This window comes from Dermacentor albipictus, chromosome 8, assembly GCF_038994185.2.
Source record: "Dermacentor albipictus isolate Rhodes 1998 colony chromosome 8, USDA_Dalb.pri_finalv2, whole genome shotgun sequence".
NCBI lineage: Eukaryota > Metazoa > Arthropoda > Arachnida > Ixodida > Ixodidae > Dermacentor > Dermacentor albipictus.
This window is the reverse complement of record NC_091828.1, coordinates 38,565,921-38,854,278: the sequence shown is the minus strand read 5'-3', so window position 1 is coordinate 38,854,278 and position 288,358 is coordinate 38,565,921. Positions and strand designations below refer to the sequence as shown.

General features: G+C 44.4%; 2 protein-coding genes and 4 long non-coding RNA genes across 6 annotated transcripts; 3 read left to right on the top strand and 3 right to left on the bottom strand.

Annotated features, from left to right (window-relative positions):
- Window positions 1-90,945: 90,945 nt before the first annotated feature.
- On the bottom strand, window positions 90,946-189,854 carry LOC135916369 (uncharacterized). Its single transcript, XR_010568907.1, has 4 exons — window positions 189,671-189,854; window positions 155,729-156,146; window positions 153,463-153,676; window positions 90,946-91,460 (listed from the first exon to the last, which is right to left on the bottom strand). It is a non-coding gene; the product is annotated as an uncharacterized lncRNA (long non-coding RNA).
- On the top strand, window positions 142,172-159,474 carry LOC139048413 (uncharacterized). Its single transcript, XR_011507683.1, has 3 exons — window positions 142,172-142,313; window positions 158,011-158,109; window positions 159,434-159,474. It is a non-coding gene; the product is annotated as an uncharacterized lncRNA (long non-coding RNA).
- Window positions 166,190-177,105, top strand: LOC135916377 (uncharacterized). The gene is made up of 3 exons (XR_011507881.1): window positions 166,190-166,572; window positions 167,677-167,782; window positions 173,788-177,105. It is a non-coding gene; the product is annotated as an uncharacterized lncRNA (long non-coding RNA).
- On the top strand, window positions 185,829-191,894 carry LOC135916368 (uncharacterized). Its single transcript, XR_010568906.2, has 2 exons — window positions 185,829-186,044; window positions 191,469-191,894. It is a non-coding gene; the product is annotated as an uncharacterized lncRNA (long non-coding RNA).
- Window positions 191,895-202,466: 10,572 nt separating this feature from the next.
- LOC135916367 (uncharacterized) lies at window positions 202,467-261,956 on the bottom strand. The gene is made up of 4 exons (XM_065449730.2): window positions 261,831-261,956; window positions 239,894-240,073; window positions 239,043-239,405; window positions 202,467-203,399 (listed from the first exon to the last, which is right to left on the bottom strand). Exons 2-4 carry the CDS (start codon window positions 240,041-240,043, stop codon window positions 202,719-202,721), a joined length of 1,194 nt encoding a protein of 397 aa, XP_065305802.1. The 5' UTR covers window positions 240,044-240,073; window positions 261,831-261,956; the 3' UTR covers window positions 202,467-202,718.
- Window positions 211,720-218,214, bottom strand: LOC135916380 (uncharacterized). Its single transcript, XM_065449739.2, has 3 exons — window positions 218,075-218,214; window positions 212,569-212,748; window positions 211,720-212,082 (listed from the first exon to the last, which is right to left on the bottom strand). Exons 1-3 carry the CDS (start codon window positions 218,174-218,176, stop codon window positions 211,720-211,722), a joined length of 645 nt encoding a protein of 214 aa, XP_065305811.1. The 5' UTR covers window positions 218,177-218,214.
- Window positions 261,957-288,358: the final 26,402 nt, after the last annotated feature.

Sequence of the window (288,358 nt, the reverse complement as noted above, 5' to 3'; positions counted from 1 at the left end):
TAACTTTGTAAGGAATGAAAAACAAGCTATGAGCCACTTTTGTGGTAGAAGAGTGGTTGGTTATGCGGGGTTCGGAATGTGGTTTGAAATTGTTTTCAACAGAACTGCTTGTTGGCCTACTTGGTGCTTGGTAAAACACATTTTTGCTGCACCAAGTTACAACACACAGAAAAGGAAGACACATAAAGACAACACGGTCTCCTGTTGTCTTTATGTGTCTTCCTTTGTGTGTGTTTTAACTTGCAGCAGAAAACATGTCCTTTAGGAATTGTTTTCGCAAAGCAACGCCCGACTCTAGAGGCGGACCCCGGCGCAGATGGCGGATTTTGAGCAACACGCAGCCCTTAACGCTTTCGAGTTAAACCATTCTGTGAAAACGTGTTGGACATTACCGGCAGGATTGTACACTTCGGCTGGTAGGTCTGCGATTGCACTAAAAGAATGGGTGGATTGACGGATAGGTGAATGGATGGATGGATGGCAAACCATTGCCAACACGCGTCCTACTTGGATTTACGAGTCATCTAGTCGAAGAATATTTAGAACTTGCAATTCGGTGCTAAAATTGCCAGCGACTTGGTTGTATTGCTAAGTCCTGCCATGGCCAATTGCGATACATTTGTGCGGCAGCGCATGATTATAAAGCCTGCAACTCTAGAAATCAACCCAAGTATGCCAACTGCAACGGAGACCAAACAGCTTCATACGCTATATGTGCCAAGCATCAAGCGGCTTCATTACTCAGGCGACAACAAATATTACATGGTCGAACCCCGAAGCAAGGCTCACCTCCTCCGAACTTAGATGCTGTCAACCCAGTGAAAGCAGCTCCTCCGTTACAAACAGTAGAGCGCAAGAAACATATGCGATGGTGGCTAATGGTTTATAGGTGATGAAAGGCAAACAAGCAGGAAAGACAGCCAAAGAAAGACGTCGCCAAGTGTCGTTGACCACCAGCATGAGTCTCAGCAGGCATTTATCCCTTTGAGAACACAAGCACCTGCGCTTGTCTCTCGTGAAGGGGAATCATCTCAGCAGCATATGGTGATGTCTATGCTCTTTGTGGCGATAAAAGCAATTGTCCTCGCGTTTCCTATGCAAACAACCTTCCAGAGGGGAGCGCTGTTCTTTCGTTAGAACCGCTGGTACTACAGGAGTAGTTTATAACATCGAATAATGGCTCGCCAGATGGATAACTGTTTGCGAAACACAACGGTATTTCAATGGAATGCAAATGGCATTCGATCTAAGAGTGCATACTTCAGGAAGATTGTTTCGCAATAGAGCTTCCCCGTTGTGTGTCTTAATGAAGCCGACGTAGACCGTGATTTCCGTCTCTCGAACTACGTAATATACTCATCTTCCCGAACTCCGAACCCTAGCCGAACTATGGTATGCGTCAGACGCGATCTAACTTCCTGTCTTCTCTTTTCCTCGGACTCTGATGGCCTCAGTTCGTTGACAGTAAAGTTGAGGTTAAAAAGCTGCTAGTCACCATTGTTCGCGTTTACATGCAACCAGCATGCGCATTACTGAGTCAACTTTCATGCATTTTTTTTTCAGAGGATGCAAGGACTAGTTCTATTCTGCGGGGATCTCAATGCTCGCAACGTTACCTGGGGCTGTAGCCACACTGATTCTAGAGACAGGCCTTTAGAAAAGGCTATAGACTCACGCGGCATTCTCGTGCTTAATGACTGATCAGTTAGATTTTTAAGAGGCTGTAATTATGCTAGTTGTCTTGATGTTACTATAGCCTCCCCTGACCTTACGCGCGGTAGTACATGGTGCACAGATTATGAGACACAGGGTAGTGACCCCTACCCAGTTCTCATAGCGCATCCCCTTGTGCATCCGGTAAGTTCTCCCAGAGTAACTAAACTTAATTGGCAGCTATTTCGAGAATATAATTCATCGGTACTGAACCAAGTAAATGACCTGGACACCTTCTTGTCATCGGTACTAAGTAATTACTCCAGGGCTACACGATACACAACTGTTCCGGAAGGATAGCGCAGTGTCGACGCAGGCTATTAACGACCCCGAGCTGTTAGACGGAGAGCAGAGCGTCGGTTTCGTCGTTCCGGATGGCTTGAAGATTAACAAGAAAGTCAAGCTGCACATAGAAAGTCCAACCGGGACATGCAAAAACTGGGACAGCAACGGTGGCGTGGGTTATGTACGTCACTTACCCCTTTCACTCCCTTGCCGAAAATTGGGAGAATAATAAACGCTTTTGGCCATCCGGTATCACAATTTAGTCTCTTCAAAAGTCTTGCTACAGCTATTGACTTATCTCAACGCGAGAATGATAACACGTTCTTCGCTACACTAATATATTTCGCAAATCCTGCATCTATTCAAGATCAATCTATCTTTTTGGTGCAGCAACAGATTTAAAATGCTTGCAATTTACCTCATATCCAGTACAATATTCTGTTCTCTCTAAAAGAACTGCAGCACGCTCTCTCGAAGACACGCCAAAGAACGGCGACTGGTCCATACAACATATCTTATTGTATCTTGAAAAACCTTGGCCCGACAGGCACGTCCACTCTCCTACACGTCTTCATCAAGATGTGGGAAAAAGCACATGTTCCTGTGAGTTGGAGGATCGCTAACATTGTCCCATTGCTAAAACCTGACAAAACTCCAGAGTCTCTGGACTCCTCTCCTACTGTTAGTTTAACGAGTTGTGTCTCAAAGGTGATGGAAAAAATGATCGATATTAGACTGCAATGATGCATAGAATCCAGCGGTTGTCTACCAGTTCAAATGACTGGCTTCAGAAAACGTAGATGTACACTGGACTGCATCTTTCACTTGGTAACGTTTATTGACCACGAGATTAGCTGTGGGAACATTGCTCTTGCTCTGTTTATTGATATTAAGAAGGCCCTGAACTCGGTCAATCACCTTCAGGTTCTGCTTGGACTCTCAACTCTCGAAGTGTATGGCCGAGTTCTCAGACGGATCACTATCTTGTTGAAAGACAGAAATATATATATATATATACACAAATAACGAACAAAGACCGCTGCAGCGGTGGCGTAGAGGTAGAACACCCGCCTCGCGTGCAAGATGTCCGTGGTTCGAATCCCGGTGCCGGCAATTTTCCGCCGGATTTAAAAAAAAAATCCGCGTGTTGACAAAATTGCATAAACAGGCCTGGAGTGTGGCCTGATCCCGGTGACCAGAACCGGTAACTCCCTCACCAGAGCAGGATTGGCCACCCTGGTGCAGTACTTGGCCACAACCTCCTATATGAACAACACAATCAAACCCCGGCCCTCAGTCCCCAGCAGCTGCGAAGAAACTGACCGCGGCGGCGGTCAGACCTGCAACGCTGCAGAGGGCGCTAAGAATCACTGGCTCCGGACAGGCCGCCATTGGAATATGAACCTGGCAACGTTTAACGCTAGAACGTTATCTAGTGAGGCGAGTCTAGCAGTGCTATTGGAGGAATTAGAGGGCACTAAATGGGATATAATTGGGCTCAGTGAAGTTAGGAAGCCAAAAGAAACATATACAGTGCTAAAAAGCGGACACGTCCTGTGCTACCGGGGCTTAGCGGAGAGAAGAGAACTAAGAGTCGGATTCCCGATTAATAAGAATATGGCTGGTAACATACAGGAATTCTATAGCATTAACGAGAGGGTGGCAGGTCTTGTTGTGAAACTTAATAAGAGGTACAAAATGAAGATTGTACAGGTCTACGCCCATACATCCAGTCATGATGACCAGGAAGTCGAAAGCTTCTATGAAGAACTGCAATGGGTAGAGTGAAAACTAAATACACTGTACTAATGGGTGACTTTAATGCCAAGGTAGGCAAAAAGCAGGCTGGAGACAAGGCAGTGGGGGAATATGGCATAGGCACTAGGAATATCAGGGGGGAGTTATTGGTAGAGTTTGCGGAACAGAATAATATGAGGATAATGAATACCTTCTTCCGCAAACGGGATAGCCGAAAGTGGACGTGGAGGGGCCCGAACGGTGAGACTAGAAATGAAATAGACTTCATACTCTGCGCTAACCCTGGCATCATAAAAGATGTGGACGTGCTCGGCAAGGTGCGCTGCAGTGACCACAGGATGGTAAGAACTCGAATTAGCCTAGACCTGAGAAGGGAACGGAAGAAACTGGTACATAAGAAGCCGATCAATGAGTTAGAGGGAAGAGAGAAAATAGAGCAATTCCAGATCAAGCTACAGAACAGGTATTCGGCTTTAACTCAGGAATAGGACCTTAGTGTTGAAGCAATGAACGACAATCTTGTGGACATCATTAAGGAGTGTGCAATGGAAGTCGTTGGTAACGCCGGTAGGCAGGATACCAGTAAACTATCGCAGGAGACGAAAGATCTGATCAAGAAACGCCAATGTATGAAAGCCTCTAACCCTACAGCTAGAATAGAACTGGCAGAACTTTCGAAGTTAATCAACAAGCGTAAGACAGCTGACATGAGGAAGTATAATATGGATAGAATTGAACATGCTCTCAGGAACGGAGGAAGCCTAAAAACAGTGAAGAAGAAACTAGGAATTGGCAAGAATCAGACGTATGCGTTAAGAGACAAAGCCGGCAATATCATTACTAATATGGATGAGATAGTACAAGTGGCTGAGGAGTTCTATAGAGATTTGTACAGTACCAGTGCCACCCACGACGATAATGGAAGAGAAAGTAGTCTAGAGGAATTCGAGATCCCAGAGGTAACGTCGGAAGAAGTAAAGAAAGCCTTGGGAGATATGCAAAGGGAGAAGGCAGCTGGGGAGGATCAGGTAACAGCAGATTTGTTGAAGGATGGTGGGCAGATTGTTCTAGAGAAACTGGCCACCCTGTATACGCAATGCCTCATAACGTCGAGCGTACCGGAATCTTGGAAAAACGCTAACATAATCCTAATCCATAAGAAAGGGGACGCCAAAGACTTGAAAAATTATAGACCAATCAGCTTACTGTCCGTTGCCTACAAACTATTTACAAAGGTAATCGCAAATAGAATCAGGAACACCTTAGAATTCTGTCAAGCAAAGGACCAGGCAGGATTCCGTAAAGGCTACTCAACAATAGATCATATTCACACTATCAATCAGGTGATAGAAAAATGTGCGGAATATAACCAACCCTTATATATAGCTTTCATTGATTACGAGAAAGCATTTGATTCTGTCGAAACCTCAGCAGTCATGGAGGCATTACGGAATCAGGGTGTAGACGAGCCATATGTAAAAATACTGAAAAATATCTATCGCGGCTCCACAGCCACCGTAGTCCTCCATAAAGAAAGCAACAAAATCCCAATAAAGAAAGGCGTCAGGCAGGGAGATACGATCTCTCCAATGCTATTCACAGCGTGTTTACAGGAAGTATTCAGAGACCTGGATTGGGAAGAATTGAGGATAAAAGTTAATGGAGAATACCTTAGTAACTTGCGATTCGCTGATGATATTGCCTTGCTTAGTAACTCAGGGGACCAACTGCAATGCATGCTCACTGACCTGGAGAGGCAAAGTAGAAGAGTGGGTCTAAAAATTAATCTGCAGAAAACTAATTTTTAACAGTCTCGGAAGAGAACAGCAGTTTACAATAGGCAGCGAGGCACTGGAAGTCGTAAGGGAATACATCTACTTAGGGCAGGTAGTGACTGCGGATCCGGATCATGAGACAGAAATAATCAGAAGAATAAGAATGGGCTGGGGTGCGTTTGGCAGGCATTCTCAGATCATGAACAGCAGGTTGCCATTATCCCTCAAGAGAAAAGTGTATAATAGCTGTGTCTTACCAACACTCACCTACGGGGCAAAAACATGGAGGCTTACGAAAAGGGTTCTACTCAAATTGAGGACGACGCAACGAGCTATGGAAAGAAGAATGATAGGTGTAACGTTAAGGGATAAGAAAAGAGCAGATTGGGTGAGGGAACAAACGCGAGTTAATGACATCTTAGTTGAAATCAAGAAAAAGAAATGGGCATGGGCAGGACGTGTAATGAAGAGGGAAGATAACCGGTGGTCATTGAGGGTTACGGACTGGATTCCAAGGGAAGGGAAGCGTAGCAGGGGACGACAGAAAGTTAGGTGGGCGGATGAGATTAAGAAGTTTGCAGGGACGGCATGGCCACAATTAGTACATGACCGGGGTTGTTGGAGAAATATGGGAGAGGCCTTTGCCCTGCAGTGGGCGTAACCAGGCTGATGATGATGATGATGATGATGAACGAACAAAGTGACGGATACACCATAAACACAGAAGTTCCGCAAGGAAATGTATTAAGTCAACTTCTCTTCAATGCCGCAATAGCAGGTTTACCAGCAGTGCTTCCAGCAGACATTAACATATCTATGTATGCCTATGATATTTGCATATGGACATCGAACAAGTCCCTAGAAGTTGTCAACAATCGGCTGCAGGAAGCTTTGAACGCAATAGGTGATTATTTAGGAGACCGGGGCATGCAGATATCTCGTACCAAATCACAAGAAAAAAAAAAGGTTACACATTTTAGACTTTCAACAGACGGCCATGAGATCGAGCTAATTCGGAAACATCGTTTTCTTGGCGTGATTTTAGACCACCAGCTTCGATGCACTCATCATTTAAAATTGAATGTGTTATAAAAGTTCTGCGCAGAATCGCAGGCACGAAGTGGGGTGGAACAACTGCCTCCCTACTTCACATTCACTCAGCACTTGTGCTTCAAAAAATTGCTTATTCCGCCCCTATATTGCACAAATCATCTGCGACGTCTCTCCATCGGCTACAGCTGTTGCAGGGTCGTTGTTTACTACTGTGCCTAGGAGTTCCGCAAGCTACGCCCAGTCACCTCACTATTGTAGAACCGCGAAAACCGCATTTCACGGGCATTCGCAGCCTGGAAACATGCCGGCATCTTTATGTGCAGTTATCATTCTGCACACCCCCTTCTCTCTCTGATAGAACCGTCCGCGTGCACAGAACCGTCCGCGTGCACACAAAAGTTTGAAGTACGAATTATTTGCAGCCTCACTTAGAAACAGTGGCTGGCGGTTATGAGGGCACGGGCGAGGCTTCACTGCTAACTTAAGTTGTATCCGAATATAGTAGCGTAATTTTAAATTAGCTCTGGGGGAATTAAACACAAACATATATTCGCGGAACAATCACAGTTCTTGTGGATCCCTCGTTTACTGCTCTAACAAGTGCCTCAACCGACTCGTAATGTTATTTGGGAAGTTACGTAACGATGCGTGGCCGCCATTCGCGTACAACCACGTATGGCGCAGGAAGCTGCAATTCTAGACGTACTGCGCCCACCGTGGAAGGTTAGAAAAACACCTACATAAGCACAGCAGAGAAGTGGCTACGTTAGGCGGCTCCATTGATAACTGTAGAAGCGTCATTCATAACACATGGAATTGTCCTCCACTTCCGGTGGCGTTTTCTCCGTTTACTTTTTAAATAAAGAGATATTAATCCATAAATATTTTCATAACCAATGGCTAACATTGTTAATTTTCGCTTTTCCTTCTAGTTTGGCTGTTGTCTCGGCCCTGCCTCTTCGTAGATCGCTTAATTTCTCAACTCCTTGACACTCTTGTGTCCTGTTGCCAATTTTGCACGAAAAGTGCTGTATATTTAGGGAAAAACGAGACGAGTTAACGGGTGACATTTATATTGCCTATGAGTTTAAGTGCTATTGCAGGGTTTGTTGATGGACGCTGTCTCGAATTATTTTATTTTCCACCTTATCTAACCCATATCACGGGTATATGTTGCAACAGAACTGCTTGTTGGCCGAGTTGGTGCTTGTTGGCCTAGTTCTTGCCTAGTTGTAGCTGCTTGTGCGCCTAGCCGGAAGAGCCGCCCCTGTCGTCTTTATGTGTCTTCCTTTTGTGTGTGTTTTAACTTGTAGAAAAAAAACATGCCTTTTAACACGGGTATATGGTTCTGAGGATCTGTCAGCGTCGCGGCGAGCCATGACTGAAAGAAATAATGAAACAAATAGAAAATTTAAACGCAATTGGCATTTTCTCTTGCCCGAACTTGTTTCACGTGCACACAGACTAGCTGACCATGAACTGAACACCTTTCCTGGCCCCTGGATCAGTCTAGACGCAGAAGGTTGAACTAATGAAGCAACAGCGATGCGCATGACTGTTGAATAGGTGGTGACAGGTGAATGCATCTCGAGTTCACCGCGCGGGCACTGAATTGATGAGGAAGCTTGCCTTCACATCCCAGGAGACGCCGATAACTACCGCCATCCAAAAGGAGTGAAAAAGGCAACAAAACGTTGACCTCCGAATAGCTTTCAAGTCTCAACATTGATATGGTGGCACTTTAGGAATGTGTATGAGAAATCATGGCGTGGGCGGGGAGGGGCGGGGGGGGGGGTATGCATCTTAATATCAGGGGGGGGGGGGCGGGCCCCCGCAGCCGCCCCCTTGGGTATGTGCCTGGTCCCAGGCTATGCTGGTATGGCAGCCAACGAAACGAACTCATTGGCACAATCGGCCCATAAAGATGCAGGAATTCAACTCATCCCTTCATCACCAATGGACACAAAACGGATATTGAGAGTACTAAAGAAAGACTTGTGTATGTCAATATGGTGTAATGAAAACACCAAGGAATCAATTCTTTACGAAGTGAACCCTCAACTCAAATACCAGCTGGATGTAGAACTTTCCAAAAGTACCGAGACATTATTTCATCGACTGTATCAGGCGCGTGCATGACTGTGCACCTGTTCCTGACATGCGCGCTACCGTCGGCCCGTTATCACTCGGTCGGCTATAAAAGCAACACTTCCCAATAAACCTGCGTTCTTCTTGTTCTGGCTATCTTGCTGTTGTCACGTCCTTCGCGGCACGGATACAGACTGTGCCTTGGGACAGCATACACCAAACATTTGCCATATCGCATCAAACGGGCTCCTTCCCCTGCTTGCTCCTGTGCCAACGTCGATGAGGACGTTCGCCGTCTGCTCCTCGAATGCCCCGTATACGAGATGCAAACACGACAGCTAGAACAAGAGCTACACTCCGTTGATCCTCACCGGCCTTTGTCACTTGCAAAATCGCTGGGTCCATGACCATCGAAAATAGCACAGCGAAAAGCATTCAACGCACTTGAACAAATCTATGAAGAGGCATAAGTACCTGGTTTTGCACTGAATATTCACACAATGTTACTATAACGTTCTTCTAGTATTTGTAGTTCTAGTGCTTGGATATCACGTGTTATACACTTTGTTGTGCGTGAATGATTTTAACACTGTGCAATTCTTCATCTGCTTTTATGCTCGTCGACATCTACATCACGGCCGTTTGTGTGTGTTTGTGAATTTGTTTACGAACTCAATTGTGGTGCAACGTGCATTTCACTTTCATATATTTATGTTCATAGGCGTATAGGACTGTGCTGCGGATTTCTGACCGTATGAAGTGATTTCTTTTCATTTTCCTACATATTTTTATAGTGTTGTTTCCGTTATGAGAAAAGGAGTAGCCGTCACCACTATAAGCTGACTACGTCTCTTTCTTTAATTTTCATTAAAAAAAGCGAGCGCTTAGTTTAATACACTCTTTATTCTTAGTTGCATCAGGATAACATGCAGTGACTAATTAAGTGAACGCTGTTTATAATTCTTAAGGAAAACAAATGAAGTCCAAGTTAACTGAATCGCGCGTAGGCAACATAATAAGGGCTTTTGCTGAAGACGACTTTGCTTCCCTTGGAGAAACCACACAAAGCATGGAAACGAGATATTACCAGATCAGCAGACCCGCTGAACAATGATAAGTTTTTGTGAAAACAGCATTAGTTTGAGACCATTGGTTATTGTTTAGTCATCATATGAGTGCTCAACTTTCTGAGTGCCACATTGTTCGATAAAAACTGACATCAACGAGAAACAAAACTACTTTGTACCTGCACTGCGAGAACTCTTTATTTTACAAGTAGCTAGTAGATATCTTAGAGAAAGAGCCTTGACAGGGTCATCAGAAAGGGTCGGCTCTACTGTTAAGTGAAGCAGATGTCTTTTTATTGTGAAGTATAGTCTCTTCGATACATTACATCAATTTCAAAAGCACGAAAGCTTCAGGTGTCTTCAGTCGCAAACCACTGGACAAGAAACTTCGCAGTAAATGAGCTATGCATATTAATCGTTACTTTGTTACATTTATACGGAACATTCAGAGCTATTTCATCAAAGAAAGTAGCGGTACACACAATGAAAAAAAATTACAGCTCTACCCTCCTCTTCATCTCAATATTTTTCCTATAACTAAACAATTCTTTCTTGCAGGGTTAGTTTTGTACTGTCAACGATAGTATACATGCCGAACGTCAGTGTCATATGCCTAATTATAATGACAAATGGAAAGCCCTCACGAATATATGAGAAGGGGAGAACCTTATTGGTTTTTTCAAAAGGGAATTGATTTACCTACACTTCCTCTTACACTGAATCAAACAGTGCTGATCTCATATTGAATGCAAGAAACTGCGCCTGTTCTGAAAATATTTGTAAATTTTAGGGTCTTAATGGCATTTGGACTGCCGCATGCAGCGCTACATGCTGTTGCAATAGACGTGAACGTAGCGGCGCAATCACTAGACCTAAAAAATTCCTTGAGATGAAATTTTGTTCTTCCATGAAGTCGGCAACCCTGACAAGAAAAAACAAATATGGCAGTACCTCCTTCACGATGACTGTCCACGTTATTGTCATTATCATACGAGCAATGTTGCGACAGATTGTATGCTGAAGATATCTTTATTTGGAATCTCTAGTGATTTCGACATTCATATTGCTTCGGCTATATTGCACCCGTCCATTTTGCAATGACACTCGTTTGCCATGATCGGCCTTGACCATGGCAGCATGGCAACGATACTAAGGTAAATTCGCAATGATGAAAATAAAAGAACGAAGGTGCTATAATGATGGTAATACGACAACAACGAGAGGACGATTTGCAAATAATAGTGTTATTATATTGGCGACAGTGTGACGAGTGTATCACTACAAATGTGACACGGGAATGGCCTGACGACGACGGTACGACGACAATTCGAATAATAATGTAGAATGATGACGATGAAACTACTGCGAAGCCATAATGACGAAGGTGTGACATCAGATTGATAAAGTGTGCATGACGACAGCGCTATGAGGACGGTGACAATGGTGGCACAATTACGACTCAAGGACAAGAACATACCTACAACAGAGCGAGAAAAACCGGCGAAGGTGGTAAAACAAGGACAGATCAGGACTTTCGGATGACGTTTCTGAAATGATTACGATTGTAAAACGACAACATAGCGTCGATGGGATGATGATGACTGTATGACGACGATGAAGGCATGGTGGTATTCGATTGACACATTTGAAATGACAATAATGGAATGACGGCTGCGCAATCACAACAATGGTATAACGACGAATCTATGATGAAGGCCATGTGAGAACAGTGGCGTGACAACATTGTGAAAGCAATCGCACGACGAGAATGTCATCGCAACTGTATGAGGACAATAGCATGCATGCGACGGCGCGACTACGGCATGACGATAATCGGGTGATGAAGCTGGTGACTGCAATGCAACATCCACGATGGCATCAAGACCAGCAGCACATGCCTACTGCCCCATGCGTTTTGCGAACTTGGGCCACTTTGTCAGCGTATATCGCATGAAGACGACCTCATGACGAAAGCCGGATAACAAAGCAGGAATGGAGAGGATGCAACTACCACAACGGCATCAAAACCGAGAACACATGCCTACTTGCTCGACCTATTGACATAAAGAGCAACACGATGGCCGAGCGTAAGAGGTGTGACGATGACGTCATGACTAGAGTCGGGTGACAAAGCTGAACTAATGAAGACGTAATGACTAAAACGGCAACATGACCACGAGCGTATACGCAGTAGGCCAATCTAGTAGGAAGCTTGGACAGCAAACTTGACGCGAGAGTCTGTATATATGTCTTAAATAGGCAAAGAATCCTATTCTCATTAAAGAAGTTTCTCTGAGCCTATCTCACGATGACTTTCGATGATAATATGATTAGCGTTCAAGCACTGTAGCAACACACCATACCGCTGGAGACTTGTTTATTAAGAGTCCGTAGCAGTCATTCTAAGGGTTTCATCCATTTGGCTACATGCGACATACCTTTGACTGTTGCAGCGCATAGCATCGCGTTATTGTGTGAATATTCCTCGTTTTTCTTCTCTTTATTCTCCTTTTATTCCCTTCGTCCCTTTCCCTAGCACAGGGTAGCCAGGCAGTACTTACACTGGCTAATGTTCCTGTCTTTCCTTTCCTTTTTGTTTTTCTCTCACTGTCTCTGGTATCGACGAGCTTTGCTATGACACTCGCTTGCCAAAGTACGCGATGAGAATGACGGCATTATCACAACGCCGTGGCGACGATAGAACAATGAAGGTAGAACAACATTGACGGAAAGACGAATGGGCTATGACGATGGTGGTGCGACGATACTGAGACGACAAAAAGAAGATAATTGCAGAAAGAGTGCAGTATGCGCGGAAAGGGTGAATGAGCTACTCACTTGTTACTCAGGAAAAAAGAAAACTTTGAGTTGCTCTTACGGCTAACTTTTTTTCGTGGGGATGCGCATGAACAGATATATAATCGGTGGTCTCACTACGTTCCCGAGGATGGGTCGCCACCACCTTAGCAAGAAATCATGGGAAGGACGTCGTAAGTGTATTATTTTTATATTCCCTGCAAAACAAACAGCGAATAAATTAGACATGGACGCTTGCCACAGACGAGGACAAGATGCTAGTTGATCCTCCTCGGCTCCATATTTCATTATCTAAATTATTCGCGCTTTGTTTTCGAGTCAACATGCCAGGCCACCTAGGTTAACAGTTAGTTGTCTTTAAAAGCCTGTGAAATACAAAAGTGGAGCATGGAGGAGTTTGTTCAATTATCCAAACGAAACTATGTCTCACGGATTGAAGAACCATCTAAAAGAACGAGGTCTTAGATGGGAACTAATTTGGACGAACGGCAACACTGAAAAGTGCTTGATTTGGGCAATCTGTCTTTCTTTATCGGACATGGTGTACGGGAGGTCCCCTTACACTGGTAGAATGACCTAAAGGTATTCGAAACCCAGCATGATTGTCGATCATTCACTGTAATCGATATCGTTCGACAAGATGATTGCCCATGATGTTTGCTGCAGACTTCAGACCTATAGAAAAAAAAAACATTTGCAGATGTTTGCAAATATCAGCAACTGATGCATCACAAACGGCCATGTTGTATTACGGAGATCCCAGACCCTTCATCGGAAGTTTGCGCTTTGCTGGCTGTTTTTTAACGATGATTCATCACCGACGCCATCTGCGCGTTCTCACCCACTCCTTGTTCGTACTGCCGCTTGTTGCTCCTACACAGGCTGCGCTGCTGTACACCACTGTCACCTTTATTACCTTTACGCATGCAAGCTGTGAGTTTGTGTGTCTGTGTGAGTGCACGTACATGTGTTTGTGTTTTTGTGTATGTGTGCTTCTGTATTTCTACCCGCCGTGGTTGCTCAGTGGCCATGTTGTTAGGCTGCTGAGCACGAGGTCGCGAGATCGAATCCCGGCCACGGCGGCCGCATTTCGATGGGGGCGAAATGCGAAAACACCCGTGTACTTAGATTTAGGTGCACGTTAAGGAACCCCAGGTGGTTCAAATTTCCGGAGTCCTCCACTACGGCGTGCCTCATAATCAGAAAGTGGTTTTGGCACGTAAAACCCCATAATTTTTTTTCTGTATTTCTTTATGTCCGAGTTCATGCGGTTTCATGTTTGTGTGTGCGCATGCGTGTTCGTGCGCTCGTGCGTGCATGTTCCTGCATACATGCACAAAGTTCCTGTGGGATTTGAGAGCAGAGCTCTTAGGCGCCCGTTGCTGCGGCGACGGTCCACATTGGCGTCGGCTTCGGCGCAACCCCGCGAAGGAGCACAACAGCGAAGGATGAAAAAGCTAACGTGTAGCGGGCGATGAAAGACGCCAGTCGTGAACGGCGGATACCAATGAGAACGACCCCTTCAGTAATGTGCAAGCGGGAAACTGGTGTCCTGCAGACCCGCCCAACAGCTTAATGCGTACTGGTATGTGCTCTTAGCCGGACCGCTCACTCCGTGATATCGTCTGTCCGCTTCAGCTCTCGCTCAACCTTGTTTGGTTTGCTTGGTTTCCTCTCGGCCATGCTTCTTTCGGTTGTCATTGTTTCAGATTGTATTTTTTTAGAATGATGAGTCTAAACCGAGGCTTCCTGGTGGAAAGGTTTTTGTAGACAGTGCGCCATATCCGACTCTGTACAACAAGACGCACGTTGAATACGAGGACGCGGAGATGGCACCCGCTACCTTATTCTCATTGACTTTGCAACGGGGCAATGCTTCAATAGGAGAAAGCACACGATCATAATTATGACCAGTGGCAAAGACGTCGTCATGATCGTAAGACATGGCTCGCTTTATGAGCGAAGGATGAACAGCGTAAACACAGCGCTGACCTGTAAGCCGACGAAGGAAAAATAGCTCGACATCTAGCACCTAAGGGAGGAGGTGAGATTTACTTGCTGTCATGTGATTGCTGCAGCAGCTCGCTGCCAGTTGGTGTGGCGGCTCTGCAGCAGCTGCGTTTTAACGCTGGCGGCGCGCTGCGCTCCTTTTACAGCTAGTCTGTGAGGGGATTTGAGCGCAACGATGGGCCCGGAATGGGGCAAGAGTAGTGCGTGTCGTCTCTTCACCAATGACGCCATCAATGAAGTATGAGGTGACTGCGTCAAAACAAAGCACTGCATGAGCGGAGATTTGTCATCGGCAGCTGCTCTGGACCGGGTTCGCGTGTCACCCCCGTCCTGCCTCTTTCGATCTCCCGATTAGCGAGGTAGTCGCGCTTGACTTTACTCTTTTCGAATGCGCCGAACGAGACGCATTGTCCGTGCCAGCTCATATACCGCGACATAAGAACACATCTACAGCTGCGCTCAAATTTCGCATCAGGGAGGTACGTAATCGTCGGCCATTTCTTTTTTAATTAAACGACACTTAAGCTTCGCCTTTAAGGGTGGAAGACAATAGCATTAAGAGATCCCTGACTGCGTCTCAGGCTTCCCGGGAGCTGCAGCTTATGTACTCGTAATGTTTACGTGGAAACGCTAGCGGCGAACACTATGCACGAGGGCTAGCTTTCTGTTAGGAACGCGGGCTCGTTCGTGGGCTGATCCCCGAGGTTGTGCATACCCGCTCAAAAAGATTACCTAGTTTTCAGCTTTCTGTTATTGTTTCGCACTTTTAATATTTCACTTTGAGGAAGTATGTGCTGTCAGTGTGTGTTTCCTGACATTTGTCGATGAACTGTCATTCTCTAAATTCCGCGGAATAATTTGCCAGTCAAGAATGCGAGACAAGGTAGGACCTACTTCAATGGTAGAATGATGTGGCAATATAAACCGCCTGTACGGCGCGTCATAAGCAAGGCGTAGCATATACATATACATAAATATATGCGGAAATCTTCGCTCATGGGGACGCTGGCACCCGATGCCGACTCTGACACCGCATTTCCTGTTACATGGAGTCTTCACGCTATCGCGTTAATACAGACCCTGCGAATTATGAAGCCCTGATTGATGTAGGCTAGGTCGTATTGCATTTCCTACTACAACACGAAGCAAGCATATGCATTATGAAAGTATGCAAAAGGCAAAAAATAACTAGAACCTAGTATTGAATAATTTCGCCAATTTTTGCATGTCGGAAATCAAAAGTACTTGTTCATTAAAATAACACGTTCTTGGCTCCGCGTCAGAAAGAAGTAAAATGTATATAGTGGATATAAGGGGAGAATGTTTGGTTGAGTTTTGAAAAGTAGGCGATGGCCGGCGTTAGAAATTACCAACGAATAATATACACGTTGCAGCGCACAACTCCTTTGCCAGGGCAAGCAGCGGACAAGGATAAACAAAGGTATTGTAATCCATAGAGTACAGAAAACCCTTTGGAGATGTAAACAATGCGCGGTAGATGAATGATGAAGGATGAGAGCGCATGATTAAACCCATGGACTTGAGCCATAATGGTGCAACTAGGTCAGGAATGGTCAGGAAGGTCAGGAAGGCGCACGTAGATTCGGAAAATTATTGGACAAAACAAAAAGTTAACACACTTAGCAAACAGAAGAAAACGTCATATCTTGACGCCATAGCCGTAAAGCAAAATGTACTGCGTAACATCAAGGAATCCAGGGAACCTTCTTTTTACTAATGCACTTGCTGATTTCGTTAAAAGCGGTTGTCTAATGTGGTGGCGTCATTTAGAGCATAAAAAAATTAATGTTCATATTGAATTAAGTTCGGATGCGGTAAAAATTGCCAAGTACTATTTGCTTCCAACACGTCTTTTTGTCATATTTATATATATGTTTGACTAGCAGCGTGCTGGTATCAGTAGATGATGTCCCTGTAGTTACGAGAGAAGGAGGTGTAGCAATGGTACTGAAAATCAATGCTAGAACGTTTTCTGACCTAAATGTATCCCAAATGATTTTTTGCTGGTAATCGGAGCAAATAGAAGATTTTTCGAGATATATGTTATCCTAATCCATGCTACTAGGGCAATACTGAATGATTGGACCAAGGTGCGCCTCACTCCTAAAAAACAAAAAACGTTATTGCTTGTCAGTATCATATTACTCTCTCATTTCCATCACTAGCCTATTGTAAGCTTTAAGCATACTTGTTCACGACATACGACATACCTTCCTCGTTTTCTAGTAGAATTTTGTTTTCCTATAAACTAGCAGCATGACTTTTGAAAAGATACGTCAATGCTCACAGATCTAGAATTCCTAGAAGTTTTGATCTTGCTAGACAGATTGGTGCTTTGTTGTTGGACTTATAAGAGGTGTTTCACGAAGTGTCGTCAGAAATTGTTGTATGAATTTGATTTTATTGGCAATTCTGTCGATGTAATTTCGTGGTTACAACTTATTACAGCTAGTTGGTGCCTTTATTTGTAAAAATTGTGATTTCATCCTGCTTCCAGTATCTTCTAGCGTACCCCAAAAAAGGTATTGCGATGGCGACTGCTTTAATTTAAGCGAACAACTTACCAAGTGTTAAACAAAGTGGTCCACCCATATAGCTGTTCGCTAATGTCAAGATTGTGTCACTTTTGAAGAAATTACTGCTAAAAATGACCACATGAGTGATAAAAGTTTACCTTGCATCGATAATCGACGCACAGGCTAGAATGTGGTGTTGTACACTGAAGAAAGGGTCCCGTTGTGTCTAACAGGCAAAGAGAACAACATAGCGCCTACATTTACATACCCAAAATTGTCATAAGTTTGAGGTGGAATATTACAAGTACTTGGTACCTCTTTAAATTACAAAATTTCCTGATGTACACAAATATCCGCTATTTCATCGTCGGCACGTGAGAAAAAATGTAGTTTATTAGGGAAACAACCCAAACATGCGCCGCTTATATATTGTTAAAATTCTTAATTACAGCGCTTCTATTAGAACGAAGCTCCAACAGGCCGTGATTATACAGGATGTACACAATAAACACAAAATTACTCTATCGAGTGTCTTATCAGAAAGAAATTCCGGTTAAAAAGGTAATTTCTGCTGCGTCACATTCCAAAATAAATAACCAAATATCAGTAACGCAAGCGTAGGGGACTCGGGAATAAATTCAAAGAAATGGATTTTATTAACGTACGCCTAAATTTTAGCACATGAGCATACATATTTAGCATGGATGGAAAAGTACCGAATTCGTTAGAGCGTCAGTATCCGCTTTCAATCACTTGAATCTAACGGAAAAGTTAGTTTGCTCATCTGTCACTTTGAAAATTTGGCAGGGGTTACTTTGTTCTAACACAAGGAGGCGAACGCCTGCTGCATATCTGGTAACACATGAAGTTATACAGTCGGAGTGACACTTGTTTGTAGGACATATCGGGAAAGCATTAGGTTTTACAATTAGTGCTAGAATTCTTGCAACATGTAACGAGCCGCAATGGGAAGCACAGGTGTGGCACTAAGGCGACCGTCTCACTCAGTCGCAGCTGTACACGCTCCTTCCGCAGTGGTGTATTTATGCGGCCATCCTCAGCATACGAATACCCACAAAACCAGAAAAACTACACGCACTCATGATAGTGTACTGTGGCCAACCTTCGGCGAGACAACTGCACTGAGGCAAATTTTCCTTCCGAAAACTGTCTCCCGGTGCATCGAATGCACCTACGCTTATCTCTGACGTTAATGCACAATAAGGCATGTCACTTCCGTGACTGCTAAATACTCTGTCCAGTAGGTGAATATTTTACATTTAAATTTGGTTTAAATAAATTCATTTTATTGAATTGGTAGTTTACATTTGGCATTTCTTCTGAATATAAAGTTTGATTTTGGGTTATCGTTATATTTTGTACAATAGAAGGCCGCTCTTGCTTGGACCCGAGCAGAGTTTAGCATTACGTATAGAGAAATTAATTACATAAAAGTTAGTAAATTTGTTAATTAGTGTACAATAAATAAACGAATAAAGGTTCTATACACCAGCAGGCAAAATGTAGTTCAACAAAGTTGTTCAACACACTCAGCTTGAAAAATTACGACAGAGCCCACCTTACGATGACCGTCGATGGTGACGCGATTAGCATTCAAGCCATGTAGCGACATGTCGTATTACTGAGCTCACGCTTATTTAACAAATGGTAGGCATTCCTTCGTTCTGGTATATAATGTAGACACTGCACCCGGTATAAGCCCACTTCGCTGCTGCACTCGATCGGCAAAATCGTCGCACCAATATGAATGGTGTCATGGCGACTGCTCGAAGATGATGCAGTGCCGGCGACGGAAAGCGAATACAGAATCACGTCTACGAAACGGCGAAGGCAATAGGAGGTCACGGCATGACGACAATGGCACAACAATTTAGAAATAACGAGAGTTTTATATAAGGAGGACAGCGTGATGAGGCCCACAGGAAAATAATGTGATGACGGCGAGTATTTGAAGGCAATGGCGTTACGATATGAGAAAGCTGGAGAGGCAACGCCGACACAACCATGGCCGAGTGACCACATTGTCAGGTGAAGGGATGCATGAGTCTGACGCTCCGACGACGATGGCCTAATTACGACCGTAGTATGACAACGACGACATAAACATGAATAACATATGACAGCGCGTGAATGCGATATAATCAGGGGGACCGAATGACGTCAGTGGGTGGATGTTTCAGAATTGATGAGTATAGTAAAGCGACAGTGGGACGACGACGGCATGACGCAGATGGTATGAGAAGGACGGCACGACGACAGTTGGATGACGAAGCTCGAATGACGAAGACAGAACTAGAAGAAGAGCGGAACTACGACCGCATGAAAACAAATACGTGACGAAAACTGCGCGACAATGACGCGTGGACAAAGAATAGCATGTCGACAATTGCATGACCACAATTAGATGGCCACAGCCCGATCAAAATGACGGCATGCCATTGAAAAGCTGTCTATGTGCGCCTAGCACGAAAATGATAAATCGACGTCTTGTGCATTTTCTACAATCAAACAAAATGATTTATCCATGCCATTGTGATCTCCGAGAAGGCCGGCCTCACAACCAACCATTATGTTGGCATTCAGGCTATCATCGCGATGCATCTGCCTATTAACATACTTTCTATGAGTTTTATAGAAATCTAAAAGGCCTGTGACACCACATGGTGCTACACTATTATGAGAGATATGTCGGGAATGGGTATCCGGGGTAACATGCTTAGCATTAGCGAAAACGTTTTCGCACACCGTAGTTTTCATGCTATAATTGGTAATGCTTTGTCTAGGTCATTTACACAAGAAACTGGGGTATTGCCTGGTTGCGTATTTAGCTGTACCATTTTTATTGGTGAAGTTAACTATCTACCTTCGTGTATTTCACCAAACATGTCTCGATGACGTGCAGATTGGATTTAAATCATGTAACACCGCAATATACGCACGCGACGTTCATATCGGGCTCAATTAATTTTCAACAGGATCAAATAAGAACTTTGTTAAGCTGAAACGCCAGAAACGCTCCTACATCGTTTTTACAAGAAAGGAGGCTCGTGTGCCATAGCCGAGTGTCCTGCTCCCTTGCCAGTACTTACTATTGAACACACAGGACAAATTTCTAGGTGTCATGCTTTGAACTTACGTTCAATTCCTATATAATGTATCCGAAAGCAAAATGCTTATAAACAGTGAACATTCCTAAAATCCTTGCCCACGCGACGTTGAGTAGTGACATGGATTGATGAATGAGCCTTTAAAGGAGCTTCGTTCGTTCAGTCACGTATGGATTATGGTTCTGTGGTGTATCAGTCTGCCGCTCCAAGTGCATTAAATATATTTGAACCCTTTCACCATTTAAGTATTCGCCTTACACATGTGCCTTCAGAAGAAATCCTATAGAACGTGTAAACGCAGAACGCCATGAGTTATCACACCCCCTGCAAAGAACATGTATAGGCATGACATACTTCCTCAGGGCGTATGCTAACCTTGAAAATCCGTGTTGGAAAACCGTTAACCATCTGACGTCAGTCATATTATTTCAAAAGAGACCTTCAGTGAGAAAACCTTTCTCACCACATGTGACGAAGCTAGGCGAACAAATGAATGTTCCACTGCATGTACAAATATTGATGGCTCCAACAAGGCTGCTACCACCATGGCTGTGGCAGCTGATAGAATGCCACACGTCATTTGTGGCAGTCACAAAGAGTGCTTCAGAGATGCGCATCCGTTTGCAGTTCCTGAAACTTCAGTCGAAGTCCTCCTGACGATAAAGTTATACAGGCCCATCAAAGTCACATAATGGCGTAGCCTACGCGGCAGTCGGGCCATCCTTCTCAGAATACAATGTTCTGCAAGAAGAGGCGAGCACCTTTACGGAAGATGCCTATGCATTACTCTCGTCTGCAAAACAGATGAAATCACTAAAATACAAAAATCTGTTATATTGGCAGGCAATCTAAGCGTAGTTGGAGCTTTACTGTCTCTGCGAAAACATAAGAATCCAGTAGTCAATGACCTCTACTCACGTTTATGTCCGTCTCAATATACAGTGCTCGGCAGAAAGAGACGAGCGTCTTTATGGCAGAGGCTTACCCATTCTCGGCAGTAACACAGGAAATCACTAAAGTTACAAAAATAGCTGTTATAGCAAACGACTCTCTAACTGCAGATAAAGCTTTAGAGGCTCTACGAAACGATAAGAATCCAGTAGGCAATGACCTCGACTCATCTCTATGTTCTATGTAAGTATCTAGCCAACATCTCGTACTAAGTTCGGTGCCAGGATACAGAAGCGTAGTCAGCAATATGCTTCCAGACAAACTTGCAACATCCAAAACAACGGGAGCCTTTAATTCTATCGTATTATCCCCGCCACAGACTTGAAGCTTTTCTTGCGCAAGAAGCTGATAACCTTTTGGCAGTCCACCCAGGGCTCTGAAACGTGAAATAAATTTAATTGAACAAAGCGGCGCGTAAGAAAATGGCCTTGGGTGACAAAATTGCTATCGATTGATGATGCGGTACCCACTTTTACCAGTTGACCAGTGATGAACCCCCGTTTTTGATAAATGTGGTGAGAGGCTGACCGTTCTCCATGTCTTTGTAGGGTGTCGGAAAGTGCAAGCTGAACGAAAAAAGCATTTTACTCTACCACACCGATACAGCACTCATCTGCATCAAGTATTTTATATTGCAGCAGAACCATTTTTTTACGATGATTGAGTTCTAACATTTTTACAAGGAATTGATTTATTGTGCTTTCTAAGCCCACACAATTCGTGGCACATCCTGTCCCCAGAGGTGGCTGCGATATTAGAGACTTGTATGGCACACGCCTCCCAGCTCTTGTCCTTAAGGGCCCTGGTGACGTAATACTTTAACGTCTAGCGATGTATATTAGTATATCATCTCTTCGTAATACATCTCACCTTAATACCACGTGCTATGTACCATTGTAGAGTTTTATTATGTATATAGGTACATAATTTCAACGAATGCTTTTATTTAGGCATCTATACAGGCGTTTTACATACACCCCTCCATATTCAGAGTTCATTTACCAATGACAGCCTGTTGTCATAGTCTTGGTGCTGTTGAGCCACATCTGGCCCTTGCGCCAATCAACTGCAATCGTCATCATCACCATCCTGCAAATTAGACCTAGAAGTAGCTTTGTGCAATAAGTGGCCGATGTAACCGAATGCTGAAAAACTTACCACCATGCGCATGTTTCTGTCATGTGCTTTTGCTTTAAGTAGTACGTCATTTAAAGAAGGCTGACGAATAAAATTATCTGGGAAATTTAATAATGTTTGACTTATGTGGAACAGGCCCCTTGAACACATTAGAAATCCGGCAACACGTTCGTTGCATAGTCTACGCTGCAACTTTATTCTATTACCCGACATGTGTAAAGAATAAATTTATTTCACTGGAGTTCGCAGTTTATTTGAATACGAATTAATCTAACGTAATCGTTCTGCGGAAACCCGCAAGGTGGAGAGAGGTAATTTAATAAAAAAAATGAGACATCCACCCAAACGTGGCTAAGTGCTGCAAGGGAAAGTCATACGGGTTTCTCGAAAGAAAAGCTTCGCAGTTGAACAATTTTTTTTTTCTTCAACTGCGAGGCTTTTTTTTCGAGGAACCCCTATAGGTTACCTTTGTAGCACTTAGCTACGTTTGCGTGGGTGTCTCATTTTCCCTTTATTAAAGAATAAATCAGTTCGCATCAGCACACGGCTGACCTCACGGATAAGCTTAAAGCATACAAAATGAGCCAGTGTGGTTAGTAGTTATAATTACAGCACACATATAATTAAAACAAATTATTGCGGGAACGAAACAAAAACTATTTCTGTCGTTTTGTGTGTGAAAACCGCGATACGATTATGGCACACGCCGTAATGAGTGACTCTGGAATAATTTTTACCATCTGGGATCCTCTAACGTGCATCATGTGCAAGGCACAGTGGCGTTCTGCCATGTCGCCCTTTTCGAAATGCGGCCGCCACGGCCAGGGATTGATACTGCACCCTCTGGCTGTTCCAAATCTGCTGTCCCACTGCGGTGGGTGGCAAGCATTAAAATGCCGTCGACAAAACAATAAAGTGAACTACCGTCACGATGTATATTATTCTGAAATATATTACTCATATTTTTTTCCGATCCAGAAGTGAATGGAATGCTCTTTCGCCTGATATTGTCAGTGTTGAAAACCATCTCGACATTCAGCGGGCTTTTATATCTGAGATATTATTATGTCTTTCTTTCTGTTCTGTGCGTTCATGCTGTAAAATTCGCTAGGGCGAAACAGTTATGTGATAAATAAATAAATATATTTCCAGCGAAACTCGCATCTTTGGTGTCTGAATTATGTACATACGCTGATTTCAACGTTCAGTTTTATTTTTTTTTGTAAGAAAATTATGATGTCTAGTGTCTTGCGGAGTGAATGTTGCCTATATATCTCGCCTCTATATTTGTAAATAAAGACCTCTGAATTAATTCTGTGGTTATCCTGCATTGGGCAGTAAACGTGTCGTGATGGTTACACCATCTTGCAAATGGCTGAAAAATCATGCTTTATAAGCGATGATTCCTACCTAATATTTCTATGAATGGAAGAGATTGATAGTCGTGGCTTTGTCCTTGTGCAGCTGTGCTCCTGTCACTTTTCTTAGTGTCGTGCTGTCGGATTCAGCGCCCATTAATAAGTAACATGAGCCAACAAGCTCGATCCATTGGTTTGGTGGCCTCACTCTGCTCCGGCAAATTTATGTGCACACATAACCTATATCTGAACAGTGCATTAGATTAGTGCATTACATTCAGATGTGTCTCCGCGAGTTACGACTTTGTGTATGCGGTGCATTGTCGATCACCTTATATTGCGCATTACTGTACGTTATTGAGCTTGTTTTATGAGCTGACGGGCTACTATGCCTTGGAAGGACGCACTGATATGTAAAACTTACGTGTCAAATAAATGGAATTCATGTATGTTTATTTCAATTATTTTTTGTTTCTAACGAAAGTGCGATAGAACAACGCTCCATGCAGAAGCGGACAATCCCTCAATATCAGCATGGTGTCACACAGCTTTTTTATAAGCTGCTACCTTACCGAAGGGCTACGTCAACTAGTTGTGTAGATATAGGTCAAGGCTAGAAGAACCGTCAGGACAACTTCGATGTTCTCCCTGAACTTCCTGAGGGTCTGAATTCGTGAAGCAAACTTACGAATAAATTTTGGCGTAAGACAAAAGAAAGCCTACTCCCGAAGCTAAATCTGTTCACAGATCAGCAAGCTTTCTGTGGCCGACGCTGCAAAGTTGAGCACTGTAGTCGAAAAAAGGCGTGTATGTAATGTTGCACCGGTAAAAATTTCACTACTTGCGCCACTAGTAAGCCTACATCGATTCAGAAATTTTAAACAGCCGTCGTAGCTGGTGACGTAAGAACTTTCTACGATAGAGGAAGGGGGCGGGGGTAGCTGACTTACGAGAAGTCTGTGCGAGCTGCCACGGGTAAACGCGACAACGCACAATATCAGCCGATTTGCCAGACATGACAACAGATAGTCGAGCAGTCCGCGAGTTTATATATCTGTGGCACGCCCTGATTTGTAATCTCAATGTGCATTAAGCAGTTTACTGTGTAATTTTATTAGGTACACGCTCCTGTGGAAGGCAGTAACATTATTGTCTTATAGGCTGTTTCCCCTGCGCCTAATAGCCTGCCTGATGATACTCATCACGACACACTATTGCGTTGTAGCAAATGTAAGTGTGACGTTCAACTCTGACAACCGTTAACTGTGTCATCGATGTGTTTTGAGCACATTCATTGCTCTTTTTTTTTCTTGTTTGTCCTTTCCCTCGCTAATAGGGGTGATGAAGATTATAGTTCCAGAGTCTTTTGAGGTGGAATTCTTCAGGTGAGATGAAATGAGGAATTACGCTTTAACATTTCTAATTATCAAAACTTGTTGCTGCTAGATAACTCGATACTGTCTTCCTAGCTGTTAGCGTGAGCCTTCTGTTAGATTGTTGTTCATACTTTAAATTCAGCACTAAGTCGCACCGACTTAGTGTGTGTGCTGACGGCTTCGCTCGTCCTGTAGTCTACGGTGCGAGTGAGGGTATGCGTACGGCGGATGACAATCCAGTATGTGATATAACGCGGGACGTCAAATGTGATAACATGCAAAGAGAAAAATTGTGAAGAAAATCACCTACAACCAATGACATGAACTAATGTAGATTGCTTGAACAAGCGTGCGGCTGTGAAATAAAGTACTCGTCATGAAATCAGCGAATATTAGGCGCCTGCGTACTCTCGTAGTCAGTCGTGTTAATGGATAACGCACGAAAACTCTTTATTGGGGACAACAATTTTTAGGCGAACAATATGGTTAGGTTGGTCTATACATCTCGATTCTAATGGACCACAGAGATCTGTGTCGCCATGAAGCTTCCTGCAATAGGAAAGCAGGGCGTCGTCGAACATAGTCTGTGATCCATTATACAGCATATTTCCTGCCGCAAACCTTTAATTGCTGCAAATTGTGAACATGCGTTCCGCATAAAAGAAACTGCACCCCATAGGGTGCCACCTCATATTGCGGGAGTTATGCGTGCGCCCCCTTCCACTTTATCAGAAACCCATAATATTTCGATATTTCTAAATTTGATATTTCTTTTAGCAGTGTACATAATATTCGCAGCTGGTGTAATTGAGAATGCACATATAATTGCTATGAATTTAGTGAAGTTTCGCTTACGTAAAATCCAGAGGATCGAGTAACATACAAATGCACGCACACACACACAGAGAGAGGCCTCCATGCTGCAATGTACATAAAAATAGGATACTGACGTTTTGCAACATCTAAAATTTCTCCGACATTTTAACGTACTTTTGTTCTTGAGCCGCGGTTAGCTTCTAATGTGAGGCCGCATTCGCGTGTTTAAAGAACAGTGCCTGTCGCCGCATTGATATGACCAGCCACACCTTCTCCTCGCATTTTATGTGCAGTGACGGCACCGAGCAAAGTGCGTCATTATAGCAAGATCCGCAACTTTAGCCGATTTGATCGGAAGCGAGCTCGAATGTTGAAGCAATATGTGATTCACGTACGCTGCTGCGCAGTATTCTAACGTGCAATTGAACGTGTGTTCTTATGAAGCTGGTAAGTTTGAGGAAACGTTGGCGCTAGTGATGGTTGGAATGATTAGCCTTGCCTTCTATGACGTGCCACTCAGGCTATGCCAGGCACCGTAGTTGAGGGCTCCAGGCCTTATCCCCACCAACCTATCATTTAATACTGGGCTCCAAAATTGAAGTGTACGCGCCTTTATGCATTTCGCCTCTCTTAGAATTAGGTCGCACCGATCTACGAAAGGAATTCTTCACTTGCTTCGAGGCATCATCATGTTTTATCAGCTGAGGAGAAGTGAAGAAGAAGCGATGAACACTGACGCTAAAGTGCGATAAGTAGCCCTACTTGTGCGTGCAGACGTTAGGTAGCAAAGGTTTCTCTCACAACTTTGGGCCTGTCGGCAGCCATTACCTCTTTCTTAATTTGTCGTTTAATCGGTTTAATCCGAGCTTTGCCTCCGCGCTCTCATACGTCATTATAAGATAACTGCGCTGTCATTTCCGTGGATAGCGTAAGAACTATTTTGCCTATGAAAATGCGTACAAACGGAACAGCGTAGGGAATCCCTCCCAAGTTTCACACCGTTTAATGCACCTGACAGCACACATTTTCACGCATTCGCTTCATTCCACCCAAGCCGTCACTTCAAGTATGCGCCTAAGATAGCTACTATGTGCGTAAGCCAGAACCTCCGCAACCTCTCATTGCTCCCACAAAGCTTTCTCAACTGTCCAAGTCTTCCTCGTTTCTATGTCGGAACTCTCTCTAAAATACCTGAAGAATCTTATCACCAACGGATATCTTTTACGACGGAGCATTCAGCGCCTTCGACACACACGCACACAAATACAAAGCACGAATCGCAACGTTGTCATTGTTGCATATAGGCTCTGTATTTCAGGCAGAACCCCTGTTGCATTGTTGTCAAGCTATTTATTTTCCTTGAGCAGTCTTCCAGCAACAGCTAATCTTTGAATTCTTGAGTCGGTCAGGATTGAGGCAGAGTGTCTATAAGTGAACAAAGGGAAAACCTACGAAATTAGCGCTATGAAAAAGATAAATATACAAAGTACTAAAGAAAACAAGGAAAACTGGATACAGGAATGTTAACGGCGTTGCACCTGGTTGCCTACAGTGAACATGAAGAGAAAAAAGCTGAAAGAAAAAAAATGGCGAGGCTGTAAGAAATCATGCGCGTAAAAGGCAAGCGCGTTCTCCGTACAAATAAAGGTGGCCGCACTGCCCAGTAGTCTTTAGTGTACACAGCGGTACATGGTGGCTTTGTGTGCTGATAACCGTAAATTTAACTTTTATCCTTTAATGCATAACGTCGTTCATGAATGCGTTGAGCATTCTATTGGCAAATATGGTTTCACTGCCTACCACAACGCAACGGGCGTTCTAGTTCGAGGTTTTACAGAACTCTTAATCTTTTATTTACTGTCAAGTTGCATTCCGTTTATAGGAGCCCTACACCTGCAAAATCAGGGTGTATGCATTTGGCCGTGCATCGCCGCCGCCCTTAGCTACTTAGTACTTGCTCATTAGGACCAACCCATATACGCCTCACTCACGGACACGAATGTTCTTAACGCGTTCCGCTTTATCATTCGTATTTTATTTGTCTTAAATTGTGAAGCGCATGCTATTTAATGAGAATGCAACAAGGTGTTCGTCAGGTTCGAAGATGTAATGAGCCCACTTGACCTAACACTCGAGTTCTCAGTCTATGGCCTAATTTAATTTTTAATATGCGATGCTGTTTCAAAGTGGTTGGTGTCTGCTTCTGCTATGAAGCTCACGACTACAAAGCACTTTTGCATTTCAAGTCCATGCAGTCTAAGCTCGTTAAACGAGCTATTCCCATGTTGTGCTTAAAGAACGACCTCGGCAAATCTTGCCCGCACTTGATCTCAGATGCTTTCAACCGTCAGTCAGAAAGATTGCTGAGCGCCGTATATCCTCAGCGACTCCTCATTTCGGTAAAAGCGGGCCTTCTCAAAGAAGCTGCGCACAAAGCCGCAAACGCATGACGCGAGAGCACAGCGCAGGCAAAGGGTCAGTGTGATACCTTGCGTTCACAGGTCATCCCACAATCTGAACAAGTTGGTCAAGCGCTATGATTTTAAAGTCGTCTTCCCTGCCCCCAAACAAGCTTTGCGGAATTACCAGCCCGGAAGCCAACCAGTAACGTGACTGCGGCACAACATATAGGCGGCCAAATGCTGAATGCGGGGAAGGTGTAGTTTATCTAATTACTTTAAGGTGCCAAAAAGTGTATGTTGGACAAACTGGGAAATGTGATGACGATAGTTTAGAGAGCACACAAAGAACGTAAAAAATGCGCGTGAAGGAAAAGACTTCGGAGGTTTCGTGGCTAGACATTGTCTGACTGGTAAGGACTTTTCAGTCGACTTTGTAAGCACTTCCGTTTAAAAAAGAGCAAGACTGATGTCATACGCGAGATCGCAGAACGTAAAGGAATTTCAAGAATCGAGGGGGGGGGGGGAATCTGTCAGCGTGGCATCTATGACACTCTCAGACAAAAGAATGGCATGCTTACGCATAGGCCGGTGACAACCGCTGGCTCGGACAGCATGAATATATTTGTGATTCATTCCCAATAAAGCTGGTTGGTAGTTCAGCACTCGCCCCGGTCGTCTCAATTCCATTCGTCTTTTCTTTTATTTTTTGCTTTGCGGCTTTTTCAAATAAATACTAAAACGCCCAATTAGCCGCTTCATTAAACTTCACAGAAAGATCAACGTCAGGCTTATAAAATACTTGTTAAAAGAAAGTTCGAAAGATGCTTGTCAGCGTGAACTGATCCACGAAATATTGGGAGCGTTTACTCTCGCCAAGGCAAGGCTTCATATGGTTGATGCACCTGGCTTATATCTACGTCAAGCCGAACTTGAGCCATAATAAGCTCGCCACGTCTGTCTGGCAGTAGACCGGTTAGTATATGTTGGCGGGACAGGAGACAGTTATTAATCGTGCACGTTCCTATATAATAACGCCCATTTGCCTAAAACATCCCCGCTGCGAATAAAAGAACGAGGACGCATAACGAAACATGAAATATTGCGTGCCGCAGATCGACTGAGAAAGATTACGTTGTCTACTGAAAAAAAATAAAGATAAAAAAGCCAACACATCACATGCCCTGTGGCAGTCGATGTTATGCGAAGCAGTGTGCGGGGAGCCTTCCAAGCTAACGAAAGGACCATGAGACCACCAAGGCGTGGGCAGCTCTTTCATGACCTACAAGGCACGCATAGATGGGCGCACAAAACTGCAGCATTTTTTCTTCCAGGATGGCGCACGAAACATGTAAAACAGTTGCAAATACTGACACTTATCATGTTTCTGTAGTAATAACATCAATGCAGATTAACATGCTCAATTTTTACATCTAGACACCCGAATCTTTATTGGAAAGTGAGAATAGTTGAAACGTTTCGGTCTTTTACAAATATTTCCAATGTGATGCAAATAAAGTAATCTTATTTGGTGCAACACAGGTTTACATATAACGTCTTCGAGAAAATCACAGAAAGATTTTAATACCTTAGAATGTGCGTTATAATATCTTCAGACTGGCATTGATATTGAAGATATATGTCAACCATGTACTTGAGCTGCGCGTCGTGGAAAAAATGTAATGTAATAAAAGAAATCGAATCCTTGATGGTTTCTGTGAATCCATTCACACCTTGGCTGGAGAAAGCAGGGATGTTAACCTCAAAAACATCTGGACGGCTACCCTTTGCTGGTGGTAGGTAAAAAAAGGAACAAAAGGTGAGTGGGAGGGAGACAACGGGGCTGGAAGGAAAGACGCGGTGAATTTCTAAGATATGCTGGCGGCTAGAGGCAGTCAATGGCGTTCAGTCGCAATTACACGTTACAATTATTTTAGTTAGTAAGCGAATTTTTATAAATTTAAATGGCTGATAAGAAAACTATCCTTAGATCGTATAGCAATCTACTAATTTGCTATCGCTATCGCTTTTCGGAAGAAACTGTGACTTTAAAAAATACAGACATAAATTAAAATTCTGTTCATTGTCAGGATGGCTGCGAGGACGCCGTACCTATCTCTATCTCCGTTTAAAGAATATTGCTGAATGCCTATTCATTGCTTGTATCAGCACAACATGCGAACATGGCAATACTAAAGATCTGAAAATAGAATTATATTTCCTGCATGCTATGGATTGTGTAACTGTTTTAACGCAATAGACTACATTTGAATTATTATGCTGCATCAGTCAAGCCTTTCCTGCAACCATGAACCATCAGCAAATGGCACAATTGTTTTCTTTAAAAGAAAACAAATCACTTTATCTCTCTCCAAGAAAAAATTATTTGAAATTTTAATTAAAGAAGCCACCCATTACGCTGAGCCGGTTGGTTATCCTTGTCACTGAGCACGTACGCAGCCTAAGCCACGTTTTGCAGAAGGTCTGCTTGGACGTACATATTGTGAAGCGGTTTGGTCAGTAAAGAATACTTCAAAAGAAAATGATCATCTTACTATTAAAAAAAATAATTCAGCGCAGCAACATTATTTATTCAAATCATTTATCACACAAGTAAACCATGCAATTTTAATACATGCTATTACTGTGCCGCAGCGAAGTAAAGTCAGCATGTGCAGTGGGTGCTCCCATGTCCTTTTGTTCTGCGATGAGACGAAGCACAAATCTTGCATTGCCGCCTCTGGATAAATTCGTTGCTCCATTAGCTCTGATAAACTAAATAGCATTTCAGCTGTTCTCTTCTCTTTCTTAGGGTATATATCTAAATAAATGTCCAGAAGATCCCCGTATATTCATTTAGGTTGTCGAACCAGAACTAGGGCAATGACAGAGTTATCCCAACACGTGAGGCAGTATTTCTTCTCACATGCTTGTTTACATTCAGACAACTATATCATTGCAAACGTAACGAGCTCACTAGAAAGGAAGGAAATCAGCGTGCGAATAGTATAATGTGGACTGCAAAAGAAGGGCTCCAAGACAAATAAGGCCTTAGTTTAGGGAAACGCTTCATTCTGTTATATAGACGTCGTGGATAGACTTTGATAACCTCGGCTCATCCTAAAAGTGACCACTCCTATCTTAAAGGTTGCGCTCATTTGATACACCATGAAAATTAAGTTTTGCGCAGCGCTACACGTCGTAGAAAAACCGCCTTTAATTGAAAATGTATACCACCGTGATCAGAGAGAACGCCTGGCATAGTTGTTCGAAAGTTCAGGGCTTTTACATAGTTGTAATTCCCATGAAGACAGTTTATTCTGAGCTTTCAGAACAAACACATGCATTCGAATACATAATATTTGATAGTAAGCTGCTCGAAACAGTAGAGCATCACTGACGTTGTCCACTCCGACGCAAGAGTGCTTGTGTAAATACGTCTCAGTGTTATCTCTCCATGTAAAGCACACAACTTCCTTATATGCTGTTTAAAAATCTTTCCTTGCTGGAGAATCAGAAGACATGGTTAGACCATCAAAGAATGTAGCCTGTTTCTAGGAACACACTCTGGCAATGAAAGCCCCCACAAAACAAGAGCTCCCTTCTAAACGGTGTGTTTCAAACGTAGCGTAGGTTACATACTTGCTATATGATCGGATGATGGTTACTAACGCACGCAGATAGCATTCAAGAGCTTCCTCTGTGTGCAAGGAAATTACGTACACCATGAAAATACTCTAACCAATGGGGTACGTTTATGAAGCTGTACCGTTGGCAGCCTGTAGAAAGGCATACCAAGATCCTATACGCAGTGCTGCTTGGAAAAGTTTGTATTATTGCTTATTATAGCCGCACGAAGAAAAAAAAGAGGACACAAAGGCAAGAAAGGACGGGACGAACGCGCACTCCAAAGTGAAGTTTATTATATGTCAGAATGGAAAACCAGAACAGAAGAGTAATATAACGCTTGCGCCCACTCTGCTTTATAAATCCGGTCTTTCACTACCCTGAACGCTTCGCCCGTACACATGCGCGTGCATCTGTCATGTTACTCTTCTGTCTTGCTTTTTGACTCCATTTGTCCCGTCCTTTCTGTGCCTAGTGTTATCGTTTTTCGCGTTGTGCAGCTATAGCACGACCTTGCTTACAGAAAAAAAGTTATATTGGTGCAGCCGACTTACTGCTTTGTTCGCAAAACGTGCGTCTCCTTTGTGAGGGAGCTTCTTTTGAAAGAGAGTGATTGGGAGCTTTTAAGATGCCTCATTGAGGCATTCTTGAAGTGGCCCCGAGGTACTTTACAGAATTGCTGGTTCTTTTCATGTGCATCATCTTTGGCTTCCTTGCATAGAGCTACTGAATGGCATCCTTCGTTATATTATGGCATATTACAAGGACTATTGTTAAAATACTCTAATTTTCGTTGTTCTTCTCCCCCTACATTCTTAAGGCTAGATAGGCGATTGCACTACCAATTGCACGAAGACTTAATACTTTTAGAGAGCAATGAAAATCAATGAAGTGCGCTTTTATGCTTTGCCCTATTCACTATAGCTGCATGGTAGTATTGAAACATGACGAGTATTTTTCATTGCATTGTTGCTCTCTTTATATAACAAATATGAGCAAAGCTAAATGTAGTAGTTGTGTTCGCGATCACATTTGTTGTTAGCATCTAACACACTATTCGATCGTTAGAGAAATAGAGGTCGTATCATAGGTATTCTTAGTGTCTTCTTGGTGTAACCGTGGTAATAAATTAAATTCTGGGCCTTTACGTGGCGGAACAGCGATCTCATTATGAGGCACGCAGTAGAGTGGAGATGTGGGAATAATTTAAGGGGGAATACAACAGCGGAACCCTCTGAAGCGGGGCGCCTCGCTGAGAGATGGCAAGCCGCCCTCCTCAGCGAGGCACCCGAAGACCAGGAGTGGGCCGTCCAGCGGGCCAGGGCCGTTGCCGAGGATCTCGAAAGATCTTCCTCGGGCGATGGTCCACTGGCAGCCTAGCCCCGGGCACCAACATCAACAACTGCTGGATAAATAAAGTTTATTCCTATCCTATCCGCGTCGACTTCTTTAGCTTCAATCGAATGCACGGCACGCGAACATGTTCGCCTAGTGGCTACCCCATCAAAATGCGTCCGCCGCGGCCGGGTTTGAACCCGAACCCATGAGCTCATCTGCGTCACTCCGTAGCCACTAGGCTACCGCTGCGAATGTGATGAATAGTAACCATAACATAACCACAGTCCGTTTTCAATAAATGTATTTATGTGCATTTGTAAATTAGTGTCATCCTTTTTTTCTTCACTTTGTGAGATGAAGCTTGCTTTTGGGTGTGCATCTATGCGCGTGCCACATTTCATATGCGTATCATCCTCATCTGTAGAGCCCCTCTACTGCCACTGCATCAAGGTGTCATGCATATGTTTGGAACTCTGCAAACGCCTGTGCACACGCAAACGCCGACTGCGAGGGAATTTTGCTGAACGGGGCATATAATGCTTGCGTATTAAAACGGGAAGTGGCGAAGAAAAAAATAAAGCGTGCAAGGAAGCTCATAAGTAGAGTCAACACGAAAGTACAGGACAGGTACTTTCACGCACTGTAAACAAAAGTTAGCCGACATTGGGGTTTTTGCGGCTCATGAGCTTTGAAGACTACCTTGCACCAGAAAATTACTCTGGCATACGGCTGTAAAATGCGTTACATTACATCGTTTTACTACCACCTCTGAGAAACGTAGTAAAAGGATGTCATGAGCCGGCTTTACGACGTACGGAGTTTTAGATCACGTGACCAAAAACCATCTATTGAGAGTTTAAAACCACGTGATCTGGAACCAACCTGAAGATCACGTGATTAAATACTACCACTTTACTCCCCAAGGTTGCAAGCTCCGCCCAATCCAGTTAAGCCTACGCTCGGCGACAGGCACGGCCGCGGCAGGAATGGCAAAGATCGATGCCGTGGCGGTGCATCCACCAGCGGAACGGCAGAACGTTGGAAACTTGGAACGTATGTACTACATACGTCGCGTAAGAGGTGTCTCAAGTGGACGCGGCTTCCTGCCGGCGCGCCGCCCGTTGCACGACCGACGAGCCAATCGACTGCATTGCGTCAGTGCGAACTCATCGAAAAATAATGTTCCGATTCCGCTCTGCACAGCGAGCCGGCGTGGCCATGCTCGTATTCAGCGACAAAAATCGCCTCAAGAATCGCTCCTGGACCGATCCTCTCTACGGCAGGTAAATATCTTGCCGTTCGCGAGGGATACCGCCATCGGCCGGCAGCCTACAAACGGCGAGTTGTCGCGTCTGCTGCTCCGGCCGGAAGCAAGCGTGTCGGTCAAAGTTCATTGCCAAGCACAAGCCCACTTTTTCATGCTTCTACGAGCGAGAAAACGACTGTCTTTTGTCCACTTTGAAGCTGTGAACGGAATCGTCACGACCCACTGTAGCACAAAATAAACAAAACGTTGGTTAATTGTAGTGACAGTCAATGGAAAGCCTCACGCACTAGAAATAGATGCGATCATGTCGAGCGGTCTCGCCAATTCAAGGTGAGGGCACATAATCTCGTAAACACCACAACTAGCGCTGTAGGAAGCGTGTATACGAGCGGTGATCATGAATTTGTGCTCAGTAGGCGTCAAAGAAGCCCGTAGGCCATCCACCATTGCAAGCACACGGAGCTGCACAGACGGCGCGCTGATGGGCTCGTGTTCGCCAACTAAAGCGGGAGACACACGGTCCGATTCGGTGTCCGATCCGGCGGCCGACGCGCCTGAACGGCAGCCGGAATCGAGGTGTTTTGCCGTGCGCATGCCGAAGCGCCGGATCGGACGTCCGGCGTGCGACAAACCGGGCAAATTTTCATCGTCCGATGTGTCCGACAACCGCACTCTCCGCACCGTCGTTTGGCCGCAGCTAATGTGACGTTCTCTGACGTTCCCTCCACGGAGGCGGCGCTGGCAGGCCGGTTTCTCGCCGTCTTTTTTTTTCCCCCCTTGCCTGCTGCAGTTTGTTGCCGACACGAAATAGTTACCAGTTCAATAAAGTTATCTCAAATATGTGTTTATTATGCAAAACAGCGCCTAGTACACTAGCACTAAGCTACCGTCGAAATCGGGAGCCGCGACGCGAGGGCCTTTCCGCGGACAAACAGCACACACCGATCTCTATCCACCGACCGTCCGAGCGAGGCTGCTCGCTTCGCTTGCACGTTTGCCCTTCGCAACGACTGCGTCGAGTAAACCAATTGTATTTGATTACGGGCTACCTAAGTGCACAGCGTTAACTGTTTTGGCAAAAATAAGCCCTCTTCATCGAGCTCGGGCTGAATCAAGCGCCGTCGGCCGCAGCGTCCGCCTAGCTATGCCTGCCGGCCGTATCGCTGACCGTTACCGGAGCCGTCAGTGGACAACGCGCCGTCGTGAAGTGTTCTGTCACTTGCAGGGGCATAATTTTATTGACAGTGTTCACGTAAAGCGAAGCCGTGTTGTGCAGAGTTGTTATATTGCGTTTCTCGACGTGAATCTTAACTCAAGCTGGGGGGGGGGGGGGGGGGGCTGGATCTGGGCGGAGCTTACGCGCCGCTCGACCGTTCGGATACACGCACGTTGGATCGGACGCCGAATCGTACCGTGTGTCCTCTGCTTAAAGCTCGCTCATGGTTCGGCGTTAGTCCCTGTATATTCTTTATAAATAAGGAAGCCTACCTAGGCACTGTAAACCCAACAATTGGGGCCTAAATGCCTGCCCTCCTCCCAGCTACAGTTTCGTTTGAGCGACAAAGTCTGATTTCGAAGGCCGTGCTTTTGCAAACTGCATGCGACTGAAGCGGTTGCGAATCTTGAAGGCGACATCCGCTTCGTTTTTTTATATATATATATATAGTACATTTTCTTAAACTTCGTATAAAAAAGTGCATATTTATACAAAGTTAACACTTTTGGACTCAAGAAATTTGTTAAAGTGTCCCTACCGATTGTTGTTAGGAAAAAACACGTAATTTTCTCATTTACGACACATTTTTCTAAAAACCGCAGAGTGGCGCCACTGCAGTATTTGTTTGGTCGACATACCACGTTGGTTGTCGTAAAGTGCGGTATTTGATTTATATTTTAGAAGAGCCTAGACAAAATGTGCTCCTTGTCATGTGCAGTAACCATCGCAAACCCTCCGGACTCGTGTAACGCAGTTAGTTCGCCGTGTGTTTCGTGCGATCTACCAGTGTCGACAGTGAGTGTCTTACTACAGCGCCCGTCCGAGCTGCCTTTGTTTGCCGAGCTGCCTGCCCGCGCTCCCGTGAAAAGTCTGGTACCGGAGCTTCGAATCGTAGTGTATGGAAGGCTGTTGAAGGTTGTGCTTTTGTGGAGCTGGAGTTCATCGGAAGTTCTACAGTGCTTGCGCCAGAAAGACGTCGGTGCCTCGGTACCTTTGAGACGAAGGAGCGTTGGCCAAGTCTTTTTGAAAGGTAAGCAAGTTTGGCCCTTGCGCGCATTCTTGAACTTATGATTTAGGTAATGAATGTTGTGTAACTAGCTAGAGCAAAGCGCTTTCTCATCGTAGGTTGGCCGTCTTGCTGTGCACATTTAGCAAGCAATTTCACGAAGACTTCTTCTGATGTTACAGTAAGCGTACTTGCATTCTGCTGTAAAATATATGCTACCCGCCTTGATTGCTATGCCTGAATGGGCACACAATTATGAAAACACTGAAAGTTGCTGTTCGTTCGGTAGTTTTCTGGCAAGAAGTTATTCGTTATATATGCATTCCCGCAAGTACAGTACATGTGTAATGTATCCGTCGATGTATCATGGCCCGCAGGGGCGTCTGCGTCAGCAGGCGTTTGGTGTGTTGCGACACCACGGACCCGAGCACACGAGTGTCGGACCCTCCCGCGTGTAGCCGTGCGCGGCTTAGCCGTGTCTGGGGAAAGGGGGATCCTGGGGGTTGAGCCGATGCTGGGTGTTTGGACCTTTAAGGCCCCCCGGCGGAGGCAACACACCCCTTTGGCCTCTGCTTCACATAGACGGCACCTCCAGACTGACCCACCTGGAGGACATCGGCAGTCGCCTTTTCCTGTCTCTCCCTCCTCAAATCTTCGTCTTTATCTCTCACTTTTTGACCTTTCCTGTCTCCTTCTCTCTTCTTTTTACTTCCTTTCTCCTCGCGGCAAGGGTTAACCCTGTGTGGCTATCCAACCTTGGGTACACCATATTCGGTTATAGTGACGGCGTACGACTGGCGTCGTGCAGACTTGTATGCAAGCTCTGCCGCGTCCCCTCGTTGGGCTCCGTGGTGGGTGGTCGGCGCTGTTGCCGAACATATACAATTTTTCATGGAAACTTCTTTCCCTTCCCTTGCTGATCGCCCTCAGAAACGAGGGCGCACCGAAGATGTCTTCAAGTTTTTTGGACGTCAAATCCAGAATTTTCCCCGCTTTCACGTTATTCATGCTGAAAAGCCAAACAAAGTAGCCCGAAACATTTCACCATTCCTTGTTTCAAAATCCCTGACTGATGCTTTTGGTCCAGGTTACAAGGTGTCGAGGATGGCAAGCGGCGACCTCCTCTTGGAGCTCCGCGATCTAAAACAATACGAGAAACTACCGCAACTAGTGTCATTTGGCGAGACCCCCATAACAGTAACCCCTCACCGTACAATGAACACCACCCGTGGTGTTGTGTCAGATGATGATTTACTTGAGCTGACTGAAGCGGAACTCCTGGAGGGCTTCAGCGAACAAAATGTGATCAACGTCAGAAGAATAAAGATGAGGCGTGATGGTAAAGAGATTCAGACGAGGCACCTAATAATTACTTTTGGATCAAGTATCTTGCCCGAGTCAATCGAGGTCGGGTACATCAAGCTCCGTGTTAGGCCTTACGTGCCCAATCCACTCCGATGTTTCAAATGTCAGCGCTTCGGCCACAGCTCGCAGAGCTGCCGCGGCCGCCAAACTTGTGCTAAATGCAGTGCCACAGAACACACCACTGAAACTTGTGAGAACGCTCTCCACTGTGTAAACTGTGATGGGGAGCACGCCGCGTACTCGCGGTCGTGCCCATCCTGGAAGAAGGAAAAAGAAATTGTAACCATAAAAGTAAAAGATAATATATCGTTCAAAGAGGCACGAAGGCGGGTAGCATACCTGCCAAAGAAAAGCTTTGCCGAAGTGGCGCGTCAGGGGGCAGCGTCACAACGGCCTCCGGTGGCTGTCCGACCCACAAGCAGTGAGTCGGCAGTCACGCCATCTGCCCCCGCGGCGGTTGCAGCTAGCGCTGCTCCGTCTACCCAGCAGACGGGGCCACCGACCCCGAAGGTGAGCGCAGCTGAGGCTGCCCCACTCTCCCCGGCCCCTTCCAGCGCTGGCAACAGCCGGCGCAGCCAAATTCCTCAGGGAGCCCCATCGACCTCCGCGCTGGTGGGCGCTGGGGTCTTGCCCTCCAAGGCGGGACTCTCTCTGAAAACTTTTCGCTCGCAAGAGCACGTGTCCGGCGCCTCACAAGAGGCAATGGACACAACACCTATCCTCAAGGCGCACCTAGCGCCTAAGGAGCGGCGAGGCTCCCTCGAACGCTCCAGGAAGGGCAAAACTCCCGTTACAGGGCCTCGAAAGGCTCTGTAATTTAATCATTGTAATTTCCATAATCACTACTTCTCTTTCTGTACACACAGCACCTACTGACCTCAAATATGGATACACAAATAATTCAATGGAATGTCAGAGGTCTTCTCAGAAACCTTGATGATGTGCAGGAACTTATACAAAAACACAACCCAAAAGTGCTGTGTTTACAGGAAACACATTTAAAAAACAAACACACAAACTTTCTTCGACAGTATCTAACTTTTCGCAAAGATCGCGATGATGCCGTCGCATCATCGGGCGGTGTTGCCATAGTCACTCATAGAAGTATAGCTTGCCAACCTTTACAGCTACAAACGCCCCTTGAAGCAGTGGCGGTTCGAGCTGTCCTACTAAACAAACTCATCACTATTTGCTCGCTTTACATACCCCCGCATTACCAACTAAACAAACATGAATTTCAGTCCTTGATAGATCAATTGCCAGAGCCCTATGTTGTTATTGGCGATCTCAATGCGCACAGCAGCCTGTGGGGAGACTCTCGTATCGATGCGCGAGGCCGTCTCGTTGAACAGTTCCTTTTTTCGTCCGGTGCGTGCCTACTAAATAAGAAAGAACCCACATATTACTCTCTTGCAAACAGAACCTTTTCGTCAATAGATCTTAGTATAGTTTCCGCGTCTATACTACTCGAACTCGAATGGGAAGTTACCAACAACCTTTACGGAAGCGACCACTTCCCTATACTGCTAAAAACACATAAAGAAAAAGAATGTCTACCACAGGCTCCTAGGTGGAAGATCGATACAGCCGACTGGGAGAAGTTCCGAAACTTAACTATTATCTCATGGAATGACATGTCTTGTTGAGGAATTGATGCTGCTGTGCAGTATCTCACAGCCTTCATTATAGATATTGCATCTAAATGCATATCAGAAATAAATGGCTTGGCATACAAACGGCGTGTCCCGTGGTGGAACGACGATTGTAGGATCGCTCGTAAAAAACAGAACAAAGCGTGGGGGTTGCTACGAGCGTCTCCCACTGCGGAGAATCTTATTAACTTTAAGAAAATAAAGTCCCAGGGCAGGAGAACCCGCCGACAGGCTAGAAGAGAAAGTTGGGAGAAGTTTTTATCGAGTATAAATTCCTATACAGATGAGGCCAAAGTCTGGAACAAGGTAATTAGGATAAGAGGGCGACAAACATATTCACTACCTCTAGTAAACACACAAGGCGATACACTAAAAGACCAGGCAGACTCACTTGGGGAGCACTTTGAGCGAGTGTCGAGCTCAACGCACTATTCCCAATCCTTTCTTAAACATAAAGAAATAGTAGAGCGTAAGCCAATCATACGAAAGTCTAGGCAGAATGAACCGTGTAATCGGCCTTTCGGTATTGCCGAGTTGAGAGCTGCCTTGAACACAAGTAAAAGCACTGCCCCGGGACCAGACAGAGTCATGTATGACATGATCAGACACCTACATACTGACGCACAAGTTACACTTCTTACACTATACAATACTATTTGGGCTTCGGGATACCTCCCATCCACATGGAAAGAAGCGATTGTGGTTCCTGTTCTAAAGCAGGGAAAAGACCCTTCCTTGGCGGCAAGTTACCGTCCGATAGCTCTAACTAATTGTCTGTGTAAGCTTTTTGAAAAAATGATTAATCGCAGACTTATACATTTCCTTGAGCTCAACAATATACTCGATCCTTATCAGTGTGGATTCCGAGAAGGGCGGTCCACAACCGATCATCTTGTGCGCATGGAAGGAAATATTCGTGATGCCTATATACATAAACAGTTTTTTCTATCGATATTCCTCGATATGGAGAAGGCATATGACACGGCATGGCGTTACGGGATCTTGCGAGACCTGTCGGAAATTGGCATCCGTGGAAATATGCTGAACACAATTGAAAGCTATTTGTCAAACCGTACCTTCCGGGTAAAAGTCGGCAATGAACTCTCACGTCCCTTTACGCAGGAAACTGGTGTTCCCCAGGGAGGCGTGCTCAGCTGCACTCTCTTTATCGTCAAGATGAACACGCTACGTGCTTCACTACCACTTGCCATTTTTTACTCCGTATACGTAGACGATATACAAATAGGCTTCAAATCCTGCAACCTCACAGTATGCGAAAGACAGGTACAGCAGGGCTTGAACAAGGTTTCCAAGTGGGCAGACGAAAACGGATTTAAGGTCAACCCCCATAAAAGTTCTTGTGTTCTCTTCACAAGAAAGAGAGGCCTGCTCCCAGATCCTTGTGTAGAACTGGGCGGACAACAAATTCCTGTCAGCAAAGAACACAAATTCCTTGGTGTTATTCTTGACTCTAGGCTCACTTTTATTCCTCACATAAAACATCTTAAAGAAAAATGTCTAAAAACAATGAACCTACTTAAAATCCTATCCCACACATCATGGGGTAGCGACAGGAAGTGCCTGTTGAATCTTTACAGGAGCCTAGTTCGGTCACGAATAGACTATGGAGCCGCAGTATATCACTCTGCTGCCCCGAGCGCGCTAAAGATGTTAGACCCCGTACACCATCTGGGAATCCGTCTGGCCACTGGCGCATTTAGAACAAGCCCTGTTGAAAGTCTTTATGTTGAGTCCGATGAGTGGTCACTCCATTTTCGGAGAACTTACATCAGCTTCAACTATTTTCTGAAAGTGCGCTCTAATAAGGAACATCCGTGTTTCACAACCGTTAACGACTTGACATGTGAAACACTTTTTCATAACAGACCCTCTATGAGACTTCCTTTCTCACTGCGTGCAAGGGAACTTAGCAGGGAAATGGATGTCCCAGTTCTCGAACAACGCCTAATGCCTCCAGCTAAGCTAGTACCGCCCTGGGAGTGGCAGCTGATAGAGTGTGACACATCCTTTGTACAGGTCACAAAATATGCGCCAGAGACACATATCAAAATGCACTTCTTGGAGCTCCAGTACAAGTACTCGTGCACAGAGTTTTATACAGACGCTTCTAAGTCGCATGCCGGGGTGTCATACGCAGCCATTGGCCCATCCTTCTCGGAATCCGGTGTACTGCACCCTGAAACAAGCATATTTACGGCTGAGGCCCATGCACTATTGTCGGCTGTGAAACATATCAGAAAATCAAATATTCAAAAAACAATTTTATTTACAGACTCCTTAAGCGTCGTAAAAGCCTTGAAGTCGCACTGTAAACACAGAAACCCCGTAATTACTGAGCTCTATTCCGTCCTCTGTAGAGCGTATATATCTAACCAGCATGTCATTATATGCTGGGTGCCTGGACATAGGGGCATCGAGGGTAACGTTCTAGCAGACCAGATGGCCACATCAATTTCATTGCATGCAGTCAGTCCTACTGCTTCGGTGCCTGTCACGGACCTGAAGCCTTTTCTAAGAAGGAAACTGCGAAACCACTGGCAACGTAAGTGGGACGCAGAAGTAAATAACAAACTGCACGTGATAAAGCCACAATTAGGTTTCTGGCCTCCTGTAACAAAATCCCGCAGGACAGATGTCCTATTCTGCCGTCTTAGAATAGGACACACTTTTGGAACACATAACTTCTTACTCACGGGAAACGAGCCTCCAACCTGTGGTAGGTGCGGGGAGAGGCTGACCGTCCTCCACGTCCTACTGGAGTGTCGGGAAGCCGAACCTGAAAGAAAAAAACATTTTCTCTTAGCCTACAGGCACCACATCCCCCTTCATCCTGCTATGTTACTTGGTCCAGAACCACTCTTTGACACCAACGCCGTCTTAGGTTTTTTGAAAGATGTTGTGTTGCATGTTATTAGCCCCATACGTTCGTAGCGCTTCCTCGCTCCAGAGGATGCCGCTGCGATAATTATTTTAAATAGCACGTGCCTCTAGGCCCTTGTGGTTCAAGGGCTCTGGCGAGGCTGTAGTGCTGTAAGCAATTTAACGTCTCGCATATTTTAAACAATGCACCATTCTTTTACGATGGATTTTAATCTTCACAGTCTTCGTCATTATTCATCGCCATAATTTTATAGCACGTAGATTTTACGCACTTTACAGCGACTATTTTTTAGGCCACTTTACAGCCAAGTCACATCTTCCATAATACCTCGTTAACACTACCATTCGTCATGGCGCTCTTTGGCCAAACCTGGCCCTTGCGCCATAAAACACTACACATCATGTATCATGGGCTTCGCGCGTTGGCACACGATTCCTATGTTTGACGCTTAAGCGGATAGAAGCTTGTATGAAGATTTTTGTATGTATACAGTTTGGTTTGGAGGACCACGTCGCGAGAACCTGTGTATTGTTTATGTTCTTGAGTGTCTTCGCGTATTTGTCTTCTATGTTGCAAACCCGACATAGGCCGATATTACAGTAACGAAGTTTATTTTTAATCGAGACATTTCAGACACCGGCCTTTAAGAAAGACATAGACCAACCAATTCTTACGAACGGGATCCCAGCTCTTGCAATCGTAGGTTATACGGCAGTGCGTAATAAAGTAAGGACTGCGATTTTGTAGCGATACTTACCCCTCGATTCTATACCACTCTTGTCGCCCTCCGCAAACGGCCGGCTGTTCCAGTACGTAGCAGGGGCCGGGGCGGCGGTCAGACCACTTACGAATAACGAAAAGGAATAGCATCGCTACAAAATCGTGATCTAGCTTTCAGAATGCTTTTCATGTGCTCAATATTTTTGTTTAATCCAATGCGCCACGTTTTACTGCTTATATGAGTTTTGTTTTTGATTGTCCTGGTAGCCTGTTGTTGCTGATTTCGTTCCTCCCTGAAACTTCTCTTGTTACAAAATATCAGTGTAACCTCCTTAGATATAACAAAGAGACATTTGTGCAACCAGGCGCAAATTCATGCAGCTGGCTGTGTGAGGCTCTCTTTGCAATTCCACATGGCACTGGTAAATCAAAAATTCCGAGGTTCACAGCACAATAAATTAAACATTTCTTACTTTTGAAGGCTGTGCGGATTCTGGAGGCATCCCTACATCGAGCAGGAACCTGCTGCACTGCTGGAAGCTGGACAGCACGACAATAAAGCACGTGATCTGCGTGCTTTCTCAAAGGTGCGTACAAAACTGGCGCTGCCTTTCGAGTTGTAGGATACATTTGTGTTATATGCAATTATTTTACTGTCTTGCCATTTTCAGGATTTCTAGTGGCTGATCACGAATTTTATGTTTTGGTGGAGTGCCCTCAGTTTAATGAATTTACCTAAAGTAGCCTCCTCTGAGTTAAATATAATTGGGCGCTTGAGTAATTATGCCTTATATACTCCATATAGACTATATCAATCTAGCCAAAATGCCTTTTTAAGAACCATGAATTCAGGTTTCGTGCCTTGAATAATGTGCTCTAGAGTGTCTAGAAAAATGCGTTGTACCACCTAAAGACATAGTTTATGCAAAAGTGCCTTAAGGAATGCTTTCGCACAAAAGTTGTATCATCAAGAGTTTCAGAGAAGCCTGTGTGGTCGGTATGAAACATGACAAAGACAGACATAGACCAACCAAATACAACATTAAAAGCAATACATTTTGGCTTCCATATGGAAGCCTTGTTCACAATAAGGCTAAAAAAAGTGGAAGTGCATATTTAATTAAGTAAGTTTTAGCATAAGATGGGCGTGGGCTCCTTGGTTTCAGATAAACGTGTGTCCTTTTGATTGCATCTCCAGGGAATCCGGGTACAGGCATGGCTTCCAATTTCTTTCCTGGCCGATTATGCTAGACACTATCCAGTCACTATTGTGTTTAGTCATTGCGGCATGCTCTGCCAAAGCATTTGATGCCACTCTTTTCTCATCCACATCGTTCTGATGTTGGCGTAGCCATTGCTTAAAGTTGCCCATTGCTCTAATGTAGATAGTATTCATATACACATGTTATGTTTCAAAGGTCAGAATTCACGTCAGTAAAATTTTTGATACGGTTTGTTACTGGGATGGCTACCTCGTTGGTTTAACATGGCTTGTCACTGGGATTGCTCTCTTGTTTGTTTAGCTTCTTGTCGGGTTCATATGGATTTGATTTTGTGCACAATGAGATGTTACACCCACACACCTTGCATATACATGAAAAAAAGGTTTACAACAGAGATAACATATATGCATGGGCATCTATATGTGTCAATAAAATACTCGAGCCTCATTTCTGCCTACAGAAAAAGAAGTTATTTCTCCTTGAGGGCATGACTGCTTGCAATAATGAACCTCCAAGAAAAGGTTTTCTCTAATCCGTATTTTTGATATCTAAATGCTTATGTGGCATGTACAAACTGCTTGCATCAATTTCTCATTGGGATGAGTGGTCTAAATTTTAAATTTGAGTAATAATTGCAATAAATAACTCATTTCACCTGTCTTCTAATGACTCTAAAATTCTATGCTTCTACCTTGCCAAACCTTTTATGAAATTAGTTCGATGAGGCCCAATATACAGGGCTTTCTAAATTGAAGGTATCAGTACCTATTAAAGACTGTGCTAACTAAGAAAATGCTGCTTGTGTATGTGGTTTATTCATTTCTCTGACAAAAGCTTTACACCCAAGTGCAGTCAGTAAATCGAAAACAATTGCGTCTTGTTCAATAGTTCTCGAGCACTTGTGCGTCACTATAGTCAGATACAAATTTAGAAAAAAGGGGAGGCCCCGCCCAGATGAATGAAGCGCGACGTCCGATTGCCTCCGCGACTAAAATAATCCCGCTAAAAAAATCGTGCTTAGGAAACGCACAATTCTCAGTATAAATAAAGACTTTGATGACTGGTTTAGTAGAGCTCTCATGTGCTACAGCACATGCCAGATTGCGACAGAAAAATAACCCCGTGCCTTCCCGAGCTGCCCATCGTCTGCTCTTTAGCTTCATTGCAAGCGGCAAAAGTAGAAAGAGCAACTCTGCATGGCATTTGTGCTTGTTTACATGTACACGGCACATTTACTACTCTTGTTCCGAGCTTCAAATGAATCAGTTGCTACTGAACAAGTACTTATATAAAACAATGCATTTATCGCAACCATTACAAACCCAAGATGCTCAGTGTCAGCGAAAGCACCGTGTTAAAGGTGAGGAGGGAGGTCAAAGCTTCGCATATTTCTGGTGGCAAACTATCGACGCCCTCGCGAAAACGCCCACAAAATGTGGAGAAAAGAAGCAGCAGAACGAAGTAGGACACGTGTGCGCTGAGCTCGTGTGCACGATTTCTTTCACCATAACGAGATACCGACGATCGAGAAGATCACTAACGAGTTCTCGAAGCATATATTGTGTTATGTTTGTGCCCTGGGATTTGCCTGACGGAAGGCCAGTGTTATGGTTTGTCGACTGTGGAGGCAGCATTGATCCCCGCATGTTGCCTGCCTGCTTCGGACACGACTACGTGCAAGGCTCGAGTTTCCTCGCGGCTGCACGGCGTCCACGACGGAAGCAGCCACCTGATCACGGACTGCTATTCGGCCCCTCCCCGTCCCGGCAGCAACGCACCCCCCCCCCCCCTCGTTTGTCCGGCGGCGCCCGCACCACAAACGACTCCCGCTGTGTTTGGGACAGTTTCCAAAGGAGGGCTGTGTTTCGACCCAGTGCCTTGCAGTTGGTTCCCTTTGTCCTATGCGGGCCATAAAACTTGCCAGGCGCACCATTCTGACCGACCGCCAAATCGTCCTGACGCCGCAGCACGGTTCAAGGAAGCGCGGGCCAACGAGAGCGGCGTTAGGACCCCGTAGGCTGCCCAGACCCTCTCTCTCACGACCTTGTTTCGTCTTTGGGGACTGTCTGGAAGATCTTTGGGCTGAGGGGTGTTGTTTAAGCAGCTTGCAGCTGCTCTGTTGCTCTCTGTCCTGATAACGACGACAACATGTAAACATTGTATAAAGAATTATTCGCAGAGAAAACTCTCCTCGTCTCTGACTCTGCGTGAAGCGAGGTCCAGACCTCCTGCCAGCCACACATACCTCGGCAAACGCAACAATGGATCTCCCATCACTGAAGCGGTGTACTGTGTGTCAAGCACAGCAGCCAAGCATTCTCCCGTGACCTCTCAAATAAATAAGCGGTTCGCTTGATGACATATTCCTTCTAATGGAAGCCCAATTCTGAAAAAGCAACGTCCTGCACAGATGATGCTCAATATAAGCGTTGGCATGGAAACGTGCTGAAATGCCGGAAAATCTGAATGCAAATGCAGTTATTAACTCTGAATTACTATTTGGGGCAGCCACTGTCCAGCTTCACGTGAAAAAGCAGTAGTCAACGTGAATGAAATTGACAGCCACTCTTAGCAGCTTGCACGCCAAAGCACATTGTGCTTTGCGTGCAGTTGTGCTGCCCCTACTGTTTTTTCCAGCCCGTTGAGATGAATAATGCCAATGTCAGATAGGCCGAAAATACTCTATTGGGCAGCCACCTATGAGCATGACGGGCCCTGTGATGAAATAACAGTCATCAGGGCACGCTTCAAAGGCACCTTTAGCAGCCTGCACGTCAAATCACAGTCATACCGCAGCCATTGTTGTATTTGTTTATCTGACCGGGCAAGTAACACCAATGTAAGCACAATTATTCACCCTGAATAGCTCTGCTAGCATTGTGCTAAAAAATGCTGAGTGAAGTTGAATGTGTTTTATTGAGGCAATTATTTAATTTACAAGCCATCGGCATGTCGATCAACGGCCAGGTTCAGACAATGTCATTTGTGAAGTAATAAATGGTGAAAGTTGCAAAAGCTCTCAGTGCACTGCTTTGCTGGGCTCCATTCACAGAAGAATGTCTTTGCAACGGCGAAAGCGTCAGACAGAAATCACACCCCACTGCACATTGTTATTCGTGCTGAAAATTTTCGCCATCATATGGGATAGGCAGCGAAACCGTTTGTTTACTAAGACTGAATGCATGAAAAATGCAACAGCATAGCAAGGTGTTTCACAATATGCAGCCTTTCATGTGCACTTCTGGCTAGCTGCCACATGCACTGACGCATAAACATGAACAGAGGTAAGAGGCAAAGTTACTGTGCAACCCACATGACGCTTTTAAGAAAATGTATTGTTAAGAATGGCGAGCTGCGAAACAAGATTGCCACACAGTTACGACAGCGCGACACGACGCGCACCTCCCCCTCTCCGTCGCTGCAGCTGGGAGGCGTTCGAAGAAGCGGCCTTTGCGCTGGAATCCGCCGCCTTCCACCCGCCCCATCGACATTGTGACGGAACGAGTTCGGTGTTTGAACAATGTTTCCGGAGTTCCCCAACGCGGAGCTGATTTGACACGCATGGACAAGCTGCCGCGGGAACGACGTATTTTGGGGCTTCTCACGGTTCTGCATGACGCAAAACAACGAGCGACCCTCGATCGGCACCGATAGTTCCCGGAACGGCACCCCGCCAACGCCGTCGTTTGGGCATCGGAATGTGTGTGCCTTTGTGTGTGTAAACTGATCTGCAGAGCAGCGGCGAGTTGGTGATGAGTAAACGAACAGTCGCCGCCTCGTATGTCCGGCGGATCGAGTGTATAAAAACTGTGGTTGTGCGAATGCTGAGGACACTTCTCTTGAGCAGTCATGTTTGGCTGAGACACTTCTCTTGAGCAGTCATGTTTGGCTGAGACACTTCTCTTGAGCAGTCATGTTAGACTGAGTCACTTCTCTCATGCAGTCATGTTGGACTGATACTCTTTTTCTCAAGCAGTCATGTTAGACTGATTTAATTTCTGTAAATAAACCCTTTTTCCTCGTTCTCGATGAGAAACAGTTCTTCACTTCATCAACGATCTCAGCGTAAATAAGTTGGACGACGGCATGGGCCAGCTACCTCCGAATTCATGCCGTACTCCAATCTTGGCAAAGGACCACGGACGATGGGATTGAGCCCCCCAATCCTGACAGTATCTCTCAACCTTTCTGTTTTGATAGGCGATCAAAATTTGTTTTGAGCAAGTTGGTTAATCACATTCCAGCAACAACACAAGAAACAAGGACAGAAAACGCAGCAAGTAGGCAGATTGGAAGACGAGGTAGACCAGTGAGAAAGGTTTTAATGAGATGGAAGAGGCTAGTCCTGCAGTGTACAGGAGTTAGTGCTTTGAATGAGATTGGCTAATGAAAATGTGTAAGGACTTTGCTGAAAGAAAACTATCAAAAACAAATGCTAATATAAAATAAAAGGACAAATATGAGTAAGTGCAAACACGCACGGAAGCAGGAACGCTGGCCACACAACTTATGCGTGACTGGACCACAGCACGCATTCTACAGCTTGCGTGCGCGGTGAGCACTGGTGGAAAGAAATCAATCGACAGTGCTATACACAACGCTCGAACACCGCCGTTAGACGCTCGGCTATCTCACTGTTGACAACGATCACTCACGCTAAGTTGACGGCGACAAATCTTTGCATTGGAGGCTTCTTTGTCAAATATTTTCTGTTGAGACGCTCGTAGGTTTGTTTCACGCGCACACGCTCTTCTAATTTCTCCTCAGAATAGTTTTGCTCCATCACTTTACCCCGTCCGACGAAAAATGCAGCGACACGGTACACGAACTCACCTGCCGCTGACAGCAGGCACCAGACTTTGGCAAACTTTACTTGTCCTAACTTCACTCAGGAGCGAAATAAAAAAGACATGAAACAAACAGGCAGGATGTGTGTTTGCAGCAGTCACCGAGGCATCCTGTTTTCAGGCAAAGCGTAGCGCAGCATCAGCGATGCTCGCTGCAATGTTTCTTCGCCGGATCACGGGTTAGAATAAACGCACGCGGCACAGATGCCGCATTGTAAGCTCGCAGTAATATTTCCGGCATGATAGACAATGACAAACAGTTTGGGAATTCACTGTGACGAGGCATTGACACGCACAGCTGACGCGACTTGGCCCAGTTCGAAGCCCGGGCGGCCATCTTCTCCGACGGCGAGCCACCGGCCGTCCGGCGCATGACGTCAGTCCAGAGTGCGCACCCATTAGTGGATGCTCGTGTGCATCTGCCTCGGAGGAGTAAACGCCCCTGTTTTTCTAAAGTTGTATCTGACTATAATCGAGCACAGCTTCACCCTTGGCCTAATACTAAATCAGGCTTGAAGCTTTCAATGTGTGCTAATCGCTAGAACAGCACCAGATTTCATTCTGTGCCAAGGGGTGGAACGCATTTGCTTAGAGCTAGGCAGATGAATGTCTTTCTTTCGCATTGAAGTTCCCAATACTTTCTAGTCTTAGGTGAAAGTACACAGCTCAGCACAACGCATGTATGGTATACGTAATAGTACTTTGTTCTTTAAACCATATCAACAAGAAGCAGCTACTTCCGTTTTTGCAAACCTTACCTTATTTCCTAACCTTTCTTTGATCAAAAGTGTAGAAAATTAATCTGTGCTTGTTCTGTTGTTTCACAGGTAGACATCGGCGACGGTGTATATGTTGAAAAGGGCCTGCTGAAGAGGCTGCACCTGGATGCTAACAACTCGGGCTTTCAGTTCGCGGGGGGCCTCCTTAAGGCTCCTTTTACAAAAGTAGAGGTTGAAGGGAGGCGCTACACATGGATGCGCAGCAATTGTTTGTGACAGCGTCACTGCTGGCAGGCCTGGCCTGCCTTTTCTCTTCGTTCTGGGTCTTCCACGTTATCTACTCGAAAAAGGCCCACAGGATTTTGACATTTATTGAGCACTGCTTTCTTGATTTTTACTACACAAAGCCGCAGGTGAAAGCATTGGATTTACTCAATTTTTACACGACAAAACTATTGCTAGGCAAAAAAATTTTTAGATGCATATCCTCAAGAAAGTTTCTGTAAAAATTATTTTGCCTAACGAAAGCACTCCTGGGTTCTGTGGCTGGCAGGTTGCCCAAGCCATGTAGCACAGTGCTTGCTTTAAAGGGACACGAAAGAGAAAATTTATTTGAGCTTTATTAAATCATTCTTCTACCGCACTGAAAAAACAACTCCCACCATGGGAATTGGCTTGATAAGCCAGATAACTTGCAAAAATGAAAACTGGTGTCGCCACCACCACCTTATAGTTCCTGCACCAGCTCGCTGTGATATGGAATTTGACGGTGTCTGGTCGGGTCTAGCTAATGTTCTACTGGCCAATATTGATCAATTCTGTTGTAAAGGTGTCAAAGAATATACTTAGTTGAAGTATGACTCCACACTGATGTGCGGGCACTACATAAAACTTGAAAAATGAAAGTTATATCTTCATTTTCTCATGTATTAATCCGCTTATTGCCACAATGTTCATGAATACAGTTCTGAAAGATTGTTTTATCAGTCTAAAATGATTTACTGTTTCTCTTTAGTATCTCTGTAATGGACCTTCAGCAACAAAATGTGTGTTAGTATGCCACAGGTATTCTAAGCAGGGGCAAAAGCACCAGCAGCATGCTGAATGATTCTGTACCAACTGATAACTTGAAGGATGTCCTGTGCCACTATGGTTAGGCCAACGTGGCTCTGTGTTAATCACCACAAGTGTATTATGCAAAACTTAATGGCCCAGAAATTGGTAATTCAGGGGGGAGTTGAATTAGCTATTTTTATTTCTTTTTTTTTCTTTATCATGGACTTCTCACATTACACTTTGTCACAACGCATTCACTTTAAAGTAACTGTGGAGAATAAGGTGGTTTGGTATTCAGACATGCCTTCTGTGTGTAAACAGTGTTAGATGAGCAATACAAAAATACACTATAGATGCTGACTAGCAAAATGAAGGGGTTTGAGGGCAGCTACAAGTATACATCCTTGTAGTCGTACCTGTAGCACTATGTTCAATTTGTCACACAAGCATATGGCATCCATCACAACTGCATGCCTAGAAACAGACAAGGGCAACACACTCAATTCCCTTTTAGTCTATCTAAGAAGCACTACAATTTTTAGGCAACGAAATTGAAATCTGGCTTGTACCCATAAGTACTGCAATACAGTTGTGCAACATGTTCCTCTTGTGTGGAAAAAGGGCTGCATATGTTTTCTTTGAGCACAAGGGGGAGTGGTATCAGCTAGTGCCCCTCCATCCACGCGCCACTGCCGCTTTCTTAAGTAGCGACAACCTTTGTTGTGCGCCGCCTTTTCTCCTCACACCAAATCCTGTTCCAGCATTTCTGTTTTAAATGTTTCCGGTTCCGGCGTTACTGCTTCCTGGAGTTGTGCTGCGGGAATTTCCGCTTTGACGGCCGATGGTCAGACGCCCACGCGTGCTTAGCAGAGCTGTGGGAGTCGCCATGAGAAGAATGCAAAGGCGACAAGCTGTTATATTCCGCTGAAGTAGTAATTCTCGGTCGCTGTTTTCTAAATGCACGAAAAACGGCAGTGGTCTCCCAGCGGCAGGCACTACATTCCACTGTACGTTGTCTCTCGTGGCACAACCCGTCACAGGTTGACGTGAAACAGCGAACACGATCAGATCGCTGATTACAATAGGCGGTGGTACTTGGATGGAATCGCATTCACAGTTTAAAACCGCAGCTGGTGCAATTAAAGCCTCTCCATCGACGCGAAAGTAAACAACGTTAAGAAAAACATAGCGTTACTTCCACTCGGAACAGGAAGCTGCAGCTACTGAAGTTCCGCTTGACACCGAAAGCTAAGGGGGTGAGTGGCAGAGGAGCGTGGAGGAAGAGGGTAGGTTGGCGGTACTTAACCTGGTCGGCGGAAACGTTTATGGAGGGGCTTTAGTATCAGTTAATGGCTGTTTTCCATATATGTTTTGTCGTGTGTATTAGCAATCACCACTTTCCTTATCTGAGTGAGGTCATTTTTTAGAAAGTTTGAAAGTTTATAGAACATGTTGCTCATGGTTGTTGCAGTTTTCTTCCTAACTATCCATTCATTGCACTGTGCACCCATGTCTTGGGCAACTAGCTGTTTGAAGGTCAGTATGCTATCGATGGGTCTAATGATAATCTCTAGTGCCCCCTCATTTGCTTGTTGCAATACTGAAGAGTTAGATTTTGTATATTGTGTCACTTGTTTATTTTCACTGTACTTTAGTTTCACTACATGTCGAATGTGTTGTGATAGCTTTTCTTTTGCAATGAAAGATATGGTGGACGATTGTTTCATTTCGCTGGGGCACTAATGGTCATTAGCAGCAGATGCTAGCTGCCCTTAAGTGCAATGTTTTTATGTTGCATAGTATTGTTCATGATCCATTTAATGCACTGCACGCGCATGTTGTGGACAACTGCCTGTTTGAAGAAATTGTCTGCATATTCAGTGGGTCTAATGTGAACATCTCTACTACTGACTTAGCTTCACTACATCTTGAATGTGTTGTGATAGTTTTTATTTTGCCGTGACAGATGTGGTGGGCAGTTGCCGGCACTAATGTGATAGTACGAACGCTTGCTGTATTTACCACATGGTTGTTTCATTTCGTTTGAGGCACTAGTGGCCGTTAGCAGCAGATGTCATTTGGCCTTATGTGCAATATTTTTATGTTGCATAGTTTCGTCCATAATCATCCATTGAATGCACTGCAGACCCATGTTCTGGACAACTGCCTGTTTGAAGGAATGATCTTCATATTCAGTGTGTCTAATGTGAACATCTCTAGTACTGCCTGTGTATTTGTGAGTTAGATTTTGTATTGTGTGTCATTTTGTTTTCACAGTGCTTTAGTTTCACTACATCGTGAATGCATTGATAGTTTTCCTTTTGCAGTGAGAGATATGGTGGTCAGTGGCCGGCACTAATGTGATAGTACGAATGCTTGCTGTATTTACCACATGGTTGTTTCATTTTGTCTGGTGCAGTAATGGCCATTAGCAGCAGATGTCATTTGGCCTTAAGTGCAATATTTTTATGTTGCATAGTTATGTTCATACTAATCCATTGAATGCACTGCACACCCATGTACTGGACAACTGCCTGTTCGAAGGAATGACCTGCATATTCAGTGGGTTTAATGTGAACATCTCTAGTACTGACTGTATATTTATCAGTTAGATTTTAGATTGTATGTTGCTTGTTTTCACTGTACTTTAGTGGGATTGCACATTGAATGTGTTGTGATGTATTTTATTTTGCTATGAGAGATCTAATGGGCAGTTACCAGCCCCCAGTCTGTGTGTTAGTACAAATATTTATTATGCTTATCACAGCATTTTATAAGGCTATAGTTTTGTGATGATTAACTCATGCCTGACTTTTTTATGAGGAACATGTCAGAACTAATAAACAATCACTCATGCTTGGGATCCATGAAATCATCTTTGTAACCTTTCAATTGTCTTCGAAATATTTCCACATCAGGCCCAAGAAACTCCAGAACGGGCTTGAAAAATTACTCTCGGAAAGAACCGAGAAAACCTGATGAACGAGGTAAAAAAATACTCCGAGATCAGCTCCAACAAACCACAGAATGGGCTTGAAAAATTACTCTCAGGTAGAGCTACGAAACCTTGATAACGAGGTAAGAAAATACCCCGACATCAGTACCAACAAACTCGAGCATAGGCCTAAAAATAACTCCCAGGAATAGCCTAGAAAACTGGATGAATGAGGTAAAAAAATACTCCCACATCAGACCCAAGAAACTCGCGAATGGGCTTGAAAAATAACTCTCAGGAATAGCCGCTAGAACTTCGTGATGGCAGTAAAAATATAGTACCACTATCGTCCCTAAAAACCTTCCCACAGATTAAAAAATTACTCTCGTTTCTACATACAAAAACCTTGGTCAGCATGGTAGTAAAATTTTACCTCGAGTGGTACGTAGTAAAAAAAACCCAGAAACGGGAATGCGATACAGGACGAGCGGTTTACTCCCGTTTCGCGTTATTTTTGTTTAGTGTGCGCGAACTAAGTGCCCCATTTCGGGCACAGGCTTACGGTGGGAGCGCCATGAAGGGTCCGCTGAGATCACTCTGTAGTTGACATTGTTTCGGCGTAGCAAAGTACGTCGGGATCCGAATTAGCGGCGTAGGTGTTTTTAGGAGCAGCCTTGTTGATATATGGTGCTCCACACCCGGACGTGATCACCAGCGCTGTAGACGACCTCTCTGTTGCGAACCCCTTGTTATAAAACACATTGATATGTCTGCACAATAACAGCACCAATGCCAATGTTGCTCGCATCCATGTATAGCTTTATGTCAGCATCCGCGTCAAAGTGACTAAGAAACGGAGGAGACTGAAGGCAGGTCTGGAGCTCGAAAATACGTCTTGCTGATTATGCGCCAAAACAAAAGGGAAACCGATTTAGTGGTTCATCGAAGTGTGAAAAATTCTCACCGAAGCGACAATTTCAGGCACAATGTCTCATAGAGTGTTCTACTTCGTGTTTACTTGCAGGCATCGGGTAATAGGCTACAGTCGTAGTTTTCTCTAGGTCGGATTGAATTGCGCCGTTACCGATGACGTGGCCGAGGAATATGACTTCGTCATAGGCGAAGTGCCACTTTACACGTTCAAGAGAAAGACTAGCGGTACGAATGGCTTGACTGGCAGGGTTACGTCGCTCGATGTCTTCTTCAAAGATTGTAGTGAAGACTACGAGGCCATCTAAATACAGGAGGCAACGGTGCCACTTTAAACAGTGTAAGACCGTGTCCATAATTCGTTCAAGAGTGGCGGGCGTAGAGCACAGGCCGAAAGGGAGGGCCTTAAATTTTTAGACACCATCTGGTGTAATAAAAGTAGTCGTTTGAGGGTTGCACTCCTGCGTTCAATCAGCCATTAGCCACTGCGCAAATCCACGGACAAGAAATCGCAAGCATTCTGGAGGCGATCTGAGTCAACAATGCAGGGCAATGGATAAACGACTTCTTTTTGACGTGGTCGAGTTGGCGGTAATCCAAGCAGAACTGTAAGCTCCCGTGTTTCTTTACACAAGACAACCGAGGATGCCCACGGACAAGTGGGAGCTAGCGGGAAGTCACCTTCGAGCATTTGCTTGACTTGGATACGAATGTAATCTTGACGAAATTGGTCTGCGGAATCCCGCAAGGGGGAGAGAGCTAATTAATAAACAGAAAATAACACATCCACCCGTTCGTAGCAAACCCTTGGGAAAACCCTTACGGGTTTCCGAAGAACTATTTTCTCAAACTCTTGCCTGTTGTTGACAAATTTGACTTCGCTCTGCGATCAGCAAGCAGCCTGGTTAGCCCAGATGGTAGAGCGGCTGCCCGAGAAAAGCGGTGGTCCCGGGTTCGAGTCCCGGACCAAGACGAATTTTTCTTCAACTGCGAGGAACCCTTATGGGTTTCCTTGGTAGGAATTGCTACGAACGGGTGGATGTCTTATTTTTCCTTTATGAACATAATCTTGCTCTTTCTGGGAAACCCGGCAGCATGTAGGTGCATGCGTCGGACAATCGGCTCAGTGAAGGTTCGGTGCTTCGTGAGTGGAGTCTGTTCTACTTGGTACGTTCAATGAAAGCAATATTTGAGTAACTACGGAAGACGGAGGAGACGTTCCTTCTTCGCCGACTTCAGGTTCTCGCTCACATCGATGGCACTCACGGCCATCGCGTCAACTAAAATTTAGTCAAAGACGCCAAGGCTTGTGATGCGCGCAACGAAGTGTTCGACGTGCGCTATAGCACTGTACTGAAGAAAGTGATGGAATTGTTCACTTAAATTGGTTACAATGATTGCCGCTTGCCTGCAGTGAAATTCACCCACACCTCTTGCGAGGTGGAGTTGTCGATCCAGTAGAATAGAAATATTGACTTGGGCAATTACGGCGACAATTTACACAGACTAGCACTCGACAATGGACATGTTACTTCGTCGTGTTGCTGTAACTGTGATATCAATGACAGGCAATGCTGTTTGCTGTGATGGACATTTATCGAGTCGCAAGGTACGTTTGGTAGAATTTCTGACGAGCTGGTCCCGAAGAAAATTTATCCCCAAGGATATTTCCCGCGAACAATGAGGCTGTACAACGAATAAGAGCCAGCAAAGGCAGAAATGCAGATCTGAATTCTGGCAATGTACTGCCTTGTTGCGGTTACAAGAGGACCAGTGGCTGCATGCAGCAGGAGACCTTCCCAAAGCGTCCTAACTGTCCTCAGTGCTGATGCGAACGTACCCCTTACAACAGAGTAATCGGCACGGGTGTGAACGAGAGCACTTTATTTATTTATTTATTTATTTATTTACCCTCAGGGCCTTTCGGCATTAGAGAGGGGAGTGGGTTATACAACAAATATGAAGGAAATAAATCATGAGCTGATACACAATATTTGCTAATTTTACAATGTTAGCTGAAAGTATGATAAATGCAGTAATAGAACATGACAGATAAAAGTAACATTAAACAAGAAAAAGGAAAACACCAGGAGCAGTTCGTACAAATGTTTGCTATTGTACATTGTTAGCTAGTGCTTTTCGAAAACGATCATTGTTATTAATGGAAACAATGTCAGAAGGAAGTTCATTCCAATCTTTCGACGTACGTGGCAAAAATGAGTGTAAAAAGTGTGTCGCGTTACATGTACCAATTCTAACTTTATGATGATGATCAGTACGGTGAGATAAGTAATATGGTAGCGACATGAATTTTGGATGAAGTGTAGGGTGGTGATACAGCTTATGAAAAAATGAAAGGCGGGAAATTTTTCGACGTGTTGCTAGCGCTTGAAGACCCAGATTCGATTTCATTGAAGAAACGCTCGCACCACGGTAGTAATTCCAAAGAATAAAACGAGTGGCGTTGTTTTGGATGAGTTCAAGGGAATGTATTAGGTTTTTGTGGTAAGGGTCCCATATGGCTGCAGCGTATTCTAATTTTGGCCGTAACAGGGTTTTATAAAGTAGTAATTTTAAAGGAGAGGGAGCATGAGAAAAGTTACGGCGTAAGTATCCCATCAAGCGGTTAGATTGATTAATTATGTATTCGACGGGATGATTCCATGTTAATTTAGACGTTATATGTAGGCCTAAGTACTTATATGAGTTAGTAGATTCTAAAGCAACGTTATTCAAGTAGTACACAGGCAGATTATCGTTAGATCGGGATACTCTCAGAAATTTGCATTTGTTAATGTTGAGTTCCATTAGCCACAATCGGCACCATTTGCTGACGTCATTGAGATCGGCCTGAAGCAGGGAGATGTCGTGTTCGTTAGTTATTTCTCTGAGGATTACGCAGTCGTCTGCAAATAAATGTACGTCAGAGGTTATTGCTGAAGGTAAGTCATTAATGTAGATAAGGAATAATAGAGGGCCCAGGACGGAACCTTGGGGCACACCGGACTGTACGTCGCTATGAGGTGAGTCATGACCATTAGCTGTTACGAACTGAGAACGGTTAGCGAAAAATGACTCAATTCATTTGAGAACGTTACGATCGAGGTTTAATTTGCTTAGTTTATAAAGTAAAAGTTTATGACAGACTTTGTCAAAGGCTTTCGAAAAATCTAAAAAGATGCAATCGGCAAGAGAAGAACAGTCAAGTATTTGGTGTAGTTTGTGAGTAAATGTTAATAATTGTGATTCAAATGAGAATTATTTTCGAAAACCATGTTGTGATGACGAAAAAATGAATTAGATTCAAGAAAATCCGCAATTTTAGTCAAAATAATGTCTTCTAGCAGTTTGCTGCAGGTACTGGTTAACGATATCGGGCGATAATTTGTAGGTGATGTTTTGCTGCCAGATTTGAGCAAAGGAATTATTTTTCCTATTTTCCATTCTGATGGAACAGTAGATGTGTTGAGCGATTGTTGAAATATTTTGGTTAGTATAATGGAACTATAAGTGCAGGTGTTTTTCCGAAATTTAGCACTGATGTTATCAAAGCCGGGTGACGAATCCATCTTCAATGAATCTATTAGTCGAATAACTGCGGGAACTTCAACAGTCACTGGAGGCATAGTTAAGAAGTTATAGTCATTCAAGATAGGTAGTTCAATATCAACTGTGCACGAGAAATTTTTAACAAAGTTATTATTCAGGAGAGTTGCGCATAGGTTTTTCGGAACAGGGTTACCAGAGCAAGCGTTAAGAGTGATAGAATCATCGGAAGGTGGATGTATGACGCGCCAAAATTTTTTTACGTTAGTTATTAGCATAGATGGTAATGTGGTTGATAAGAATGTTTCTTTAGCGCATTTGAGTGCGGCTACAAAGGTGTTAGATGCTAATGTGTAGGCTTTCCAACGTGAGTCAGTGGGTGATTGCTTCGCGGAACGATACAGTCGTCTTTTTTTGTTGGATAGTCGTTTTAAATGATTATTGTACCAAGGCGCGCGTGGGTTGCATGTTATAGTAAGGGTTGGGATGTGTTTATTGATTAAGCGATTTACCTCTGCCGAAAACATGTTCCAGTTTGACTGCGCACTACGATTATCAAAATCACTCATGAATATGTTAAGGAATAGACTGAGTTCATTATTTATTGCCTCGAAGTTAGCTCTCTTATAGTCTCTAATTATTTTTTTAGTCTTCGGCAGTTTCACAAACGCAGTATTAAAGTGAATATTTAGCAATAAGTGGTCACTGATAACCGGTAAGTAATGGATGGTAGAGGCATAATCGGGACGATTGGTTAGGATCAAATCGAGAATGTTTGCGGAAGTGGATGCTAATCTCGTGGCTTGTGTGACTAATTGGGTTAATGAAAATGTAGTACAAATACCCAAGAAATCTTTTGAATCAGAAGAAGAAGATAATAAGTTAGGTATATCACTGTTCCAAACTATATTAGGAAAATTAAAGTCACCAAATAAGAAAAGAGGTGTAGAAGGACACTTTGTCGTAATGGTACTAATTATATCATGCAATTCATTGGTAAATGCGGGTGACGAGGAAGGTGGACGATAGCAAACGCCTAAAATTACCTTTTGATGGTTCAGAGTTGCTGTAGCCCACACTGATTCAAGATTGGTGCTGATGTGAATGGGTGACGATGAGATGCGTTTCGAAAAGGCAAGAAGTACGCCGCCACCACGGCGCTCTGTTCGGTCACAGCGGTATATTGTGAATTGTTTGCTATCATGAAACAGTTCTGAGTCTTGGATGTCATTCGAGAGCCACGTTTCAGTTAAAGCTATTATATGGGCTGAATACGTGCAAATTGCGGATGATAATGAGTCACGGTTTTTCAGAACACTTCTGATGTTAGTATAAAGGATGCTGACTTGATGATTTTGAGCATGCCCACTGCCCCTCACGTGTCCCTAAGTAGGAACGTGTTGCGAGGCAGCTGAAACATGGTTTAGGCCGACGTTGCGTCTTGGCATCTCCTGAATATTATTCGAGTTAGAATGGTACGTGTAGCATTTGTTGTTTAATAGCAGTTTCTTGTGGCTGAGTTTAAACTGTGGCGAGTCTGGTTGCGATTTCGCAAACTCAATTAGTTTTTTACGGGCAAGTCGAGTTGCGGGGGAAAAGTCCTCGTTAACTGCAATGTTGCTAGATGTTAACTGCGTGCGTGATGAAAGTACCGATTCTTTCGCTTTGTAGTTAGTAAATTTAGCAATTATCGGGCGAAATTTGTTAGCATGGTAAATGCCGAGCCGGTGGGCTCGCTGAATTGAACTGCTAGGAAAAGATCCAAGAGCAGCGTTAAGTACTGAGGTTAGTTTTTCTTCTCTGTTGCCAGGTTTCTTTTGAGTCGGGTAGACCATGAAATATTAAATTATCGCGACGAGACCTGTCCTCCAGATCATCCAGACGCGATAATAAGGAGCTGTTCTGAGCAGCGAGGCTATCTACGTTGTCTTGCGTGCGTGTTAGGTTAGTGTCGAAATGGTCTAGGGATTTTGATTTTTCTTCTAAATCGTCAAGCCTTTTCTTGATACCTGCTAGCTCAGTTTGTATGTTTTTCTGTCCGTTTTTAATGGCTTTGACATTTGAAACAAGTTCGGTTTGACACTTCGAAGACTGTAGTGAACGAGAGTGTACGTCCTTAAGCAGTTTAAACATGATCTTCATTTGGTCTGCGGGAGGGATCATCAGGTAAATCATCCAGTTCAGATAAGGCGACCGTACGTGTGTTAGGTGCAGGGTTAGATTCAATGTCTCCAGCGCATAACAATAAAATCGCCATTAGGTAGCACTCGAGCAAAGACTCGCACAACACCCGTGGGCACGGGAAGACAATCAGGCAGAGTTCATCAGTTTTTTTTTAGTGTATGGTAAGAACCGTGTACGCACCTGCATCGCAAAAACGTGCCGATTAAGCACAACGCTGCCAACGCTGGTCCCGTGCCCACTGAAGAGCGTGCCAGAGTGCCAGCTGTTTAAATTCGCAGGCAGAAGTGATGACGTTGACGATGGCGCTGGGTAGACTGGCGGGAGCTGTGCGACGGAAGTTGAATCCAGAAATGGACCATCGGGTTAGGAGCCATGGTTGTAGTCGAAGCTCGGCAACGGTGAGGTAAGGCTGGTCCGGGATTCGGGAACTGACGAGAGCCAAGCAAGGGCTAGTGATAACACCGCCTGCATCGCAAAAACGTGCCGATTAAGGACAACGCTGCCAACGCTGGTCCCGTGCCCACTGAAGAGCGTGCCAGAGTGCCAGCTGTTTAAATTCGCAGGCAGAAGTGATGACGTTGACGATGGCACTGGGTAGTCTGGCGGGAGCTGTGCGACGGAAGTTGAATCCAGAAATGGACCATCGGGGTAGGAGCCATGGTTGTAGTCGAAGCTCGGCAACGGTGAGGTAAGGCTGGTCCGGGATTCGGGAACTGTCGAGAGCCAAGCAAGGGCTAGCGATAACACCGCCTGCATCGCAAAAACGTGCCGATTAAGCACAACGCTGCCAACGCTGATCCACACAGACGGTAATGTCAGCGAAAAGTGGCCGGTTGCTCTTCAGTCAGATCTGACGTCGAGCCAGGAAATTTGACAGTGTCACGGGCAGTGGCCTCCCCCCCCCCCCCCGCAGGTCGCTGTTCTTAGTTTCCCCGAGATGGGCTGGAGTCATTGAGGCCGACAGAATTGCAGGAGATTGTGTTTCGGCTAGGGAGCAGAAAGCGCTTAGGAGACGGTGATTGAGACTGCCGTCGTTGTGGAACCGCAAGGTGACGGTGTCCCGCCAGATACGCTTCAATTTCCTGAAGGTGCTCGCCGTAGCATTGGCAACGCGTGTGCGGATCAAAACCGCGGAGGCCTATTTCGCTGAATGTTCAGTCACGGTAAAACTGACCAGCTTCACCATAGTGGTTACACAGTGAGCGATTGTCGGCCACGCACCACGAATTTGTTTTCCCGATATTCTGTTAAGGATCACTGTGTGTAGCCTGGCGCATAGTTGGTGCACTCGGAAACCAGTGTGCTGTCTGTCTCGTCGGAGACGACACCCGCCCTGTAGTTGTTACTGGCGCACCGTTACGGCATAAGTGATCGATGGTGGTGCGAAAGATTACATTATTTGGCGGGTCTCGTCAGGAGCCCCACCTGTAGTTACCATCACATACACTTGGGGTCTCGCTGCTTGCAACTTCTGTAGTTCTTCCCTCACCATATGCCGTAGGAAGGTTCTCATACTTTCGGTTTCATTTGCTGTCGCGAGGGAATAGGCTGTGGCTGTGAGACGCCCTCATTGCGATGACCGCTGTCGAGGCATGCTTTCCGTGGTTGTTACATCATGAAGGAAATCCGCTACAGAAGCAGGAAGATTAGGCAGAATGCCGGTGAAGAGTTGCTTTTTGATTTCACGCATCACGAGCCGCGCCTTCTTCTCAGACATGGAGGGATCTGCTCGCAAAAACAGCTGAGACAGTTCTTCGACGAACATAACGACGCTCTCGTTTGCCCCCGAGTTTCATTACACCAGGGCTTGCTCTGCTGGTCTTTCCTTCCCGCACTGCTTTAGATCTCACGAAACTGGCGCCAACATTCTTGTCAACTCGTCAGAGAAGATTCGCGAATCATGAACCATATGCACGGTGAAACATCGAGTGCATAATCGACATTTCGGGCGACCTTGGTGTTTTCCTAGTTGAAGCCTGTGAATCCAAGCAATCTTCAATGCCCTGGAATGTGTCGCCGTGAAACGATCATGCATTAGTGGCACATAAGTAATTTACGGGATTCGAGCCGTTCCGGCCTCTTGTGTCTGGCCTACTCTAGTGTTGGACATTTTTCTTCATAGGCTTGCGAGCAGCTCGAATTCTGGTGGCAGTCGTTGCAGGCGACGGCTTCCTCGAGCGACATTGAGAAAGCTAGTGTTGCCCGTAGCTCTGGGTCCAGATCGCCTAGCATGTCGGGCTACCCAGCACCACAACCCAGCACCTATATCTCTTGATTACTTGACTTGCGACAAGTTGCTTCGGGAATTAAAACTCCATACGTGCGTAAACAGCTGAAGAGCGTGCTGGGACCAACGCAGTCAAGGCGCGAAGTGACATGACTGGAAATGTCTCGAGCACATTCTTATAAATTTCGTGTTTTTGAAATCCGAACCTTCGTCCTTATTCATGGAGAGGGTTCATTTTTTGTGCAGCACGCTCTTGTTTGGAAAGCGGTGAAATGATAACTGTGAAAGACAGACACTGGAGTAAACATCTGACATGTTGTAGACTACGCCAGCATACCAGCAAGAACCATGAGACATTTTATTTAGGGGAAATAAGCTAGTGTAAAAAACAAACGAAAGTGAGAGACAAAAAGGCCTGGTAAGAAGCGTTGAATAACCGAAGACTACCAAGTAATAACATGCGACTTGGAGATCCCACGCCTTGCCAAATATACGCGGCAAATTGCAAATTATGAGCAAAATGCAAACTGTGCACAAAAGGTTAACACTCCCAGCTTGTTAAACTGACCACCCATAAAGTAAGCCACCACGCAAGCTAAAATGCCCGTCAACAGCAGTTCAAAAGATTGAGCCTGCAGCCGCAGTGGCGGCTTAGTTATATTATAATGTTCGGCCTCCAAGCTCGAGATCACGTGTTCTACCCCAGCCGCACTTCCATGGACGGGAAATGCAACAACAATCTTATACTGAGATTGAGGATCACGATACAGAACGCATAGTGGTAAAAATTACCCGAATGTTTTGAGGGGGTAAACTTGTAGTGCAGAACTTCGTGGGAGGGATGTTGCATGCTGCTTTGAGTTAAACCACAGCTAGATCGAGCTAACTTGCGCTTACTATACCACGAAATAAATTCTATTGCTCGAGATCAAAGTGAGAAAAACCACGTGCTCATGGTCGTACCCATCGCACTCTTGCTCGTAAAGAAAGCGCAAACTTAAGACGTGAAACTCAACAAGTGCACGGCAACACGTTTTTGGCGCGGGATGCACATGCTACAGTGCCTACTTATAAATTTTAACACGCAATGTTGCCTTCGCGCCACTAAGCGCTACTTGTTTAAAACTCACCCGACAGTTTTTGCTAAGCTAAATGCCTCTCCGATTCGATCCGAACTTCAACCAAAGATTTGGCGCATACCTTGCTTCCTTCGCTGTCCCACAGTCCACATTCATTTCAAAAGAGGATACAGCAATGTTACCGATAAAAATATAATAAAATAAGAAAGTCCGGCAGCATGTTACATTCCCGTAACACATGAAGGTGAAAACCTGCTGCACAAGTGGCAATGAATGAAGTTATACTATCGAAGGCGTCAAACTTCCTGCAAGACACACCGAGCCGCAGTGTGAAGTAAACGTATGGCGCTGTAGGTAGACCTCCTCAAAAGCACATTCGAGCCCTTAATGCACTACCCAAAGGTTCTCTTTCTTTCACTCTTTCATTCATTCTTTCTTTCATAATTTATTTATTTATTTATTTCGTTTTTTCTTTCATTGTTCATTAGGTATTTCTTTATTTAGTTCTTACTGCCAATTGTTTCCCTCTTTTGTCCTTTGTTTCCTTCGTTCTTTCTTTCGTGTCTTACTTTATATTCAGCCATTGCATCTTTGCTTGTTTAGGGGGGTATGAGCCACTCCTTATGATAATATTTTTGTCTTAAAGAACTAGACTTCACGTTTCTTTTTTTGAATAAGCCGTCGCGACGAGCCACTTAAAGGGATACAGAATAAAAATCGAAGAATATAGAGAAAGCCCCACAATTGCATTCCTAAGACACGATTTCTGTAGTATATAGTCATTAGTCGGGTTACTTTTGAGCGGATGGCTTTATTTTTGACTCTCTATGAGCGGCCACCGCGTCACTCGCAAAGCGCTCCCGACAACAAGCCGGCGGATCTGACGTCACACCTACCCTCAGCAGCCGCGGAGCGAGCTGGCCGGCTGCGCAGTTTTGTTTTCCTCGCGCTGCGCAGTGCAAAATGCAAAGTTCTAGGGAGAGCGATAGCATGAGCGGAACTTATGACTCCGACTTGGATGAGCGGCATACTGAACGACCACGAACGATAAAGGCGTATGCCTACGATCCGTCCGCGTCGTCAAGCGAAATTGACGACGGCCCGCCGCAGCAGTCCCCTTCCGCGGTGCCGAGAGTCTGGACCAGCAAAGTGGTGTTTACACTGTGCATTCCATGTACACGCGTTCGCCTCGGGAGATCAGTGGCGGCATCATAGGTGGAAACCAGATATAAACGCGGTTCCTGCGGCTCGGATCGCAAGCTCGCACCTGTCACGAGTGAGTTAGCGAGGCCAGAGGCGCACGCCTCATTGACAGTGTTGCATCCGTGGCGGTGCTCCCAGCGTGATTCATTCACGCAAACGCTTTGCCATGTTTGGCTTCAACAGAGCGAGGACGCTTATGCCTCAGGCTATGCAATGTCAGGCGACGTGAGGAATTTACTCTGCGTTCTATGCAAAGCGGCTTGCTCCGCCCGCTTGGATGGGTAGCTGCTAGCGCGTAAAACATGAAAGCCACCAATGCACAATACAGGTGCCGTGAGTACACACTGTACAAAAACAAAGAAAACGTAGAAATCGTTGAAGATATTGATACGTGTAGACCTCCCTTTACGTACGCCATCGGAGCAGGTGTGGCCGGCGGCGTGAGCATAACAGTCGGCTGTCGACTCTCGCGCGGCAGGTGCTTGATGCGTGCAAGTAGCTGTTTTGAGAATAGATGCGATGAAGCAACGGGTGACGATTGAAGCCAGGCTTGTGCAGTGACTGAAATGCGCCTCTGTAAGCAGGGAACGTCTTGTTATTCACGGAGTGAACGAGTACATGCGCTGCGGTTTCAGCGTCCCGTTGTTTCATAGCAGCCGAGCACTCCTTCCCTTGGTGCACACGAGATGGCGCCACCAGTCTGATGTCGGCGAATTTTTTTTCGTCAGCCGTCGCTTCAGACGATGCAGATTTCGATTCATTCTGGCAGAATTGGCCAAACATCTCGCTCAGAACGTCATACAAACGACAAATTACGGTCAAACGGCACCTGTGCGCAAAACTACAGCGTGAACAAGTATGCGAGAAAATGACTACCGCTGCCTGCCGTTTTCACATGCGCACAGCAGACCCTCGGCATTTTGCGGCGTTTACACGGCTGCTCCACACATCAAACCACAAATCCACGAGATGAAAGCAGGGGCGTAGCCAGGGGGGGGGGGGGGGGGGCTTATGGGGCTTCAGCCCCCCCCCCCGAAATTTTTTCGTGCTGTCCATGCACCGCCGACCAAAGCGACCCCCGGCGCCGGAAATCACTCTGGATTTTGTCTAGAATGTCTTTTTGACGCTCGAAAAGACATTTAACCGCGAAGATTGCGAACTCGGGCTGGATTTCGTGGCAACGCCCATACACCGGCAGTCACATAACGCCAAGCAGTCCCATCCGAGCACAATGTTTCAAGGGCGTTTTAATGGTGAGCGGGCTCGCCGCGGCATCTCACTGAGGCCACGGAATCTATGGAGCGCATGGATATCAATTGCGAAAATTTATGGGTATAAATCTCATAAGCTCTTGATGTGAAACGTGCATTGACATTTCCAAAGTTGTGCTTTAAATTTTCAATTGCGGAACTTTGTGGGTTTAATGTTGGTATAAACATTTGACGCCAAAGGTCCATTGACTTTTCTAAAGTCCTACATCGGAACATACAACGAGACAAGCCAAATCAACACACTAGCAGACGAGTTGACAAAGCGCGCAGCGAGGGCCAATGAGACGATGTGTTGGGGTGGTTCATTTGTGCCGTCATGTCACATAAAAAAATATCAACACTTTTTTAACCTACGCCAGAACAACCATGTCAAGACACTAAAGCCAGCCAAAGTAACTACGTTCTTATTTATTTTTTCTACTTTGACTTTTATTCGCCGAGAACACATTGAGCCTCTTCAATTTTTTTTTTGTTCTCGCTACCCTACCCGCGGGCTGCCAGAGCGAGCCAGAGCGCATATGTTTTTCTCGTATGGCCGCGACCACCGCGCGGTGCACTTCGGTGGGCGTTCGGTTTGCTCTGGCCGAGTGGATTTTCACCTGACAGAGTTTTGGAAGCTTTCTGGCTAGCAGACGAGAAAAAAAAAACAATGGTCGCTCGCCGCCATCACTGTGGGGACTCGAAGGATTGCACCGCGTTCCTTGAGCGGAACATTTCCGGAAAAGTCTTGTTTCGCCGGTGTAGGATACTGATCAATATGCGTATGGTTCTCAGTGGGCCAATCGTCTCATGTTTTCTTCGGTATTAATTCTGTAGCCCCATTAGGTGCCCGATGTAGGCATTCGATGGAATGGGGGCGGAATCTAGGATTCTGTGAATCTATGATTGTGCAACATGTTTATTTGCCTTGTTTGACGCATTACATACAGTTATTTTTTCTTACATACATAGCCTCATTGGAGACTTATACGTATACTTAAATATCTTGTTGAGGTGTTTTGTGTATACATGCAGTGAACTTTGTTTCCAGTGACACTTTTTTGTCCTTTATCAAGCCGTATTTTCACATTTGTATTTCCCATTGTATCTTTGCATTTCTAATGTACGAGGGCGAGTCAAATGAAAGTGCGCCTACCCTAACCGCGCAATAATGGTTCGGTTCATTATCTGCGAGGCATGCGCGTAGGAGAACGGCATGTCTCATTTACAAAGGTGTGAAGATAAATGTTACATTTACACGCAGGTGTGAAGATAAATGTTCTTTAATGCTCTCATACACTGGGTTGAATATGGTTGCGTCACATAATGGACACTTCAAAAGTTGAACAGCTCGGGGTCGCGAAGTTTTTGACAGCCAAAGGTGTTTCCGAAACAGAAATTAATCGCCGTATGGCTGCCGTTTACGTTGAACAGGGCATTTCATTGACCACTGTGAAGCGTTGGAGCAAACGGTTTAAAATTGTAAAGACATTCCAAGGCCGGGCCAAAACCATCGTGCAATCACCCCCCACACAATTTCAAAGGTTCATGAGCTGATGAAACAAGAACGGAGGATAAGCATCGATGAACTGGTAGACCGTCTGAACATCAGTCACGGTTCGGTTCACGCCTTAATTCATGAGCTTCTCGGTTATCGGCTCTTTGGTGCGCAATGGATCCCCAAGATTTTGATCCATAGCGTGAAGACGGAGAAGTTTCGCGCTGCCTTGACTCATCTGATCGGGTATCACAATGAGGATGACGACTTCATGTTTGCAATTGTTATCGGGGACGAACCTTGGTGCCACTACTATGAGCCTGAAACACGACGGCAAAGCTTACAGTGGAAACATTCGAATTTACCACGCCCAAAGAACGCAAAGGCCATCATTTCCGCTGGAAAGGGGTTGTTGACTTTTCTTTCGGTCATCAGGGTCCATTACTGATAGAATTTGCTAAATCTTGAGAGGCTATCAATTGTTTCCGATATTGGGAAACGCCAGAACGGCAGTGTGTCGCAATCAAGAACGAACAACGTGGAAAATTGATGAATGGGGTCATCTTGTTCCACGACAATGCCTGTCCCCACGTCGCTTAAGTGGTTAATACAAAACTGGCAAAGTTCAAGTGGGAAACGCTGCAGCATCCGCCATACAGCTCAGACCTGCCACCTTGCGACTTCTACATTTTGGGGCAACCGAAAAAACAGCTCAAGGGAACCAGATACAGACTTTTTGAAGCAGCAACCCAAGGAGTTTTATAAGACGGGAATCACGCGACTCGTTAGTCAATGGGACAAATGTCTAAATTCTCATGAAGACTACTTTTAGGAGAAGTACCCCGTTGTTGGCTCACATTCATTATACTTGCCCTCGTATATCTTGCAGAATTCCTGCTTTTTATACGTGCCCTCTGTTGCGACTGATTTCGGTGCAATCACTCACGATACACGACCGGTGACAGCTGCTTCTGCGTAATACATTAAAACAAATTACAGCGTCATTGAGATTTTTCACTGGCCATTGCATATTTACAAGAATGTAAGCACGGTTCTTGAATGACAAAGTTTCATTAACATATTTGTCCTCAACTTGTTCAGTTCATTGCCTTTTAATTTTTCATATCAGCGGCATGCACTGCTTTCCTGGTTTCGAACTGATATAGTTCTAAAGTTCGTGTGATATATTCTTTACTTAAATAGACAAAAATATGGAAGCATTGATATCAGTTATTTTGGGCAATATTTTTGGCACATGCGAGCATATTCTTTTATGAAAAAATACATATTTTATTGTTTTGACTGTGCGTAGCGTTCAAGAATTCGTTTGCAGCATCTTTGTCAGTGACAATGCAGTTATTATTCATCGATTTGATCCCTTGACAAATTGTTTAAGAGGAAGCTTTAGCTCGGGCCCAATCCGACGCGGCCTATTCAAATACTTGTAAAGCGCAGAAACCCTTTTCTTAGATAATCCTGCTAATCGCTTTTATTGAAATTTGTTGCATTTGAGAGAGAAAGTTAAATCCTAGTTCTGTTGGAAACACAACTTCGATTTAGGGCCTGAATGTTGTTTAAAATATTTTGAAAAATTCGAAAGTTTGAAAATATAGAAGCACGACGTTTACAAACTAATAGCTATGCATGAATAACAGACATTGTGGTTCTGTAAACGACATCTAGTATAACAGTCAAAGCGGACAAGTTTGCTATGTCAATTTGTATCTTACGTGAATTGCTTACGTTGTGTACAAGGGTTCTGCACAAGCCGTATTTCCACAATACTAAATTTTTTTGAGATTCATGTGTAACATATCCATTTTGTCCGCTGTAGATGTACTATTAGATGCAATTCACAGAATTGTGATATCATTTTTCATTGTTGAGTCATGGAGTTTTAAATTTGATAGTTTCGTTTTCTGAAAATTTTCGATTTGGCCAATTTTTAATAAATAATTGACCACCTAAATAAAAAATTTGAAACCAGTAGTCACTAGAATTAAACTTTTTCTTGTGAATGCAACAACAAAATTTCTGGCTACGCCACTGGCCCCATGTATATATATATATATGTATATAATATACACACACACACACATGGGGCCACTGGCGTAGCCCCCCCCGAACAAAATTTCTGGCTACGCCACTGGATGAAAGACGAGGTTTTCGAACAGATCACACGAGGAAGCGGTACGAATAGGGCGGTCAAACAAAGAAAGCGCGTTGCTGCAAACGTCAACTCGCCCCTTTGCGCGCTCAGTGTGGACGATCGTTCGCAATGGGCCTCGAGGTGGGTAAGCGTGACGTGACATCCGGTTTTGCGAAATCTTTCGGAGGAGGCCGGTAGGTGCTGTGATTTGAGAAATATTCTTTAAAATAATTACTTTTCGCTCACTTCTCCTCAGAGAGAGTGTTGTCTTGGTCGCTCTCGGTGCGACAGCTATCACTGGAGACAGAAATCTCGGCGACAAATATTTTATTCACTATCCCTTTAAGACTTTCGCCTTAAAAAAACGACATGTGTCACCCTACTCCATTGGCAACGTACATAACAGACACGTTCGGCGCGTGCACGTCGGTGGTCCCACGTCGTCTGCTTCGTGAGACATCCCCAAGATGGCGCCGGAGGTTGCAGTGGCGCTTCCTAGGTGGCTCTTCTCATTTCGCATATTACCTAATCCACAACTACGCAAGGAAAAAAAAAGAAAGCGGCATTTTGAAAAATCCCAGACGACGTCATTACAAATCGACTACTTTTCCACACACTATTTAGAACTCAATTGGTTGAAACTTTTGAAAAACAAAGGTTCTTTACTTGAACATGCTAGTGTTTGCATAAAAACAGTCACTTCAATAGCATGGAACACACACATACAACATTAATTTGCAGGGGCGAATTACACGTGCAGTACATATCATTGTTTCCAGCAATGTAATGCTTCCGCGTTCACAAGCGACCCTAAAATGTTTTCTCCATTTTGAAAGCGTGACATTTTCCGAATGACGTAACAATTGGTGCGGTACGTTTTCGCTTTCAGTTGGATTGCAGCAGATTGCTCGTTATTTTCTAGCGTACAAATTTCAAAAAATGCTATGTCCTAGGGTCGGCAGATAAGTTCCAGACTTCTGCCATTGCTGTGTTCAACTTATTCATATACTTCGTTTAGGATTATTCAACTGAATGTTTAGGGTGTGAAAAGAAAAGAAGACATTTGAACAAAAAGTAAGACGAAAAATTCCTTGCAGTAGTTTTGAACCACTTCGAAGATTTAAGTCTTCTGGCCTTTAAAGTACAAAGAAAAAGAGAACTGCTTTGATTACAGATCAGCAGAACACGGTCATTGTCGGTATGGTGTTGAAGTCTCCCGTAAGGACAATTTATTTATAGATGAAGAGTGGATAATCTTAGTAAATAAAAATTAGGTCACGATTGACCTGCGCAGAAGATATTGTTGCGCTATACGATATCGACTGTTAACATCGAAAACCAAAATTTCTTTAGTTTTGTGTGCCGTTGAAGGGTCAACGGGAAAGAAAAAGTATTTCTTTTGCATTTCTTGACCCCCAAGGGCACGCGATAGAGTTAGTCGCGAAGGTTTAAAACCTGTTATACCGCGGAACCATCAATAATATACAATAATGCAACCCCAGCTTAAACAAGTAAAAATGTGAAAAGTGTCCGAGGTCGGGTTTCCAATTATCATATGCTAAAGGATTGCTTCAGTGGAACGTGCATTCATTTCGGAGCTAGTGGTGACAACGCTTAGCGCAATAGGCTCTGATACGCAGTGTACTGGCTTCCTTGATATACTTTCCGATCTAACACTCTTGGATAGTGGTTTATGGGAATGTGCAAGAAACGCTAGTCGTTCTGGCTACCATTACGCTGTCTGACACAGGAGGATAGAGAGCTGTCAGTAAGCACAGGCGGAAAGTTTAAGTTTTATGAGGTCTGTGATGGTTGTGTGCTAAGACGATATTACTTTGCAATTAACAGTTGAACAGGTTCTGCATTCGAGGGGCCACTTTCCTTTCATACTTATACCCTCAGTGTCTTCTTTGAAACTATAATTTCTTGAAGTCTTCCTGCCATACTACTTGCGAAGGAGAAACGACACGAGTGTTTGCATATTTGGCTGAAGTGCTTCACGCTTACCATAATAATCAAGTGCAAATGCAAAATAGCAGTAGTTACGACAGTTGATTATATCCGTTCAACGCCATAATCCCATGCCTATACCTTTACAACCGATTTCTCTTATAAAAATTTGTTTCATTGATGAATACGTCTAAACGTGAAATGGATGAAGCGTATCGGTATGCATGCATAGTCCTATGTGTTATTTGTCCCTGCTTTGACAGAATCCTCTTTATTAACAAGGTACCACTATTGTACAACATATTAAGATTGCCTATGTTTTTTACCCATTGTGGTGGAGTAAGGGTTTGGGCGTTTCGCTTTAAATCCCTACCACACGCGGGGTCAAACATCAACCACAGCGGCCGCAATTCGGTGGGGAAAAAGCGAAAGGGTGCATGTAGCGTACACAGGGTGCATATTAAAGCACCCGAGCTTGTCAGAATTATTCCGAAGTCTTCAACTACGGAGTGTATTATAAACCTATTGCGGTTATGGCTAGTAAAGGCCTGTTCCTTAATTTAAATAATTATAACCTCGCATTTTATCTTGCTGTATCTGATAGTCTGGCAGGGCTGGCGCGAATTGAATAGTGATGCAGACTTGCCTAATCAAAGTGTACGGGGGAAAACAGTAATACAGTGCATTTTGAAATCTACGAATCTACAGGCGTTAAAAACGGTTATCCACTGGAGGGCCTGTTTACACCGATAGCTTGCTTCGTTGGCACTGTAAATGCGATGACGGACTTATTATTAACGGACAAACCTGAGAAGTGGCACTGGATCCGGCTACTGTCCACAATGATCGCAGTAATCGTTAAAACTTTAGTCTTGATTCGGCTTCTCAGCACAGGTACGCGCAATTAAGACGTTGTTTCTTCCTTTGACAGCTTCTTCTTGACAGTGTTCCAGCGCTTGCGCCAAAGGCAACTCGTAAGGACATACAAAATAAACCCCCGAAGTACACACACACACCTCGCAATATACCTGCTTATCGAACGGATCCCACAACATAAAGTAATTCTAATAAGCAGTGCTACCTTACAGACAATAACAGTCTGCATCAATAAAGTACTGTGTCAAAGCTATATGCTTTGTCTGCGTTATGACAAGAATTAGGTGCACTTTGTTGGGACAATTATATTTACCCATGTAAGTTGCTTTGAGCATGTACTAAGCAATTAGCCGCACAGTAAGTGTGTGAGGAATGGCAGTTAGGCGGGAAGAAAAGTTCATGTGTCTTGTGAGCTTTAAAGTTCACAAGAGAATCGACGCTACATGTTGAATGTGGAAGAGAACTGACAGGCACCTCGAACATGCTGTTTATGGATGTTATCATCAACAAAGGAAGAAGGTATACATAATTTAAAAATTGGCGAAATTCTCAACACTAACCAATATTTTGCAACTGCTCATAATATCTACTCTAATCAGTCGTTTGGTATAACTGCTAAGTGTACATCAGGAAAATCGCACTTCTTTTACGTAACATACTCCTAAAAATTCACCCAACGCAAATAAAATGTAAGACCATTCATTAGTGGGCGATATGGTTAAAGTAGAAGGTGGAATACTGCGCTGTGAATGCGGGAGAATATCTCCCCCATTTGCAACGCTGCACTATGCAGTATTTATGTTTCATTACTCATGTAGGTTCACTTGCCATATTCCTTATCATAGTCATAGAAAGAACCGGCTGGTGAAAAACTGTCAGTGATGTCTTAGGGAAGGTAAAAACGAAAAGATTTGTATATTCCAGTAACAGAAGGAAATAATGTTACTTGGAGCGTTTTGCAAGTGGCCGGTTAAGCAGGACGGTTTCCAATTCCTCAGTTCACTACCAGGTCGTAAGTCGGGTAGTCGGGCAACGTAAGTCGGGAAGCTGTGCGCGCGATCTGAGTATGTGTGCGAAGATAGCATGAGATGATCGCATGAAAACTACGGCATCATTTCTACCACGGCTTTGGCGCACATTAAGGAATAACGGCAGCCATGTTGGCCTGCCGTCATCCTCACACCTGTTCGGGAAGGCCCAGACGGCGACCTAAGTTAAGCGACGAGCGAAGCGGCGTATGCAGTGTCTAGCCCGATGGATATCGAAGGCGCGGTTCAATGAGTGTGGCTGAGGTCTGAGGTAACTGTTTCGCGATGGTAACTCTGACAAGCGATATGGATAGACTGTAATGCCGACGCTACATGTCCAATCAAGTAGCTATGTCATACGACTGGCGTGCGCGGTAGGTGCCATACCGCGAGTTAGGGCAGATACGCGCAGAGCGCGTATGTACAGTCGTGGAAAAGCTCACCTGAGTTCACGGAGCAACGACTGAAAATTAGCAGTGGCCACAGGAAGGCACGAAAACACGAACCAACAAAGAATTAAACATGACCGCGTTGTTTTGCGACATCCTGTCAAAAACACGCCATTAATCAATCGGGACGTGCGACATTTAAATTTCTCAGCAGATATACAGACGTGCTAGTGCCGATGTCGGTTCTATTCTCCAAGTTATAGTGGATGTAGTTCCCACATTTATCCCAGTTTGGTTCCTGTCCCAATTAAAGAATAACGTCGTTTTTTTTATTGATCGTCAGAGTCTCCAGTGTAACGTGGCCTTGATAAGCACGATGAAATACAAGGTTCAGCGAATAAGTGGCAGGTCGATTACTCTGACGTAGGCGCATCTTTCTGCACAATCGTGATGCCGCTTACCTCGTCGATAGTTCATGTTCTCACGGCAGCACAGCGCCACTGCTAGTTTTCCGCTACCGGTCAGTAATTTTAGATTAGTTCGTCCAGGACACTACCAGTGACCAAGTATGCTGTTGGTCACGGACGTATTAGTGTGCTTCAGATGTGCCACTTTGCATACAAAAAGTGGCTGATAAAAACGCGCTGATGAAACGTGATGATACGTGATGATAGCGCTCCTGTTTTTCTACGTCTTCCTTCGCGAAAGGTAGCGCTTTCAGACGTTCTACGCTACACCGCCTTCCAGATGATCCCACACTTTTAAGCCTTTTTTTCGTAGCACGTAACACTAAAAGAGGCTGTGCGATAGTGTGCCGCCTTCGCGATCAGCGCAGGTCATAAGAGAACCCGTTGTAATGTTTATTCACCGAAGCACGAGGCGTTAGCCGCCATGCTATTCTCCTTCTCATGCTGGTATTGTCACGCACACCTTCGAGTCACACAAACCATCTGCGTGCTTTGGAAAAAAAACCCTTTGGTCCATTTGGTGAAGCTTTAGAAAGCACCAAACTGTTCTAGATAGCCAGCTAGCCCTACAGTGCTTCGCATGCACTGTCTCTCACATTGCGTGGAATCAACGCGTTTCTTATGTTAATGTCACTCTTGGCCTTCTTCGGCCCTTTTTGTGGACGGTGGTATGTTGACGAACAGCATCGACACAAAGGCACCGATGTAAAGTGAGTGAGCTTTCGCGCAATTAATTGAGTCGTGCGGCGCCTCCGTCACCTGATAACAGCTATGACATACAGCTCTTTTAAATGCACCTAGTCTCGCGTGATATCATTGTGACATCTGAAGGTTCACGCGGTGCGGTGGAACACTCGAGAAGCACAGCCTTCCTGTTCTACCAAAGCTCACCCGCTGTGGCGGCAGTGACCTTCCACGCGGCCGCACGTGCCGCTGGAGACAACATACATATTACGAGCACGAGGTAGCGGGATCGAATCCCGGCCATGACGGCCGCATATCGATGGGATCGAAATACGAAAACAAATATGCTTATATTTAGGTACACGTTAAAAAAAACCCCAGGTAGTCAAAATTTTTGCCGACCTGCACTAAAGTGTGCCTCATAAGCAGATCATGGTTTCGGCACGTAAAATGCCATAATTTAATTTAACGTACATATGTCGAAACCGCTTTTGTGTATAGCCACCAAATCTACCACTACATATGTGCTAGTCAACTACATTGTTTCCTGCGGAATTATGCAATGGTAGAACCAGCGACCAGCGATACCTTAATATTGGCCCGTGGACTTGTTTATCCTTTTTCGGGTGATCGCTTTTCACTGTCTAACAAATGTGATCGCTCATAGCAGGACGCGGCCGCATGTATCTGAAGTTTCTCGAATGTTATTGATGGTTCTGTTGTCATGTTAGCTTGTGTAATCTGAATGGATGCGCAACGAGAATTGTATAGAACTTTCTGGAAGACACGCGGGTACCACCGATTACTCTGGAACCTTCAATGACACGTGTGTAAAAGCTGAATCGCCTGACCGGCACATGAGATTTTCGACGGTCGACTACTGTGTTCGCCGCTGTCATTGTTGTTTGGGCGTAGCCTGTTTTTGAGGGCAAAGATACACTACTAAAAAAATTAAACGCTAGCTTCATCACTTGCACTTTTGCTATTTTCTTCACCGTCGCTACCACGTGACAATATCAGCACTACAACAAATATACAGCTTCAAGCACAAGATTACTTTAATGAAACGAATACCATCTAGAAGCGTTCTCCATTAATCCCGTGGGTTTTCGGCACAATTGTGAGAGCATTTTTAGCATTACGATGCTTTATGTGCTTGATAAGTTTATTAAGCTGGCACTAGGTTGGACTATGTAAATCTTCGTGATTACCATGCCACCGCGAAACATAAATTTGTATTGATAGACACGCCATCAGATTGTCGCAGGAAGCTTTCAATCCTTCAAGATTCTTTTTTTTTTGTATGCGAGAGAAAGGTTGCGATGCTGCTAACGCTGATCATGATCGCTGCCTGGCGAAATCGCTGTACTGCCTCTAATATGTTCTAAAACGCACAAATACCACCGCTCTCCAATCTGAGTTCTACAGGTATGTCACGAATTTAGGCGCTATAGAAACTGACGAATACAATGCGTTATAGATAGAAAAAACATTAATAACTAAAGAGAGTAAGAGAAAATCATGAAAGAGTGGTACAGAGAATACATCTATATATACACTATAAATACCTGTCCTCACTACTTATTCACATCGAGCCAGCACTAAAGCTATAGTGTGTCAGTTCACAATAGGATAAAGAATCGAAACTGCATAATCATCACAACATCGTGGTAGCAGGTCCAACGTGTCACAAGAAGCAGCCGTTGTAACTCCGACGTGACGCAGAGGCCGGTCAACTGCCGCTTGATGGTCTTAATGATACGTCATTTTACACGTTTAAGCAAAAATAAATCGAGCGCGAATGCATATCTCAGCAAAGTTAAGGAATTAATACCTCAAAACTGGCGTCATCCTGCGAATTCGTTGCGCCATCCGCCTTGCGAACTCCATGGTTAGAATTTGTAGATTGCAATATAGACAATTAGGTAATTAGTTGAAGCCTATTTAGTGAATTATCGTTAGTTAGTCAGTAATTATGCATTTAAGTTATTTGTGCAAAGAATAACCGTCTCTTTAAGTAGACAAACTCATGAACTAAGGTTGTGCTATCTGGCAGAGGCAACCTTTAAAAATTTAAAAAACCCTGTGTGCCTTGAGGCCCCTGCGCTTAGGTGCAACCATATATGTGCCAATGCGTGTGTGCGTCTTCTCGGCGAAGCCCCCAGAATGACTATGCGACTCTTTCACAACGGGCACAAAAGATGTAAGGGGCCCTGTACGAACTTTATTTCAAGTCTTGAAAACACCTTGGCACGAGTATGGTGCTTGCCCGTAGTATATTACCGAAGAAATTTTCAAAAAGTACATATTAGGAGCTTACATACCTCGAGTACAAAGTTTACCTTCCTCAGTTCCCCCTCAACGTTCCCCCTTGAGAATGAGCGCGCCGCGGTTGGCGGTGCGCCGCAAACGGCGTTACGCCACCAGGCTTCAGTGTTGTGTTTCTTTTAGCAGAAGTTGACGGGTGCTTTTGCAAACACAAACTTGCGGTGGTGTCGCTGTAGTAAAGTTAGTGTCATCGCTTTGCTGGGCTACAGTGGACTAGATTACTCAGCTGTATTTTCTCGTAGGGAATGGCATGAAGCACATTTACTTTCGCACTTAGCTCTACGCAAATAATAAAATTCGCGAGGCTGGTCGCGGCGAGAAGGCGTCGGCAGTACGCACACCACGTCATCGGCCAGTGCGGCCCTCTGGCCTCGTGTGCAAAAAAGTTGCCAACGTAACGTCATTCGTCTGGGACGGCTACGCACCTCGAAGATGTGCAACTAGGTGCAACCTATCTGGTTTTGTGACGCACCAGCTTGAGGCACAAATAGTAGCCGCAACCTAATTGCGCGTTTTCAGGTGCTATCAGTAGCCGCGTATGAATTTATATATGCCGTGTCCTCTAGTTCAGAGCGTCGAAAATGAGCGTATGCTACCAACCGCAGGTGTGGCCTTGGCTTTAGGTTCTGCGTATTTCGAGGCTAATTGAGTGTCCGAAATTATTCGAGATTTGCAATTTGTTAATTTTTATTAATTAGTCAGTTATGCATTTCAATTTCTTGAGCAAGTAATGCCCTCCTCTCAAAGTGCACCAGCTCATGAGAGCAATAAGCAGTGTTGCCAGGCACTATTTCTTACTGGGGCGGGCATGGCCGAGCCTGAGCACACGACTCCAGGCTGACCACGCGATACTAGGCGTAACTCTTCTAGAAATTCTAAAACATAATCTTTGCTTACTTCAGCATGTCTCGTTCACTACGTGACGTATTATACACAATAACCATAGGAAGGTGTCAGCTATCAGTCAATAGCAGCTTTCTGTTAAAATCCTGCATGTGACGACATATGGAAGACACCGATAGCTTCGCCATGGGCGACGAAATGGCGTCTGTTTGAAACGAGGGTGTGGATTCCAAGTGCCGCGCACGATTGCAAAGTTTGTCAGCGATTTTCCGAGCGCCGTACGCTATCCTCGGAATGTGTGTTTTCGCTAAGCCCATGCTCTGGTTAAGGGCCCCTCTAAATGAATTGTAGCGAATGTTTCTTTCCTTCTTCTTTGTAGCTCTATGGCTGGGCTTTCGTCACCGTTATATCGGCCAGTAGATAATTACGATGGATTGCGTTGGAAGATCTCAATATCACGCAGTGCGATGTGTCACATTTTAACTGACAAAATCGGTATCCTTCTTCAGCGCAGCGATGTAAGATAAACAACCACACAATGCCTTACCAATGCCAAATGACAAATTAATGAGACTATACGTGGACTAATTTCATTAGCATGTGCGTCAACGTTAGCTCAAACAAGAAAACTATGCAGAAACATCCTCCAAAGTTTTGCGCTTCACATTGATTCAAACTTGTGCTTTGGATTTGCTTAACTTTTTTGCTAGAGTGCAATTATTGTTTTATTATAGATGGGCATGTGGCTCTTATAGAAGTGAGGAAATCGCTGAGCGCCTCTGGACTACTCAAGCATGATATGATACAGTGAGCCTATCCCTTCACAAGGTATTCAACCGGTTTAATTGAAGAACTTTTATGAAAATAAAACCCTAAGCACACGGCCTCATCCGTTATTGACGTCCAAAAATGTTGCCGGGTTGCGTAGTTTTTAAGTACACTCTTCCCTGCGTAAATGTTCGGATTTCTGCGGCGTGATTCCGTTGCTGCGTTTTGTTTTGTTTGCCACTTAATGCATTCCTGATACCCACAACAGCTTATCGGTGGATAAAGCTGAATAATATATTGGTTGTTTGAGTGAACACATTAAATTTAATTTTACATTGCCTGTGGCAGGCAGCGCAGCACTAGTCCATGAGCTGGTTTACTCGAAGGGGCGCACATTACTTGCACGAAAGATTGAAATGAATAAACGACTAATGAACAAAACTTTTGCTGATAGACGTTTTACTAATTGCCTTATGGCAATTATTGCAATTTACAAATTCTGGCCGGGGAGTTTACAAGGCGGATCCACTTAGAACGGATTGTCAGGATGACACCAGTTTCAAAATAACAATTCTCAAACTTTGCTGAAAAATTCATTGACGTTCGAGGTACTTCTGGGCTTCATTGCATAAAACTAAGTTTTAAGAAAGTATGGGGACGGCACTGCCGCAAGTGCTGTACTCCACATGATTATATTCATGTGTATGTACAGTGCAGTCTCATATGCTAGAATTTGTAAAATGCAATACTTGCAATAACAGAATTAGTCAAAATCCTTATTAGTAATTTTTCTTAAGCAGTCAATTACGCATTTTACTTTTTTTGTGCAAGTAATGTCCGCTTCTTCCAGTAGACCAATTCATGGTCTGCTGTCTGCCAAAGCAATTTTTTTTTCATTTTGAAAGTGATCGCTCAGATACCCTGTCGAACTTAATTCCACATGCAAGTTTGACTGTCCTCATAACTATATGCTTTTTTGTTCTTTCTCATTTTCTTATTCATACGAAGTTTAGGGAAATAAACTGGATACTCGACTCGTTAACCTCTATGCCTTCCCACTCCTTGATTCGTTCCTTTATCGTTCCTGTCCTGTCTATTTTTTTCCCCACGTGCACGTGCACAATCACGTGCGTGTAACACACGTGTCCCGAGCATCCGCCTTCGCCGTCACAGGGCCGTTACCTCACTCGACTCATTTCATATATTGGAGTTACCCTTTGCGTCAGCATGTACGTGTTGCTGTCGACGAAAATACGTTTCGCACCGAAGCACGTCCGCCTGCACATAAAGGAACCCTAGGAGGTCACAGGGGATACGGACTTTCCCCACTACGGTGTGCCTCATAATTAGATCGCAGTTCTGCCAAGTAAAACCCGATAATTTAATTTAATTTTTTTTTATTATGGACAGCACCCCTGCGGTACATAAGCGCACTACCATGGTACCGGTTCACTGCAACAACGTACGCACAGCTGTACACATTCTTCCACTCCCGTGATACCCTGAATAGCTCGGAAACACTGAATAGGTCAAGCACGTGAAGAATGCGGGAAAAGGAGAGCGCCAACTTCCAGTTTTTCTTCATGTAAACAGCAGCTCATATGCACTGCAAAGAAAGCACGTGCCAGCAATTATATTACATTTTAAGGACGTTGATGCATATATTAGTGAAAAGAACTGAGGGAGTATTGACACAATCAGGACGGAGTCCTAAAAAAGAGATTGGTTTCAATAATTTCACAAGTCAGCCAGTCAGAATCTTTGCAGACAATAGTCCACGCATCAAAAGGAGGCTTTTAACCGCAGCTTAGGCAATTAAGTGGCGGCGAATGATCACTTCCATTTCAGACATCATTTGCATGCGCTTGCAGGCAGACGTTTTGGCATGGACCCATCGACCTAGGCACCGCTTACCACGGCTCCACTATATCTTGGAAACCTCGTTGTAGACACAACTGACAAACTGTACTCAGTGTCTTTTATTACGTATGATCATTCCATCCACATGACATTTTAAACTACACAGATTACTAAGTTTGCATGGCGCAGAGAAAACGAATTTGGCTTTGGAAAGTTCGCCTAACTTCTTGTGATTATGTAAAACCTTGTGTAGGTAGGGAATCACTGCAACGCTGTTATTTTCTTGCGTTCTTCTTAGCACCAGCTCAGCTACAGGTGCTTGAATATGTATTGGGAACCTAGCAGCGAACTACTTTTTTTCTAGGTTGATAGCCATCTTGTGAGTGCAAGACTTGTCAAGTGTGTACCGGCAACAGCTGTTTACAGTCCCTCTTTTTAAGACCTTCGAATGGGCAGACGAACTTGCCCGTATTCTTCTCACTCTCTTGCGCTATTCAGAGTCTTTAATATGGCTCACCGACGGGATATAATTGCCATGATGATTAAATATGAAACCATCAATTGAAAGAGTTTCTCAATGGTTCCTACGCAGAATCTCATTCTCTTGATGTGCCATGTGCCAGCAGAGGCAAAAAATTATTTTTCGCAACCATTGGCGCTGGACTTTGCGCCTACCCGTGCGATAGCAAACAGGGTAGTGTGAGTAAAATGTGAGTTACACAAGCATTCAGGTAAATATGATGAAGCAATTTTATAAATACCCGTTATTATAGCAAGAACTTATTAGAGGGCGGAATAATGCATCACAACGAGTGACTTCTCTGAACACTTAATGTGCCCGCTTTCCTAAGAGAGGGCTATAATTTTTATCAAAGTAATGATATTCAGCACCCATTAGCTCTTGTTTGTTTTAAGTTGCTCACATATTGTGTTTTCATAAGCTATATATGTTCATATTGCTCATGTCTTTGTTTTCAGATTATATATTTGTGCCTTGGAAATTTCGACTAATATATTGCGTCAGTCCAAGTGTGTCTTCGTGCGCTTGTGTTAGTATTTCGGGATATCATTAAGGTTTGCTTGCTCAAGGGTATCGCAATTCAATGGCGTACTTCTTCGTTTTATGTATAAAGAAAACGGCAGATGCATACCGAAAGAATCTTTCTCTTAACCAGACCACGTAAAAAACGTTAAAATTTTACTTCAATGGTTTGCAGGCTGAATAGCAGAGAAAGCAACCTTTGTGTCTTTTAATAAAAAAGATAACGCAGGAAACAGCGTCAAGATTACTTCCCGGAACTTTGCATACGCAGAGGCAAAGAAATTGAAGTGCCGATGCGCAGCTAGAGCGACCACACTAGGAGAACAATGGTATAATGCGCAAATAGAATACAATATCTCAATGAACTCTGCTGTTTTATCTACAAACAGTCCTCAAAGTAAAGCAGCCAAATGACGCAGATATTGTGATATGTCTCCTTTGGCAAATAAGCCCTTTGGCTATATTTTAATGACAGAGTACTTTCTACAGTCTCTTCACCATAGATTCTTTAGCAAACGCAGAAGGAGTCACATGGCCTTATTGGGGAGGAGTGTCTGCAGCGAACGTACAAAAACACACATTGGTGGAAAGGAATGACAGCAGAACAGCTCGTTAAGTTAGCATTATATAGCAGTCAGAAACAGCACGCCATTAGGGTACGCTGATTTCAACAATGCAAAAATAAAACAGTGGGAGCCATTTCTCCTGCCTTTACGATAATGCAGTGCTGCGAGATCGTTCCACAATAGTTCCCTTAAATATAAGTGCAAGACAAATAAAAAAAAATGAACGAAACTCGCAGAGCTATAGAAGCAGATAAGAAAACTGCCGGGAAATAAACGTTCTAGGGCCGTTATGTGCCGCGTAATTTTTTATAAAGTTTACGGAGTGTAATAAATGGGCCAAAAAAATAGTTACCCCTTATGATAATGCGCGCCTGCAAATTGATGAGAGAACATATTTGAGCAAAACGGAGAGATGATGAATATACTTGGTTCTTCGTGACAACTATATAATGGACAACAGCTTTATGAAAGTACCATGCCAATGTGCTTAATATATAACAAAAAAAATTGTATATTATTTTTCACAGAAAACAGTTTGCCAAACTAGGTCCCAACTATGAAAAGACGGCCAAGCCACCTGTAGCGGGCCTTACTCTCTGTAATTGGCCTATACTCTCCTAGTCACAGAAGGTAACTAAAGTGAAGACTAACGTAGAACAGTAAATCGTGAATGATTAATTTGATGCATTTGCCTCCATATTAGCTACTTTTAGAGGCACGTTGACTAAACATGCGCCTGCTCTTGATGACTCTGAACTTCGCAACTTTTGAAGCGCAGTTTTTCAATATCGTCGACATTTAATGGAACATTATGGCGACAGTGACAGCTAAAATTTAAATTGGGCGTCACTATAAACAGCTATCGTAATATAGCGATACTAGTTATTATGAGGATATGCTGACTCGGGAAAGTGTTACCCGCCGCGGTGGCTCACTTGCTATGGGTCTGCACTCCGACGCCCAAAGCCACAGAGGCAGCACATCGATGGTGATGTGATGCGAAAAAAACACCCTCTACCGTTCATTGCGCGTATGTAAAAAAAATGCCTGTTTTCCCAATTATTCCAGAGTCCACCAATACAGCATACTAATAATAATCAAGGTGTGGCATGATAAACCTCAGACGTTGGGCTTTTCTCAATAAAGTATTCTCTGCCGGCGTGTGACGACACGACCGTATTTATTATTAAATGACTGGGCCTGTGGAGCTGCTGTCGAACACCTTAGTATTCTCAGTTAGTTTCTCATCCCACCTTAGCCTCTTTTACTTTTCCACGTTCCTACTGTCGTTGTCGTCCTGGTGCGAAGTAGCACACCTAAGGCTTTCTAGTCCGGTCAATTTCGATAAACCTTACCTCAATGCGCGCATTTGTTCCTTGAGTACTTACCGCTTAACGGTGACATTTACTAAAATAAGGTTAATGACCGTCCCATTTAAGAGTACATAAGAATGGGCGGTATACCTTGGATAGGAGACATTCACAACTCAAAAGAAGGAGGGGGCGTTCTTTTTAACGAAAAACTATAGGCTCAATTCTCCAGTAAAAACACAAATTTAGGCTTTGATTTCGATCATTCAAGTATTCTATAGCAACTAACATAGATATTCAACTGTGGGTTCGAATATGGAATACATCGTACACAACAACCTAATGAGGCACCTGAATTTGCAATACTTTTTTTTTACGCGGAACAGCATGGTTTTCGCGCCAGATTCTCTTGTGACACACACTTAACGGAGTTTTTTTTTCACATAGCAACTGGATTAGATCAAGGCACTGGCATTGGCTACTTATTTTTAGATTTCGAAAAAAGCATTTCAACGGGTACGACATGATCGTATAATATACAAATTTCAGCATTTGAAAATTCCCGCGGACCTAATGAACTGGTTAACTATTTTATGAATCACAGACAGCTGTTCCAATCACGTCCGGAATACCACACGGGTCTGTTCTGGACCCATCATTATTTCTTATACTGATTACCGATTTTGCTAGAAACATCCAGTCGAACCTACAATTGAACACAGATGACCGCGTTGTTTACGGCTCGAAAACAATCCAAGTGACAGCAAAATCCCCCCCTCCCAAGATGACCATAATAAAATTTCGAACTGTGTAGTGCCACTTGGTGCATGACACTAAAGGAATGAAAATGTGAGTGCGTGTGCTTTTCTAGGAAAAAACTGACGTTTGCCATACTTACAGGCTGAATAATTCCACCATTTCGAGCGTAACAGGGGCCAAGTACCTCGGTGTTCGCTTCTCAAGCGATCTTACTTGGCAGAATCACATTGCCGAGATTGCCACGAAAGGAATAACACTAATGTTCCTTGCTCGAAATTTTCACCCCAGTCTCCTGGCAACCAAGTTATTATACACGACATACGTAAGGCCTGTTCTTGAGTACGCGTGCACGATATGGGACCCTTAATTACATCTTAGAGCACGTACAAAACCGAGCGGCGCGTTTATCACTGGGAGCTATCGCAGATCTAGTAGCGTCACAGAAATGAAACTAAGCCTAGCGCTTTCGACGTTAGCATAATGCCACGTTGCTTCTGTCTCAAATGTTTTCATAATAACTTTTACAACAATTGTGGCATTTATGAGTCAAAATAAATGCTTAACTTGTATTAAATATCCCATCTCCATGAACACACATTAAATGTAAGGCAAATGAAGTCAAGAACGATCTCAAGGTATTCATTTGTCCAAAAACCATCAATGAATGGAATGCTGTGCCTGAGGACACTATTTCTCAAGCATCAAATTCAGCCTTTTCCAGTGGACTGCTTGACATGTGTTCAGTTCGTGTGTGTGTGTTTTTTTTACTATAAATATTTATGAGTGTGTATATGTGCGTGTATGCATTAATATATTTATGCATGCCGACGTATGTGCATATATTTACATATAGTCTTTCTTCATTGTTTTTCCTCTTTTATTTTGGAGATAGCTATGCTTGCCTGCACTGCATTATTCGTCACCGTGTTTTCTGATATGTAACCTTAATTACCACTGTTTTACATTTGTATTAACCCGCCACCCACTGTAATGCTCTCTGAGCGAATGTGGGATTGTATAATGAGTAAATTTTTTTAGAATAGTTTTAAATTATGATTATTGATTTATTCTTTTTCACTACATGACTTACGGTGTAATAAAATCTCTTTTGTGATGGTAATTTTCAGCAACCATTCCATCCATCCATTCCCACACAGCTTCGAAATAAATAAATAAATAAATAAATAAATATAGGTTGATACCTTTTGTCTGTAAAACATTACTCAGAATAAGCTATCGAGATATATAACAAAGCTAGCAGAAGTGTCGAGCTAGTGGACTCCCGCTGTTGCGTGCTCCATAACGCCAGCATGAAGATGATGCAAACTGCCTAGAAGAAATGCTGCACTTTAACGCACCTCGACAGCATCGATGACCTCGTTGTTTGGGCAGCCGATGACGCCTGCAAAGAGACGACAAGGACGACTTTCCTGGCAACTCATATGAGAATGGAGCTTGTGGTATCTAGGGGCGAATGACAGTAGCCAAGTTTGATTAAACTGGGGCGCATTAAGTTTTTTTGCGTTTTTCTAAAAAAGACATTGCTTGAGTTATAATCAAATTATAATGTTTTTTTTACATGACTTCGAAGAGCGGACTTAAAGTACTTTCCCGCCTATTCTCGAGTGAATACGGTAAGTTTATTTAACGTGTTATAACATCTATGCTAGGTCCAAGTATAAATATTTTGTTCCCTTCGTCTCATAAAGGATGCGCTTAAATGAGTAGCATTTCTATGTCAACCAATGGAGAGAGGAAGCCTGTCCGTTTTCCACTTAAGACAAATCACTATAAAAATAATGATATATAAGAAATGCTCGCAGAAAGTCCTCCCCGAGCTGTGTAAATATGAACACAAATGGTGCTGCTTGCTCTTCTCCACGCATCATAGTGTCATTATGAATGTTATGAAACTTGATCCGACCAGTAGAAACTCTTATCAAGACTTATCGGTAGTAATCCACCTTATCGAACCAGATTCTACCCATAACAATCCTTATTGGTTGTTCTCTACCACATCGGACTCAATCAGAGCCTTATCAACCCTTATCCGTACTATTGGCCTGATCGAATCGACCTGGTCCTTATCAACCTTGTCGGTCATCATCCAATCTTTATGGAGTTCTATCGTTCTTTATCAACCTTATCGGACTTATGCCAGCCCTTATCAACGATTATGGGGGCTTAATAACCTTATCAGAATTGATTCGATTACTATAAGCCATAATCGATCTTTAGCACATTAACCAACCACGTAGAACTACCATCAACCGTGATGACGCCCATATAACCACTCATCAGTTCTTACTATCCTTATCAACTCAATGGCTGCTTATCTCTCTGATGGGCGACGTGAAGCCCATTTTTTTAATGCGATTCGTCTTACGTGACAGATGGACGTACTCACGGGTTTCCTCGTTGGCCGGGCATAGATATGCTCACGCATTTATAGCAGAATAAGTTAGAAACGAAAAACCTTGCCAGCGCTGAGTTTTGAACGTACAACCCCACTCTCGGAAGCGCAGAGTCTTATACTGAGTTAAACGCCCATGCTTGCAGGGTATGAATACATCTGAACCATATCAATGTGTTGTACTGGCGGCACAAAATTAAGTTCAAAGGACAACAGCTTCTATGAAGGATTTCTTGAAAGATTTGGAGTTGGTGGAATAAAATCCCTTTCTAGGACCACATGTGAACCCGACTGAGCACTCTAGACAACCGGAAAATGCCAATTTAGCAAAAATTCACTGTCAAACGTGCCACATCCCCAATGTGCTACAGTAGTTGCAACATGCGCCAGCCGTTGGGGCGTTCGCTGAGGGCTCACACACATCTCGTCGCAACACAGACGGACAACCAGTCAATAAAAGAATGGTGAGGAGCGATGAGAGGTTATATGGGTCTCATTCCGGTTGATAATGGTTCGACGCTGATGGGTAAGTTGCGAAAAGCGATAAGGGCTTTTTGTGGTCGGAGCCATTATGATAAGGTTTGTCACGACTGATAAGAGTTGAGACGGGTCGGGCGATGTCCGATAAGGTTGATAAAGGTCGATCAGAGATGAGAAGGCTAGAATCAAGTCCCATGAGGTTGATATCAACAGATAAGGGCTGCTAAGTCTCGGATTTAGTTCGGTAAGGTTGTTAACGACCGATAAGGCTTAGTAATGGCTTATACTCGTCGGATGAAGTTTGATAAGATTCATAATGACTCCGGGCTGCGTGGAGGCGAGCAAGTGACACAATGCTTGTGCATACTTAGACTACACCATTGAGTTTCTGCCGTATTTTTTCCCGTCATCAATATTAACCTTACAAGAAAATAGAGGATCGAAATTAGCCTATTGCGAGCCATTCAGCTTCAGCACAATGCGTTGTCGGGCTTGTTGGTGCGAATGCCTAATAACTTTATTTAGCGCAAAAGAAAGGACACAAGAAAGACGACAGGATACGCGCTAATCCCAACTGACATCACTTTATTGCGTCACTCCTTTACAGAGGGCAGAATCCAGAAGAACCTGTGCAGTGAGCACCATGTGCCGGCACCACCACTACATCCGATCACCAGAGCGCACTCATGTGACAGAATTTAAAAAAAAAAACATATTTAGTGGTGTACAAGGTTGAAGAAGGCACACTAATGCACCACGAACCCAGTGACAGTATGAAAAACGCTTTCATGAACAAATGAATGCGGAGGCTTTTTTTTTGCGCTCATGGTGAGTCGTTGTGTAATTTGTTATTTTGCAGCATACCAATTTTGTTCGCCACCTTATGTCTGAGTTATTATTTTGCTTTTAAATATGGCGAAATACCTTCTGTACAGCTACCTTTGATACTTTATTTCTGAAACTGATAAGATGTGTGTCGCCGTTTCTGCACCTGTCTCTTTTTGGTGCCTTCACTCTCTAGTCCTGTTCCAACACGCCAAGGTGAGCTCTTCATCGTATAATATATTTCATATATTATTGTGGTGGAACACAACAACGACGATGACAGGGACTACCTGTGTGGCGTGTCGCAGACAAAAGAGAACACGAGGTGGGGGTGGCAGGAAAAGAAAAGAAAAACAGGAGGTGGCAACCTCGAGCCCTGCGGACGCAGGGAAAACAAGACTGGTTCGACACGGTGCACGAAGAGCCGGGGCTCGACAGAGCTACCCGGGTGAACTGCTGGGCAGACTCCAGACCGTTTGCGCTCCTGCGGATGTCGGCGACCAGTGCGGCTACCACCCCCGCCCGAATTGGTAACATGTGTTTTAGTTCATTTGTGACGTGTGCCTCGTTCTCTTTGTGTAGTGTGAGATATCGCACTTGGTCATAGTGTATTTTACCTACCAACCAAAACGTCCACGGCTCCATCTTTCACCACACCGCACGTCAACCAACGTGACAGTCCGCTGTCTTTACGCTACACTTATAGCCGACAATGTGCTTGAAATGATGGGGGCGAAATGCGAAAACACCCGTGTACTTAGATTTAGGTGCACGTTAAAGAACCCCAGGTGGTCGAAATTTCCGGAGTCCCCCACTACGGCATGCCTCATAATCAGAAAGTGGTTTTGGCACGTAAAACCCCATAATTTAATTTAATGTGCTTGAAACGGATGCCTACTTTAAGTGTAAAAGTATAATGGACATGCCATTCAATGAAATAACCCAAGAAACTGAAGAGAAAGCTGGAGCTTCGGGGCTTATATTTAGGTACATGTCATGACCACTGCACGTAATTTGATGAAGTTTGTTGCATTCAAGGCAGAAAGCTAAAATCTAATTATTTAAGAAAGTTTATATCTACAAATCTAATGCTCCACTAAGTATTGTTAATATTTGAAACATTTACAGCAAAAACAAGTGTCAAGTTTAAAACTCGAAGCGTGCAGTGAAACACGATATCACGATTCTGTAGACAATGCCTAATTGTAAACATCAATCCGATACCCTTCGTATATTCCGGATCGCTTTCAATACGCTAAGAATAGGCGAGTAGGACTTTTTAAATATGATCATGAACAATAACAAATTCATGTATCAAATTTGTTCAATTGTTATGGTTTAACCAATGTAGCGCCCAGAACTGCGATATCCGTCTTTGGCTGAGAGTTATGTGTGACTAACTTTTTCTTCTATTTTTATTGTGTTAGCAGTTGAAGGGTGACGGTGGCAAATACGGCATGCGTGTGAAGTGTGGGAAGCCATTCACGTGGCGGAAATAGAGAGGGGATTGAAAATTGTACAATAGCATATGCATGTATGTATGTATGTATGTATGTATGTATGTATGTATGTATGTATGTATGTATGTATGTATGTATGTATGTATGTATGTATGTATGTATGTATGTATGTATGTATGTATGTATGTATGTATGTAGGGTGAGTGATGGTAACCTGCTCCAGACCCCCGCCAGTTACGCTTCGCTCCGTAAAGAGGCAGAACATGTGTGGAGTAAACTTTTCAACAGCACTTTCCACTTTTAAATTATGGATTCGGGAGCTCAAAGAGCTGCGTCGTAATGCTGACGCATTCATCTCTTGTTTACCACAAACTCGTCGCTGAATTTGTTTACTTGCCGATTGCAGTAAATTTAGTGATAATGCTTTAATTTAAAATCTCATGCCAGTAATCACTAGAATTTACCTTTGTCTCTCTATTTCAAAAAACTTCATTCAGAATGTTTCAGCAGTTGCCTCACAACCGTATTTGTGTGTTTGACCTGCATTTCAACAGGAAAATTGCAAGTGCCTCAGAGCAATAGCTCCTCTGAACAGAGCGTTTTGCTTAGTAACATTTCTCGCTGTCAAGTCAAGCAGAGAAATGCACACATGTCGACTCCTATTAAGTAAAATTGCATTTTATGCCGAAATATAAACACCGAAAGACTGCCACCCAATGTCCTTTAGAAGCACTCAGCTGACGTCTGCGCGCTGAACGAGTTCACCAGCTTATTCCGCTTGCCCAGTGACTGAACAAAAGCGTCAAGGTAGTCGTTTATTGGAATTTCTGCCCTCTATATTCTTTCTCATTTTTTTTTGTTTCTCTTTTGACAGCAAGACGCCGTTTCCCGCTATGGAGTTTTTGCTCCTGATATGCAATGGCTCGCTTGAAGATACGATAGCCTGCATACATTTCTGAAAGCAAGACACTGAATAAGATACCAAGGTTAAAAAGAACATGCCTTCAAGGCTACGTTGACCGAGAACGAAGGATATATTCTGAAATAGGGTGTAGCGTTCTTTACGATGGCTTGCCTCTTATGACCTCGACATAGACAAAATATAGCGAATATACCGTTCGCCCAAAGCGAGTATCTGTTTGTATCATTTTTCTTTCGGTGGTAGTGCAGAGAATTCTCCCCATAAATTAGCCGCCGCAGAGGACCTGCAACAAAAGGAGACAGGCAATGCTTTCAGACACCTCTCAAGTGTGTGCGATAGAAAGTTGGCGACCACATCAAAAAGTCACGCGCCTTATTTTTAACAAAAGAAAAGAAAGATGCATCAGCATAACGGAGACTGGATTTCTTCCGCAATAGGCCAACAGGGAAGGCTCGGCCCCTTAACACAACTCCAGCCAAACGTTTTATTCGAGACGGCGCCTTCATAAAGAGAAGTGCAATGTCAAACGCTTCGTTTAGCGCGTTTAGCTACCCTTCCTGATACTATTATCTTTTGTAAATGAATGTTTGTGATGCTGGCCAGCCACCATCGTCCACAATTTAAAATGATCAGTGATACCCGTTTATTCGCGTGTTAGTTTATTCGTTTATTCGGTACCCACGGCGGAATTATTTATCTATAAAAAATTGCCAGAGAAATACACCAGCTAGTCATCAATGGTGTAAGTGACATAAGTAGCACTTTTCTGCTTCGATGTCAAATTTATCTTTTTATGGGGGATAAACACACGCCAAGGCTCTAGAAGGAAACAGGAATGGCGTTATCAAACGCACTAAGGAAAAAAAAACATCAACGGAAAACAATAAAATGGAATGCAGGGACATTTCAATACGTGGCCATTAGAGAATAACTTATTTTTACTTTTAACTGCATTGAAAACAGAAAGACGAAGGTAGTGCAGTAATGCTGATCTTAGGTAGTATGCTTTTACCCCCGAGCTTTGCAGATACGACGAAGGTGACTCTTCCTTCGTTCCTGTTGCGCAGCTACGTCACAACGATAACACAATGTCTACAGACTCTAATACTTGAAGAAGGCCTTGGATGGTTACTTCTGCTGGCATTTGTTGTCCCTTGGGGCGTGGCAATCGCAGAATGATTGGAAGATATCGATTGTCATCTTAGCTATATAGCGATCGGATCTTCATAGACATGAGAACTATGAGCCGTGACTCATGCAATGACCTCTTGGCTAGGCTGCTTCACTTGCTCGCAATGAGTGGGTAATCCCCGTAATTTTGTTCAGTTGGGAATGATTTTGCAGTGTGGGGAGTGGGGTAAGATGCCAGCGTATCATTATTTTCCTCGTGGCTTCTGTTCGACGATATGAAAGGTAGCCGACTGTTTAGTAGACTGTTCATGGAAGTTAATGGAACTGCAGCATACGAGTGGTGTTCGCGGTACGGAACACGACAGTCAGCGAGTAACCGCAATGCCAGCCGTACCACTACTTGGGTTAATCCCCCGTTATAAACCAAGTATGTATGCCAACGGCTTGAGAACCTGCTTAAGCCCCTTCAAGCCACTGATCAACTATGCTTTAACTCAATGCTTAGGACCCGCAACGTTTTCCATTTTCAATATAACCGATGGGCTAAACTTTATCTGATAGACAAATTTGATGCCGTTTTTTTATGGCCTGGCTTGTTCTTGACCAAAACCTTGCCGAGCTTTTCTGCTGGTAGGTTGGATGCGAATTTTGTTTGTGTATGTGTAGAGGACACATAGAGAAATTTGAAGCTCTTTTCGTTGCTCGTAAATATTCAGGTGTGTTGAACTGATTATGACGGTAATAGCGCCAATAAAATATTGATGTTCATGATGTCTTCTACTTGCCACGCCAGATAAATATAATGCAGTACAGAAAAATGAAAATACACAGTCTTCTGTCCCTCTGTGATTTCACATAAAGGCCGAACCTTAAATCAGACGACACATACACAAAGGATATGCTTTCTAGCATAGAAAAAAAAAGAAGCAGAATAGGGCTACCCTAAACGGTAGACACGTTTTTTTTTTTACTTTTGAAGCCCTTGAGGCAATGATTCGCCTGTTTTCTAAAAATTTCATTGTAGACTGTTTCAATGAGCGAAATAATACACATCCATCAATATGCAGTACTCGAAGTCGGCGTTTCACATTAACACCGTGTGATCAATAACAAGCATAGTCATTGTGGCACAGCACTCACTGTGTCCGAGCAAAAATCATCAAACCTGACACACTGCCAGTGTTGGATCATTGTGTCTGGGGTCCTACGAGCATTTAGTAGAGATTGGGTTAGTTTACTAAGTACTCCCTTCTACTCCAAGATCGCATAATCTACTCGTACATTTAGTTCGTATTCGCACATTTAGTTGTATAAGGTAGGATCTATTAGGCGTCTTCGAGGATCATCATAGTAAGGTCGGAAATTTTCCCACAGAAAAAATTATTTCTTCAGAACTCAGTGCTATCAGCAGCTAAGATATACTACTATATGCTTCTGTTACTCGTTGAACGCTGAAGTATATACGATGAATGTATGTATGTACGTCTTGATATAATACATTCTGTAGAACTTACAAAAAAGTGCCCCTAACTCAAACCTGCTATTGCTGCCGGCGCATAGATTACCGAAGTCCTGTACAATAAATGAAATATCTGCAATAAATAAACTTCTTCGTACCTTATTGCAAACAGTACTTATTTGTAAGTTTTGCTAGAAAATCGTGTTTTCTTGTACGTGCTGATAAGTTTTTAATTTTCTTGAATGCTTAAGAATTCCCTGTTGCAGATAGCGTAATTTCAGCCCTCGGGAAGCATTACACGGGGAAGCGGGCAATACTTGCTAATAAATCGAAACATTTATTCAAATAATAAAAAAAGCAATATTTATCTTTTTAATCAGTTAAAGGTTCCTATTGCAATTGCCGCTGTTAGTTTGCATCATGTATCCAGATTGAATGAATTTCGTGAACGACATCAGTTTGGTTATATGCATTGCCGCTGTTAGTTTGCATCATGTAACCAGTTTGAAAGAATTTCGTGAACGACATCAGTTTGGTGATATCGGTCATATTGGTCATGCCAAAATAACCGACGCTTTATCGCTCTCAACAGATATAGCTGAAAAAAATATGCGCGCGCTTCTTGAAGTTCTAAACTTGTAGTTCAGGATTATTATTATGGGAAAAAATTTCTAGCAATCTTCTCAAAATATACTGCTCTTGCCCAACTGAGCTAGAACGCTCCAATCAACATGTTTTAAAGGCGGGACGCATGATCCGCACAATGCGTTGGCGGGTAGTTGGTGCAAATCCATAATTACTTTGTTTCTTTTTTGTGTCCTGTCGTCTTCGTAGTGTCCGTTGGTTTGCGCTAAACAGAGTAATTACGGATTTATGATCGAGACATTCAGATACAGTGTCTATTTCGACACTGCATTGGTGTGACGGCCAAAATATTGAATATTTCAAATATTTCAATATATTGAGTGCTTTTGGCACCAGCAAAAGCTAAGAAAATTGCAATGTTTCACTATTTTTTCGCAACGCTGAAAAATCAAGCAGGCATAAATTAACTACAGAATGGTAGCCCGTGTTAGATATGGAGCTGTTTCCTGCGATTACTGCGAGTTCCCCAAACCACTTCGAAACGCAGCACAGCTAATTGAGAAATGCAGAAGCAGGAAAGCACATTCCAGAGGAGCGGCCGAGCAAACAAGTTGAAGGCAACATGTTCACGTGCCAACAAGTTCGTACGCCGCCGGGATTAGAAGGGGGCTCGGACAATGGAGCATGAGCAGCCCTCCCCTTCTCCTCGTTAGAAGAAGTGCATTGCCAGTCTGCGAGGCAAGACCGCAGAGAGCCACCAGGTGTGACACCGCGACACGGGCGCCTACCATTGGCTGAAAGTGGCGTCATCGGAGCGGACTCTCCCATTGGTCAAACATGACGTGACTTACAGTGCTCGAAGGGCTTATAAGAAGCCTTCCAGAGAGTCTGGAGCATGCCCTGGTTCCCTGATTCACCTCTCTCGAACTTCTTGCCGCGGGCCGCAGCGTCCGAGTTGCTGCTGGCCCGTAATGACAGTACGTCTGTTACCTGACGCTCACCTCCTTGTAAATAATGTAGAATAAACCCTCCCAAGTTTTGGGTTTCCATCCCGAAGTCCGTCCTCCAACCCCTACACCCGGTAGACGTAGTACAGCCGAGAAATATTTAAAGCTTTGGAGGCTGGTTTTGCAACGCAATAATTATTGACACTTTCACTGTCACTAAGTATACTTCATATGAAAACCCCTAATAGTGTGCATCGAATCATGTCGAAGAAAACATGCACGTAAAAGACAACGAAACAGAAAATGACGTGTTTTTTTTTTTACTGTGCAGCACATTGTGCTAATGCATACATATGCCTGTGGTTACCGCAATCAAGTAGCGGAAGCCTTAAACATGCAATATTCGTGATTTTCACGAAACCTATGGAGCAGCACGGCAGTGTTACGAAGCTCTCTCTACGGGATCTGTGTGGGTTAATTAAGAAACCCTGCAGCGTCCGCTACGAAGATCGAACACTTAGGAAGCCCTCTTTCAGCGTAGACTGAGGAACTATATAAAGAAAAGGATTCTCGGTGGCATTTGAATGCCCAAACTATCATCCCGAACTATCCGCCACTCCGCACGCCCTTCGGGTGGCGCATATAAGTTGCCGAACCAGTTGAATTTCTGAACGTAAAAGGTGTCAGAAAGTAAAGTACAACTTACATACAACCTGCAGAAAAGACGGCGTCAGATTCTAATTTGAATATACAAGAACGCCTAATTCCGATACGTGGAATCAAACACAACCCCTTTTAAGCTTATATTCCAAATATTTGAGGTTTCTGTAAAAGTAGGAGCGGCGTGGACCGCTCGGTTCCTTCAAACACTATCAAAAACAGAACCAGAAAGCTCGCCTTCGTGCATAGCGTTCGCTGCAAGCGTTTACAGGAAAACATCACGTTTGAATTGCAGTTGCCGGGAAGCGTGAGAAGCAGTCACGGAGTTTTGAATGATATAGCCTCCTCTTAAAGGCAAAGATTAAGCATCTTCCCTTCTTCCTTGCTCACCATTTTGCGTATTAACAACATGCATGAGTCGCGAGGCACCGTTTCTTTGTTTCAGAATTGCCAGAGGGGCGAAGAGTGCGAAGACATGTGGGCCCAGAAACTGCAAATCGACCGGCTCATAGCGGTGACAATGTTTTTCTGTTTACAAAATGCTCAGCCAGATGACTGTTTTTCGTCCCAAGTGCGAACCCATTTGATTGCACATACTTCTTTTCTTTGAGAGCGAAGGACATAAACTAAATTAAGACGCAGCTTAGGCTCCTAATTACTTTGCGTCGCATAGTCGCCTGCAGTGCTTCGGTTTTAAATATACCATTATTTTGCTTTCATGAAGTTGCTGCTACGTTGACATACTTTCGCAAGAACACGACTAGCAGCATATAAAAAAGCAGCCATGGTACTTAATATTAAGCTCACTTCGCGGTGAGTGTACGTGCAAGTATGAGAACACGTTTCAAAGATAACAAATCTGAGATAATAGGACAATGATTACATCGATACGTAGCACACATCCTTAAAACGTAACTCAGCATGCGCCTCGCATTCTTGATCCCATTTCTGGAAAACCTCGCTTCGACGGTCGCTTGTCACAGAGAAGAAAAAGAAAGCTCAGAAATCGCCCCGGTTCCGAGATTTTTGCTCTTATTCTGTGCTTTAGATATGTAGCAGCATCACCATCACCTGCACTGCGCCCGAAAACAAGAAGAACTAATTCTTGTTTGACACGATTAGCACGAGCATCGACTGGCATCATGCAGAACCCACCGCTTCATGGTCCATCGAGCAATCCTCGATAGACGCCTCGACATTCAGCCGTGTTGTCTATCGACGCCCGCGAAAGCGTATGGTGTGGCCGAGCGCGACCACGCAGGCCGTATCTAGAAAGCGATCTGCGATAAGAGTCTCAAGAGCTGATGGTGATAGCTTCGTGTGCACGGTCATCGAGTAAGATGCGTGCATGTTTACCTGTGTGCGCGCGACACCATTCTCGTTAAGGTAGTAAGCAAATCTTTACAAGTTCACACACCCAATAAACTACTCATAGCTCTGTAATAATTTGATATTTTAATAGTATTCTTCGCCTCTCTTTCGAATCTGCGACTTTTATCTTCTTGTCTTCTTTCTATCCTCATTCCTAGTTCACCGATTACGAAAAGCCGTTACGATATAGCTTGCAGGAATTTAATCACAGTACTATTGTCACCGATTTCAATATTACTCTACTTGGGGATGCCGCACTCCCTTGCGATTTTGTGAAGCAAATATACTAGCAGATCCATATCAACATATAATTCCTCCTTAACAGTTATATGGCATGAAATTACCATGTTGGAATTGGTGTTTTTATTCTATAAAAATTATACCTTCTTCCATGGCTGTTTACTATGTGAACTATTTTATTTCTGCTATTTGACGTTTTAAATCTTGCTTATGAAAATAAATTATGAAGACCACTCACGAATGCACACGTTTTCTTCACTAGACCTTCCTAAACGCTCAAAGTTGTCGTTCTCCTTGCGTACCCATCTGGAGCTTTTGTAGATATCTTGAATGGTATACCACCATGCCACATTTAGGAAACGAGGGTTGCAATGTGGGCTTGTTGGTAATGCATCTTCAAGGGGAGTATGGTAGTGCGATTCAAAGACGGGACAAGAGAAGACACAAAGGGACACACACAGCGCTAACTTCCAACACTGTTTATTGTCGAAAACCAGGTCGTACTTATACACTCAGAGAACATGAGTCACAGCCACATGAACAGATTAACAGTCATAGCGATGCATTTTGTGATAAGTTAGGCCATGCGCAAAAATTTCAGTTCTTTTTCAGAAAGAGCCAATGATGGTTTGCTGATACATGTATCCCCTAGGGCATCAATCTGCTCGGCTTCTATTATAAGTCTAGTGAGTACGCACTTGTTTCTACCGGTAATGGTTGTTGATTCGAAGAGAGGGGAGCACTTATGTTGCTTACAATGAAGGGAGAGAAAGCCATCTGATACAAGTTTGTCGACTTTATTTTTGTGTTCGTGCAGTCTATCATTTATGCATCTGCCCGACTGTCCGACGTAATACTTCCCACACGATAAGGGTATACGATATACAATTGAAGTCTTACATTCTCTGAACTTCTTCCTGTGTTTAACTTGGCAGCTAGGGGCACTTTCTTTCTTTTCTGGTCTTGTTTTCCTGCACAGGCTGATTAGTTCGTTGGGTGCAGAAAAAAACACATCAGTGTTTTCTCGGCGAGCAATTTTCTTTAGGTTGTGCGAAAACCGGCTTCTATTATAAGTCTCACTAGACTTATAATAGAAGCCGAGCAGATTGATGCCCTAGGGGATACATGTATCAGCAAACCATCATTGGCTCTCTCTGAAAAAGAACTGAAATTTTTGCGCATGGCCTAACTTATCACAAAATGCATCGCTATGACTGTTAATCTGTTCACGTGGCTGTGACTCATGTTCTCTGAGTGTATAAGTACGACCTGGTTTTCGACAATAAACAGTGTTGGAAGTTAGCGCTGTGTGTGTCCCTTTGTGTCTTCTCTTGTCCCGTCTTTGAATCGCGCTACCATACTCCCCTTCAAGATACATTTAGGAAACGTCTAAAGCCGTGATTCGATCGATTTTTTTCTCTTATGTCCCTTTGATTTTTGATAAAGAAAAAAATGGCATTTAGTTCGTGCCTTCTATCTATTCCAACATAAGTGACCACCGCTCTATTTGTTTCCAAGCGGTATTGGCGACGACAGCGTGACCACTTTTACGGGTTCTGAATTAAAAGCTGCATCCAGCTTTCTTACAGCTGCTACTGGAATAAATTCCTGAGTACAGCAGTCCGTACAGCAGAAAGTGCGGTATTACCCGGATCTCCACATTGCTTTCACACACCTTAATGCGATAGCAGTATACACACACGCATGTTGATCTCATTTGCCAAATGTTTAATTCGTCACCTCATACCACGGTGGTACGTACCATCTCAACCATCCTACAGTTAAACTCATTGTCCATAAAAGTGCGCTTTGTTATTCTTGCACGTGTTTTCCTGGGCACACCGCGTACCTGCGAGCGCAGCGATCATAGTTTTACGGCTAGAGCACTACACTGATTTCCGATTACAGCGTGATTCTAGCAAAAGCCTTGTAGGCTATGTCTAGTGACAATTGATCCCACGACATGAAAGGCCATGGCGCTAAAATGCGAACGTGATCAGTTCAAGAAACAGGGAGATATACTCCTCTCATTGCCGCTCATTCAGGGTGTGTAGAGTATATTGCAAATAAGCTCTGAAGGTCAAAAGCAGTTGCTTTCTACTTCGTGGCACTCAATAAATAGCTGAGGCTGTGCGAGCAAGTGAAATATTTTTCATACAACGGCACGAAAACGAAACTGACAAAGCAAGAACCAAAAACTAACAAAAAAGAAGGTTAGAAGGTGCAAAATCATGCTCAACATGAAGTTGAAAGAAGTTACTTAAATATCGCATTCCTAATTTATGTATATCGAAAACCTAAGTCCCAGGTAACGAACGAAGGACCCGTAACTCGCATACTCTTCCTCCAACATGTGAAGAAGGCCAATGCTCGTAATTTGCTTGATGCTCGATTTTGGAGTTCATAAGACAATTACAGCACAAATCGAAACTTTCAACGTGATTGTAGTGAACTAGCTGAGAAGATCTGGTCCAACCAATATTTCTGTTCGCTTGAAAGCAACAACTTACCTTAGGATTTAGTTTCTGCTCCCGTAACAGGAAGTATGCATCAATTACAGCTCCAGCAGTTTTGTCAGTGAAAATGACTACCCACTGTCACACCAGCAATTGCGGAAGCGGTCACCGGTGGTGGGACTAATTTATGTTTTTCACTGGTTTAGGTTATTTATCAAAGCATTCAAAACGAATAGCTTTTCGGGAAGGTTTACAAGTTTTCTATCAACATGAATTCTAGTTTTTACAAGTCACTCGATCACACTGAATATATTTGCTAAGTTTGAAAGTCGTTCAAAGATACTTCTACTATAGACTACTTTTTCATATCGTTGACGATTAAAGAATCGTTATTCTTTTAAGATAAGTGCGATTGCACAAAATTATTTCACCCATCTCTCAGCCTCATTTCCTAAAAACAAAGACTGCAAAAGTATTTGTTAAAAAACAAAGCAAGTTTAGCTAAGTTCGTCGAAAGTTCAGCCGGCGCATTTAGAATGTAAACAATGAACTATTCCAGGACAGAAGGCCCCTCTCGCCCGAGTGAAACATTTCCAATCCATCGCATTGTCCTTGTTCGAAAAGTTTCTCAACACTGGCTGAGCAGGCATTGCGAACTATTATTTTGACGTCGCCGTGCAGCATTCTTGAGGCGCCACTTCATTCGAACCAAATCGTTTAGGCAGAAGTGTTTTCCACGCGGCCCCTTAATCCTCCTCTTGACGCACGCGTAGGCAAACCTTCACGGGAGAGTAGGCGTTGCTCAAATATTGCGCCCTAGAGAAAGAAACTCAGAAACAATATAATTTGCTGTGCACAGGACGTTTAATTGTGCGCGAAGCATCGCACCATCTGCTAACAAAACAATAACCACAGCTGCTTGAGCGTCAGTGTTCTAATAAGCCATGCGCGTCGAAACTCGCCCATCTCTGTAACCTCACCGACTGCGAGGCCGCTCGTTCGAATGCGTTACCTGTCGGCAAATTTGCATAATCAGACAGGTAGGCCTTTCGCGAATGTAGCCAAAGTTGTGAGCACACTCTAGTGGGAAGCTTACAGCTGCTAAGCTGCGCTTTTGAACGTCTCTTTTGCGTTGACTGTTTGCAATAAGCGAACAGCCGGCGACGCCTGCGCGCAGAATGACAAAGGAGCAGTGCACTCTCAATGCGCGCTTGTCAAGACGGAACCGGCGCAGAGGTGAATGTTCGGACACAGTGCCAGTGACCTCGCAGCTTGCGATGTCAATAAAGAGCTCCACGCTTTAGAGACGCAGGTGTGAGTCCAGCCGCATATTTGAAGCGTAAGCTTAAAGTATGCTTCTATTGGAGCAGAATTCTCCACACCAAGAGGAGCTGTCACATGGCTTTCGAATGAGAACAATGCTCAGTTTCATCACTTAGTTGTGTGCAACCATGCCTCTTGGCAGCGGTAGATGCAGCAATGAGCATGCCCAACGCGAAGTCGTTGCTTTTTTTGTTTGCCCATGAGTGCGTGCGTCTTTACGTTTGTCTGGGCGCGTGCGCATGTGTGTGTGTATGTGTGTGTGTGTATGTGTATGTGTATGTGTATGTGTATGTGTGTGTGTGTGTGTGTGTGTGTGTGTGTGTGTGTGTGTGTGTGTGTGTGTGTGTGTGTGTGTGTGTGTGTGTGTGTGTGTGTGTGTGTGTGTGTGTGTGTGTGTGTGTGTGTGTGTGTGTGTGTGTGTGTGTGTGTGTGTGTGTGTGTGTGTGTGTGTGTGTGTGTGTGTGGTAACTAAAAAGATTAAACTTCTGTTTCTACGTAGACGCCATAGCCGAGGGCTCACTTAAGAACGTCCGGGAGCGGAGGAGAGGGATGTGTTGGAAGTAATGTAATAAACGTTGACAGGATCGCAGACAGGACACAGGAAGTTGACATGAAAGAAAAAAAAACAACATGAAATAAATAAATGTACACAGGGAATATTGGAACACATAGGAAATAGTGGATATTTTGCATTCGCGACGACACCGGTGCCGTAATTTTTGGCCTGTTAGTATGTGTATAGAAGCAGCCGAATGATGAACCCTAACGGACGGCTCCAGGATAGCAGTAGCTCTGTCAACCTACGCCAATGCTCAACAAAAACCGTGAATGGCCTCGAATTCTTGAGTGTGCGTGTCTGAATAAAATAATTAGGGGGGGGGGGGAGTGGCTGTGTGCGGGGGACAAGCAGAATGCCCATTCCGGAAGCAACAGGTGCTGTGTTCAGAGCCCTACTTAAAGCGACAGACATTCCCTAGGGCTCGTTAAGTACCGAGTTCCTCTAAGCTTTGGTGCTTCTGGCTGGTTCAAAAGAAAATTACATGAATAAGTACGTCCTGAAAAAGAGAATGTCATCGCTTTGGCAAATAATTTTTTACACAGTACGCGTCCTACAGCAACACTGTGGCTGTGGGAACCATAGGAGTGAAGAACTACAGAATGACTTTGAGTATACAGGACGCACCCACTGGGAGACACATGCACGCTTTTCCATTCCTTCCCGATGAATACGCTGCAACCACGGCAAGCAATAGAACTCAAAGATCCTGTACCGGCAAGAAATATGTTGGAAGTCTTCAGCTGCGAACAGTTCTGTATTTATTCTTTCGCTTTATTAAATCGCGGAGTTGGAATGACAATTGAAACCGGACGCGCGTCTGGTTAACCCCTCTGCCTTTCCTGTCTTCTATTTTTCTTTCTCTCTCTTAAGGACAACGTTTGATAAGCCAGGAGAAGCTGGTTTTCGATGCACACCTATGGCACGAAACAACGAAAGCGCTGCATTCGCGAATTGAAAATATAATTATAAGCGCTACTTTTTTGCCCGGTATATTTTGAAAAGTATTGAAAAGTATTGAAAAGTATTTTGAAAAGTATGCAAGAGCATTTCAACTAACACACGACGTGCCTGTGAAGCTCGCAGTTTCAAGGTGAACAGTGCTTTTAAGTAAAAATGATATAATTTCTGTAATTATTTTTTTTCAAGTGGCTGACTGCGCATTGTAGTTTGCCTTTCAAGTAATACGTTTCGCCAATTTCCTTCGTGGATGCGAACCCAAGCGACTTCGGCTGCGCACTTTAAACAACAGCTTTCCAGTTCAACAGCAAGAACGTGATGCTTCGGTCACCGAGCGCATTCTTGAATAGAAAGTGAAGTTAAATATGAGGTATTTCCTTCCTGTTTATTTAATTGAATTATTTACGGCATTTCGTTGCATGTAATTATTTACGACATTCAGTTGCATTTCAGTAATATGACCGCGTTAATGTAGCTCGAATGGCGCCAAAGGTGTGTTTCATGAATTCAGTAACAGTCTTGAGTAACCAGTGCAATTTTTCGTTTTATGAAGGCAGGTTTTTTTTCTTTATAGCTTATCTTGTTTTCAACAACGGCACGCATTCGGGACAGCGATGAGAAAGCCAGCGCAAGTATGATGAGTTCTAACACCCATAACAGCGCTGTAGCTTGAAGCACTGGGTAGTGGAAACATCAACGTGAACCACGGCTCGACGGCATTATTTACGAGTTGCAGCAGCGAAGCTTCTCAGTGGTGCAAAATAACACGGCCTAAAGGCAACCCTTATCTGGAGCCGTCACCACTCTCTCGTTCTAAGACGCGTTATAGGCCTCCTCCAGGGGGGGCGCCTTGAGTGAAACTTGATGCCGCGCCAACTCATCTATCAGTTCATCAAACTCAACGACGCAGCTTTTGTCCTTTCGCAACCTTGGTAGAAAGCGTGCTAGTCTTTTTGTCCTGAGAAGCGCTTATCGACTACGCACACTGTGCAAGTTTTCCCGGAAGTCACGTCAGCATCCAAGCGAACGAGATTATCGTGTAGCACCTTGCCAGTACGTTCTCTTCGCCTTTTCTTATGCAGTAAACGTTTTCTTTAGTTGATAGGTTAAGGCAGTACCTCATGACCGGCTATATTATCACTACTCGCTTCTTGGTAGAACAGAAGCATATAAACACGCGGTCTGCCTCGTACCGCGAGCGCCCCTTGCGGATATGCAAAACGCTCGCGTATCTAGAGGTGATGTTCGGCGTCATGTCAGTAATGGCGTAACGTTTAAGAAAAGTTGCTTAGCAAGAGAACTTGAGATAAGATAAGCTTCACTAGACCTCCCCCCCCCCTCCAAGGTTGTCATCTAGTTAGCGAATGCGTCGTAGGCGAGCCCGTAGAGGACAGTGAAGCGTTTGTATATAAATAGTGGCAGTAACAATGAAGAGAAAATAACGCACAGTTTCATCGGATAAACATATATAATTAGCTGAAACAACACTGAGCAGGTTTTGCGGTGCACCCGAGCAAATTTTTCTGCGCAATTGCTTCCACACCTGATAAAATAACCTTATCTTGCTGATACCATGTACGATAATTCTACATATGATCCTACAGGATCCAGCATTATAGCCTCTGTGTCTCCCTGTAGACCTACAAGTTTTGCTATAGGGCATATGAGTCTTCGCCAAGAGAATCTTTGTGCAGCTGAGGCTTCGTATTCAATACCAAGAACAGAGTTTCCTTCTTTAGTGTCCGAAGACACGATTACCTCATTTAGCGAGAAGTTTGTGTTTTCTCCTAAAGCTCGTGAAGGCACGAGAAAAAGTATAAAAATTCCGAGCCATTCCACTATGTGAAGTCGGAAGACCGGCGATGCTGTACTGTTCTACAGCTACATTAAGTTCTATATGGTCTTTATGCTATATTGGCTCAATGAAGGCACGAACACATACCTTCGCTGTATGTTTCATCTTTTTTATACTCTTCTTGTATTTCATTTTTTTTGCTTTTTGTTCCTTTGTAAATTTTTGCATTTTTAAAGTTTGTTTTCCTTTTTATTTTTTTTCCTTTTAACATATACGCTAATGTTTCGACACGCATCGTCATAGGCTACTGTTTGGGCCACAGCGTTCATCGCTGCGGCGCATTGTTTTTTTCAACAGCATAACCTCTTTGTTTGTCTCGTCTTTTTTTTATTTTTTTATTCTTTCATTTCACTTTTTTACTTTTTTATTTTTTTACTTTACACATATACATTGACGTTTCGATACGTGGGTCCCACATGCGACAAGGGTAGTTCAAGGGCGCGTTACAAGCCCCCGAGACCACAGGGGTATGTGCCACTGAGCTTGGAACATTTCTACACTATCATCACGATCGGCCCACATGAGGATTTGTTTTTGTCAACATTCAGGAAACATTTTCTTTCCAGTTGCTAGTCATAGACAGCGCCGCTGTTAAAACCTTTTCGCTACATGTGAAACATTTCCTGTGCAGAGCATAGTACGTAGAAGGCACCTTTGCAGCGAACAACTTTCACGGAAACAGCTGTCTCATTATCTTAAGACGCCATGAGTGGCGTCTAGTACATTGAGACAAAAAATATCAGCATCAGGAAAGGCTCATACCCCCGTAATACAGCAAAGATGGAGTTAATGAACATGAATAAGGAACGAAATAAGGAAAAACAAATGAACGAAAGAGCGAACGAAAGAAAGAAGCAAAAAGTGAAGCTTCTTCCACTAAGTGAAAGCTGTCAAAACAGCGAAGCTGGTTGTCGTTTTCTGAAGTATGAACTCGTGTTTAGGGCGATTATTATAAAAGTCTCTTGTCTCGTGGTGATCGCTTTGCTAGATTCGAGCTTCGGTTCTGGATTGCGAGGTTGTGATCAAACCAGATTCTATCACACGCCTTGCAGCTGTGGCCGCACTCGCGACCGAGGAATCCTCGCTTCAAGCGTCCATCGGCACCCTCCTTGGGAGGAATCTCTCTGCGTCGACGTCTCTGCTCGGCCTCCTACTCCCGGCATCCTACTCTCGAGCTTGCCTCTGCTGACGCTTGGCTTGGGTTGCCTTCTCTTGAAAGTGGGGGTTGGCTCGCCTCAACCAGTGCTTGGCTAGCGCTTCGCGTTCTCGATGCTCGACAGTAGCGGCGTCCCTCTGCTAGCTGGCACTTTGTTTGCGCTTCTCGCTCTTGAAGCTCAGGATTTGCGCGACGTCTGCGCTGCCGCTCTCGGGAGAGCTCCAGCTGCGGCTCGAGCCAAACGGAATTCATGGCGTGGAAGGACTCGCGCCGGCGAAGCAACTGCTCCTATGCTCCTCTGTTCCCCTCTCCTACGGCCTATCCGCCACAGTGGGTTTGTGCCATTTACTTGGCCCCCTGCGTGACACCGGACGCCGGATGGTGAAGGTTCGACTTAGAACAGCTCCGCTATTATTGACCGCTAGGTATAGCATTAGGTGTTCGCACGTGTCATTGAGGAGGTTGACCTACAGCACCGTACGTTTGCTTCACAATGCGGCTCGTTGTGTGTTGCAAGAAGACCTCTCCGACTGTATTATTTAATGCGTTACCACGGGAGCACCATGCTCTCGCTTTCACGTGTTGCAGGAGTTTAGTAAGCTACCGACCTTTTAAATTACAGATATACATTTTTTAAAGATATTTACTTTTTTCATTTGCGTAATTTGAATCTTTCAAAAGCAGAAAATAACCAACGAAAGTGACATGCTCATATGGCATACTAAATGCCATATACGGATGTGGCATACAAATATTTATGTGTGGCAGTGCTTTTGCTTTCCTCGTCGGAAATGCATGAAAAGAAATATTTCAAGGAAAAATATACGGCTTTATGTTTCCGACGAAATTCTTGATAGAGTTAAGTAACTGGAGCAAACAATATTGGGAGATGCCTCACTAAAATGCTACAAATTACATCTTTTATGTGCAAATGTGCGGAGCATACCATACCAGAAAATTAGTTGCGAATAAGGTACGTGGCCTGTTTCATGCCGTACATATTTTTGAATTATTATCATTATTAGCGATGGCATTTAATCTTCCCTCAAAAAATATACCCTACAATAGACGTCCAACTTCACGGTTCCGATTGGCTTTGTATGCGTACGTTACATAAACGTTACCCAATAGCACGGTACGAAAGCGCCACTCTCCAACTGTGATTGAAATGAATGAGAAGGTTTTAATATTGGAAACAAGCAAGTATTCGATTCGCGGTGCATAACGCTGACGAAAATATTTGCAAAGTATTAGACCAATCCACAGGCCATGAAATCAAATGCCTACGTGATCTTTCGTCGTTGAATACTTTCAGGTAACACACTAGATGATGTCACAGGTATGACGTCAAACTCGTGTTACTTGCCACGCAGCAAGAACAGCAGCGGAAAGAAAAGAGAAATGTTTCCGGAGAAATGCTGAAAGTCCGAAAGCGCACGACCTCGAAAGTATGCAGGCACCCACACACAACAAGGAAGAGAGAGCGGACAGGCAGTGGTTGTGACAAAAGCAAACGTGCACAAGGCGGCCAAATGGGAAGGCTGTTATGAAATTATTTTTTGTTATTTACTCGTAGCTTATCTTGCATATTGAGAAATCTCATAGCCAACATTGTTTAAAAGACTACTGATTGAGTGATCCTATTCCATCCTATTCTCGACGGTTCGATTTTGTTTGCTTTAGATCAACGTGTGACCCCGAAACCCAGCTAAATACCAGCAAGATTTATAACACTGTAAGTAATATAGTATAATCGATTTTCTACGGCCAGTTTCAGTTTTTTGCCCGTAGAGGTGTCTGTGTCATGACTCCACGAAGCAGCAGGTGGTGATGCAGGAGCAGGACGTGAACAACTGTTTTGTCAGTCACTCATTCCGGCTAACCTGGTCACCTCATATGTTGTATAGCAAAGAAAACGATTGAGTCAGCCGGTTTGCGTGCCAAAATGTTGTGATGTCCTTCTCTTATGTGAGAATCTCCTACTTATGATGTTACAAAACAAATACCTCCCTAGAAACAAAACCAAAACTGGCCGCAGATAAGCTATTATAATAAGTTACTTAAGGCACTCTTAGTCTGGCCATCATCATTTATCCCATTTGGCGGTGCAAGACGTTCACCTCATAAAAAAAAAGAGCAGACAGCATCTTATCAGTACCTTTAGTGCCAATGCTTTTGCACGTGACTGGGCAGCCTGTTCAGCCTGAACTAACGAGAACAAGTTTACTTACGCTACATGTTCATCTTAAGTAAAATAATAATAATAATAACAAAACTCAATTGTTCAGTTGCGTGCCAGCCTAGGTGGGTACTAAGCCGCACTGGTATCACTGCTTTTGCGTGAAATGAATAACACAGTCACACTGAATGACGCCAAGCAATGAAGTTTGTTATGCACGTAGCCCAGAGGCAACTCGCAGTTTTAAGACATGCCAATGATCATTCTAAGTAACGTGTGGCGGTACTGGAGTACAGTATAGGACTGCTGCACCAAAAGGATGGGCGAAATAATAGAAAAAATATCAATCGATATCGTACACTGAAATAAACACGTGTTAACAAGAACGATTCGAGTTTTCGCAACAGTTGCAGTTCTAGAGTACAATTCCAGTTGCACGCAGGAAAGAAACCTGTTGCTTCCGCGAACTCGTCTAGGCAAGTGGAGAGCTGACGCGACGTGGGGTACAAGTGACGTGGGGCCTTGCATGCCCCTTATCTCTTATATATGGCTCGGCGCTTTTGAAATCCGTGGGCAGCGGCCTCACAACTTCCTTGTTGCAGCTTCTGTGGTAGGTGTGGTTTATGAAATTCCGCTCAGCTGCGGCAAGGTTTACATCGGCCAAGCGGGTCGATGTGTTAACGACAGAGCGAGTGAACAAGAACTTTCCGTGAGGAATAACCTCTCGGCACATTGCCCTAGCTGTGCAATACCAATCCAGTAAATGTAAGGCAACGTTAAAAGGATCACTATTCTTGGCATCAGCAAGGAGGTTCTGGCACGAGAAATGTTGGAGGCACTCTACGTAAGAAGAAAAAATATGTCTGTATTAGCGATACGTCGGTAGTGTTGCGCAGTACTGAGTTTGAATTTTACATCGAAGCTGCTATGCGGACCCTTTGTCGCCGTTGTCGGATTTTGCTAAAGAGGGGCTACGTGTATTGGCACGCGCGAGGAAAGCAGAGACGAGGTGTGGGGCTTGGAGTCTCGGTGCCAACTGAACTTTATTCTTTGTGCGCCGGCCCTCTATCGGCGGCCGCTGGCTACGGTCGACTGCGGTCGGCTCTGTTCCGCGCCGGCAGCACCGCGGCTTATCCGCGGCATTTTTGTGTTCACTACAGCACTCTCCCCCTAGTGAGAACACGAACGGAATCAACACGACAAAACACTCGTGTGATTAGAGGTTGATGCGATTTGGCGCATTTAGATGTCTGCCACTGCGCGTGTGGTAAGTGCGAGTATCAGGCGTGGCTGCGTTTTCCGCCCTGGTGGAAACCACTGCCCTGGGACGAGGCACTTTTGTATGGGTTCCAGGCGACGGGGTGGAGGTGGCTGTCATGGACTGCGTTTCCATGTACGCAGGTTTAGGTCTGTGTGACACTGCGAATCAATGTCTCTTTTAGCCTCTGGTAGGCGTTCTCTGCGGGTGGCGTTAGCAGTAGGTCCCGCACCTTGCTGGCCGTCGCAGGCGGGAGGTTGCCCACCACGTGGTGGTATTTGGTGCTGTAAGCAGTGATGCGGCGTGCAGCGAACTGCTACTCAACTTGCACGAACCAAAGTTCCGGGTCGCTAGTCCAAAACGGAGGTAGCTTCACATCAAGTAAGGCTACCGTGGGGCGGTCGGCGTCGCTTGATTGATTCATGGCGATCACGTCCGAGTCACCAATTATTGGCACGCGTGAGGAAAGCAGAGACGAGGCGTGGGGCTTGGAGTCTCGGTGCCAACTGAACTTTATTCTTTGTGCGCCGGCCCTCTATAGGCGGCCGGCTGGCTACGGTCGACTGCGGTCGGCTCTATTCCGCGCTGGCAGCACCGCGGCTTATCCGCGGCATTTTTGTGTTCACTACACGTGACCTAGCGGGAGAGGAAGAAAAGAGCTCTACAAGGGGGAAGGGATTGCAGTGACAAATGTTACGCTGGCGCTTTCAGTGGGTGAAACGCGATTCTAAGAGCGCATGGCTGCGGATACCTCTTGCGCCAGCAAGAAGTGCTGGGAATCGTCAAACCAGTCCAACCAACCGTGAAAACGATTGTAGCGCCCGCATCTCCATTGGTGGGCCTTGCGCTCAAATGCGCAGCCTAGAAATACAACAAAAGGACTCCTTAAGCAAGCTCACCACCCGAAGCATGCAAAAGCGAAAATGAGGTGATAGAATGGTGAAACAAAATATTTACGATACAGACAGCTTGAAAAGTTTGACTTGCATGGTGCTATGTAAAGCTGGCTGAGTTGGGGCTGCATAATACTATTGCCGAGTTCATCGAGGCTTAGCGCCTAGCTCACTACGAATGTCCCTTCTACACCCCGACAGGAGGTCAAGTCCTCAGTAAACTGAGCACCCCTTACCTCACGCAGGCTGGAGTCAAGCTCTCCATACCAACCGACATTCGCGACACTTTCCTGATTCTCCTTTTCCCGTGGAACAACCACCTTAAATTCAGTATCGCAAGGGCTCAGCGACTCGGCAATAGGTATGAGGGTGCTTAGCACATGGTTTATATCGACGCCTTGGACTACCCAACCCAATCGGCCATCACGCTTACCGTGGTCATGGGATTAAAACTAGGTGTTGCTATAAGCAGCCCCATACCAAGCATTTATTCTGAAGAAGGCCAAGAGGCTTCTATGGCACTCGCCTATGCATCGAATGCGGCATCGTGCATCACCACTGATTTCAATATGGCTATACGTAGCTATATGGCTATACGTAGTCGTCTCGTCCCAAGCGCACCAGATTTTGACCGGCACACGCCTCTCCCTTCGCCGCAGTGTCCACCTGATCTGGGCCCCGATCCACGCAGGTCTTACCGCAAACAAAGCCGCGCACCACGCCGCCCGAGCAAGCGTCCACCGGGCGCCTCACTCCTGTTCTGGCCACCAATTTTCCGGATGGCCTCACTATCCGCGAGGCCCTGATCACGAGGCCGTAGCCTCCTGGCGCGACCACGCGCGCAAACATATGATCCCCTATGGCGAGCGCCTCACGTACTACCGTAAAGCCTGCCTGAAACATCCCCGTCTTTACAAGTCTCTCAACAAGCGCAATCGACCATGTGGCGGCTCCTACATGCACGCACCTTTACTACACAATCCATGCATCATCACACCTACCTCGACGCATTCACACCGAGCCGCAAAACAGGGCACGGGCCACGCACCGATCTCGACCGCATTATCTGTGCATGCCCCGCAGCACCGCACACCATCAAACACAGCACCAATCCTACATTCAGAATCACCATGTCCGTGCAGTGGGAGGGCATGCTGCTCAGTGAATACCCAGAAGATCAAATCTGGGTTGTCCGGGCGACCGCCAACGCCGCCAAGGCTCAAGGTGTGGCCGCCGCCTGAGGAAGCGAGGCTCCGGTGGAGCTAGTCTCCTGGCCCGCCGCCTCCCTTAACCCCAGCGATGACTTTGAAATAGGTTTCGTCTCTCTCTCTCTCTCTCTCTGTGCAACTAACATAGCTTCGCTGTACGACCATCTTCGCGCAGTGGAAGGGGCGGTGATTTTCAGATGCTCTTTAAACTAGCACACGTACGATGTTGACACATCTATGGCCGTGTGATGCGCGGAACCTTACTCCGTATGTATGGCATGGCTATATATGGTGATTTTTTCAAGCAATAAATTTAGTTGCGAGTGACGGCCTTTGCTTTTGCCTGTCTCTTTCTTCGTGTCTTACGGTGTTTTCGTGGTAAGATATACCACCACGGCCGATGCTCACCATTTGCTTAGTGACGGCACTTGTAATTTTGTGCGACTTTCAGTAAAAATTTCATACATATTTCTTTGTTTTTGCATTAAACGATGCTAGTTCCCGTCAATGTGACATACGATGTTCTAATTCCCCGCCAACAATCGAAATACGTGTTGGAAGCGCTACACAGTGCCCTTAAGACCTACTGCGAGAAAACGTTGATCTTGTTCATGGGGACTCATGTTGGAAAAAGGTAGGGCGACAGACAGGATCACAAGCATACACAAGTGTTCTACACCACTACTGTCGGTTTTTCTCAACTCGTGTCGCTTTCTGCAAGACTACATTGAAGAAAAGTTTTTGCCTTGGTTATCGGCTATTACCGAACATATATTTAGTTATTGTGTTAGATTGCGCAATCGAAGGGCCCTTATAAATGCTACTAGACGCTCAAAATATCCGTCGGAACCTCGTGAGCCATTTTTAAGAGCCGATAGATGGGTTCACACTTTCTATCTTCACTCCTTCACACAGCTGTCCTTATGTTGCATATGTCTTCCATACCACGCTAATATTGCCGTCTTCGTCATGGCAACTTCCCAGCCTTAGCTTTTCCCGTATCACTTCACGAAGAAACAAAACACTGTGGCCACCATTGCATTGAGGCAAGGTGCTTGTGGGATCCACAAGCACTAACTGATAAAGGTACCGCATGTTTTCCTTCACTATTGTTAGCTTTTGCGAAAAGTCTGGCGCTCGACAGAATTAAAAGGGATTTTTGAGCCAAGTAGGGCGTGAATCCTGTATATTAAATGCATTTGCGCTAGTAATGAAGCCATATCAGCAGTAAAAATTGCCAAAACTACCATATGTGAAGCGCATTCAGAAGCGGCTCGCAACATGGTGAGCGGGAAATTATTCCCGCAGTAAAGGAGTTCAAACCTAGAAGACTTGCTGCAGCGTCGCAGTTTTAAGTGACAGCTTCTTTACTGCTACAGCCACTTGCTATCTTCTTCGATTGCTAATGATGTCTTTAACCTAAAAGCAGCTGGTTGACCGGAACATGTGGGGAGTGTGAGAGGCTTGGCGTAAGGGAGTGTGTCTCTGACCATGTAGAGGCGATGGTGACGACTCAACTTGCATAGCCCAGTGTACGTAGTCATCGTCATCATTGTACAATTAGCTGCTCATTTCGGATGGTACATAAGGAGACAGAGAGCCAAAGAATAACTTATACAGTGGAACATGGTTACCAAGCGTGCAAAACAACTAGACATTTAATAGCACATTTTAAAAACAGAGATCAATATAATATATTCCTAGAACTCAGTATTACTTTTTCAGTTGATTTGTCTTCATTTCCATGAATTTTTCCGGGTTTCTTTCACCGACTACTATTTACAGGTAGATGATCCTATTCTTAAATTGGTGTCAGAAAAAATGATTGGTAAACTCTATTCGTCGAGATATGTAGATGCTATATACCACAGCTGGTGAAAAGACAGCGTGATGTGCGTTTAGACAGAAGTAGTTTACCGTACGGACGCTTCAAATTAGAAATGCAGACTTAGCCAGGTGGTGCTATAATGGATACGTAATGTTTCGAATGCAAGAGGCGATTTAAGTCGAGTAATGCTCTGCTGAGTACTGTATTTATAGGCAATAAAATGGCTACACAATTACGAGTGGCTTTCAAAGTAATATTCATGTAAATGAGGTATTAACTCGAGATCGCAGAGGCCTATTCACGCATCAACGGATCACGTCCCATCTGCAGGTGGGACAATGACCGGCTTTATTCTCTACGGAATAACGCCATAAAACTGAAAAACGCAACTAAACATCTTCAAAGAACGAAAAAATATCGGCATTCGAAGGTGGATATTGAGGCTGGCTTTGACACTGCATTTTTCCAATGAAATTCAGAGTCCGTCGAAATGTCGCCTGCGCGACCAAAGCTCACACCGGCAATTTCATGCTGAGGAAGAGAACGCGTTATTGAATGAAGCAAGGATATTAGTTCTTATCAGAATACAACGCGTCACTTTGATTGCACAATTGAAATTCTATTTAACGAACTGCTGACCACGCTCGAATTATTTGTTTAAATGTGGAAGTTTGTAAAATATAGAAAAGGAATCTTATGGTCCTCGAAACCTATGAGATAATTTAATTGAAAGAAGGCAGAGAGGTCGGCCTGAGCTAAGGCGCTCTCGCCTGCTACTCTGCACAGGGGGAGGGGGAACGGGGACATAAAGGTGTGATGAGGGATGAGGATGACGTAGCGAGGGGGATGCGCAAAGGTGAAAGCAGGTTCAGCACTCTGATGATAAACATTCACAAATGTCATCCATAATGCCACTATCAGGTTTTGTATTAAGTCTGTAGTAACCAGTTTAAGTGAACCTAAAAATAGAGGCGCTAGGACGAAGCTGGTGTGTGGGCCTCCCCTGCGTGAACAGCACAAGCGGCAAACAAAATCTTTATAGCATATAAAGAGCTGTGATAAGCGGCTCTAGCACGGCGAGTACTTGTAGTGCACTTTTAGTGGCCGGAGTCTCGAGACCACAGAGAATTACGCGCATTGACTCTACTAGGTGCTTCAGCATTATTTGTACACTCTCCTTCTCATTGTGTTCATCTCCTTGCTCTCCCGTATTTTCACCGGTTTCATTGGCCCTATAATTCTTGGCTTCATGGCGCAGAGGGCCACTAGTGCCCGCTTGCAAGGCCATGGGCCTAGAGGGCAGCAAATGCCATTGCTTGTCTGCATCAGCAGGTGGAGGTGAATCTCTGCCGCGTGCTCTCGTCGACCTTGAATTATCATTAGACCCCGTTACCGTCCTTGATGCATGCACAGGCAGAGGTGGTTGTGGTACCTGTGCCACGTTAGGTAGTTCTCCTGAAATGGTTTTGTGATGCTTATGTCGCGAGCGTTGGTCACTATAGCGAACAAATTGAGCAGCCTCTTTACGTGAAGATCGGTCTCTTTCCATTATTCAAGATTACGAACTTGTTTCATCATCGGGCATTCCTTCGAAGTCGCTTCGTGCGAGCCAGTACAGTGGGTACATTTAAATGAAGGCGCATCACCGTCTGTGGTATTATGCTCTCCGCCCGCAACGCGAGCAGACGGCTTTTCTTCTACAAACCAGCGCTCACGTGTCCTATCTTTAGATATTTCTGGCACTGAACCGGCCTCGGAACGAATGTTCGCACACGGTGTGTCACGTAGCCTACTTTTACAGACGGTGGTAATGTCGAAGAAGCAAATATTAACTTGATACATCAGAATTTCCCCAAGCGGTGAATCTCAAGAATGCGCACTGATCACCTCAAGGACTCTTGAGGTCCGCGTGCTTGATTTCAAGCTCCACGTCGGAAATCAGTCCAGTTGTTGTCTCCTTCCCGTAAGTAATAAACGAGTGCACGGGAATTGCGCTTAACTGTGGAATGGTCTTTAACTTCTCACGTATTGCGGAATTTTTCACATCTATTCTCAGGATGTTCTTCCGAGCGTTGATCCTGATCTCGTTGATTTGCACAGGGGCAACACTTTCAAAATATTTGGTTAGAAACTGCCTGCTCAGGGAGTTCATGCTGTGTGACGTCGAGAGCGGCGCGTAAGAAACCATGAAGCATTCTTGCTCACTCTGATGCGATGAAGTCGTATCAGTCGACATACGGCGCATCTTCTTCACACGGTGGCCCATCACTACAGTGTACTCGCTGTCAGAGTCCATGGCTTTTGGCGTTGAGCTCTCCCAGGTATCGAGCTGGTCCGAGCTTCAAAAGGCACGTCGTCCAAAAGTGAGCGATGAAGCAGATGACTGACCTAATTCAGGTGGTCGTGGGAATATCTTCTTGCTCATCCTTGCTGAAATGACTCTTACGAAAATGGCAAGAACGTAAAAATGCAAGAAGTTCCCAGAGCTCATTGGTGCTTTGGGCCTCTCGAAATCTAATATTGCAACGTAGGACACCCAAAAGCGACCGCGGCATTGTATTTGCCGGTAACCCACGCCTGCACGTGGAAAAAGTTTTTTTCTTTGGACAAGAAAAAAACCTGCCGCTTCGTCCCCGGTCCCGGACAAAACGGCAGGCCTAAAGGCGTCCTTTCTTTTCAAGATGGTTGAAAGAGTGCTGGCCACGATGCCACCACTGTGCCTGACGTCACCTGGTACGCAAGAGCGCTGCCGACTGCTGAGCTCATTGTTCCGTGCATGGGCGTGGCGTGCAGCTTCGTCAAAATACAGCTAGGGCCGTTAGTACGCCGCCTAGATGTTTTAAAGCGATAGTTTTAAAGCGCACTCTCGCAGAGAAACCAGTTTGTGTAAAAATAAAAAAGAAATTACCATTTTTACTAACTTACTATAAAAAAAACTTCGTTAAGTCTGGTTTGGTGCAAGTTAGTTACATTATTTCGAGTGAATGACAGCATTGAACCCCATGGGTAACTGTTTGGGAATGAAAATTACCTCGTTAGATCGGGAACTTCGTAAAATCAGGTTTAACTAGATGGAGATGTAATAATAATAAATTTTTTTATTTATTAGTAGAAATACAGAAAATTACATTGCGTAGTATACATAAGGAGGTCCCATAGTCAGATACTGTATCGGGACCTCCTGTTAACTCTATAGTAAAGGAAGCTAATGGTCATTTCCATACCGAATTTTTCGTGTAGCATGAAAAAAACAATAACAGGAGGATTTTGCGCAAGACAGACGCTTTCCTATTCTTTCAACGGCTGCCCTGCAAGATCATTTCTACCTACATTTTTTATTCTCAACGACGTAGTTATGCTAAAATTCAAATAAAATTTCAGATTAATAAGTGATAGCTAGATTAGATTTACGTTTAATAATTCATAGGACTAGACGTGGTTTTTAATTGGAAAAGCTACTGCGATCAATAATATAAACATTCTGTTCATAAATTGACAATCCATTAGATTCCCTTATTTAATTACACAATATCTGGGCAATAATTTAGCCTTACAAAAACACAATTGTTTCCTAAGGTAACTACATCGCCAATCAGGTATTCTGTAAAATGCTTGCCGCCAATGTAATTTTTATAAAACATACATCACACACTGTAGGAAAGACAGAGCTCGCAACAAATATGTTTCAAACATTGTCACCAATTTCAGTAATATTTAGTTATTCATTTTAAATATCCCGATTATGACGACTGACCCCTCAGCGCCAATCAACTTGCTACAGCTGCAAAATAAGGTTGTCGATCATGATGGAAAGTATAATTTTTACGTGAATAATACCCTTATTTAGCGTAAAGATAAATAATGACTGGTAGATGGTTCTGACGAATGATGTGTTTTTTGCGATTGACTAAAACGGCATTCTATTTTTTTTTATTGCGAGTAACTACAGCATGTGTTACATGCACAGTCAGGGCTTTTCCATGGGCTATGCACCGAAACTTGTATTGCGTAAAACATAGCTAATCACATCAAAGTAATTTTTTGGCATGTCGTGTTTATGCTATCAGTGCCTTACCTTTGCACTGAGAGCAAACGTTCTTCTGCCGCGATGCATTAGTGATCATGTTTAACCAGGCGTACACATAGCTTCAATCAGTCAGCGCCGCCACTCAATGATTATGACGTTCTGCAGCACAGACTGTGTGTCTAAGTCAAGAAATCTGTATTTAATGTAGACAGATTCTATTACAAATGCACCCAGTCAGAATGGCGTTATATGTCAGCAAAATTTGCGATAAACCCCCACACGTTTGGAAATATAAATCAAAAGAAAGAAACATAGAAAAAATGGATGTGGCTTAGGTAAGGTTAAACCCAGGATGCGAAGCATCCTAGCCTTTATTTTAGTTGTTGAACCACTGTTTAGCCTGGTGAACTGCTGTTGCTTGGCTATATTTGGTTCGTCTAAACGAAGAAACAACTCATGCGTTACTCTGCTTCGCCTTCAAGAGTGGAACGCGACAGCGTTCCCGTCGACCCGCCATTACAATGGGCTACGGCGTCCAGCAACGCAGCGTTCGGCGCGGCAACGAAATGTGCGCCTGAGCAAGGGACGCACGCCTGAGCGTTAGAAACAGCTCGTTTCTAAGGCAACACCGCATTCACTAGAGGCGCTTTTGTACTGCTTCGAAGCATCGTACTCGTGGCTCAGTGGTAGCGTCTCCGTCTCACACTCCGGAGACCCTGGTTCGATTCCCACCCATCTTGCAAGAGTTGAGCCAAAGCCACTTCTCCTCTGTCGTGACGTCACGGTGTCACGTGGTATTGAAGGCGACACCGCCGCGCCTTAGGAGCTGGGTTGAGCTCTCGTAATATGCTTCGCATAAAAACTCGGAACGAGAATGATTATTATGACGTGAAGAGCGGAAACCAAGTAAACAATCCGAGGGAGCCTACGCACTTCCTATGGGCTGTGAACACAAAGCATTAATGCCCAGCTGAACGCCGCTGGGCGGTCCTTCAAATGTTGCGCTGCGAGTAATACTTTCGAGTTTAGTTTCGCTGCTATGCCAACCAGGGGAGCTATAACGTAAAACTATTCCAAACTTTTCTATTCCAATTCTGCTATCAGCCCTCCACGATTGGTCAAAAACTTTTTTCGACCACGCCCACTTCATCTGTCTGTCACGCGAGGTCACGAAAACCGCGATACCTCCCCATCTTATATGATGTGTACACACTGATTATGCATGATTTGACGGAAGAAAGAAAAACAGTTATTTCTGATTCGACCCCTTATCGCTATTAGCCCTCGGGTATTCGTAAAAAGTTTTCGGGCTGCACCCACCTCACCTGCATATCACGCGGCGTCACAAAACCGCACAAACTCACCGCGTCAAAGTGACGTGTACGTGATAAAGATGCATTAATATGCCGAACAAAACTGAATTTTCTTCGGAATAGCCGCAGGCTGCCCCGTTCCGAAAGTGATAAAAGATGGCTGCCGCCGATCGCTGAGACGCTGGATACTCGCACCTGCCGGGGAGCATGGGCGTATTTGCGTATAATAAATCTTCTTGCGTGGCTGCTTAACGTTTTCGAGCCCTTTCGGCACGTTTACCACCTCTTTCTGCCAACTCTTCTTTGCTGAGGGTCAGTTTTAGCGTCGTTCTTAAACTTCCGTTGCATGCCGCCGTGATTTTCGACCAGCCACCACAAACTAAGTAAGGGAAAGCCGACCAATCGCAGACGCCGGCACCACCCTCTTCATCTGGTTATCGATTTTCAGTGCACTGGCTCTGCCCCAGTGAATCCCTCTCCACTTGAGCGTTGTCCTCGCCTCTTGTCAGCCAATTAGATACGACAAGCCACTCAGTGTAGGCAATGTTATTCGTTTTTCAAGCAAACAAAAGTGACCTCCTATGAACGAGGAGAGCGTTTGATTGGTCTGTTCCGAGAACCCTGCGGGTGACCGCCAGGTGCTTGCGTCGGTGGTTACGCAAAGCTGACGTCAGGAGATTGGAATAGAAACATATTGGAATAGTTTTACGTTATAGGGCCCCAGTATTGCGATTAAACTGATGCATTTTCTTACAGTTTCTACGTTTGCACCATACTTTGCAGTCGAGTACTTCAAGGTTATCGAATTCCAACATAGGGGCAGCGCGCAAGTACATGTCCTGCAACAGCTGAATGAGGCGCCTGATGCAGAAACTTGGTCGGCACATTAACGCCTCTACCGAGCCGAGCGGGTGAAACGGGACACCTGCGGCCGCCATAGCGCGCCAGTTGCTGCTTGAGCATTCGGGGCATCATCACGACGCACCCCCGCCTCCTCGCTCCATTTGCTCCGTTTCTACGCTCCGTTAATTCGTCTGCGATGTACTCGTGTAGAAGGCCTCGTTGCGGCGGCCGCGGATGCAAATGCTTCAGACTCTGTAGCCATACGCACCGCCCTAGCTAGGAAGCAGTAGCAAGCCGCCGGTGGTGCTAACGCCGCATGCCACCGACGAGAGACAGGAAGCGGTAGCGGCCTACAAAACCTAACCAAAACCGGCCTGCTCGAGCAGGAGCCACGTCGAGTGGTGGTGAGAAAGAGGCACGTCGCCGCGATGCTCTTTCCCGCCACACTTACGCTCACGCAACACCAGGCGCGCCAGCACAGCGACAGGCGTTCCCATTCGCCTGCTCTGCTCCGTCGAGGCGCGCTCGCATCGTGGGGACTCAGCCAGTAGGAACTTAGGCGCCGTTTCGCCTGGTAAAGACGCCGGCTTTTCCGCTCAACGAGACAGTTGATGGCTTCGCATCTACGCAACTAAACGAGCAAAAAACGTACGACTAGCCTTACGCAGGAGAAAGCAACAAAAACAAAACATAACATTTGTATGGAAAGAGAAAGGGCAGCGCGTTGATTTCTGAAGGCATAGCAGGCTAACTGCCGACAGGCACACGCAGGATCTGTCGCTCGCGACAGTGTGAATCGTGTCTCAGGACGGCTATACACATTGAATTTAAAGCGAAGATATCCATTCAACGAGAATTGGAGCGGCAGTCCAACATCCAGTAGCGCTTAGGTCAGCACCGCTAGCTAATACGTGTCAGCACCGCTAGCTCCATGCCAGCAGGTGGCGAGGAAAATTATTTGTTACGAAAATATAGCGATATTTCCGGGCAACGGTAATGTTCTAAAATCTGAATTTCTGATGTTTCTGAACTACCAGGGAAAAGCATTTTCCTGGCATTGAGCATACAAGAGGCCAGAGTACGAGATGAGTTTGGACTTTTATATTATGTAATACAATATATAATTCCACCCAGCTGGAATAAGTACAACTCTTCATTAAATCAAATCAAAACTTTATTCCTTCCACAAGCCTGTTCTTTTTCGGAAGACGAGGGCACAAAAAAGTATATCTATCCACTTCAGAAGATTCGAGACCCTGTTTACATAGCATACAGTAAGAGCTTGGAAATACAAAAATGTTTGAATGTATTTGTAATAATAAATCACTCACGTATTACATTACAGTAAATTCATATTGCCATTGTGCAATTTTAACAAAGCGATAAATTGAAATATCTGCAATAGGATGCAGGTAATGCATAATGTGCAGGTAATCACATAAAAGAAGTTCGTCAATCCTTCGTGATAAAAAAAAATACCTGAATTGCACAGCGCCCAGTTGCGTCTCAATTGATTTTCTATTGATGAAGCTTGTTTAACATTTTTGGAAGCATACCACGAAGCATTGGTTTGGCTAATATAAGGCGTATAGGGAATTTTTCAGATATTATTATTGCTTGAATTATAGGACATCGTTAGTGGTGACAACTTTAAAATGAACACAGAAGTCCTCCTGAAGTGTATTTACATTTTCTGGCTAGATTTAGTGCAGCACGACGTTCCATGAAATCTGCATGCACCTGCTGTGACTATTTCCCTTGTCAGCCAGCGGAAACCCGTGGATTTTAGTTCATGATAGAAAAAGCGCTTGTAAAAAATCACGCTTAGCAAGAACACAGAAGAAAGTTCTACTAGCAACTTGAAAGATTTTTCTTAGAAAAGGTGTTCTTATATATACAACGAATGTACGTCACCACAAAGCCACTATAGGTGAAAGCCACAATTGAACGTGTGATACCAAGACCAATCGTTCTTGCTAAGTCTCCATTTTATTAGCGCTTTTTCCATCATGGACGAATACGAGCTTGCGCAACTGACAACTATTCTAAATAGATTATAGGCGCCACGCATTATGTAAGACGCTACGCTTAGACGCAAGCTGTAGAACGTGCCACGGCTTACGAACTTGACCAGCTTTTGATAGGTTGCGTATTCCGCAAACACGGTGCGCCCTCATACGCCATCACAGACAGAGGAACAGGTTTTACAGCCCGATTAATATTGGAAATGTTCAAGGTGAGCTTGCACGAAGCATTGCGAGTCGGCTGCGTATCATCCGCAGACTAATGCACTGACCGTGTGGTTAAGACAACGATTGCTGACATGGTGTATACCTATGAATACGTTCAGCATAAAACACGGGGTCAGGTTCTGCCTACGTTGCATTCACGCACAACGCTGTCTTTCAGGAAACCACACGATGCACGCCATGCAGTCTTGTCTACGGGCGTGAGGTTTAGACCATGCAAGACATAATGCTTGCCCCCGACCTCGGATCTCCACTTTCTTCCGACTCTGAGCAGCTTTCTCAACACGCCGAGGAAACTCATCAACTCGCACGCCCACATATCAAGAAGCAGCAGGGTACAAACCCGTGGCGCTACAGCCTTCGGCATCGGCAATTCGAATACCAGCAGTCAGTTAACCAAATCTAGGCGTGGACTCCGATCCGTCACCAGGGGTTGTCTGAGAACCTGCTTAGTGGATACTTTGGGCCTTACAAATTGCTACTCCGTGTTGGTGAAGTGAAATACGAGGTCGTTCCGCGCGACACCGCGACGCCTCGGCGTCGACAGCAGCACTCAGAAATAGTTGATGTTTTTCGCCCCAAATCGTACTTCGCGCGTTAAGGCGGCACTGTCCTGACCTTGCGCGACTCCTACACTTTCACTTCCCAGAATGCCCAATGTTTCCGGGCACTTCCTGTGTGCGCGCTGCTCTGTTGTTCTGTGCTTTCTAGGTTGTTTTGCATCGGGTGGATGTTCTATTGGCAGGGAAATAATGCCATTATATATCACCGATCCAGCGCTACGATAAACGTTAAGACTGGGACGCGCGCTTTGCAAGAAGCGGGAGCTGAAAAATAGGAAATAGAGACAGAGGACGCAGGTTTTAGAGTATCCACGCCACCTTGCCCTGCTGTGTGTCTTGCTTACGCTGTGAAGCGTCATTTCGTGACAATATTCATGCAAATTTACTTGCGAATAAGTCATGTCAAAAAGCCGAACAGCGCTATCTTGTCCTTGCCAAAAGTGAGCTACTGAAATCGTATATTTAACTGCGTTGAGAAATAAAAAAAAAATCAATATTGAATTGAATATAAAGTAGGAATTTTTCTTGATTATTGGTATTTTAACGAACTTTCGTTATTACTACACGTATCGAAATAAATACTGGAGGTTTGCCTTTCCGCAGTTTCCCTATGACAACGTCCGAAAAGAGCGTGAATATGGCACAAACCAACAAAGAAATTGAAATGAAGTGCGTTTTTTTTTGTATATTTGTGACTACTTTCAACGAGATGCACCGTTCTATTGGCTGGCACATAAAATCTGATAGAGAGGAATGGTTCGGAAGCTCAATGCCAATGTGGGAACATTTGAAATCGAAGCTTTCTTCGCCAACCCTCCGGAACTTTCTTGACCGTGGCTGCTGGCTGGATGCTACTGTTGGTGCCGTACTTCATGGCTCCAATGTGGTCAGCACTGCGCCCTTTACTACTCTAATAGTTGGAGAAGCTCCTGGCCCTGGTTTTTATGGAATTACTCATTAGAGAATCAATTATGTAAACTGCAGTAGCTACACGGCCTCAGGAGCACAATTTCTTCATTGAAGCAAACTGTTCTAGCACTTTCTGTGCCTCATTTCCTAATGAATAGGCCACAGTGCCACGTGTACTGCTATCGCGCCAACGTCAATTTCCTCTTTGAGATGAACGCCGCTTGCTGAGGTTGATTACTTCCATGCTATGGCACACACTCAAAACAAGGGACTGACCAGGAAGGGGATGGTAACTTTAAGATGAAGTAAAAGAAATTATGAAATGCAGCACAATAGAGTGGTTGTCACTTGCCTAGCAAAAAGTGCGCCACATTGCTTTACGCCAAAGATGCAGCAACGACGTGAGTGAATTTACAGCGTTTCGTTAACCATTCCCCAAAATCTTCGCTCACGTGGATAGAAAATGTGCTTTCTATCTGCAAACTGTTTTCGCATGACATTTGCATGACGGCGTTTCGAAGAAAGCTAAGGCCAAATGCAGTATGCCTGTCTACTTAAATTTACGACCACGTTGAATAGACACAATTGCTTTATATAATGTTGAGCCTGTCCCTACAGCGTGTATAATAATCAACTCGCAATTTTGGCACGTAAATACCCAGAATTCACATTTTTGTATGTTATGCAGGCTGCATGCCATTTTAGTGGGCAGGAATTCAAATTTATTTCAGAACGTTCTAGTAACATATTTGTGTGAGCCTGGTGCTGTCATTTACATTGAAAGTAATGAACAAAATAGCGCAGTGTCCCCCATGTTCACGATATATACGAAGGAGTGCATATGTCGTTGCATGCGAACGCGGTAGAGCACATGACAGCTATCGAATGTTTGCAGCCATATGGATGCCACAGTGCGGAACATAAGCCTGGTCTTAATAATAAATCAAAGCGCCCTGCAATACCACATGCTTTGAAAGCGCACGAATATGTTGAAACAATACTGTGGGGCTTCCGTCCCGCAGGAAGACACGCACAAAGGTCGACACCATGAAAGACGATGAAGCGAGTTGGCTTCACGCTCTCTTTCTGGCCCGACATTAATGAGATAGCATCTATTTTTCCAGCATCCGTCTTCAAACTACGTTACATATTTTTCTGGTGGAAGTGCAAAGCACATTCCACCGCTTCCAGATCAAACTCCGTCCACAAGCCCAGTAAGAAATGTAGCTGAGCTGACTACTGTTCAAGTACGGACAAGCCGTCGACTTCAAAGAATACCCCCTCTGCACGAGCCTCTCCCGAACCATGTCAGAAGGATGAGTACATCAGTTCCCTCTTCCTACATGGCACCCATTGAGGTCGTCCTAAAGCAGCTGCGAATCCCTGAATCCTTCCATGGGAACGCCTTCGATGATGCTGAAGACTGCATTGATTGCTGTGATCGTGTCGGCGAATTCAACGGCTAAACTCCGGAGCGCAAACTACGCAACGCCTACTTTGCCGTTGATGACTATGCGCGGACATAGTTTGAGTACGTGAGGCAATCCTTTTGACATGGGACGAATTCCGACGGCAGCTGATCAGCTCATATGCAAGCCTCGATCGCAAGGAGCGAGCTGAATCTGCAATTCAGGAGACAGTACAGCGCCCGAAGAAAAGCGTCGCATTGTTGGTGGAAGATATGCGCCAATTTTTCCGACGCGCGGATCTTTTCATGCCGGTAGAAAAGAGGTTAGAGAACTTGATGTGTGGGGTGAAGCAAGTGTTACCGGTGGCCTGATACGCAACCCACCAAAGACTGTTGTAGAGATCCTCGTGTAAGGCACATCTATGGAAAACGCACTGCAGCAGTGAACAAGGTAATATAATCGCGACGCGTCTACCGTATCGCGCGACCCTCTCGCTGCAGGCTTTGACGGTACCCACGCTTTGTGGGAGGTCATCAGGCTTGTTGTTCGAGAAGAGCTTGAAAAGCTTCAGGTGGCTACAGCTTCGGTGCCACAACTTTCTCTGGCTGAGGTCGTCCGTGAGGAGATCAGGCAGGCTGTCATAGTCCTAGAGCTAAGCTAGACACCACTTCTGTAGGTGCAGCCACGACAGCCTCACGTGTCCTATGCGGGAGCTTCACGAATATATTTTTCCGCGACTTTGGAAGGTGTGAGCGTCGTCACGGACTTTGATGGTGTGCGCACCGTTGAACAAGGCACTGGTGACTTCAGGCCACGCTTCACGCCATTCACAGCTGATGAATGACCACCCCGCAAGAGTGACGTCTGGCGCACTGCAGACCGGAGGCCCTTGTATTTTCATTGCTCTGAAGCCGATCACCTTTACAGGCCATGTCCTTAAGGCCAGCAGGGCACCATGGATTTTCACCTAATGCACCCTGTCCGCGCAATGCCGAACGTCCCCTGGACATCGAAACCCGCGTACGTCAGGACTTCGCTTGCTGCACGATTCCGTGACACCCGGTCACCGTTATTCCCCCGAAACAGGTCGTCCAACCCACTGTTCACGCCGAGCAAAAGCAGGCGTCGCTCATCTAGCCTTGGTACTCTGGAAAACCCGGCTAGAAAGCTTGGAGTCCAGTGGCCTGCGGACATGAGGTCACTGATGTTGTGAAAGAAGAAGTTCCTCCGCTACGACGACCATGATCTGATGAAATTCAGATGCAGAGAAAACAGTGTAGTTTGGTGTCGTTATCTTGCAAAGTACCGATTACCACAGATGACCACAAAGTCACAGCTCTAATCGACAGGGGTGTGGACACGTCTGCTATCAGCCAGAATCCCCCGCGTATACTGAACAATGTTTCGACACAATGGGCGGTAACTCCGATCTGTAGAGCAGCGGGCCACCTCATACCTTCAGTGGGCCCGTGTACGGCATGAGTCAGCATTCGGGGCTTCAAGTACATTGGCGACTTCGTCATTCTTCCGCAGTATTCAAAGAATCTTTTACTCGGCATTCATTTCCTTCATGCAAGTGGTGTTATCATTGACCTGCAAGAGTCCAGAGTCAGTTTCACTACTACGCAAGCCATAGCAAAAAGGAAACGACCGTGAAATCGGCCATCGCGTAGCCCACGATCACATCATGCTGCCACGCAAGAGCAGCGCGCTTGTTGTTCGATTCGACACAGAGGGCGACGTCGAAGGCCTTGCTGAGGCAAACATTCCCGTGCTCCTTGAACGCAACACTTTCATAACCAAATTTCTTCTGCATGTGTGAAATAAATGTTCAGTTGTTTTCATAACAAACGTTAGAAGCGAGTATCGGCATTGATCGCGAGGAACGACAATTGAATTTATTAGCGAAATTACTGATGTTACTGACATTGGCATAATGAAAATCTTATCATTTCAGCAATTGAAATTGCGCACCCTAAAAGAATGCGAAAAGAGCAGCCTAACCCTGCTCAGCAAGACCATCAGAAATGCCCACTACTGTGCCTCGTGAAAAAAATTTTCTGATATTTCTTCAACGTCATCCAAAGTACGCCTTGGCAGCAGCGAGGGCAGCGAAAGTTCGTCCCTCACACGACTGTTTTCGTTTATTGCAATTGTCGGCGCGCTTGCAAAATCGACGCATCTACACGTGGTCTACTGGCTGAAACGCCATGCATTGCTGACTGTACCACACGTATCGAGAAGCAAATCGACGCCTAGACACGTGCCGGGCCACGAACGCTGCCTGACGAAGCAAGTACACTACCGACGCAGGGCTCCGCCATGGGGGAACCTTCCTATAAAACCTGCTGCATCGGAGCCCTGCATCTCACTTGGCAGCAGCGAGGGTAGCGAAAGTTCGTTCCTCACACGCCTGTTTTCCTTTAAGGCAGGTTAGCAATCGTTTTCTTACTACACAAGTGTCATTCAAATTGCTGCCTCTCTGCTGCCAAAGTGATAATTTGGTGTTGTGAATATTAGCCAATTAGCAATGTTTCGAGAAGGGATGAGAAAAGAAATGCTTGAATTCAAATCTGCAATTGAGAGAGAACTACAGAAGGAAATAAGAGACCTAAAAACAGTGTGAGCTTCTTGAATGAGGAAGTCGAAAAATTAAAGGGAGAAAGCGTTGATCTGGCGAGGGGCAACAAGTCTCTAAGGAGCAATAATGAAAAGTAAACAACTGAGTGCGAAGCTTTGAGGAAACAAATGTCTCAACAGAATCAGAGGATCACTGCCTCTGAACATTATTCTCGAAAATGTAACGTTGAAATTAAGGGAACACCCAAACTTGCTGATGAGTAGCTTCCTAGTACCCTTCATGAGATCTGCACACTGTTAAATGTTCCCATCTCGAAAGATGATGTTGAAAAGCGTCACCGTGTACCTGCACAAAATGCCACTTCAAACTCGAACATAGTAGTCCAATTCAAAAGCCGCTCCAAACACGATAGGGTGCTTCAAAAAGCAAACGCGCATTTCGATAAAGGAACTTGGCCACTCCTCTAAGACGCCTGTGTTCACCAATGAACACTTATGCCCACTTTTAAAGCAACTTCTCGACCTGGCAACACCTAAAAAGAAAACAGCAAACTGGAAGTTCGTGTGAACGACTGATGGGCGTATTCTTGCACGGAAAGATGAAAACTCGTGTGTTCTGCCCATTCGTGAAGCATGTGACATTGAAAAGATTGCTTAGAATCGCTGTGCGCTGTTGTGGTGCATCTTTTCTTTCGCCATGGCGATATCATCTTTCGACGTCAATAATGCTGTGGCGAGTCGCTTTCGCGACAATCTGTGCTGCTTTCATCTAAACGCTCGTTCAGCACGACACAAGGAAGACGAACTATCTGCTTCTCTTAACACCTTTTCTTTTACTTTTGACATTATAATGATTATGGAGACTTGGTATACTCTAGAAGACCAGGTTTACAGGTGAGATAGTTATAACACTTGCTTCCTCAACCGTACGAGTAAAAAAGGTGGTGCCCTTGCCGTTTTAGTAAAGAACGACATAGACTCTCAGATAGTACCAGAATTTTCTTTTATTAATTCTGACATTGAATGCTTAACTCTAACGGCACGAAATTACGTTTACTCTGTCATATGCAGCCCATCTGATTCATCTGTAAATAATTTCACCAGTGTTCTTGAAAAATTATTCAATTACGCAAACGGCAACAACTTACGACAAATTCTTGGTGGCAACATTACCATCGACATACTAGAGTCTTCTCCCCTCGTAACTGAGTTTGTGGCTACGGTTGTGTCAAATGGTTACAAAATAGTAACAGATACCCCCACACGTATCATACCAAATTCGGCAACTTTAATTGATGTTTTTATTACCGACATAAACAAAGGTAACGTGGAGTAAGGTGTATTGTGTTGCGATAGGAGCGACCATCTAGCACTTTATTATATTACGGACAGTTCTACCAAAAAGCCCACGGTGTTACCGACTAGAAAAGTTCAGGAAATCACGCCTCTTACCTTAGCTGCTTTTAGCACGTCTTTCCCAAAAAGATTGCAGCACAGTTTACTTTTCATTAACTGCAGATTCAGCCTACGAGACATTCATAGCTATCCTTAACCAAATTTATCTGAAGCATTTTAAAGAAATGGTTGTAAAAGAATGCCGTAAAAATCGAAAACCATGGATAAATCATGAATGTTTGAAAATGATCAAAAAGAAAACGAGACTCTTTAGAAGGTTTTTAAAAACTAGAGACAGATGAGACCTTTAAACATTTAAATAATTCAGCAACAAAGTAAATGCGTTTATTAGGAAAGAAAAAAAGAAATTATTTAAGTCAACAATTCGATCCAGACTTCTGCAGTGGGTGCGCAAACATCTGGAGGAAGCTTAATAGGTTACTTCACAGAACCGCTATTTCCTCAGGAATTACGGAAACAGAAATAGGTGGCCGCATTGTTAAAGATCTAGAGCTTGCAAAACAATTTAACCACTTTCTCATAAACGTTGTACAGCCAACGCAACAATTACAACCAACGGTAACTCGTGCAGAGACTACAGAAACGAACAGCATTTTTTTCGGACCAACCGACGATCAAGAAATAGCCTCAACGTTCTCTACGGTAGAGAACACCATCGCGCGTGACATAGACGGTTTTCAGATATCTCCGATCAAGCATGTAATCCATATTAGAGCTCCTGCGCTCACTCACATTTATAACCTGTCTTTATCGACAGGCTGTTTTCCAAAACAAATGCAAACGTCTGTTGTCACTGTGCTACATATAAAAGGATACAAAAATGACCTTGCGAACTACCGACCCATTTCTATATTAGCAATGTCTTCAAAAGACTTTGAAAAAATTATTTTTAAAAGAGTCATGAACTTTTGCATCAAATTTCACATAATAACAAAATCAAAATACGGTTTCATGAAGGGCAGGTCGACTGAGGCTGCTTTACTAGCCCAAAAAGAAATAATTCTAAAATATTTTGAAGATAAGAAACCCTGCATTGCAATCTTCGTAGATTTCTCCAGGGCCTTTGATTGTCTCTGTCATTACACTTTAATTAAAAAACTAGAAATGTATGGTATTCGTGGCATCCCAATTTCACTCTTGAAATCATACCTTAAGTGCCTATCGCAATGTGTAAAATTTGACAATTACTGGTCTTCTCTTCAGCCGATAATCACTGGGGTACCACAAGGTAGCATTTTAGGGCCGCTGCTTTTTAACTTATACGTCAACGATATTTTAAAAATTAGTCATAATCCTAATTATATAATGTATGCCGAGGACACTAGCGTGTTCTTCACTGGTAACGATATGGGTGCATTGGATGCGCTTATCAACACTACATTAGAGAGCCTATATGCATAGAGTGAGCAAAATTCATTAGTCATTAACGCATCAAAAACAAAAGCAGTTATTTTTATCTCGCGGATGCAGATTACTTCTCCACCCGATGCCTTACGCTTAGGTAGTGCGACGATTGAAATTGTAGAGACGGTAAAGTTTTAGGAGTGTTTTTTATTGCATAATATAATGGGAACCCCAAATTATTAAGCTAATAACTAATATTTTCACATGTGTAGGTATACTTGCACGACTGCGTTCCTTGCTTCCAGTTTCCGTTAAGATAACACTCTATAACAGCTTGTTCTTATGGCATGTCAGTTATTGTTTTTTGGTATGGGGAAGTACAACAGCCATGAACATTAATACACTGTACAAACTAGAGGAAAAAGCGATTAGGTCCACTGCTAATGTTGACTATTGTACACACACGGGTGAATTATTTAAGTGGTTTAACATTATCCCAATTCATCAGCTTTACGAGTATTACCTAGCAATACGATACTAAAAATCCTTGCTCAATAGCAATCGCGCTTTTTTGGATATTTTTCTACTAGAACGATACACTATCCCATACCCTAGTCGTCACCAACAACACTGCATCATTCCATTGTGCAGAACACATTTTGGCCGACAAATGCTTAAACAAATAGATTAAAAAAAGGATAATAATTGAAGAATGTGGCACACGTGTTATTAGGGAAGCCTTTTTATTATGAAATCAACGCAATATTACTTATCACAAACTTAACTTTGAGTGTATCTTGGAATTTGTCTTCATGCATTGTACTGTGTAATTTAAGCGTAAAGGTATCTTTGTATTTATATTTCCAGTTCATTATGAATATATGTGTATTACGACTTGTAAAATACTAACCCCGTCTTGCTATGAACGAATTTCGTTTCTCTGTCCTCAAGCATTCCATGTATCAGGCAAGCTCGGGTTCGCCTCAAGTGACTGATGTCACTTTTATCCCGAGCCTGCCTCATCGTTGAGATGAAAAACTGATTTGATTTGATTTGACTCACATTCACCACGAAGCACCGCATTGATATGGACGAGTCAGCACGCCTTGTTCTCCAACATCCTTACAGGGTTCTCGAGTGGAAAGCAAAGCGCTCAAGCAGGAAGTGAAAGAGATGCTCAAAGATGACGTCAGCCAGCCGTCCACAGAGACCGAAGGCCAGCACCCCAAGGACAGCACACCACGCTTTTGTGTAGATTACAAAAAGGTGAACCGTGTAAGCAAACGGCGACGTTTATCCATTGACATGCGTCGATGACGCATTAGTGTAGAACATGCTAAGCTTCTTTCTTCGTTTGGTCTTAAATCCGGGTATGCACAAACCGAAATTGATGAGTAGGATCATGAAAAAAGAGCGTTTGTGACACCTGACGGGCCTTATCAGTTCAAAGTTCACGCCTTCGGTCTTTGTTCCGCACTTGCCAACTTTCAGCGGATGATGGATACCGTCCTGAATGGACTTGATGGACTTGACGTCCTTGATGGCAAACATGCCTCGTATATTTGAATGACGTCGTCGTTATCTCGAGCACGTTCGACGAACACCTCGCACGATGCAAGAGCATCCTTACGCTCAAGTTGTTCATGTGGTGCGCATGAAGCCACATTATGCGCATACGTGAACGTTGCACCTTAGGAGCTCCATTTATTGCGGTCAGCTACGCTGAAAGAACTTCTTGACGCGACCGAAATGGTCGCTTTTCCCATGACGGGCTATTCAACCAATGATGTGGGGCTTCCGCACTTCATGAAGACGCACGCGAAGTTCGTCACCTTGAAAGACGATGAAGCGCGTTGGCAGCGTCCTCGCTTTATGGCCCGCCATTAAAGAGACAACGTCCATTTTTCCAGCCTCCGTCTTCAACCTACGATATGCGCAGATGGGAGGGTAATTTATTTGTAGAAATACGCGTATTGCGAGCTACATGTATTTGACCCTAAGCTGACACTACAAAGTGTGGTATTTTATTAAAATGGTTTCTAAATTGTCATCCTTATGAAGAATGGAAGTGCATAACACTTTAAAACTTGTTAATATTCAGTTCTAGTTGTGCCAAATTGCTGGTCAAAGATATCCTAGAACATTATCTTCACTAATTGATCTCTTTTAAGCAAATTTCTCAAAGTAATTAAAACAACCACAAGTGTACTTTGTTGGGAAAAGAGGGAGGACTTGGAAGGTGAATTGCCGGAACATAAATAGTACGCGAATTAGTTACTTTGAAAGTGAACGAAAGTCATTAGTGCTCGCTCTAAATAATGCCAAGATTAGCCACTGTGTTCTTTCGATAATAGGATTTGAAAGTTTGCCCGTTACTGATGTTGTCAGGCTTCGTTAACGACGTTGAAGATATTCATTATCGATACAGGGCTTTGAGGTTTGGCGACTCAACAAGATTCCGCGCACTGGGCTTAGCAAGACGAAATCAAACCAATGTAATTAGTGTGGACTTCTCGTATTGCTGAAAAGTGAGTGCTGCGCGTCCTTGCGAATACAAAAAGTCGGACTAATGTCATCAGCGCATTCATTGCGGAGGATTAAGCAAATCATTGCAGGAAGTTCTTTCTTTATTTAAAATTGGTAATGTACTCATTTCGTTTGATTTTGATAATGTTTGCACAGCTTGCGAGTGTCTAAGGCAGCTTATTAAACAAGAAATCGCTCGTTAGCAGACACGTGTTCTCAAAACTTAAAAACGTCTTTCGCATTTTGACGTTAATATTTTCTTCATTCAACGCTTCGGTTATTAGAAGCCTGCCCTGGGGGCCGAAAACATGATGCCGGCTCAAACGCCGGAGAGAGGTTCTTCTCAAATTTATCGCATCCGTTTCTGTCGGCTGCAAGCCCCGGGGATGGGGAACCACTCAAGATACTGTTATGCAGCTTTAATCTGGCCATCCCTGCTTCCCATGTACTACTATCAGTGTACTTAGGGGGTAAAAGTTAACTTCAACACCTCCGATTGCCATTACCAGCTGTACACTATATCATGTGCTGTTCTTTTCGCGTACCTTAATCGCATCTGCTACAATCACGGAAGCGACAAACGCTAGCTGCCAATCCCATATACATATTGCTGCCGAACATACTTTCGATTTCTCGGTTACTCGGCCGAATTTAAGCAGCGCGCAAGTGGGACTTGCAGCCCACTGCCGATAAGCGGTGCAGTGGGTGCACTGGAAAGCAATGTGCAGTATCAGCAACAAATCGGGACAGGGAAACGACTGCATTTATAGCTGCCGAATGTATAATTGGAAAACCTCACAAAGTTCACTGAGGCTTGGCAGAATCGATCCCATATCTCTAGGGGTTCCTGAGCGATAGCAGCCGTCACTTTAGCAGGGTTCGCCACAAATTCACTGGCTATGTGCCGCCTTTCTGCGAATGTCCTTCACTCCGTCGCATTAGTGAACTGCGCCATGAACGCACTGCGCATGTGCCACTCTTATGCGCCAACGTGTAGCTTTGGGGCATGGAAAAATATTTCCTAAAAGTAACGCACGTCGCTGCATTCAATGCATCACGGCAACCTGCTCAGAACAATGCTCTCTCGAATTGTTTTCAAAACCTTCCTCTAATACGCTGCATGTACATTACCCAATTTCTTTAACACAGCTTATAGGCTCAGCTTCATGGGACTTGTTCTCAGAATAGAACTGGTGTTAGAGCTAGCTTAAGAATTTCAGCACTAGCTGGAGGTCATTCGTCATGAGAATTTTGGTGTCGACACAATAGGGAGGCGAAAGCATCTTAATTTTTCTAGAACACACATTTCTGGCACAGCCTGCTTTCTTTTCTGTGTCGTGAAGTTTGCACGGCGCACAAAACAGGCGACATTCAGCACAGCTTTGATAACAATTCAGGCTGCAGTGCTTGTGACATGTGTGTCAACACAGGTCGCCAAGAAGGCGATGAAGCCCAATTAAGGAAATATATATATATATATATATATATATATATATATATATATATATATATATATATATATATATATATATCTTTAATTATATTTAGCGTCCAGTCCAACGGGCGCTGCCTACGGGATGCGGAATCGCACCAATGCTCTTAGTAAATACTATTGCTCGGAGGAAGTTCCAAAGACCCTCTTGATTTCGCAAAACAGAATATGGCTGTCTCTAAAAGCAGCAAGTTGTGCAAATTCTCTTGAGGAGTCTTGACTCCAAGCTAATATGCCACCTTATTTTTTTTTCCGAACAGAGTTTATTAAGTATAGTTCATCACAGAAAGCGCAATTCGGTTAGTTCAGGTAAAAATCAGCATACCATGGTTGTCAGTTTAAAAGGATTCAATCGTTCTATATCGAGCTACCCATCGTGATCAGCTAAATACATCTATCGTGGACAAACCAAGGAAATTCATAGGCACGTAAGGTTCACGAAATAGGCAGCAGAAACTCCCGAAACGCGCTGCTGAGGCGTGCCAACCGAGATGCGTGCGCCTCTTTTGTGGTCAAAGCGAGCACATAGTGGACGTTATTTCTGCTATTATCATTCTTGAATGAGAGTAGTGGTTTATGAGATCCGTCACGTAAAAAATTCCGGTATCGCAGTCTTCCGATTCGCCTGTGAGCGAAAGTTTTCGTATACATATATACGTGTGTGCATACGACTGAGCAGCTTATGCATTCTCCTCGGCTCGGCATGCGAAGGAGCGCAAGATGGAGGTGCCCCATGTCTAGTCGCCTTTCCGGTGAGAGAAGCGACCAGTTTCCACCATTATCTTACCCATCTACGTTGTAAGCGCTCTCAAAGACGGCCGAGACGCCTTATACCTAGCCGGGTTCCCGGCCGACTTTTTCCCGAATTTTCTTTTTCTTGAACCATTTAGAAACCGTTCTGTGTTGAGTTACCCATCGCGGAAAATTAAGTTATCTCTCGCGGACAAATCAAGGAAATTCTTAGGCACGTAGGGCCCTCTGGGCTATACTTGTCGGCGATAAGGTAGCCTCGCCGCCTGTGGGATTGTTTGACTGAGCTATATTGAATGCTCGGTTGCCATAGTCGGATGAGCGAATCCCGTTATAAGAGGCTCTTTTCTTTTTTCCACGATGGTGAGCTTGTAATTCACCTAGTCCAGTGCACAATATCTGCAGGTTTGGAGTGACGCCTGTCACCGGCAAAACATTCGGAGAGCGAGTGGCGCTATACTAATCCAGGTGAGTGAGTGAGTGAGTGAGTGAGTGAGTGAGTGAGTGAGTGAGTGAGTGAGTGAGTGAGTGAGTGAGTGAGTGAGTGAGTGAGTGAGTGAGTGAGTGAGTGAGTGAGTGAGTGAGTGAGTGAGTGACGAAACTTTGTTGTGAACGCCTGCAGAACGGTTAGCCTTCCCCTGTTAGGTAGGCGTTACCGTGACGCGGCCATGACGTCTTCGCGGCGTGTGGCACCTCTACTTCGGCCGCTGCCGCACTATTCCCTATGGTCGACCGCGCCTGCCCCTCTTTTGGGGTGGCAGCCTCCCTCCGGTTTCGCTCGGTCGTTGCCTTTCGAGGGCCGCCGAGATCTGCTATACGGCCTGGGCTTGGACATCTTGGTCATAGCATCTCGTTGCTGCCTCGAGCCGCGGCGGGATCGTTGTTATTGTTGCAGCTTCATGCGGATTCTTAGCACAGTCCCAAAGTATGTGAGCTGCAGTGGCTCTTTCCTTTCGGCACACACAACAAAGATCACTTTCATAAACACTTGGACACACGTACCTCACCAGTACCGGGGTGAATAACGACCCCGTTTGAAGTTGTCGGTATAAAACCGCTTCCTTACGGGTCAAGCCCGGATGAGGTGGCGGCATAGTCCTTCGCTCTAGTCGGTATCATTTCACAATTTCATTGTAGGAAGTCCTTTTGTCCTTGGTTTCCCACCACCACGACGGGTCGGCTGTAGTAGCAGCGGCACGGTTGGTTAGTCCTCGCGCCGCCGCGTTCGCCGTCTCGTTGTGGTTAGTGTTGCCGCTATCCGACACATCACTGCCCATGTGGGCCGGAAACCACTTTATCACCACACACGGTCTTTCACTCGCGAGATCGACCACACGCAACACACGCGCGGCTTCACCCCACACCCTTGCTCTGGCGTAATTTTTCACTGCCGTCTTAGAATCACAGAGCACAGTCGTGCACTCGGGGTCGGCGATGGCCAAAGCAATGGCCACCTCCGCGGCTTGATGCGCCCCTCGAGTCCGCACACTCCCCGCTGTTCTCGTTGCACCATTCGATGCCCCAACGACTGCAGCGGCGAATACCTTTCTGTCATGTGGATACTCTGCCGCGTCCACAAACACGGCACCCCTGCCTTTGGTACAACCAGGTAATCCAGGTAATCCAGGTACAACCAAATTAGGAAGGCCCACTAAGCTTCACCAAGACTGTCCCTCACCAGAACAGGAATTGGCCTCCCTGGTGCAGTATTCGGCCACCTCCTCCCACGTGGCTCACTGAATTGTCCAATGGGCCTCATTTCCCAGCAGCTGCGGAGCACCAGACCAAGGCGGCGGTCAGACTTGGAACGCAGCCGAGGGTGTTTAGAATCTCTGAATCCGGACAGGCCGCCATTGGAAACTGACCCTTGCGGCGTTTAACACCCGAACCCTCTCGAGCGAGGTTAGCTTAGCAGGACTCTTTGAGGAACTATCAGACATTGTTTGCGATATTATTGGCCTTAGTGAGATTAGAAGGACAGGTGAGGTTTATATATTGCTAAATAACGGACATGTCCTCTACTGTAGAGGTCTCCCAGATAAGAAGCAATACAGGATAGGATTTTTAATCCATAAGGCCTTAGCTGGCAATATTGACAAATTCTACAGCATTATTGAGAGGGTAGCTGTTGTCGTAATCAAACCTAATAAGAGGTATAGAATAAAGGTAGTACACGCCTACGCTCAAACATCCAATCACGAGGATGAGGAAGTAGACCAGTTTTGTGAAGATGTTGCACAAGCGATAAGTAAAGTCCAAACTCAGTGTACTGTAGTAATAGGCGACTTCAACGCAAATGTGGGGAAAAAGCAGGCTGGTGAACGAGCAATTGGTAACTACGGGTTCGATGCTAGGAAGGCTAGAGGAGAGATACTGGTAGAATTCGCAGAAAGGAATAAACTTCGAATAATGAACACCTTTTCTAGGAAGCGTAGCAACCGAAAGTGGACCTGGTAAAGTCCTAATGGGGAAACAAGACATGAAATTTATTTCATACTCTCCGCAGATCCCAGCATATTGCACGATGTAGTAGTGATAGGTACGGTAATGTGCAATGATCATAGGTTAGTGAGGGCTAGGATTCACACCAGTTTGACGAGAGAAAGAGCAAAATTGGTCAAGAAGAAACGGGTCAAGCTAGAGGAAGGAAGGGTAAAAGCAGACAAATTAAAGCTGGTACTTGCAAACAAATATGCAGCCTTAGAACAGAGAGATGATGAAGACATAGAGCTAATGAATGAAACAATAGGTTAGCTTCAGAGGCAGCGATTGAAGTGGTAGGCAAGGCACCTAGGCAACCAGTAGGCATGCTCTCCCATTTAACAAAGGGCTCAATAAACGACAAAACATGAAAGTGTCAAGCTCAAGAGATAAGATAGAATTCGCGGAACTGCCAGAACTGATCAACAAGGAGAAAATAAGTGATCTTCGAAACTATAACGCGCGAAAGACTGAAGCAGCCGGAAAAAAAATGTACGCTGCCTGAAATCAGTGAAAAAGAAACTTGGAATAGGACAAACCAAGATGTATGCACTAAAGAATAAGCAGGGTAATATCATCAGCAATCTCTAAGATATAGCAAAAGCAGCGGAAGAAATGGCGCAAGAAAAGCAGCGGAAGACCCAGAGGCGTCAGGATACCTCAATTGGAAACAGTAATGAACAGGATACAGAAACTCCTCCTAATATTAGCGATGAGGTCAGTAAGGTCTTTCAAGACATGAAACGAGGAATAGCGGCAGGAGAAAATAGAAAACAGTCGATTTAATCAAGCATGCAGGAGACATAATGCGTGGAAAAGTGGCGGCTCTTTTAGGAAGTGTCTATCCACTGCAAGGGTTCCAGAAAACTGTAAGAATGCAAACATTATACTAATCCGTAAGAAGGGAGATGCCAGGGAATTGAAATATTATAGGCCAATTAGTTTACTCCCAGTATCATATAAAATATTTACTAAAAATATCTCCAATGGAATGAGGGCAACACTGGACTTTAGTCAACCAAGAGAGCAAGCTGGCTTCAGGAACAGTTACTCTACAATGAATCAATCCATGTCAATAATCAGGTTATCGACATATCCGCAGAGTACAATAAGCCTCTCTATATGACTTTCAAAAATTACGAAAAGGCATTTGATTCAGTGGAGGTACCAGCAATCATAGAGTAATTAAGTAATCTAGGAGTACAGAACGCTTACGTAAGTACCTTGCAAATATCTACAGAGTTTCTACAGCTACCTTAAATGTACACAAGCAGGAAGATACCTATAAAGAAAGGTACAGAAATGGAGACACAATCTCTCCAATGCTGCTCACTGCGTGCTTGAAATAAATATTCAAGCTATTAAACTGGGAAGGCTTAGGAGTAAAGATCGTGGGCGAATATTTCAGCAACCTTCAGTTTGCCGATGACATTGTTCTATTCAGCAACAATGCAGATGAGTTAGAAAAAATGATTGAGGACATTCACAGAGAGAGATTAGGAGTGGGATTGAAGAATAATATGCAGAAGACAAGGATATTGATAAATAACCGTGCAAAAGAACAAGAGCTTAGGATAGCCAGTCGGCCTCTAGAGTCTGTGAAGGAGTAGGCTTACCTAGGTCAAATAATAAGAGGGAACCCTGATCGTCAGAAGGAACTTCACAGGAGAATAAAAATTGGTTGGATCGCATACGGCAGACATTGCCAGCTCCTGACTGGAATATTACCATTATCATTGAAAAGGAAAGTGTACAATCAGTGCATTTTACCACTGCTGACATATCGGGCAGAGACGGAGACTGACAAAGAAGCTTGAGAACTAGTTGAAGACCCTGAAAAGAACGATGGAACGAAGATTGCTAGGCATAAGGTTAGGAGACAGAAAGAGAGTGATTTGGATCAGAGAGCAAATGGGTATAGACAATATTCCAATTGACATCAAGAGAAAAAATGGAGCTGCGCAGGTCATGTAATGCGCAGGGTAGGTAATCGTTGGACCATTAGGGTTAAAGGATGGGTACGAAGAGGAGGGAACTGTGATCGAGCATGACAGAAGACTAGGTGGAGCGATGAAATTAGGAAATTCGCGGGCGCTAATTGGAATCGGTTGGCGCCGGACAGGGGTAATTAGAGATCGCAGGTCCTTCGTCCTGCAGTGGACATTAAGCCGGCTCATGATGGTAATGATGATGATAATGCCTTGCAAATATTTAGTGCAGGGCAGGTGTTCCAGTAGCAGAAGTAAACATTAGCCCCGCTTAAGTCCAGTCCACCTGACAGCAACAAAAAAAATCTACTGGCGCTACTTAGAGATATTTACCGATAACTTATACTACAACTTTCATGGGGTTTTGGGTAAACAAAATCATGTATAAAGCAGATTGAGGTTTTCGTAACTTGAACACCAATGATTATGACAAGATTTCAAGAGAAGATATCTCTAAACCGAAGCTAATGCTCAGCTTTCTGGTTAACAGGCGTGTCTTCGTCATCCTACGATTCGATTTCGCTTTGGTAAATGTTATCAAATGAATATTTCGAAATGTAATTAATTTATTTTCAAAAATTGTTCGAACTAAAGAAATGTAACGTAGAGCAGCAGTGATTTGGACTTGCGTTTTCGTGTTCCAGAGAGCATCATTATGAGTGAGAAAGGTCACTATATTTACAATAAACTGCAAGCAGGCAAAATAAACTAAAAGCCTCAATATAATCCTCAATGAACAGGTCTCACCGGCTCGATTTATACGAAAACTAAGGATGCGTCGGCCGCGTAATGTGCATTTGCCAGAGCGCTTATATCACCCGCCTACGTTCTGACAGACATCATAAATAGGTGCATGAAACTTAGTGTTCACATTTTTGACATATTCTTTTGTACTGAAGCGGATTGAATGGAAATGATGTGCTGCAGGTTACAATAACTGTGCCGCACAGTTGATGTCCGGTCAGAAACAACCGTGCGCTTCGTATTCTTGAAAATGACATAAAAGCCCAACGCGAATAATTTTCTCAGTACAGTTGTGTAGGAATTTTTCCGCCCACCATAGCATGAACTGTGTTCTATGTTTAGCGAAATGATCAGATTATGCCTGGCAAGAAATGAAAGTACGTACGAAAAATTTTTGTTTTAAGATTGGAAATCCTCACATAAAGACAAGTTACCGTCCAAGACTGCGCTGAAAGCACTCGTTTCTAGGCTTTGCATACTGTGCTAGAAAACCTGCGAATCACTAACGTAAAGTGGCGCCTTGGACGGATGAGTTTTGTAAGTACCTCTAAGGAACAAACGCAAGAACTCATTCGCGGCGCTTGTGTGGAGCAAGTTAGAAGTGTGGAAATGCCAGAAACTGCTTAAAACGCGTTTTGGACCACCGAGCGCAAGATGCACATAATTACTTGCCTATGCTGCTGGTAATTGAACGAGTAACCGGTGCCTGGCCGAAACTGATGCGTAGGCCCAAGTGAATAGCAATGGGAAGGCGTGAACTCGATCACAGCGAGAGCCGAGGTCATTATCGGCTGAAGAGAGGACACGTTATCCTCTCCAATTCGCAAGCGCAGCGTCCCCTTCAACGGACACATAATCTCCCTGCCATGGTCCCTAAATGAAATCGGCTCTCGGCGCTTAAGGACGAGCTTTCAGACGATTGATCGAGAAGGCAGTTTGGGGAGCAGAGCGCCTGCCAGTTCGCAGAGGGGTTACGTGCGCTTACTTTGACTGGTCTTTGAATTTGTATTTGCATCGTTTCTATCACAGGTAATATGGGGTGCAACCGGAGCGGACAATCCCTATGGAAGGCGATAGTAAATTGTATATCTTGAGCAATAGTTCTGACGCTGCTGGCTTCAGAAACAGCACGTTAGGCTTCTCGATTAAACCGATGTAACGTTTGCAATTGGCGAATAATTAACCCTGGAAAATTTACCAATAGAAGGAAACAGTGACGACGATAGCTCTCTGTTTAAAACAGCGTCGTGCAAATTCTATGGCATGCGTTTCAAGTAATTGAAAATATTTCATCAGCTTTCAACATTCCTGAGGCGTGGCCACATTCCCGAGTTCAAAATGAAATATTCATTTATTCCTTTAGGGGGATATGCGGGATTTTGCGTGTAAGAACTAGCAAGAAGGTATGGAATGAGCTGAAAAGGTATAATTGACTTCACGGTAAGTGTGTTATTGTGCGACTACGCATGACGCAATGATGAACGTATTCTGTTCAGGCTGCGTCAGTCAAAGCACTTGAGAAGGAAGCCTAGATTAGTGAAACTAATTATTTTGTCAAGTTATAATTATTATTCGCTGCATATGTCACGTGCCGTAATGTATGAGTAAACGCTACTTCTTGACGGGGACATGCTAATAAAGCCTGTAAAGAAAGAGTACAGGGATCTGGAGAAACAAGTTCCTGGTGATTCTGTTATTCAAGCTGTCCACAACAGCGTCAATACTTTTACTCTCCAATACACAGCAGAACAAATAATTCGTCGATAACAAAACGGCGCTGACGAAGTGAGCTAGTTTAATATTGTTTGCCGTAAATATTTAGGAAAAAAATGATCTATGTCTGCGTGCTTCAGTATCGATCTAAGCATGTCAAGGCAATATCGGGCTCAGAAGAATACAACTCCAGCTGTTTTCGCCTTACAGGTTGGTTACCCCTGACTGCCTGCTGCCATAGTGCGCTGCCTTGCTCTGTCCTGAAGGTGGACATTCCAGTGCCTACCGACGCTCAGCTTCCGTGAATTACTTGCATCTGCAGATTTCAACGACGAACCCTGCTGCCCCGGCCTCAGGACAGCTCCAAGTGTGACGTCACAGACTTTTGCGCCACCGCTCTTCTGCCGGCCGAGCTGTAAACGGGTCACACGAGCAGCAGCGACGGTGGTGATCGGACGCCCCCTTATCTGCTTTGTTTTCGCCTTACAGGTTGGTGAAAAACCTACCTTCTTACTTGCCGTTTTCTTTCACCACCGCTGCTGCTGCCGTGTTGCTCGCTGCTGTCTTGTTTTTTACCGTGCTCTCAGTTGTAGTGTTAGTAGAAAGATTTCCCATTTTAAACCTGTATGTTGCATAAGCTATACCAAGGCTAATATGCCGGAGACATGCCCTGCCTGCAAAGAATGGCTGCCAAGTGACGGACTCGCCATCAAGTGCACCGAATGTGAGTACACCTACCATCTCGGCAATTGTTCTGGTGTCTCTCCGTCAACATATAGGGGAAAAGGCGAGAAAGGTCGCAAAGCGTGTCGATGTCCAGACTGTCGTAAAACAAACGCAGGAAGTTCTGACGCACCCAGTACGCAGCCTGACCTAGCTAGCTGTTTAGCCGGCATAGTTCAAAAACTTGATGCTCTTGCTGGCCTGCCTGACCAAGTCAATGAAGTGAAGAAATCCATCTAACTAATGTCAAAAAAATACGATGATATACTTGAGCAACAAGTGAAACATGACAAAGAAATTTGTTCCTTAAAGAAACGTGTCAGTGCCCTTGAGACCAGAGTCGACGCTGATGATGTGGAGTCGTTTAAAATGACTGTGAACGATCTTGAGTGGCGAAATAGGAAGCTGAATCTTGAGGTGCATGGCATACCTGTGACTAATGATGAGAATCTTATGGAAAAGATAAATGATGTAGCAAAATCTGTGAATTTACCAGAGCTCACTTCGAACGACGTTGATGTTGTGCACAGACTTCCTTCAAAGCCAGGCAAGGTGCCCGGGATTATTGTACGGTTTTCAAAGCTCTTAACTCGTGACATGTGGTTTCAAAAGCGGACAGCCTTAAGAGATGCTCAATCGGATGTTTCAGTCACTGAAAACATGACGCGTCAAAGCCGTGAGCTGTTGCGCTATGCAAAGGCTTGGGCAGGTGAAAATGAGTACCAGTATGCTTGGCATCGGAATGGAAATGTGTTCATTAGAAGGAAACAATACGATCCTGCGCTTGTCATTCGTTGTGCAGCAGATTTAGACCAGTTGTGAGGCCAGTAATGTGCGGTAGTACGCGGCACTCTTTCTTCAATGTCTCTTTTTACTGAATTAGTTCCTCTTTCTGACCTCCATAGTTCTATTAAGCTTGATAATCCTCATTGCTGCTCTTGTATTCACGTTAATCTCAGATCTGGCCGAAATAAGCAAGAAGAACTTGACTGTTTTTTCGGCGAAGTGGAAACTCGTTTCAATGTTATGTTTTCGGAAACGTGGTTTACTTGTGAAGGTGACGTTTATGTTGTACCGACGTATAAGTGTTTCTATATGAACCGATCCATAAGAAGGGGAGGTGGTGTTGCAATGTTAGTTTCGAATCTTATGGAATCGGAAATGCTGCCTGAATTTTCTTGTATTACGCCCCATTATGAAGTCTTGGCAGTCAAGTCTGGCACAAGGATATTTTGTGTCTGCTACCGTCCACCGGGTAGCAGTTCTGCTGAGCTTTTTTTATTTCTTGATTCATTCCTAGAATTTGTTAACATGAACCAATATCAGTTAATTTTAGGTGGCGATTTTAACATTGACATGCTGGCCAATAATAACACAACAATCGAGTTCAATACGTTACTTAACGTTCACTCCTGTGAAAATGTCATCATGTCCCCTACACGGATTACGACAGAATCAGAAACACTTTTAGATCTCTTCATAACAAACTTCAAAACAGATAGCTTGAAATCTGGCACCATCGCTTATGCTCTGAGTGATCACATGCCAATTTTCATATCTGTCAATCTCACTCCGAATTCCCAACGACAACCGGACCAAACGTCATTTTATCGAGTTATAAATGATCAGACGTTATGCGAGTTCAAGGAACGCTTATCTATTCTTAACTGGGAACATGTTTTTGAGGAAACCGACCCTGATGAAGCATACAAAAAAATTTTAGAGATATTTACTGACATTTATATAGCTTCCTTTCGACTGAAGAAATTCTCCCAATCAAAGAAAAGTAGAAAACCATGGGTCGACAAAGATATGTTGCAATTGATAAGAAAACGAGATAAACTTTACAGACTGTTTTTAAAAACTAGGTGTCCTGAAGCGCTGAAAACGTTCAAAAAATTTAGGAACTTCGTAGCAAAGCAACTTCGCATCACTAAAAAGCAATATATTTATAACCGATTCAATTCAACTGGTGGACAGTCCGAAAAAGTTTGGAAGGTTTTAAAATCTATCTTTGGTAATTCTTCCGAACCGACGACAAAAATTATTTATGAAGGGATTGAATTAAAAGGTGCTGACCTGGCAGATGCCTTTAATAACTACTTTCTTTCTTTTGCGGACACATCAAACAGCGATGTAAATCTGTCTAATATGAGTGCCCGAAATAGCGAAACAATATTTCTAATGCCGGTTACAGTAAATGAAGTAATTACAGAATTTTTATCACTCAATAATAGTAAAGCTACAGATGCGTCAGGTTTCCAGATACAGCCCATAAAATTTACTATCGACATTCTTGCACCTTGCCTTGCCCATATCTTCAACTTATCTTTAGTTTCCGGCGTTTTCCCGCGTCTTATGCAAAGGGCAAAAGTTATAGTAATATATAAAAAAGGGAACAAAAATTTAATGGGAAACTATCGCCCGATATCCATCTTACCTGTGTTTTCTAAAGGCCTCGAAAAAGTTGTTCTTAAACGACTATCTTGTTTTAGTGAAAGATACAACATTATCACTTCAGCTCAATATGGCTTTCGTAAAAACAGATCTACTGAGTTAGCTCTCCTTGCTCAAAAAGAATTCATACTAGAAAATTTTGAATCGAAAAACATGGTACTAGGATTATTTCTAGATTTTTCAAAGGCGTTCGACCTTGTTAATCACTCTGTGCTGCTTAAAAAATTGGATCATTACGGTATTAGAGGCATAGCCCATGCGCTGATTGCCTCATACTTGCGACATAGGTCTCAGTTTGTTAGTATTGCCGGTGAATGCTCCCAGTTGAAAGCGGTAGCTTCCGGCGTTCCGCAAGGGAGCATTTTGGGTCCGTTTCTTTTTGTTCTTTATGTCAATGATATTGTCCACATCGACAGCACTGCTAAGTACATAATTTACGCAGATGACACCAGCTTGTTTTTTTCGGGTACTTCAACTGCTGATCTCGCAAATCGAGCTAATAAAACCTTAAAAGAAATAAATACTTGGGCGACTGATAATCACTTAAGAACTAACGTTAGAAAAACTGCAGCAGTCATGTTTCACCCACGTCACAAACACTTTGAACCTCCTCTAATTGAATTAAACAATACCAGAATACAATTTGTGCAGTCTGTGAAAACTCTGGGCGTTTACTTTGCAGCAGATATGTCGTGGAATGATCATATTAATTACGTAGTTCAGAAACTTTCCAGAACAGTTGGTATCATGCGCCGCAATTGCTTTAATTTTCCTACATCAGTTAACTTGTTACTTTACCACTCTTTGTTCTCTTCCATAGCCAACTACGGATGTATGGTGTGGGCAACAACAACAGCTGGTAACATTAACAAACTCACTGTCTTACAAAAACGTATTATACGCATTGCATGTAAAGTGCCGTATTTCTTCCACACTGCAGGCCTTTTCCATCAACACAACATTATACAGATGAAGTCCATGTATAACTACAGACTGTGCTATAAATATAAACTCGCCATGATGAAAAATGATGACTCCTTGCTTAGACTTGCTGGGTTAGAGCAGAGCAGAACTGTGTATGATACCCGCACAACACAACCTTGGAATGTTAAGAAATGCCGCACAAACTATGGCAAACAAATGTTGCAGCATACCTTACCGACACTTCTGAATCATTTGTACTGCTACGAGAATATTGATTTATATAATATTTCTCTGAAAGAATTGCCCCAAATGTTCGTGTAGTTTTGTACTGTACAAGTACAATGTAGTGCGTACTGAACGTGCATGTCTCATTCTCTGTACCAAACGTACGTGTTTTTTTTGCTTTTTTTTGTTTTTCTCCTCACGTTTTGTTTGTTGTACTCCGCCGCCGTCAATGCTGCACTGTAAGAGGAAGCCAGGACCTCTCAAGCTGTCTATACAGCTTTTCCCTGGCTGTCCTCGCAACACCAGTTGCGGAAATAAACCTTCAACCTTCAACCTTCAATAAATCTGATTAGTTTTCATTATCTACGGCTCGTGGTCACACTCTCTCGCACGGCGTGACGATTATACATAAGTGAATGCGTGATTACAATTTAAAACAACATAAGTATCTCCACGTATATTCTATGGTAGTAATGTTCGCACAGTTTCGCACACTCCGAGGTTTCATCACATGTCTGAGCTTGAAAGACGCATCCTTCTCGACTGCGTCGTCTGCACAAACCGCCGATGATCGGTATTGCGTGTTGCTTCTCAGCTGAAAAAATACAAAACTGCAGAGCCAACAGTTTTTTTTTCTAGTTTTCTGAGTATCATGTTGTCGGCAAAACCAAGATAGCCTAGTTTTTTTAGGCAAAGCTTTCTTTGCTTAGCGCCCCACCACAGTCCCCTATTGGGTCTTCTTGCACAATATGCCCCCATGTGAGCCACTTCACATCTACCACTGCAAATGTGAAGAATCTAGATCAATTTCCCAGAATGGGTAAGTGCCATATGTAGGCTTTCTGGTCTGCAAGCAGAACAAGTGCGCAAGATGTGGCGTAGGCTAAAATAAATTCAGGATGTCGACAACATAAGCAGCCAGTTGGCCAGAAATAATTTTATAGAAAAGCATTGCGAATTTTCATGCTCATTCTTTTTCTGAAGCCCGCAACCATGCCTACACCTACCCGATCCTGGCCTATATTGTGGGTACGTGCCATGTTTGAAAGGCGCATAGTTAACATCATCAAAATGGAACAGGAGCGTTCCTGAGCTAAGAATGCAAAGCTGCATAGAAGTGAAAAACAAAGACAAACAAATCGAATACAATTGAATAAGCATCAACGAAAGCTTTTCACTGATGTAAATGATGTTCGAAGGATGCGCCCACTTTTTTTTCCTATTCAGGCCATTTATAAAGCTATGTGTATCTACTTAAGTACAAAGCAGTTAAGTGCAAAATATTGCTAGTGCTGCCGCACCTTGCTGCGTGGAGCTTTGCAGCAAACATTGTGCTAAATGTCTAAATTCTTGAGCCCACAGTTCAGGATCATACAGTGCGAAAATGATAGATGAAAACATACTCGTAAAAACATCGCAACCGCTTGTGACAGTCCTAGCCGCAACAAATCAGCTTGTCATATTTGTCCACGAAGGTTGTGGGATCGTTCCCTACCTGCGGCAATTAGTTTTTAAATCGACATTGATTTCCAATAATTTATCGTTTGTTTATTTCATTTATTAACAACAAGTAATTTCCCCTATGTTCTCCTTGGTGTCAGTGTTTGTTGGCTTCTGATTACATGACTAAAAAAAATCGGGCTCCTCAATGAACTTCTTATTTGTCCCCAATGTAGGCCCCTGATCGCATCTTTGTTCCGTGAAAACAAACAATAAATTAGGACATCATAATGTAAGCACACAGCTTTTCATATGTTAAAACGCAATGTTCTGCCGCCTGCAGGGTCAAGGTTTCTACAGCTTGACCTTGTGCAACAAACAGCCTTAAGAACGGCCTCTGCTGTGGTCGAACCCCGCTTAGAGCCATTCATGGTGCAACGCTTCTGAGGATTCCTTCTGGCGAGCTGCCGCCTTCACCACTGCTGTCATCTGTGCATATTAGCTGCAACCAATAGTTATCTGTCCCATCGAGTGTGCGGTTGACCGGCGGTCAAAGACCAGTCTGGCAACGGCACGACGGCATATGGTCCCGGCTTGAAACAGCTCTGCATTGAACAAGTTTGTGTGACATGTGCATGTATATTTACGTTAGCTAAACTGGGGGGGCGGTTGGTGTGCTACTTTCAAGTGACACTCTATGGTGTGTAACTTTTATTGTCCCCTGTGCTGTCGTAGCTGCCTACAATAGCACACAAGTAAAGATTACTGGTCCCTGTTTGCATGTTAAGGTCAAGGTAGACAAAACATCTCGCGGTTTCCAAGACGGCTTCCGTGCTCTAGGCGATAGACAGCCTGTCATCATAAAAGATATTGTGATAGTATTTACTGAGATGTCACGATAGCTCGATGCCTTTGCAACGGGAAAAGTCAAACACAGAAGCTCCAGCTTAGATTAGTGGGGTGCGAGAGTCACTGAATTTTCAGAACGGAGGCATGGAGCACTTAAGAAATGAAGTTGACCGCTAGATGCGCGAACTTGCCGAGCTGAAGGTGTAGGGTTCCCAACAACAAATAGAGAACTAGAAATAACCCAAAAAACTAAATATCGGTGACGGCTGCACTAACCGAACTCTAACAGTATAGCAGTGGCATGAACGTTGCAGTCGCAGCCTTCCTGTCATTGCGAATGAGGAACTTGGATGCGCGATGAATAAAATAGCATTCTGTCTGGGGACGTCTCCTTCTGATAATTACATTAATATTTGTCATTTGGTGCTCTCCAAGGATAAGGCTAAACCTAATTTGGTGGTCAACTTCTCAACAAGAACACCGCGTGATAAAATATTAAGTGCCGCTAAAAAGACGAATGTTTTGACCAGTTGCCTCAACATTCCAGGTGATGACCCAAATTACACAAGTGAGCACCTTTGTCCTGAGAATAAATCTCTCTTTGTGAAGGCTCGACTTGCGGGTTAGTATTGCAATTGAAAGTTTGCCTGGGTATCCCAGGGTAAGGTGCCCATGCGCAAGGCGGAAAATTTACTTTTGCTGCTTGTCACGTGTGACGTTTACCTAGCAAATGAGGTGTAACACAAAACAGTATTGAGCTTGAGCGCTGCCTCCCAAACTCATAATGCTTTACAATTTCGATTAAATAGACAGTCTTATTCAAAATAATGATACCCTTTCAATTATTAAAAAATTACATTCCTTTACCTCGTGTATTGGACTACATAATTTTGCCTATGATATTTTAGCCTTCAGCAAAACATGCCTCAAATGAATCCCATTAAGAGGCAGCATTGTGTGATTTACATAAACCAGTCTTTAGTCTGTGTTCTTCCGATCTTCTACGTCTGTGACTCGTCCCTAGGGCAGTTTAAGTTCAGAAAAAATGTCTGACCAACTAGCCTCCCAACACACTCTCCTTGAATGGCTTTACAGGGTCACAAACTGTAGCCACTAGCTCCTGTCTGACGTTCACGAGGTGGAAGCGTATGCCCTTTTGCGAAAGCTGAAAAGGCCTACCAGGCTATTATGTGGGCATGTGCTATTAATGATATATTCGAGGCTTTGTTCATAAAGGTCATTGTAGGTTTAGTAGTAAGGATCGCTTATCGTTCCCCTTGCTCATCGGAACAAGACTTTCTTGAGCATCTCGAGGCTGCCCTGGAAACCTTGTCTCATAGTCCTCGCTGCTGCATTGTAACAGACGACCTATATTATTATGGACGCATCCAGTGATAATTGATTATAGCATTCTATCGCAATTATTAGACTCCTACATCATATAACAGAGGCAACACGTGTCACAAGCACTTCTAGTACTGATTATTCATGCCCTTTGCAACTGAAAAAGTGATGTCTGCCTAGGCGTTTAGCCGCACCCATAGCCAATCACTCCCCCAATTTTTTCGCTATTACATGGACACTCCAAGCGCATTTTTGCGGTCCCCGTAATGTGCCGTATAAAGTCCAAGGGCCATAACATCTTCGCAGCGAGTCGTATGCTGTATGTGTGAGGGAAAGCACGCGAGGGAGGCTGATGATCGTGGCTTAATCTGTCATGCGCGATAGAAGCAAGCGGAGAGCACCGTGCCGTCTTCCAAGGCATAGACCGGAGGGAGGGAGAGGTGCGAAGGGCGTTGTGCACCGAGGGTAAGAGCAACGGCGCATTTCGCGACTTGGCGCAAGGGAAATTGACTATCGCAGCTCAATCTCGCGTGCCTTATACAGGGTGTCCCAGCTAATTTTAGCCAGAGTGTAAAAACATGGAAATGCCACGTAGCTGGACAGAACCGCGGCAATGTTATTTGCCGTCGCATGAAGATACCCTCATTTTTGTTTCATTCCGCATAACAAGATAAATAATTAACTATTTATTCAACTTCTCAAATATTGTACTTAGGTGAAAAGTGTCAATGAGAAGATTGTACAGCGATATGCAAGACTCCCGACACAGCTTTCTGTTGCTCAATACGCGCTACATAAATGAGTTTTTCCGGACGTGACCGAAGCCCGCAAATGCACGCGAAGTCCCCCGAGTGGCCAGTCGCCAGAGTCAGAGTCAGAGTAAGAAGTGACGTTATTTAGGCAATAAATGAATTACGAAAACGTGTGTATACAGAAAGAGGTCTCATAGTCAGAGACTTAATCGGGATCTTCTATGGTAGCGAATTTAGAAAAATTAATTAAAGCAACAAACAGTTGTAGCGAGCACAAACAATAAAATAAAATGCAGGCAAAGCAAAGAAAAAGAACGAAAAAAGATACATCGCAGGCAAAGCAAAAAGAAACTAAGGGCATCAAACAAAGGAACCAAAACGCGCAATTAGACAGAGTGAAAAAACAAAGGCAATTCAACTTCCTAAGCAGTTGTCCGATGGTTACATAGGTAATGATACTAAAAATAAATGAGAGAAAAGGCTGAAAATATAATGAAGTCGCATCTATATTCCCAAATGAAAACGAAGCGCTGATGAGATTCTTCATCAAAAAAAGGTGGACAGACAGGTGTAATAGGGAGCGGGACAAAAAAAAAAGAGAAGTAACCACAATTGTGCAGAATATGGCATGCGTGTGAGGAAAGTTTTCAGTTCTATCTTGAATTTCCCATTTGATTGAGAGATATTGATTGCCGGTGGTACGGTATTCCAGAGATGGATTCCGTTGAAGTGCGCCGTTCGTTTGCCATAGTTGGTATGAACGGAAGGTAAAATAAAATTCCAATTATGCACAAACCTAGGGCCCTGTAACGTAACACTATTGCAATATGTTATTATTCCAATCTTCTGACGTCAAATTTGCGTAAGCGCCGACGCGAGCATCGGGCAGTCACCCGCAGGGTTGTCTCAACAGACCAATCAAACGGTTTCCTCGTTCATAGGAGGTCACTTTTATTTGCTGGAAAAACGAATAACATTGCCTACACTGAGCCGTTTGTCTTATCTAATTGGCTCACAAGAGGCGAGGAGAACGCTCAAGTGGCGAGCGATTCGTTGGGGTTATATAGAATACAAAGAGAATCAATATGACACAGTGAATTTTCTTAAAACACAATTTGATCATTTTCCAAAATAAGCAAAGGCTCTTAGTGCATCACGAGATCGTTGGCTAACTTCAATGGCTGCAATAGCGGGAGGGAGGCGGTTCTATTTGACAAATGTTTGGGGCAGGTAAAAAAAAAAATCTTTATTATTGCATTTTTTGATGCCAACTTTGCGGCGGTGATCAATGCTACGGGAGATGTATTCCGGCGGTGAAATGAAATCGTCGCGTGGCGTGACGTGATGATGTACCTTGTCGAATAAAGTTAGGCGACTGATTTCCCCCTGAGATATTAAAGGTGGAAGGGAAAGGTTAGTTTTCATGGCTGTGATACTTGCGGTACGGTTGTAACTTGAAAAGATGAAGCAAACCGCGTTATTTTCGATAAGTTCGAGAGAGGTTACAAGATTTTCATGCACAGGGTCTCATATAGATGATGCGTATTCAACTTTAGGTCGTATTACCCACCTATAAATACTGTGGCGAGGAAAGCATATGTCGCCTTGAAGAAGACAAGTCCATTTGTCGAAACGTTGGCTCCTGCATTCACCATGTTCACGTTTTGCTCATCGTCTAACAAAGTAAGAGTTATATGAAAAAAGCTTACAATTAAACACAGGTATTCCGCATGAGCAAGATCTACATCAATGCATGATACTGTGTACTTTTAATTCACAAATACTGCAACCCCACCTCCTCGATGGTGTGAACGAATGATAAATTCTGCACAGTAACCTTTTATGACAAAGAAGTGCGTGCTTGATTCGGGAATATTTATTTCGGTTAGCACAAATACATCTACAAAATTCGTTGCATCTTCTGCAGTATGTTTAAACTCATCTCTGTATTTACGTAGGCTGCGAATATATTTATTGACCAAAGTAATGTCTAATTCGTAATTCGGACCGAAGCTGTCCTTAAAAGCTCGAAGCTCGGAAAATCAAGCAAAATAGACGGAGGCATATGCATTGGATTTTTTCAACATTCGTTTCATTGGTAATGCGAATGAGTGGAGAGTCTTCGTCCTTCTTAGGGAAGATTTTGCCTGCTCTCACCCAAACGAACTTGCACTTGTGCTGCTCACCTGCGGCCCGGGCAAACCAGAACAGATGCCGATTTGCCTTGGTTAGATTGTCATTAAAGTAGAGCTTCGGAAGCACTTTGGATTCACAGAGCTGGCAAAGTTTTCCACGAGCATTTATCCAGTTTTCTTTCATGTTCACCGTTGAGAAACGAACCAAGACTGTAGGGAATGTGTCTGTTTTGCCAGAAAGTCGGTGGACAGCAACGTTATCCGCATCAACAGAAAATTCGGGTAAATCGATTTTGTCAGCAAGATCATGCCGTATTTTCTTCAAATCTTCCTTAACGACAACTGGCAAACCACGAATTTCGAAATTTGCCTTTCTGCTGTGCTGTTCAGATTCATTTCGATCATGCTGCAATCGTTGCGAAATCTCAGCCTGAACACGGACAGTCTCATTTAACTTCTAAATGTCTTCGTCTCTGGTCCGTGCGGCATCTTCAGACAACTTGAGCTGTTCACGTGTGGTCTCATACTGCTTTGACAAGAAAGTGACAGCGTCTTCAAAGTCAGAGACGGTCTTCGTCAGCTTTAAGAATTCTGATTTCAGAAGCAATAGCGAGTCAACTTTTAAATGCAGTGCCGGTAGTTCTCCTAAGCTTTTTCTTCGCGTCCTTGATTCTGCAAGAAGAGCTAAAATAGCGTCGTTATTGCCTGCCGCCTGCGCTGAATCCGAGTGGGATGAAGAATGTTGCTTTTTGTTCGCTCTGCGCGTCTTGCACACCCAACCCTCGCGTTTCGCCTGTCCCATAGTGCTAAATGTATTAGGGGCAATGCCCCAGCAAGTCTGTCCGAGATTATATGAATATATGCATTCACAACACGCCATAATATGCCCATCATTAGGCAGACTTTTTTGACAGGCAATACAAAGGCTGTCTGCGGACATTGCAACAGGTTATGAAAGCAACGCGTGGCAATCGGCAGCACTTCACATACAATGAGAAGCAAAAGATTGCAAAGGAAAACATACCTGTGGAAGTACAGGCGATCAGTTTAACATGCCAGTGTATCGCTGACGGCTGAGAAGCGGTCTGGGTTGAGTGGCCGCTTTATGCTGAAACGCCAGGTCAGCGCTGCCAGAAGAGCCGGATCAGGGTGATGAAATCAGTTGAGCAGTGTCGGTAGGCGTCGATGAGCGCACCTCTGCCAATCCAGCGGGAAAAACCTTCAGCGGGGCAGGGGATCTGTGGAAGTACAGGCGGTCATTTTAACAGGCCAGTGTATCGCTGCCGACTAATAATAATAATAATAATAATAATAATAATAATACTAATAATAATAATAATAATAATAATAATAATAATAATAATAACAAATCCTTTATTGCACATAACGTATACAGGTCAATGAAACGGGCATGTCAAAGCCTCTAGTGGCTTGAGGGACTTGGCCCGGCAAAGTCGGCAGACGGACGTGCAGTAAAACAAAAAATAAGAATATAATATAAACACAATATATCAACACAATACTAACATGAAATCAATAGTGACCAAGGTGCAAAAAGTTAGGAAAAGTAACATCAACAAGAAATGAAAAATAAAGAGCAAGGAACAGTACTTTAACGAATAATCAGAAACAGTAATCAGAATCGACAAGTAATCGGAAACTGTACCCATTCTAGGGCACAATGTATTTATGTTTAAGTCGCCCACTAAACATACTTCTTCCACGGAATTCCATAGGTGCAATATTTCTTCGAGTTCTAACAGAAATCGGGTGATACTAGCACATGGCGGTCGATATACAGCCAACAAACTTAAACACCGGGCGCCGCAAGTTATCTTCAACGCTAAACATTCCGCATGCGCGAAGTTCACGTCTATTGATGAAACATCAGATTTATCGCTTTCAAAGATGGCGATTCTACCACCTCGACGATGAGGCCTCATCACAAAACGACTTTGATAGCCTGGCACTGAAAATGTACGCAAGCAGGTTTCTGAAGTGTTGATTTCTGTCAGCACGAATACATCGACAAATCCTATTCCTGACGTAGCGACAAGCTTGAATTCTTCCCAGTATTTGTGAAGGCTTCTGATATTGGTATTTACAATAGTGAAATCATTATCAACGCTCACACCAAAAGCGTCCTTGAACGACTGAAAATGTGGAAGCTGGTAGCACGTGTTGGCCATGATAGCTAAACAATGTTGTCCAAGTCAGCATGTCTGATTATTCGAAGAAGCGACGATCCTTCACTCTTTTTCACAAAAATCTTGCCACGCTTCACCCAGGCAAACTTGTACTCCATTTGCTTTGCTCTAGTCCTAGCACGCCAGAATAGGTCACGGTTTAGTCTTGTCAGGTTTTCGAGCAAAAATATCTTTTCAAGCGAGCTAGCTTCGCAGAGTTGTAGAAGCTTTCCTCGGGCATCGAACAGAATGTTTCTGGCAGCAATTGAAGTGAAATGCACAAGGACCCTCGGAATAGAGTTACGTTTGCCCGGCAGACGATGAATCGCCTCAACCTCCAGCAGGGAAAATTTTTGGAGGTGTAGTTTTTCAGCGATATGGGAAAGCACTTCCTTCAGATTTTCATTCCCTTTTTCTGGGAGACCATGGATTGCCAAGTTCATGTTGCGGCTGTATTGCTCGCTCTCATTCATGTCAACCTGCAGGCGCTCTAGCTGTTCGGCTTGTGTCTGAACTGTTGCTCGGAGGGCGCTGATCTCCGCATCTCTAGACGTGGCTTGTTCCTTGGCGGTCTTCATTTCATCACGAATGGAATCATATTGTTTTGCTAGAAAAGACACCGAGTCCTCGAGTTCATGAAATGACTGCGTTAGGCTGACAACTTCGGCTTTCAAGAGGAGCAATGAATCAACCTTTTTGTTGAGCTCAGGTAGACATTCTAGACTCTTTTTTATCTCGAGCAGTTCCAAAAGCAAAGGTGGAACCACGCCTGCACCTTCATCAGCCTCGGAAGCATCTACCTGAGAGGCGGAAACACCAGCGCGTTTTTTTCCTGCTCTGCATGTTTTACACACCCACCCGTCTCTTTTGGCTGGGCCCATTGTATTGAAGGTACTAGGTGCGATTCCGGAACATGTCTGACCTAAGTGGTACGATAGCGCACAATTCGCACAGGTCATGAACTTGTCATCATCGGGCACTTCTTTGTGGCAAGCAATACATTCAGTAGTATCATTAGACATTGTAACATGTAGAGAGCGTACACAGAGGGCAGACGGCAGCAAATTCAAATTAAGAATGCAGGCAACGAAAAAGACACGCTACCTGTTGAACTACAAAGTATCAGCGTTGGGCAACTTAATCGCTGCCGACTGCAGAGCATCCCGCGATGTCCGTTGGCTTAAGTAGTTTTCCGATGAAACCAGGTTTTCAGACGAAGTTGGTGATTGCCGCCAGAAGCGGCAGGACGGTTAGCTTCGACGAAGGTGATAGTGGCATCCGGGGTATCACGGGAACCGCATTCAGGGCACCGCCTGTTGAAATACAAAGTATCAGCGTTGGGCAACTTAATCGCTGCCGACTGCAGAGGATCCCGCGATGTCCGTTGGCTTAAGTAGTTTTCCGATGAAACCAGGTTTTCAGACGAAGTTGGTGATTGCCGCCAGAAGCGGCAGGACGGTTAGCTTCGACGAAGGTGATAGTGGCATCCGGGGTATCACAGGAGCCGCATTCAGGGCACAGCCTGTTGAAATACAAAGTATCAGCGTTGGCCAACTTAATCGCTGCCGACTAATAATAATAATAAATCTTTTATTGTACATAACGTATACAGGGCAATGAAACGGGCCTGTCAAAGCCTCTAGTGGCTTTGGACTTGGCCCGGCAAAGTCGGCAGACGGACGTGCAGTAAAACATAAAATAGGAACATAATATAAACACAATATATCAACACAATACTAACATGAAATCAATAGTTACCAAGGTGCAAAAAGTTAGGAAAAGTAACATCAACAAGAAATGAAAAATAGAGCAAGGAACAGTATTTGAACAATTCGTGCCTGATAATAATAATAATAATAATAATAATAATAATAATAATAATAATAATAATAATAATAATAATAATAATAATAATAAGAGTAATCAGCCTGTTTTATGTCCACTGCAGGACGAAGACCTCTCCCTGCGATATCTAACCTCCCCTGCCCTGCACCAACCTAGTCCAACTAGCGCCTGCGAATTTCCTAATTTTATCGCTCCACCTAGTCTTTTGTCGTTATCGATTGCGTTTTCCGTGTCTTCGTAGCCAATCCATAACCCTAATTGTCCAACGGTTACATAACCGGTGCATTACATGACCTGCCCAGCTCCATCTTTTTCCGTCTTGATATAAATTAGAATATCGTTTATACCAGTTTGCTCTCTGATCCAAACCACTCTCTTTCTGTCTCTTAACGTTATGGCTAGAATTCTTCGTTCCATCGCTCTGTGCGCGGTCCTTGTTCTCAAGCTTCTTTGTCAGTCTCAAAGTATCTGCCCACGTCAGCACCGGTAAAATGCAGTGATTGTACACCTTCCTTGTCAATTATAAATAATGGTAAGCTTCCAGTCAGGAGCTGGCAATGTCTGCCGTATACGATCCAACCCATTTTTATTCTTCTGTGAATTTCCTTCTCATGATCAGGGTTCCCTGTGATTAATTGACCTAGTTAAACGTACTCCTTCACAGACCCTAGAGGCCGACTGGCGATCATAAACTCTTGTTTCTTTGCAGGGCTATTTATCATTATCTTGGTGTTCTGCATATTAATCTTCCACCCAACTCTTACACTCTTTCTGTTAAGCTCCTCAATCATTTGTTGTAACTCGTCTGCATTGTTGCTGAACAGAAAAATGTCATCGGCGGACCAGAAATTGCTGAGATATTCAACGTCGATCTTTACTCCTAAGCGTTCCTAGTTTTATAGCTTCAATACTTCTTCTAAGCATGCAGTGAATAGCAGTGGAGAGATTGTATCTCCCTGTCTGACCCCCTCATTTAAAGGCATCTTCCTGCTTTTCTTGTGTTGAATTAAGGTAGCTGTGGAACCTCTGCGGATATTTTCCAAGATATTTACGTAAGCTTTCTCTACTTCTTGCTTACGAAATGCCTCTATGACTGCTCGTACCTCTAGTGAGTCAAATGCATATTCGTAATCTATGAAAGCCGTATAGAGAGGCTCATTGTATTTTGCGGATTTCTCCATAACCTGATTGATCACATGGATGTGATCCATTGTAGAGTACCTCTTCCTGAAGCCAGCCTGTTCCCTTGGTTGAATAAAGTCCAGTGTTGCCCAGATTCTATTGGAGATAATTTTCGTAAATATTTTATATAATTCTGGGAGTAAGCTAATGAGCCTATAATTCTTCAATTCTTTAACGTCTTCCTTTTTGTGGATTAGTATAATGTTTGCATTCTTCCTGTTTTCTGGAACCCTTGTAGCCGATCGAGACTTTGTATAGAGAGCCGCCAGTTTTTCAAGCATTATGTATCCTGCATCTTTGATTAAACTGACTCTTATTCCATCTTCTCCTGCCGGTCTTCCTCGTTTCATGTCTTGCAGGGCCCTTCTGACCTCGTCACTACTTATAGGAGGAGTTCCTGTATCCTGTTCATTACTGTTTCTAATTGAAGTATCCTGACTACTCTGGGTACTCTATCGGTAAGTACAGAATTCTTCCGATGCTTTTACTATAACTTCAAGATTGCTGATGATATTGCCCTGTTTATCTTTCAGTGCATACATCTTGGTTTGTCTTATGCCAGGTTTCTTTCTCACTGATTTCCGGCTGCGTCCATATTTTAGGGCTTCTTCAGTCTCTCTCATGTTAGAGTTTCCAATATCCCTTATTTTCACCTTGTTGATCAGTTTTAAAAGTTCCTCGAATTATATCTTATCTCTTGAATTGGACACTTTCGTTTTTCGGTCGTTTCTTTATTAGGTCCTTCGTTACTTGGAAGAGGTTGCCTACTGGTTGCCTTGCTGCCTTACCTCCAACTTCAATTGCTGCCTCTAAAGCCATTCATTAGCTCTATGTCATCACCATCTCTCTATTCTATGGGAGCATAATTGTTCTCAAGTACCAGCCTGAAATGCCCGGCTTTTACCCATACTGCCTTTAGGTTGACCTGTTTCTTCTTGACCAATTTAACTCTTTCTCTCTTCACATTGTGGTGAATCCTAGCCCTCACGAACATATGATCACTGCACTTTACCCTACCTATCACTTCTACATCCTGCACTATGCTGGAATCAGCAGAAAGTATGAGGTTATTTTCATTTCTTGTTTCACCATTTGGGCGTTTCGGGGTCCACTTTCTGTTTCTATTCTTCCTGATAAAGGCTTTCATTATTCGCAGGTTGTGCGAAGCTTATTCGAAGCTTATGCCTGGAGTGTGGATAGTAATAAAAGGTGGGAAGCAAGCAGAGACAGGAGATGATCCGGCGGGAAGCAAGTGATGGTAGTTCAAGTGTACGTTTTAATGCGGTTATGCTGGCTTCACGAGAGTAATTGGAAGTTATAAAGCGAGCAGCGCAATTTTGTATTGCTTCTATGTCATAGGTAAGATATGATTGGGAAGGGTGCCAGAGAGATGACGCATATTCTAGCTGCGGACTTACGATTGTTAGATACGCTAGCTTTTTTATTTCTGTTGATGAGGCTTTGAGGTTCCCTTTTAAATATCCCAGGGTACATGAAGCATTAGAAGAGATGGTGTCAATGTGAGTTGCTCATGATAGTGTCGATGTCATGTGAACGTCGAGATATTTGTGAGGCAGGGTATAATTGTTAGGAGCGGAATTTATTTTGTAGGTGTGACTGGTTAAGCTGTAGTGGCGGAGTCATCCGCGAAACGACGTAATTTATTCCTAATGTTAGCAGGTAAGTCATTGATGTAGATGAGGAAAAGTAGAGGCCACAAATCAGCGCCTTGTGGCACACCCTATGTTACGCTGCTAAACGAAGAATTATGGTTATTTGCAGATGTAAACTGTGTGCGCCCTCTTAAGAAGTGTTCAAGCCAGGTAAGAAAGCTATTTGGGATTTCGATAGATGCGAGTTTTTGAAGTAGGTGATTGTCAGAAACGCGGTCGAATGCTTTTGAGTAATCCAAGAAAATTGCATCAATCTTGAAATGAAGGCCCATGAATTGCAGAATGTTATGGTTGAACTCAGCGAGCTGGGTCGCACATGAAAATGGATTTCTGAAGCCGTGGTGGGGAGTGTAAAAGAAATGGATAGGTTCCAGGTGAGCTATTAGGTTGGATGAGATTATATATTCTGGAAGATCAACAGTCGTGCTCGAGGAAAATCTTTCAATGAATGTTCTATTCAGTGCAACAGCACAAAGATTATTCGCGATTATTTTGCCGGAGGTACCTTGCAATGTAAATAAGGGGTCGTGTGCAGGGTGCATAATGCAGCAAAACTTTTTAGCATTTGTTTTCAATATAATTAATAAAGTAGAAGAGAAAAAGTTTTTCCTTGTAAGTTTCAGGGTTTTCACATATGTATTGGAAGCATTCTGGTATGTCGACCATCGCTCAATAGAAGGTGAAAGCTTGGCAAGATGGAATAAACGTTTCTTTTTTGTTAGATAGTCGCCTGATGAATGAGTTGTACCAGGGTTCGTTAGGGTTAGAGGTGATGACGAGCTGAGGTATATATTTGTCTGGTAGTTGGTGTACCTTCAATTTGAACAGTAGTCAGTTTTCTTCGACATAGCGAGTGTCGAAATTAACAAGAAAGTGACCGATAAATGCAGATAGTTTATTAGTAATAGCGGCAATATTAGCCCTTTGTACTCTAGGATGCATTTCTTAAATTTATTCATATTATGAGGTGGTCTATTAAAGACGAAATCGAGCAGAAGGTGATGACTCATACCTGTCAGATTTGTTGGATTTGTAGCTAGCTCTGAATTGGTGGTTAGGATTAAATCTAGAGTATTTGCAGTACTTGTTACAGTCTTAGTGGCTTGCGTTACTAACTGAGTTAGCGAAAGCAATGTACATAGGTCTAAGAATTCTTTAGCTTGCGACAAGGATGGCGATGAATACGGTGGTTGAGAACCCCACAGGATAGTCGGAAAGATGGTCTTCGAGTATAAAAAGCGCTGATGAAGGATAGCCTGTGCAACCAAGTTTATAGCGTCATGGTGTCCTTAATTACTGGGGTATGCTACCGCCCTCCATCCTACTGGTCCCCATTTAGTATTTTCAGATGTTCGATGACTACCGAAGCTAAAATTACTTTTAACTCGCCGCAGATATGAATGCATGAAGACGGAATATCTTTTGAAATGGCAAGCAGAACACCACCTCCGCAACTTGTCATACTGTCGCAACGATGCATCGAATAACGCTGAGCGTCGTGAAACTTCCAAAATCAGACGCGTGCGTTGGGAGCCAGGTTTCTGCTAGGGCAACAATGTAAAGTGTACATGTGTTAATGGCGGAAGATTAGTTAGCATGTTTAAATAAAATGCTTCTGATGTTTTAACGCGACAGCGTTAAGGAGCTCGTACCGCAGAAAAGCCGGTGTCGTCGGCGTTGGTGTCGGCGTCAGCGGCGTTGGCCGTGAGCGATAAATCCCAGCAGGCACTTCATGAATAAAAACAAATTGCAAGATGGGCTGGGTGGGAATCGAGCCAGGGTCTCCGGAGTGTGAGACGGAGGCCCTACCACTGAGCCACGAGTTTTTTTTTCTTTATTGCCGACTTCGACGTTCTAAATCATGGTTTACAAAGGATAAAACATGTGAGCCACACTTCGGTCAACACGGTACTAAAATTTTTTCAACATCGCTAATTCATCAAATACAGAGATCCATTGCGGTGGATCAGGCAGCGCTTTGAAACCATCTCTCACACACACAACACTCTCAATAAAATTTTCCCGAGTCGGTCGAGCAACAATGTCTCCGTTTTGGAATTGCAGTCTAGTTTTCCACATTGCGTGGAGGCTCAGGACCATAATAAGGTCATACGGGATATCCTCGGTGTTATCAATCGGTAAGAAGCGTATTCCTTATGGGTCTAAGGGTAAGTGTTTTTTCAATGTTCTCTGCAGAACATCCCAGTGAAAGATGGCGTCCCAGCAGTCTAGGAATGCATGTTCTATTGTTTCCGGTTTTTTGCATAATAAGCAGTCGGTGGTCCAGGGGATGAATATACCCTTTTCTTGAAGCCAGGTCTTAACGGGAAGTGTGTTTGTGTGTAATTTGAAGAAGAAAGATTTAGCTGACGGCCGTATTGGCATTTTTTTCACTCTCTTTAAGACATCTTGTCCTGGGCCTCCACGCTGTGGAAGACGGTACAAAGGTGCAGGGAACATCGTGTCCACGAGATCTCTGTATAGTTTTTTCCTTGTAACGGTTGACAGGTATAGCTGTGAAAAACGTACATTCAACATCCTATATGACCATACCACTTCACGCAGGTAACCAGTCACAGCTCCTGGCATGTTGTGAACAGTCGAAACAATGAATCCTGGAATTTGTCTACACAGCCGTACCTGTATCACTGTTCGGAGAAACGGATCTTTTTGATCCCGTAAAAACACAAAACGTGACACGACTTGTCGCAGAAACAAATGAGCTAGACCAAGCCCACCTTTCTTGACAGGGAGGAACAAGTTCGTTCGACCCATCCTCTCCCAGGTAGACGCCCAAATAAATGTAGCGAAAACTCGGTAAATTTTTTGTACGCTTACCCTCGCAGCTCACAACACATTCATAACGTACCATATCTTAGATACTAAAAAGAGGTTGCAGACAGTGGCTCTAGAAAACATGCTTTCCTGAGCCACGAGTTCGATGCTTCAAAAAGGTACAAACGCGCCTCTAGTGAATGCGGTGTTGCCTTTGAAACGAGCTGTTTCTAAGGCTCAGGCGTGCGTCGCTTGCTCAGGCGCACATTTCGTTGCCGCGCCGAACGCTGCGTTGCTCGACGCTCACCGCGTCCGATGAGGGGCGCGTAGTCGCTGCGCCGTAGCCCATTGTCTTACGCCCCTTGGCGGGCCGATGGGAACGCTGTCGCATTCCACTCTTGAAGACGAAGCTTAAGCGTCCTCCAGTTTTATGCGAAGCATATTACGAGAGCTCAACCCAGCTCCTCAGGCACGGCGGTGTCGCCTTGAATACCTCGTGACACTGTGACGTCACGACAGAAAAGAAACGGGGCTCCAACTAGCGCCGTCGCTCGCGGCGTCGCCCCCCGCATCGGACGCGGTGAGCGTCGAGCAACGCAGCGTTCGGCGCGACAACGAAATGTGCGCCTGAGCAAGCGCCGCACGCCTGAGCCGACGCCGACGACACCGGCTTTTCTGCGACACGAGCTCCTTAACGCTGTCGCGTTAAAATAAAGGCTAGTATGCTTCGCATCCTGGGCTTAACCTTAGCTAAGCCACAGCCATTTTTTTTAAAAAGGACAGACACATGAGATAACTTCCAACTGCCCCTCGCGATTCCCTACTATACATCTTCCAATTCAGAATCGGTATTTAATCTACTGGCTTCGCCACGTCTGTCAGCAGCGTCTTCAGCAGCAGATTCTGGCAGCAGCGGCGACGGCGTACGGACTGGACCTAACTAGCTTCCTGCAATTTTTCAGGTCTGAGGCTTGTGCTTCTGAAGTGAGCGGCAAGTACCAAGACCGTGTTGCTGCCTGCTCGAGGATCGGGCGTTTATCATCAACGCATCGCAGACTTGCCTTCTGCAAGATGACATCAACGTGACTGAATCGACGCGCCTGCAATCTACGCAAGTTTAAAGCAATCAGCGAACTGTTATCGCTTCCTCTGGGGGCGGTGTATTCGCCGGAGCATTTTGGTCATTCTGGCAGCAGCGGCGACGGCGTACGGACTGGACCTAACTAGCTTCCTGCAATTTTTCAGGTCTGAGGCTTGTGCTTCTGAAGTGAGCGGCAAGTACCAAGACCGTGTTGCTGCCTGCTCGAGGATCGGGCGTTTATCATCAACGCATCGCAGACTTGCCTTCTGCAAGATGACATCAACGTGACTGAATCGACGCGCCTGCAATCTACGCAAGTTTAAAGCAATCAGCGAACTGTTATCGCTTCCTCTGGGGGCGGTGTATTCGCCGGAGCATTTTGGTCATTCTGCCAGCAGCGGCGACGGCGTACGGACTGGACCTAACTAGCTTCCTGCAATTTTTCAGGTTGGTTGAAATCTTTCTTATAAAGCTTCCTAGATACAACACTGACAGTCTCGTCGCTGCTGCTGCCACACACTGTAAACAAAAGTTAGCCGACATTGGGGTTTTTGCGGCTCATGAGCTTTGAAGACTACCTTGCACCAGAAAATTACTCTGGCATGAGGTAGTAAAATGCGTTACATTACATCGTTTTACTACCATCACCGAGAAACGTAGTAAAAGGATGTCATGAGCCGGCTTTACGACGTACAGAGTTTTAGATCACATGACCAAAAACCATCTATTGAGAGTTTAAAACCACGTGATCTGGAACCAACCTGAAGATCACATGATTAAATACTACCACTTTACTCCCCAAGGTTGCAAGCTCCGCCCAATCCAGTTAAGCCTACGCTCGGCGACAGGCACGGCCGCGGCAGGAATGGTAAAGATCGATGCCGTGGCGGTGCATCCACCAGCGGAACGGCAGAACGTTGGAAACTTGGAACGTATGTATACTACATACGTCGCGTAAGAGCTGTCTCAAGTGGACGCGGCTTCCTGCCGGCGCGCCGCCCGTTGCACGACCGACGAGCCGATCGACTGCATTGCGTCAGTGCGAACTCATCGAAAAATAATGTTCCGATTCCGCTCTGCACGGCGAACCGGCGTGGCCATGCTCGCATTCAGCGACAAAAATCGCCTCAAGAATCGTTCCTGGACCGATCCTCTCTACGGCAGGTAAATATCTTGCCGTTCGCGAGGGATACCGCCATCGGCCGGCAGCCTACAAACGGCGAGTTGTCGCGTCTGCTGCTCCGGCCGGAAGCAAGCGTGTCGGTCAAAGTTCATTGCCAAGCACAAGCCCACTTTTTCATGCTTCTACGAGCGAGAAAACGACTGTTTCTTGTCCACTTTGAAGCTGTGAACGGAATCGTCACGACCCACTGTAGCACAAAATAAACAAAACGTTGGTTAGTTGTAGTGACAGTCAATGGAAAGCCTCACGCACTAGAAATAGATGCGATCATGTCGAGCGGTCTCGCCAATTCAAGGTGAGGGCACATAATCTCGTAAACACCACAGCTAGCGCTGTAGGAAGCGTGTATACGAGCGGTGATCATGAATTTGTGCTCAGTAGGCGTCAAAGAAGCCCGTAGGCCATCCACCATTGCAAGCAGACGGAGGTGCACGGACGGCGCGCTGATGGGCTCGTGTTCGCCAACTAAAGCGGGAGACACACGGTCCGATTCGGTGTCCGATCCGGCGTCCGACGCGCCTGAACGGCAGCCGGAATCGAGGTGTTTTGCCGTGCCGAAGCGCCGGATCGGACGTCCGGCGTGCGACAAACCGGGCAAATTTTCATCGTCCGATGTGTCCGTCAACCGCACACTCCGCACCGTCGTTTGGCCGCAGCTGATGTGACGTTCTCCGACGTTCCCTCCACGGAGGCGGCGCTGGCAGGCCGGTTTCTCGCCGTCTTTTTTTTTTTCCCTTGCCTGCTGCAGTTTGTTGCCGACACGAAATAGTTACCAGTTCAATAAAGTTATCTCGAACATGTGCTTATGATGCAAAACAGCGCCTAGTACACTAGCACTAAGCTACCGTCGAAATCGGGAGCCGCGACGCGAGGGCCTTTCCGCGGACAAACAGCACACACCGATCTCTATGCACCGACCGTCCGAGCGAGGCTGCTCGCTTCGCTTGCACGTTTGCCCTTCGCAACGACTGCGTCGAGTAAACCAATTGTATTTGATTACGGGCTACCTAAGTGCACAGCGTTAATTGTTTTGGCAAAAATAAGCCCTCTTCATCGAGCTCGGGCTGAAACAAGCGCCGTCGGCCGCAGCGTCCGCCTAGCTATGCCTGCCGGCCGTATCGTGGCTGTTACCGGAGCCGTCAGTGGACAACGCGCCGTCGTGAAGTGTTCTGTCACTTGCAGGGGCATAATTTTATTGACAGTGTTCACGTAAAGCGAAGCAGTGTTGTGCAGAGTTTTTATATTGCGTTTCTCGACGTGAATCTGAACTCAAGCTGGGGGGGGGGGAGGGGGAGGAGGGCTGGATCTGGGCGGAGCTTACGCGCCGCTCGACCGTTCGGATACACGCACGTTGGATCGGACGCCGAATCGTACCGTGTGTCCCCTGCTTAAAGCTCGCTCATGGTTCGGCGTTAGTCCCTGTATATTCTTTATAAATAAGGAAGCCTACCTAGGCACTGTAAACCCAACAATTGGGGCCTAAATGCCTGCCCTCCTCCCAGCTACAGTTTCGTTTGAGCGACAAAGTCTGATTTCGAAGGCCGTGCTTTTGCAAACTGCATGCGACTGAAGCGGTTGCGAATCTTGAAGGCGACATCCGCTTCGTTTTTTTTATATATACAGTACATTTTCTTAAACTGCGTGTAAAAAAGTGCATATTTATACAAAGTTAACACTTTTGGACCCAAGGAATTTGTTAAAGTGTCCCAACCGATTGTTGTTAGGAAAAAAACACGTAATTTTCTCATTTACGACACATTTTTCTAAAAACCGCAGTGTGGCGCCACTGCAGTATTTGTTTGGTCGACATACCACGCTGGCTGTCAGAAATGCACACTGCAGTAAGGCGGTATTTGAGTTATATTTTAGAAGTGCCTAGACAAAATGTGCTCCTTGTCGTGTGCAGTAACCATCGCAAACCCTCCGGACTCGTGTAACGCCGTTAGTTCGCCGTGTGTTTCGTGCGATCTACCAGTGTCGACAGTGAGTGTCTTACTACAGCGCCCGTCCGAGAGCTGCCTTTGTTCTGCCCACGCTCCCGTGAAAAGTCTGGTACTGGAGCTTCGAATCGTAGTGTATGGAAGGCTGTTGAAGGTTGTGCTTTTGTGGAGCTGGAGTTCATCGGAAGTTCTACAGTGCTTGCGCCAGAAAGACGTCGGTGCCTCGGTACCTTTGAGACGAAGGAGCGTTGGCCAAGTCTTTTTGAAAGGTAAGCAAGTTTGGCCCTTGCGCGCATTCTTGAACTTATGATTTACGTAATGAACGTTGTGTACTAGCTAGAGCAAAGCGCTTTCTGATCGTAGGTTGGCCGTCTTGCTGTGCACATTTAGCAAGCAATTTCACGAAGGCTTCCTCTGATATTACAGCGTACTTGCATTCTGCTGTAAAATATATGCTACCCGCCTTGATTGCTATGCCTGAATGGGCACACAATTATGAAAACACTGAAAGTTGCTGTTCGTTCGGTAGTTTTCTGGCAAGAAGTTATTCGTTATATATGCATTCCCGCAAGTACAGTACATGTGTAATGTATCCGTCGATGTATCATGGGCTTCGCGCGTTGGCACACGATTCCTATGTTTGACGCTTAAGCGGATAGAAGCTTGTATGAAGATTTTTGTATGTATACAGTTTGGTTTGGAGGACCACGTCGCGAGAACCTGTGTATTGTTTATGTTATTGAGTGTCTTCGCGTATTTGTCTTCTATGTTGCAAAACCGACATACAAGTTTATTTTTAATCGAGACATTTCAGACACCGGCCTTTAAGAAAGACATAGACCAACCAATTCTTACGAACGGGATGCCAGCTCTTGCAATCGTAGGTTATACGGGAGTGCGTAATAAAGTAAGGACTGCAATTTTGTAGCGATACTTACCCCTCGATTCTATACCACTCTTGTCGCCCACCGCAAACGACCGGCTGTTCCAGTACGTAGCACGGGCCGGGGCGGCGGTCAGACCACTAACGAAAAGGAATAGCATCGCTACAAAATCGCGATCTAGCTTTCAGAATGCTTTTCATGTGCTCAATATTTTTGTTTAATCCAATGCGCCACGTTTTACTGCATATATGAGTTTTGTTTTTGATTGTCCTGGTAGCCTGTTGTTGCTGATTTCGTTCCTTCCTGAAACTTCACTTGTTACAAAATATCAGTGTAACCTCCTTAGATATAACAAAGAGACATTTGTGCAACCAGGCGCAAATTCATGCAGCTGGCTGTGTGAGACTCTTTGCAATTCCACATGAAACTGGTAAATCACAAATTCCCAGGTTCACAGCACAATAAATTAAACATTTCCTACTTTTGAAGGCTATGCGGATTCTGGAGGCATCCCTACATCGAGCAGGAACCTGCTGCACTGCTGGAAGCTGGACAGCACGACAATAAAGCACGTGATCTGTGTGCTTTCTCAAAGGTGCGTACAAAACTGGCGCTGCCTTTCTAGTTGTAGGATACATTTGTGTTATATGCAATCATTTTACTGTATTGCCATTTTCAGGATTTCTAGTGGCTGATCACGAATTTTGTTTTGGTGGAGTGCCCTCAGTTTAATGAATTTGCCTAAAGTAGCCTCCTCTGAGATAAATATAATTGGGCGCTTGAGTAATTATGCCTTATATACTCCATATAGACTATATTAATCTAGCCAAAATGCCTTTTCAAGAACCATGAATTCAGATTTCGTGCCTTGAATAAGGTGCTCTAGAGTGTCTAGAAAAATGCGTTGTACCACCTAAAGACATGGTTTACGCAAAAGTGCCTTAAGCAATGCTTTCGCACAAAAGTTGTATCATCAAGAGTTTCAGAGAAGCCTGTGTGGTCGGTATGAAACATGACAAAGACAGACATAGACCAACCAAATACAACAATAAAAGCAATACATTTTGGCTTCCATATGGAAGCCTTGTTCACAATAAGACTAAAAAAAGTGGAAGTGCATATTTAATTATGTAAGTTTTAGCATAAGATGGGCATGGGTTCCTTGGTTTCAGATAAACGTGTGTCCTGTTGATTGCATCTCCAGGGAATCCGGGTACAGGCATGGCTTCCAATTTCTTTCCTGGCCGATTATGCTAGACACTATCCAGTCACTATTGTATTTAGTCATTGCTGCATGCTCCACTCCAAGCATTTGATGCCACTCTTTTCTCATCCACATTGTTCTGATGTTGGCGTAGCCATTGCTTAAAGTTGCCCATTGCTCTAATGTAGATAGTATTCATATACACATGTTATGTTTCAAAGGTCAGAATTCATGTCAGTAAAATTTTTGATACGGTTTGTTACTGGGATGGCTACCTCGTTGGTTTAACATGGCTTGTCACTGGGATTGCTCTCTTGTTTGTTTAGCTTCTTGTCGGGTTCTTATGGATTTGATTTTGTGCACAATGAGATGTTACACACACGCCTTGCATACACATGAAAAAAAGCTTTACAGCAGAGATAACATATATGCATGGGCATATATATGTGTCAATAAAATACTCGAGCCTCATTTCTGCCGACAGGAAAAGAAGTTATTTCTCCTCGAGGCCATGACTGCTTGCAATAATGAACCTTCAAGAAACGGTTTTCTTTAATCCGTATATTTGATATCTAAATGCTTATGTGGCACGTACAAACTGCTTGTATCAATTTCTCATTGGGATGAGGGACCTAAATTTTAAATTTGAGTAATAATTGCAATAAATAACTCATTTCACCTGTCTTCTAATGACTCTAAAATTCTATGCTTCTACCTTGCCAAACCTTTTATGAAATTAGTTCGATGAGGCCCAATATACAGGGCTTTCTAAATTGAAGGTATCAGTACCTATTAAAGGCTGTGCTAACTAAGAAAATGCTGCTTGTGTATGTGGTTTATTCATTTCTCTGACAAAAGCTTTACACCCAAGTGCAGTCAGTAAATCGAAAACAAGTGCGTCTTGTTCAATAGTTCTCGAGCACTTGTGCGTCACTATAGTCGGATACAAATTTAGAAAACAGGGGAGGCCCCGCCCAGATTAATGAAGCGCGACGTCCGATTGCCTCCGCGACTAAAATAATCCCGCTCAAAAAATCGTGCTTAGGAAACGCGCAATTCTCAGTATAAATAAAGACTTTGATGACTGGTTTAGTAGAGCTCTCATGTGCTACAGCACATGCCAGATCGCGACAGAAAAATAACCCCATGCCTTCCACAACGCTGCCCGTCGTCTGCTCTTTAGCTTCATTGCAAGTGGCAAAAGTAGAAAGAGCAACTCTGCATGGCATTTGTGCTTGTTTACATGTACACGGCCCATTTACTACTCCTGTTCCGAGCTTCAAATGAATCAGTTGCTACTGAACCAGTACTTATATAAAACAATGCATTTATCGCAACCATTACAAACCCAAGATGCTCAGTGTCAGCGAAAGCACCGTGTTAAAGGTGAGGAGGGAGGTCACAGCTTCGCATATTTCAGGTGGCAAACTATCGACGCCCTCGCGAAAACGCCCACAAAATGTGGAGAAAAGAAGAAGCAGCACGAAGAAGGACACATGTGCGCTGAGGTCGTGTGCACGATTTCTTTCACCACAACGAGATACCGACGATCGAGATCTCACTAACGAGTTCTCGAAGCGTATATTGTGTTATGTTTGTGCCCTGGGATTTGCCTGACGGAAGGCCAGTGCTGTGGTTTGTCGACTGTGGAGGCAGCATTCATCTCCGCATGGTGCCTGCCTGCTTCGGACACGACTATGTGCACGGCGTCCACGACGGAAGCAGCCGCCGGATCACGGACTGCTATTCGGCCCCTCCCCGTCCCGGCAGCAATGCAACCCCCCCCCCCCCTTGTCCGGCGGCGCCCACACCAAAAACGACTCCCGCTGTGTTTGGGACAGTTTCCAAAGGAGGGCTTTGTTTCGACCCGGTTCCTTGCAGTTGGTTCCCTTTGTCCTATGCGGGCCATAAAACTTGCCCGGCGCAGCATTCTGACCGACCGCCAAATCGTCCTGACGCCGCAGCACGGTTCAAGGAAGCGCCAGCCACCGAGAGCGGCGTTAGGACCCCGGAGGCTGCCCAGACCCTCTCTCTCACGACCTTGTTTCGTCTTTGGGGACTGTCTGGAAGATCTTTGGGCTGAGGGGTGTTATTTAAGCAGCTTGCAGCTGCTCTGTTGGTGTCTCTGTCCTGATAACGACGACGACATGTAAACATTGTATAAAGAATTATTCGCAGAGAAAACTCTCCTCGTTTCTGACTCTGCGTGAAGCGAGGTCCAGATCTCCTGCCAGCCACACATACCTCGGCAAGCGCAACAATGGATCTCCCATCACTGAAGCGGTGTACTGTGTGTCAAGCACAGCAGCCAAGCATTCTCCCGTGACCTCTCAAATAAATAAGCGGTTCATTTGATGACATATTCCTTCTAATGGAAGCCCAATTCTGAAAAAGCAACGTCCTGCACAGATCATGCTCAATATAAGCGTTGGCATGGAAACGTGCCGAAATGCCGGAAAATCTGAATGCAAATGCAGTTATTAACTCTGAATAACTATGTGGGGCCCGAAATGCTCATTCGGGCAGCCACTGTCCAGCTTCACACGAAAAAGCAGTAGTCAACGTGAATGAAATTGACAGCCACTCTTAGCAGCCTGCACGCCAAAGCACATTGTGCTTTGTGTGCAGTTGTGCTGCCCCTACTGTTTTTTCCAGCCCGTTGAGATGAATAATGCCAATGTCAGAAGGCCCAAAATACTCTATTGGGCAGCCACTTATGAGCATGACGGGCCCTGAGATGAAATAACAGTCATCAGGGCACGCTTCAAAGGCACCTTTAGCAGTCTGCACGTCAAAGCCCAGTCAAGCCGTCACCACTGTTGGTGAAACGGCAGCAATCAATGCGAGAATGACAGCCACTGTTGGCAGCTTGCATGCAAACACACATTCATGTGGTGGCATTGTTTATTTTGGTTACCTGGCCCAGGCAAGTAATGCGAATAAGAGAACAATTATCAAACATCATTAGCTTAGTTAGGCCCAATATACTCAGTCGGGTAGCTATTAATAGCAGTAGTCGAGGGCACGCTTGAAAGGCACCATTAGCAGTCGGCACATCAAAGCGCAGTCAAGCCGTCACCACTGTTGGTGAAATGGCAGCAATCAATGTGAGAATGACAGCCACTGTTGGCAGCTTGCATGCAAACACTAATTCATGTGGTGGCATTGTTTATTTTGGTTACCTGGCCCAGGCAAGCAATGCGAATAAGATAACTATTATCAAACATCATTAGCTTAGTTAGGCCCAATATACCCAGGCGGGTAGCTATTAATAGCAGCAGTCAAGGGCACGCTTGAAAGGCACCATTAGCAGTCTGCACGTCAAATCACAGTCATACCGCAGCCATTGTTGTATTTGTTTATCTGACCGGGCAAGTAATGTAAGCACATGTAAGCCAATGTAAGCACAATTATTCACCCTGAATAGCTCTGCTAGCATTGTGCTAAAAATTGCTGAGTGAAGTTGAATGTGTTTTATTGAGGCAATTATTTAATTTACAAGCCATCGGCATGTCGATCAACGGCCAGGTTCAGACAATGTCATTTGTGAAGTAATAAATGGTGAAAGTTGCAAAAGCTCTCAGTGCACTACTTTGCTGGGCTCCATTCATTGAAAAATGTCTTTGCAACGGCGAATGCGTCAGACAGAAATCACACCCCACTGCACATTGTTATTCGTGCTGAAAATTTTCGCCATCATATGTGATAGGCAGCGAAACCGTTTGTTTACTAAGACTGAATGCATGAAAAATGCAACAGCATAGCAAGGTGTTTCACAATATGCAGCCTTTCATGTGCACTTCTGGCTAGCTGCCACATGCACTGACGCATAAACATGAACAGAGGTAAGAGGCAAAGTTACTGTGCAACCCACATGACGCTTTTAAAAAAATGTATCTCTAAACCTTTCTGTTTTGATAGGCGAACAAAATTTGTTTTGAGCAAGTTGGTTAATCACATTGCAGCAAGAACACAAGAAACAAGGACAGAAAACGCAGCGAGTAGGCAGATTGAGAAGACGAGGTAGACCAGTGAGAAAGGTTTTAATGAGATGGAAGAGACCAGTCCTGCAGTGTACAGAAGTTAGTGCTTTGAATGAGATTGGCTAATGAAAATGTGTAAGGACTTTGCTGAAAGAAAACTATCAAAAACAAATGCTAATATAAAATGAAAGGACAAATATGAGTAAGTGCAAACACGCATGGAAGCAGGAACGCTGGCAACACAACTTATGCGTGACTGTGCCACAGCACGCATTCTACAGCTTGCGTGCGCGGTGAGCACTGGTGGAAAGAAATCAATCGACGGTGCTATACACAGCGCTCAAACACCGCCGTTAGACGCTCGGCTATCTCACTGTTGACAACGATCACTCACGCTAAGTTGACGGCGACAAATCTTTGCATTGGAGGCTTCTTTGTCAAATATTTTCTGTTGAGACGCTCGTAGGTTTGTTTCATGCGCGCACGCTTTTCTAATTTCTCCTCAGAATGGTTTTGCTCCATCACTTTACCCCGTCCGACGAAAAAATGCAGCGACACGGTACACGAACTCACCCGCCGCTGACAGCAGGCACCAGACTTTGGCAAACTTTTCTTGTCCTAACTTCACTCAGGAGCGAAATAAAAAAAAGACATGAAACAAACAGGCAGGATGTGTGTTTGCAGCAGTCGCCGAGGCATCCTGTTTTCAGGCAAAGCGTAGCGCAGCATCAGCGATGCTCGCTGCAATGTTTCTTCGCCGGATCACGGCTTAGAATAAACGCACGCGGCACAGATGCCGCATTGTAAGCTCGCAGTAATATTTCCGGCATGATAGACAATGACAAACAGTTTGGGAATTCACTGTGACGAGGCATTGACACGCACAGCTGACGCGACTTGGCCCAGTTCGAAGCCCGGGCGGCCATCTTCGACGGCGGGCCACCGGCCGTTCGGCGCATGACGTCAGTCCAGAGTGCGCACCCATTAGTGGATGCTCGTGTGCATCCGCCTCGGAGGAGTAAACGCCCCTGTTTTTCTAAAGTTGTATCCGACTATAATCGAGCACATCTTGACCCTTTGCCTAATACTAAATCGGGCTTGAAGCTTTCAGTGTGTGCTAATCGCTAGAACAGCACCAGATTTCATTCTGTGCCAAGGGGTGGAACGCATTTGCTTAGAGCTAGGCAGATGAATGTCTTTCTTTTGCATTGAAGTTCTCAATACTTTCTAGTCTTAGGTGAAAGTACACAGCTCAGCACAACGCATGTATGGTATACGTAAGGGTACTTTGTTCTTTAAACCGTATCAACAAGAAGCAGCTACTTGCGTTTTTGCAAACCTTACCTTATTTCCTAACCTTTCCTAGATCAAAAGTGTAGAAAATTAATCTGTGCTTGTTCTGTTGTTTCACAGGTAGACATCGGCGACGGTGTATATGGTGAAAAGGGCCTGCTGAAGAGGCTGCGCCTGGATGCTAACAACTCGGGCTTTCAGTTTGCGGTGGGCCTCCTTAAGGCTCCTTTTACAAAAGAAGAGGTTGAAGGGAGGCGCTACACATGGATGCGCAGCGATTGTTTGTGAGAGCGTCACTGGCCTGCCTTTTCGCTTTGTTCTGGGTTTTCCACGTTATCTACTCGAAAAAGGCCCACAGGATTTTGACATTTATTGAGCACTGCTTTCTGGATTTTTGCTACACAAAGCCGCAGGCGAAAGCATTGGATTTAGTCAATTTTTACAAGAACTATTGCTAGGCAAAAAAATTTTCAGATGCATATCCTCAAGAAAGTTTCTGTCAAAATTATTTTGCCTAACAAAAGCACTCGTGGGTTCTGTGGCTGACAGGTTGCCCAAGCCACGTAGCACAGTGCTTGCTTTAAAGGGACACGAAAAAGAAAATTTATTTGAGCTTTATTAAATCATTCTTCTACAACACCGAAAAAAACAACTCCCACCATGAGAATTGGCTTGATAAGCCAGATAACTTGCAAAAACGAAAACTGGTGTCGCCACCACCACCTTATAGTTCCTGCACCAGCTCGCTGTGATATGGAATTTGACGGTGTCTGTTCGGGTCTAGCTAATGTTCTACTGGCCAATATTGATGAATTCTGTTGTAAAGGTGTCAAAGAATATACTTAGTTGAAGTATGACTCCACACTGATGTGCGGGCACTGCATAAAACTTGAAAAATGAAAGTTAAATCTTCATTTTCTCTTCTAATAATCCTCTTATTGCCACAATGTTCATGAATACAGTTCTGAAAGATTGTTTTATCAGTATAAAATGATTTACTGTTTCACTTTAGTATTTCTGTAATGGACCTTCAGCAACAAAATGTGTGTTAGTATTCCACAGGTATTCTCAGCGGGGGCAAAAGCACCAGCAGCATGCTCAATGATTCTGTACCAACTGATAACTTGAAGGATGTCCTGTGCCACTAGGGTTAGGCCAACGTGGCTCTGTGTTAATCACAAGTGTATTATGCAAAACTTAATGGCCCAGAAATTGGTTTTTCAGGAGGGAGTTGAATTAGCAATTTTTTTTTCTTTATCATGGACTTCTCACATTACACATTGTCACAACGCATTCACTTTAAAGTAACTGGAGAATAAGGTGGTTTGGTATTCAGACATGCCTTCTCTGTGTAAACAGTGTTAGATGAGCAATACAAAGATACACCATAGATGCTGACTGGCAACATGAAGGGGTTTGAGGGCAGCTACAAATATACATCCTTGTAGTCGTACCTATAGCACCATGTTCAATTTGTCACACAAGCATATGGCATCCATCACAACTGCATGCCTAGAAACGGACAAGGGCAACACGCTCAATTCCCTTTTAGTCTATCTAAGAAGCACTACAATTTTTAGGCAACGAAATTGAAATCTGGCTTGTACCCATAAGTACAGTCGCCGACCGTTTATTCGGACCTCACGGGGACTGCGGAAATGTCCGAATAAACAGGTGTCCGAAAAAGCAGATTAAGGGAAAAAAATGAAATCCTTTATTTCCACGCACTTATTCGGGCTCGGCAGTAGGCTTGAAGAAATCGTGAATGCGCCGTTGCACGCTGTTCCGTTTACGCGCAGTCAGACAAGCCTGAATCTCGGAGAGGGTCGTACGGTCACTATAGGCGGCTGAAAGCACAGTCACTGCTTGTACACGCTCCGCAGGCGACGGCAGCCTAGCACATGGTGCGTCAACTTCCGACTCGGTCATCGTCCGGCGGTGCAGCAGAAACCTGACGAATGATATAGCCGTCGTCGAGTTCTGCGCATGTCAGTACAGCAGTGTCGGCACCTGTGAAACTGTCAATGAGACGGTGTCCGGAATCGCAATGCAACCACTGCGCAAGTCTCGGCAGAACATTTTCCGCGTCGGTAGGGAGCACATCGGAAGGCGACAAATCTTTTAGGCCTCCCGGCACCCGCTTGCCGGCATTCCGCAGCGCAGTCTGCGCGGGCACTGTCGGCGCCATTGGAGACTTGACGCGATGTTTCCGTGTGCCGCGTTAATCACCGAAACCTCGACACAGCACGCAAAGCAAACACCACCGCGCCGACACCAGTCACACAAACGAAAAAACGCGGCCTGCTCGCAGCGTCGCGCGCGAAGAAACAAACAGCTGCTGGATTGTCTTGACATGGCTTACTAAGCTGAAACCGGAACTGCTGCAGAGCCACTCTATCGAACTAGGCAGAAACGATGATGAGCGGGAATTTCCAGTAGCACCACTTCGTGGGGCACCAGGGAAGCTACGTTCAAAACAAAAATGGCGTTCAGCCAGTCGAACCATGTACCAGGTTGAGTCGGTGCGTGGTGCTCTCGACCGAGTTGGGTCAAAGAGTGTCCGAAAAATCAGACGAGAGGTTGCGAGGTGTCCGAACTTTCGGCAGTTGTTATACATTATGGTCTATGGGGAGAATGGCGGTGCCGCGAAGCTGACCGAATAATCGGGCATGTCCGAATTTTTGGAGTCCGGAAAATCGGTCGGCGACTGTACTGCAATACAGTTGTGCAACGTGTTCCTCTTGTGTGGAAAACGGGCTGCATATGTTTTCTTTGAGCACAAGGGGGAGTGGTATCAGTTAGAGCCCCTCCATCCACGTGCCACTGCCGCTTTCTTAAGTAGCGACAACCTTTGTTGTGCGCCGCCTTTTCCCCTCACACCAAATCCGGTTCCAGCATTTCCAGTTTAAAAGTTTCCGGTTCCGGCGTTACCGCTTCCTGAAGTTGTGCTGCGGGAATTTCCGCTTTGACTGCCGATGGTGAGACACCCACACGTGCTTAGCAGAGCTGTGGGAGTCACCATGAGAAGAATGCAAAGGCGACAAGCTGTTGTATTCCGCTGAAGTAGTAATTCGTGGTCGCTGTTTTCTAAATGCACGAAAAACGGCAGTGGTCTCCAAGCGCCCAGGCACTACATTCCACTGTACGTTGTCTCTCGTGGCAGAACCCGTCGCAGGTTGACGCGAAACAGCGAACACGATCAGATCGCTGATTGCAATAGGCGGTGGTACTTGGATGGAATCGCATTCACAGTTTAAACCGCAGCTGGTGCAATTAAAGCCTCTCCATCGACGCGAAAGTAAACAACGTTAAGAAAAACATAGCGTTACTTCCACTCGGAACAGGAAGCTGCAGCTACGGAAATTCCGCTTGACACCGGAAGCTAAGGGGGTGAGTGGCAGAGGAGCGTGGAGGAAGAGGGTAGGTTGGCGGTACTTAACCTGGTTAGCGGAAACGTGTATGGAGGGGCTTTAGTATCAGTTAATGGCTGTTTTCACATATATGTTTTGTCGTGTGTATTAGCAATCACCATTTTCCTTATCTGAGTGAGGTCATTTTTTAGAAAGTTTGAAAGTTTATAGAACATGTTGCTCATGGTTGTTGCAGTTTTCTTCCTAACTATCCATTCATTGCACTGTGCACCCATGTCTTGGGCAACTAGCTGTTTGAAGGTCAGTATGCTATCGATGGGTCTAATGGTAATCTCTAGTGCCCTCTCATTTGCTTGTTGCAATACTGAAGAGTTTTGTATATTGTGTCACTTGTTTATTTTCACTGTACTTTAGTTTCACTACATCTTGAATGTGTTGTGATAGTTTTTCTTTTGCAATGAAAGATATGGTGGACAGTTGCCAACACTAATGTGATAGTATGAATGCTTGCTGTATTTATCACAATTGTTTCATTTCGCTGGGGCACTAATGGTCATTAGCAGCAGATGCTAGCTGCCCTTAAGTGCAATGTTTTTATGTTGCATAGTATTGTTCATGATCCATTGAATGCACTGCACGCGCATGTTGTGGACAACTGCCTGTTTGAAGAAATTGTCTGCATATTCAGTGGGTCTAATGTGAACATCTCTACTACTGACTTAGCTTCACTACATCTTGAATGTGTTGTGATAGTTTTTATTTTGCCGTGACAGATGTGGTGGGCAGTTGCCGGCACTAATGTGATAGTACGAATGCTTGCTGTATTTACCACATGGTTGTTTCATTTCGTCTGAGGCACTAGTGGCCGTTAGCAGCAGATGTCATTTGGCCTTATGTGCAATATTTTTATGTTGCATAGTTTTGTCCATAATCATCCATTGAATGCACTGCAGACCCATGTTCTGGACAACTGCCTGTTTGAAGGAATGATCTTTATATTCAGTGTGTCTAATGTCAACATCTCTAGTACTGCCTGTGTATTTGTGAGTTAGATTTTGTATTGTGTGTCATTTTGTTTTCACTGTGCTTTAGTTTCACTACATCGTGAATGCGTTGATAGTTGTTTTTTTTGCAGTGAGAGATATGGTGGGCAGTGGCCGGCACTAATGTGATAGTACGAATGCTTGCTGTATTTACCACATGGTTGTTTCATTTTGTCTGGCGCAGTAATGGCCATTAGCAGCAGATGCCATTTGGCCTTAAGTGCAATATTTTTATGTTGCATAGTTATGTTCATACTAATCCATTGAATGCACTGTACACCCATGTTCTGGACAACTGCCTGTTTGAAGGAATGACCTGCATATTCAGTGAGTTTTATGTGAACGTCTCCAGTACTGACTGTAAATTTATCAGTTAGATTTTATATTGTGTGTTGCTTGTGTTCACTGTACTTTAGTGGGATTGCACATTGAATGTGTTGTGATGTATTTTATTTTGCTATGAGAGATCTAATGGGCAGTTACCAGCCCCCAGTCTGTGTGTTAGTACAAATATTTATTATGCTTATCACAGTATCTTATAAGGCTATAGTTTTGTGATGATTAACTCATGCCTGACTTTTTTATGAGAAACATGTCAGAACTAATAAACAATCCCTCATGCTTGGGATCCATGAAATCGTCTTTGTAATCTTTCAATTGTCTTCGAAATATTTCCACATCAGGCCCAAGAAACTCCAGAACGGGCTTGAAAAATTACTCTCGGAAAGAACCGAGAAAACCTGATGAACGAGGTAAAAAAATACTCCGAGATCAGCTCCAACAAACCACAGAATGGGCTTGAAAAATTACTCTCAGGTAGAGCTACGAAACCTTGATAACGAGGTAAGAAAATACCCCGACATCAGTACCAACAAACTCGAGAATAGGCCTAAAAATAACTCCCAGGAATAGCCTAGAAAACTGGATGAATGAGGTAAAAAAATACTCCCACATCAGAACCAAGAAACTCGCGAATGGGCTTGAAAAATAACTCTCAGGAATAGCCTCTAGAACTTCGTGATGGCAGTAAAAATATAGTCCCACTATCGTCCCTAAAAACCTTCCCACAGATTAAAAAATTACTCTCGTTTCTACATACAAAAACCTTGGTCAGCATGGTAGTAAATTTTTACCTCGACTGGTACGTAGTAAAAAAAACCCAGAAACGGGATTGCTATACAGGACGAGCGGTTTACTCCCGTTTCGCGTTATTTTTGTTTAGTGTGCAGCTGTCCACTTTGATGTCGTAGAATTTTCTTCAGTGTGCTCTTTTAGGTGTTGGTTTTCGCCATTTGGCAATGTCGGAAACTGAGCAGGGTGCCCTGGGGGATGTTGCAAAGGCTCTGGAAAAGCAACCTAGCAATATCAAAGAAGTTGTCAAGGTACTCACCGAGCTCGTAGTCAGGCTAGATGCATTCGCCACAGAAATAAAAAAAAGATGTAGCGAAGGTTGATGCTTCAAGTACTGAAATCCACAATGAACTTGGTGGCATTCCTAGCTCCATTGGGTTTATGAATAATGGTTTTGAAGAATTTAAGAGGGATATTGAACGTTACAGGGAGGAACTTGCTGAAATGAAGGCTGAAGCTGCGGAATGCCGCGCGGCGACCGAAGAGCTGAGGGAGGAGCTTAAACAGGCAAGGAAGGAGATAATAGGGTTGAAACAATATAGTAGAAGCATGAACCTTGAAATTCAAGGACTTCCGGTTGCAGCTAATGAGGACCTAGGCAAGGCTGTTGCGGACATTGCAAAATGTCTGGGGACAAGTGTTACTGACGGTGACATTGATGTAGTTCATCGTGTGCCTTCGAAAGATAAGAAGAAACCTAATGTTGTGTTAAAGTTCGTCTCAAGAACTGCTCGTGAAAAGTTGCTGTCAGCTGCTCGGAAGAAAACTCTCAAAGCAGATAGACTGGGATTTGACACAAGTGACCTCGTGTACGTAAATGAGCATTTGTGTGTCGAGAACAAGATGCTGCTGGGTAAAGCTCGAAAGCTCAAAAAGGAGAAAAATTGGAAATACGTGTGGGTATCGCAAGGAAAGATTTTAATGCGCAAAAGTGAGAATTCTTCAATCCTGCATGTTACTTGTGAGGATGACCTGGCGAAGGTCGCTTAAGCGTTTTTCTTATCAGCCCATGGACCACCAATATAGAATCTTACTTGACAAGTATAACAACTGGAAACATATGAATATAACTTCTCTTGTTTGCGTACTTCGGTATCAATACTTTGACACTTTGCAATTTAAAACAGCTATTTACTGCTTCGTCATCTTAACCATTGTTTCTGCCAGCGATGCTACACTAACCAATAATGAGGTTTGTAAATACCTGTGTGATGACTGTACTAAAATAGTCTGTAGTGCCTTCTTCCTCGATGTAGATTTCAAATTTACTAACTCTTATGCCATGCCCTGTAAAGTGTACAACTTGTGCACAGACGCGGTGAAAAAGATTGTCTCTGTTACATGCTATAAGTATGCCCATTGCAGTTTACATTGACATTTCTTTTTTAAAGCTTCGTTCTTTAAACTCTTTTGGCTTCTTTGTGTGGCCATCGTTAATAGACTGCAACATACCGCTTCTCCGAGATCATGGCTTCAGTGAACGCTTCAAGTTATGATCTCTTGACACCTTACGAGTTGAGCACACGTTATCAGACAAAAAGCGGTACCATTTCGTTTCTGCATCTGAATGCTCGATCAGCGCGAAACAAAAGCGATGATATATGTGCCCTTCTTTGCAGCTTTAGCTTTACGTTTGACGTTGTCATGATCTCTGAGACATGGTACGAAAGCCACTCTGCTGTCCTTAATCTGCCTGAATACTCCACATTTTTCCTTAACCGGAGCTCTAAGAGAGGTGGGGGGGTTGCGATACTGTCGAAAAAGTTTTTAAAATGCGAATTACTTGACAATTTCTGTGTTGTAACCGACGACTACGAGGTACTTACCCTAAAATCTAATTCCTTGCTTTTTACTGTCACCTACCGCCCACCCAGGGGAAGCAGTAACACATTTCTTCATTTTTTGGACGAGTACTTCAGCTGGGTAAATGATAATAAATACACACTCATATTAGGTGGCGACTTGAACATAAACTTGCTTGAAAAGTCAACACTTCAACAAGAGTTCTATACTATACTAGAGACCAACGCATTTTTCAATATCATAAATCAACCAACACGCATTACGCCCGAAATATCAACGTTACTAGACACCTTCATTACTAATGCATGTGATGAATTGTCAATATCCGGTGCACTGGCAGCTGCTCTTAGTGATCACTTACCAATTTATTTAATTACAAATCACACAGTTCCCCCTAACAAACCTACAAGGTTTGCTATGCGTGTTCAAGACATAAACCAGACTACTTTACAAACGTTCTATGATAAACTGTCGCAAGTAAACTGGAGCAACGTCTATGAGGAAACCAATGTTGATGAAGCTTATGGTACTTTTATTTCCACCTACAAGCAGCTGTATTGTGAGACTTTTCCATACAAAACAAGAGTGCGAGCTTTGAAGGCGCGTAAGCCGTGGATAACCAAGGAATGCCTAAAGGCAGTACGAAATAAAAACATACTTTTTAAGCGCTTTCTAAAAACAAAAGATATTGACGATTTGAAGAAGTTTAAGGCTGCGAGAAATAAAGCTAACAGTATTAATCGGCAAGCCAAAAGGAATTATATGAGTAACCAATTTAACGACGAGGTAATAAAGCACTCCGATATTGTTTGGGGGAGGCTCAATAATTTGCTCAACTTAAAAAAGAAGACTGTAGTAGATGAAATAGTCACACATGGCACTCACTTATCCGGCTCTCAACTAGCAGATGCTTTCAATGATTTCTTCGTGTCCATCGCAGACGGCACGCAGCCCAACCTAAGCAGCAACCTAAGCAGCATGAGTCAAAAGGTTAGCGAAACCGCGTTTTTAACCCCTGTTACAACTAACGAAGTTCTGTCGGTCCTACAATCGCTGAAAAACAGTAAAAGTAAAGATATTGACGACCTCCAAATATTGCCAGCGAAGTACACATCGCACATACTTGCACCGATATTAGAATACATAATAAACTTGGCATTTTCCTCAGGAACATTCCGGAAAAAGCTTCAGGTAGCCAAGGTTACCATAATTTTTAAAGGAGGAGACGAAAATAATTTCTCCAACTACCGACCTATATCGATCTTACCAGTTTTTTCGAAATGTTTTGAAAAGCTTTTATTAGTGCGCATTACAAGCTTTATTAACAAGCACAAAGTCATATCAGCTTCCCAGTTTGGTTTTGTCGCAGGAAAATCAACAGAAACAGCATTATTAACCATGAAGGAAATTATATTAGAGTCATTTGAAAGAAAAGAACTAACTCTCGGGGTTTTCGTGGATTTTTCCAAAGTATTCGACTCCATAAATCACAACCTATTATTCCTTAAACTTGAACACTATGGGTTTCGCGGCACATTCCTTCAGCTTTTAATAACATATTTAGAGCACCGCCAGCAACGGGTTGTAATTAACAATTCTTCATCGCACTTTAGATCCATTCATTCTGGGGTGCCGCAAGGCAGTATTCTCGGACCTACACTCTTTAACATCTATATCAACGACATTGTGAATATTGACAACAGCGCTAAATGTATAATGTATGCAGATGATGTCGGCATATTTTTTAGGGCTAAAACACTTAATAACTTGACATTAAACGCTAATGAAACTCTGCGCAAATTGGTCGAATGGAGTACTAAATCTTTATTGAAAATTAACGCTACCAAAACCAAAGCTGTACTTTTTAGACCTAAGAACAAACCACTAGAACACTTACCTACACTAACGCTTGGTTTTCAAAGCATTGAAATAGCAGAGTCAGTAAAGTGTCTGGGTGTGACACTGCAGTGCAATCTTTCATGGGACATACACATCGACAATCTGGTTAAAAAACTTGCAAAATGCACAGGCATGTTATACAGAGTCCGCTCTCTACTACCTCTGAGTGTTAGACTTTTAGTTTATAATGCACTATTTTTATCTAACCTTTCATATTGTCATCTGGTGTGGGGTACAACAACATGGTCAAATACATATAGGTTACAGAAAATACAAAAAAGGTCATTCGTATCATTGCGAATGCCCCGTTTACTGCTCACACTCAACCTCTTTTCGCATCATTAAAATTAACACCAATTAATGACCTATATAATTTATTGCTAAGTAAACGATATGAAAGAAAACGGAAAAATCATGACACATTCTTTGATGGCACAGCTAACTTACGGCCCAAAGCTAATTACTACACAACACGTAACAACGACGTCTGGCATGTGCCATCCTTTCGTACTAATTACGGTCGTCAAATGCTCCAACATATAATACCAACATTTCTTAATCGGCGCAATGAGCACTGAAAACCTTACGATACGGGTGTTTTTTACTACGCACCTCCTTCCTCTCTTTTTTCTTCTCTTATTGTTATTCTTCATTTTGCATTCTTAGTGTTCCTGAGCGTATCGTGTTAATTCTGCCGCCTTCATTTATTCATTTATTAATTTGTTATTTCAAGAAGATGTTCACTAATATTTATTGTATATGATGTTTACCTATGCACTGTAGTCTTTTTTTATTACTATTGTTCTGTCCATGTTCTGTTGCTGCCGGTTTTTATGTACGGGGGTGCGCCCCTCTGTCAAGCCAGTTATAGGCTTTTTGGGTGCACCCCTAACATCCCTGATGTTGAAATAAAGGTATTTGTATTTGTATTTGTACAGTGTCAGCGGTCACTGTCCCCTGCGAACCATGTTGACCACGTGTTAAGACCTCGTCGACAGTGCCAGTTATGGCGTTGTGCATAATGCATCTGATATTGAAGCATACATTCTTGTATCGCAGTGCTAGAGGAAGCTGTGAAACAGTGTGACGCAGTGAACACTCCTTAAACATAACAAGTTTTCTAGGACAGATATCTCGCACTCATTTAAAGGCTATTACGGAGTGGTAGAGGGAGTTGTGAAACACTATGAAGCAGTGAGCACTGCTTAGTATATATCAGGTTCTCTAGGACAGTTATCTCGTTGACATCTTGAAGGCATGCATCAGCCCTGGCGGGACATTTTGCTATGTCACCTGGGACAGTTATGTTCCCACTATCTGTTGAACTCCAAAGCATGTGCTCAGAAAGTTGTTTGTCAATGAGCCAGTTTTACTACTTTGACATAAAAGCATGCCGGCGTTTTGCCATTGTTGTTGTCCATCCCATTTTATTCTACCTCGAGCAATTTTAATACGGAAATATTAAAAGGCGTTGAACGAAAATGCAATTACTTAATGATTTTTGCTAGAAAATTTCATAATAAACCTACCATCCAAAGCTACATATAGGTCTTTTCCAAAAGGTTTGTAAATTTGGACACATAAAATAGATAATCATGGTGTCCTTATTCATAAAAGCTTTACGCAGTACTCTCTGGGGCCGACTGCAACAATAAAGACAGTATTCATTGGCAATTTTCAAAGTATTTCCGAACTTCTCCAAAGCCGGGCCTCACGATTGTGCACATATTTATAAGATAGACCGTCAAAATTTTGAACTACAAGCGGGCGGAGTGAGTCCTGTACTCTTATTTCGTTCCGAATAACCTCCACTAAGTAGGCGAGTGAAGAAACTTTGTTATAAAACAGGAATATTTTCGCGAAACATACGCTTACAATGTCTATCCCATTTGAAGTGAGATTAAAACAAATAAAGGCGTCAAAAGTACGGCGCCTATATCGGGTCAGGGAAGTTGCTTGTAAAATATGTATTCTGCTTAAGCACTTCATCTTTAACCTACTCTTCCTGCTTAAAAATGAAATAAAATAATATTTCGTTTTGTGTGTGTGTGTGTGTGTGTGTGTGTGTGTGTGTGTGTGTGTGTGTGTGTGTGTGTGTGCGTGCGTGCGTGTGTGCGTGCGTGCGTGCGTGCGTGTGTGCGTGTGCGTGTGTGTGTGTGTGTGTGTGTGTGTGTGTGTGTGTGTGTGTGTGTACTATCAGCCTTAGGTTTTAGTACAACAGTGTCAAATGCATTGCAATATACTTAGCAAATGGTTTACTGCATCTTCAAACGACAATCTGCTACTCAAGGTTTTCCAAAACCAGTGACATACATATTAGGCACGTTTTGTTCTTGTTCTTATCTGAAGTGTACTATGCATTCTTTTTGTAAATTCCCTGTAGTAAAGCCCAAGTCTATTAAAATAATTTATCACACTGACAGCGTTCTGAAGTAATTGAATGATTGTTTCGGTCCTTTAGTTAGATGCAATACCTTGTAACATAATTCAAGGTTTAGCCTAAAATAAGGAAATTCATCTACCTCTTTCACTACTACTCCAGAATTTCGCTCGAGAAAGAGTAACACAGTTCTTGTTCTCTTCTCGGACAAATCGCGCAGCAATTCAGTCATTCACACCATGAATGACACAGATGAGTATTCTTACGCGAGCGTGAATTTCAAAGTTCACAATGGAATGAAAGCAGCGGAGATCCTCTGCCATGTCAAAGCCGTCAAGGCAAGTAGTGGTTTTGTTCTAAGGAGATTGCTTGCCAATCGCACATTATTATGGCGAACAACAGCATCTAGTCCGTAACGTATGTGCACTTACCGTACCTCTCGTAGGTGTTTTGTGAGGCCAGCACGCTTCCTCCTATAAAGAAACTGCCATGCGGTCCTCTCGGTAAGCTTATCAGAGAGTATAGTGTCTGGCCCTGCACCCTTGCGAGAACTGTCACGCGTTACACGTCGAAAGAATATGCATCGACAGCGCGCCTGCGCTTTCATTTGCGAACGTGACAAACGTCACGAATAACAAGAGCGAAACTCTTAGGCGGCAGCCGGAGCAGTCGGAATGAAAGCGCACACAGTAACCACGGTCGTGGTCGGCCTCGTCGCCTGTTTACTGCCAGCCATCGCAGAGGGTCGAGGTACGTTTGCTTTCTGTCGGTGCCCTCCAGTTCAAGGCAATTTTTTTTGTCTAAAAGGTATTTGCCTCAATTTTCTTAGCATTATCTGCGCGTTGGTGCTCCTTTATTTTTCCTACATAAAGCTTCAGCTTCCTTCATAAGGTTTTTCGTTATGAGGACGAGTACCTTGATTCATGACTCCTTGATGGCGCGAGCATAAAGGAGTGTCTGCACCTCAGGAACCTAACGCCCTTTATAAATCAAGAATGTTACCATTCCATAATTGGTTCTGTGTGGGGGGGGGGGGGGGGGGAGGTATGGCAAACAGGAGGTACTGTGCACACAAGAAAAGTTCAGTGATGGTGTGCGTTTTCTCGACGTTATGACGCAGTGGTGTGCGAATGCTTTGATTATGTTGGACACAACGTACCCGCAGCATAATTAAAATATGTAGCTAGATATCTATCCGTGCTTTGTTATATGATTACGAATTTTATAACAAAATGAACTTCAACTTCGGGAGCATGGTGATCACTAGATACCCAACATCTAGGCACTGAAATTGGCGTTCTTGAGGTGCCTAAACCAAGCGTCCAAAGTCTGATATTATGCATGAGAAGGGCAGCAATAGGCCCTATAAGCTGCTGAAGAACCACCATCTTGTTTATGTATTGAATCTGTGTACCATAATTTTTGGTAAGAAGCGGATGTAGCATTTTCGAGGGAACGCTAAAACGCAAGACCCGTACTGTGTAACAATTGCTTCACTGAGCCTAGATGGCACTGTCTAGAGGCAGCTTTTCTGCCAACTGCCATACTACAGCCAACAAACGCACTTACTTTAATTGTTTTCGCACTTTAGGGGCGAAGTGTACGTCCATTAGCCACATGTTCGTGATCACAGTAGTACACGAAATGAAGAAACCATGAGAAAATGACAAAATATTCCGGGAAAGGTGCGAAAAAAATGAGTTAAGCTAACGCACGCGCATATTAAGCTGAACTAAACAAAGTTTGCACTAAGACAATGAAATGGTAAATAGAATACGTCTATATATCCTTGTAAGCGTTATAAGGAGAGTAGCACTCAATTATAATTGCAAGGGTAGGGAACTCAATAATGCGCATTTTGTAAGTCAGACTTACTTTGCATGCTCAAGAGGCAGCTTTAGCTCTGGCGCAATTGCGACGCGGCCTATTCAAATACATTTAAAACGCGAAAACGCTTTTCTGAGATAGCCCCAGGATCGACTTCGACGAAATATGTTGCATGTGAGAGAGAACGGTAAATTCTAGTAAGAGTTAGAAGCGGCATTTCTATTTAGGGCCTGAATTTTGTTGAAAAAATTTTCAAAAATTTGAAAGTTCATAAAATATAGAAGCACCATGTTTAGAAATTAATAGTTCCCCGTCAAGAAGAGATGTCGCGGTTCTGTAAATGGGCATCCTTTAGATCATTCAAATTGAACAAACTCGATACGTCATTTTACATCTTACGTGAATTCCTTACGTTGTGTACAAGGGTTCGGCGAAAGCTCTATTTACACATTACTAAATTTCTTTAACATTCTTGTGTAAGGAACCATTTTGTCCGCTTTAGATGTATTATTGGATGCCATTCACAGAATTGTGATATAATTTTTATCACTAAATTACGGAGTTGTAGAATTGTTAGCTTCGTTTGCTGGAAATTTGCAATTTTTGCCAATATTCAATAAAATATTGACGACCTAAATCGAAAATCCGAGAGCACCAGTTACTAGATTCTATTTTCTTTCTTTTAAATTCAAAAAACCTCGTCAGATTTGGTGCAGTGGTTGCGGAGAAAAACAAAGTCTCATTTTCCATGGATTTAGATAGGAGCACCCGAGCTAAAGCTTCCTCTTAAAACATGCTCTGAATATCAACAAAGGAAAATGTGTGAAGGGTTTTTTTGTTTATTTGTGTTCCACGGCTTCACGCTCTCTGTGATTCTTGAGCTTGCGCCGTAGGGACTTCCAAAGTTTGGTGAAGCAAAACAAAAGAAGATCCGTGATTCTGTCTACGGCACTCTGCAGCTTCCGGCAGACATCAGCGGCGGCACACGCTGGATGCTTTAACTTGTCTTATGGTGTGGCAGCTCTGTCACTGGCCGTGCAACGCTTACAAGCACGTACTCTTACCTAACTCATTTCACATGTTGACAAGACTTAGTCTTTTACACGCTGTTTCTCATTTTACGACACTTTGGAGCACACGTGTATGTATATCTATTCATACACCTGCTTAAATAAAAGAATGCAGAGAATGGCGTAATGACCAGCAAAGTTTATTGAAAGGGGCAGTAGTTTAGTTGATCCGTGATCATCTCGTTTGGCTGCACAACTGCAAAAGTATAGATAGCGTAAAAGAAGAGAACCACGTAACTAGAGCGCACATAGGTTACTTCCAGCGGTATTTGTAGATTACATTTCGACTAAAGCACGCCCAGCTCACCCTGCAGTCAAATCTTTCCAGTATGCAGTGCACATTTCTCGAAATGCCGCGCCTTTCTTTCTAATGTCCTCGCTTGCAATGTAACGTGAAATTGCATGTCCGTTTCCCAAAAAAGGCTATTCGTGAATTTTTCTGTGGCTTTGCTAAGGAGTGTCAGACAAATGGCAAGTACCCTAAAAGCGGTGCGAACGATGACTATCAAAGCACTTGGTTCACTATGTTTGACAGGTGCGTTGGTATAAGCAACAGCGTCAGATGCTGCCAGGTCTTGTGGAAAGAAATTCCTGAAAATGTTTTCTAATCTGAAAGACCTCCACGGAAAATCATTGTTATTGTGCCTAAAGTATAAAAATAGGCCAAAATGGCATAGCCACAGGGAACAAAAATAGGCATTTAGAGGCACTGTAAACCGAGCCCTAAGTCACTTCTGAACCCGTAAGTTCATGCTCATACAGCAGAGAGTGGATCTTTGGGCACGCGGATACAGGCAGGCAATCGCCTATCATCCAATCTTTAGTAATGCCTCGGGGAAAACCCCTACATTCATTATTGTTTATGTGCTTTTAGGATGATATTACGTAGTAAATTTACGTGGTAAATTAGTTGCAATTTGTATTCATGACTAAATGTTTGACACAATAATTATTTTTTCTAAACTTGGTGAATTCGAGCTTTCTGGGATATTCACAAACAATCATACGCATTTATGACGAGACGCTAGGGGAATCGAAAATCCTTCGTTTTACAATCCACTTCTGTCTAAATATCGCGCACCACTCCGCTCCCAGTACAGCAGGCTAAGCGAGCGAGCAGTCTTCTAGTAACAGGAACTGAAGATACATTTTGTCAATTAGCCCGCTAATATTCTTCTGCGCACTTCATCTAGCGGAATGTTTGACTGCGTCCGACGCTATGGCACCGAGGTTAATAGCATGCTTATTTCCGAAATCAGCGTGTGATGCAAGACACGATATTATTTGCGCAATGCAAATACTTGGTTAGTTTCCAGGTTATTCATGACGGCTACCTTCGTTAACCTTCGCTTTCCTCCGATCACAATTAGAGCCAACTGTACCGTCAGTCGTCAGTGGCGAGCCAGTCGTTCCACTCGGTTTAACGCAGGCGGCGAGGGAGGAGGTTGCTATCATAGCTGTTGTGGTGTAGGAGCTTACCTCACGGCTTTTGCGGCGATGTCGGCCGGCGCATCCCATGCGGATCACTGCTCCGTGGTGGCTGAGTGGGGAAATTGTTTTCGTGTTACGTGCGTTTCTCGTAAAGTAACAAATCAAACCTTGGGGATGCCTAAATTCATTATTTGCACAGGCAAATTCATCGTAGTGGTGTTTGCTGTACAGGCGTTAGGTATAGAAATGTCGACGGCGCTATTCCCCTGATAAAATTGTCACACATTTTTTTTAACAGAACAATTGACATGTTTCCTATGCAGATGGGATTATTCTGTTTCACCTTCTTGACAGAAACTAGTATATAATAAAGAGTAAAAGCCTGCATAGGAACCAGTATAATTCCTACCCCTGGTCTCAGTGCACACAGAGAAAAAGATTGCTTTTGAGGAGGTGTCTCTTCAATGAACAGATTTGTAGAATCGTATCGGGTATAATTTTTGCAGAACAGGAAAATATTTCCTATGATTTGTGAAATATGATTTAGTAAAGGCCTACATAGGCAACGAGTATTAGTTTGTGTTTACAGAAAGGAAAATGTATAGAAAGAAGCTAGATAGAAGCCTTCGTCTGAAATAAAAACAATTAAGACAGGAAATTTGAAAACACAGTATTCACTATTACAATAAAAGCTTTTCACAACGCGCTCGAGCAAAAAATACTATAGAAGCTAAATACGCATAGAATCTTGTGGTTGAAACAATTTTAAAACGGGAAATTCATTAAATCTGTTTTAGAGCATATAACGCTATTCGTACAGCGTGAGCGGGTGCAGTCAAAAATGCTTGAATGAGATTAGAAAACAATATTACGCATGTCTTCAAACAAGCTTGCACACTGATTCCGCATTTTATTGATATCGTAGATATTGCAAGTTCCTTTGACGCAATAATGTAAGCTTATGGCGCAACTGTATTTGTTAGATTTGATGGTAGTAATTGCCTAATGAAGGTAATTCGAGGAGTTATACGTTCGAAAACGTTTATCTGCTTAAGCGACGCCGCCTCGAGGATCTCTGGAGTAATTTTGATTTCCTCAGCTTCTCTATCCTGAGCCCCAATATCAGTACAGGATAGTTATGGCGTTTCACACCCATTAAAAAAAAGAACACCCGCCGTAACCAGTGTTGGACCTGCCGCCTCGGGCTGAGAAGCAGAATGGTACAGCCGCCAAAGTACCACCACGGGTGCCAGTTGTGTGATGGACGTGATACATAGAGGAGTTTCACTGTTATAAGAAGGAGTCTCTTGGCAGAAAATTAGTATGACTTGAAAATGTTTATGTGGAATACCTGGGGCTAAAAACTGTGGAACGCTGGTAGTTAGAGAAACTTTATCCCTCATATGTCAATGCGCTTTAATGTGCTATGAAAGTTCAACTACTACTGAATAATCTTGGTGATTATATGCGCGAACAATAAGTGGATATGATACAAATACCGATTCTGTGTACACTGAATAGACAAGCAAAAAAAAAAAAATCAGCGTTGCCTTCCACATCATAGGCTGTTTTCTTGTCACCTATAGCGTTTCTTTTTCGGTCCTGCCCTGAGTTGTCCATAATACGCTCTCTACGGATGCGCTCTAATTCAGAGAAGCTTCATTGTCAGAGGTCCAGTTCATTATGCTGCTTGGCTGCAGCCACAGTTGTTACTAGTCAGCAAAAAAAAGCGACCACACGTTCACAATTGTCTGTCAGTCGTACGTGAACCTAACCTTACGTTATGCGAACTCTCATGCACGCTTATATTGTCTATTATCATTTACCAAATCCTCTATGCATGCAGTTGGACTACCGCACGCACGCAGGTGTGGCCCTGGCCAGCGCTACATCTACTGCGGTAGCCGTGACTGTAGCGAGCTGACCTGCGATCGCATGACTCGGCCTGAAAACTGCAGCATCGACTGCTTGTCTGGATGCTTCTGCGCAGAGGAGCTCTACCGGAACAAGCACGGACACTGTGTTACATTTGATGAATGTTTAGGGCGACCGCACCATTCTCTCAGGCATAATGTTGGGTCTTCAGAAGAGTCTCGCGATGTACCGTCGTTGACCTTGTAAAACATGGACGAGATAGGTCAAGACAGGCGGTCAATAATTGTGACGCGAGCACACATTTTTTTATTTTAATTACGACCGTAAGACATATGGGACCTGATCTTTAAAAATAAAGGAATGTGCTTGTGTTCGCAATAAAACTCTTCTTTCATGAGTCAGCGGATTTAAAGATGCAGGCACTGTTACATTTCTGTGAAATATTGCAATATCTTGTAGTGTGACAAGTTTGGCTGGTAATCCAAGGAGAATAATTATCGTAATTGGAGCATAGTTTGGTGAATTCACCGCTAGAGCTGTTGCCATTAAGTTTTTTTTTTTTTGTCGTAGTAACTTCCCTTAAATGGGGCGGCATTTATGGATTTTCACTACCTTGAAGGTCAAGCTACTACTGTAGATGAATTCGAATTTATCAGTCAATCGTTCAATCCGTCAATCAAAGCAAAACTAATTAGTTACAAGGATGGTACATATGGTGTTTTATACAGAAGAAGGTCCCATGTTTCAAGGCGGCAAGGGTGCCTGCTGTGTTTAATTGCATGAAGAGAAGCGAGTGAGGAGCAGTAAGTAGCAATCAACAACTATTATACATTCTTTACGCACTACAGAACGGCGGTAGTAAACATGAGGTGTATAAACTCAACACTGTACTAGAGACAAGATTAGTTTTCTCTTAAGTGTGAGAAAGGATACGCATTGTGTTGTATCGACTGGCAAATGGTTCATAAATGCTATAACTGCGAATTTGGCCGTGTGCATTCAATACTTAAAGGGTTCTTTTGAAAGCAAAATGTTGTATTTAAGGCAAACCTGGTGTTATTGAAACAATGAAGGTATACCATGTCAAATAGTATAACGGGAATGAGGGGCCCTATAACGTAAAAATATTCCACTGTGTTTTTATTGCTATGTCCTGACGACACATTTGCGCAACCGCCGACGCAAGCATCTGGCTGTAACCCGCAAGTTTGTCTGAACAGACAAATCAGCGCTCTCTTCGTTTATACGAGATCACTTTTGTTTCCCTTAAAAATGAATTACATTGCCTACAGTGAACGGCTTGTCTTATCTCATTGAGTGGCAAAAGACGACAAGCGCGCTCAAATGGAGAGGGAATCGATGGGGCCAAGCCAGTGTACCAATAATCGATAACCGGATGAAGAGGGTGGTGCCGGCGTTTGCGATTGGTACACTTTTCCTTACTTGGCTTGAGGTGGCTGGTAGAAAATCGCGACGGCGTGCAATGGAAGGTTGAGAATGCTGCTAAAATGGATCCTCAGCAAAGGAGACTTGGGAGAGCGAGGTCGTAAACGTTTCGAAAGTGCTTGAAAACCTCCCGCTGCCACGTAAAAACGTTTTTTTTTGTACGCAAAATAAACCCGTGCCCTCCGGCAGGTGCGAGTAGCCAGTGCCCCTTGAGCGATCGGGGGCAGCCACCTTCTATTCCTTTTGGAACGGGGCAACCTGCGGCTATCTAGAAAAAAAAAATTCAGTTTTGTTCTGCATATTAGTGCATCATTAACGCGAATGCACATCACTTTGGCGCGGTGAGGTTTCGCGATATTGTGACGTCACGTGACAGGCAGGTGAAGGTGTAGCCCCCAAAACGTTTTACCAATACCCGAAGGTTAATGGCTAGAAGGCGTTGAATCAGAAATAAATAGTTTTTTTGTTAGGTTCTATGTGCCTAAACACATAGGTCCTATGTGTTAGGTCCTATATTAGGTCCTTTGTGTTAAGCCTGTTTTACCTACGCCGCGAGTCGTCCCGGCATTGCACTATTTTTGAGATTTTTTTCTACACGCGGACGCGATAGCGCGGAAAGTTGCCCTTATCGGTTTCACTGTAACGAATAAGGGCAAAGACTTTCTGGTTCATCCTGATACGTTAACTTATAAATTTTGATATTTTCATTACAAACTCCTGCAAAATGATTTAGTTGGCTTTCTATTCGCTTCCTTTTCCGAAAGACACTTCTTTTATGTCTTGTGGAAAACAAGCCCCCAGGACTCGCATGCTTTCTTCCGCGGGATTTTTCTTTTGCGTAATGCATTTATCATTTCCTTTTTATGCTTTCCATCTATCCTAAAGCAGCGCCTACAACGCCAGTGCCAACCTCAAGACCACAACGAATTACTCATTTTTTTTTGTTTGAAAACTCCTGAAATGTCTGGAAACTAACATGAATCAAATTTCGAGCATATGTTGTCCTTGCAGTAGTCGTGGAGCGTTTCCTAATATTTATTATATATAAGTTACGTTGTGACGAAGTGTTATATAGAAACATTTCACCTTCTCGCTTCTATTTGACCTCCCCAACATTTCACTTGCAATGTGTGCGTGTTCTGGCCACTCTACGCGACAGCTCAGAGTTTTGGAGGTTGCCAAACGCAGCAGCTCGGCTGTGAGGCGCTATTGTTTTGACATCGGTGACAGTCGACATAGAACTTCCATTCATTCGACAACAGAAGGGACACCCGTCTCAGGAGGCTGAAGGGAAATGAGAAAGCCCCAGCGGCGGACAGCGTCTGAAAGCACTAATGAAAGAAACGTAGACGCGATGCGGTCGTTTTCCCCCAATACCAGCTGTCATTGAATGTGTTCCATTGTGGTTTTTTAGGGGGGAATGGATGAGACGTACTTCGCCGGACATTGGCGATGGTATTATTGATTCTTGAAGGGACCCTTGGAGAAGTGGCTGGTTTCATGAGGCACACAGTTTCTTCCATGAAAAAGTAAAAATGTGCGCGGCATCCTACACACAATTGGCAACAAAGTTCTGTTTGGGCGATTTGTGAACTTTCGAGTTTTCTGCAAGTGGTCCTGCCATAGTTATGCCTTAAATCATGAAGCACATATGCGATCGCTTGCTTTAACGACAACGAACCATTTCCGACTCCAAATGCTTGTGAAAAGTTGTTAACTATGCAATATTTGAGAGCTGCGATATTTTTCATGAGCATTTTTCGATAGAGGTGCCAGATAGGCAGCAGTTTCAAATTTATTCCGCTTTTCGATGAGACGAATCTGTAACTAGCCACAGTAGTGTATTTGCCTGCTCAATAGTACTCTAGGTAATACCGGGATAATTCTTAAAGAGTGGACTAGCTTTCATTGGCATAAGGGATTCCTAGGTCAACGTGTAGTTGGTAGAATGAACATTTACTGAGTGCTAATGACGATGCATCTGTTCAATACAGATAAAGCATACGAATTCTCGTTCTAGGTGACCAGTGCGTGGACTCGATTGATATGTGATACTTTTATTGACGAAAATTAAATTCTACAGAGCCTAGCAAGCAGAATGTTCCTTTAGAGTTATGGATGTTTTACTAAAATTGCAACAACCTTTGCCTAATAAAGTTGTAATGCACAACATGTACAGACCACTAACTCTATACTAAAAGCGGAATAGCGATTCTCGTAAACTGCATCTGTTAGAGCATGTGGGCCATAGATAAATTTACTATAAGAGTTCACAGGTGACATGGCTATCGTCTACACAATGTCCCACTTTTGCCTTGTTCGATTTATTTATATTATGCGAAACCTCCACAGTAAATCACAATCTTTCGTGAAATTATTGCTACGTTTGCGATGGTATATTGCGGAAGTGAGAATTCAGGGGTAGGTGTCAGTATTCAGTGGCAGTATACTGAATGGTGAAATAATTTTTCTGTTGCTCTTTTACGGCGTTGTAACTCTGATAGATTAGATTTCTTTTACTTTGCTGGTTTTAGGATATTATAAAACAGTTGAATGCGTAAATAAAAATAAGTTGCTACAGTGCACAAACTCTAAGCTTTCCCTTACCAGTGAACACATTTATTGAAATATAGCCTAGTTAATAACGTGGAAAGAAAGCTGCTGCACGCTACCCTTGAGAAAGAAGTCGATGAAGCAGTTTATTTCTCAACGACAGATTCAAAAAGGCTATCATATCTAAGGGAAATAATTTTATAGACACTCTCATGCCATGAAAATAGCTAACACGCCTTATTTCGACTTGTGTAAATTGCAGATTGACTAAGTAATGCCCCGTTCTTTGAGGTAGAAGAACAAAATAGCGAAAATTGTGAATCACGAAATCAACTCTTTGTTGAGCCAACCTGTGCGCAGAAAAAAAAATAAGATAAGGTTTAGCACACGGATAGCGGCGAGCACAGTCGGCGATCATCAAAAATCAGACCAACGGGTCCACCGCGTCAGCTTTTACAAATGACACGTCGATGGCCTACACGGACGTTTTCACATTGTCATCTTATCGAAATGCGGCCATCGTGGTTGAGTCCCTGAGTCCCTGAGTTGAGCGATGCGATGCCAAAGCCACTGGCCTGCCGCGGTGGGTTTAAAAAACACCACAGCTTTGCTTAGACTCATTTCGTTTAGAACGACGCTGCTATCGAGGGACTTCGCAGAGGTCATTTTGACATTTTGCTGGAAATTTCTTTGGTAGCTTCGACAATTTGGGCCGGTATATTACCTGGTCCCTGGGCACTTGATATGGCAAAGTAGTCTATTGACTTTGAAATTCCCTCGGTTGAAATCATAACGAGAGGCATTTGGGAGAAATTGGAGTTCGACAGAACAGGCATATCACGAGCGCGTGTGCGTGAAAATGAATGAAATGTGTTAATGACCTCAGGATCCTTCCTCTGAGTCATCTTCTTTAAGCAGCCATATGCTGTGAGACACATGGGACATTGCAGACAGGAAATTAAAAAAAAAGCTATTTAGTTTGCATCGAGAATGCCTTGCATTTCAAGCAGGTGTAAGGTCTTGGTTTTCGAACTACTTAATGCGCTGCAGTACTTGCTTAGGCATGAGAAGTACTTCTCCCACTTATGAATGCAAGTGTGTTCGCTTGGTTAGCTGCATAAAACAATCGTTTTTTTCGTCAATAACTTTCTTGGAGAACTGGAGAACCAAGACCTGTTGGAATCGCCGCGAATGCGAATAAGAGGAATATAAGGTTCAATTAAAGGGAAAAAAACGTGCTTGCACAGAATCCAGTTTTGGTGAGCGGCTATCGAGGACACACGTTCGCCTAACGTTACGGTGGTATTCCAGTAGTTTTGAAGTGGTACTGAATTAATTTTTAATAAATAATCCTTTCATTACACAGAATGTTCTTTGCTGATGGTTGACTTACATGGACTGGTACAGACTGATTAAATAATATCTTATGGTCACATGGGTCATAAATATAGTTCAGTCACCGTCGATTCGGGATTAGAAACAGGCACAAGATCAAGAGTAATATTGCTGCGAGTTGCTATAATTACTGACTACACAGATTTTAGCATAAGACTCACATAAAGGATGTCCCTCTACAGACTGGAGTGCGCAGTTCGATTGTTGCAGGCAACGTGAGGAAAATTAATATCTCCATACAGCATACACCTGCCTCGTAGAAAACGAGAATTCAGGTCAAGTAGAACTGGGTACAGTTCATCAGTGAATGAAATGGCTGAACCCGGTGAACAATAAGAATCAATAAATACGTTATAGCGTGAACAAGGCGGCAAATTAATGCGCGTGATTGCGTTATAACATATTAAACTGAGAAGCACAAAAGGCAAGCTAAACTATGCAAAAGCTATAAGGCCGCTCCTCCTCGCCATTGCTGGCCAGTATTGAGGATACATGCATCTTAGATACTATCGTAAATATTGTGTGCGTATCTTGTTCCTGTAACATGATGTATAATGATAAGTCTTGAAATATTTCTGTCATTATCTCTATTTCCGATACATGAAAAAATGTATCCTGCATCATGAGATACAAGATACTGGTGAGCACAGCATCACCTGCCAAACTATAAAGGTTGTTTCAACTCAACTTCCCAAGCTGATACTACTCCAACTAAGCCACCTGGATAAAACTAAAGGCCGCTAAATTCTTTTCTCGTTCAGCCAAAGGCTTGAGCCAGGGCAGGCTATGAGGCCTGCGTGTCATAATTGGTCGAGAAGAGTCACGTGGTGGCACTCACGTCGTCTCGGCAACAACAAGCATGCGAACGTATGGGCATAGCTATTCCGTCTGTTCTTTTTTTGTTTTGGTTGCTTTGGTGCCATGACACTTGTTCGCAGCCACTGTACTGTGCTGTGGACGCCAATGCGTGCGGCGTCCTTCGCGCAATTTCCGATGCCGCTATAATTTCGTTATGGAAGTTTCTCTTGCGTGGTGCTTTGTTACGAAGTCTTATGAATGCTAGATGCTAGGATGGGTATCCGAGAAACATTGTGATACCGAATACTCAGTTTCTTTCATGAGCGTCCACGCGTGCTCTTTTAAACTATTTTACAAAGGCACCGAATTTTCCACTGTCTGAGCTTAACAGGTAAGTTCACAATACTTCATGCTGAAGTGTCACAGCTATTTTGGTGCCGACCGTATCCCATTTACACGTATTGAATGTGACTGTGTGATACAGGACCACCTTTTTATGCTACTTACCTAGATATTTTGTTTTTCTCTAGCTCACCCTTCAATTTCTTGCTCTTACAAATAACCAGGTAATAGCAGCTATGAATAGCAGCAGTGTGAATAGCAGCGGTATCCTGAGAGGCTTCGTGCCACTGCACTACGCATGAAACGCTTTTGGGCTGCACCAGGTTTGTTGTACAAGAAAAATCGTAAAATGATTGCACGTTATTGAATATGCCGCTAACGAACCCTTTACGCCAGCAGATCAGTAGAATATGAAAGGACCTTGGAGCTTTATGCGCCCTCTATATACCCAACACGTCACAAAAGCAGTCTCTATACGCATTGTTGCTGCTGTATGCCTGTCCGATGATCCGGTATTGCGTAAACGGTACGATGCTTGCGGATAAAGTAAACATCACAGCGGTATTTTCGCCATCCTGCAGAGGTTTCTTGTTTATGTTGTTATAATTAGATGGTGACCTGCTAGCTGGGCCTCAAGTAGAGCAGCTACTCCTGTTAGTTACAAAAGTGACAGGGGAAAATTGCTTACAGCGCGGCGTATAATGAGTTGTCATATTATGGAGCTGAAGCTACCCCAGTAAATTGTTTCGGAATGAAAACATTCTTTGAGCAAGAAAGACAAAATTTTTGAAATACTAACAGACATTTCGTTCAATGAAACAAGGTTGGTAGGAGTCAAGCAATCTTAGAGCAAACATTTTTTGTCCATTAGTGTTTCCTGCTAGATAATAAACATAAATAATAAGAAATTTGCGAACGTATCGAAGTAACTTAATAACTTCAGTATAGCATCGGATAAAATAATAGTGGTAGTATCTCGTATTTTTATCTCAAATACTAATTGCCCAATGATTGTATCTCCAATGTCTGTATCATGATTGTATCAGCTTTTATCCCCATCCATCACATCACGTTGATTTCTTTCTGTCACCACCAGTTATTTTTCCGCGCCGTGACAATACATACAAAGTCAAACACATTAACTGCCAGTCATGCCATTATGCACATTCGTTGTTACCACGCACAATAACTGAATGGAAGGCCTTACCATTAGTCACTGCCACGGAACCAGACTTGACTAAGTTTCAACATTTAATTCGCTCATGACTTATCGACTAATATTATTATTTTTTGGTACCTTTACGGCGTTTTCGATGTTTGTTGGTGTCTTTCATAGCAGTTGACTTATGTTATCTTATTATGTACTAATGTTTTCGCTGTAATAATTTTGACCTGATAATATTGTATATTATCTATGTTTCACTGTATTATTACTTACTGTGATCGTATTATTACACACTGTGATTGCTGTGATCGCCCCCTCCCCATGTAATATCCTCGTAATGAGGGCCTTTGGGGGTATTTTGAACAAAAAATCGAGAATAAAAAAATAAATAGACATATCACGATACTATACCAACGGATCTTTGCCCAGCCCAGCTCCTCGACGCACAATCCTCCAAGTCCATGAATTGAATAACAGATGTTATTATTCAGTAGCCAATTATCTGCCACGTCATAACCAGGCAAGGATTCCATGAAAATGACCCCGTCCTAGTTGTTGTCATCCAAAGTGGTTTGCACAGTTTCTTATTGAAGACAAGGTCTTCGGAGACTTCAGATCGATTTGGGGTTCGTGAGATCTCAAAATCTGGCGACTTTCATCTCGTGAAAATAGACGTCTTTCAGACATTGTGGTGCATATAGGACAATGAGAAATGCATCAAAATGAAGCTTGGAGAAAAATACGCGCCGAGTTAGCGTAGAGGCATGAACAAAGCACTTATCAAGTGCGATTAGTGCTATAAGGTCGAAATAAAACCGTGATTTGCTGTTTCGAACCGCGCGCACCTAAAACCGGATGCGGAAGTGTGACTTGACTCAATAAAACATATGCGCAAACCTGAGAAATTTATGAGTTTAAAAATTGAGGTGGGTGCCGAAGGTAGTGCAGGTAAAAGAACGAACCATATGATACACTCATGCGCACAACGAGATTTTCATTTAACGTAAACGGCTTTGATTTGCCTTTTTTTGGAAGTTCGCTTTGCCATCAAAATCTTCGAAGAATGATATGAATGAGCAGTTCTCAAGGACTGACTAGACACAAGAGGACAAGGAAAAAGGAAGAGCTTCGTAGTTTAAACGACACAGCACAAGTTGGCGTAGCACATAAGCTGTTGCTTGTGAAGTCGTGAAGCCTCTGAAGCCTGTGAAGCCTGTAAGCCTGTGAAGTCGTACTTTAAACGAACTATTTCTTTCTTCAGCATAGGCATACGATTTACGAGGCGAGTATCACACGCGATGAAAAACCTAATAGCTAAAGACGGCCTCGCAATTTAGACGCGTGTCTCAACATACTCCCCTTATCTTTAAAGCGCGTTAAGTTTAACGATACTAGGACAATTACTGCCAGACTTGAAGCGACACACTGGATCAGCGCTTTCAATATCACTGTCATTAGTTATAACATGAAGGTTTTGTGAATAAAAGGTAATTACGTTTGACTCATATTGTCCACATGTCAACCGGTTCGTTTGTGGAATACCAGAAAAATTAGGTTTGATCTGAGGAGGTGGTTCTCAGCGTTATCGCACTTAGCCCCCAAAACGTTTCACGTGAGACGAGAGCATAACGATGCCGCTGCTCATGCTGCCACCACGTTAAAGCCTGCTGATCAATGAGATCCAACTTTTTTTCCAATTTTGCTACACAAGTAAGAAGGCAGTGGACCAGACCATTTACGCGGTCACCAAAACCAGAGGTGGTTCAAGGCGGGTCAAAACATTCCAGGAACCCTGGAGAATTACCCATCGCCGGTACCAGTATCAATTGACCGTCACCCGGTGTTACCAACAAAATCCAGATAACACGGGCAGTAGAACAAGAGGAGTGCAGCATTTAGATCGCCTTCATGCGAAACGGATGCAAAAGCTTTATGCCATTGCCGTTGCTTCTGAGAAATGAACAAGCAAAACAAAAGGAAAAATTAGGTCCTCTGTCCCTTATGCTCGCGCGTTACTGTCTGATATAAACGCTTGTTCTACACTTTTTAGAGAGAGAGATAAAACTTTATTGTGTCCTTGATGGGGTTAAGGGGTGGCGGGGGTCGGGAGACTAACCCCCAATCCACCCCTTCCTCAGACGGCGGCCAGTTCTTGCTTTCTGGCGGCGTCTTCGGCCATCCGGACGGCCCAGAGCTGCTCCTCTGGGTCTAAGCTGAGCAGCAATGTCTCCCACTGCTCGGCCGTACTAATGATGCGTGTGTTAGTGCGGGAGGTGTTGGTGGGTGAGGCTTTGGGGCATTGCCAAATAATATGATTGAGGTCGGCGCGGGCTTTGCACGCTTTGCAGAGTGGTGAGTATGCGTCGGGGTACATGCGGTTGTAAAGCACGGGGTTCGGAAAAGTTCGTGTCTGAAGGAGTCGCCAAGTGGTGGATTGAGACTTAGTCAGTGATTTGTGTGCTGGGGGGTAGCGTAACCGCTCTCTGCGGTAGTGCAGTAGAATTTCTCCGAACGTGACCATTCGGTCCCGCGCGTGACCGCGATGCAGAACAGAGGGCTGGTCGGGATCGGAAGACGCAGGAGAAGGATGATGCGCCCGGTGTGCGAGAGCTCGGGCGGCATCGTGTGCGGCTTCGTTTCCAGCCAGACCCGAGTGACCAGGGGCCCAGATGATCTGCACGCGGCGTTGCCTTGAGGGAGGAGTCCCAGAGAGAATCCTCTGCGCTTGGGGTGCTATTAGTCCTCTTGCGTAGTTACGAATGGCCGTTTTTGAGTCGCTGATGATGCAGTGTGCATTGGTAGCCGCGTAGGCCAAAGCGATGGCCGTTTCTTCTCCTACTTCGGGTTGCGTGGCGAATATTGATGCGGCCGCGGAGAGGTGGTACTGCGAACCCGCGACTGCGACACTTTTTAGATAGTTGTATGACAATATAGTATATTGAACACATAGGTGAGTATTCTTGTAACACCGCTAGCCCTTCCATCACACTCTTGAAACTCGAAGAGCCACTCAGACATACATACATTGCTATCGAATTTGCGCGAATATATTGCCGGGGATGTAAATTTAATACAGTGGTCTATTGGCTTCCAGAAATATATTTATGCGACAAAGCCCAGAAAGACGTAATGATATAGGTTTCCCCGAGAGCAGCAATCTGCTCAGCTCCTAAGTCTAGTGGTTTCGCATTTACTTTCACAAGTAATGTTTGTTGATTGAATGAAAATGGACGACTGACGCTGTTAACAATGAAGGGAGAGAAACCCATCTGAAGCAATATCGTCGACTTTATTTTTGAACTCACGCAAACTGCCATTTATGTGTCTGGCCGAGTGTATACGAATAGCGCCTAGCCAGCTGCGTGGAAGGCAGCCGGTGGCTAGCGACGTAGCCTTCGTCATCGCACATGACGCGCAGGCCAGGAAACCTGTCTACGAGGGGTTGCTGAAAACCCACTCAAGGCGATTGAGTAGTCCACCAGCCATGATCTCTCGCAAAAGCTGGCTAAATTCGCTGTCATTTCAGGTTAAGACGCCGAGTTTCACTTTCATACTAGGTGAAGCGCTTTCAGAAAGCGCCCGCACGAACGACAGGGCTTCGGCGCAGGAGAATCCGCAGCCCACCAGGTTCAGCGTCTGTAGGTTCTCGTTTGTTTTCAGGGCCTCACTTATCGGGCGCGCAGCGTGCTTTCCTAGACACGAATCGCGGAGACACAAGGTTTCTAGCCCATGGCTGTTCTGAACCAGGTCTCCCAAGTGCTTCCAGGAGCAACTTGTGGCCGACATACACGCTATGTCGAGGCTCAGAGTAAGTAGCCGCAGCATCACGTTTTGGGCCAGAGCAGAAGCCCGTGCGTCTAGACAGGCGCCGACTGCGCAACAGCGTCCGAGCTCTAGCTCCATCAGCTGTTTGTTGTCCGTGAGCTTCTCGAACAGCTGGGTTAGGTGGCACGTGATATCGAGGCTTATAATTTGCATGGAGCTGTCCAGCAGCCTCGAGACCAGTTCAGTGCGCGTCGCACAGTAGCGGATCCTCCCTCGCAGTTCGAACTCTCGTGGTCGGTGGTGCTCTTTGAACTCCTGCGCGAGTCTGGCCAGAACGGAGTCTTTCATGGTTACGTTCCGAAGAGCCAAACAGTGGAGTCCGGGATTGGTAACCACCAGCGAATACAGACAGGTTCCCTCAGCTCCCATTAGTGTTACCTGCAGTTCAAAGGCAATTTGAACTTTGTAAGAAACAAACAAAAAAATGTCATGAGGCGACATACGGGATGAAAGTGGGGCTTTTGTGATCCTACCCCGTTCATATATTTTATTACCTAAAATTTAAACCTATAGTCGTTTACCTACTTTTGGCTCCACGCCAACGTTCGACGTTGCATGTATGGTCATGCTTTCTCGAGGAATCGGTTTTCCCAACAAACGATAAACCGCTTACACGACGTTGTTTTAACTAGCGCTTAGAAAAATGCGGTATAAAGGTTGTGCAGCTCACGCCTAAGCGACCAACAAGCATGCCGCTTTCTCTGGTATCACTTCTACATTTCCAGACCTGCGCTAGTTTTTCATTGTGCCTTGAAATCTGCGCATGGTAATATTTGGGAGTATGAACCAACAAGCCCAGCAGTACGTTCTTTTCAGCTTCGGACCTCCTAAATGACAAAAGATTATAAATTATGGCAAATGATGTCAGGATTGTTACAATACATACAAATATTCTGGTTTCGCTATGATTCATCACGTCTCGAGAACTGAAGCCATGAGCACAAGCGTTATAGTTAACAGTGGTTAATCACTTTCTATTCTTTGCATCTGAGCATCATTAGAGATGAAACTCAATTCTGAAATATTGCTTGTATAGAGAAGCATTGGAACGATATGGTGCGTCATCCTCTTCAGCGCTTTCTGGTGGTTCGTCCTTTTCAGCGCTTTTACTTTTATCGTGAATGCCCTTCGTGCTGAGAGTCCGTGCTCTGCGCCCGGTCCCAAACGCCGGTGACTAATAAACGCCTTGCACGTGCCGAAACCATGGTCTGATTATCACGCAAGCCGTAGGGGAGGGCAACGTGTTAATTTTGACTACATATAGGATCATTTGACATGCGCCTAAATCTAAGTGCACGAAGCATTTTGCAATTGGCCTTCGTCTCAATGTGACCACTGCCACCGGGTTGTTCAATCAGTACAAGTAGGTTGTTTGGTTTATTGTAAGAATTTGTCGGATTTTTTTTGTGTCATTCTCGCCAATGTTTACTTAGTTGCGACAGGGTTACATGAAAGCCGCTGTCGCATCGGCTGCTGTGTAGCGCAGCTTCCACGTATATATCGCAGTGGGTCACTGGGGATGGTGCCAACTCTGCGTGTCTCTGATGAGAGGGCTTGCAGCGGTGGCGTAGAGGTAGAAGACCCACCTCACGTGCAAGAAGTCCGTGGTTCGAATCCCACGGCCGAGCAATTTTCCACCGGATTCAAAAAAAATCCCCGTGTTGATAAAATTGCATAAACAGGCCTGGAGTGTGGCCTGATCCCGGTGAGCAGAACCGGTAGCGCTATCCCTCACCAGAGCAGGATTGGCCACCCTGATGCAGTGCTTGGCCACAACCTCCTATGTGAAGACAACAACCAAACCCCGGCCCTCATTTCCCAGCAACTGCGAAGCAACTGACCATGGCGCCGGTCAGACCTGCGACGCAGCACAGGGTGATAAGAATCCCTGGCTCCGGACAGGCCGCCATTGGAATATGAACCTGGCAACGTTTAATGCTAGAACGTTATCTAGTGAGGCGAGTCTAGCAGTGCTATTGGAGGAATTAGAGGGCAGTAAATGGGATATAATAGAGCTCAGTGAAGTTAAGAGGCCAAAAGAAGCATATACAGTGCTGAAAAGCTGGCACGTTCTGTGCCACCGGGGCTTAGCGGAGAGACGAGAACTAAGAGTCGGATTCCTGAATTATGAGAATATAGCTGGTAACATACAGGAATCCCATAGCATTAACGAGAGGGTGGCAGGTCTTGTTGTGAACCTAATAAGAGGTACAAAATGAAGGTTGTACAGGTCTACGCCCCTACATCCAGTCATGATGACCAGGAAGTCGAAAGCTTCTATGAAGACGTGGAATCGGCGATAGGTAGAGTGAAAACTAAATACACCATACTAATGGGCGACTTTGATGCCAAGGTAGGCAAGAAGTAGGCTGGAGACAAGGCAGTGGGGGAATATAGCATTGGCACTAGGAATAGCAGGGGAGAGTTATTAGTAGAGGTTGCGGAACAGAATAATATGCGGATAATGAATACCTTCTTCCGCAAGCGGGACAGCCGAAAGTGTACGTGGAGGAGCCCGAACGGCGAGACAAGAAATGAAATAGACTTCATACTCTGCGCTAACCGTGGCATCATACAATATGTGGTGTGCTCGGCAAGGTGCGCTGCAGTGACCACAGGATGGTAAGAATTCGAATCAGACTAGACCTGAGGAGGGAACGGAAGAAACTGGTACATAAGAAGCCGATCAATGAGTTAGCGGTAAGAGGGAAAATAGAGGAATTCCAGATCAAGCTACAGAACAGGTATTCCGATTTAACTCAGGAAGAGGACCTTAGTGTTGAAGCAATGAACGAGTCTTCTAGGCATCATTAGGGAGTGTGCAATGGAAGTCGGTGGTAACTCCGTTAGGCAGGGTACCAGTAAACTATCACAGGAGACGAAAGGTCTGTTCAAGAAACGCCAATGTATGAAAGCCTCTAACCCTACAGCTAGAATAGAACTGGCAGAACTTTCGAAGTTAATCAACAAGCGTAAGACAGCTGACATATGGAAGTATAATATGGACAGAATTGAACACGCTCTCAGGAACGGAGGAAGCCTAAAAACAGTGAAGAAGAAACTAGGAATTGGCAAGAATCAGATCTATGTGTTAAGAGACAAAGCCGGCAATATCATTACCAATAGGGATGAGATAGTTCAAGCGGCTGAGGAGTTCTATAGAGATTTATATAGTACCAGTGCCAACCACGACGATAATGGAAGAGAAAATAGTCTAGAGAAATTCGAAATCCCACAGGTAACGCCGGAAGAAGTAAAGAAAGCCTTGGGAGCTATGCAAAGGGGGAAGGCAGCTGGGGAGGGTCAGGTAACTGCAGATTTGTTGAAGGACGGTGGGCACATTGTTCTAGAGAAACTGCCCACTGTGTATACGCAATGCTTCATTACTTCGTGCGTACCGGAATCTTGGAAAAATGCTAACATAATCCTATTGAGTAAGAAAGGGGACTCCAAAGACTTGAAAAATTGTAGACTCATCAGCTTACTGTCTGTTGCCTGCAAAGTATTTACTAAGGTAATTGCAAATAGAATCAAGAACACGTTAGACTTCCGTCAACCAAAGGACCAGGCAGGATTCCGTAAAGGCTACTCAACAATAGACCACATTCACACTCTCAATCAGGTGATAGAAAAATGTGCGCAATATAACCAACCTTGATATATAGCTTTCATTGATTACGAGAAAGCATTTGATTCAGTGGAAACCTCAGCAGTCATGGAGGCATTGCGGAATCAGCGTGTAGACGAGCCGTATGTAAAAATACTGAAAGATATCTATAGCGGCTCCACAGCCACCATAGTCCTCCATAAAGAAAGCAACAAAATCCCAATAAAGAAAGGCGTCAGGCAGGGAGATGCGATCGCTCCAATGCTATTCACAGCGTGTTTACAGGAGGTATTCAGAGGCCTGGATTGGGGAGAATTGGGGATAAGAGTTAACGGAGAATACCTTAGTAACTTGCGATTCGCTGATGACATTGCCTTGCTTAGTAACTTAGGGGACCAACTGCAATGCATGCTCACTGACCTGGAGAGGCAAAGCGGAAGGGTATGTCTAAAAATTAATCTGCAGAAAACTAAAGTAATGTTTAACAGTCTCGGAAGAGAACAGCAGTTTACGATAGGTAGTGAGGCAATGGAAGTGGTAAGAGAATACATCTACTTAGGACAGGTAGTGACTGCGGATCAGGATAATGAGCCTGAAACAATCAGAAGAATATGAATGGGCTGGGGTGCGTTTGCAGGCATTCTAAGATCATGAACAGCAGGTTGCCATTATTCCTCAAGAGAAAAGTTTATAACAGCTTTGTCTAACCAGTACTCACGTACGGTGCAGAAACCTGGATGCTTACGAAAAGGGTTCTACTTAAATTGAGGACGACGCAACGAGCTATGGAAAGAAGAATGATAGGTGTAACGTTATGAATAAGAAAAGAGCAGATTGGGTGAGGGAACAAACGCGAGTTAATGATATCTTAGTTGAAATCAAGAAAAAGAAATGGGCATTGGCAGGACACGTAATGAGGAGGGAATATAACCGATGGTCATTAAGAGTTACAGAATGGATTTCAAGCGAAGGGAAGTGTAGCAGAGGGCGGCAGAAAGTTAGGTGGGCGGATGAGATTAAGATTGCAGGGACAACATCGCCACAATTAGTACATGACCGGGGCAGTTGGAGAAGTATGGGAGAGGCGTTTGCCCTGCAGTGGGCGTAACCAGGCTGATGATGATGATGTTGTTGATGATGATGATAATTCGAGGGCCACTTCGATGGTGTCATGCGGAAGCATAAGTTTGATTTGCGCAAGCTGCACCTCTCCGCCGAGTACACGTTGCAAGTCAAGCAGAGAGGAAAGTAATGAATGCCCACAATATTTCGAGATAATCCTCAATATCTCGCTCCAAAGCGGCCGTCTTTACATGCATGCTGAGGTTGTTTCTAGACGAGCGTGGACGTTGTAGCAGTGATACAAATGTAGCAAATTTGTGTGCGCTTTCTTACAGATCACGCCTTGCGATTTTATCCTTTGTCCATACAGTGACCAGCGGCTTTTTCCCCAAAGAAAACTTTGAAAAAGAAACACCCGCAGTGGTTGCTTAGTTTATAGTGTTGGGTTGCTAAGCATGTGGTCGCGGGATCAAATCCTAGTCACGGTGGCCACAATTGAATGGAGCAGTAAACACCCTTATAGTTAGATTTAGGTGTACGTTAAAGAACCCAAGGTGGTTCAAATTATTTTAGGGTCACCCACTACGGCATGCGTCATGATTAGATCGTGTTTTGGCATGTAAAACTCCACAATGTATTATAAAGCTTAAAAAAAGAGTTTGCGCTTGCCGCTGATTTGCTTCTGCAGAAATTTCGCACCAAGGTCGCATTTTTTCGACTTGATCGTTTTGTATAACGCTGGGCACTGTTACCTGTCTGGTTTGTCAAAAACAAAATGCGAATTCACTTTGTCCAAGCATATAGCCATATGGGGCCGTCGATAACGTGACAGAAATGATTTCACCTGGTCGCTCTCTTAGTCTTTTGCATTGCCTTACCAATCTTTTTTCTTTTTTCTATACTGTAGGGGTGTGCTACTGCGGTGGGTGCAGACGAAGAAAAATGTTCACTCATATTTTTTTCTGACCAGCCACGACAGTTGTAGAACAGGTTGCTCAGCTCTAGCGAAGGCAGTGAACCAGCAAGCAGGCTCATTTAGTACTTCTGAAGGGTGTGAGAAGTCACGTATTCAGCTTCTCTATTTTTGTTTGATTTATTCGGTAGCTCAGATTGGCCACAGTTGCAAAGCAGGCCTTTCTTTCATGCATGAATTATAAACCCTGCCACCGTTGATGGAAGTCGAAGCCATGGCCTCATACCTAAGAAGCAACACGGAGTAGGATTCCTAATCCCTATGGACATAGCGGGCAACACTGACCAATTCTACAGCGTTACTGAGGGGGCAGCAGTAGCTGTAACAAACCTAAATTGGAGTGTAGAATAAAGGTAGTACAAGCCTAGGCTCCAACGTCTAGTCACGAGGATGATGAAATAGAACGGTTTTAGGAAGGTGTTGAATTAGCGATCCGAAAAGTGTGAACTCAGTATACCGTAGTTCTGGGCAACATCACTGAAGAAGTGGAGATAAAGCAGGCTGATGAACATGCGATTCGCCACGATGGCATTGACGTAGGAGCACTAGAGAAGAAATGTTAGTAGAAGTCGCGGAAATGAATAAGCAACGAATAATTAACGCCTTGTTTAGGAAGCATAACACCAAATGTGTAACTGGAAAGTCGCTAATGGTGAAAGAAGAAATTAAATATGTTTCATATTTTCTGGCGATCCCCGCATTGTGCAGGATGCAGCAGTGTTAGGTGGGGTGAAGTGCAAAGATCATAGGTTAGTGAGGTCAAGGATGTCCCTCAATATGAAAGGAGAGATTAGATTGGTCAAGAAGAAACAGGACAAGCAAGACGCAGTGGGGCTAAGAGCACATAAATTTAGGCTGCTTATAACAAACGAATATTCAGCCTTAGAACACAGGGACGAAAATTACATATAGGTAATGAGCGAAATAGTCTGCCTTCAGAACCACCAGCTGAAGTAGGAGGTAAGGCACAAGGCAGCCAGCAGGCAAGCTCTCGCAAGTAGCGAAAGACCTCATAAGGAAACGAAAATTATTGAAAGTGACCCACTCAAGAAATCAGATAGAATTCTCGGAACTGCCAAACCAATCAACAAGGAAAAACTCAGCGATTTTCAAAATTACAACGTCAGGAAATATTGGATGCGCTTTATAGACAATCCAAAGAAAAAGACGGTACACGCGCTTCCTTGTGATCGTCTACAAAGCGCATCCAATCTTTCCAAATACAATGAAACAACTTGCCCAAAAGCGCATTCTGTTAAACGTCAGGAAGACTGGGGAAGCAGTAAAAATGGATGTAGCCTCAAAGCAGTAAGAAGGAAGCTTGGCATGGGGCAAATCAAGGTGTATGCTTTAAAGATAAACAGGGTCATGCCATCAGCAGTTTCAAAGATATACTAAATGCAGCAGAATTCGATACTGACGTGTTCAGCACCCAGATCAGCCACGATGTCTGCATTCGAAGTAGCAATGAACAGTTACAGAGGCTCCTCCTATAGCTATCAATGAAGTTTGAAGGGCCTTGCGACACATGAAACGGGGAGAAGCTGCAGAAGATGGACTACCAACCGATTTAACCAAAGATGGATACATAATGCTTGAAAAACTAGCGGTCCTTTTTACGAACTGTGTATAGACTTCAAAGGTCGAAGAGAAGTGGAAGAACACGAACATCATAGTAATCCACAAAAAGGGAGACCTTAAAGAATTGAAAAAGTACAAGCCCATTAGCTTGCTTTCCGTATTGTTTAAGATATTCACCAAGATAATCTGCAATAGAATGAGGGCAACACTGTACTTCAGAAATCAAAGAGAGCAGGGTGGCTTCAGAAAAGGACACTCTACAACGGATCACATCCCCGTCAACAATCAAGTAATCGAGAAATACGCAGAGTACGATCAACCTCTCTATGTGACTTTCATAGGTATGGAAATGACATTACATTCAGTAAAGATACCAGCAGTCATAGAGGCATTACGTAATCTAGGAGTACAGGACGCTCGCGTAAATACTTTGGAAAATATGTACGAAAACTTCACGGCTATAAGTAGGAAGCTACTTATAATATAGAAAGGGGCGAGACAAGGAGACAATCTCTCGAATGCTGTTCACTGCATGCGCGGAAGAAGTAATCTAGCTATCAAATTGAGAAGCCATAGGAGCGAGAATCAACGGCGAATGTCTCAGCAACCTTCGAGTGGCAGATTATAAAGTCTTGTTCAATAGCACTGATGAGGAGTTACAACAGATGATTGAGGATCTTAACAGAGAGAATATAAGAGCGGGGTTGAAGAATAATATGCAGAATACAACGGTAATGATCAATAGCCGAACAAGAAAACACGAGTTCAGGATCGCCAGTCAGCCTCTAAAGTGTGTAAGGGGGATGTCTACGTAGGTCAATACTCAAGGGGAAGCCTGGTCAGACGAAGGAAACTTATGGAAGAATATAAATGGGTAGGAGTGCACATGGCAGACATTGTCGGATCCTTACTGCAAGCTTACCACTATCATTGAAAATAAAAGTGTACCATTACCGCATTCTACCGGTCCCAACATATGGAGCAGAAACTTGGGGACTGACAAAGAAGCTCGAGAACAAGTTAGGAACCGCGCATACAGTGATGGACCGAAGAATGTTAGGTGTGACGTTCAGAGACAGGAAGAGAGCAGTGTGGATGAGAGAGCTAATGGGGATAGCCGATATTCTTATTGGCATTAAGATGAAAAAAATGGCCAGTCTTAGCTTGGTTAAGCCAAGAATGCGTTGCACATTGCGCGGTCTTTTTTTTTTTTTTGAGGGCGAGGTATCACGCGCCGGCGCAGCGCCCCTAGCGGGAGGAGCGGGAGTCAAGTGGTGGCTGCGGCCGCGCGCGACCGCGCGAGTTGGGGCCCAGCTTTTCCTCCGGCTGTCATGACGTCACGTGGTTGCGCTCAAGGTCAATGGTGGCTGCCCGGCCGCACCCAAGGGCTGAACTGAGCGATTGCAATATGCAACGCATAATAAAATGGAGCTCGGGAGCCCATGTAATGCGTAGGTTAGATAACGGGTGGGCCACTAGGCCACTAGGTTCCACGTAAGCAGCTCCGTTTGGTCGAGAAACCGAACCAGAGGGCACACTTCCAACGGGAGCTCGATTCCCTCGACGCCGGTCAGGTGGACTGTGACAACACGCTTGGAGAACGTGATGTGTTGCAGGAACTGCACCGGGCGAAAGTGCTCCAGCACTGACACATTCAGGCGGACGCCCGAGAAACAGCGGTGCTCGCGCAGAAACCACAATGTAGCCAAGAAGAGCACCGCAGCTTTGGGGTCGTACGAAGCCATGGGATCGTCACGTATCATGTTGAAGTCTAGGCTGCCTTCGCGCAGTTCGTCAAAGTCAATGCCGAAGGGGTTCAGGAGCTCGTTCAACTTTTCCTGCATCGCACGCAATGACAATAAAATTTGTAAGAGCTGCTTCCATAAACGAAATGAACTGGGTCGCTTCACGGCTAGAACTCGTACAAGGCGTGTCGGCATAAGTAAATTCTCGTATATTCAGAGTCCTCATTGTCTAGCCTCTCTTGTCCCTTAACAACTAAGGGAGCTGTTCTGTGCCCTATCAGTGTGCCCTATTTATGTGTGAATTTATATGGGTTATTTGTAGAGATAGTAACAACTAAATATTAATAATATGCTTTATATGTGTGTAAAATTCTCTTTGTCGCTGACCTGCAGATAGAACGAGCAGAATAACGTCATCTTGTGTCTTAGTGGCAGGAAACACTGTGACAAGCATCTATGCGGTGACCTTAACATAAATCGCAAGCAGTAAGCCAGTGGGTTGTGGCTAATGTGTGCTGTGTACGATGCGCCCGCTTCACTTTTTTGCTTGGATGTGGTGGAAGTGACGGAATGAGTTACCGCGTGAGTCAACATCCAGCAGCGGGCACCTCCTTCGTTTTGTTGCGTACATGGGTCGAGCAGTAAAGGCATCTTCATTACTTCCCGGGCGACAAAGGCGGCCCTCTCGAGCAACTCGAGGGCGTCCTCGAACTGCTCGCCGGCAAACATCAGGAACCTCAATACTTCCCTGTCCATGACCTGGAAAGTGTCAGAGATGTCGGAGCAACATGATGGCTATAGTTTAAAACAGCAGCAACGTTTAGAGCCTAATCCAAGAATTATGCAGCATGAAATTATTAGTCGGTCGACATTTCCCGTGAGATTATCCAGTTATGTGATGCGTTCTTATATTTGTCTTACTGATTCCCAGCGTCACATAGGGAAAAAGAATAAGGCGGAAATTGTCAAATATTACCATACAAGTTTGCGAATAGCTGATACGCCTCATGTATTAGGCGTGAGCTCCGACAGCGCCCTTCTCTCGCGCTTCCGTCTGGACACGGGGCGCCATTTGGAGGCGCCGCCGTGAAGCACGCGCATACCATGTGGCACATGCACATTGAGCCAAGTTGCTATCAAAGAGGTTCACTGAAAAGGAGCACATACCCATGTGAACGAAATAGACCTTAGACTGCACAACCTTCGGGATTATGTATTTGGTGGCATAGCCGGGAAGCCGGAAAGACGACTGGTCTGACAATGCGATTAATGATATTCGCATTTTGCATAAAACCCGCGAGTTTGGTACCCAGACACAGATATACGTGTGGTACTGATGTAGTACCGCAAGTGGGGCTTTTATCAGTTGGAATCGATTAGTTGATTGAGTTTGACGCCTCAATGAAACAGGCCGTGAGTCATGTGCTGACAGCGCTACCCTGGTTTATTTAACGTTCCCCTAAATGTAACTGCGAGATTGTTTTTGCATTCCACCCCCATCGAAACGCTACCGTCGAGACGAGGTGTCGAACTCGCGACTTCGTGCAGAACACTATGTCTAGTCACTGAGCCACAGCTGCGGTTTGGCACGGGCCGTCAAGATTCTATTGAAACAGACAAAGCAGAGAGGTTCTTTAAATAAAGGGCAGTGTGTTTTATGCAACTTAAGCGAGAGTAACAGTACAAGACATTTAACTTAAATCCGCGCTCTTCCAAGTAGCCACAGGCGTACAAGCTTGTCTGAGCAGTTTTATGAAATACAAATAACGCGCCCATGTTATTTCAGTGATAGAAGCGGCAGTTAGTCTTTCAAAGCAGCTTTAGGAGCACGAAAATTGAAGTTTGGAGCAATATTATATGCTTCCGGAGCATAATATTTTGCTGTTCGAAGGAAGAAAAGAATGCTTTGGAGCGCTAACCTATTACTTTGGTGTAAAGTTGAAGTTCCGCATATGTTAGTACTTTCTGAAACATTGCATGCACTATGACTTATACTAAGATACAAGTATTTTTTCTTAATCTATTCCATTTTATAATTATATAAGAAGATGAAGACAAGCACATACTTGATCATAATATACGGTTAATTAAACATTTCAATAAAGAATTTAACAGGACCGTCTAGAGAGGCGCATGCTCGGATTGAGTAGGAGGCGTTCGCTGGGATGCATCTTCAGACATGGTTGAACTTAGGGTATGGGATCGAAGTTCCAGGGTTCACATTGTTGGCCGAAGCAGCCTCCAACACATGTAGAGATGTTCATTAGGCACCGACGGTTCGACCCACCGTGAGCACAGGGCACGGACTCTCAGCACGAGCGGCGTTCCCCGAGAATAGCGCTGTAGAGCTTGACTCACCATAAAGCGCTGGAGAGGATGGCCCACTATAGTGTTTTTCCTATTCGCTCCAATAAATCATTTACTTTCATCTTCAACGAATTGAGCCACCTGCAGTGTAGACACCTATAAGATGTTCACGTACGCAAGCAGCACGGTCACAGCTACATAAATAACACTGTGCATGGATTCAACGCACCTACACGTGTTAATGAATTTCTGCGCGCGAAATAAAATGTACAGTGCTCACGGAATGAAACGCATCAATTTAGGGCTAAGTAATGCGCATACTTTCGTTTCAACCGGCTGGAGTTCGTGTCACATCGACGTAATTCTGGCGCGTGCCACTTACATCGGGGTCCTCGTCACCTTTGGTGACCAAATTATTAGCGACATGACATGGTGCTCCAGCGTACTTCGCACACATGTAGGGTTCTACTAAATGCTCCTATGTCCCATTTCATTCCGTGAGCACTGTACAGTTGGTGCAGAGTTGGAGTGATCGGACGGCCGCGGCCAGGAGCTAAGATTGCATCGCCGTAGGGCCGGTGCCTTGCCGGTCCCATATCACCCAGCCAAGGCGATCGCTTCTGCTCGCGCACATCACGACACCGAAATCTGCTACAGTTTGTTTTTCACATGAAGTAGTGCCTTATAGAAAAACATTTTATCAAATGTGCGTGCGAGCGTTTCGTAAAGCTGCGCTTAGTGCTAAAGCCACTGACGTGATCACCAGAATGGCCGGACGGCACTTCGTCTCGCAAACAGCAAGCAAACGTCGATCAGCGGATCGGCTCGCTTGCGAGTACTACGTTTCCTTTGCTCTTCACACCGAAAAAAGCGATAAAACACTTTCATTTAAGTCCATGGTAATCGTGTTGTAAAAAAACAAGCGAACTTAATGAGCATGCAGTCAGATCGAGACAGGCCTACCATCTCGTTTGGCAGTTTTTCGATGGGGGCGAAATGCAAGAACATGCAAGGTGCACGTCAAAGAAGCCCAAGTAGTCAAAATTCGTGTGGAGCTCCACATTACCCGCATGCCTCATAATCAAATCGCGGCTTCGGCACTTCCACTCACCGCCCCTCCCCCCTCCACCTAAAAAAAACGCTATCGGGGGCGGTGAATGTTGGCTGAACATACGCGTCGCTACAGGACCTAGAATACTAGGGTGCCTCAATGCGCTGAAACCGACCTGTGAAACCGATGAAAATTATCTGTGTTTGGGGTAGAGTTTGGGTGTTTTGACGGCTGATACCTTCGTGATTTCTGCATCTCGCCGCTGTGTTTGCGTTGAAGGGATAGACCGCAAGAAGGTCAGTTCACTCGCTACTCTGCGGCCGAGTCTATAGGTGCACCTACGACTCGTAACTATGTGCGTGCTGCGCTCTCAACGCCCATTTTTCGTTGCAGCCATAGACAGCACGAAAGTCAGTTTGCACGGTGCTGATCCCGCGCTTCATCACGCCAGCGTCTTTACACGGAGCATCTGCGCTCATCGAGTGTAATATGTTTCCCTGTGCACCCTGACACCATGATCCTCAGTTTAGTTACTAAGGGAATGTTTGCAAGTATATATAGCTGAAAAAACTATTCTCCCACTTTGTATAGCTGTCTATTACTTTGCTGTCGCAAGCTAAGTTTCGCCTATCGTGCGAAACTTCGACTTTTTACATTAGTGAGCGGTTCTTAATGCACGAAACTACCTGTACGCTGATATCAGAATATAATTTATGAGGCGCGCACATGCTTCAGCTTTTATGGCAACGGGAAAATGGTTGACGCTGAACGAAGCTACCGGATTGCCTGATTGCCTTGGATGTTCCTGCTATTACGTTTCAGTTGGCCATTTAGCCTTGTGACCTGTGCGGACTCTTCTATGCATTATCACAGTTTAAGTGTTTGCTGCGAGGGGGATCAATCAGTACGCTGTCGAAAAAGATAGTGTAAATGAGACGCCGCCTGTGGTACAACTTATGAACGAAGTTTGCTTTCTACGCGTACTTTACCTAAAAAAAATTAACAAATTGGCAGGGAAGGGAACGCAAGTGAGCTTTATGAAGGAATGTTTACAACACAAATAAACTGCGTGTAAATCGCATACACTGAACGGTACCTTTTTGCGATCGGCGACAGGAATGCGACTGTCAATTTTCGAATCAGCTGTTCTGGTTAAAAGCAACATCAGTGCCATTTTAATGAAAAGCTTTCGCACAAAAATGGCTTGTTGCAGTTCATAATTAAGGTTGCATTTTGCATGACGGATTATAATCGTGCATCTCCAGAACATTCTATATTGAAAAATGACCCGACGGTTTTACCCAGTGTTGAAGATGAAATAAAAGCCCTACGTTTAGGAAAATTTGAGGCTGAAAACGCAGGATAGATTAAGCCTAACGTGTACCAGAGCAATCACGCCAACCTTGCCGCTTGAAGGACTGGTAGTGTCATGGCTGGGTGGCTACAAGCAGAGGCTGCCTTCAGAGCCTACAAAAGAGTGCGTATGCATATGTTCAATAACTCAAGGGCACAAATGCATACGCGCTAACAATAAGATAACGGGTTAGCGCACTTTGCATCAGGATGAGAAATCAGTGCATATTCTCCCTGTAGACAAACAAATGTAGACGTTTTGACCACAGAAAAGAGGCAAATGCTATTCAGTCCTTTAGAAATATGAGTTGAAAGCTGCTGGTGTCAAGAAAAGTATAACACGGTAGATTTCCTAAAGCAGCTTTCGAGCAGCAAAACGCAAAAGTATCTTAACGATTGACTTCAGTACCCGAAAGCTACAGCTTGCGTTAGTGACGTCGTAATGCCTGGATCCGGCTTATTATCGGCCACCTACGGTTTGTCAGCATTAAATCGCGGCGTGAAGGCTTTTATGCGTTCCGGATTTATTTGAGTTCTAAGGCACGGTCAGTAATCGAATCGGTATCGTCGTATTACAACAGCATGGATTACTTTCAAAAGTTACTGAAAGGGCGCATTAAGTATAGCTCAAAATTGGGATACTCGGTGTTCTTTTAGCACGTTGTGCGCTGAGTCCAACTAACAACCGCGATGTGACACACCACAAAACGACGACAGAGCGCAAACCAACGCGACGTGGAGCTTCGTACCGCAATGCCTGAGCCACTGAGCTCGCATGACGAGCCGGCCTACACTGTGTCATTTAGTATTCTTCGGACACACTTTCCACTGCTGAGATTTTTTTTTTTATTCTGAGGGTGTGTGCGCCAAAACCACAATACAATTAGGAGGCACGCCGTAGTGGATCTATCCGGCATAATTTCGACCAGCAGGAGTTCTTCAACTTTCGCCCGATGTACGGTACACAGGCGTTTTCACATTTCGCACCCTGTCGGAATGCGGCAGCCGTGCTTGGGGATTGTTCCCGCTATGTCAGGCTAAGCAGCGCAACTGCAAAGCCACTACGGCACCACGGCGGGTGTGTTCGTATTTCATCTGCCCCCGAAAGTACTCAGCGTATTACACGTCAGAGCGGCAACACCTAATGGCTACCAAGTTCCCCATTTAACCGACCACCGAAGCTTCTCTCTCACATCAGAGGAGTCGCTGTAGATTTCGAGGTTATTTCTCAGATATAGCGAACGTCGGGGTCCGAATGGCCAAGATTCATTTCATTTAGCCGGATAGAAACAGTTTCGGGCAGCGGAGCTGTAGAGAAGGCTACAAAGAACCCACTCAAAGGTAGGAGAAGTCGTAGCACATGACAACACTTACCTTTAGCGACGTCAGGAGCAGTTGGCTGGGCCCAGTTGCGTCACCGCGTGCAGAAAGCAGTGCTAAGCCACTGCGACACGCTGCATGGTCTTGGAACAGCATTCCGGCCAGCAATGGCGCCTCAATTGCCAATTCTTCTTCTTCGAAACACGAGTGGCAGTTTCGGCAAAAATAAAAAAAGGAGGAAGACAATGTTGCCTACGTCAAGGTCCGTCATTTCAGTAGAACAAACTCTCATCCAATATTAAAAAAAAGGTAACCAAAATTGAGCGCATCATAATGTTGCTAATATGGAGCCATATAAAAGACGGTCGCGAGCATTAACAAGCCGAGTCCCAATTTGGCTGGTTTTGGCCATACTTTCGCCACGCGCAGCTTTAAGCCCCCCTTTTTTCGTCGTCGTTTAAATCAGAAATGTGCTAGTCCTCATTTACTCATAATTTTCATGCTGCAAAGAAAGCATGCGTGAGAACGCATCCGACGCAAATGTTGCGGCAATTACAGAGAACCAAATATGACCAAATACGAAAAGCACCTCGATGTGAGATTCCACGTTGATCGTTTGAAGCTTGAGTTTTGCTTCTTGCAGGCTGTAGTGCACCATTTCAAATCCTTCAGTAGGTGGGCCGCTGCTGCATTGAACATTCGTTTTCGTGAGCGACAAAAAGCTGTCTTAACACGCTAATGGCTCCTATAAAATTTTTCTATTGATGGAAATTATGTTTCCTTTAATATCGTAAGGAACGATAAAATATTCGTGACAAACTAATAACAAATGACCATCCTATACGAAAGGTTTAAACGCGTTAGGTTTGACACGTAAATGCAGCCGAGCTGCTCTCTTCAGCTTCTCTCTTGGAGTTGTTGTATATGGCTCCCTCTCTAATGGCAGCAACAAACACTAATTCTATTTCCTCGAAACACTTTGTGGCATCTAGCGGTGCCACTGCGAAGTCTGCTCGAAGCCATTTTGCCTGCAATCTGAGATGACGTGACATTCGAGGTTGCGCGGGTGACGCGCCTGTGCGTATGAGCCACCTACATGAGCCGGACTCCTCTATGGCGCGCTTCTGTGTTAATATCACTGGAACCTCCCGCGACTTTAAGTTCCAGGTACTTTATCACCTGCGGCCACGTCGCGGCAACTAGCGGCGCGCCCCAGAAGTCCGCCCATGCCCTCAGAGTAGCGTGGTGCACCGGTGCATGCGAACGCTGACAATTACAGAGCTCCTCGCCAGGTCTGGCCCTGTTGAGCTGACAAGCGTAGTTCACACATTACGTGCTAAAGATCGTGTCTGCTAAGCATTACATTAATGCGCGAAGCGGAAAAAGCTTAGAGTTCAAACAAATTGCTCTAGTCCTCGCGGGGGCCACGCTCCCAGCCGGGGAGTCGACGTATACCGCACAAGTGCGCCTACGCACATGGCAGTGTTCTGACGATGCGCATAGTGGCACGCGACTTTGAGAATTATTCTACGGAACAGCAGTTATTTCTTTTAAATATTGCTTCAATAAACCAATTAAAGTTTAGAGAAATAATAAAATCTACAAACCGAATGTTTGCGCGTCTTTGTTTTTCTGCGTACCTTAACAAGAGAGATGTACTTCCGGTTCGTCTTCTCCTTCCTATAACGTGCAGTCGAACGCGCAAAGAGCAAAACCATGTCACTATCTACCGTGTTCCAGCACGCGATTATGTTCTGTGTTGCACTTGCGTCTGCCTCTGTGTTCGTGTAGCGGAACTGGCCCGCGCAGCAAAAAAGCGAGAGAAAACAAAAAGAAGTGGGGCAGGTAACGTATGGGTCAAGCGATCCTCCAGCTCTGGTATGACGGAACGTAGGGAAGGAATTTCACTTGCGGGGCCTGAAGACGAAAGGTGGAGAAACAGTTATATTGGCGATGACGCTCCCCTCCTGAAATAATGGGGTTCGTGGTATTGAAATATCTACACCTCGGCTATAAATGAGGCAAATTGAAAAATTATTGCGGTTGACGGCATGTAGAGAGCGTATAATACATTTTTTTTTATGTGACCTGGCGAGGGGCCCCTTAGCCCCCTCTCTCCCCGTAGGCATCCGAGGCGCAGCGCATAGAAGCGACGGGCTGGCGTGCTTGAGGAACCCGTCTGAAGCTGGTTCGATTCCGCCTAGCACTCAAGATGCGCTAAGGAAGATTTTTTTTTGTGTTTCAAGGGTCCCATGAACGATGTTAGGCTCGTATGTTTAGACTGCACACCTTCGGCATCAGCCTGCGTTTCCTTTGCTGCACTATATTAGGGATCGGTTCATATTTTTGGCTATCTACAGAGCCGGAAAGGAAACAGGTGTGACAACGCCAAGAATGCCGCTCACAATAAAAGGAATTTAAACTCATCATCATCATAAGCATGGCTACGCCCACTGGGGGGCAAATGTCTCTCCCATGCTTTTCCAACTACCCCGGTCATGTGCTAATTTTGCAAATGTTGTCCCTGCAAATTTCTTAATCTCATCCGTAAACCTAGCTTTCTGCCACAGCCTGCTCCGATTTCCTTTCCTTGGAATCCAGTCCGTAACCCTTAATGACCATCGGGTATCTTCCCTCCTCATTACATGCCCTGCCCATGCGCATTTCTTTTTCTTCATTTCAAATAAGATGTCATTAACACGCGTTTGTTCCCTCATCCAATCTGCTCTCTTCTTATCTCCCCCCCCCCTTATGGTTACACCCATCATCCTTATTTCCATAGCTGGTTGCGTCATCCTCAATTTAAGGAGAACCGTTTTCGTAAGCCTCCTGGTTTCTGCCCCGTAGGTGAGTACTGGTGAGGGACATCTGTTATACACTGGTCTCAGATAGAGAGCGCGCATCTGCTCGCTCAATGGCATAATACAGTTCAGTAATTGATTTGTGGCTACTGCAGCATGCTGGGTATGTCTACGGCTCTTGTTCTTCATTATAGAAAAAAGAGATGAGCCGTGCACAGGACACAACAGTGGAGAAGTGGACAACACGAACGCCGACTTGTTAGCTGGTAATAATAAAATACAATATGCTGTCTAATTTTACTGGATAAGTATATGGGCTCCGAATGATGCATGAAACGCAACAATAGCTTTTTGTATACTTTTGTTTATTGAATGTTTTGCGAATATCATAATTTTAAAATACCCGGCATAGCCAATCTCTCTATTACTGCCGACGTTATTGAGATTTGTGCTTACCCAATGTACCGTTGGTTGATGAGAATTGCTTCGGCTACATGGGACCTACAATGTCTCCTGGATCGGCCCACATTGTTGTGACACTCGCTTGCCAGCGTTGGCCGTGGTCAAGATGGTATGACGACTCTATGGCGACCATGGAACCACGCCGAAGGAATGACGAATGTGGCATGACAACGGCGCCATGATCACGACAGCATGACGAATTCCAGATTACGATGAAATTAGGTCGATGGAATGACATAGACGGTTACACGACGAAGGCATGACGAGAATGGGATGACGTTACTGAAATGATGACGATGTACGATAACGGCCGGACGATGAAGTTAGGAGGACAAAGGGATGGCATCAACTGCATGAGGACAATGGTTTGACGAAGATGGCATATTGAGAGTCGCGCGGCGAAACGTGAATGACAACGAAGAAACGGATGATGGTATCAATATCAACAGTACTTAGTAGCCGAAACTGTAAGCAGACGACATGGGTCACTGGGCCGTACTAAGAGGCTATATATACAAGACATTTTTACCGCATTGATACAAACGACTTGTGAGATTTTGTACAGATATACATATGAAAAAATAAATAATGGAGTTTTAAGTGCCAAAAACATTTTCTAATTATTAAGCACGCCGTAGTGCAGGACTCCGGAAATTTAAACCACCTGGGGATCTTCAACGTGCACCTAAATCTAAGTAAACGTGTGTTTGCGCATTTCGCCCCCATCGAAATGTAGCCGCCGAGGCCGGGATTCGATCTCGCGAACTTGTGCTCAGCTGCCTACCACCATATCCACGGAGCAACCACGGCGGGTAAATATATGTATTGCCGTTTTTCCTTTACTTTTTCGTTGTTATTTTGTCTCTTGTCCGCATATGGACACACGCCTTAAGAAATAATAATAAGGTCATGTGTGGCAGATGCCAGAATTCAAATCCTTCAGCTGTATTGCTCAAAAAGGCGGGCAATATTTTCACCAGAAATCGACACATGTAAATCGACTAATTAGCAAAATTCACAAATTATGTTTTCAACGAATAAACTTAGGCATATAAAGCAATTTACAAATTGTAGCCAGGGAGAACGCAACGGAAATTCAAGTGTAACCAAATCTCAGGATGACATTCATTTCAATATTTTCCTCAATTTTGCGAAAAATGCATTGGTAAGACAGTTACTTTCGTGCTTCAATGCATAGCACGGCTTTTTTCTCCAAAAGTTAAGTTGAACGACTGTGCATTTTTTACTGCAAGTTTGATGTCGCATATCTAGAAAATGGTGCCACTCAAAGAATTATTTTCAAGTGGATATTCCTCGCAGGATTTTCCTGCAATCACTGACTACAATTTGTAAATTGCAATATGTGCCTTGAGTTAATTGCCTACAACAACTTAATTCGTGTATCTTAATTAGTCGATTCTCCATTTCGATTTGTCAGCACCTCTTCGAATAGACCGGCTCAAGGACTAGAAATTTGCAATGTGCCTAAGGCCTTTTTAAATATTACCTAGTGTTTTCGCAGACACACCTGACATACATACCCTTGCAACGTCAATAAAGATTCAGTTGGTAGGTCTGCAACGTGTCGTCAACTTTACGCCATGTGAAAACGTCTGTCAGCTGATTTTCCACAAAGTATGAGCCAACTATAGCTCAGCTGAGTAACATATTACCCGGAATGTATGTCCGACCAAGTCGCACTGCTGGCCAGGTACATGCTTCTGTGCAGCGAATATAATGAGTCGCTCCTAGCTAATGTTAGAACCACTGATAATAATGAGCCTCACAATATAACGATACTCTCGGGTACTTTGATGCGGTAGAACATGCTAACTAGACATCTTTAGTTATCTTCTTTAAAAATAATAATTTGAATGAATTGCGGGGCTTGGTGTGTCGAGGCGAGGTTATGAGCATCGCGGCAGTGTAGGTCTTCGGATTAAACTGACCCACCTGGCGTGCTCTGACGCGCACCTAAATTTAGGTGAAGTAGCGTTTTATTGAATTGCGGCCTCCACCGCAATATGGACCCGTTGCAATATCAGTGATAAGCGTGCATGAGCACCGCACCCAATGGCAGTGCAAGATATCTCACGCCCCCCCTCCCCCCCCCCCCACCACTGCAGACTATGGCGCAGAAAAATACGCCTATATGGCCCTGACGAATCACAGAATGCTCTGTTCCAAATTATAAAGAAGAAAGGGGAAGAAATCGAACAAAAAAAACATGAATCTAGCGCTGATGCTTTCCGAAATTTGAATGAAAAATAATATCCACTAAACTATCGTCCCCTTATCCATTACTTTTCGCGTGCAAGTCAGAAGTTGGATTCTTACAGCAGATCGTATACATCTGTAATCCCATGCCTGCCTCTATGTTTCGAGTGGTGGAATGAGATACGACATAGCTAATCTGACGTCTCATTAACTTAATGACCAATAAACAGCACACCAGTGTGTGGCAGTATACCAGAGCGCGTAAGTTTACGGTCGATCTACCGTCTGCTTTGTGATGCACAGTCGTTCTCATAAGAACAGGATAACGCTTTCGTACGCTCTCTTATGCCCCTTTAGAGCCAAATCATCCTGCTCATGTCTTTCGAACTGTGGTGACCCGGTTACAGCTACTTTGGCGCTCTGTGGGCTGGCATCTCTTGCGCCATGAACCTCCCATCAATTACCGGTACAGCAAAACTTCATTTCGGCCAAATTTTCAAACGCTACGGCACGGGGAGAAAGGCGATGTAACACCGCCGCCTTTCTGAAAAGAGGCGCAAGACAATAACGGAGGACAGGCTCAAGCCACCCTCGATGTTCTCGACTTAGTGCACTTATGTCGTCGTACCTCTGACGACCGCGTAAAGACGCAAAAGACGACGGTATGTGATGAGTGCCCAAGTAGTTATGGCTGTTGCGTGAAAATGGCACGGACCCAACAAAAGCGATAGATCGAGAAGACGGAGAAATAAAGTAACAAGAAAAAAAAAAGAAAACGCAAGGAGTGAACACTTAGGTGAATCGTCAGTCTTCCAAGAGCAGGAAGACGCCCTTAAATATATGTTGGCCACGGTTAGTACACATTAGAAATATGGAAATACAGAGAAAGGAAAAGCAGTTTCTTTGGAAATGGAATATCACGGTTGAGAAGTGGTGGTTCTTTAATCCCCGATCATGTTCTGGCTTCACTGATCATCATTTTTACCTGTATTTGCATTTATCTTTTCTCTCTCCTACTAAGATCTGTTTTTAATTTCTTTTGCACCCTGAATACCACAGAGAAAGGAGGCGAGCGAGAGTGAAAGCCCTACGTAAGGCCTACGAAGGACCAAAAGAAGGAGAAGTCCGATACACCGACGCGGCAAAGTACAAGAACAGAGCGGCCCACGCTATCAGCGTGATCAACGGCTAAGAACAAGAGGTAGCTGCGGCCTCGGTAAACACTCCAGACATCGACTGCGCGGAAGAAACGGCGATAGCCCTGGCGGCCACTACGGGCCAGCGAGAGGAAGATCTAATCACAATCATCACCGACTCACAAACAGCATGTAGAAATTACCAAAAGGGCCGCATTTCCAAACAAGCTCTGGGCATCCTCGTAAAACGAGACAATTTTCCAGAACTGTACATTGTACGAACTGTACGAGTACCTGGCGGGTAATGTAGCGGCTAATGCCGCTGCCCGAGATCCCATTCTCCGGGCTATCCCACCAGGTTCATGAGCACCGGTAGACCAACAAGATAGCGTCCCGAAAAGATACGCCGATATCCTGACCCACTACAGGCTGGGTAGGAGGATCTATCCACCCTCGCATCCCCAGCTGACAAGAGAATAGGCGGTGATCTTCCGATAACTACAGACCGGCACATTCCCGCACGGCACCCTGCTACACGCCATGTACCCTACGAGCTATACCCACAAATGCGCTTTCTGCTCTAGGCACAATGCCCTCTACCACATGCTATGGGAATGTCAACAAAACGCATCGACACCGCCCATCACCGGACCAACCGTCGAGCAGTGGGAGGCCCAGCTGACAAGCTCGAGCCCTGAAGACCAGCATCGCCTGGTGAGCAGGGCCAAGTTATCAGCTCAGGCCTACGGCATCCTGGACTAGGGAAGCCGCCCACCTCGAACGATTTTACCCTCGGCTCATTTCTACTAATAAAGTTTATTCCTCCTCCTCCTCGCAATTCACACGTATCGGGCTTTGGACCTTTTTGCGCCGACAACAACGCTCCTGGAAAATTTCTTCGCAGCTGCGTTACGAGATATCTCAGAAGACTGGAGGTACCTAGCCCTTGTACTCTTATCCAGGTGCAGCTTCGCCTGGAAACCGAAGCATATATGATATTATTGTTAATAAAGCCACATGATGGCTGTCAATAAAGCCTGGGAGCAGTGCACTTCCGAAGTGGGGCCTCGCGCATCGAGGCACTGTGCACTGCTGTTGATGATCATGGCAATTATAATGATGATGGTGATGACGGCACATTCTGTTGGTACTCCCTTCGCATCGGGGCAGTGACTGTCGCCTAGCCTGCTTGAGCTAATAACGTTTTCCTACGTCTATTGCAGTCTCGAATTTTGCCTGCAAATCTCTTTGAACTTTTCTTTCTTGATTAAATCCTCTATCTGTGTGTTGTACCTATGCATATCCCGGCCCCGGCCCCATCAATACGTTCTCTATTCTTTTTCTTTTTCACCAATGCTCCAAGAGCTCCTTGCTTATTTCCTCTGCTGGCCAGTTAATGCTTCCATCCGCTTTGCATACCAGCGCTTCTAGAAGGTGCACGTCTCCTACGGCTCCTGCTGGGAGAATATTTTGGCATTCCATTACGATGCACTGAGTCGTGTTCGGACTTTTGCTGGGGCAGACACAAGTTGCGAATATTTGCTCCGGTATATATTTGTCCTTGGCAGCAAGCTCCGGCCTCAGGCAGCCAGGCACAGCATTTCTGTACATAATTTCTGTGCTAAGTTATTTCTTGCCATTTTTGTAAATCTTCGTGGACGTTTTTTTCGTTTTTTCCACCATTTGCATACATTTTACCCACTCTGTGCCCCTCACTATATTTTAGTGACTCCTGGTTGTCTATGTTTCCTTTCATACTGTATCTGCACCATAATGTGATAGAGATTTTACTGCAGCTCAATTTTACTGTACTTTACCCACCCAACAATTTTCATTTACATTCCTGAGGATTTCTTTAAAAATTTGTTTCCTCTCGAAAAAAGAGCCAACCATATGTCACGCAGCACTGCTTCTTTCGAAGTTTTTTCTTATGCCCCTCGGTGCTCACGTTGCGTTGAAGCGACACACCGCACGAATGTCATTTCGCTCGCAGCTGCTGCCGCGTTACCTCATGTCAGCGTTACCTCATGTAAGAAAAAAAAGATAAGCTACATGTTGAGCACAGTGATAGCCGCGAGCGCGGTCGGCGATCATCAAAAGTCTCACAAGCGGGTCAACCGCGTCAGCTTTCACACATGGCTCGTCGACGGCGTACACGGATGTTTTCACATCATCATCTTATCGAAATGCGGCCATCGTGGTTGGAATCGAATCGGCGCCCCTAAGATGAGCGATGCGATGCCACAGCCACTGGCCTGCCGGGGTGGGCTTAAAAAGCGCCATAGCTTTGCTTAGACTCATTTCGTTTAGAGCGACGCTGCTAGCGAGGGACTTCGCAAAGGTCGTTTTGACATTTCGCTTGAAATTTCTTTGGTAGCTTCGATTATTTTGGGCCGGTATATTACCTGGTCTCTGGGCACTTTATATGTTAAAGTAATCTATTGATTTTGAAATTCCCTCGGTTGAAATCTTAACGAGTAGCGTCTGGGAGAAATTAGAGTTCGACAGAACACGAATATGACGAGCGCGCTTATGCGTGAAAATAGAAGAAATGTGTTAATGACCTGAGGGCGCTTTTTCTGATTCGTCTTCTTTAAGCAACCATATGCTGTGGGACACATGGACACACACATTTAAGCAGGTGTAAGGTCTTGCTTTTCGAGCTACTTAATGCGCTGCAGTACTTGCTTCGCATGAGAAGTACTTTTTCCATTTGGGAATGTAAGTGTGCTCGCTTGGTAAGCTTAATAAAACTATCGCTTTTTTCCTTAATAACTTTCTAGGAGAAATGGAGAACCAAGAACTGTTGGGAATCGCCGCGAAAGCGAATAAGCAGAATATAAGGTTCAATTAAAGGGAAAAAGTTGTGCTTCCACAGAATCCAGTTTTGGTGAGCTGCAATCGAGGACAGACGTTCGGCTAAATTTGCGGTGGTATTCCAGTAGTTTTGAAGTGGTACTGCGTTTATTTTCCATAAATCAACCTTTATTTACGCAGAATCTTCTTTGTCGTTGATGGTTGACTTACGTGGACTGGTACAGACAGATCAAATAATATATTCTGGTCACTTGGGCCGTAAATGCGGTTCCGTAGGAGTGAATGCGGGATTAGAATCAAGCACGAGATCAAGATTAATATTGCTGCGAGTTGCTATATTTACTGACTACACAAATTTTAACATCAGGCTCACAACAAGGATGTCCCTCTACAGACTGGAGTGCGCAGTTGGATTGTTGTAGTCAACGTTAGGAAAATTAATATCTCCGCAGAGCATACACCTGCCTCGAGTGAAACGAGAATTTAGGTCAAGTAGAACTGAGTACAGTTCATCAGTGAATGAAATGGCTGAACCCGATGTACAATAAGAATCAATAAATACGTTATTGCGTGAATGAATTGGCAAATTAATGCACGTAATTGCGTTATATCATTTTATACTGAGAAGCACAAAAGACAAGCTAAACTAAACAAAAGCTATAAGGCCGCTCCTCCTGGCCACTGCTGGGCATTATTGAGGATACATGGATCTCGCATGGTATTGAGGATACATGCATGTTCCAACTCAACTTCCCAAGCTGATACTACTCCAACTAAGCCACCTGGATAAGACGAAAGGCCGCTAAATTCTTTTAGCTTTCAGCCAAAGGCCTACAGCGAGGGCAGGCTATGAGGCCTGCGTGTCCTAATTGCTCGAGAAGAGTCGCGTGGTGGCGCACACGTAGTCTCGGCAACAACAAGCTAGCGAACGTATGGGCATAGCTATTCCGTCTGTTCTTTTTTTGTTTTGGTTGATTTGGTGCCATGACCCTTGTTCGTAGCCACCGTACTGTGCTGCGGATGCCAACCAGTGCGGCGTCTTTCGCGCCAATTCTGACGCCGCTATAATTTCGTTATGGAAGTTTCTCTTGCGTGGTGCTTTGTTACGAAGTCTTATGAATGCTAGATGCTAGGACGGGTATCCGAGAAACATTGTGACGTCGAATACTCAGTTTCTTTCATGAGCGTCCACAAGTATTGTTTAAAGCTTTTTTACAAAGGCACCAAATTTTCCATTGTCTTATCTTAACAGGTAAGTTCACAATACTTCATGCTGAAGTGTCACAGCTATTATTGGTGCCGACCCTATGACATTTATACGTATTGAATGTGACTGTGTGATACAGGACCGCCTTTGTATGGTACTTACCTAGATATTTTGTGTTTCTCTAGCTCACCCTTCAATTTCTTGCTCTTACAAATAACCAGGTAATAGGAGTTATGAGTGGCAGTAGTGTAAATAGCAGCGGTATCGTGTGATGCTTCGTGCCACTACAGCACGCATGAAACCTTTTTGGGCTGCACCAGGTTTCTCGTAGAAGAAAAACAGTAAAATTATTGCACGGTAATTATTATGCCGCTAAGGAACGCTTTACGTGAGCAGATCAGCATAATATGAAAAGTCTTTGGAGCTTTATGTGGCCTCTGTACACAACGACGCGTCACAAAAGCAGTCCCTGTACGCGTTGTAGATGCTGGACGCTTGTCCGATGATGCTGTGTTGCGTATGCGGTAATATGTTTGCAGGCAAGATAAACTCCACAACGGTATTGGCGCCATCCTGCAGAGGTTTCTTGTTTATGTTGTTATAATTAGATGGCGACCTGCTAGCTGGGCGTCAAATAGAGCAGCTACTCCTATCAGTTACAAAAGTGACAGGGGAAAATCGCTAACAGCGCTGCATATAAGGAGTTGTCATATTATGGAGCTAAAGCAACTCCAGTAAATTTTTTCAGGGTGAAAATATACTTTGAGCAAGAAAGACAAAATTTTTGAAGTACTAACAGACATTTCGTTCAATGAAACAAGGTTGGTAGGAGTCAAGCGATTTCCGAGCAAACATTTTTTTGTCCATAAGTGTTTTCTGCTACATTATAAACAACTCTAATGAAAAATCCGCGAACGTATCGAAGTAACTTAATATACAAATGAAAAGTATCGCATCGGATACAATAACAGTGGTAGTACCTTGCATTTGTATACCAAATACTTGTTGCCCAATGATTATATCAGAAATGTTTGTATCACATCACGATACCATACCGAGGTACCTTTGCCCAGCCCGGCTCCGCCATGCCTGACACTTCACGTCCACGAATTGAATAACTAACGTTATTGTTTAGTAGCTAAATATCTGCCACGTCAAAAGTAGGCAAGAATTCCATGAATGTGGCCACGTCAGAGTCGCTGTCATCCAAAGTGGTTTGCACAGTTTCTTTTTGAAGACAACGTCTTCAGAAACTTCAGATCGATTTGGGGTTCGTGAGATCTCAGAATCTGTCAACTTTAGTTTTTTGAAAATAGACGTCTTTCTTACCTTGTGGTGCATGTAGGAAAATGAGAAATGCATCCAAATGAAGCTTGGAGGAAAATACGCCCCAAGTTAGCGTAGAGGTAAGAGCAAAGCATTTATCAAGTGCAATTAGCACAATAAGGTTAAAATAAAATATCGATGCTCTGTTTCAAACCACGCGCACCTAAAACCGGATGCGGAAGTTTGACTTGACTTAACAAAACATATGCCCCGACCTGAGTAATTTCTGAGTATAAAATGTTCGTCTGGTACCGAAGGTAGTGCAGTTAAAAGAAGCAACCATATGATACACGAATGCGCCCAACGAGATTGTTTTTCAACGTCAACGGCTTTTGATTTGCCCTATTTTTGGAAAGTAAGTTCGCTTTGCCATCACAATCTTAAAGGAATGATAAGAATGGGCATTTCTCAAGGACGGACTGGACACGGAGGAGAAGGAAAAAGGAAGAACTTCATAGTTTAAATGAAACAGTACAAGTTGGTGTTGAACATAAGCTGCTGCTTGTCACTCAGAAGCCTATTGAGCCTTATTTTAAACGAACTATTTGTTTATTGAGCATACGCATATGATTTTTTGGGCTAGTATCACACACGATGAAAAAACCAAGCTAATAGCGACAGACGGGCGTCGCAATTTAGACGCGTGTCTAAAGATACTCTCCTATCTTTAAAGCGCGTGAGTTTAATAATACTAGAAAAATTATTGCCAGACTTGAAGCGACACAATTGATCAGCGCTTTCAATATGATGGTCATTAATTCTAACGGCAAGTTTTCTGAGTAAAAGGTAATTACGTTTGACTCATATTGTCCACGTGTCAAGCCATTCGTTTCTGGAATACCAAAAAAATTACGTTTGATCTGAGGAGGCAGTTCTCAGCGTCATTGCACTCAGCCCCTAAAACTTTTGACGTGAGACGAGAGCACAACGATGGCACTGCCCTTGCTGCCACCATGTCGGAGCCTGCTGATTGATAAGATCCAACTATCCTTTCCAACGTTTCTACACAAGAAAGAAGGTGGTTGACCAGGCTTTTTTCCGCCAGTACCAACAACTGATGTTGTACAAGGCGGGCCAAAAGATTCCATGATCACTGGAGATTTACCCATCACCGATACCAGCATCAATTGAACGTGACCCGATAATACCAACAAAATCCAGATAACACGGGCACTAGAACATGAGGAGTGGAGCATTTAGATCACCCTCGTGCGAAACGGTTCGAAAAGCTGCAGTATGCCATTGCCGTTGTTCCTGACATATGAACAAGCAAACGAGAAGGAAAAATTAGGTCCTCTATCCATTATGCGCGTGGGTTACTGTCTGATATAAACTATTGTTCTACACTTTTTAAATAGTTGCCCGACAACATTATTTATTGATGACATAGGTGATCATTCTTGTACACACCGCTAGCCTTTCAATCACACTGTTGAATCTCGAAGAACCACTCAGACGTGCATACATTGCTATCAAATTCGAGCTCATAATATTGCCGAGAATGTAAATTTAATACGGTGGACTATTGTCTTCAAGAATTCTAATTATCATGCAGGGAATTATCGGCTCAACTTCTAAGTCTAGTGATTTCGCATTTAGTTTCACCAGTAATGTTTGTTGATTGAATGACACTGACACTGTTTACGACGCTGACACTGTTTACAATGACGACAATGACGCTGACACTGTTTACAATGAACGGAGAGAAACCCATCTGATGCAACATTGTCGACTTTATTTGCTCGCTCACGTAAATTGGCATTGATGCGTTTGCCCGAGTGTCTGCGAATGGTGCCGAGCCAGCTGAGTGGAAGGCAGCCGGTGGCTAGTGACGTAGCCTGCGTCATCTCACATGACGCGCAGGCCTGAAAACCGGTCTACGAGGGGTTTTTGAAGACCCACTGAAAGTGATCGAGCAGCCCACAAGCCAGGATCTCTCGGAAAAGCTGGCTACATTCGCACTCCTTTGCCGTTAAGACGCCGAGTTTCACTGTCATGATAGGTGAAGCATTTTGAGAAAGGGCCCGTACGAACAGCAGGGCGTCGGCGCAGGAGAATCCGCAGCCCATCAGGTTCAACGTCTGTAGGTTCTGGTTTGTTTTCATGGCCTCGCTTATCGGGTGTACAGCGTGCTTACCTAGACACGAATCGCGGAGACACAAAGTTTCCAGCCCACAGCTGTTCTGAACCAAGTCTCCCAAGTGCTTCCAGGAGCAACTTGTGGCCGACATCGACGCCATGTCGAGGCTCAGAGTGAGTAGCCGCAGCGTCACGTTTTGGGCCAGAGCAGAAGCTAGTGCGTCTAGACAGACGCCGACTGCGCAACAGCGTCCGAGCTCTAGCTCTATCAGCTGTTTGTTGTCCTTGAGCTTCTCGAACAGCTGGGTAAGGTCGCACGTGATATCGAGGCTTAGAATTTGCAGGGAGCTGTCCAGCAGCCTCGAGACGAGTTCAGTGCCCGTCGCACAGTAGCGGATCCTCCCTCGCAGTTCGAACTCTCGCGGTCGGCGGTGCTCTTTGAACTCCTGCGCGAGTCTGGACAGAACGGTGTCTTTCATGGTTACGTTCCGAAGAGCCAAACAGCGGAGTCCGGGATTGGCGACCACCAGCGAAGACAGACATGTCCCCTCAGCTTCCATTAGTGTTACCTGCAGTTCAAAGGCAATCGAAGTGGCGAAGAAACAAAAGATGTCATGAGGCGTCATACGTGACGAAAGTCGGGCTCTTGTGATCCTACCCTGTTGATATTTTTTTTACTAAAATTTTAAAATATATTTGTATATTCGTGTACCTGCATTTCCAACCAGGTCAAGGTTATACTTTGCATGCACGTTATGTTTCCTCGAGGAATGGCTTTTCCCAACAAACGATATACCGCTTACACTACGTTGCTTTCACTAGCGCTTAGGAAAATGCGGTATGAAGGTTATGCAGCTTACGCATATGAGAACAACAAGCATGCCGCTTTCTCTGGCATCACTTCTGTATTTCCAGACCTGCACTAGTTTTTCATTTTGCCTTAAAACCTCCGCTGGGTAATATTTGGAAATATGATGAAGAAGCCCACCAGCACGTTCTTTTAACCTTTCGGACTTCTTAAAAGAAAAACGATTAATAATCATTGGAAATGATGTCAGGATTATTACAATACGTACACATATTCATGTTTCCCTATGATTTATCACATTTCGATAATTGAAAGCATGAGCTTGGGTGTTATATTTAACAGTGGTTCATAGCTTTCTATTCTGTTGTGTCTCAGCATCATTACAGACAGAACTTAATTCTGAAATATTGCTTCTATAGAGAAGCATTGGAACGATATGGTGCGTCGTCCTCTCCAGCGCTTTCTAGTGGTTCCTCCTCTTCAGCGTTTTTGCTCGTTAATTTCGTTCGTCCTGAGAGTCCGTGCTCTGCGCACGGTTCCAAACTGTCCCAAACACCGTTGACTAATAAACGCCTTGCACTTACAGAAACCACGGTGTGATTATGACGCAACCCGTAGTGGACGGCTACGTATTAATTTTTGCTACATATAGGATTCATATGACGCGCGGCTAAGTCTAAGTGCATGAAGGATTTTGCAATTCACCTTCGTGTATTTGTGGCCATCACCACTGATTTGTTCAATCATAACAGATAGGCTGTTTGGCTTATTTTACGAAGTTATTGGAATGTTTTCTTAGTGCCAGTCTCATGAATTTTTACGTGGTTGTGGCAGGGTTACATGGACGCCACCTATCGTATCGGCCGCTGTGTAGCGCAGCTTTCACGTTTATATCACAGTCAGTCGCTAGGGATGGTGGCAACTTTGTGTACCTCTGATAAGAAGGCCACTTCAATGGTGTCATGCGAGAGCATGAGCTCGATTCGCAGAAGCCACACCTCGCCGCCGACTACAAGTTGCAAGTCAAGCACAGAGAAAAAAAAATGAATGCCCACAATAATTCCGGATAATCCTGAATTTCACGCTCCAACGCAACCATGTGTACATGCATGCTAAGGTTTTTGTGTTGACGAGCGTCGGCGTTGTAGCTGTGATAAAAATTTGGCTAAATTGTATGTGCTTCCTTACGCATCACGCCTTGCTGTTTAAAGCTTTGTGTACACAGTGACCAGCGGCTTTTTTCCCAAAGAAACCTTTAAAAAAGGAACACCCGCCGTGGTTGCTTAGTGTATGATGTTGGCTTGCTAAGTACGTGGTGGGGGAAAGAATCGTGGTTACGGCAGCCGCATCTCAATGGAGCAGTAAACACCAGTATAGTTATATTTAGGTGTACGTTAAAGAAACCAAGGTGGTTCAAATTATTCCGGAGTCCCCCACTACAGCGCGCCTCATAATCAGATCGTGTATTTTGCATGTAAAACTGCACAATTTAATTTAAAGCTTAAAGAAACGAGTTTGCGCTTGCCGCTGATTTCCTTCTGCAGTAATTTCGAAGCAAGGTCGCATTTCTTGGACTTGATCGTTCTGTATAACGCTGGGCATTGATATTTTTCTGGTTTGTCAAAAACAAAATGCGAATTTGCTTTGTCCAATCATATAGGCATATGAGGCCGTAGATAACATGGCAGAAATGACTTCACCTGGTCGCACTCTTAGTCTTCTGCATTGCCTCAGCAGCGTTTATTTTTTTCTGCACTGTAGGGGTGTGCTACTATGGTGGGTGCAGACCAAGAAAACTTTTCACTCTTACAATTCTTTCTGGCCAGCCACGACCACTCTAGAACAGACTGCCCAGCTCGACCGAAGGTAGTGAGCTAGCAAGCAGGCCCATTTAGTACTTCTGAAAGTTCTGAGAAGTCACGCATACGGCTTCATCATTTTTTTTTATTGATTCCGTTGCTCATATTGGCAACAGCTGCAAAGCGGGCCTTTTTTTCTGTGCGTCGATTATAAAAAATCGGCCACCGTGGACGGAAGTCGAAGCCGCGGCCTCGTACCTAAGAGCATAATCATCCAATGGCCCTAAGTCTCTAGTAGCTGCAGAGCAAGTGACCATGGCGGCGATCAGACATGTACGGGCACCAGAGCGTGCTCAGACCAGGACCTACCGCCACTGGAAACTTAACCTTGCAACGTTAAACACATGAACCCACTCGAGTGAAGTTAGTTTAGCAGGAACACTTGAAGAACTATGAGGCATTGTGTGGGATATCATTGCCCTTAGTGAGGTTAGAAGAACTAATGAGGCTTATAAAGTCGGTAATAATGGCCACGACCTCTAGTATGGAGGACTCCCAAATAAGAAGCAATACGGCATAGGATTCCTAATCCATAAAGACATAGCGGGGAACACTGATGCATTCTACAGTGTTAATGATTGGTAGCAGTAGTTCTAACAAAATTAAATAGGAGGCATAGAATAAAGGTAGCACAAGCCTAGGCTCTGACCTCTAGTCACGATGATGACGAAACAAAACGGTTTTAGGAAGGGGTTGAATTAGCGATTAGAAAAGTACGAACTCAATATACTGTACTTCTGGGCAACTTCACTGAATATGTGGGGATAAAGTAGGCTGGTGAACACGCAATTGGCCAGTATGGCATTGACGTAGGAGCACTAGAGAAGAAATGTTGGTAGAAGTCGCGGACATGAATAAGCAACGCATAACGAACACCTTCTTTAGGAAGCATAGCACCAAAATGTGTAACTGGAGTATCACTAATGGTGAAAGAAGAAATTAAATATGTTTCATACTTTCTGGCGATCCCCGCATAGTGCAGGATGCAGCATTGTTAGGTGGGGTAAAGTGCAAAGATCATAGGTTAGTGATGTCTAGGATGCGCGACAATATGAAAAGAGAGATTATATTGGTCAAGAAGAAACAGGACAAGCAAGACGCAGTAAGGGTAAAAGCAGATCAATTTAGGCTGCTCCTTACAAACAAGTATTCAGCCTTAGAACAGAGGGAAAAAATGACATTGAGGTAATGACCGAAACCGTAACTAGACTGCCTTCAGAAGCAGCATTTGAAGTAGGAGGTAAGGCACCAAGGCCGCCAACAGGTAAGCTCTCGAAAATAGCGAAAGACCTGATAAAGAAACGAAAAAGAATGAAAGTGTCCCACTCAAGAAATGAGAGAGAATTCTCGGAACTCTCAAAACTAATCAACAAGGACAAACTATACGAGAAAGATTGAGGAACCAGTATAAAATGGACGTAGCCTCAAAGCAAGGAGAAGGAAGCTTGGCATCGGGCAAACCAAGGTGTATGCTTTGAATGGTAAGCTGGGTCATGTCATCAGCAGTTTCGAAGGTATGGTAAAAGCAGCAGAAGAATTTTATTCTGATGTGTACTGTACCCAGAGCAGCCACGATACCTCCATTCGAAGCAATAATGAATGGGTTACAGAGGCTCCTTCTCAACCTATCGATGAAGTCAGAAGGGCCTTGCAAGACTTGAAACGGGGGAAAGCTGCAGAAGATGGACTACCAGCCGATTTAATCAAATATGATGGATACTTAATGCTTGAAAAACTCGCGGCCCTTTATACGAACTGTGTATCGACTTCAAGGCTCCCAGAGATGTGGAAGAATACGAACATCATAGTAATCCACAAAAAGGGATACCTTAGAGAACTGAAAAAATGCAGGCCAACTAGCTTGCTTCCCCTATTGTATAAGATATTCTGGTATAGAATAAGGGCAACTTTGGACTTCAGTCAACCAAGAGAAGAGGCTGGCTTCGGAGAGGAATAATCTACAGCGGATCACATCCCCGTCATCAATCAGGTAATCGAGAAATCCGCAGAGTACGATCAACCTCTCTATATGGCTATCATAGATTAGGAAATGACATTTCATTCAGTAGAGATACCAGCGGGAATACAGGCAATACGTAATCTAGGAGTACAGGACGCTTACGTATACACTTTGGAAAGTATTTACAATGACTCCAAGGCTACCTTGCTTCTCCAGAATAAACGTAGGAAGATACAAAGAAAGGGGTCAGACAAGGAGACACAATCTCTCCGTTGCTGTTCACTACATGCGGGGAATTCAAGCTATTAAAATGGGAAGCTTTAGGGGTAAGGATCAACGGCGAATTTCTCAGCAACCTTCTATTTGCAGATTATATTGTTTGGTTCAGCAATACTGGGGAGGAGTTACAACATATTATTGAGGACCTTAACAGGGAGAATATAAGAGCGGGGTTCAAGATTAATATGCAGAAGAGAGAGGTAACGGTCAGTAGCCGGGCATGGACACAAGACTTCAGGATCACCCGTCAGCCTCTAGAGTATTAGAAGGGGTACGTTTACGTAGGCCAATATTAAGAAGCAAATTTACAGAATAAGAAACAAATTTACAGAAGAATATAAGTGGGTTGGAGTGCACATAGCAGACATTGTCAGATCATGACTGCAAGCTTACCGTTATCAACATAAGAAAGGTGCACAATTAACGCATTCTACCGCTGCCAACATATGGAGCAGAAACTTGGAGATTGACAATGAAGCACAAGAACAAGTTAAGGACCGTGCAAAGACCGATGGAACGAAGAATGTTACGTGCGACCTTGAGAGACAGGAAGATGACGGCGTGGATGAGGGAGCTAACGCAGATAACCGATATTCTTACTGGCATGAAGAGAAAGAAATGAAGCTTGGCAGGCCATATAATTTGTACGTTAGATAACCAGTGGACTATTAGGTTCCAGTATGGGTGCCAGGAAAAGGGAAGCGCAGTCAAGGTCGGCAGAAGACTAGGGGTTAGGAAATTTGCAGGCGCCAGTTCGAATCGGTTGGTGCAGAACAGGGGTAATTGGCGATCGCAGGCATAGACCTTCATCCTGCAGTGGCCATAAAATAGGCTTACGGTTATGATGCTAATCATCACCGGCAGAGCGATCAAGCAACCACGGCCCTGATGCACACGTTCACCGGCTCTTTTTGTTCCTACAGCTGCTATACATTTCCATTACACTCCATATCTACTCTACAAAGTTCTATCTGGAAATTTGTCTTTGGCAGCATCTGGTGAGCACTCAGCAAAGAATGGTTGGTCTCGTCAAAACTTCCCTTAATTTTCATGTCATCCAAGGGTCGAGCGAAAACGTAAACGTGCGTTTTCTGGAGTGCGTTTCCCGGGCCCTAAGGAGCATGCGGCGATGGTTGACGATGCTCTCACGATGTACATGCCCATCTTTATCAGCAACTTTAAGTAGTACTTTCATGCTCCTCAAAGCGTTCCCGTTTCGTTTGTTATTTTCACTAGCTTGTTCAATAAGGAATTGTTTAGAGTGTTTGGAGTGTATTCAATAAGGTCGAGTCATTTGAGGAGCGTTATATATTGTCCAGTAGTTAAACGGTCGACTAACAACACAAGCGCCGATAAATACCGGTTTCTCTCCGCCATTAAAATTAAACACCGAAAAATACCGGTTCAAATGGGCAGAAATAAACACCGAATAATAACTTCCGAATTCGAAGAAAAAGGAGTACCGGAAACATCGAACACTATTTATCATGGACTCGATACTGAGGGGTATCTCCGAATTAATTGTGACAGCCTGAGTGTATTCAACTTGCACCCGAAGAACGGGACACGAATAAGTTTGCATTCCACCCCATTCGGAATGCGGCCTCCGCGGTCTGGAATATAACCCGCGATCAGCAGTGCGCCGCCACAGCGACTTATCTACCACGGGCACTCATTAGAGACGTGTTGCATGACCGGTTTGGTAAAACTGGCCCATGAGACGCCCGTGGGCCCACGACTTAGCCAGCCAAACATGCGAGCCATAAGGCATTTTGGACTCTAATCTTACTAGGCGCAGTCGAGAGGCTTGCTTGCCTGATCTTCTTAGAAAAATGAAGAGGGGGCAAATAAAACTTACAAAAATTAACTGAATGTGGGTTTCGCATTCTGTAGAGGGCTGGGAATCAAACAACGCACCGACCTCCTGCTCAGCACCAGTCCGCCATAGTAACTGAACCACCAGGGCGGGCGCCTTATCAGCGCTGTCACACCATTGTGCCACGTAATGACGACTAAATTATAGGCACATTCCTCATGATGCTTGGAAAAAGCGTGCCTTTATAAAACTCACCGTGTCGAGGCTGACGTGCGTAAGCAGCTCCGTTTGGTCGAGAAGCCGAACCAGAGGACACACTTCGAACGGGAGCTCGATTCCCTCGACGCCGGTCAAGTGGGCCGTGACAACCCGCTTGGAGAACGTGATGTGTTGAAGCAATCGCACCAGGTGAAAGCGCGCCAGCACTGACACGTTCAGGCGGACGCCCGACAAACAGCGGTGCTCGCGCAGAAACCACAATGTAGCCAAGAAGAGCACCGCAGCTTTGGGGTCGCACGGAGCCATGGGATCGTCACGGATCATGTTGAACTCTAGGCTGCCTTCGCGCAGTTCGTCAAAGTCAATTCCAAAGGGGTTCAGGAACTCGTTCAACTTTTCCTGCATCGCGCGCAGTGACAATAAAATTTGCAAGAGCTGCTTCCAGAAACGAAATGAACTGGGTCGCTTCACGGCTAGAACTCGTACAAGGTGTGTCGGCATATGTAAAGTCTCGTATATGCAGAGTCCTCATTGTCTTGCCTCCCTTGTCCCTTAGCGACTCAGAGAGGTGTTTTGTGCCCTGTCAGTGTGGCCTATTCATGTGAGTGAATTTATATGGGTGATTTGTAGAGATAATATCAACTAAATATTATTTATATGCTTTATATGTGTGTAAAATTCTCTTTGTCGCTGACCTGCAGATAAAACGAGCAGAATAACGTCATCTGGTGTCTTAGTGGCTGGAAACACTGCTACAAGCGTCTATGCGTTGACCTTAACATAAATTGCAAGCAGTATGCCAGTGGGTTGTGGTAAGTGTGTGCTGTGTACGATGCTCACGCTTCACTTTTTTGCGTGGACGTGGTGGAAGTGACGGAATGAGTTACCGCGTGAGTCAACAACCAGCAGCGGGCACCTCCTTCGTTTTGTTGCGTACATGGGTCGAGCAGTAAAGGCATCTCCATTCCATCCCGGGTGACCAAGGCGGCCCTCTCGAGCAACTCGATGGCATCCTCGAACTGCTCTTCGGCAAACATCAGGAACCTGAATACCTCACTGTCGATGACCTGGAAAGTATCAGAGATGTCGGAACGACATGGTGGCTAGAGCCTAAAACAGCAGCAACGTTTAGAGCTAAATCCAAGAATTATGCAGCAAGAAATTATTGGTCGGTCGACGTTTCCAGTTAGATTATCCAGCTGTGTGATACGTTCTCATCTTTGTCTCACTGATTCCCAGCGTCATACAGCGAAAAAAATTGGGCACAAATTTTCAACGAAGACTGTACATGTTTGCGAATAGCTGACATGCCTCATGTATTATGCGTGCTCTGCGGCAGCTCACTTCTCTCGCGCATGCCTCTAGACACGCTGCGCCATTTGGAGGCACCGCCGTGAAGCACGCGCATGCCCAGTGGCACATGCACGTTGAGCCACGTTGCTCTCAAAGAGGTTCACTGAAGAGGAGCACATACCCATGTGAACGAAATAGACCTCAGACTGCGCAACCTTCGGTATCATGTATTTGGTGGCATAGTTGGGAAGCCGGAAAGAACTGCTCTGACAATTGCCGCGAAGGCTATTCGCATTTACATAAAGCCCATGAGTTTGGCACCCAAACACAGATCTACGTGTGGTACAGATCTATTACCGCAAGAAGGGCTTTTATCAGTTGGAATCGATTAGCTGATTGAGTTTCACATCTCCAGGAAACAGCCCTTGAGTCATGGGCTGACGGCGCAAAAACCCTGGTTTTTTTTACGTGCCCCTAAATATAACTGGGAAAGTGTTTTTGCATTCCACCCCCTCGAAATGCTACCGTCGAGATGGGGTATCAAACTCGCGACATAGAGCTGAAGGCAACATCTAGTCACTTAGCCACCGCTGGGGTGTGGCAAGGATCGTCAAGATTCCATTGAAAGAGACAAAGCATGGAGGGTCTTTAAATAAAAGAAAGTTTCTTTTGCGCAAATTAAGCAATAGTAACAGTAGCAGACACTTAAATCCGCGCCCTTCATGTAGCCACAGGCGTACAAGCTTGTTTCAGCAATATAATGAGATACAACTAATGCGCACATGTAATTTTAGTGATTGCAGTGGCACTAGGTCTTTTGAAGCAGCTTTAGGAGCAGGAAAATTGCAGTTTGGAGCATTCATATACCCTTACGGAGCAGAACATTTTGCTGTTTGAAGCAAGAAAAGAATGCTTTGGAGCACTAACTTACTGTTCTGGTGCAAAGTGTAAGCTCCACATAAGTTATTACTTTCTGAATTATTGTATGCAACATGACCTATACAAAGAAGCAAGTATTTTTTCTTAATGTGCTATTCCATTTTATTGTTGTTATATGAGAAGATGAACATAAGCGCATACTGAATCCTAATACACAGTTATTTCAGCGTTTCAATAAGAATTTAACAATGTAAAGGTGTTTAGTAAGCACCAGCAGTTGTGCCGACCGTCAGCGCGGGGCACGGTCTCTTTGCACGAGTGGTGTTCTTCGAGAACAGCGCTAAAGAGCTTGACCCACTAGAAGGCACTGGAGAAAGTGACCCCCTACATTGTTCCCCTTCTTCGCTACACTTACCCTCGTGAGCGAAAAGGGATCCGTCTGGCAAGCGAATACCTCCTCACTATGAGTGCTCCCTATGCTCACTACTACGGCTTCAGGTGTTCGATGTCGACAATGTCTCGTCCACTACGGCGCACGTCCGAACACAGTTGAATGGGTTCTATCACGTAGGTAATGGGATATGCGGGCTCAGCGATGCATTATAGCCCTTCACACTTGGGGCACTAAAACGTAAAACTATTCCAAACCTTTCTATTCCAATTCTGCAATTAGCCCCCCCCCCACCCCCATGATTGGTCACAACGTTTTTGGACCACGCCCACTTCACCTGTCTATCATGCGACGTCACGAAAACCGTAATAGCTCCTCATCTGATATGACGTGTACACACTGATTATGCATGATTTGTTGGAACAAAATAAAAAATTGTTATGCCTGATTCAACCCCTTTTCGCCCATAGGCCTCGGCTATTGGTCAGAAGTTTTCGGGTGGCGCCCTCATCACCTGCCTGTCCCGCGACGTCATAAAATCGCAAAATATCACGCGTCAAAGTGACGTGTACGCAATAAAAATGCTATAATATGCCGAACCAAACTGAATTTTTTTTCTGAATAGCCGCAGGCTGCCCCATTCCGAAAGGAATAAATGTTGGCTGCTACCGATCGCTCAAGCACTGGCGACTCGTACCTGCTGGAGCGCATGGGTTTAATTGCGTATAATAAAACTGTTTGCGTGGCTGTGTAACGTTTTCAAGCACTTTCGGCCCACTTAGGACTTCTTTCTGCCAGATCTTCTTTGCTGAGGATCCGTTTCAGCATCATTCTTAAGCTTCCGTTGCATGCTGCCGCGATTTTTGACGAGCCACCGTCAGCTAAGTAAGGCAAAGTGGACCAACCGCCGACGCCGGCACCACCCTCTTAATTCGGTTATCGATTTTCAGTGCAGCGGCTCGGCCCCATAGAACCCTTCTCCACTTGAGTGTGCTCCTCACCTCTTGTCAGCCAATTAGATATCACAAGCCGTTCATTGTAAGCAATGTCATTCGTTTTCAAGCAAACAGAAGCGACCGCTTATGAACGAGAGGAGCATTTGATTGGTTTGTTCAGACGAACCTGCGGGTGACCGCCAGATCCTTGCGTCGGTGGTTACGCAAATTTGATGTTATGAGATTGGAATAGAAACATATTAGAATAGTTTTACGTTATAGGCCCTTTGGTCAGTATGTTTGAAGAGAGTCCAGATGCAGCGGATGGAAAGCCACACAAGCGCTCCAGCAAGGAAGGAGGGTGCTGAGGCGGTGTGACCGCGAGGGCTCTTCTGGCGCTCTTGGTCATTGGAGGAAAAGGCCCGTGCGAGATCGCGGCACTTTTCAGCATGTCTTGCCGTGGAAGAAATGGGTGCAGATTCAGATGCACCAGCCGGTATCGTAAAATTGTGTCGATGGTGTGCGACAGGTGCCTGCCTTACAATAAGAAAAAGGGTGAAAAACCGATGGTGCTCTGCGTAGCGATCTTCTACGCATATGTTACAAAGGGCAGAATAACGTCGCATTTGTGTGGCGGGACGCTAAGTACATTGCAAGCATGTTGCCCAGCGTAAGGTTCAAACATTCTGTAAGACCAGTGGTTTGAGGACGGTACGCCGTAGTTGTACGATGAACAACGTGGTACTTTTTAAGAATGGCTACATCTGCTTCGAATAGGAAGACACGTCCGCGATCACTGAGCAGTTCCTCAGATGGTTCATGACGCAGGTGAATCGATGCAGCAGGAAGAAGGCAAGGTCTCGCGCTGTAGCTGATGGGAGGGCGGGAGTTTTGGTGTATCGCATGAGGGCGTCAACCACCACATGACCCAGCGATTTCCAGCCTATGTCAGGAGAAGGGGCTCATACAAATCGATGTTGACGCGCCCAAACGGCCGGGTAGGACAAGATAAAGGTTGCAGTCCAGCTGGCGAGAGAAGGAGTGGAGATTTCCGACTCTGACAATCGGGAGAAGAGCTAATGAACTTCTGAACGTAGCTGTACATCCGCCGCAAGAAGTACCGCTTTAGAAAGCTATGATCAGCTTTGAAAACGCCCGAGTGCAAAAACTGTGAATCGCCGTGGAAAGGTGCGCATATGTCAGAACGGAGACGCCGATGTACTACTAGAAACCGCTAGTGCCTGTGAGGGTTATAATTGCGTCGGTGAAGCAGCTTGTCGCGAATGGTTAAATCGTGACCTTGACGACACAGCGTGTGAGTGGATGGTGGTGCTGAAGAACCAGAAAGCAAGTTATAAGAGAGGTAATTCAATAGTCATTGCGCTGCTCAGACGCGATAGTGGGGTAATCGAGCGAAGAAAGGGCAAAGTGGGGTAGTGAGCTGCAGGCATTGACCTCAGACAAGAGAAAGCGCGAATGGGCGTCGACGTCTGGCATCCGCTGGCATCCGCTGGCATCCGCTGGCATCCTGCTGGCAATGCTGGCATCCGCTGCGGTACAGAAAGCATACATCGTAATCCTGCCGCCAGAGTACCCATCGGGCAAAACGGCCTGAGGGATTTTTGAAGAATGACAACCAACATAGTGCATTGTGGTCCATGTCTACATCAAATGGATGGCCTTACAAATTGGACCAGCGCTTAGTGAGAGCCCAGTTGATGGGTAGGCATTCTTTTTCTGTTCCAGTGTAATTGTTCTCAGCTTTGGTATGCCTGCGACTAGCGTAACCCACGCCATATTAAACCACGACACGACTAACCCACGTAACCCACGACACGACTAGCGTAACGCAAGACATATGGGCACGGCAGCTGGCCGCAGGGGCACATGAATAACCCTTTTGTGTTCATCGTGCAGATAGCCACAACTCTGCTGCTGATAGCCGCAGATCATGGCCCCGATGAAACACCAAGCCTCCAGATGGACAACACGGAGACTGGGCATCCGCTTCCGGACCGCTACACCACCGAGCCAGTCCCGCTGGCATTGCACAGCAACAGCCCGGACTATCGACATAGTTCTTCGACCACTCCAATCGCCAGTCCAGGGTTCAACTCAACGTTGGTGGCGCATCAATCACTTCGTGCTATAAGAAGGGGCGTCACATTTCCGCGGGCCATAGGGCACGGCAGCTGGCCGCAGGGGCACATGGATAACCCTTTTGTATTCATCGTGCAGGTAAGAAAGCACTTTAAAGATTGCATGCATTCGAACGAGCTTTGTTTAGTTGTGCTGCCGTGCCCTGGGCTGCTGTGTGAACTAATCTCTGACATACTGGATCTCGTGAAATTATTGCTACTAGCTGGAGATATCGAAACAAACCCGGATCCTGATACACCCGATATTTCGCGGCAACTACAACAAATCCTGAAGGATTTAAAAGAAATTAACGAAGAGCATTTAACCGCAATACACAAGAAACTAGAGCCACTGACAACCTTAGGCAAACAGGTTTCGTCTTGTGCGGAGAAGGTAACTAAACTAGAGAAAGTCCTTTCAATGCTGGAACTAAGACTAGACGACCTTGAAAACCGCTCCAGATGATCCAATATAATTGTGCATGGTTCGCCAGAAGAGGAAAAGGAAAATGAAGACACATTACAACTTACAGTAAATGAAAAAATTGTCAAAAATGTCCTGAAACTCGAAGCTGTAAGCATCGAACGTATTCATAGATTAGGCAGGACGGATACCACTAAAACAAGACCAATAATATTTAAACTTGTCGACTTTAGAGACAAAACTAAAATCTTGAGAAACTGTTTCAAGCTAAAGGGGTCATGTGTTTTGATCTCCGAAGATTTTAAGCCTCGTGTACGAGACATAAGAAGGAAGTTATGGAGTTCTGCCAAACCAAGGAAAGAATCCGGAGATAAAATAATCTAATTTATGACAAACTAAGAATCAATGGCGAAATGTTCTACTGGGACGAAGAAAATAATAATGTAGCTCCTTTGAAACCAGGTTCCGTCAATCCTGATCCAAAAAACCAGCAACACGGCCCTCGAAGCCTACGTTCACGCCGAACTTGATATCCGACTTATCCTTCTTGAACGTAAATGCCCGTAGCATATTAAAAAAACGGATTCCCTTGAAGCCTTGATTCTTGCATATGAACCTGACTTTCTAACACTAACAGAAACCTGGCTAACAGCTGATATTAAAGATGTTGAGAGAGCCCCTGCCAACTACGCTATCATCCGGAAAGACCAGACAACACGAGGTGGTAGCGTGGCCATTCTAACAAAGAAAGAAATCCGTTTTTTAATGTTACCGGATGTTGCGGGCGTTGAGGCTATCTTTTGTAAACTGCGCTTCGCATCTCATACTGTTCTCGTAGGCTGCGTGTATCGCAGTCCTTCTTCCGGCCTCGACCATGTGCGCCGGTTACATGAATATACTGAGCAATATGCATCAGGGTGCAGAATAGTAATCGCAGGTGATTTTAACGTTCCTGAAGTGAATTGTCAAACCATGCAGCATCATTCACCCTGTGCGGATGTGTTACTTGACTTTATGTTATCATTCAACCTTACACAAATTGTAACTGAACCTGCACGTGTACAGGGATCCAGCTGTTCCATACTATATCTAATATTCCTCAGCAATCACTTCATAAAGACGAAACAAGCTTACTAGATTGTATTTCGGATCACAAAATTACCTATCACACTATACCCCTTCATGACAGCGTTACCCCTCAGCAAATCATCGCTTACCCCGACTATAGTAAAGCTAACGACGCTAGTATACTTGATTACCTGGTTAATGAATACCACACGTTTTTGCAACTTTCTCATAACAGCACTACAGACATCGATACATTGTGGCTTGCATTTTCCGTCATTATATCTCATTGTATAACCAATTGCATACTAACTAGAAAAAATAAACCTACTAGGCGTAATCCATGGATAACGCGTGACGTTATACATGCGAAATGTAAAGTAAACCGAATGCGAAAATTGCTGACAAGTAACCCATTAAAATTTACGCATGAAAATCTCAGCGCAACTATCCAACTTATGAAATCAAAAATTAAGACAGCCAAACAGTTCTACTTTACTAATACACTCACAAACTTTTGTAAAACTGCTCCCACAAAGTTCTGGAGCTACATTAACCAAAAGAATCGTAACGACAATGAAGCCTCAAATGAAGATAACAGGAACTCTGCTAACTTGCTTAATGACTACTTCAGCTCCGTTTTCACTGAGGACAACGGCACACTACCACAAGCAGGCTTCTCTAGAAATAAGCCACTACAGCCACTCACATGAACCGAAACAGGTGTACTTAACCTACTGCTTAACCCAAAGGAATCACCAGGACCTGATAATATCCCAAATGCATTCCTTCGCAGATACACTGAGTGGATGTCCAAGTACTTATTAATAATATTTAACAAGTCAATTTCCTCAAGTACCCTCGATAACGATTGGAAAACAGCTAATGTGAAACCAATCCATAAACCGGGAAGTAAAACAGAACCCGCTAGCTACAGAACAATCTCACTAACATCCACTGTTTGTAAACTACTAGAGTTCATTATCTTAAAGCACATAAGCAAACACCTTGAAAAGGAAGAAATACTAACGAATTGTCACCATGGTTTTCGCAAAGAATTTTCCACAGTCACAAAACTAATTGAGCTTGTCCATGATGTATCGTTAGGTATTGACCAACAGAAACAAATAGATCTAATCTTTGTAGATTTTTCAGAAACTTTCGATCGCGTAACACATAAGAAATTAGGTTAGAAACTCGAACTTACCTTGGGAAAGGACCCTATTCTGAACTAGATCAAAGACTACCTTACTAACCGCACTACATTTGTAGAAGTTAACCAGCTATATTCCATGAAATCTAGCGTAAGATCCGGAGTTCCACAAGGAAGTGTTTTGGCTCCAGTTTTATTTCTCATATACATTAATGATCTGCCTTCTAATATTCCAGTAAATGTTAGGCTTTTTGCTGACGATTGTGTTCTCTATCAGGTAATCAATTCTCCTAATGACCATGTTGCCTTGAACGACGCTTTGTCACTGGTGTACAAATGGTGTAACGAATGGGAAATGACAAAATATTAAAAAAATCAGCTATTTTATCAATTACTAGAAGAAAGCTCGCATCAGAATTTAACTACACTATAAATAACGCCACACTTAACAAAGTGAAGGAGTGCAAGTACCTTGGCTTAACAAAAACACACGATTTCAGGTGGGAGCGCCATGTTAACAGCGCTACCTCGACTGCACAAAAAAAATTGTTCCTGAACAGACGTCTTAGACTAGCACCCCCAAACACAAAACTACTAGCATATAACACATTTGTCAGATCTGTATAAGAGTAGGCTAACGTTGTTTGGTTTCCTTTCACCAAAAAACTCATTAACAAACGAGAAGCAATTCAAAGGAAGGCACTAAGATATATTTACAACAAACATAGGTTAACAGACTCACCCACAGAATTGCTAAAACATGCTGGTATACTGACCTTACAAAAACGAGCCAAGCTTGCACCAATAAAATTTATGTATCAACTTATTCATAATGAATCGAAAATAGACAGTTCCAAATACTTATCTTTAGCACAAAGACGACTCACCCGACATAAACATTCACTATCATTACACGAACACCAATATCATACGGAAAGCCATAAGCATTTGTTTTTCCCTTTAATGATACGTGAATGCAATAAGCGGGACCCTAGTATTACAGACAGCCCATCGCTAACTACTTTTTTGACATTAGCCGAAAATGAATTGCGTGCTTCACAATTATGATGTACCTGTGTCACCATCTATTTTTGTGCCATTTTATTTCATTAGATTGTGTACATAATCACAATTTCTTTAACGACACCTTAAACGTATCTTATGGACTACTACCTCTTGGCTCACTTGGCAGCAGCGGCTGTGCCGATCGGTTCACTAAATCTGCGCATTATATACACAGGACACCATCGCCTTTACCGGTAGCTTCGGATCTGCATCTTCGGCGGATCACCGTTGCACGTGCCGTATCTCCGACTATCGCACGTTTCGCCGCTCGTCTAAAAACTGCCGTTGCCTCCAGTGTGACTTCAGCGAGCCGTAGACCAGGATTGGCTGCCTGACACAGGCGCCGACTACTAAAGGAAATGTGCCTCACCGCTGATCCTCACTTGGCAGCAGTGGCTGTGCCGACCGGTTCACTAAATCTGCGCATTATATACACAGGTTTGTGCAATCATTTGTTGCCAATTTTCATTTTGTTCCATTTCTTTCCCCTGCTGCTACTGCCAAGCTCTTGTACAAGTGTTTGCGGAGCTGCTAATTTGAAATGCCTTCCGAAGTGACAAAACTGTTGAAAGATTTTAAACAAGAAATGCGAGATATGTGCAGTGCACTCGAGAAAGAACTTCGAAAAGAATATAAAGACCTGAAAAAATCCGTAGATTTTTGGTGAACAGTTTGATGTTATGACTGAGCGCAGTGCAAAATTCAAAAAGGAAAACTCAGCGCTAAAAAAAGAAACTGCCGCACTATCACAGGAATGCAAAGGACTAAAACAACAACTATCTGACCTTGAAGACCGGGTGACAAACAAAGAACAGTACTCGAGGAACCGGAACATTGAGATTAAAGGTGTTCTGGTAAGCAACGACGAGAACCTGCCTTCAATTTTGAGCAAGCTAGGCGACGTCGTAAGTGAACCCATTTCTGATTCCGATGTAGACATATGCCATCCTGTGCCAAGGAAAGACAAAGGATGTCCTTACATGGTCGTGCAGTACCGCTCTCGCGCGAAAGGGGAAGTGGAGATTGAAAAGGCCAGGAATAATCAAATTTTAACCTCAGATTTTGCTTACCAGAGTACTGATGGTTCCAGTTCTCCCCCGCTATTTATTAATGGACACCTTTGCCCCGCCTTGAAGAAACTTCTTCGACAAGTTGTTGAGCGAAAGAAGAAAAAAGCATGGATGCACGCGTGGACAAAGGGCGGCAAAATCTTCGCGCGCAAAACAGACACTTCGAATGTACTGCGCATATATTGCGTTGCGGACATCGATAAGATGAAATGAGGATCCAGGAATCCGAGAGAGAGAGAGAGAGAGAGAAAAACTTTATTGGTTCTATCAAGGGGTTTGGCGGTGAGCCGTCTTGCACTTGCTGCCTGGCTTCTCAGCACGGGTGTGCCCCTATTCCAGGGCTCCACTGAGCCTGGCCACTTCGCACGCGTGCTGCACGATTGCCCTTTGGGCGGTGAGCTCGCTGCTGGTGAGCAGGCCCTCCCATTGCTCCGCACTCGGGTTTTTATGTTTATGGAATGTGTAGTTATGCTTACATTCCCGTGTTATGTGGTAAAGAGTTGGTATTTCTGCGCACCATGGGCAGGAGTTTCTGTATTGTGTCGGGTACATTTTACTTAGTGTGTGTAGATTATAGAAAGTTCCGGTTTGTAGCCTTCTCCAGTCGGCTGCTTCCTGTTGTGTAAGTAGTGTGTGTGGCGGAGGATATTTCATTCTCTGCCCTCTATAGTAGTTTAATATTTCCGCACACGTCGGTTCCACCGTTGTAGGGTTCTCGAGAGGCTCTACCTGTCCAGCTCGGTATGTGATCTCGCGAACTAGACTGTCTGCTCTCACGTTACCTTCTATCCCGGTATGGGCCGGTATCCAGAAAAGTTTATGTTTCACTTTATTTCCGAGGGTTCCTGCTCCGAGGAGGATTTGCAGGGCCTATTTACAGACTCTCCCCTGCATGTAATGCCTGCATGCAGCTTTGAAGTCTGTTAATATGGTTAGTGATCTGTTACTTCGGTAGCCTCCGTTCGCTGCAAGCGCTATGGCGACCTCTTCCCCCTCCGCTACCGTGCAATTACTTATGGTTGCGCAACTGATTGTCTCTCCCATGTAGTCTACTACAGCCGTAGCTACTCTGTGTGTTCTAGTGTGCTTGTCCCACGGGTATAGCCCTGCATCCGTGTACACCGTGTTTTCCTGTGTTGCCAGGTGGCCTTCCACGTAATCTGCCCTTGCCTGCCTTCTGGCTGCGTGTAGGTTCGCATCCATGTTGCGTGGAATTGGACTTATTCTGAGCGTTTGTCTGACGTTGTCTGGGATGTCTGCCTCACGATCTATTGCCCCTTTCGTATCGTATCCTAGTCTCTTTAGGGGCATTCTTCTGGTAGCCGACTGCCAAAGTCTCGCTATTTGTGTGTTTAGTTGCGCTTCTGCCAGCTCGCTGAACGTGTTGGGTATTCCTAGCTGCAGTAGCTTGTCGTTTGAAGTATTCCTCAGTAGGTGCAGTGCCGTTTTGTACGCCTTCCTTAGTGTGGTTTCTGCTTGTTCTCTTTCTAGCTTGTTCATCACGAACATTTTTTCAACGGCCAGTCACATCGATGGCTAGTAAATCGCTGAACCCTGCAGATGTGACTAAAATTTATCGTAAGAAAACATGCACATCTTTCTTCCTGTTAAACACTCGGTCAGCGCGCAATAAGTCTGATGAGTTGTGTGCCTTGCTTTCATGTTTTGGCTTTCCATTTGATGTCATTATGCTCTGTGAAACATGGTACCGACACGAACATGAAGTAATGCAGATACCGGGTTTCATAAGACACAACTTAAATCGCTCAGTCAAAAACGCTGGAGGAGTACCCTTCATGGCCAGAGAAAGCTTCCAGTGTGATAACATCGATGATTTTACGGCGGTCACACCGGACTTTGAAATTTTGACCGTCATTTGTAATAAAAGCATATTTTCTGTTTTATATCGCCCTCCAGGCGGGAACGTGGCAAAGTTTTTTACATATATAGAAAACTTCAACATAGGAACATAGAAAACATGTTGAACGGAACACAGCTGCGTCCCGATTTCACTCGAATATTAGAAGCTAATGCATGTTTTAACACAATTACTGCTCCAACTCGCATTAGCAACGACTGTGAAAGTTTGCTTGATGTTTTTATTGCAAACATTGAATCTTAAACTATTAACACCGGCGTAATCAGCGCTCATATTAGCGATCATTTGCCAGTATTTATTCTCTTGGAATCATATGTCTCGGCTAAACAACCGAAGCAGTTTCCCCCATTCACTATTCAAGATATTAATCCGTCTGCACTTGATGAGTTCCGCACAAAAATATCAAACATAAATTGGGTCGAGGTGTACAATCAGTCTTACGTAGATGCCGCGTACGAGTCATTTTTGCGTCTTTTCATCCTAAAACACTGAAGCCTAGAAAAGCTAGAAAACCTTGGATAACCAATGCACTTCTTAATCTAATCAAACCAAAAGATGCTCTATTCAAACGTTTTTTGGGCACAAGAGACACATGCCATCTATCCGAATTTAAGAAATTTCGAAATAAGTTAACTGCTACTCTTAGACAAGCCAAAAAAATTACCTTCACAGGTTGTTTAATCCTGAAGCTATAAAGCGAACGGATATCATGTGGAGAAACCTTAGCACAGTGCTTAACAATGGACGTCAGCATTCAGAGGGCGTGCGAGAATTGATAGTACACGGGGAACGTTTGCACGATCCACGCTCCGCAGCGTACCTGAATTCTAGAAATTGTGATAGTGCTTTTTTACTTCCAACTAGCGCCGAAGAAATTTATCTCACGTTCTCCGCTTTGCGAAATAGTAAAAGCTGCGATATTGATGACCTGCAAATACGCCCCGTAAAACACGTTATAGATCTGATATGACCAGTTCTTGACCATGTGTATAATCTGTGCTTTGTCAGCGGTATATTTCCCAAGCGCATGCAGCTGGCAAAGGTTACAGTGCTCTTCAAAGCCGGTGATAAAAACAACCTATCCAACTACCGACCAATATCCATTTTGCCTGTATTTTCAAAATGCCTAGAAACATTGATTACACTGTGAATGACCGCTCTCTGCGAAAAACACAATATTATTACTGACTGTCAGCTCGGTTTCCGGAAGGGTCGCTCGACAGAGCTAGCTCTGCTAACACAAAAACACAAAAGGAACTAATACTACAAGCATCTGAGCACAATTTAGTGACACTAGGCGTTTTCATCGATTTTTCAAAGGCCTTTGACACAATTAACCACACCACTCTGCTAACTAAACTTGAAATTTACGGTTTCAGGGGCCTCTTCCTTGGCCTAATCAAAAGCTATCTGCTGTTCAGGTGTCAAAGGATTTCAATAAACTGTATTTCCGATAACTTACCCATACATTCTGGTGTACCTCAAGGAAGCATTCTTGGACCTTTGTTGTTTAACATTTACGTAAACACCATAATTAATATTGACACCAATGCCCGATTCATCATATACGCTGATGACACTAGTCTGTTCTTTACATTTGGTTGTGCAAGGGATACGTTGGCTCTTGCGAACGCTGTTTTGAGTGAACTTAATCGATGGAGTTCATTGAATTCACTGTCTATAAATAAAAACAGGACAAAGGCTGTACATTTTCAACCTAAAAACAAAAATGTCCACATTAACGGCCATTTGCTAATGGGTTCCTCGATTATCAACATTCTGCCATCTATTAAATGCCTCCGGGTCGTATTTCAAGAAAACTTACTTTGGAATATTTACACAGACTCAGTTACTAACAAAATCGCTCGTGTTGTGGGAATACTAACGAAACTTCGGTTTTTTCTTCCCTTGAGCGTCAAAAAATTGCTTTATAACTCTCTGTTCCTGTCCCATCTGAATTACTGTCGTTTAGTCTGAGGAAACACCACGATGTCTAACATCACAAAACATATTCTATTGCAGAAGAAAGCAGTGCGCGCTATCGCCAATTCTTCATATGACGCTCATACGCAGCCCCTTTTCAGCGCCCTTAATTTACAACTGGTCACCTCCATATATCGTAGTATTTTACTCAAGCGTTTCACTACTGCCAAAAAAGAGAACACGAAATTTTTCGAGCATTTAACTCTATTGACAATGAATTCTAACATTTACAACACACGTCACAGAGAAACATGGTACGTTCCTAAAGCGCGCAATAACTACGGTCAACAAATGTTACGCCGCACACTGCCATCTTTGTTAAACTCATTAGAAACTCAATAGACACCTATTCTTCCTTTTAATAGGCTCATTGCGTATTCCTTTTCTTTCTTTTCGTTATTTTTTTTTGCTCTGGTATACACTGACGCCATGAACGCTTAACCAATTTTCTCTGCTTGTGAATAACTTATCCTTTATAGATGTGAATTTCAAGGCTGTATTATTTGTGTCATTTCATACCATTCGCTTTCTGTTATACGATTTCTTGCAGCATTCTATTGTTAATTTTTTTACACGTATGCATTTCTGTTATACAATGTTGACTAATGTTCACTTGTTTTTTCTCGTTCATTCATTACTGCATGTTTGTTCTCTTTATTGTGCACACTGCCATTTTTGTAGGGGTTACAGACCCCATCAAACCGAATTCATTTGGCTTTTTGTCAGTACTCCTGTCCTCTGTACATGTATAGATGCAAATAAACTTGAATTGAATTGTGTATACCTCACTTTTATAACTTGTATTACTTGCCATTACGGAGTACTATAGTTTATTCATGCAAATTATTTACTTCTTTTCCTGTTGTAATTATTGCTTACCAGCATTGATATTTGACAGACTACCTCATTACCCCTTGTTACTCTGCTATGTATTATTGTATAATTTATGCCTACCATTTTGTTCACCTTTGTAAATTTTCTACCTCTGATTACCTGTTTTTTTCGCAATAACATTACAATGTATAACGTAACTTTTCTGCCTACTACATTGACTGCCTCTGCTAACTGCATGTCTAATATGTCCAATCTCTATTGCGCTAATTATTATTGTTACACTGCAAGATAACTATGTATGCCCTTCCTGCTTTGATCCCTGATGGGATCGACAGTATGAATAAATAAATAAATATTCAGGAAACACCTGTTTGCGCTGAGCAAAAACAGCACCGAAGTGAACGCTGCTTGCATCTGTGTGCACTTTGGTAGGGGCTGTCGGGTAATAATGGCTCAACATTGGCGGAGACGTTAGCAAACAACGGAGCTTTGTGAAGGCCTCGACGCACTCAGACGACCAAGAAGTGAGGGGCCGTTGCTTCTGTGCAGTTTCGTCAGGGCCGATGTGATGGCGGATAAATTGCGAATGAAGTGTCTGAAGTAGGAACCCTGGCCGATGAAACTGCGCAATTCTTTGACCAACGTTGAATTAGCCGATTCGGTTATGGACCCAAGTTTGGCTGGATCAGGGAGAACACCATCCTTGGATGTGACACAACCTAAAATTGTCAACTGCCGAGCAGCAAATCGCACTTCTTGAGGTTTAGTTGTAGCCCTGGGTTTGTTAAACACTAAAACAGACCGGAGCCATTGAAGGTGCGTGGTGAAATCAGGAGCACAAATAATGTCGTCAAGACAGCACAAGCACATGTTCCACTTCACGCCGAGCACAACTATCTCCATCATACGCTCAAAGGTTGCGGGCGCATTACAAAGTCAATAGGCATTGCCTTAAGTTCGTAAAAGCCGTCGGGCGTGAGAAAAGCTGTCTTGGCCCATCGGTGTCTGCCATGGGTGCTTGCCAATACTCTGAATGCAAATCTTGGGATGAAAACAATTCTGCGCATGGTAGAATGCAAATCGCGTACTCTATGCGCGGGAGAGGGTAGACGCCCTTGCGAGTGATGTTGCTGAGGCAGCCGCAGTCTACAAAAAGCCGCGCAGAACCATCTTTCATCGTAACTAGGATTCCAGGGGATGCCCATAGACTGATGGAGGGTCGCATCACCCCGCGGCGAAGCATGACGATGACTTTATCGCTGATTACATGACATTCTGCAGGAGACACACTGCACCTACGTTGGCCCAACGGCAGTTGCGGGCCAGTATCGATGCGAGTTGTAAGAGTTGAAGTCCGGACCTGGGAACACTGCCCTACGTCGAAAGAAGAACGTAATTCTTCTAGAGGCCACAAAAGCTGGGATCGCTGTACCGGCGTAAGACCATCGGCAATAGAAGAACCAAACACATGCAGTGGGCGATAGGTCACATGTAGGAACAGCACTGAACGTACTGGAACTAGCACATTGTCACTGGGCCCGTTCATAACTTGGACGTCTGCTATCACTTTTACATTGCCAAGACATTCCCCCCGTAGCAGCAGCATGGGTGTATAGACGGGTCGTAGACGAAAATAAGAGGAGGGAGGATAACCGATGGTCATTAAGGGTTACGGACTGGATCCCAAGGGAAGGGAAGCGTAGCAGGGGGCGGCAGAAAGTTAGGTGGGTGGATGAGATTAAGAAGTTTGCAGGGACGGGATGGCCACAATTAGTACATGACCGGGGTTGTTGGAGAAGTATGGGAGAGGCCTTGGCCCTGCAGTGGGCGTAACCAGGCTGCTGCTGCTGATGATGATGATGATGATGAGACGCAAATAATGTAGCACTGTGGGATGTCCACTGTCGCAAAAGGCAGCTGCAGACCTTTCCGAGGGAGAAAGCGGTCAGATGGAGAGAGCAGAGCAACAGCGTCTGCTATTCCATTGCAGGACATGAGCACGTATCTTTTGACACACAGTGATGATGTTAGCGATGGACTGAGGATTCTTCGCAAGGACCATGTTGCAAGCATCGTTTTCTATCCCTTCGAAGACACTTCTGATTTTGACAGTCTCGGACATCGTCGCATTGACTTTCTTACACAAGTTGAGTACATCGTCAATTTTGCTGGCAAATGATTCACCCGGATACTGTGCATTTTCTCGCGAACGCTATTCTGCTTCCAGCTTGCGTACGGCAAGGCGACCAAACACAGCCACTGAGGAGGCCTTGAACGAGGACAACGTCGGAAAGTCGGTCTCATGGTTGTTGTACCAGAGACTGGCGACACCGGCGAGATAGAGCATGTTGCTAGTTATGCCGGATGGTCCCGTTTGTTCTGGGCGCTTACCCTTTCATACATCGCCAGCCGGTCCTCGACGTCGATGTAGTCCGCGTCGCTGAAAATGGGAGAGCCCCTGTGGCGAGGCACACCAGAGCACAGGACCGTCTGGGGAAGTGCTTGCTGGGATGGAGTAGGAGGCGTTTGCTGGGATGCATCTTCAGACATGCTTGAGCTTAGGGTACGGGATCGAAGTTCCAGGGTTGACGTTGTAAGCCGAAGCAACCTCAAACACTTGTAAAGGTGTTTATTAGGCACCAGTGGTTGGACCCACCGCACGCAGGGCACGGTCTCTCCACACGAGTGGCATTCCCCGAGAACAGCGCTGGAGAGCTTGACTCACCATAAAGCGCTGGAGAGAATGGCACACTATAGTTTTCCTCTTCTTCGCTCCAATAAATAGCTTATTTTCATTTCAAGGAATTGAGCTACTTGCAGTGTACACGCCTACTGGGATTTTCACGTACGCAGGCAGCACGGTCACAGCTACATAAATTACGCTATGTCATCAATGCGCCGATACGTGTTAATGAATTTTCGCGCGCGAAATAAGATGTGCAGTTGGTACAGAGTTGGATTGATCGGACGGCCGTGGCAAACATAAAAGATGGCATTGGATTAGGGCCGATACTTCGCGGGTCCCATATCACCCAGCCCCGGCGATCGCTTCTGTTCGCGCTCACGGCGAAACAGAAATATCCTAGTTTGTTTTTCACTTGAAGTCGTACTTCATAGAAAAACAATTTATCAAGTGTGCGAGTGTTTTGTAAACCTGCTCCTAGTGCTAAAACCACTGGCGTTTTACCACAACGGTCCGACAGCATTTTCTCTCGCAAATAGAAAGCAAACGTCACTTAGTGAATTGGCACGGATGACTTTCGAGTACTACGTTTCGTTTGCTATTCGTATCAACAAAAGCAAGCAAACCCGCTCATTTAGGCCCATGGTAATTGTGTTGTAAATAAATAAGCGCACTTTCACGAGCTGCGCCAAGTTCGCCGGCGCCGTCGGTCGTCATTATTGTGGCCGTCAGCGAGACAGGCCTACCATCTCGTTCGGCCGTATTTCGATGGGTGTGAAATGCAAGAACGCGCAGGGTGCGCGTCAAAGTAGCCCAAGTAGCCAAATTCAATGTGGAGCTCAACATTACCGCATGCCTCATAATCAAATCGTGGCTTCGGCACTTCCACTTCCCCCATCTGCCTACAAAAAAATGCAAGTGGAGGCGGTGAGTTTGGCCTGAACCTCGGTAACGCTACAGGACCTAGAATACTAGGGTGCCTCGATGCACCCCCCCGCCCTCGCCGCTCCTATAGAATACTGTAAAATATATCGACGGTGCCTACCGTTTGCAAACATCATTAGGTCTATATAATGAAGCTGTGATAGAAAGCGTGCGAGGGTGAGTAGCAAAGAATGGTGGCTTGATACGCGGCGCCTTCTCGCGTGCGAAAAATATGTATTCCCAATTCGAAGTAGGTGCGGTTCGCGCAGGCGTGGCACAATACCTGCCATAAAGGACAATTTTGCACATGCTGTCGCAGTATTTGCTTTACAGCGCAGTTTGGCGCATTTGGCTCAGCACTACCATCACTGTAATGCTTTGTGAAGATGTAAATAAATTGAAAATCTCGAAGTAACTATTCTGGCGAAATAATTCGTCGCAGTGTTTGCTTAGAATTATGAGAGGATACATCACCTTTTGAAGCACACGTATAAAGTGGCCCGGGTATCCATATGAACGCACGCAACCGCACCGCGTTTGCGTGTGACGCTTTATTGCGATAGCACATATACAGACACTCTAAGGCACATTTTTGCCGTCCAAGGGGGATAACACAATCGCCGCGCGCCGCATACTTGTTGCGCCAGTGAAAGCGCGCTAGGGAGCGGTCGATCGCGGCGCATTCTCACTGAAGAGAAGCACGGAGTCTTCTGTCGTGCGCTACGTTCCGGGGGACGAGAGAGAGGAAAGGCGGTGAACAGCATATTTTGGGGCCGCGCGGGCCACATATTGAAACCGACCTGCGTGGATGCCAATGTCTATGTGCTTCGACGGCTCACAACTTCATGCATTCTGCATCTCACCTCTGAGGTTGCGTTGAAGCGATAGACAGCACGAAGGTCACTTCGCTCACTACTCTGCGGCGGAGTCTAGGTGCACCAGCGACTCGTACCTTTGTGCGTGTGGCATTCGCAACGCTAATTTTGCGTTTAAACGATAGACAGCACGAAGGCCACTTTGCGCGGTGCACCTTACGCGCTTCCTCACGCCAGCGTTTTTACAGTGAGCATCTGCGCTCATGGAGTGTAATATGTTTCCCTGTGCACCCTGACACCATGCTTCTCAGTTTAGTCACTAAGGGAATGTTTGCAAGTACATATAGCTGATAAAACTACTATCCTACTTTGTATAGCTGTCCATTATCTTGCTGTTGCAAGCTAAGCTTCGCCTTTCGGGCCAAACTTCGACTGTTTACATTGGTGCCTGGTGCATAATGCACGAAACTACCTGGACGCTCACATCAGTTTATGACTGATGAGCTGCTCACGTGCTTCAGCTTTTGTAGCAAAGGGAAAATGGTTCATGCACAACGACGCTACTAGACTGCATGATTGCTTTGGACGTTCCTGCTATTACATTTCAGTTGGCCATTTAGCCTTGTGGCCTGTGTGGAGGCTTCTACGCATCATCGCTGTTTAAGTGTTTGCTGCGAGGGGCATCAATCAGCATGCTGTCAAAAAGGATTCTGTCAATGCCGTCAATGAAGCTTATCCAACTGGTGCGATAAATGGCTCATGGGACTAAACGTTAATAAAAATAATGCATGTATCAGGCCGCACTAACACTGACAACACGCGTGTTTACTTCCTTCGCGATACGTCTCTTGAATCCGTCAACTCCTACAAATACCTGGCTGTCCATATTTCACGTAACTTGTCATGGCATACGCACATCAAGCACGTCACTAATAACGCTAACCGGGTTCTTGGATACTTTCATCGAAATTTCTCTGCTGCGTCTATGCCGATAAAGCTTACCCCATATAAACATTTGTGCGACCAAAGCTAGAACATGCAGCCACCGTATGAGATCCCTATCAAATCACACTGATAAACACACTAGAATCCACCCAGAATCGCGCAGCACGTTTCATTTTATCTAACTATTCCCGTTACGCCCGCACTACATCCATGAAAAACACACTTACTTTAACGGACCTTTCATTGCGCCGTAAATGCTTTAGACTGTGACCTTTGTACAGGCTGTATCACCCCAACCCACTATTAAAGGATCATTTCATTACGCCCCCTTCATACATTTCATCCCGTTTAGGTCACATGTTTAAAGTTGGTGTACCATATTTTAGAACGAAAATGTGTCATGGTTCGTTTATTCCTAAGCCCTGCGCCGACTGGAAAGACCTTCCTCCCGCGAAGGCTGCCATTTATGACGTTGGCAATTTCAAGCCTGCTGTATTTTCTGCCGTTTTGTATTACCTATTATTGTATAATTATGTACTGTTTTTTTTTTCACTTACCACTCCTTTCTGTAATGTCTTCAGGCCAGGAAAGTATCCGAAATAAATAAATGAGACGCCGCTTGTGGTACAATTTATGAACGAAGTTTGCTTTCTACGCGTACATTGCCTAAAAAGCCACAAATGGGCAGGGAAGGAAACGCAGGTGAGGTATATGTAGGAATGTTCGCAACACAAATAATATGCGTGCAAATTGCGTACGCTCAAAGGTACCGCTTTGCGATCAGCGACAGGAATGCACCCGTCAATTGTCAAATCAGCTGTTTTGGTTAAAAGCAGCATCAGTGCCATTTTAATGGAAAGCTTCCACACGAAAATGGCTTGTTGCAGTCCATATTCAAGGTAGCATTTTGCATGACGGATTATCATCGTGCATCTCAAGAAAATCCTATATTTGACTAAAAATGACCCGACGGTTTTACCCAGCGTTGAAGATGAAATGAAACCTCTACATTTAGGAAAATTTGAGGCTGAAAACGCAGGATAGCTTAAGTTTAACGTGTACTGAAGTGAACACGCTAACCTTGTCGCTTGAAGGACTGCCAGTGTCATGGCTGGGTGGCTATTAGCAGAGGCTGTGTTCATAGCGTACAACAGAGTGCACGTGTATATGTTGAAAAATTAAACAGCACACGCATACGCGCAAGAAATACGCTAATGGGTTAGCACACTTTGCATTAGGATGAAAAATCGGAGCATATTCTCCTTGTAGACAGACAAATATTAACGTTTCGACCACAGAAAAGAGGCGAACGCTATTCAGTCATTTCCGAAAAATGAGTTGAAAGCTGCTCGTGTCAAGACAAGAATAACACGGTAGATTTCCTAAAGCAGCTTTCGGGCAGCAAAACGCAAAATTATCCTAATGATTGACTTCAGTACCCGAAAGCTACAGCTTGCGTTAGTGACGTCGTAATTCCTGGATCCGGCTTATTATCGGCCACCTAGGGTTCGTCAGCATTAAATCGCAGCGTAAAGGTTTTTATGCGTCCCGGCTTTATTTGAGGTCTAAGGAACGGTCACTAATCGAGTCGGTATCATCGTATTACAACAACATGGATTACTTTCAAAAGTTACTTACTGAAAGGGCACATTAAGTATAGCTTAAAATTGAGCTACTTGGTGTTCGTTCATCATGTTGTGCGCTGAGTGCAACTAACAATCGCGATGTGACAAACCAGAAAAAGACCACAAACCAACGCGACATTGATCTTAGTAGCGCAACGCCATAGCCATTGGGCTTGCGTGGCAAGCCAGCCCACCCTGTTTCGCTTGGTATTCTTCGGACAGACTTTCCACTGCTGGCATTCTTTTAAAAAACGTTCAAGGGATTAATTTCGACCTCCTGGAGTTCTGGAACTTTCACCCGATGTACGGCACACAGGCGTTTTCGCATTTAGCACCCCATCGCAATGCGGTTGCCATGCTTGGGGATTGTGCCCGCTCTCTGAGGCCTAGCATAGCAACGGCAAAGCACTACGCCACCAGGGCGGCTGTGTTTGCATTTCATCTGTCCCCAGAAGTACTGAGCGCTCAAAACGTCGGAGCGTGACACATAATGCCTACCAAGTTCCTTATATAGCCGAGCACCGAAGCTTATCTCTCACAGCAGAAAAATCGCTGTCGATCTCGAGGTTATTTCTGAGACTTAGCAGTCGTCGGGGTCCCAATGGCCAACATTAATTTTATTTAGCTGAATACAAAGAGCTTCGGGTAGCTGAGCTGTATAGCTGGCTACAGAGAACCGACTCTGCAACGACAGGAGAAGTTGTAGCAGATGACAACACTTACGTTTAGCGATGTCAGGAGCCGTTGGCTGGGCCTTGTTGCGTCGCCGTGGGTAGAAAGAAGTGCGAAGCCACTGCAGAACGCTGCACGTTCTTGGAACAGCGTCCCCGCCAGCAAAGGCGCCGCAGTAGCAAATTCTTCTTTTTCTTCTGCTTCTTCTTCTTCCTCTTCTTCTGCTTCAGTTTCGTCGAAAAATAAAAAAAGAGGAAGACAGTACTGCCTACGTCCAGGTCCATTATTCCAGTTGAACAAACTCGTCTATTATTAAAAAAAACAGCGAGCGCTTCTCAATGTTGCGAACATTAAACCACATAAAGATGTGGTCGCGAGCATAAACAAGCCGAGTCCCCATTTGTGTGGTTTTGGCTACGCTTTCGCGACGCGGCGCTTGAGGCCTCCCTTTTTTTTGGTCGTCGTTTATATCAGAACTGTGGTAGGCCTCATTTACTCATCATTTTGGTGCTGCGAAGAGAGAAAGAGAGTGAGCTCTTTATTAGAAAAACAGAGAATTTCGCCGGCGCGTATATAACCGCTGGCATGCTACTCTGTATATGGATGGGGAATCGGATTAAAAGATTCCAGAAGAGAGTGGGAGAAAAAGAGGAGAAAAAGAAGTATGAAATGTCCAAGTGGACCTGATAATAATATTTACAGGTGACATGGCGGGTAAATTTAGGCTTTTGTTATGAAGGGTGCAATTTTTAAAGCTTTCCAATTAGACCACTTTCTGATAGGTATTTGAACAATGAATCCAAAACTCGTCGCTGTTTTGAAAGGCGCGGCATCGGACCTAAGATGCTCGGTAACGTTAACGGTTAGTGGTTAGTTAACAAGATATGACCAAATAGTGATATCTCGATGAAAGATGTGACGTCGATCGCTAGAAGTTTGAGTTTTACTTCTTGCAGGCTGTAGTGCACAATTTCTATTCCTTCAGTAGGTACACCACTGCTGCATTGAAAATACATTTTACTGAACATCAACAAGCCGTCTTGACACGCTAATGGCTCAGCTAATATTTTTGTATTGGTGGAGATTATGTTTGCTTTAATTGCGTAAGGAAGGCTAAAATATTCGGGACAAACTAATAACAAATGCCCATCCAATGCGAATGGCCGAAATGCGTCATGTTTGAGACGTGAAAGTGCACCCGAGCTCCTCTCTTGAGCTTCTCTTTTGGAGTTGTTGTATAGTGCTCCCTCTCTAATGGCAGCAATAAACACTAATTTTGTTTCTCCGGAACACTTTGTGACATCTAGCGGTGCCACTGCGAAGTCCGCGCGAAGCCCTTTTCCTGCAATCTGAGATGTCATGGAACCTGAGGTTGCACGGGTGACTCGCCGGTGCGTATGAGCCACATACTTGAGCCGGACTCCTCTATGGCGCGCTTCTCTATTAATGTCACTGGAACCTCCAGCGACTTTAAGTTCCAGCGACTTTATCACCGGCGGTCGCATTGCGGTAACTAGTGGCGCGCCCTAGAAGATTGCGCGTGACCTCAAAGTAGCGTGGTGTGCCGGTGCATGCGAACGCTCACAATTACAGGACTCCTCACCAGGTCTGGCCCCTTTCGCTGACAAGCGCAGTTCATACAATACGTGCTAACGATCGTGTCTGCTAAGCATTACATCACTGCGCGCAGCGGAAAAAGCTTACATTTCAAACGAAACTTCATTTGCTCTATTCCTCGCGGGGGCCACGCTCCCAGCCGTGGAGTCGACGTATATCGCACAAGTGCGCCTACGCACATGGCAGTGCTGTGACGACGCACATAGTGGCACGCGACTTTGAGAGTTATTCGAGAGAACAGGAGTTATTTGCTTCACCTATTGCTTCAATAGACGAATTAATGTTTAAAGAAATAATAAAACCTACAAAACGAATGTTTGAGCGTCTTTGTTTTACGGCGTATCGTAGCAAGAGAGATGTACTTTCGCTCCATCTTCTCGTTCCTATAAAGTGCAGTCGCGCGCGCAAGGAGCGAAACCATGTCACTATCTACCGTGTGTCCCCCCCCCCCCCCTGCACGCGGTTATATTCTCGAATGCGCTTGCGTCTGCCTCTCTGTTCGTGCAGCGGAAGTTGACCGCGGAGCAAAAGAACGCGAGAAAAAATAAAGAAGATGGGGCCCGTAACGCATGGGTCACGCGATCCTCCAGCTCTGAAGTGAGGGAACGTAGGGAAAGAATTTCACTTTTCTCGAGGCCGCAACGAGGTGCTATGATCAAGATGTCCAAGTCCAGGCCATCCAGCAGATCTCGCCGGCCCTCGAAGGGCAACGACCGAGCGAAACCGGATGGAGGCTGCCAGCCTAAAAGAGGGGCAGGCGCGGTCGACCAAAGGGAGTACGGCCGCGCCCGGAGTAGAGGCGCCGCACGCCGCGAAGACGTCATGGCCGCGTCACGGTGACGCCTCCCTAACAGGGGAAGGCTAACCGTTCTGCAGGCATTCATAACAAAGTTTCTTAATTCAATCACTCACTTGCGGGGGCGGAAGGGGGATGTGGAGAGACTGTTATATTGGCGATTACGCTCCCCTCCTGAACTAATGGGTTTCGTGGCACTGAAATATCTATATCTCGGCTATTCGTAAGCCAAATTGAAAAATTATTGCGGTAGAGGGCACATAGAGAGCGTATACCAAAATTTTTTTTATGTGAACTGGTGAGGGGCCCCTTAGCCCCCTATTTCCCCGTAGGCATCCGAGGCACAGCGCATAGAAGCGACGGGCTGCTGTGCTTGAGTAACCCGTGTGAAGCTGGTTCGATTCTGCCTAGCACTGAAGAGGCGCTGAAGATGATTTTTTGTTGTTCAAGAGTCCCATGAACGATGTTAGGCTCGTATGTTTCGACTGCACACATTCGGCATCAGCCTGCGTTTCCTTTGCTGCACTATATTCGGGATCGGTCCACATTATTCGTTATCTACAGAGCCGGAAAAGAAACTGGTGTGACAACGGCAAGAATGCCGCTCGCATTAACAGGAATAAAACACATCATCACCATCATCATCATCATCCTGCAGGGCAAATGCCTCTCCCATGCCTCTCCAACTGCCCCGGTCATGTGCTAATTGTGGCCATGTAGTCCTTCCATAATTTCTTAATCTCATCCGGCCACCTAACTTTCTGTCGCGTCCTGTTCCGCTTCCAATCTCTTGGAATCCAGTCCGTAAACCTTAATGACCATCGGTTATCTTCCCTCCTCATTGCATGTCTCACCCATGCGCATTTCTTGATTTCGAAGATGTAATTAACTCGCGTTCGTTCCCTCACCCAACCTGCTTTTTTCTTATCCCCCCTCCCCATTAAGGTTACACCCATCATTCTTCTTTCCGCAGCTCATTGCATCGTCCTCAATTTAAGTAGAACCTTTTTCGTAAGCCTCCAGGTCTCTGCCCCGTAGGTGTGTACTGGTAAGGCACAGCTGTTATACACTGATCTCAGATAGAGAGCTCGCAACTGTTCGCTCAATGGCATAAATACAGTTCAGTAATTGATTTGTGGCTACTGCAGCTTGCTGGGTATGTCGACGGCTCTTGTTAGATGGCAATATTCACATACAAATGCTGTCTAATTATAATGGAGAAGTATATGGGCTCCGAATGAAGGAGGAAACGCAACAACAGCTATTTCCATATTTTGTTTATTGAATGTTTTGCGAATATCATAATTATTGAAAACCCCGGCATAGCCAATATCTCGATCCCTGTGGACGTTATTGAGGTTGGTGCTTAGCCAATGTAGCGATGCACCGTATTGCTGAAGATAACGTTATTTGGACTATGCGAAATGTCAATTGCTTCGGCTATATGCTACCTGCAATGTCTCCTGGATCGGCCCGCACTGTTGTGACACTCGCTTGCCAGAGTTGGTCATGGCCAAGACGGCACGACGACTCTATGGCGACCATTGAACCACGTCGAAGGAATGAGGAATGCTGCATGATGATTACGGCATGACGGCAATGGGATGATGATTCGCAAACGATGACGATATTATTACGACGACAGCGTGATGACGACAGCATGGCAACCGGATGACGACGAGTGCATAGCGACGATCGCGTAACGGCGACAGTATGACGAGAATCAGATAATGAATCTGGAATGATGATGATAGAAGGACCCAGACCGCGTCGCGACGACTGTGTGACGACTATGGCATAACAAGGGCTGCATGATCACGACGGAATGCCGAATGCAACATTGCGATGAAATTAGGTCGATGGAATGACATACACGGTTAGACGACGAAGGCATTAAGACAGTGGTATGACGTTACTGAAATTATGATGATGGTACGATAACAGCCGGACGACGAAGTTAGGACGACGAAGTCATGGCATCAACTGTATGACGGCGATGGTATGATGACGACGGCATGATGAGAGTCGGACGACAAAACTTCAATGATACCGGTGAAACCGATGACGGCATCACGATCAACAGTACTTAGTAGCCGAAATTATAAGCAGACAATATGGGTCACTGGGCCGCCGTAAGAGGATAGATGTACAAGACATTTTTACTGCAGTGATTCAAACGACTTATGAGATGTAGTACAGATACACGTGTGACAAAAAATAAATTATTGGGTTTTGCGTGCCAAAAACACTTTTCCATTATGAGGCCTGCCGTAGTGGAGGACTCCGCAAATTTCGACAACCTGGCGTTCTTGACCGTGAACCTAAATCTCAGTGTGTTTTCGGGTGTTTTCGCATTTCGCCCCCCATCGATATGCGACCCCCGTGGCCGCGATTCCATCCCACGACCTTGTCCTCTGCAGCCTACCACCTTAGCCAGTGACCAACTACGGCGGATACATACATGTTTTGCTGTTTTTCCTTTACTTTTTTTCGTTCTTATTTCGTCTCGTGTCCTCATATGGACACAGACCTTAAGAAATATTAAAGATGTCACCTGTGGCAGATGCCACAATTCTAATCCTTGATCTGTATTGCTCAAACAGGCGGGCAATATATTCACCAGAAATCGGAATACATCTATAACCGACTAATTAGCAAAATTCACAAATTAGGTTTGTAACGAACAACCTTAGGCATATAAAGCAATTTAAAAGTTTTAGCCAGGGAGAACACAACGGAAATTCAAGCGTAACCAAGTCTCAGGATGACATTCATTTCGATGTTTTCCAGAATTTTGCGAAATATACATTGGTATGCCAGTTACTTTCATGCTTCAATGCGTAACAGGGCCTTTTTCTAAAAAAAAAAATAAGCAGAACGAATCTGCATTTTTTACTGCAAGTCTGATGTCGCATATGTCAAAAATTATGCCACTCAAAGAATTATATTCAAGTGGATATTCCTCGCAGGATATTCCTGCAATCACTGACTGCTATTTGTAAATTGGAAAATGTGCCGTTAATTAATACCCTACAACTTAAATCGTGAATATTAATTAGTTGATTCGCCATTTTGATTTCTCACCACCTCTTCGGGTAGAACGGCTCAAGGACTAGAAATGTGCAATCAATCAAAGGCCATTTTTAAATAATACCTAATGTCTTCGCAGAAACACCTGGCATGTAAACCCTTTCAACGTCAATAAAGACTCAATTGGTAGTTCAGCAACGTGTTGTCGACCTTACGCATTGTCAAAACGTGTGTCAGCTGATTTTCCGTAAAGAGTGAGCCAACTATAGCTCAGCTGAGAAACGTATTACGTGGAATGGAAATCCGACCACGTCGCACTGCTGGCCAGTTGCATATTTCTGTGCAGCTAACATAATGGATCGCTTCTAGCCAGTGTTGGAACCACTGATAATAATAAGCCTTATAGCATAACGATACTTTCGCGTATTTCGACACGGTAGAAATTGATAACTAGACATCTTTAATTGTCATCTTTAAGAATATTATTTTGAATGAATTGCGGGGCTTGGTGTGTCGAGGCGAGACTATGAGGAACACGGCAGTGTAGGTCTTCGGATTAATCTTACCCACCTGGCGTGCTCTGACGCGCACCTAAAGTTAAGCGCACTAGTGTTTTATTGAATTGCGGCCTCCATCGCAATGCGGACCGGTTGCATTATTAGTCATAAACGTCCATGAGCGCCGCACCCAATTGCAGTGCAAGACATTTCGCTGCCCCCCCCGCCCCCAAATGCAGACTATGGCGCAGCAAAATACGCATTGACGTCACTGACGAATTGCAGAATGCTTTGTTCCGAGTTAGAAAGGAGAAAAGGGAAGAAAGTGAAGAAAAAAACACGAATCTAGCGGTGATGTTTTCCGGAATTTGAAAGAAATATAAAATCCACTAAACTATCGCCCCCTTATCCATTAGTTTTCGCGTAGAAATCAGAAGTTGGATTCTTACAGCAGATCGTATAACGCGGTAATCCCATGCCTGCCTCGTTGTTTTGAGTGGTGGAATGAGATGCGACATAGCTCATCAGACGTCTCACTAACTTAATGACCATTAAACAGCACACCAGTGAGTGGTAATATACCAGCGGGCATAAGTTAACTGTCAATCTACCGTCTGCTTTGTCATGCGCAGTCGTTCACATAAGAACAGGATAACTCTTATGTACGCTCTCTGATGCCCCTTTACAGCCAAATCATCCTGCTCATGTCTCTCGAACTGTGGTGACCAGGTTACAACTGCTTTGGCGCTCTGTGGGCTGGCATCGCTTGCGCCATGAAACTCCCATCAATTACCGGTACCGGAAAACCTCATTTTGGCCAAATTTTGAAACGCTACGGCACGGAGAGAAAGGCGTTGTAACACCGCCGCCTTTCTGCAAACAGGCGCAAGACAATAACGGACGACAGGCCCAACCCACCCTCGACGTTCTCGACTTAGTGCACGTATGTGGTCGTACCTGTGATGACCGCGTAAAGACGCAAAAAAAGACGGTGCGCGACGTGGGCTATGTGGTTATGGCTGTTGAGAGATAATGGCCCGGACCTACCAAGGGCGCTAGACCGAGAAGACGGTGATATGAAGTAGCAAGAAAAAAAAGAAAATACAAGCAGTGAACGCCTAAGTGAACAGCCAGGCTTTCAAGAGCAGGAAGGTGCCCTTAAATATGTGTTGGCCAGGGTTAGTACAGATTATAAATATGTAAACACAGAGAAAAGAAAAACACTTTCTTTGGAAATGGGATATCACAATGTAGAAGTGGTGGTTCTTTTTCTCCCCAGTAATGTTCTGCTTCCCAGATCATCTGTTTCACCTGCATTTCCACTTATCTTTTGTCTTTCCTACAACGTGCTGTTTTTAATTTGTTTTCGCTATTCGCACGTATCGGACCTAGACCATTTTTCGTCGACAACAAAACTGCTGGAACCGCGTCTTTTTATCTTTCTTCCGAATTCTTGCCGAATCATCGAATGAACCTTCTTTTTTTTTCTTTAAATCTAATTTCCTGTCACTGAACTGATTAATCAATTACTTGGTATAATGTTGTTACTTCTTTTATGTTTTCCTTCTTCTTCGTTGAATGTGTATATTATTATTATTATTATTATTATTATTATTATTATTATTATTATTATTATTATTATTATTATTATTATTATTTTAGGCATATTATTGCTGTCATTAAAAACTTTACGCAAATGTTGCAATTGCGATACTGACGCTGAGCAGTAGTGAAGTCATGTGTGGGTAATAGAAATTACTTATCTAGCACCACTTTCTAGATACCAGTCCCCAAAATATGCTAAACAATACCTCGGTATTTCAGTTAAGATTGTCCGAAACTGCTAGAGGCACACTTTCTGGAAGCTGCCAACTGGCACGCCCAATTATTTCGTAATACATATTAGGTGACGTATATCTAAAGAGATGCCAGTCTCAGAATTTCTGTATTGCTATATTTTAAGTTACTTATTAGAAAGAAAACCATACAATTTTACGTAATTGACAGAATTATTGTTTAAATCTGCCTTGCTGCTAATGTACGCCTAGACATGTAGCATATCAGAAAGAATGACATCAGCCTAGATATGACAGTTAAAGAAAGTGTTCCGCATAAAGCGAAACATTGGGGTTTATGTCAGTGCATGACGGTGACGTAGGTGTGAGTATCCGCTTTGAAAAGGGTGGGTGAGACATGTAATCGAGCTCGTTATTCTAACTTTTCTGGTTTATCAAAGTCTTTAACTATTTCTTCGCACAAATTTATACTATTGCACAAAATGGAATGTTCGCTTCAATGCATTTCTTCGTTAACTTTGCGCAACCAATCTCCCAGCAGTATATCTTGTACACTTCACGTATACAAAGTGCAACATAGCGAAATATAACGGATGTCTTATCGGGAGGCTATAGCCGCGTCTTTGTATGATTGCGATAGTGGTACATCGCATTGCATTTCTAGCGAGTCGAATCTTTGAAAACCGCAGTAATCCACTTGCAAGGGAACTGGCACTAGTTGCGCCAGGCGAGGTTTTGGCTAAGGTGGTGAAAGGTAAATCGCCTTGCACGGTGCATGTAGGCGCAGGCGTACCACATTGAAAGGGATAGGAAAAGTGAGACGGCTGCTGGCGTGGGCTCTCCTTCGCCTGCCGGGCAAACCAGATCTCTAGAAAAAGATTCTAGCTTGTGTGGTACGAACGATGATATGCCATATGTAAATACCATAGTGCACCCAGGCGTCACCTTTATTTTTAGAGTGAACAATCTAAATATAGTTTCGGGGACAAGATGAGCCCCAGAGAGACCAACTTTTTTTAGAATGTACTTCAAAGGCGAATGGCACGGCGCAGAGCACAAGAAGTGCATGGAACTGCTCGTTCCAACACGGCGCCTCATGTGAAATTTTCGGACAATTAGCGTTTGTCAATTCGGGAACCACAGCCCGCCGTCACGCGACGACATGCAGCCACTCTTTCACTTTCGTGACCATATATTTTTGACGCAGCCACGGCAAGTCATCCGTGGCGTGGGACCTGACGGAGCACACGCGCTGCCTGGCGTCCTACGCGAAACACTCCTCAGGCATCGAAATGTACGGCGACGAGCCGTGGTGGCGGGACGCGGTCGGAGTCCGTTGGGCAGCCGAGGTGTCGTTCAGGGTGGCCGCTTTCCGAGACGCCAAGATCACGCAGGAAAGATCGCTCAAGCAGCACTTTTTCCTCCGCTTTGGCCACACCTTCTGCGCAAAGCTCCGGCGCAGCCAGTGGGACGCGTACGCAACGGCGTGTCGTGTGGCCGCCATGACACTACCCGCGTTCGCCGGAGCGTTCGGGTGCCCCGTCATTGTGGGCATCGGGTGCTGACGACACCGCGATTGTACGGTACAAGGAGTAAAATGACAGCTACTTGGAGAGAGCAGCAGTGCGGCTTCGCACTGCTCGTCAGTTTCTTATAAAATGTGCGATATGTCGAAAGTGTTTGTGATTGATTTTCCTCACTATACATAATGGCTGCTGACTAACTTGAGCAAGAAGAACAGAAGCAGGAGCACACTTGCTAATAAAGTGACACAGCCTGGCAAAGAGAAAGAAGAAGAAGAACAAACTTTACTAAAATGTATGATCCGGCAGTTTTGTTGTGGTGGCCTCACGTGGCGGCTCGAAGCTCTTGGACTCGGGCGGCATCTTCGGCTTGCCGGACGACCCAGAGCTGGTCTTCCAACTCCGAACTTATGAGAGCCGCCTCCCAGTGGTGGCGGCGCTGATGGAGAAGGCCCCCGCAGCAGGGGCGACGTCAGGAAGATGCGAGCTCGAGGTTTCCTGTACACTGGTAACGGCCACGGTCGCATGGCCGTTACCTTGACTTTTGGTCAGCGTTGACTTTCGATCACACTGTATTGAGGGATAAGAATACAGATACGATTCGAAGTCATGTTTATGCTGCTCGAGAGATGCTGTCTTCTACATTAAAATAAAAGAGACTCACAAAGCTCTAAAATTCGAGCACTCTAACTGGGCAGCATTGCTTATCGTCTTTAATTTCGATCTCCCGCCTTCCCCATGTTTTAACTGGGCACCAAGTAATTTTATTGATTGTACAACGCTTCCCTAAATGTACTTGCTATAGAGAGAGAGAGAGAGAGATTAAAGGGGAAAGGCAGGGAGGTTAACCAGAGAAAAGAAATCCGGTTGGCTACCCTATGCTGGGGAGAGAGGGGAGGGGGAGGTAAAGCGGAAACAAAGTAGAGATAAGGAAAGGAAGGAGCATAGACACACAATCACAATCGGTCACTGTCACCGAACACTGTCATCGCACAGCACACTGACACTTGTAGCACTATCAACATCTGTTCAGGCTACAGTCGCCTGTCCAGTTCTGTCGCCCTCAAGAACCGCAGCAGTGCCCTCGTCGCCCTCTGCTGCGATGGCTTATGATGGCGGTATCTGAAAATGAGTTCCTCTGTGAGAGGTCTTTGGTCAAAGCGCGCTCTCGCGGTTGCAAGTGATTGTCTCTGTAAAGTATATCGAGGACAGTCACAAAGAAGGTGTTGAAAAGTCTCCTCGTTACCACAGTCCTCACACGAGGCGTCGTCGGCCCATCCAATTCGGTAAGCGAAAGACCTGGTGAAAGCCACCCCTAGCCATAGTCGACAAAGCAGGGTAGCTTCGCGACGACAGAGCCCAGCTGGAATACAAAGGCGTAGAGGAATACAAAGGCGTGGAATACTTGCTATAGAGTGCGCCTACTAATTATAAGGAAAATGCTCCTAATAACACTCGGAATAATCTCTCCAAGAACGCGCGGAGATTGTACGAAAAATGAAGGTGTCTACGCGTTGCTTCCGTGGTTGGCAAAAGGTTGCCCAAATAAGGTGTATCGACATTTTCTTTCCTTCTTTCGAAAATTAATGCCTGCAAACTTGTTACCAAAACCAAAGGAGATTTCTTTGAGTCCTAAGGTATCCGTTAATCTGATAAAGAACAGTGCACAAACGTTCATGGCATTGCTACGATCACAAAAATACCACTTTGGGACGCTTTGTGAGGCCTCGAAGTCTTCGACTGAGCCCACGAAGGACTTAAAATGCAAATTCGCAATTGGGAGTTCTTGAAGCTGACATTTCGTTAAATTGAGGACTGCCTTCGTCATACGCATAGAGAAAATGGAGCGAAGGTCGAGTGCTTCTTCTATATAAAAAAAATTGCGGTAAGGCAATGTTTTACGTAAAAAGCCTAATCATATATGTATTACCAATTTCCGTTCTCGAAGCGGGAGTACGCCGCTAAATATATTATAGGTCGAAGATTACCTTCGATATTACGTCCCCAACAGAAGCAGTAGCGCAATTTGCCGCGAAAACGCCAGTAGGAATAAAGAACCTCTTTCAGCAATAATATTTTTATATTTTTTATTTTGTGGCCGGAGTGTTAATTTTACTTATACAATTTAAGCATTTAGATTTTATATCTGTCCTTGCAGTACATGTCTTCACTTATGCACGAGCGAAATTTCCTTCCGCGGGTTTTCAAGTGTGTACCAATGACGGTTGGTAGCGGTTCATTTTTATTGTGTCGAGCACCCTTTCACCATCTCCTTATCTCTTGTTTTCCCATGTTGACTTGGTTAACACGATTTAGTATTGTCAAAGTAAGTATTACCCTGCAGCGCGTAGCATTTGTGTATTATAAGAAAAGCAACGAAACACAGTTCTTGAATATACATCGCCTGAGGAAGTATTATAAAATATAGCGTATTTGGGAGCTCCACTGAGTGACGGAGGGTTTCCTGCGGCACAACCACAACATCTTCCTAAATGGCAAGAAGCATTCATAATTCTCAAGTATTACGTAAATCTATAGATGGAGGTGTCCAATGCCTTACGTTCAGCCGCGGCTTCACGAAGTTCACTAAATGACTAATTTCCTAATATGACATACCAATTCATAGTGTATAAAATTCGTCAGTCTATGCATAGTTCTTTGTTTCATTTAAAGTTGTTCACCGTAGTTTTTGTTTCTACACTAAGATATACACTCCTTCAATGCTGTTTACGAGGAGGATTTAGTTTGTGGCGAACTGCAATGGCGCTTATTCACATGCATTAAAAATGCAGAAATTGCTTTAAGAGACAACCCCTGAACCGAATAAATGAAATTTTTAATATGTGAGAGAAAAAGTTAGCTTGTAGTGATTGTTTTAAACAAAATCTTGGTTTTGGCTCTACAGGTTTTTCCTTTGTTTGCTGATATTGTGGGCACTTGGCAACATTAACAATAAATTGAAGGACAAGATTTACGAATCCGCAATTCTGCACGTAAAAAGGATTCCGCTTTCTGATAACTACATACGTTAGAGTGCATAAAGGGGACAAACGTCATCTAGGTATTCGCAAACTACGGTAATTATTTACATAGTTTAGAAGGCCTTTCCAAAAATGCTACTCACATTAGTGATATTGTTCTCGGTGGCGCATAATATATGAATTTTTTCCGCTTTACACGCATTACGTGCATGTGAAGAGTTTCTGATACTCTCAGTGCTGAGTTTCAGAGTTGCAAATGTAATGCTTTTACTTCGTTTTTGTTTTTTAAAGTGTTGCATGTTTCAACAATTTTTTTAATAAAAACTGACAGCGTAAGCGAAAGATCGCCGTCCAGCGGTCACTAAAGTTTTATATTTTCTTTTAAGTACAGCATGCCTCATGAGATGTGGTACAGTGGTTGTCGGGAAAAGATTGTTTCTTCTTTCTCATGCATTTAGATGGGAGCCCACAAGCTAATGCGTCCTCCTAATTGGAGCCTTCCTGTAACACATAAACATGTCCGATTGCCCTTTCTTAATTCTGCTAAAACGCCGATTAGTTCTTAATAAACAACTTCTCGAACGACTTGTAAAATGCTTGTTGCCTTGGTAAAGTAGGTGTTAATTTGAAAATTCCTCTGAGATATAGCATGTTTCTACCTTTTAAAAACCAATGCATATATTAAAAGCTTCAAAATTTTTACGAAAACTGCTCAAATCTCTAAAAAGACTGGAACAGGAAGGTACAAAATCTGTTACTGTGCGTCAAAAACAGATATCGGTGTCCTAAAGCTGAATCTGGCGGATCATATGAAATTACAAAAGTTCTTTGAAGGAGTCTGGAGCGAAGGCAAAATTGTTTTAATGTGTTTGAAGGTGTAGCATAAGTCATACGCATAACTTTGCAAGATAGATCACACAGTATACACATGAATTACGTCCCATCACACTTCGTGTTCTTTGTTTGTTTGCTGATATGTGAGCGATTCCGGTGAAAGAAAATGAATACCTAAATGAATTTGCTTGTTACTATATTCGGTATGTTTTACCTTTTCTTATTAATGAAAGAAGGCTCAACAAATTGGGTGCAGTGCATGATGAGCTGGACGAATTCTTAATTTCCGTGTATATAAATAGATACCCTGGGAAAAGACATTTTGTAACTTGTTTTTGTAATAATAGAAGTTTTGTGGGCACGTGGTAACACAGAATAACCTCCAGAATATATACTCTTCTTCTCATGAATATTGGGGAGGTGCCGGTGATGAATTTAGATTGCCTACTTTGTGTGCTCCAACGTATTTATATTGCGTGCAGATAGAAAAAATAACTGTCACGTGCCTCACTTCTCTAGCAGGCGGCTCGCCACGACAGCGCCCTACTAATTCCAAAGACATCCGGAAACAAGCGGTTCGAGGTGCAATATTTGTGTCTGGTTTTGTGAACTTGTTAAGCTTTAAGGAATACTTATCCTGTGGTAGCGCATATAAGAAAAACAAATACATCTACTAAGGTAAACTATTCCTCCGTCTTTGAAGTAATTTACTGCGATAGCAGCAGGCCCTCAAAGCCGAAATAGGTTTATATTAATTTGGGATGCCCGCCGTGTTGTCACCGTCCTCTTCATTATTGATGGTACTGCCCTCCCGAGTACATGCGCTCTTCTTTGTGGACCCGGACGTGGGTTTGTTTAAACAAAGTTGTTCTCTCTGACACAAGCACACGTCACACCTCTGCGCGAAGTCCACAACCGCGCGCAAATCACGATGTTGATCAAAGCAGTATAAAAGGAGGGGGAGCACTATTGCGCCTAAGGGTAAAGCATATAATGTTAATTGCAAGGTTTAGCATCGCCATAAAGCTACACAGGGGGTGTTTTACTACTACGTGGAGGTGACATAGCTCGCGAAGAAACTGCTGCCGTGCAGCAGCAGATGCAGCACTCTCGCAGCTATTCGGCGTCTACCAACGTTGGCGCCACAACAAGCACCGCCATCGGCATTCGAGAAACAATGCATTGGGGGGCTAGTTGGCGCGAATCCATGAATACTTTGTTTAGCGCAAAACAACACACACAAGAAAGACAACAGGACAAGGCGCCTTGTCCTGTTGTCTTTCTTGTGTCTGTTGTTTTGCGCTAAATAAATTATTCAAGCTTTCAAGACGTTGTACGTCGCTCATTGATGCAGGTGCTCAGACTGAAGGAAAACTGCAACGTTTTTTTTTTATGTGTGTGTGTGGTCTGCCCAATGTGAACCCTACATAACACATGCATTGTGCCACAGGCTCTGGTACAGTGCTTTTTGTAGTTGAGGTTTTAGCAGATTACTAAATTGACGTTCCCTCTGAAGCGGGGTCGCCGCCACGGTGCAAGACCTTGTGGCTATCAGTGCACTGCCGCTCTAGTGCCACGCTGCGGTATGCGAGCAGCTGCTCAGTAGAAACGCCGGTCTTTCTGCACACATCGCTAAGGTCAGCAGTGGAAGGCGAAATACTGCTAGGTTCGAAAGTACATTCGATTTAACCGAGAACGAGCGTGCGTCCACTATGCATTCTAGTTTTCGCAGCCGAACGGCCTTCCCGGCCCTCGCGTTTCTGGTGAAGTGTAAACCTACACGTGCGGGCTGCTCACTCCCAACAGTAACCTACCAGCGTGATAGTGCGAATGTTTTCCCAGCGTGTGTATGATTGGCATCTCATTTAAACAAAACGACAGAAAGAAGAAATTAATAAAGCACTGGGTAATAAACTGATATATCTTTTTGAAATAACAATAAATATTATTCGACTGTGCATCTTGTCCTCTATTTATCACTCTATGTTGCTAGGTTATTATGGTGCTGCTTATATTAAAAAAAGGTCTACTAATTCAACCAGCAACTCACGAATTTGACAGAAATTACAAGCACCAATTAGGTATGTCCTTCCCTATGAAAGTTCTATTTCATTCCATGTCTGGAACACAACTCCGTGTGGAATTGGGGGTGCTGCGTTCCATTCTTTTTTTGCCATATAACAGAATGGCCAGTGTGATGGTTGGACTGACCACAAAATAACGGCGAGGACTTGACTGCGAGTATGAATGGCATCTGCGCAAACAAAAGGAAAAATGGCCAGAAAGGCAACCGAAGGCCAGCTACAATATCTTAACTACTACTCTAGTAAACATTGTTGCCGCAATCAGAAACAGTCCTTAAAAAAATCTAAGGTGAGCATGTTTGCTATTTTTTGGTATAATATTCAACATAATAGGTAAAAACACTCAGTGCTCTTCGACTATGTGAAGAAGGATGACCAGCGAAGCTGTATATTTGGGCCACTTAATGGGGTACTGCACCTCTGCCGTGGTTCGGCCCGGCATTGCACTATCTTTGGGATTGGGGCACGTATGGGGAGCTTTGTTTCTACACACGGACATGATCCTGGGGGAACTAGCCCTTAGCAGCTGCGCTGCAAAATTTGTAAGGTCATAGTGTTAACTTATTGAGTTACTAACCAAATAATTAATTAGTTAATAATGACGACAGCAAACGCCAGAACACTGGAACGAGCACGTTTGTGCAGTTGCACGGAGGGGCGCCAATGAGCGAGCTGTGGAAGAAGACGAAGCCGTAGCCAATTCTGATTAACACATGGAAACGATGTTCGGGAAAGTAGCCCTTAACCACTTCGCTGTAAAAAAACTGACGTTAGAACAAGAGCGCTAACTCTATTCGTGATATCGCGGATACAAATCGCAGCTTTGTAACATTTCGAACACGCTATCATAGTGGGAAAGAGTTGATGTTGTGCAAGGAGGAACACACGTTTTCGAACGTCAACAAATGTTACATGCCGAAGCAGCTTACTCTGCTTTGAGGTGGAGGCACTGTAATGGGACGATTCTGGTAATCTTCGCCACGTCGTGTTCTTCAATTTGTACCGAAAGCACTGCAAACAAGTCCCATTCCACACAGCTACTGAGGATGAAACGCGCGTCGTCATAAAAAGCAATGCTATGCAGTCGCAGCACCATAACTGTGGTTGAGGCAAAGGCATACTTTCTATTCAAGACAACATCTGAGAAAGTCCCACTGTTATCTTTAGCTAAATCGATTATTTTGCATGCATCGATGCTCTGCCCCGACCTCACTACAGACTCGAGGTATCGTGTGCAGGCTTCTGATAATAATCATGAAAAATTTGTTGATGGAGTGTGCAAGCTTATAACCGAAAGCACGGTGATGGGCTTGTGCACAGGCAGGGTGTGTTCCGATACACAACATTCAAAGTTCTTAAAAACACTTTGAGCACAAAAGAAACAGGGACGAAGAAAAGGAGCAACACAAGGACGATCCCTTTTTTACGCTTCAAAGTGTTTTTAAAAATGAATCTGTTCCAACCTTCAAAGTGTTTTTAAAGATGAATCTGTTCCAACTAGGCCGACTCACAGTTATGATCCAAAGGAAACACGTATTTAGCTCAAGATTCGGTATGCGTCCGCCCGCTAATGAGAATAACTGACGCGTATACTACATTTTAACACTATCATCTTCAAGCTCACACCGGCCTACCATCTGTGACCAGGTTCGTTGTAATAGTCACGTCGTTTTAAAGTCAGTATGAGGTAGTGTGTCTTAAATAAAATGCACCGATGACAAATTTTGTACAAGTAATGCATGTGTTGCAGCCTTACCATAACATAAATATCGTTAGCTAGGGTACCAGTGTGACAGGCACGAGTTAAACACCGTTTAGAAAACAACCGCATTCACGCACTAAAAAGTAAAGGTAAAGGATAAAAATGTGCCCTCACCCTGTGTCGGAACACCGCACAACTGAAATAACGCTTTGTCAGGGCGCGTGACTGCAACAAAATTTTTCCTGGAGCAACAGGCGAAGTTAGTTATGCCACATTGTATTTGCTACCAGGGTTACACTCCTGTGGCTATGTTGACCGCCATCTCAGGAAGACATTGGTGACGTAAATAATGCATGTGTACTTGCAGAGAATAGCACATGGGACGTGCGGTGAATCGATAACGGTGATGTCTTCACACACGAGGTCAATATCCTGGTTGGTTGGCGGCCTGGGCTTGTGAAAACGTCTTGCCCCCGAAAAAGTGCGGCTGGTAAACGTAAACTTGTTTGTTTTGAAGAGTCATACTTATGTGCTCCTGAAGCCGTAATTCTAGTGCATTAGTTGCTGAGTGGGGCAGGACGGTGATAGGATCACTTATTGTTTATTATCACACGCTATGCTGGTGCGCTCCCTCAAAGCTTCAGCACTTTTGACCATTCCTGGCTTTTCAATAGCTTTGTATATATTTTTTTCTACAATGTTTATTGTCTTCCTCCATAGACTGCTTAGTTTTATTTCTTGCAGAAAGTAAGACATCGTTAAAAACGCATTTATTTTTCTTTCGAAATGCTTCGACGATGCCTAGTTGGTATGACATGACTGCACGGTGTACAGGAAAGGGGAGGCGGTGGGGGCAAGTTGAGCTGCAAAGGTGCCAAGTGCCTAGACATCGACTGGTTCGTGTTCATTTCTTGTTTATCTGATGGTGCCCCTGTGTGTGCGACCTTAGCAAAGCAACTATAGACCACGCAAGTATTCTCCTCACAGGACAATACGAACCGTCTCGGCTCACCTTAGTTTTGAGAGCGATAAATGGTTGGCACTATAATATCTGCAATCTCACATAAAAAAAGTGGCACTTAAGAGGAAGCTTTAGCTAAGACCCAACTCTGACGCGTCCTATTCAAATACATGTAAAAAGGTGAAGCACTTTTCTGAGATGATCCCTGGGCAATTTTAATGAATTTTGGTGCACTAGAGCAAGTTAAATTCTAGTGACGGTTGCCAGTGGAATTTCCGTTTAGTGCCTTACATTTAATAAAAGAATTTTCGAAAATTTGGAAGTTCGAAAAAACAACAACAGAAGCACGAAGTTTACAAATTAACAGCTCTTTATCACGAATAGATATCCCGGTTCTGTAAACGGCAACCATTAGATCGTGGAAAGCGGACAAATTCGGTATGTCAAGTTACACCTTACGTGAATTCGTTACGTTTTTTACAAAGGTTCTGCAAAAGCTGTACTTGCATATTACTAAATTTCTTGAGATTCATGTGTAACGTATCAATTTTGCCCGCTTTAGATATACTATAAGACGCGATTCATGGAGTTGTTATATCTTTTTTCATTGTTGTGTTAAATATTTCTAAACTTGATAGTTTCATTGCGGAAAGTTTTGCGCACACTGAGCGCAGACAACAAGAAAAGGACACAAAGACCAGTGCAGACTAAGAAATGAATATGTATTCCTAAAAATAGCCCTTATATACCCTCGAGACTCATCACATAATCACCGCGCATGGGCAACAGAGGATCCGTTCCACATGATAACAATACTCATAAAATGAATCATAACAGAACACTATTGTCTAATATTGAGCAAGTTTATGTCACTATCATACAAAGCGACAGACGGATCGCTTACACATGTTCCATATAGTCTAAATATGTACCAAGCTTCTATAATTATCTTGTTCTCTAATTACGACTAACATACAAAATAGCGGTTTTATCAAAGAGTGGTTTACACATGCTCGATGAACATTGCACACAGTGCATTGCCCAAATGCGTATAGGGCCTTCCCAAAAGCTTGCCATGTGTTCTCTTAACCTTACATTTATGCATCGGGCAGTCTGACCGACATAGTGCTGCACACTGTGATGACCATGTTATGAGTCTCTAGGGTATATATGGGCTGGTTTTAGAAATAAAAATTCAGTTGTCAGACTGCGCAGTTTTTCTGTCCTCTTCTTGTTGTCTGCGCTCAGTGTGCGCCAAACTTTCCACAATGAAGTCACTTTTCACTGCACGAATTTTATTACGTGTATCAAGGCTTGTCAGTCATACTTAGCTACACTGAATGATTACTTTCAGAATAATATCGCCAAAGAGCTATAACTACGACATTAGAAAACGTAAAGTTACTCAATGGTACCTGCACCTGACAAATTTAATATCGCATTCTGAGATTCAAGCAACCATGCGTTAGGCATTTAGGCAGCAAATGTTTCTTCACTATAAGTTGTTTTCATTAAGCACCTCTCCGCATACAGTTCCTATTTTTTCTAAGTGCGCAGCTTTCTTTTTTGTAGTCTAAGCCAAGGCGAAACGCGAGGCTGTCCAAGGTCTCATAGTTTGTCATCAAGATCCGCACGCCCTGACAAGCGCGCTCGCTTGCCGCTTGCGCCTCCGCACTCTCCTCGCTCCCCGCGCTTACTCGTACACCGATACAGGCTTGGCGCCTCCTGTGATTGCTCCACTCGCTGGTCCGGGTTTGCGCTCCACATATAGACGTGTCTCGGTCGCCATCTGGCGCGTAGGCCTCTACTTAAATATACAACAAGCCCTGGAAAGTGTCAAGCGGAAGAGGGCCGGATGAGCGCAAAGGCTTTGCAGGGGTTCCAGGGATATGTGATGCATGCCCAAGTGACGCGGCAGAACGCGATGCGACTGACTGAGGAGATATGCGTGGCCGTGCAGCACCAGCAACGGGAGAGACGAAGCGCGGCCCATGAACAGCGACGCTGCAAGCAAGCTGCCGGTGTGCAAGCTGACCAGACTAAGCGGCGCCAATTGCACGACAGCGACTTGCGGGGCGCGTAATATGCGCACTTTCAGATGCACTTTGTCGAAGACGAACTTGGTGTGACGTGCAGCATGTGCGACCACCTCTGCGCCTGTATTCACAAAAAAATTCTTACGCTAGTAAAGTTTGTAAGAGCAATAACGGTCCAAAAGTGACAGCGAACTTATCATTAGCGAAGGGCACCGACTAATTATAATATGACCTTGGTAACGAAAAACCTTGTGAATTCGGCCCCTGGTTCCGGTCTTACGGCGTTTCTCCGGGAGGACATGATGTCATTCGGGCTTTGCGGCAGGGGCCGCGGTCACATGCTTCGTATTGATTTAGGGAATTCTCGACGATGCTTCCTGCCGCAGTTTCGTTCCCTTTCTGTGCCGTTGTTTTTCATGAATTAACCTTTTGGGCATCATGCCACTCGACAAAGTTCGCACGTTATTGCACGTGTCCTTAAAATTCTACTCCACAGAAAGTGAAAGTCCGCACTTTCACCTTACTATATTTTAAAGGACACACGAGAGCTCACACGTTCTTTTTTGTGATATTAATTTAAACAGATTAATTTGTTACCCTTAGCACACGATTGGTTTGGAAGAACACTTTGCTTAAGCTTTGTATAATATCTGGAACTGGCGGTTCCTAAAGAAAGCTAAGACGTGTAAAGACAAGCAGAGATGTTAACTAGATGAAGTTTCAGATTATGACCGCGTGAGGGACGAGGAGGTGTGGAGATAAAATGAGGGACAGAAAGTATAAGCTCTAAAAACAATTGTGCTTCCACATACCAATGTGTTCTTTGTGTGTTTTGCGACCTTCTGACCGTTTCGTAAAAAAATAAAGGTTGATCACTCTTTCATAGGAATCGGGAGAACACAAGAGTGAAACGTGTCTTCATAGAAATGTTGCATAGTTAAAATAAGTGAAGAATTAAGCTGCGAATAGCCAAATGCGGCACCCTACAACTGTACAGTGATCCTTTACAATTGTCACGCAAGCAAAACTTGTCGAAAGACTCGCGACCGGAAAGTATTCTCCAGATGTATTGCATAGCAAGCAGCGGAGCACTTCGGAAATCCGCCATAAAGCACAGGCATTGGTGAAAAGCGTACAAGCAAAACCTAACGTTTTGTAAGGAAATCGCTTCATGAACTCATTGACACGTGTACTTATCTTTATCGGGCGACCACGTTTAGCCGCCTAACAAATGTTATCGCACAGCGCGGGACGCGCTTGCATGTATCCGAACTTTCTGGAAAGTTATCGATGCTTCTATCCGCTGTCTGTTGTCGCCGAACCTTGTGTTATCTGATTTCATCGCTTGACGCGAATGGTGTAGAACTTTGTAGAAGGCATGCGGGTCCCAACGTTTAGTCTGGAACATTCGATGACTGCTGTATAAAAGCCGACGCGCTTGACCCGCTGATCAGATTTACGACGATCGCCGACTGTGTTCGCCGCTTTCGTTGTGCTTTAAGTGTAGCGTGTTTTGTGGGCACAGGTTCGCCCAATAAAAGCTAGTTTTTGCCTTTCACAGTATTGCTACTGTGTACTTTGACGTCACAACCACGTGACATTATAGTCCGCTGCAGCGAAAGGTGCACGATTTGTGTGCGGGCGAAAGTGTTCCTGGTTTGCTTAGCGCGCCGCGTCCTTTTGGGGAACTGCATTCTGCTGCCGGGTCGCTTCAGCGAAGGTGCGAGCACTCTGGTCCAATTCTGTAGTATTTCAGGCAGCCAGTTGAGTTGTCACGCATTCAGCTTCAAGAATACGAGTGGTAGACTTTGCAGCGTGCGCCGCGAACGCGCGAACGCGTTCTGTTCCACAATGGGCATGTCTGTCGCCTTAACAATGTGAGATTCGCCCGTCGACGTCGTTGCCAGGTGTTTTTATAGTTGGTGTCGTCACATGCGAGTTAGTAGGCGGCGTATAAGCGCTCTTGTTGTATTTTCCAGCTGAACTCCGTAGGCAAACGAGGGGTTGTAAGCAAATCGGATGCCAAGCTCAAACCAGGTCTGGAACTGCATCGCCACCTTAACAGAAGGCCTACGCCGCATACACCAAACTACACAGCGTTGGAGCCTCCACTGCACGGTGACTACCAAAGCACTCACTGTCGGCGCTCGTCAGTTTGATGATGCAGTACTTCGCTTCACCGCTCCCATAGATGGCGGCACCATCCCTGTCAAGAGAGAGTATATTTTACGCGTTCGCGCGACGTCACCTCCGTTACAAGAAGTTGATCGTGGACTCCTGCATAAAACGTTTTCGTGTTAAAAATTCTCTGTGAAATGAAACTCCCAAATATAGTGTCGCATGGCGTTGTGCCCAATAAAAAAGGGCAATTCGTTTAGCGTATTCTCAAGCACGGCTCTGAGTACTTTGGCTAAGATCTAAATTTATTTCTGTCTTCATAGCTGTAGTCAGCCCTTAGGCTGGCGCCTAACGTTTCACAGAACAAGTAAACCTGATGTAAGTGGAACATCAGATAAATAATTGCCCGAGATGAGACGTGAGGTCAGGGACATATTGATTGATTCAGAGCTACCGCACCACTTTTTTTCCATCATCGCTGCCTTACATACAGTGACAGTGTAGTAGCACGAGAGGAATCGCAGTGCCTTCAATACTGCGGCACCTTTCCTGCAGCCACGTGAGTGTGTTTGCGTTTTATGCCTCCTTCCTGCACTCAGATTTTCAGCGCGAAGTCGTGCAGACGTCTAAAAGCGAAAAGAAAGGCACGAATGCTTCTGCCTACCGCTCTCAGCTTTATCGCCTTTCCTATTCAGCGCTAAAGAATATCTAATTGGTACAAATTACCAACTGCACAAAACCAAATTTTTTTTTGGTCAGTCTTGGAGAACTGGCGGACAATTCGATGTTGGTACATTTTGAATCCAGCACAACCGTCTTAGTGAGGCCATCTGGTTACTTAGGCAACTACACCAGCCTCAACGTCAGCCTTACTTCTGCTGATGTAAAAGAAAACGTCAGAGCACGCACTGTCATCAAGTGAAATCGTACACTTTCTATTTCAGTATTGTGTAGTTCCCCACGGGACGCACTGACAGACAGCCTAACAGACACAGCCTTCGCATTTGGCAAGTTATGCCTTGTTCGTAGAATGTCCGACGTGGAATCGGAAATTACCGAGGCATGGGAATGTATTTCTGAGGCAGCAATATATTACATATTCAGGCGGAATTAAATATTATTCCAGTTAAAAAAAACTAAATATCTTAGCGCACATAACATGCTAAGAACACCCATATTAACACATGCAGCGCTTTTATAACATTTCCTAATGTAATACCTTAAAATACAAAATTTCAAACCTTCATGCGTTGCACGCTCGTTTACTATGTTAAAATGCAAAATACTGAAGAGTTGGTAGATGATTCAAGTTTCAGTCGACGTCGCTGAAAAACTATGTCTTCCTTAGCGAGTTTGGGTTAAAAATAGGTTGTATGAACCATGAAATTTATCATGAGGCCAGCAGCACCGGCCTCTTGGACAACAGACGCGGTTTCCCAACGAAAGTATCTCAAAACGCTAACTGTGACGAGGGAAGAATGCGATAACGCTCGCATTAGCACGGGTTCCACCGGTACGGCCAAACGGTAATGCTACAAATGACTTCATCATCATCATCATCAGCAGCAGCAGCAGCAGCCTGGTTACGCCTAATGAAGGGCAAAGGCCTCTGCCATACATCTCCAACTACCCCGGTCTGCTATTAATTGTGGCCATGTTGTCCCTGCAAACTTCTCGATCTCATCCGCCCACCTAACTTTCGGCCGCCCCCTCCTACACTTCCCTTCCCTGGGAATCCAGTCCGTAACCCTTAATGACAATCGGTTATCTTCCCTCCTCATTAAATTTCCAGCCCATATGCCCATTTATTTTTTTTTTTTTTGATTTCAAATAAGATGCCATTAACTCGCGTTTGTTACCTCGCACAATTTGCTCTTTTCTTATCCCTTAACGTTACACTCATCATTCTTCTTTCCATAGCTCGTTGCGCCGTCCTCAATTTAAGTAAAACCTTTTTGTAAGCCTCCAGGTTTCTGCCCCGCACGTGAGTACCGGTAAAAGACAGCTGCTATACACTTTTCTCTTGAGGGATAATGACAACCTGCTGTTCATGATCTGAGAACGCCTGCCAAACGCACCCCAACCCATCCTTATTCTTCTGATTATTTAAGTCTCATGATCCGAAGCCGCGCTCACTACCTGCCCTAAGTAGATGTATTCGCTTACCACTTCCAGTGCCTCGCTACCTACGGAAAACTGCTGTTCTTTTCCGACTCTGTTAAAAATTTGTTTTCAGCAGATTTATTTTTAGACCCACCCTTCTGCTTCCCCTTTTCAGGTTAGTGAGCATGCATTGCAACTGGTCCCCTGAGTTACTAAGCAAGACAATATCATCAGTGAATCGCAAGTTACTAAGGTACTCTCCATTAACTCTTATCCGAAATTCTTTCCAATCCAGGTCTCTGAATACCTCCTCTAAACACGCTGTGAATAACATTGGAGAGATCGTATCTCCGTGCCTGACGGCTTCGTTTATTGGGACTGTTTTGCTTTCTTTATGGAGGACTACGGTGGCTGTGGTGTGACTTAGTAGTACTCAACAGAGGTACCAGGGCTACCATTACCACAGGTGCCACATGGAGGTACCGAACAGCGGTAACAGCAGCGGCACGGGTGTAGATCGATATGCGTAGTCATCGCACAATCTACGGGATTGGACAATGAAAAATGCTACAAACATAACCGATACGAAAAAGTTCGGTTTTCTTGCCATGTACGAAGGTGCCTTTAAAAAATTCGCAGTTCTCTGCGAAAGCCGAAGCACCGATTGCGATCGCAAATCAGTAGATAGCTGTACGAACTAAGCATAGTAGTTTTATCGGCAATGTAAACTTGTAAGCATTCGTTTACTCACTAAATTATCTATGGAATATCTAAGCGTGACTCAACGACGACGTAGGAAGAAACAGACACACAGAGACCGCGCTGTCTGTGTGTCTACATCTTTCTACTTCATTGTTCAGTCGCGCTTACACATGCTATCATGAATTCATGCCCACTAGCCCTTCAACATGTTTTAACTAAATTAACGAGCACGGTGTCACGCGCGCACAGGCATATATGAACACATCTCGCTCGATGAGCGCGGAAACTCCCTGTCAACATTCTGAAGTGAAGAATCGCAAGCAGCAGCCAGTTTACTGTCATGCATCTCTCGCTTCTACGCGAACGAAACGTCGACAACACAGTGCATACGAAGTTACCGGCACTACGCGCACACTGCAAACATTCAAGGTCGCTTTGAAGATGAGGTCCGCTCGGGCGTGCACATTGGCCACATAGCAGATCGCTTTCAAGACACACCAGCGCTGGCAACGTGTCCCTACGGCGTCCGCCAAACGCGTCTACTACAGCGTCCGCGATTTGCATGGCCAACGCCATAGTAGACACCGTGGTTGTCTCCATTATGCTTTGTATGGAGTGGCGGGCGAGGAGTACATTGAGGCACCCTAGGAGCCGCCGGAGACAAACGGCCCTACTCCCTCACATACCTCCCTCAACTCGTAGGAACATTTCACAACTTTTCCTTTTCCAGAAACTGTATTATAATTTGCCACACCTCAGGATACCTATTCTACTTCCCCCCAACCACACTTCTCACCATGCATTGAACAACCTGAGTATACAAAGTCTGATAGGTGCCTCTATTGCCTTCAACAAATCTTTCTTACCTAATACTATTGAACTGTGGAACGCGCTACGCGACGATATAGTAAATAAACGTGATTCAGATAAATTTAGGCACCCATTGTCATGTTTTTTAAACCTTTGACCTACCACTACAGTGATATTACTATAACTTCTTTTTTATTGATCTATTATACTGCTGGTTGTGATGCCAGTGCTACTGCCAGTTTGTACCGTATTTTTCGTTTCATTTTTTTCTCACCTATTGTCTTCTAAGTTCTATACTAAGTTTTTTTTTATAAGTATGGTAAACATTGTATAATAATGAGCGCAGGGTTTATTAATGCCTTTGCGCCCCGCCCCCTCTTATGTAGTACCTTGAATGTGGTCTTTAAGGGGCAATAAATGATGATGATACAACGCCAAACACGTTTTTTGTTCCGACGTAATCGACTGATAAGGTGCAGTGCCGAAACGTTCTTGAGACCGCATGTTAGCCGTTGCTATCAAATGCACGAAACTAACTTGTCAGCACTGAAAAGGTGCAAGCGCTTACATTCTTCTAACGCTCAATGCGTCCTTTAATTTTTTTTATTGCGATACCTATTATACGACGCTAGAGCCGCAATCACCTCATCGGTGTTACAACCCCCGTTGTCACGCTGCCTGCTGTCGGTGTTTGCGCGGTTCGCGTAGAATGGGTGAGAGGGTCTCCAGAGCCATGCACTGCGTTCCACTGCAAGAACGACGAAGCCAAGGGGATGCATCGTCAACGCTACGCTCAGTCGTCTATTTGGTGGAGTAAGGGCAGGGTTTTACGTTCTAGTGCTGGCATGAGGGCTATACGCAGGCACCATGATCTTGTGTCAACAGGAAACGCCAAGTTGAGGTCATCTAATATTTGAATGCGTGCTGCAAAATGCGAGTAGTTCCTATCGGTCTCATGTCCAGCACCATCAAAGTGCGACGCCTGCAAC

Coding starts and splice junctions, on each gene's coding strand:
- LOC135916380 (XM_065449739.2), bottom strand. CDS start 218,176: ATGCTGTTCCAAGACCATGCAGCGTGTCGCAGTGGCTTAGCACTGCTT. Junction 212,749..218,074: donor TGCTCCTGACGTCGCTAAAG/GTAAGTGTTGTC, acceptor GACACTTTCCAG/GTCATGGACAGGGAAGTATT. Junction 212,083..212,568: donor GCTGGATGTTGACTCACGCG/GTAACTCATTCC, acceptor CGTGCGATGCAG/GAAAAGTTGAACGAGCTCCT.
- LOC135916367 (XM_065449730.2), bottom strand. CDS start 240,043: ATGTTTGCCGAAGAGCAGTTCGAGGATGCCATCGAGTTGCTCGAGAGG. Junction 239,406..239,893: donor GCTGGTTGTTGACTCACGCG/GTAACTCATTCC, acceptor CGCGCGATGCAG/GAAAAGTTGAACGAGTTCCT. Junction 203,400..239,042: donor CGCACGTCAGCCTCGACACG/GTGAGTTTTATA, acceptor TTTGAACTGCAG/GTAACACTAATGGGAGCTGA.